Genomic DNA, 276460 nt, shown 5'->3' on the forward strand with positions numbered 1-276460 from the left:
TGTCTGTGCTCTGTCCCATATGAGCACTCTGGTAGTCATCACAGAGTGAACCCACAGCAGCTTGTCCATGAGGTGTCCATGGAGCAGGGTGAGCCGTGTAGCACATGGCAAAGACGGGGCACGCTCCAGTTGGGAAGGAGGGCTGGGCTGTTTGTTTATTGCATCAGGCTCAGCTTTCAAACATCTCCCTGCCATCCCCATCCCCCTCCTTTAATTAATTCTGGGTAAGGAGTCCTGGCTTTATTGTGCCACCGAGCCAGGGCTCCCTGTGGGAAAAGTCACACCTTCTGAACAGCTTCTGATACCATGCAAATGAAGGACAAGTCCAGGAAATGCTTTCATCTCGGACCTGTCCAGCCCCCTGCCCATTAATTACACACATTTCATTTGTGTGAGAGCAATTCCTCTCGAGGAGGGGGTGGGAAATGGCCACGATGTGTGGATCATCTCAGCCCTGCTCTCTAAAGACCCCTCCTTGGAAGGGGGTTTATAGCCAGAAACTGGGATGCTTAGGGATTGAGTAGGGGATCCTGTATTTCTCCTTTTGTACAGCTGCTCCAGGTGGAATCATAGAATGGCTGGGTTGGAAGGGACCTTAAAGATCACCTAGCTCCAACCCCCCTAGCTGTGGTCACAAGTGTTGCAGGAGCATCCTTGAAGGGAGGTATAGGACTGAGCAGAAATAAGCTGTTCTCCCAGGAGAGTAAGTGTCCAGGGCAGGAAGCCTTGCTGGCCATGCATGGACCAGCCCCAGTGCTCCTATTGAGCATTTCTCTCTGTGTCCCTCTCCTTTTTTTCACAGCCCTTTTCACAGCCCCTCTGACTCTGATGGTCCTGGCACAGCTGATGGCACCTCCACCCTGGCTCCCATTTGCCTGGGGCTGATGGGGAGAGTCAGCCCCAGATCCCTGAGAAGACACAGAGACAGGGATTGTGGAGCTGGTGGGTTTTTGCAGCCATGATAATAACACTTAGCGCTTCCCATAGCACCTGGGATGCTCCAAGCACCTACACATCTGTTCCTCGTTACCACCCCACTTCCCATTTACAGCACCTCTGCCCCCTGCTCAGACACACTTCAAGCAGTAACAGTTCTACCTCTGTTCTCCCCCAGGAATCTCCTTTGGGGAAGGGTCCTGCAAAGCTGCAACCATGGGGCAAGGTGCTGCACTCCTGGATGGGGTAAGCAAAGCTGTGCTGTGTTTGCCAAAGGGTGAGATGGAGCTTGTGAGCAGCAGCCTGTGCTGCTCCACCATGAAACCTGCTTCAGATGTGCTGCTGTGGGGAAGGGGGATGCTCCTGGGATTCATTCAATGTGTCCTGCATTCTTAAGGGCTGGAGCACAAGAAAGTCCCTTGTGGCTGTCAGGTGCAGTGGCCAAAATGCAATCTGTGGTTGTGAAGTCCTGAACCAGAGGTTGGGCTGTGCTGGGAAGAAGCACTGTGGCTGTGCTCAGGTATTGTTGTTGAGCTTGTGCTGTTGTTGGTTGGAAATGGGATGCTGAGGGCTGCTGGAGCCTGGGTGCCTGATGTGTGACCCTGCTCCCATCTGGGTTCTCCTGTTCAGTTTGGAGGACCCTTATCAGGTTCAGTTGTGGCACTGTGAAGGGTCTGTGCTTCCTAGGATGGCCTCTCCATATGGCCAAGAGTCTTTTTTTTTTTCTCTTTTCCATCTTTTAGAGCTTTTATAGCAGAATGAGATGGGAAAAACTCGGCCTTGGTGATCATTTTGCCAACTCTGTGTTGTAGTAACACACCCTGGTGTCTGGAGTCTCTCATTGAGTTCCTCCCAGAGCGGATGGCAGCACTTACCCTAAGACTTGCTATCACATAAGCTCAGTTACACCAGGTGGCACCAGCCAGTGCAGCAGATCTTGGCATGCTCGGTGGTTTCACTGCTGCCATAGCAAAGGAGACTACGTAATGGATTTGGAGGAGGGCTGGAAGGTGGATGCTCATAGCAAACATGAGAAAAACTCCAGTTGCAACATCCAAAAGAAAGACCAACCGATTAAAAGAAAAACAAACCCAACTGCAACAGAAAATACTACTGAGATGGAGGGTGACAAGACGTGGGCTGTACATTGGTAGGAAAAATTTGGCTTGGAGATGTGAAATGGGATGGTGAGTACTGGCTTGATTTGCACACTCAGCTCAGCACCCGTGAGAAGCAGCTGCCCAGCTGGGAGCCAACCCTTTGGTAACGGCCTGCGAATTTCTCTGGGCTCCGTTAATTGCGGGCCGGCTGCTAGTTACAGCTCCAGGTCAATTGCTGGGAGTGTTGGGCCCTGCTGAACAACCCCTTGATATCAGTTGTTAGCCCAATTAACAACCAGTTTGGCTTCAGTTCGGGCTGTTAACCATCAAACAGATAACTGCTGGTCATGATTGATTTCTCAGCAGTTGGGGCTGCTGTGGAGGAGCTGAGCTGTTCTATGAAATGCCACAAAAGCCAAGACTTGGTGCAGGCATCTGGCTCAGACAAACATCAGGGCCATCCCACAGCAAGGCAGGCAAGGCGGCAGCTAGGATTTCTGCTTGCTTGGGTTGAAATGAGGTCATCAAGGTGCGTTAGGCTGAGCCAGATCCACCACCATGTGGTGCTCCAGCCCTGTTTGCAGGGCAACTACTGGTACTCATGGTCATTGCAGCGTCCACGGACAGTGAATGTTTGGTGCCCAGCTCTGCCACACTGTTCCTGTGCCATGCATGCAAATGAGTTTGTCCAGTTGGAATATTCAAGTGTTTCCGTATTTCCATCTGTGTGGTCAGCCAGGAGCTTGGATAAAGAATGGGAACGCTTTGAGAGCAGCCCAGGATTTTGGCCTGACTCAGCAGGTAGGCAATGCAGACCCATCTGGAGACATGAGTACATCTATTAAAGCCATAAAATGCTCTTGGGGTAATAGGTAAGGCTGGCAGGGTGGGGTTTGCTTAAGGTTGTTGGTCAGCTCTTTCTCTGGTTCCCTCTGCTGTTTCAGAGGAACCTCAAGGTTCCCTGCTTTTTGTGGGAGGTTTGGTTGTCCCAGGTACCCATCAGTGTGTAACCTTGTATTCTGCCTGTAGTTAGAAATATGGCTAAGCAGGAGAATTAAGAACTCAGCTTTCCCGCTCCTCGGATCTGTCAGCAGAATTTATATTTACAGTTTGTGTACTTAAATGTTTGGGCTGAACATGGCAGTCCTGGCTGGTGCATCTCCTGCCTGCCTTTTTCTCCCAGCAGCTGTTGGTAAATGCATCCCTCCGGGATGGAGCTGCTGCTTGGGCTTTGACTTTCTCTGTTTTACAGGAAGCTATAAACAGAAGCAGTTGGTTTTGTTGGGGGCTTTTTTTAGATGCTGAGAAGGCTCCGTCTCCCCCAGGCTGGCTTTGCTTTCAGCAGCCAGCGTGCCTGAGCCAAGCTCTCAGCAGAGGATCCAGTAGGAGAGGTGGTGCAGGATTTACAGGGCTCCTTTGCTCAAGTCCCACATCCGAACTCCTCCTCCTCAAGAGGCTTAGGAAAGCTATGGAGGTGGTCCAGCCTGGGAACCGATGCCTATATGCTATAATCTGAGCTATAAATGAAGTACAAAGCCACAATGGTGATCCTTTGCTAAACTTCTCGTCCGATTCTGTAACTTGGACTGCATGCTGGACCTTGTCCCACGTCCTGGCTGGAAGGAACCTGCTCTGAACAAGTTTTAAATTCACAGGGATTGCTCTGACTGTCCGGTCCAACCTCCTGCAACACCTGGACAAGGGGATCCTTCTCAGTGCGTTCTGAGTGAAAGTCACAGGCAACAAAAGGAGTTCCTGTAGAGTTGCCATATTTCAGCATCGTTTGGTATTTCTCACTTGAAACTCTGTCACCTCACCTCCTGGCACTTGGTCTTGCACACACCCTCCCAGTTCACAGTGCCATCCCACTTCACCAAGGCAGACTTTCCCAGTCTCTCTGTACATCGCAGCCGTTTCACTCAGCTGATTCCTGCTGCCTGCATCTCCTGTCAAGTGGAGTCTGAGCACACTGGCTACAGCACCCAGCGATAGGGCCCGTCCCTGGCTGTGCTGGGAATGCTGGGAGGGCAGCGATGCAGTGACATCCATGGGACAATCTCCCTCATTGAATCCTTGGCATGGAAGTGCAGTAGGGGCATGGTTGCAGGCTCCTGTCCCTCCGTACAAAGGCTGCAGCACATCTCCAAAGCAGAGGCAGCTTTGCTAATGCAATCAGTCCTGAAGAGCTGAGCCCCACTGTTGCCCAGGAGGGCTCCATCTCTGCCATTGGAATGATCAGCTGGTGAAGTCAGAGCTATTTTTGTTCTCTGTTGTGATAGGGTAAACTTGCACTCATTCTTCTGATTTTGGTAGACTTGCTCTGCATTATCTTCAATGAGAAGTTTGCTGTGCCTCATTATCCCCAGTGGCCATATCTGCAGTTCTCTTACTCCAAGCAGATACAGCAGTGAGCACAGAGGTGTTCATGCGGAGTGCTTGGGGAGCTGCTTGCTGCCCCACAGCACTACCCTGGGAGTGACTGAAGGATGGGGAGAGCATGACCGGACAGTTGCAATATATGCATCACCCAACGCTGACCCACATCCCTCTGCTATCAACACCCAGCTAGCTGTAAGAAAACCTCCTTCCTGGTCATTGCTGCTGGATGGCAAAAGAGCATTGCCAGCCCCTAAGGGTGGTGGTGCTGAGCCCTTGTAGCCCTCGTGGCAGGACCCAGGCACTTTGCTCCCACTTGATCACTGCAAGGAGCCAAGTGTTTCACCGCCTCCCTGCACAGAGCTGTGCCTTTGCCGTGCACTTGACACCAGGACAGGGGATTACTTGTGCCTGATGGCTGTCCCCACCACCACGTGTCACCAGACGGGGATGTGCTGTGCCTGGTGCAAGGCTGAGCACTATAGCCCTGCTGTCAGCATGGAGGGATGTGGCATCCTATGGAGCAGTGGGATGCTGAAGCCCACAGGAGGAAATCACAGTGGGGTTTTCCCCCAGCCATGATGGTCTGCCAGCTGGGATTTGGATGAGCTCTCAGTGCTGTGATATGGGATCACCTTATGCATGCTGAGGATGTGGTGTTTTGCTTATCATCTGTGATGTGGGAGGCTTCTGGAGAGGGGAGCTCAGGAGCACGTGGCAGCAGGTGGGACACCTACAGACAAGGTCAGAGTCTGCTCCGCAGTCTGGCAGAGCCCTGAGTGCTGCTTGTACTGGGTGTAGTCCCTTGCAGGGCTTTTTGCATGAGATGCTAATGCTGTCACTGGATGCTGGCAGGGGACTCTGGTGCAAACAGCCCCAGGAAGTCCAAAGTCACTCACCCACACAGAGGAGAGCGAGAGCAGAGAGTCTGCAACCTGCTATGGAGAGCTCATCTGCAGAAACCTCCCCATAATCCTGCTTGCTCTGGTGTAATACTATAACATCCCAATGGAAGTAGAAACTCCGAAGCCATTACTTGCTGCTATTTCAATGGGTGTGCAGCGGCAACTCACTAAAATTCTTCAAAATCCTATTTAAGACTGGAGGCAGCAGGGAGAGCACCAGGATGCTGCAGAACAGCACAGTGCACTGAGCTGCAACCCGAATGCCCCAATTACTGCAGCGAGCTGTCACAGACAGCAACAGGTCTCCTTCAGTTATTCGGCCTGTTTTGAGCTGCTGAGGAAATGTGTGACCTTCCTTGAAACCAGAGCATCAGCTCAGCCTGCATAACCTCAGCAGTGAGCTCAGGGCAGGAAGCAGAGCAGTGAGCGATGGAGGCAGTAGCTTTGCTGAGGAAATGCATTTAATTCGAGCTACGCTGCAGTTTTTTGTTTGGGGAAAAAATGTTGATGCAGTAACATTCTCCGCAGTAACCAGGGGTGGATTAAAGGTCGCAGAGATAATGTAGCATGTTGAATTCATAGGCGGCAGATGGAGTGAGTCCCAGACCCACTGGGAACGTCTCCCTGAAGGTCTCCTCTGCAGCTTTGCCTGCTCTGCTCAAGAACTGGATTTGCACCTTTTTCCTATCAGGTTTCACTCGTTCCTGGAGCTTCTTGTCCTCAAGATTTACCTCCAGGTCCCTTTGCTTGATTTACGCCTGCAGTTAAGGCAGTTCTTTGCAATGCTGACTGCACACAGCCGGGTATCAGTGCACAGTGTGCTCGTGGGCAGCGGGAGGAGATGGTTTCCCCACTCTGCTGGATCAGCTGTGGGTGTCTGAGCTTCAAGCAAAAAGTTAAACTAGGGGTGACGCCAAGTTTGCAAGTCCCTGGGAGCTTAATGCAGCTTTCCCAGAGGCTTTGGAGCATGCAGTGAAGGACGCTGCAGTGCAAGATTTACATCATCCTTATCACCTGGAGGAGACAAATGCAGCTTTCCTCTCAACAGCTATTGAACCAGCAGGGTAAAAATCTAGCGAGGAAGCAACCTGTGCCTGCAGACCCCCCCAGTATTGCGTGCTCTGTCCCAGCAGAGGGAGCCCGAGTTTATTAACAAATCCAGGCCCGAGATAGGCGCTATCAAGGTGGTACCGAGGCTGGGTAGGACGTGCGCTGCAGAAGGAGGGATGCTGAGAACAAGCCAAGGGAAGGATTGCTTGCAAGAGCTGCTGGGCTTGCTTGTAGCACATGAAAATGTTTTGCACGGAAAGCTAAATCAGAACCATGCTACAGTGGATGTACTGTGCCTGATCCATGGCTTCTTGAGCCAAATGGCAGCATTTGAAATTATTTCCCTGGGACTTTAAGTCTCTGTTAGTGCATGGAGGGCTCCGTTTGAGGAACAGAAGCACCTTCAGCACTGATGCTGTGGGTGCTCCCATGGACACGAAGTTATCTAGGAGAGGAAAGAGGATGCAGCTGGAACATGAGAGTCACGGATCATTTTTGCTCATGTCCAAACATCATTTAAATCAAAGCCTCCTGTTAGCATGAGTCAGCCTGGCCAAGCTGAGGCTTCTTTTAGAATCATAGAACCATTAAGACTTAAAAAGACTTCTAAGGTCATCTAGTCCACCTACCAGCAATACTGCCCACTAACCCTGTGCCTCTGTGCCACATCTCCCCCTTTCTTGGGCACATCCAAGGACAGTGAATCCATCACCTGCCTGGGCAGCCTGTGCAGTGCCCCATCACTCCTTCTGAGAAGAAATTCTTCCTAACATCCAAGCTGAGAAGCTGAATAACAAACTAGGATATCTCTAAGCACGGGGATGGGAAGGCAGATGGCTCAGGCTGTGCTCCAAGCAGCAGCCGGACATTTTCCAAGGCAACTTTTGAAAGGAAGGTTAAATTTCTCCAAGATAAGGAGAGCTTCAGTGAGCTGGAATGCATCGCAGCTCCCCCTCTTTCCCCCCCTCAGCTCACCCTACGATAACAGCTGTTGTGTTGGAAACTTAATGCTGATGAAAGAGTTAAAGGCTGGTTGATGGGCAATATCGGTGACACACCTCTGAATTGAGCATACTCCTGGAGTGAGACTGCGGACTGGTGTTACTCAATGAATAGAGGCCACTCCAAGGGAGTTTTTCCTTGAATAGAATGGGGTCAGGGAGCCGCTTTGGGGAACAATGGTTGCCACCGGCTAGCTGAATTTCTTACAATCACACACCATACCCCCTGATCAAATAGCTCCTTTGTCAGCCTGATATAAAAACATGTCATACAATGATGATCTGGAAGAATGACATGAGCTGGGCTTTCAAAGAGATCAGAAGGGCTTGTTTGGCACAAAAAGAGCCCCCATCAGAGTCAAGACAGAAAAAAAACGGGGAATAAAGGGGGGTGAATGGAAACAAACAGCAATAACAACAACAGCAGAAAAGAGTGCAAGTTGGAATCTCGGCTCTGGCTTGTTTCATTGCATCCCATGGCTGCGGCAGCACCGTATGGCCGTGTTGGAGCTGTTCGGGTACAGACGTGGATGTTGGATTGTGCTGCCATTGGGATCCCATTGTCATTCTGCACTGGGACAGAAGAAATTGCTGGATGGGAAAAGGTCACTTGGCCCAACGAATCATCTCACCCCCCCGAAAGTGTCTCAGCACCATCTCTCTGCTTTCTCACTGTAGCTCTCTGCCTTTCTAATGCAATGTTCGCCTGCTGCCCTTATGCCTCTGTACAAAGTTCAGATTGCTGCTCTTGTCCATCTGCTCACAGGAGCTGGAAAATGTCTTTATTCAGCCCAATTCTCTTCTTAACTTCATATTTTTTTTTCTTCTTGGAGTGCATACACCATTTACAGTCCTCCTCCCAGGGTTCACAGGGACATTACAGAGAGTTTTGACAGAGAGAAAGAGGTTTCCTCAAATAACGCTTTAAGATGTGAAGGGAGGTGGATCCTTCTTGGCTGCTTCCAGGGGAACTGCATTCCTGCAGTATCTATCACAGGAGTTCCAAGAGATGGCATTTGCATACAATCATGGCAATTATTTGCAAGCTAGGAAAGTTCAGCAATTCTGGAATGAGGTAATTGGAGATATTGGGCAGTTCCAGCAACTACAAGTGTAGGAAGAAGCCCATATTTGGGTTCTAACCTTGCATTACATAAAGTAAGGAGTTGGAATAGTCAGAAGAGATGATAACATTCTGTCATTTCTACACCTTATGCTGCTTAGGACATATTCATTTATAGGAAAAATAATAGGTAAATTGTGTTTACACAGTACACTGCTCATTAAATACACAGTCTATTTATAGGCACATCCACACAACATAGTGATGAGTATAAGCCAAACAAAATTATTGCTGACCTGCACACTCGAGCTCTTTCATTCCTTTACCTAAAAGTCTGCATTGCACAAAAGGAGGGTTGTAATTAATCACTTATTCTCCTGAAACACAGCTCTGAACAGCTGTGCAGCTGGCTGCCTGAAAATAATTAGTAATGTGTTTAGAATTGTTCCAACTGGAACCTGTAGGTACCCCACTTCTTACATGGGAAACCAATCCCAACCTGGTTTGAATGACAGGTGACTCTGCCCAAATGGAGTGCATTGCAGAGCACAAGTGTCTCCAGTGCTGGCTTTGATCATTAAAGTACATTGAGACCCCTCTTTCCACCATTTTGTTGTCAAATGGAGCCAACTGGGGCTGAGAAGAAGCACTGGGCATTCCCAGAGAACTGTGGGTGCCCCATCCCTGGAGGTGCTGAAGACCAGGTAGGATGGGCCCCTGGACCCTGATCTGGTGAGTGACACCTGGCTCATCACAGAGGCTGGAACTGAATGAGCTTTAAGGTCCCTTCCAGTCTGAGCCATCCTGTGATTCAATGATATGAGTCCATGCCATGACCATCTGGATGGTCTTTGTGAGTCAAGTCTGATTGCAGAAGTGGAGCATCTCTGTTCTGGGATCAGCCCTGGTTGCAGCACTTTCTGTATTATGGAAGTTCTGGATAGGATGTCTGTGTCATCCTTGGGCAATCTGTTTTGATGCAGAATTGTGCAATTTTGTTAAGTGGTGCTGTTTATAGCAACCTCTCCTCTGGCTCTGAGACTTTGGATAAGCCAGGGAAATAATAAGAATGATGTTAAGGCAATATTAGCTGCATAACCATTCCAAAGGTTGGGGGGACATAAAGAAGTCTGGTGGTACACACACCTTAATTCTGTCTCTTTGTCAGCAGGTGGCTGATGGAAATGTAAGTGACATGGTCACCCTGGTTGTTTCCACGTCACTTTGCCCTGCCGGTCCCGCTGGCTCTGCTCAGCTGGATCTCGCCTCGTCAAGTTTCCAGAGAACCTCCTCGCATTCTGCTCTGGTTCCCATCCTGCCGTTATAACCTCGGCGTTGGGAGCAAGCCTGGAAAATTTCAGGATGAAAACCGAAACCTTCCAAAAGGTAGGAGCACATAAAAATCAGAGGATATTAATGCAGCAACAGCTGGACTTCTGCTTTAATAATGTGTATTTCGTAGAGCACGTAGCCAGTTGGGTCTGATACGGGTATTTCTGTGCGCTTCTGTTAAAACAAATCCCACGCCAGCAATACAATGAGAGGCTGATACACTGTATTAAAATACTAATTATGGAGCTCCTTTCTTCTGACGGGTCTACTAAAGGTACTTCGAATGGATACGTGAGAATTGATCAAAGATTCGGCGGGCTGTTGCCACTGCTCACTGGGCATTGCAACCCAAAGGAGAACCCGACTCCCATGAAAAAGATACGGTGTTTTTACAAGCAATAAAACCCGCCGGTCACTTGATTGCTATGGGGATGGGTACAACCAAACCGGGCTTTCTTAAGGCAGAAACAAAAAGGGATATGGGAGAGGGAGGGAGAGTGCGAGCGAGTGGGAGCTGAATTGATTTCAGTCTGTTCAGGTCTAGCTGGAAAACACAATGCGGCGAAACGCTCCCTGAGTCGGCAGGCTTCTTTTCCTGGGTTTTTCCCATGGTTTGAAGTGGAGAGGGAGGGATGGCGTTAGAAAAAGTGCGTGTGAGAGAGAGACGGGGCTATAGGAAAGGGAGAGAGATGAGAGACATCATTTGGAAGGGTGAAAATAGTCCATTCCTTCTGGGGAGTGGAAAACTTTGATGTCAGCATCTCTGGTTTTAAAGTGGCAGTGTCAGGTTCAGGCTGAAAGGCTTTGGTATTTGAATCTTTGTCTGAGCTTGCGCTCACACCTGCACTCCAGGCACCTGCTGGGTGCAGATGAGTGGTGGAAAATAGGCACACGGCAGCACAGGTCTGCATGGCTCCTGCTGGAGGCTCATGCTGAGAGCCTCTCCTGCTCATTTGAAAGAATAGGACCAAATTTGTCACTTGTGGCACTCAGGTGATCCCAGTAGAGTTGATCCACAGTGCATATGGCTTCTCCTTTCCTCCATTCCAAGAGCAGAAAGGTTTGTACCCTGGTGGGACAGAGACAGTGAATCGATGTATATCCCACTGACGGTCCTCCTTTATCAGAGGCAGAGGTTTGGACTAGAATCCCAGGAATGTCGGCATTTTCCTTCCCCATCCTCGTTTTCAGTGAAAGGCCCGTTTTCATGGCAGGTGGGCTGGAGAAGGGAGGTTTTTCATGACTCTTTATTCTTGGATTTATAATCTGACACGCTGTACGCACATGTGCTTGTCACAGGACTGTGTGAGGTGCCCACCACCATCCATGCATGGTCCAGCAGATGTTACAGCCATCAAGTGTGTTTTCCTCCTGTTCCAAAGGAAAACATTCTCTATTTTGGGATGTGGGATTTTCTTTTTTAAACCGATCTAAACAAACAAACAGAAATAGTGGTGGAGAGGTAGGGCTTACATGATCATAAGAAACCTGTGTAAATGAGGATCTAAGCCTGTTCCCTGACCCATAAACTGGGTTAGTAATTAGTTGCTCCTGCAGTTTGTTGTCACAAAACCCGAGGTTAGGCTGAGGAGTGTTTGGAAATTGTGAGCATTAGCAATATGGGATACCCAAACTTACACTTACAGCGGTGCCTTGCTTGCTGCTTACAATGGGATCTGAGGGTCTGTAGCCACGACAGAGGTCGTGTCCTGTAATTCTGCAAACTCGTAATTGCTGCAAGTAATTTGGCTCTGTCCTGGGTGCCTGGTCCAAGCAGATCCAAAGCTGCCTGTAGGATTAGGTTTGCCCACTTTCCTTATCCTACTCCATAAGCAAAGCTTCAGATACGGTAGCAGAACATCCTCCATGGACACAAAGAGCTGGGATACCACCAGAACTACACATGGACAGGGTCTGGATGAAGCCATGTAGGTGGAAGGAACATGCAGAATAAAACAGTACCATTGCCACTGTTTAGTGAGGTTACTCTCGGACTGCTCACTGAACACTCCAAAATGTTTCAGAACAAGATGTGGAATTAATGAAAATTGAGTTGAAAATTGCTAGAAACAACTTTGTAAGTCTTGTTCTTACTCTCACAGAAGCCAATGGGAGTTTGGATGTTTAGTTCTTTAGGCTCTAGGTATGAAAGGAAAAAGCCCCTAAAATATCTTCATAGGTAGCCCCCTATAAAAGCACAAGATTCAAAAGCATTCCTTCAGGAGATCAAGGACGGTCCAGCCTTTGAAGCTGGGAGGATTGGGAAATTTAAAGATCTTTGTGGCAATCATATTGTGCCATTAGAAATCTACCATTTGGAATTGTAAAGCATTTAAAAGGAATGATTCCAAATTCCACAGCTGTCTGGTGAGTGACAACTTGATGTGGCCTCAGGGGTAGGAAGAAGGTCATTGTTGGGAAAACAGTTAGAATGAACATTTTCCGATCAGATGCTTCAGATAATACTTTGATAAACGAGGTTAAAAACAAATAAAATAATCCATCTGACTTTCAGAAAATAACAGACCGGCAAAACAAACAAACCAAACTTGGAATGCAATGACAAGAGATAGGTGTGGGGTTGGTGCTTAGGGAACGCTAATGGAAGGCTGTCCAAAATAAAGTGGACAATGAACCGAGTCTCAGCCTGAGAGATGAGGCAATTCTGCTGCCTTGGGGAGGTGAGACTTTTATTTATCTCTTTGTACCACGATACAATTGAAGGGAACTTCCATAGCTGTCAACTGTTGATTGTGATACATGAAAATATTTGACAGTCTGTTTTTATTGCCTTAATTTTCAAGCCATTCAAGCAGCTCAGCTGCCGATGAAAATGCAAAAGCGTTGCGTGTGCCTGGTAAGTGGATAATGAGAGTGACCCCCTCGGTTTAGTATCTTTGTCAGCAGAGTGTAGTGAGAAGAATAAACAAACAGCATCGCTGCTGACAAACCGATTCGTGGAATTGTTTGTTTTCATCATTTTCAGCATGGGTATGAATAAAGGTCCCGATCCTGCGGCTGCTAAGTACCTCATAGGGATGGCTGCTGGCTGTGTGCCCTCCGCTCTCACTAAGAGCTCCCTGTAGCTGTGGTTTAGAACTATGCAGAATAGGCTCTGTTGGGATTATTTTTAAAGAAAGATTTTTCCTCATCTTTTTACAGAACTCATACCAAATAGTTGCTAGTTCTGATTTCTTCTGGCAGCTCTTTTATAGGTAAAACCAAATCACTACCTATAAACTGGGGGAAAAAAAGGAGAAAATTCACTCTTAAATTCGGCATAACGTTTTAATTTTATCCTCTTTAATCCTTTGATATTTTTTGTGCTTCTAGTGCAGAAAAGCAATTCTGCTAATCACCTTTGTGCCAATCCCTGCATTCCTGACAATAGCGTGAACAGCTTCCATCAAAGTCTTTGATGTGGGAAAGACACACACACACATATAATCTGAAAACAATTCAGCTCCTTGGTTCTCAATGGCGAGCACTCTGCTTTAATAGAGTGCAAGTTCCGTGGAGGTTTCTAATCCTTTCTGCCAAACAGAAGAGACACAGTCAGGTAGCACACCTTATTCAGAAGTTAAAATAACATGTTACTTGCTCTCAGAGAAAATCAAAACAACTCAAGATCAAAAACAGATTCCGCCAACCTGAACGGGATAGACTTTCTACTCAGATAACTCTTGATCTAAGTGTGTAACAAGTAACCTGCTTTAATCCCTCAAAGCGATGGTGTTACAGATAAGTACTGTAGTAGCAGAGGAGGTGTCTTAAGTTTCAGAAATACACAAAAGCATTGGTTGGAAGGAAAAACAAAACAAAGAGCTGTCCACATGATTGTGTCTTTAGCTGGAAAGGTGTATTTGAGGGCACTGCAAAGAAGAATAAAACCCCTTGAAGACAGGAAAAGAAAAAAGAAAAAAGGAAGAAAAGACAGGCAGGTATTGAAATGGAATTTCTTCCAAGCTGGATTTCATTGACTTGTGCTGTTGAAGCAAAAGCTTTACAGGTGTCAGCCCTCATTTTCAGTTTACAAATCCCACAAGCTATGATGCTGGAATGATCTGCTGCTTCAGCACAGAACCACACTCTATTTTCCAGAGGTTCAGGGAGGTCATGAGCCATGAAAGGACTGGAATCTTTGTAAGATTTGTGAAGTCGGTGTTATTTATTGACTTATCCTGCACTGGGCACCTGCACTGACTTCATTATTAGAGTATGGCCGTTTTATGGAAATAATCATGTTACACGTACAGTTTTAGTAATGCTTCCAAACCTTCTCTGCTTCTTGCCCCTGCAGACAGCTACCTATGCACTTCGTTCAGCATAGCTGAGAAGATGAGGGCCATCTCAGCCTGTGATGCACAGCACTGACAGCTCCACAGCAGCTGAAACCATGCCTGGGAGGCGCATGCGCTTGTAGGTCTGTTCCTCTTACAGAGAAAGAAAGTAACAGATCATAGTGTTTGGGGTAAATTATCATTGTAAGGCAATTATCCACACTACAAAACAATATTACTTTTAAGAGCAACGTATCATTGGTTTCTTTATAATATTGTTTGTGATAACTGTTTGGATGTTATTAGACCTGTATGACCCACATTGCACGTGGCACTCTGAACAGTCTCCTTCCAACAAACACCTTGGTGAAGGACTCAGGCACAAACAGGGCTCCTGGACACTGGAATAAGGGTGTCATAGCGTGCAAGGAGACGTCAGACACGGCAGATGAAGCACTTGTATATTATCACTTTGTCTGCTAAGTATTACCAGGTTTTAGTTCCTGTTTCAGTGCCCATCAGGTAAGATCCCCTCACACCTTCATCTCTTCAGAAAGCTAAACAGACTGAACGCTTTGGTTCTCACTATAAAACGTTTGACAGTCATGCAATCATTCTTACTGCTCTTCATTGAAAACCCGCTAGTTTTTCAACATCCTTCTTGAAATGTTGGCTGGACAAATGATTTCCAAAGCCGTCACAACAGAGTCAAAACCAGAGGTAAAACAACCTCCTGGCTCTTGTTTGTTTCCCAGCCCTTTGGTCACAGCACTGCAGAAGGAGCTCACGTTTAGCTGATTATTCATCTTAATGAAGTCTTTACGGAATTGCAGCTTTGCAGGATAGAGTTACATCCTTTCAGTGTGACCTACATTCTTTGTTCCTAGATGCGAGACTTTACATTTGACTTGATTGAAACATGTATGATTTGATTATGCCTAAACTTAACATAAGGTTACGCAGCCATAAGCACCCTTGGCCTCTTCCCTGAGGCTTTATGCCTTCTAAAAACTTTGCTAATCATGATTTTGGAATTTTTTTTCCAGGTCACTAATAAAAACAGCAAATAATGTAGGATCCATATGCTGCCTCTGTGGAGTCCCACTGGAGAAAGACCAACTTGATAATAAACCTCTCCTTACAATAACAATTTACGACAGAGGAGTCACTCGGCTTTTAATAAATTTAATGTTTCAGGCATTGCCAAAGTGTATTACAAAAGAGTTAATTATAATTACACGTTTAACATTAATGTTATCAAAAAGACACAGAATTCACATCAATTCTCCATAATCTTTTGTTAAGTAATGTTTGTTATATTACCTCCCTTTCAGTTGGCTGCTTATATCCTGTACCAGCTGTGCCGCTGTTTTACCTGAACTTAATCTGAGGTGGTGAATTTTTTAATTACTCCGGCCATCTGATTCACTCATTATAATTGCTGATAAAATATTTGCTGTCTTCTGATCCTTTAGAATCTCCTTGACTTCCAGGGTGCATAGAAACTCGGTGTAAATGGACCAGACAGCTCCTCAGCTGGCAGTTTTGAACCTCTCAAACACAAGGCCTCCAGAGCTGGTGATTTAGATAAATGAATATTTGAGTGCTTGAGATTAAACAGACGAGATGACCTTCTGGAACAGGATGCAAGTAAGTGTCTAAAAGGCCTGCCTGCTATGGTAACCTCATTAAATGCTGAAATTTATTTTCCAACTCTACAGTGCAAAAGAACCTGTAGTTTGTGGCTGGTAAATGATGCCTGTACAAAGAATTCTAGGTAGATGATTTACTTTTCATAATTTATATATATATATATTTAATTCTGAGGCAGAAGTTTCCCTAAGCATTTCAGGCTTCCGTAGAGTGGAAAATACTGTAAAAAAGAATAACACAACACTGTACTCATATTTTCCTGCTCCACTGTCTGTGGAGGGCTACTTTGCCATTTTGGACCAGGATCCTCCTGTGTTGTCAGTACTCCAGGCTCCTGTGGATGGCAACAATGACTCAGTTATTATGAACTGTTCTTTGCAGCACTTCACATATATATATGCACATACACGTATGAAGCACGAGCACTTTTTCAGCCCCTGCTCCGTGGAATAGATGGCACCAAAGGGTCTGAGTGACAAACCAGCCTTAAATCCTCTGCAGCAGGAGCCCTTCTTACATAAGGAAGACACTTTAAGTGGCTCAGGGAATCTAGGAGTTCAGAACTGCAGTGTAACAGCAGACGACCCCTGCTGTCATCTGGTGGGTGACAAGAACTCCTGACTTCACTCAAGGGTAATTAACGAGCAGTAATCACCTTGCTGTTCACCTTCCTTTACAGGAGTGCTGTGCCCAGCCAGGTGGTGGAGCAGATGCTCTGGTTACCTCACGATCACCATTCTGGCCATTAATTATTCACGTTATTAATGAATACGTCGATAAGGTGATGTTATTAATCTCAGCTGTAAAGAATAAGGGGCCGGAGGGGTTGTTTCGCGGTGGATCGAGGTGGGGGTATCCCCCGTTAATGAATTAATTCCCTAACGACGGTGTGTCCCCCCCCCCCCCGGCCGCCGCCTCCTCCCCCGGAGGGGGGCAGTGACAGGCAGCGGCTCCTGCCCCATGTGACTGGGGAGCGGCTGCCCCCGTCCATGGCTTGGCCTCCCCCGGGCAGCAGCAGCTCCGGCTCCCGGGGAGGAGGGGCAGGAGCTGCTGCTCCATGGGGAGGAAGAGCAGCCCCCGATCCCCCCAGGCGGAGGGGGGATCCCGGGCCGCTTCCCCCCCTTCTTCCTCCCCCCCCTCCTCCTCCCCGCTCTGGGCCTTACCCGAGGAGCTGCTGCTCCTCATCTGCTCCTACCTGGACGTGCAGGCCTTGGGCCGCCTGGGCCAGGTCTGCCGCCGCCTGCGCTTCCTCAGTAGCCGCGATCTCCTCTGGAAGCGCATAGCTCGCGGGTGCCTCAATTCCGGCTTCACCCAGCTCGGCACCGACCTGTAAGCTCGGCCTCCGCGGCGGAAGGGCGGGGGGGAGGCGGCCGCGGCGCCTAGGAAAGGCCGGGGATGCTGCGGCCTAGCTGGTTGCTAAGGGGCGTGCTGCGCTCCTGGCGTAGTCGCTAAGGGGGGCTCCCCGCTGCCGTAAGAGGGCGGAGGGAAGAGGGGCGCTATTCTCGAAACGCGGCTGCGCCGTCTTGGCTCCGAGAGGGGCGGCGAGCGCGTGGGAAGCGGCGGGGCCGCCCTGCCAGGGGAGGGACTGCGTGCGGCCGCGGGGTCTGGGCCTGGAGGTGCCGGGCCTGGATGTGCCCAGCAGGGCTGCGGGGGTTTCCTGCAGCCGTTTCCTGCTCCCTCGAGACTGTAGTGAGGGCTCGATAAACTCCAGGCCCGGCAGGAGCACCCTGCACATATTGGAGCTCAAAGGTCTGTCCCTAAAGACCCCCCCAGGCACAAAGCAGTGTCTGAGTTCGAGAGCTCTGAGCTAGGGGAGGTGGGCTCTCCCTCTCAGCACTGCTTTGCCTGTGCCTGCCCAGGCCTCAAAGGCACCATGGAAAAGTGGCTGTGAGGGAGTAGAATCTGTACAGGCTGCTGAGAGAAGGCCTGGATGTGTTATTAGAAGTACAAGGCGTGGTAGCTTTGCTGTGTGTAACACCAGCATCTTTCTGGAAGTGCTTTTGGGCTTTCAGCCTTGATGGTGCTTGGTAAGAACCCACAGGTTGTGTTTTCTCTGTCCATGTGCTGGCCTGCAGAACACCTCTAAAAGGCAACCACAGCTCATGGGCTTCTCTCTTACTATCTCAGGGATCCCAAATGGGAGTTCATGTGCTTGAGGATCTACAAATTGCTTCCTGTGTTTCCCTATAGCTGCCAGCCTGAGATCCGGAACTTTGTTTCTCATCCAGGAATGCAGTATTGTTGCCCTAAACGCTGTTGGCATTAATTGTAAGGGGTGTCTGAGGCCTGTTTCAACTGTCCCATAGTGCTGTCTTGTCAGTAGCACAGGCATAGGGAAGCAGCTGCGCCCCCTGCTCTTTGGAGCAGGACTTCAGTTGTGCTTAAAATCTCTGTTGGGTTTTCAGGCCAGGATTTTAACCCATTCAGGTTTTGTAGATTTAGGCCTGTAGCCAATGGACGCTGCAGCCAAAGATTGGGTTTGGAAAGTTAACCACAGTTCCCTAGGAGGTAAGCAGGAGTAAGTGCTGCAGAATGCTGTGCGGAGGACTCCGTCTACCGTGATATATGATTTTGTCTCCTGAGGAAATGAAGTTCTGTATTTTTCATTAAGAATAAGGTGATACTATGCTGCTTCGATTGCAGGAGGGATCAGGTGTACAGCAGAGCAGGTGCAGCACATGTAAGGACCACCACTTCCCCCTGCAGAGGAATGTGGGTCTATAAACAGCTACAGAAGAAGTTAGTTAGGTCAGAGGGTTTAAATGAAGGGAAGGGTACTTGTGTGTCATGAGCTCCCAAGGATTTCAGCGCTGTTAGATTCACTGTGGGAGCACAGAGTTGCTTTGGTTAGTTGTTTTGTTCTGTTAGTTGTTCTAGGATGTGCCTATTTTTATATTTAAAGTCTAGTACAGAGTGCTGCTTTTAGCATTGGTCAACACTGCCCCTGGTCCAAGGGAGTTCGATCACCAGCAGCTCACTATGACACTACAGTCTGGTCATGAAGGATCCTTGAGATATTCCAGAGAATGAATCCTGTAATTACTTTGAACTTTATGAAAGGCTCGTGTAATCTTCAGTTCTTTGAAATAGATAGTGTGCCAGTTCTTCTGGGCAATACCTGAAAGCCAAACGTTTGTAATTCCCTGTGTGGACATCCAGCATCTGGGGGCAGTTTCAAGAGTCTTGCTCCAGTGAGTTTGATAGTTCTGGCAGCAGATAAAAGACAAGGGCGTACTTTGGTGTGTGTGGGGGGGTCTGGGTATCTGCACATCTCCAAAAGAATCACACTGAATGCATACGTTGGGTTGTGGTACAGTTATAAAGTTTGTACTTAGCTGATGATGAGTTTAATAGCCTGTGTGGCAGCTTGAGGGTCTTAAATAGCCGTGTCTTTTTTATATTGCCTGTGCCTCATGCGTGTCTGCAAGATCAAGAGCAATCTCCAGTATTACTCTTATTGCAATTGAAGGGTGAAGATTTGAGGAGAAAGGTTATATTTTATTTGATCAGGCAATGCAAGTTGGGGAGGAGACTTAGGTAAGCTTTTAGGCACATTGCCTTTCTTCCTGACAGTAATTCTGGGTAAGAAACTGGTAGGCTGCTCATTGGAGATTAAATTTGAGCTGAGCAGGTGTTTAAGCTAGAATATCTTTAGGTAAATAGAATGATGGTGAAGGTGATGGGTAGTTGGACCTTCCTGACAACTGTGCTTTCTTAATCACACGGAGTCAGTCTTGAGTATGTCATGCTTGGCTACAGCTTGCTCGAGAGCTGAGGCTTCTGTTGCACGTTCTGGATAACATTGCATGAGGCGAACGCTGTTTTTTACTTTCAAGAGGTATTTATGCAATTCTGTCTGCAATTGAGAAAGCAAAAGCTGGAACCGTTTGTGGTAAATGTACTTAATGAAATAACGTGTATGGTTCTAACATTAGATCTTAGACTGATGGTCCCTGAGAGGCTGGCGTAAGTTAAAAACTAGTCCAGGGAATTCTTACTGCTTGAAACAAAAGAAGACATCTCAGAACTAGTTTGATCATTTCTGCTGTTAAATGGCTTTTGATAAGCCATCTGTTAATGCTCTGTAAATAGAGGTAAATTTGAGCTTAGGGTGTAAGATAGCTGTGAAACGTATCCTCCTCCCCGTTTTTTAAAGGCTGATTAACTTGAAGATGACACTGTTTCTTTAAAATGTTGTTTCTGTTAGGTGTATCTTCAGGTAACTGTAACAAGAAGATCAGAGGGGACGGGCTTTAGCTGCTGTGCGGAATAACTGTTTGCACGGTGAGCTTCCTTGTAAGAATTTTTCATGCCCAATTAGGGAAGAGAGAAAATTCATTAGAAAGTGGCTGCAAAAGCTGTAGAGCAGCATGGGAAAGAAAAAATGTAGTACCTAAAACAATCTGACTTAAAATTATCCTCTTTCCATCTTGGCTACCCGCTTTTACCAGCTATTTTTATCTCGGCACATATACTTAGGCTTAAACAGTGTTCAATTCATTGGCTAATGTTGTCAAAAGAAGATATGAACTTAATCCTAGGCCTGAGTTGCTATGTTGAAAAGCATTTTCATGTCATTGACAAGCCTCTCCTATTTGCCCATCTGATAGATTCAGCTGATGAGGAGCTGTGGATGTAAGTGAAGCGAAGTATTTAAGGTATTGTTCCAATCATGCACATACAAAGAAGGAAAGTTTGTTTCATGCCATGTTTCCATCATCTTCGTTCCTCAGCAGGGGAATCACTAGATCTGCATCAGTTGAGTTAGTGTTTATTCGGGATAGCAGGGCCTGACTTGGAAAGGTTCTTACGTACATTCTCGGTGTTAAAAACATACTTTTTCTTCTTTGAATCAGTAGTAAGTAAATGCTTAATAGAATATTGTGTTACTGTTTTGGAAGTCTGCAGCGGGTTTAGATGGATGTGGTTCTTGGCGCCTGTCTCTATGTCAGGCTGCCTTTTGCTCTGTGTAGTCATGTTAATTTTATGTGTAGACCTGTACTGCAATAAGACCTTGTTATGGGCTCGGTAAAAAGATAGTCCCTGCACAGAGGAGTTTTGCTCCGCTCAGTTCACAGGAGCTGCTCAGGCAGGAGTCAAGGCCCGTCTTTATGACGTAAGGTGAATGGAGCATTTCTCTTCCAAAAATGCATGGCAGTGTTTCACAGAAGAATACGGCTTAATAATTCTTTTTGCAGCTAAACCATAGCTGAGCAGTAGCACAAAGCCTCTGGGGCTTCTGGTGAGTATAGTGATTTTACAGTTGTGTCTGGTAGCCTGTGTCTGTTTTGCCAGCTGTTGTACAGGCCCAGCAAGAGCAGTCTCTGCCCTGAAGAGCTTGCTGCCTAAATAGACAGAGTAAACAAGGGCTGGGAGGGCAGCGAGGCACAGAGATGTGAACCAAGCTGCCCTCTGTGCAGCAGGTCAGTGTCAGAGCCAGAAATAGAAGAGGGTGCTGTGAGCCTTCAGCCAGTGCCTGCCTTCTGGACCACCTTGGACTGGAGAAATTGGAGAGCCAGAGAGCTCCTTGCAAGGTGGTTCTTTATTTAAAGCCTGGAAGAAAGGAATAATGTTGCAGCTGGGCTAAACTTATTTCCTCTTTGTTACAAAGGAATTTTAAAGGGCAAGTTAAAAGTTGCAACCTAAATAGCTTGACAATGTGCTCTTTGTAATACATTCATAGCTGTTGTCAAAATATAGAAAGGTTCTGCTGTGTGTTTTCTCTCTCCCATCTCCCATCCTGCCTTGCCCACTAGCACTGTGGGATCTTCTCGTGTCCTGAAAAATAGGTTAATTAGTGGGTGACTTTATTGTCTTTGAGTATGTACGAACTAATGTAAGCATTTCTGTGAGTTAATAAAAGCAGCGTTTTCTCCAGGTCTTGGAAAAAAAATCTATACACCTGCAGGAGCAGGAAATGGCCAATCTATGTAAGTCAAATCCAAATGCAAACTGCAGCAATCATTGGAGACTTCTGCCTTCAGTGCCGGGGGGGGGGGGGAGGGAGAGTGAAGCAGCGTGGAAAGCTCCTTCAGATTCCTTCATCTTTCAAAAGCTGTTTTGCCAGCTTTAAGTCAGAACTGAAGTAGGCGATGAGCTGGTGCAGACGATACAGAGGGGAACACTGGGGAGGATATTGCAATAACAGCTGAAGCCTGGAAGAGGGCACACAGCTATTGCTATGTGCTGGAAAAATCAGTGCATTTCAGGAACTCCTGTTAGTTTCTTACTGTCTTAAACTACTGCTTCTGGGCAGCCAGAATGGCACCGTTACTGAAACAATTCCTTGTTGTGGGAATGGGAAATTGTAAGGAGCCTGTGTCCCTCCCTTTACAATCTTCACAAGTTAAAAGCAGCAGCAGAATTTTAGCTACTTCGGGGCTTCAGAAATGTATGCTGTGCCTATTGCTATTATTCCTGTAACCTGAATGAGTGAAATAGCTACGTGCTCCTTCATTCTGTGCAAACGTTACCTTGGCAGTCCGCTCTTTCAATTCAGAATATACATGATAACTATTGAGCAGCTGTGGGTTTGCTCAGATCTTCCTGGGCTATTCATTTTTTATTTAACCAGCCTAGATATCATCTCCAAACAGACTCCGTAACTCCTTGAGAGCAGCAAAATCCTGCCTGGAGTTTGTATCTGAGTTCCCATTGCAGGTTGGTTGGGGGATCGTCGGTGAAGGAGGAGGGATCTGATGGCAGTGATCTGCTTCAGATCTGGTGATGATAGGTGGCGTTTTTTGGAGATCTCTTTGAGGATGCTTGTCTTTGCTGTGTGTACAGAGACTTGATTCTGATTAGAAGTCTCTGGCTTCCTCATGCAGGCGGATGATTTAGAGGATCTGTGGGTCCACGCAGCCTGCCCGCACTGCCTGCTAATGTCTCACCAAGTTGGCTTAGTGGTACCACTGGAAGCAAGGAGCAGTGAGAGAAGTTGGTAGATCCATCTCGGTGTTATTTGAACCCACATCACATAGGAAGGGGTTGAGTGCAGAAGACAGACTGAACCTGGCAGTAAGCTAAAAATGGCCCATGTGCTGGAGGAATTCAGGTGGAATTTTTATACTGGAAGAGCCGTGCTGAAAGCACGCCAACTTCTCGAGGGTAGCAACAGGAGCTCCTGACATAAATAGCTTTTCCCTCTTGGCTGTCTGTTGGTGGCCCATGACTTGCAAATGCACTGAGACCCTGCCACTCAACAGGTGTGTCTTGATTATACAAATAAGTGCAGTTGGTCCCTGTGTTAGCCATCTCTGCCACAGGGCCAAGGCTGAAAGAAGGGCTTAGCCACTATGACCTATTTGTTCCTCTGTATGACCCTTCCAGTCAGGCTAGAGGCAGCCTGGTGATGGCTTTTATGCAGACAGCTGATTTTCTCTGTAGAAGAGATTCGGTCTCTGCTGCAGATCTCTGCAGACTTGCGTTTCCAGATGAGCTCTCCAGCACTGAAAACGTAGCAAAATGGGAAGGGCTTCCTTAGGTTAGGATGCCCCATGCAGCTGGGAAAATATACAGTATGACATGCTGGTGTTACTTTCTGTAACATGGTATTTGTTGTTGCAGGCACCATTGTTTTGGCACATGCTGAAACTGTAGAAGGCCAGTGGGAATCTCGCCGAGATGCAGTAAAACACAGAAACTTTTGCTATAGCAGAAATGCCATTTCTGGTGGCAAAAAGAGTTTGGCTGGGGAGGGGATCGCTGAAGGCAAAAACTGCTGGAGGTGAAGCTTTAGGAGGAGATGTGCTTAGTCTGTGGCTGAGTGATTCCTTCTTTTGCTGGTGTTTGGGGAGACCAGGCCAGTAACTGCCATGGTGGCTGAGGTCAGTGATGCTGGAGGAGGATAGCCCCAGTCTCTCACTTCAGCAGCTGGGAAGTGGGCTCCAGAAGGAGTATTATATTTCTACTGGTAACTCTGCCAAGAAAGAGAGGAAATCCATAATTTGAGCAAAATACTTACGCTTTATTTTATTTTAAGATTGAAGTGGGAAGGGAGAAATGAAAATTCTTCTATAGTGGGCTGGTTGGGATGACTTTTATCCTGGAGCTCTCTCATGCTGTGGCAAATGTTCAGCTTCCCTTTCGTACTGAAAAAAGGACTTTCTGAAGGTTACTTTCTAAAGGAGCGTGTACAGTTGGAAGCATGCATTAGCTTAAGCCATATATTGTGCTGCATGGTTTGGAATCCTGAGACAGTGCTTTTTGGATTGTGGTCCCTCCACAACATCATCATTGTGAGCTGGGATAGTCTCGTTAATCTCTGAATGCTCTGAATTGCTGAAGTGGAAGGTACTTGGCTAAGTCAACCACTCAGTGTAGATGTGCTGTGACTTGATTGTTTCAGGTCACCATGGACAAATTAGTAGATTTGCACATAGGTCTTGTAGAGGAGGAGGGGATTATTATTATAAATTTAATCATAGGATGATAAAAAAATATAATGACACCCTTTTTAGCTTTCTTAGATTTGACAATTGCTCTAGTGTGCTGATGGGGCTGCTTGTCACCTCTGCTGATGTATTCTTGGAGCTGCTGTTGAAGAAGCAGATTAAATTATATGTCAGCGCTGGATTCCATCATTGGCCTCAGTTTAACTTCCTTCTTGATACAGGGGAGCAAACATCTCTGACCAATGCTGAAAGTCATTGCAGTTTGGTCTCTGCTTCCATGGAATGGGCAAAGGAACGTATCAGTCCAACTTTTGTATCTCTCTTCTTATGGCCTAATAATGTTCTGTCCCACCTCCTGCTTCTATTTTGAATAAATGGAAATGGATGGAATATGTGGATGCTTCTAATACATGTTTAAATAAGATTGATTGAGAATTATTAGATGGAGAAGGCAGGCTGAGTGAATAGTACATCTATTAACAGTAGCCCCCTTGACCCTCCTCCACCACAAAACAAACAACCCACTCCCAAAGCAATAACAAACTCAGACCCCCATCACTGACAAATAGTCCTTCCCCTTAATATGATTTGTCCTTGCCCTTTTCCAGCAAGAACTGTTGATGTGCATGGAAGAGCAGAGTGTCTGTTCAGGAGTAACTACAGCAGTTTACTGATAGTATGGGCTGAGCCAGCATGCAATAGTCTCTTCTGAAATTTCTCTTTTAGTGATAGAAGGATCAATGTCTGGCTGTTTAAGATGAAGGCTTCTTTTTGACCTTGGATTCACCTTATTTTTTTTCTTCTTTTTTATGTTCTAGCTGTGGAAATAGCATCTAGTCTTTGTAGGGTCTGTGCTTTGAGCTCAGGATATCTGGCTGGGCCAGTACGTGTTGGGGGGTTGTGACATGAGTGCGTTTTCCATCACTGTGCAAACTGGTGCTTTTAAATCTGTACGTGGGGAGAACTTAACTGAGGGCTGAGCGTGGGGAGGAGAAGAGTTTTGGAGAAATGAATGGAATTGGTTGTAGGCGGAGAGCCTGAACTCTGTCTGGGAGAGTAATAAGCAATGAGGCGACTGCTGGACCTGACCTGACTTCTCAGTGCTGTGCATTCCTCATCTCAGACGCTATACGGTCCCACAAACCCCTGCAAGTGCTCTCTTTAAGTGGAATTCCTCTTCTTGCAGCCTAGGCTAACTCTAGAGATTTTATTCATTTATTAAGAGTTAGAAGAAACAAAAAGAGCTCATAGCTTCCTAAATCCACTTTCATTTGGTGTGGTGCTACTGATCATAAACTTATAGTTGCACAGGTGCCTGAGGGACGAAGATCTTTTCTGTATGTGGTTTCTGTTTTTGTTTAAAATGTGTCAGATGCCCAGGAATGCAGTCAAATTATAATGGTGACTAAGTGCCGGAAAGCATAGAAAAGGGGAGGGAAGGGTGAGCAGAAATAAAAAAAGAGCCTGAAGAGCCTGAGGCTATGGAAGGAAGGCTGGGAAAATGAGAATCTGGCCAAGCCCCAGGGCCAGGTTAGAGATTCCTACACCCATTAACAACCAGGAGATGTTTATTTACATAGAGCTAATCTTTGTTTTAAAGATGACGGAGTACCCAAAAATGGAATTGGATTGGGGGCATGGTGGAAATGTGAAGAGGAGCTGGTCCTGGCTGGGCACCAGTCCCCATCTATCAGTGGTCTAAGGATCTTCCTTTCATCCCGTGTGGTTGGCAACATTCACAGCTGAGAAATGCACGAAAACGGAAAAAAAACCTCACTTTGTAGTCTAGTAAATGGCTCATAACACCCACTTACAAAGAATAAGTTCAAGAATTTCTTCTTTAAAAAAAAACCAAAACACTTTACTGATTCTTTCCACCTTAGCAACTCCACCAATGATAGTGAATAATTAATCTATGATATGAGAAAGGTTGGTGTTAGACCTGAATGTTGCATATATATATATATATATATTTCAATCTTTAATCAACTCTACATCATGAAGGCAAAACAGATGTTGAACAGCTGCTCCGACTGGGTAACTTCATGTAGTCACTGAAGAGACCTGGGTCCCAGGCATCTGTGCTACTTACCTTTTATCACTTCTGAGCTCTACTGATCTTGGCTTCTTCCATAATTTTGGCTTGTATCCCAGTGACTGAGCATGAGCCTCTCTTTTAACAACCTTTAGTAACTTTGACTAAAAGTTGGGGGTTTCCCCGCAATGGGGTGGAATTCTTAGTGTTTTGGTGAGCTGCTGCAAAATGATGGTCCATCTTACCTGGGGTGTGTGCACTGGGTGGTTATACAGATGAATGAACTTTATTTTCAGTCTGAATCTATCTTGATTTTTAGTTACTGCATCTGGTTATGTAACTGTTAGGCAGATAAGGGTCTGGAGCTGTTTCTCTACTACTCTTCTGACTGGGCACTTTTAGCTTCTACTGTTAGTATTCTCTTGACTGGTGTTTCCTCTATCTGTTCCTGTATGTTGCTGTCCTTATCCTAACTGTCTTTCTTTAGTCTCCATTAGAAGAGCGGTGTCTTTGTGTATAGTCTTGATCACGTTTCATTCTAAGCTCTATCTGTGTACCAGATCAGGTCTTGATCAGATCTAAAGTCTGTACAATAGTGATCATTGTGGTTGGCTTCTTTTGTTGTGAACACTTGCTCTGCTCAGAATTCCTTTCTTGTCAACTTTCATAAGTGCATTTCCTTTAGTGTGGCTCAGGCACCATCAGTGTTTAGCAGCTCATCATTTGTGGAACCAGAGTGAAAACCAGTTTAAGTGTATTTGTTCTCTGTATAGCATCAGTCATGGTTGCTAATCTCATCTTTCTTCCTTTGTCTACAGAGCTCCTGGCATTCCAGTGAAGGAAAGGGTGAAAGTCTCTCAGAACTGGAGGCATGGACGCTGCCGGAGGGAGACAGTCCTGAAATGGAAATGCAAGCAAGTGGCTCCATTCTCTTCTACTTGGTTATTTCTGTTGCTTTAGTGGCTTTGGGTTTGCCTCTGTGCTCCAAAATGAGATGTTTCATGCTCCTTCTGATCCATGGGGTTTTACAAGTGGTGTCACTAGCCTATTTTGGATGTTGCTGGCTAGCTGGATGTGGGGTAACTGTAGTTATTGTCTTGCTCTAGGGCTTCACTCTGAGTTCATAGAACTATAGAATGGCTTGGGTTGGAAGGAACCTCACAGATCGTCTAGTTCCAACTCTCCTGCTGTGGGCAGGGGTGCCAACTGTTAAATCAAGCACTAGATCAGGTTGCCCAGGGCCCCATCCAACCTGGCCCTGAACACCTCCAGGGACGAGGCATCCAGTTGAGGGTTCCTCTCTCAGTTAGAGCTTGAATTTGGCATTGCTCTGATTTGTACATTTCTAGTTGGATTTAGTAACGTTGCCTTCAGACTGTTGTGTGCCTGCCTATTGCTGTATACTATGAGCAATTTTCTGCCCTGCTCTCACAATGAGCATACCTTGATCTCAGATGTGGAATTACATGTTTCCTCAAAATGCTTGTTTTGTCTTCAGTGCTTTATCTTTGCTCTCAATTTGGATGTACAAATCTAAAATGCTAATTGCCATTCTTCTGCTTTGTGCTTCTTCTTTCTTCTGTTTTATGCTTCCCTCTTTCACTAACAAAATGGATATTTGACATTAATGAGAGGAGGTTGTTGTTAAAGCTTTTCTTGCAAAGGCATACTCAGCTTTCAAAGCAAAGCCTGAGATGTGTCTCTTATCTGAACAGCACATCTAAATTTTCAGCTTTCACATCATCACACAGAAGGAAAAATGAGAAGAACTATGGTTTGTTAGCTGCTGAAGAACAGGGACCTGCTACTGAGCTTTCATGCCTTTTTGTGCTGTGTAGATTGAAGTGGTGGATAATGTGCCACTGCTTGTCTGAAGTCCTGGGAACAGCTGTAATGAGCAGAGTGGTTTCTTGGTGCAGGTTGTATACCTGCCTTTGAAGTGCTTGTGACCATCTGTGAAGACAGGCTCTGTGGTTGTTAGAGATCATTACTAAACCAGCTTCCCAAATGAAAATGCAAGGACTGATTTAATAAGGCCACCGTCCAAACTGCATCCTCTAATTTTCATTTGTCCTACTTTCAAATTTGCTACTCCTTATGAAAAACCCATAGAAAAGGGTAAAAAGCTAAACTGCAGTAGGAGGAGAGCCACAGAAACTGGCTGTAGGCTGGGGAAGCTGGATATTCACTTGCTTTTAGAGGACTGTGTGGGAGGGCAGGAAAGAAAAGGAAATCAAAGCCTGCCTCAAACCAAAGCTGCTACTCCAAAGATGTCTCTTATTTTTTTCTATGCATATGACCAAATCCCAAATAACCTATGCTCAGCTTCTTTGTTCCTGTGACAAGCTTCTTATTGGTCATGAATACAGACAAGCAGGAACCTTCTGTCCAGTGATCTATATTGTTCTCTTGCTTGCTTCTAGTCCCTCATAGTGATGACTTGAGGTGCTGCTGTGTGTAATGCCTCTGTTAATGCAGAAAATCATGACCTCTGAGAATGAATGATCTGCCAAAAAGAGAGGGACAGGTTCCACACAGAAGAGGTGTATGGGCTCATATGAGAGGTGGGCAACATAAATCAAGAGAGGCTGCTCTGCAGTTGCTTTCAACTCAACAGTGGAAGAGGTGTGAATGTAGAAAAATATCTCCTCTACCCGAGGAGCACAAAGTTTCTGGTTGCCCTCAGGCTTTGCATAATAGTGTGCAATATGTGTAGTAGGTGCAGGGCTTCATGGGAAGACCTGTTATTTAATGTGACCTATTCCTGTACTGAGATGCATATGAAACAGTGGCAACTTGGTGTTCTTTGCGGAACATCAACAAATAATGTGAACGATCAGGACTGATTGTGCCAACAGCTTCGTACTGAAAGGTCTCTTAGAAATGTCTGACATAGCTCACAAATGCCTGATAGTCCAGTTTCTTTAAAAGTGCAGGGCTTATGAAGAGGGGTCAGGGAGCCTTAAGTATTTCCTATCTAAACTCACTAGAGTCTTGGCAATCTTCTCTTCAGAGATTCCACACTTCATTTTCCTCAGCTCTAGGTTAGAAAAATGCCAGCAATGTCATCTGCTTTGTATGTTGTGAAAGAAATATCACTTAGCTGTGCTGCATTAAGCCCTGCTTTTATGTATGACCAGCAGCTCTAACTTCACTATTTTCTCCAGTTTGTTTGTGTGTGTATTATTACTATTAATTTTTGTATGATGCCTGTTTGCAGTTTGATGCCCTGGATGGAGCTGGATGGCCAGTATCTCTACCTGTCACAAGCCGAGAACATCCAGGCCTACCAACTCTGTCCAGATGGTGCAGGTTTGCAGCGTCACCCTCAGGCTATCTTCTCTGGCCACCAGGAGGACGTATGTCGCTTTGTTCTTGTCAACTCCCACATCGTCAGTGGAGGGGGGTAAGTTGGGTCAATGATGGGAGCCCACGGAACATGGTAGTGAAGCTGGAAAGTTTTTGTGTAACTCCAGCCCAGGGCAGACAAGTCAGTCTTTATAATGATATCTTTGTGCTTGGCTGTATTCAGCACCTGCTGCTTCATCTCTTATGATTTGGTTTTGTCCTGAAAATGTTCTACTGTGTATAGAGCCACACAGTCCTGACTGATCTGCAGGGTTCATTTCTCTTCCCCGTTACAATCAGGGTAGAATGTGTTCTAATGCTCAGAACTGCTGATGCACTGAGGCTGCAATTGTGCATAAATCTTTCTAGACACAAGCATGTCTTTATTAGACCTACTGATATAATTGTGGAGAGGGGGAAAATTGCCAAGCATTCCATCACACACACACACTTCCCCAGTTAATTTTGCATTTGGCTGGCCTTTATTGATTATAGCAAATGACAGAACTGTTATATATAAAGTTTTAGCTGTTAATATACTTCAGCATAGAACTGAGAGATGCAAGCATGGCTGGCCGTGCTGGATGCCTTCACACTCTCCCCTTTGAACTGTAGCCTAAAATTCAGATCAAAATGAAGGCATACATTTAAAATCCCCGTTACTGTTTTGGTTGAAAAAAGTCTAAGTATCCTTACAGTTAATTCAAACCACAACACCTTGCACTGCTGCTCTGAAGTGAATGAAAAGCTGAGGCTCTAATTTGGTAGAGAATGACCTCTCATTTGTTCCCTTACTCTGTCCATTTAGCATCCAAGCAGAATTTTGGCCAGTTAAAAGCAGGAGAGGGAAAGCGGAAGAAGGGTGCTCTGCTGGCTTCTACAGTTTAGCACAAAGTAGTGGATGGAAGGTTTACCAGAAAAAATGTCACGTGCAGCAGATCAGGCATTGAATGGCCACTGTGTGATCCAGATAGGATTTTAAGAGAATATATGATGTGTGAGAAGTAGTGGGTTAATGATGCCATTTGAATTTCTGCTCCCATGAGAGATCAGTACTGGTCTTCTAGTGGCATTGCCAAGCATTAGTGGAAGGTACATGGCTAGTCAAAGGAGATGCAGCTCATACAGGCTTTCTGCTTGGGGGCATGTTTTTCAGAGATGGAAATATTGTCCTTCACAAGATCCACGGCTCCTACAGTGTCAAGTTCTCTGCACATGAACAAGAGGTGAACTGTGTGGACTTCCAAGGTGGCCTTATTGTCAGTGGCTCCCGAGACAGAACAGCAAAGGTGAGCTGAGATGTTCTGGCTGCTGCAGGTGCTGTTGCAGTGGTGACCTCAGAGGTCTTGTGCCATGAACATCTAAGTGTCAACAAAACTGTTGTGAGCCCTCTGTCTGCAGGAGAAGCACTGGGTATCTTGGCATAGGCTCGCATCTCTGCAGAGATGCTTGCTGTGCCAAGCTTTTTGGAAGGATTTAGCAGTAGCTTAATATATCAGCTGCTGGTTTAAACTGGAAGTATGGAAGAAAGCACTTAATGTTTTTCTTCTCTCATTGTACATTTATCTTACACTGTAGAGGAAATCCTTGCCAATTAGCCTGGAATTTTTCATATGTATATCTAGCACATCCTTGCTTTGTGTTATAGTGCTACTTCACACACTCTGTTGTGTTTTTAATCTCTTCCAGAGACGGCATGTTATCATTTCTATCTCTGTGGGGTTGTAGTTTATTTTATCATTCTTTTATTTTACATGGTTCTTTGTTTGCAAATTGGGAGTGAAATCAAGCTGTAAATGCCACCAACTCCCCTTTTTCTGTTACATTGAGATCGCTGAATCAAATTGCTGCATGCAATTGTTGGCTGTTTCATTTTGAGACAAGATCCCTGGTACATATTTCAGACCATTAATGGAGGATTAGTGCACCTCTCAATTAATTAAGAGGAGGAACTGCTATTCCTGTTATATGAGAGGGAAAGATGGGGGCAAAGGAAGATCTAAATGTCTATTTTTAAGGTTTTATTTATTTTATGATGTGATAATTGATAACTATCTGGCAAGGCTGCTCAACAATGCTACCCTATGTATTCTAGCTGGTTCTTCTGTATGAGTGTACTCCTGGATGAAGTCACCCTCAAGCAGACCAGCATTCAGATGCAGGTCTGAGGTGCTACTTGGCTTCTAGGAGCAAGGCCTTAATACTGCTTTGTCTGACATTTAAGCAGGGCGGCTTCTTTCTGTTCTGTGGAGCCTCTTTGCTGGGAGAGTGCCTTCTTGGTGCTTCCCTGGCAGCTGGAGGACAGACCTCCCCTGACCTTGAGAACAAATTCCTGAAGGCCAGGGCGAAATTTAAGTCTCTTTTTCTTGGAGCTAGTGTGAGATCTTGCCCACCCAGTGCTCCCTGGAGGATAGGCTCTTGGGATGTTCACCTTTTATTTTTTATTATCTCTTGTGTAGGCTGCCTTGTTTGCATGAATGAGACTCTTGGAGGGTGGAAGGGAATCCCTGGTAGCCTTTTAAAGGGGCTCTAAGTGTCTAAGCTATTGAGGGCTCTGCTGAGTGTTGATTAGGACTAAGCCCTGAAGAGCTGCTAATGTACATTCCTGTGTGATAGGCACCAGATAGTGTGCTCTGAGCAATATTTTTAACCTGTAGGAGATAGGGATGCCTTAAAAGAGTTAAGCTTTTCTGCTGCTTTTGCTGACACTAGGTGCTAAATTCCCCACTGACAAGAATAGCCTGCAATCCTGGGCATTATCAACAAACAAACAAATAGGGCACTCCCAGCTTTGAAGTCCTGAAGTGAAACATTGGGGGTTGGTTACAGAGAACTGAGGAGCTCAAGTTCCATGAGCCAAGAATGAGGGCAAGGTGGGGAAAGTGAAGAACACAAGCAGAGGCCCCAGTAAGACTTTATAAGGACCCAGAAACAAAGGTAGTTGGGAGGGTGAATTTGTGGATGGAGATGTGCATGTATTTGCTGATGGGGGAGGGAAGAGATCTCTAACATTGTCAGTGAGTAAAGGGGGACCTCTGAAAATGGCCTGGGGTACGCTTAAGAAATTTGGTCCAGTTGGGATGGCTTTATACAGAACTAATTTACAAGTTAGTGAACAATTAATTTTATAGACAATATGAATGGAAATATTTTTAGGGATGGCAGAGTCTTCCTACACCATTAAAGGGAACAGCAGAGATCTGATCAAATCTCACTTCTTGCTTATTTAACTACTGAAGGAGAGAAATCTCTATGGTGAATGCTGCCTGGGAGAGTGTGTAGTGATGGTGCTTTCCCTTTTCCCTGTGATGAAGCAGGATGGAAAGTCATACTTATAAGCTGAGTCATTGTAATGTTAAGTGCTTCTTTCTGCCAGTGACTGAAAGCTCTGCTCCTCAGAAATAAGTAATGGGAATTCAGGGAGAGGATATGAGGGAAGGTGAGCAAGGCAGTTTTGGCAGCTTTTCCAGCACTGCATTAGTGGTGTGCACCCTACCTTCTGGGTTACACGGCATAACATGCATCTCTCTCTTTAGGTTTGGTCCCTGTCCACGGGCAGAGTTGGACAGTGTCTACATACAGTGCAGACAGAGGATCGAGTGTGGTCCATTGCTATCAGCCCATTATTAAGGTAACTGAGCTCTCTTTATTACCAGTTTCTGACAGAAAGAAGTTAAGGAGTTGGACAGGATGTATGTCTGCAAATGTTTTTGAAGCACCAGTATGACACTAGGGACTTGCCCTGGGTGGTGGCTGATCAGGTGCTTGTGCCTGCAGCAGCAGTTAAGGGAAGAGCGTGTAATCTTTGTTCTCCAGCACAGCAGAGCGGTCCCTTCAGAAGAGGCTGTAAAAATAGCCCTGCATTCCTATTACTGTTCTGGGACCTGTTCATTCCTACTTGTGGAGCAAACTTTCTGTCTTGCTCTGCCTTGCAAGTTGGAAGCAATGAGCTGAATCTCTTTGAGGTTTTCTGTACTGTAAAGATGCCAACTTGTGCTCTTGCTCTGTGGCAGAAGAGATGCCAGGCAAAACCGTTTCTGTTTTTTTGGCTTGGGAAACTTGGAACTGTGTGCAGTGGTTAGCACTCAGTTTTCAGGGTAAATTGAGCATACTGAACTGTGGAAAGTAGTAGAGGTCAGGGGTGAGGTTTTCCAATCTCCACTGTATATATCTCTATGCTTCTAATGGAGGTGTTATATTACTGTAACTTCAGCATGGAAGGTAAGGGCAGTACCTGTACCAGTGTCTTCCAAGGTGCTTTTCAAGGTGCTACTGCAAGATGTTAGGTAGAAGCCTTTTGCTGTCTTCTGTGCTACAAGGGCCCCTTTTCTGGCAACCAGGCTCTGGCTCTTGCACCGTGTCTGGTTAGAGCCCAGTGGCATGCTGCTTCCTGCTTCTAAGTGATGACCTACTGATGTGGCCTCTTGTCAGGTTCCTCTCCATGGTGTGCATGCTGCACACACTCCTTGTCACAGTATTTACCCACTGTCTCCTCACTCCCCCCTTTCCTCCCTGCAGGGTGATAAATGGGAGATGGTGGAACAGCCACCCTATGAACAAGTAGGCCTAAATTGTGTACTCTTTATTTTATGAGACTGTGGACTGAACCAGCCTCCCCCAGTAGCTAGCCCTACTTCCCCCTGCTCTATCTAGCTCCTCCATATTTTGGGGAGGGGGTGGAGAATTAGAGCCAATTAGCCACGTCATTAATTCTTCAATTTGACGGCTGATATAGCAGGGGCCTGAAACACGCTGCTGACCTCGTATAATGGGAACCCTGCTCCTTAACATATTGACGATGGGAGAAGTTAATTAAAATTCCACAGAGAGAAGGTGTCGGCTAACCTATAAACCTGTCGCTTCTCAGAACAAATCACAGCCATCCTAGAAGAGAGAGAGGATCAGAGCAGGAGGGCATGTGGTGGGGGAGGGCCAGGGCAAGGGGCAGAGGAGATGAATTTTTCACTAATAGGTTTTATTGCTTGCTGTCTAATGAGGGTAAGTATCAAAAAGACAATATTTGGTTTCTAGCGAGGTCTGTTTTGGGGAGCTCTGTGGTTTTATTTGCAAGGGTCCATATTTTACCCATCTGCGTTCTCTATGTGCTTGTCTGTGAAGCTTTTCCTCCCCTGTAGTTGCCATCCTTCTAGCTTGGACGCTCAGTAAGGCTGAACGTGGCTTGTAACCTCCACTTCCTCCTAAATGTTTGACATGGCCCCCTGACTCACCTTCTCACTTGCTGGTGTAAACTTGGAGCTCCTCCATAAGAATGAATAGTGATGCTGGTGTAGAGCTGCTGTGGAATCAGGCTCCAACCACAGAAATATTTTGGCCCATCATTGTTCAGAGTCCACTAGTTCTCTCTACTGTGTACAAACAGACCTTGGGAACAGCTCAAAGCAGTTGTGTGCAATGGAGTACAGCAGGGAGCTTCTCTACCTCCAGCCATTAGAAATTGCTTTGGAGAGGCTGCTGTTTCCTGGCCTGGAGGTTTGCCAGAGGTAAGACTCTCTAGGGTAAGTCAGGGCTGTTTTCTTACTGAACCTCAGCTGTTAATAGGCAGGAGTGAAACTTTTCTTCTTGCTTTTCAGTGATCTCTTTTTCTGTCACTGAAGCTTCATTAATATCCCATGTGGTCCTGAGCCACAGCTGGGATTTTTGCTGTCTGTTGTAATCCTGCTCTGCAGGGCTGCTGCTCTGATGGACAGTGCCCATACTTCCATACTAAACTTAAGTAGGCAGGAGCTAGACCAGTGCATACCCAACAGGAGTGTGTATGGTGACATCACAGTGGTGCTGCTAGGAACTGGTCAGGGTGGCTTGTACAGCCACGCAGTTGCTTTGCCTGCATTGATATTCATGCTCGTAAGTGCCACTTTTCTGTCTTTAGGTATCACTTTCAGCTTTGTATGGTGATGCTGGGCTGAATGCTGGGAGGGCCTGCAAACGGAATGATGCTATTAAGGGAGAAGTAAGTAAGGAGTGGTTTTGAAGTGATAGGAATAGTAGATCTTACTGTGGGGAAAAAAATGTGACTGGTCTTTTGTGTTGCCTTTTGAGTTGTGGAGGTGTCTTCCATCAATGTATGCTATTGGAGCCTTATTCTTTTAGGGCACCCTAACAATATCCTGCAAGTTAGTGGGGATGAGGAGAACACTGCTGCCTTTTTTTGGGGTTTTAGCAGGTGTTTTGAATAGCTGTGCTGGTCAGTGCAATTGGGAAAGCAGGTCTTACCTTGCCTGTTGCATCAAAATTACAGAAGTATCCTATAATATCCATAAAAACAGGATGCCTCAGCTTGCTCTGACAAGTGTTTAGTTGGTCTCCAAAGCTACTCTTCTGCACAGGTGAGTAAAATACTCTCCTTACACAAAACTGTGTTTCTTAGCTGCTTGTAATCCCCTTCCCCCAGCTCAATTGCCTTTTGAACTCTGCATCATGCAGATGTTAAACTTTCATTTACTAGTGCTTACTGCAGTGACTTATGTGTGATCAGGGACCAGGGCAAGCCTGAATGCAGTGGACCAATTCAAATCTGCAAAGCGAGGCAAACCCAGGGATTTCTAGAGGAATAATGGCACCTTCATGCTTTGTGATTCCTGAGGTGGCAGTAGCCAGGGAAGAGAAGTGCCCACTGTGCACTGCCTAATTTGAGGGATAGGTTTATAGAGAAAATGTGGTCTGATTGCTTGGCACTTATGGCTGCAGCAAAATAAGTCCTTATATATATATAAACCCAGATATTTGTTGCACTACTGAAATGCAACTGTTTGTTTCCCCTAAATAAAGGAGCAATGCATTTTTTTCCCCCAGTGATAGGGAAGCTCAAGCATTGCAGGGGAAAAGCAAACCTTGATGTTTAATTTGTTGTGAGTCTTGGATTCAGAAATTCTTTGATATTAGGTTTAAAAAGTATTCCAGTCTAAGCTGACTTCTCTTGCAAGATCTAGCCACTAGAATTTGCTATCTAGATTTTAGCACATTTATGGTGAGAGCTGATCTTCCTGAGTTGGACTCCAGATGTAGCAGATTTAAAACCAAGAAAAAAGATGATGGAGGCACAAAAATGGTGCAGCTGGAGATAGAGAGGTAGGAGACATTCAGCGCAATCTAGGGGATCAACACAAACTGTAATGTGCCCTATTGTGGCAGAAATGTGTTTCTGGTGTGTAAGCCTGAAAGATGGTCTTCCTTTCCAGCTGTGTCTTCTGGTCTACTGCAGTACATAACCTGCCCTTGTAAATGTTGTACTGAAGTGCAGGTTCACTTCAGAAGGTTTGTACCAAAGACAAGCTATCTGTGTTCAAAATAAGTAATCCCTCGTGAACAGCTGAATTCAAATGCTAGCTTGGTCTCTTCTATTTATGCAGTGTTGTAGCTGAAACGCGGCTCCTGTTGTTCTACAGGGTAGTTTGAATCTCTGTTAACCTAACTGCCACCCCTTTGGAATATTATGGGGAGATAATATCTTGGGAGACATCTGTCCCTGTGGACAACTTCAAACAAACTGTAAAATGTGCCCAGAACGTGCTGGGGAAAGGAAGGAAGAGAAGGGTTACTGACTGGCCCTCTCTTCCATTGGGAAGAATCAAAATGATTCATTTTGAAGGCAGCTTTTTTATTATGGTTATCTGGAAACTTTTTGTGAAAATGGAACAGTCTGATTTTGCAGTTTGCATTAAAGCAAAACAACCCACATGAGTCAGAACCACAGAGCAATGGTTTTAACTGTACGAATGATATCCTAATGTGCAGCAGTTAAAATGCTTAATAATGTTCCCCCCGCCCTCATCTCTTGCTCTGCTTTTATCAGTGGATATCCCTTACTGCATATCAAGATGAGCTGTTGTGGTGCTCTGTTTTGACCTAGCTTTGTGCAGTTAACCTCCCTGAATCCTGCTAGGACATGGGGCAAATAACTGGGTTTCATTCTGGTTTGTGCATTGCCAGCAAAATAGCAGGCAGCAATAGTTCTGCTGTCCTTAGGGATCTCTTGCAGAGTCTGGTCGGTTTGAATAATTGAGAGGGGACTCTGACCTGCAGCTGTTTCTTAAGCAGGAGCAGGAAGGGCTTTACTCCACTGTGAGATCCCTGGGTGTACTTGCGGACTTAGTGGTGGTGTTAAGTACCATCTCTTACTGACCTCAGAAAGTGATCTGAGCAGACTTCTAGATACATGCAATAATCATAACTAACTTGGTGCTCTTTCACCCCCGAGCTGAAGAGCAGGAAATGAATATTGGTTTCTCTTTCCAGTTTCTACCATCTGGAGCTAAAATGACACCTGTGTCTTATCCATGTGCCCTGACTGTTCCCTTGATGAAGGGAAGAAGAATTTGTTTTACTTTCTTAATTGTGTGATAATAATTCTCTTTTCCCTTCTTCACATGGGTGAACATTTGAATGTTACATGTTCTCTTTCCATATCCTCCAACAACACGCGTGCAAACAATTCCGTATCACACACATGCTGGTAAACTGTGCAAGTCGCCATTCTCCACTTCAGTTTCTTTGCTTTGCACATTGAAGCTTACACGACTTATGACGTGCTCCCTTTTTGTCGCTTTTGGCTGATAGTCTAATGTATATATTGTCTATAACTGTGTGAATTGACTCACTAGTGGCTGTGGGCAGGTGAGCAGGCTCTGGGAGGCAGTAGCTGAGTTAGATCTCAGACATCTGTTTCTAATCCTTTGGAGCTGTGTTGCATATTCAGTCTTTTTTTCTTCTTCTTTTTTTCCCCCGACTTTTTTCATCTTTTGCCTTGCTTGAGGGGAAAGTCTGTCTCAGAAAGCTTGGGGGAAGCATCTTTATTGTGCTACTTGGTTTGCACAGGAAAATCTGTGTCTGTTTAATCAATGTGACAGCAGAAACTTAGTTAGAGGGGCTGACAGCCTTATGTCCTGAGGTTTCTATTTCCAGTTTGAATTGTTTTCTCTTTGCTTTTTAAACTTATAGGAGGAGAAGGTAACTTCACCAGCCCTCAGCTGCTGTTTACCTTTGCTTGGCCGTGCAGTGTGCCTTTGTTTTTCCACCTTTGATCAGTGTCCTGCCGACAGATAATTTAGCAATTGCATCCCAGGGTGGAAGTGTGGAGTTAATGTTAAAATTAGGGTTTTTTTTTCTCCTTTCCTAACTTCTCTGGCTGATGGAGCAGAGAAGGAGAGAGGGGAGTTGAAGGGGGCCATAAATTCTAGACCCGGTGATTCTGCTCCTTGTAGAGAAAGGAAAGCCTCTGATGTCTCTTCAGCACTTTCATTAACATTTAAATTAAGGGTTTGTTTTTCAGGCGGCTTCAGAGTCACCGTCCTTTCATAGCTTGACACATGGAGGCTGTTCTCTCCCTCTTTTTCTCTCTCTTTCTCCAGCTTGCAAATCAGTGTACAGCAGTAATCACTGCCCTGTTTTTTTTTTCTGATCTCTTGTGAGGGCAGCGACCTGACAAGCTGTACCAGAGGTTCAAAGAGAATCAGAGACAGAGCGCAAAGGTAGGTGGGCAGGAGGATGCCAGGTTTCACTCCTACAATTAGAGTGGTGTCTGTTCCCTCCCCTGCCTTTCAAAGAGTCACTTTTGGGGGTGGGTAGGGACAGAAAGGGATGGACCTTTCTTGCTTGGTGAGAGCCCCAGGTGCAGGTGCCTCTAACTAGGCTCAGCTTCCACTGTTACTCCTCCCAGATGAGGCTGGGGGTGTCGCTCAGAAGATGCAAGCTCATGCCCTGAGGTGGGAAGCAGAGTTGTGGTGTCCTAAGATAGAAGCCTAACCCTTCCAGAGGAGTGTTGTTTCTTAGGACAGCAGCAGGCTGGTTCTCAGCTTGCCATTGCCATTTGAAAGGAGGGAGATAGTGGTGATTATTGCCTTGAGTTAAAAAGCTCACCTCTGTCTTCTGTGCTGAAGGACTAAGGTCATGCCTGCTCTGCCTGCTGAAGCTTACTGTAATGGTAGATGAGATAGATGGTTTGGGCCTTGTCTTACAACAACCTAAACAAGGCCATGCATCACTGTAGCTGAGGTGTAGGAGCTAGTGGGCTTAATGTCAAGGTGAAAAAAAACTGTCTTCCACTTGAATCTGTAAGTGTGTAAGAGCAAAAGAACAAGGAGACAGTATTAGGAACCTGATAGCTAACTTCCAAATTAGAACTTAATGGAAATGATTTGCAGTACAGAAGCAATGCAGCAGGATTTGTGTAGACATGTTGTGAACTACAGTCTCCATTCCAAGCTCTTTTGGAATCTCCTCCCTCTCATCTCCCACCCATCTGATCACCACTGCCTCCTAATTTCTGTGGGCTCTCCTGCAGGAGTTAGGGGACTTGGGGAAATGGACCAGTGCCTTTCATGAGCTAGATCTCGACAAGTGGTGGAGGAACTTGAGCCAACACAGGAGTGAAGTGTTGAGTATAATGAAACATGCAGCTTTGCTGTCACACTGCTCCTGTCCTCACTCCTCCACAACATCTGATTTGCTTACCCTTCACTATCAGACAGGCTTTGAAGGACACCAACAGGATGTGACAGTAAGCTAGCAGTGGGATTGAGAAGGGGATTGCCTACTTGCTGGTAGATATGGTGCATCAAGATTCGTACCAGAAGTTTCTGCTTCACCAGCATTGGCCTCGTGTGTGGTGGTGGTGGTGGCGGCAGGTGTGATTTGTACCACATAGCTCTTCTGGATGTTATACAAAATCATACACTGACAAACATGCTGAAAAATGTTTGTTATGGAGATTGGTTTGTTTTGTTGTTTTTTGTTTTTGTTTTTTTCTTTTGTGTGTGAGTTACTACAGACTGCAGTCTGTCACTTCTTGTGTCGCTGCTGTCAGGTTGAAGTTGTACTGTGTCACTGACCAGGCCATGGTGTCCCTCTGACGGTGACACAGAACAGCTTTTCAGGGACAGGTGATCTTGTGCAAGTGCTCTGGAGCTATTGGTGGGATGTACTTCTCTGATCCTATCTGACCTGTGCTCTATATTGTACCACCCATCTGATTGCTCTGTCGCTCCAGGTGGGTCCTATCATTTCTCTGTTAATTATTTCTGTATAGGCATATCAACTACCACCATCAAAGTCTTCTGGGTAGCTTCATCCTGTGTCATGCAAGGGAGATTAAGGACACTGTACTTCTAGCATCTGTCCGCTCTTCCAGGTGCTTTTGGAAGCTCATAGACTCATGCCCTGTGAGTTTTTTCAGAGGCTGTGCTGGATGATGCTGGACATGTTTATGAAGCTTGCAGCTTGCAAAAAGCAAAGCTATTAGGAGTGGGAAGAGGATGCTTAGTACTTGTCACACATGGTCCTTAATTATTGCTTCTGAGCCACCTCTGGTGTAGCTCGGTCTGTAACTATTCAGTGAGAAGAGCTTTTAATTTAAGCTCTCCTGAAGCTGAATACGTGGAGGCCAGCGGAACTCCCTAGTGGCACTCAGGACAAGTGTGTGCCGTTGCACTAACTGGGTAACTCCTACTGAATTCTCTTAGGAAGCTCCACTGTATTTATGGGTGGGGAGGGTGGGGGAATGCCTGCCCTCCCACCTTCCTCCATGTTGTCTCAAAGGGCCCTGGTGCATCTTTGATTAGGTGTAGGTCAAAAGAATTTCCACATCGTGACCTTAATAACTGGGGTTGATTGGCAGGTGGTCTGCGGAGAGGGAGCAGCCTGTCCCTTTCATCTCCCTTGGTGCCGTGCTGGGACAATGGGCCAGCATATTTTCCTTGTTGTTCCTCATTTGAAAAGGGTCTGGTATCTCTACTAGGTACCTGTGACATGGGGGTCTTGATTGGGGTCTCATAAAGGGCCCTGTCAGTGTGTCCAAAGGCCAGGAACACAAAAGCGATCAGTGGGTGGGGGTCTCAGCTGACCACTGAAGAAGGGAGGGGAGGGTCCTGGAAGCAGTGGAGGGAGAAGCAACCCCTGATGGGAGACCTTAAAGGGGGGAGGGAGGGAGGAGGCGGCCCATTTTTGTCCCAAACTCATCAAGCACATCTGCAGAATTGTCCCAGCCGCTGCCTCCCAGTTTCAAAAGAAAATGATCGTTTGATAAACCGTCCTGATTCACCACTTTCTCACAAGGGAGGGAGACCCACCTTTGACCTCTATGATTTCACATTGGGCCCAGCTCCCCCCCATCCAATTGCTGGAGAAACTTTGAAATGCATCCCTTGCGTCCCCTTTCCTTCTCTCTCTTTCCCTTTACACTCTTTTTTTTTCCCTCTTTCTTTTCTCCCCCTCCTCCTCTTCTCCCCACCCCCACGTTCCCCGCTCTCCCCCTTTGTAAAAAAGCAGGCGTACTGCTTTGGAGTTTAGGCAAGTAATTAGTAAAATCTTTTCTGCAGCACAATAAAACCGCAGCGCTTGGCCCACATCTTCCCACAATTTACATACTCACAGGCATTTGCGAAAACAGGTGGCATTCCCAGTGCATCGCTGCCTATGAACATCATTTGGAAGGCAGGGAGGGGAGGGTGCTGGGACCCGCTCGCTCCTGCAAGCTATAGGAATGTGCATGAATATATTAAAATGTTTTCACACAATGCTTGTATTTTCCAATGGGAAGAGGCATCTTCTGGATGAAAGGCAGCCGGCCCAGACACAGGCCTCTTACAAGCGCTCTTTCCCACTCGGGGTTTGTTCGCATGGACCAGATAGAGAGGGGACTTGTGGGGGAGGAAAGGCCAAGGGTGCTAGCTCTGAAGAGTAAATCTTTGTGTGCCTCCTGCCCACTCCCTGTTTGTAGACCCAGAAAGTTGAGTTATGAGGGAGCAGTGTCTGCGGAGGGGGCAGAAGGGGGATATCTTTCTGCAAAAGCCTTTGGAGGCACTGCAGACATACAGAGGAAATAGCTTGTAATGGAGCATGTAGCTCTCTGACCAACAGGATTCAGTGGTTGCAGCAGGAAATGACTGAGAGTGAGCTGGCTATCTTGGGCAGTATTAGCAAAGTGCCTATTAATAACAGAAAACGTTTTTGCAGTACTTTTCCAGCTTCATCTTATTGTCCAAGAAGTGGCTGATCAGTGCTCAGCCCATGCAGCACATTCAACTGTCCATCTTTCCAAGAGGGCAGTGGTTCCAGACTCTGCCATGGTAGAACCCTGGAGTTCTTCATTTCATGTTGAGTCCATTCTGCTGTGTTGCCTCCTAGGAGGTTCTTTAGACTCTTTGAGCTCATAGAGTGTTGGCAAGCAATGTGTGGCGAAACCTGTGTCAAGAACGTGCAACAGGGATTTCCCTTTGAATCATAGAGAATCAAAGGAGAGAACTGGAAGGAGGTAGAAACTGAACAGAAATAACAAATAGATAAACTTAGGAGCAAGGTGCGTATGTTGTGGTGACCTGGGTTCAGCCCCTGAGTTACTGTTTTATTTGGGAATACTCTGGCAGGATGCAAAGAGGCCTTGTGGGGAAAACTGAGGTAGGATTGTGGCTGGTTTTTATTTACTTAATTTATTTATTTAAGTGGAAAGGACCCTATAATCTTCGAGGGAATTAGTGTGCTACTACTAGGGTGATCTGGATGTCCATCCCATGTGTGCTGCAGGTATGGGCTTCGCATAAAGCTCTTCTGGGCAGGCTCCTGTCCAGATCAGTTTCTCCATCCAGAAACGTGGCAGCACACAGCACAGTTGCCTGCAGGAGCTATTCCAAGGCTGGTGCTTTCCATCTCAAGTCCTTGCTCCCACAACAAGCTGTAAGCCTTTAGGGATGAGTGGGCAGCACTGTACTGAGGCTTTCTCCTCAGCTCAGACAGCTTTTGTCATCCTTTCTGGCCAGGCTATCTCTGTGGCAGGTGGGGAGAGATTGCATTACCCAGCCCTGCAAGGAGCGAGACAATTCAGCATTTCAAAACCTTTTGCACCAGATTATTCTTGTATGTCAGCTGTTCCTAAAATAGATCTGCAGAAGTAGGAAAGCTGTGTGATTCTGTTTCTCCCAGTTGGCCTGGCGCTGAACATAGTGGTGTTTGTCATGGTGCAAAGGTCTCTAACCTTTTGTTGGAAACAACCAACAACACAATCAGCAAGAGGGCTTACTTTTTATTTTTAATTATTGCCTTCCCAATTCCCTACTCCTCCCCTTCATCTTTCTGCATTTCTTAAAGAGGCAGTGGAGGGAAAAAAGGCTTTGGTTTTTGTTTGAGAAGGGGGTTAGGAAGGGCGACATGGCCCCTGCAACCTCTCATAGGGGTGTCTTGTCAGGGCGCGGCATGAAGGGCACAAACAGATCATAACCTTTAAAGGAAAATGTGATGGAGGGAAGAGATGAAAGCAGTGAAACAAATTAGATACATCTAGAGGGGGTGCTCAACTGGAGAAAATTAGCATTTCTTCCTAATTGGAGTGCAGGGCATTCCATTACAGGGTTTCATTACAAGGAGGGAAGCACTGGGCCTCTTTAGGGGATTCCACCTTGCCCTCAGTTCTTCTAAATGTATATATATGATGAATATAATATATATTTATTTTATATATAATTATTGATTATATATATAATGAAAATATATATATATTTCTCCCCCATATATATATGGGGGAGAAATGAGAGAAGTCTGAATTATTCAGAGTGAAAGTTTCATTCCAGTACAGGAAGAGCACCAGTCCTCTGTATATGAAGAGAAGGAGATGACTGCATGTGAAACGAGACACTATTATTAGTTTTTATGAAGAAAACTGAACAGTCTGCAGGAGGCTGCAGGTGACAGTAACTTTCTGATGCTATTCTTAGTTCAGTTAACTTTATTACTGTATTCGCAGTGCATTATTTTGGCCAAAGCATGGGGTTATGTACTTTATGGTTAAGATTGGTAGAGTCAAATCAGGTCTGCTGTAAACTGCATGTCAAGGTCATGCTGTGCAAAGCACTTATTCAAGACATGTATGTCTGTTCCTGCTTCTGATTAGAGCTGTTGTATCCAAGAGGAGTTTGGAGTAGAAAACATCCTGTGGCTGCACCGGGGCTTGTGCATAGTTCTGCAGTCCAGAACTTGGCTTATACCAATGCAAGAAACGGGCATGCATGAGTGTTCTTTGTATGTACATCTTTACATATAAGTTGGCTATAAAAATAGTTTAGAGGGAATTCAAGGGGCAAAATGTCAGTGTTATATCTGTGGATTAGGAGTAGAGGGAGATGGTTTCTTTGTTTCAAACAAAGATTAAGTTCTCACTAGAAAGTGGGGGGGGGAAAAAAAAGAGAAACAGACTTGCTTCAGGTGCATAGCATGTAATGTATGTTGCTTTGCCAATCTACAGTAACAGTGTTTACTGTTCCAGGTTGGGAGGGAGAATATACCAGCATTGGAAGGTGTAAAAAGAAGTGCTGAAGGATGGCTTCTGTCTGCACAGAGGGTGTTTCCCCGAATGGAGAGTGGGAGAATGTTTACAGCAGCACCTTCATCTTAGGCAGCTTCTGTCATCTGAATGCCCTGAAAGAGATTGCGGACAGTATGAATTTATGGAATTCACAAATGTATGTCTCTAACTTAACCTTTCTTCTGAATTCTAGCATCTCCTTCAGATCCCTTTAAGCAACAAGTCAGTTTCTGTATATAAGAGATAGCAAAGCTTATGACTCTGTAGCCATTGCAAGACCAGGTTTTGCTTATGCCCATGATGAACCGTAGCAGTGGATGTACTGATGTACTCAGTAATTGTGGGGGCAGATTGTGACCCTGTAAACATGAATTTGCAAGGTCTGACCATTAGGAGCTGAAGGTAAGAATCTCATTGATGTGTACTGTCTGCCCATGGCTCTGGGCACAGGAAAGCATTTGCTAGATTCAGCTGTATCATACGTCATGTCTAGTGTACCTCCTGGCTTCAGCATCTGGAGAAGACAAGCCTGAGGCAGACAAGCTGGAAGCTGCTTTTTTAAATCAGTTTTCTTCCTCATGTTCCTATGCACACCCCAGTTAATGGTTTAGTACTGTCTGAAAAGATGAAGCAAATGGTACTTTGTATTCATCGTGCCTAGACATGCTTGTCACGCTTATCAGCCTGGAATCGCAGAGCATTTAGCATCCTCTTTGTTGAAAGCATTTAAACCTACATATAGAAATGTGCTCAAAAATGAAATCTTCCCATAAACCTGGTGTATCTCAGGCCCTTAGTTAAACTATGCCTTTGCTCTGCTTGATGGCTTTGGGAGATTTCTGGTAGTAGAATATTGGAGTGAAAATCAGCTTGAACTGGACATACCTTGGATTTTTAGAGTACGTGTATGAAGATCCTCTGTTTCTTTGGCATGACGCACAGAGCATAACACTGCCCAAAGGAGTATCTTCAAGAATAGAGGAAGAAGTGTCAAAAATGAGAACACTGCTCAGTGATGAGCTTCTTCCATTTGAGGTCTGGCACACATCGGTATATTGTCTCCTATCCCAGGCCTCTCCAGACCCCTCAGTTCTCACAGAAGTTGTGTGAAAGACTCTTTAATATGAGCAAATGCATCAGAGATGGTCTGGCTCTACATTAGTAAACCAACCTGCTTTTGAAACACTAGGGGAGGTAGAGAGGGATTTGAGAGGGACCAGTGAGGCTGGAGTTTGAAAAGGAACAAGTGATTGGAGAAGGCTGGCAGGCTTAAAAAGGGGGACTAGTTCCTATGGACAATGGGAATATCTCCTCAGTTTATGTAATTCTGCACCTAGCTTGTGTGCTGATATTCTATAAAAGACAGAATACTAGGGTGCCTCTTGCCTGTTACTAAGCTTCAGCTTCTCTAGATAACTGGGTTATTTCAGAACTCATTTTCTTTCACAACACTGCAAGGGCATTCCAGGTTGGAAAGTCAATTCTCTCTGTATAGTGTTGTCCCCGTGTGCTGTAGTTCATTATCTAGGATTACTTGGGTCTTCTCTGACTTCCTTCTCACCTGCAGGGAGCACAACCATAGCAGATACTTTCTTGCTCTAAAGATGTGTTGTGGATTCATGACATTCTGTTCACCATTTCTGGACATACCTGCTTGAGGGATATACTTACAGAGCTTTGTAGATAACCTGATGTTTCAAGATGTAGTGCTATTTTGGGGTCAGGTGTTAAAGCCAGTTTTATGTGTATTGTCCTGCCTAATTAGTAAATCTTTACCTTTGTCCTCTCAGATTGAGGTATATGTTCCTCTAACTCTAGCCGTCCATCAAAGAGGACTTGAAATGAGGTTCTGCTATGGTTGGTAGACACGGGCATCTAATGAAGAGAGAGAGAGCCCATTTCCTTTGAGAAGAGAGATCTGTACCAAGGTGATTGATAGTCCTAGAGATTTATTATTGTGGGGGCTGGGCAGAGGTTTTCAAACTAGAACCCAACAGCTTGTTTTTTTTCAAGGGGAAAAAGAAGTCTGGTGCTTGTGTGTGTGTACTTTTCTTCTCTCCCACCCCCCAAAAAGCAGAAAAGGAGACCAAGGAAAAAAGGTGAACTGATCAGAGGAATCAATTACAGATTGAGCTGGACCAAGCAGCAGCTGCTACTTTTGCTGTGCTTGGTTTCTGCTTCCAGGTGCAGCTGTCTTGAGTTTTGCACCTGTGCTTTTTGTGGTGATCTGCTTTTACTGTCCAGGCAGATTTAATGAGGGATAAGGATGGAGCGGGACTGTCTGATGGAATTTTTCTCTTCCTTCTTGTTTTTGGTCTTACTTGGAGAATTGATTAGTACATGTGGTCAAGATCACGTTTGCTAATAGTTAAGAGTGAGCTTCACAAGTGAGGCATCCCTGAGATGTGGTAAGCTCAGCATTTCCTCCCTGTGCAGCCTATTGCTGGAGTCCACTGAGATGTAGCCTAATCTGAACTAATGGTTCTTGTTTACCCACATGCTAAAGATCAGTGACGCCTTCAGCTGGGACCCTCCAAACTTGCTGCAGAATCAAATGCTGATAACACTCATTTCAGTGGAGGACATGTGAGCAAGTTTGGTTCTGGCATTTTTTCATGTGCGTGTTGGGACTTGCCAGAAAAAACGGTGCTTTTAATACTGTATTTTGGGATGAGGCTTCCAAAACTCTCAAAATGCATGGGAATTGGGCAGGCCATGGAAGGGAAAAGAGGAAACTGTGGTTTCACACTCCTGCCCGCAGAGCTGCCTTTGCATCTAGAGCTTCCCAGCTTTTATTCCTTGAAGTGTCAGAGGACTGACTGCCAGCACTTGTCCTACTTCACATAGACAGCAACATACTGAGGGGCAGAGGGCGATGGGGTATTTCATATCCATGTCAGGTATTTCTTGACATCAGAGGATGATTTGTTTTAGGGAATTCTCCATTCGATTTTGGACTTGAGATGTGTGCCTGATGGTTTCTTCCCAGTGCCCTCCAGTGTGATCCTTTCCATCCTACTGCATTTTCTGTGGCTTTTTTTGTGGGAGGTCAATATTTTGACTTCTTGTCTTGTCCTTTCCCTGTTTCTGCTTTGCCTGATCCCTTTCCTGTCTTTACCTTGGTAATCTCAGTTCTCATTTAAATTCAATGGTTTGTGGCCTGCCCTGCTACCCAGCCTGTGATTACAGATGCTTAATATCCTTATGCTTTAGATGTGTGTTGCCTGCTTGTTTAATGAAACCTTACCATGTTTCTGCACAGAGGGCTGGGGATATCCATTCTGATGGATTTTATTTCTCCCTCTGGTGCTTGTCCAAAACCAAGCATGTCCTGAACATGCAGATGGAGTATAGGGGCTTTGTCCAGAATCTTGGCCACTTAGGGGCCAATGTGCTCCAAATGCTCAGCGTGAAAGACCCTGAAGCAAATCACGTTGCACAGAATGAAGAGCTGGCAAGAGGAAAGTTGCCCAGAGCTTTAAGGTCAAATGAACTGAGGTTGTTGCAAGTGTGTTTGTGTTGGGGCTGGAATGATCAGAGCAGGAAAGCTCTAGGAGTCATTTCATGGCTGAGTTGAACACAGATGAGGCTTTGCTCGCCTCCTCCACAAAGCACCTGTGTCTCTATGCCTCAGTGTCCTGGACCTCTTTGCGTGCAGCATGTGGTGCAGACACACTTCTCCCCTTTTACCTTTGCTGCCTTTTAACTTCTTAAAACCCTCTGAGCAGTTCTTCCCCCCCCCCCCCCCCCCAGTCCTCTCATACTGGATAAGAATAACTCAATTTGACTTAATTTGAAAATTATTTGAATTTAAGTGATTGAGCTTTTTTCCTCTGTAAATGTGAACAGGTACAGCTGCATTCTCTGTGTGGTGTGGAATCAGAACTTCTGTTAGTGGGAAGGTGATGAAAGTATATGCTGATTGAGAAGCCCTCCTTTTTCTTAATCACCCTGACCACTTTTTTTCCCCTCAAAATTCTTCTAGATTGGAAGGTTTGGATTTGGGTTGTGTGTGTCTGTGTGGGAAAAGGAATAAGAGAAATATAATGCCTGGCTTGTGGCACCAGGAAAACCGATTCCTCCCCACCCCTACCTTTAAACTGAAACATTCTTGGGTTTTAGTTGTTCTGGCAAACCTGAAAGGATTCACCCCTCCCCCTGACCTCCCTGGCATGCGAGGATTGCTGGCTTATTGAAAAGTCATTTTCTGTCATATATTCTAATGGAAAAGCTTAGATAAGCTCTGATTATATATGCATTTTTAAAAAATAATAGTTGTTTCTGAAAACTCTGCCAGTCACGTCTGAAAATGTGTTGGGATTGGCTTTGGCAGTCGTGAGGCTTAAAAAAAATAGAAAGGAGGTATTTCTAAAATAGCAGAGCCTTCCTTGCTTTGCATCATGATTCTTCAAACGTTTGCTACTCAGGGGTGTGTATCTAGACTTTTCACCAAAGTGATGACAACTGGAGCCTTTACTTAAATCACTTTTACATCTCTCCTTGTGGTAGAGTGTGAAGTTTTAAGACGAGAAAGCCCTGGATTCTGTAAGTTTTGGGCAGTTTTGCATACCTTTTTCCACCAGTGTTGTGACACTTTGGTAAATTTCTTTGTGTAGCCGTGAAACTGGCCTAGTCAGCTTGGATCTGCTTGCGTTTATCTGTGGTTCCCGTTTCTCGTATGCTGGTATTGATTTCATGGCAAGTATGTTTGGTTCTGAAGGTTGTTTTTAAGGAAAAAGTGTTGAGTGTTGATGAAGTGAGGACATGTGCTATCTAGCTGAACTCATCTCCATGGCAAATACTCTGAAGCTGCAAAAAATTGGATTGAAATTCAGAATTAGACCTTTCTGTTGGAATCTTTAGTAAAAGGTGAAAGACGAAAAAGAAACCAGAATGTTTTGGGGTGGAATCATGCAACCTGCTTCTCCAGTTCACAGCCTGCTATGGTTTTTGATCACAGTTATGTATAGTTTTAGTCAGCTTGGATGCCCCAGTCTATGCCCCAGGAGCTGTGCTGCCTGTCTCCTTGCTACTTACCAAGTCTCTTCCTTTTAGTCATGATTGTTGTGACTGTGTCATCTCTGAGGGCTTGCTCAGTATTCCTATGTAACTGGTGCTATGATGAAAGCAATGGGCTTGTTTTCACTTGGCTTCTTACCGCATACTCCTCATTGCAGATTAAGGACTGAGCTTTAAGACTGGGACAAATCTTGTTTTTCAGTAGAATACTGCAGTCAAAGGGGCACAAGAAGAGATTGTTCAAAATACAATTCATCATAAAAAAAAAAAACAACAACAAAAAAACAAAAAAACCCAAATCCAAACCGTATTTATTGCATTGGAGGTACAATCAGTAAGTCAGCTGAACAGGTTTAACTTGTCTACAGCCCTAGGGCAGACCAATTAAGACAAATATTTCAATCCTGAAGAGAGCTGTGATAATTCATAGAACATGTAGATGACCCTGTTACAGGATGCCAGACAAGTGAGCACTCTGGCGTGGCACAGGAGCAAATGTGCTGCAAGTCAGGTGGTTTGGCCACTCCACAAGCTGAAAGCAATGTTTTCTGGTAGGTTTTGCAGAACCAAAGGCTTGTAACAGGTAGTTCACATAACTGAGGTTATACTATGAAAAGCGATTTTGCTTTGCTAATGGGAAATGGCTTAGCAAAGAGGGAACCTGGAGCCTGTCCTCCTGGTTCTCCTTGTCTGACTCAGGGCACATGTGCTAGAGGATCTGTCCTTGGCACAGTTCTTTCTATCCTGTCTGGGACCTGTGATATTAGTTTATTTTCCTTAGGCCTCTTGCTTTTCCTAATCTCAGTGCAAAGGTACTGGACTGGAAATCCTTCTCTGGCAGCAGACACTATGCCAAGCCTTCAAGAATCTGTCATGCATTGCAGCTCTTCAGATGTGCATCGTTGGATTTCTTTCCTCCTTTACCCCTTTTTAGCATCTTGCACTGCCTCATTTTGCAGACTGAGGGTAAGATGTACATTGTACATGTTCCACTGCACCACCAGGCTGCAACCCCCTCCTCCTCACCCCAGCCCGCAACCCCCAAGAGTCCTTTGTCCTCCTGTTGAGAGCAGCCCCTGTCCCACCGTTCCCACATGGCACACCCTCCCTGGCAGCCCCCTCCCCATTCAGCGGTTTGGGCTGAAAGAACCTTTGCTAATTACGCTGGGCAGAAAATTACCACTTTGCTGTGTTCTCCTGCTGCTGGGCCCATTTGTGTGGAGCCTGTAGTTAAGAGGGAACAAAGCCCCCCCCGTGGAGCCAGGCAGGCCCCAAGTGTGAAGCTACAGGTACTAGCAAGAGGGGAATGAAGGGAATAATTACCAGCTTCTCCAGGTGAAAGCCCCGTTAAAACTTCAATAAGCCAATTAGGGGCCAGGGTGTGTGTTGAGGGGAGAGTCTCCTGCACCTATAAGTGATTCTCACCAGGCAATTAACTGAAATCATTTCACGGAGGGGAGGGGAGGATAAGAAATAGCTCTTAGAAATTGTCTTGGGATGAGGGGGGAGCAGAAACAGCATGACTGCTGCAGTGGTCCTCATGTGCTCCAACCGCCTCGCTCACTGTGTGGCCCAGAAGTGTTGGTGGGGATAGGGGGAAAGGGAGGAGGAAGGGAAAATGGCAAAGAAAAAGGAATCGCTGGAGCTTTACACCTGGGCAGGCTTTGAGAAAGCCAGGGCTAGAGCTCAGGGCCTCTGATAAGGCTGTGTGTGGGCCCAGAGGGACTGGGCTTCAGGGAGATGGGGTGTGGGTGTGGGTCAGGTGTCTGTCCCATGTGTGCCAGGGGGAAAGGATAAAGGTGTTGAGCCATAGGGAGCTGATAGGTGCAGGACATGAAGGCTAGAGGTGGAAATGCAGGCAGGTGAGAGCTGATATCTGCCAGAGATGATCCGTAGGTGCCCTACCTTATCACAGGAGCGGATGGTGTCCAGTGGCTAAGACTTTTGCATGCATCTCATACAGGGACCATGTTCAATTGGGTCAAAAAAGCCAGTACAGTGAGCAAAGATGGAGACCTTATGAAGTTGCCTTGCACTTCCCTTGTGCTATTTTGTTAATGGCATGTGCTGTAGTCTGAGGATAGGGCTAGCTATGTGGTGGATACCTAGCAGCAATATTGTGTATTCTGCAAGGTCTGCTCCAAGGAGGAGGGCAAGAGTAAAGTGTGAGAGGAGGTTGCTGCAGATGATTAAGTGATGCTGGAGGGAGAAACACACAGCATTACTAGAGCTCTCCAGATATCAGCTGTGGTTATTTCACCGCACACTCCTCAAAGTGTGAATGTAACCTTAGAAGCACCTTTCTTTGCCTTCCTAATGTTTTGACTTCTGAGAAACAAAAATGTCCTGTAAGGCTTTGTTCTGGTTGCTGATAAGCTGAAGTGAGTCTTCTGTAACTCATCTTTGGTTAAGGATGCTTTTTTTTTTTCTTTCTTTTTTTTCCCCCCCTCTTTGTGGTAGCTGTAAAAATTTGAGCATTGGTTGGGGATTAAATTGGGTTTGAGGATGCAGGAAGTTCTCATACAGAAAACTGTGCAGACCGACCACTCCATGCCTGGTAAACCCTGAGTCTGGGGAAGAAGGAAGGCTAAAGGAAAGGTATTGGACATACCATGCTAGGAAGTATTTTATGCTTGCAAAAGTATAAGGCCTGAAAAGCAACGACTGCAGGGTGGAGGTGTCCAGGTTGGGTAGCAGTTACTGATCAACTTGCTGGAGTAGGGGGGAATTATTCTGCTATGCTGGGAATAGGACCTTTGGAGATACAAAAGTCTTATTATATCCTCTAGCCTGCGTGTCTCTGAAGTCTAGAGGAAGACGTGAAGGTAGAAGCCAAGAGAGGTGGCTGGAGCTGACCTTCTCTCTGCTCTGAGACGTACAGTAAATGATGTGGGAGACAATGACGTGAGCGTTTCTTCTCTCAAACGTGCTGGAGTTCTGCCTCAAATGTGAGCCTTCTCTGTTTCAACCCAGCTTCTTTACAGTGCCCTTCAGTACAAAATGCAAATGTCTTCTTTCTGGGGACCGCTTTCCAGTTGTCCACTTGAGGCTCAAGGCAACATGTAAATGAGTTATTGGCCTGTCTGCTGGTGCCTGTGTCACTGGTCTTCTTGCCAGAACACAGCAGTTCCTATTTTAAACATTGAGGTGTTCATGTGGTCATATTTACACATTTTCTTTTCTTTCTGTGCTGAGACCCTGGTGGGGTATCCATGAGGACTAGGCAGAGCTCTTCTGTAGCTTCTCTGTGTGCTATTTACGATGCATATCTGGAACACAGTTCAACCCTGAGCTGGCTGATGCCTTGGGACGCACTATGGCATGCACATGAGGCTGAAGGAAGCAACAGCAAACATGCCAACACTTTCTAGTCTGTTTGTAGAACAAGTCTGGTCATTTGCCTCCAGCTGCAGGTTCTCTTTGGCAACATTATTCAGTGCTGAACAAAGGTGAGGCTTATGTAGCCGTGGGTCTCTGTTGCTTGGATGAACTCAGTTCTGTTATTGAGTTGAAATGCAGGAATGTTTTACATGTATGCAAGCACTTGAGCCCAAACGTAAGCTCAGCTCTAGAGCACCCCAGAAGTTCTTTTATTCTTTTAAGTTAAGTTTGGATTTGCATTACAGGGACCTGAGCAGATTACCACAGGCAGAATCCTGAAAGTAGACTTTGACAAGGTAAAGGGTGGATACCCTTGAGCCTAGAAAAGCAGCCAGCAGTGCAGGTAGGAAACATTTAAGTTGGTGTGATGCTACTTGTTTTCTTTTCCTTGCACTGAAGGTCTGGTGGTGGAGCACTGCATGGCAGGATGCAGGAGGAGTATGGTACTTGGAACAAGAGGGACAGCAAGGCTCTTGAGGACTGAAGAGTATGGAAAGAATTAGTCTAGAGCTGGAAGCCTGAGTGATATTGCAAGGAAACTGAATGCAGCTTGCACTTGCTATTTCAGGCTTTACGCAGTTAAGTGTCATGACCCTCTTTAGCCTTTTCAGTCCCATCTTCTAAATAGACTTCAATTCCCCACAGTTATTTTCTGCAAAGTTATTATTTTGGCCTGCTGATAATGACCAGACTTTTGGTGCAACTGCCTTCCTGCCAATGTTTTTTTTTTAGTTTACTGTTACTGAGTTGTCAGCATATAATCCAGCTGTCCTGTCTTCCTTCTGCTTGGTTCAATTTTCTGGTTATCCTGCAAGAGGGACAAGGTAGCTAGTAGAATTTGTGTGGGGCAGTATATACCACTGGATGTGAAGAGGCAACACCAGGGATGTTTGCACACCCAATCTTGGCTTCATCTAGCATTGCCTGAGTAAAAGGTGCATGGGACTTTTTGTACATTTGCCCATAAGACCTGATGCTGCACTTTTTCTTTCTTCTGCAAGTGAAATGCTTCTGGGGAAGGAACACCTGCTTCCACACACCGTTTATATCTCTTTCTCTTGTGGTGTTCATCTGCTCTATCAGAGAAGCCTAATGCTGGAGGTGCTGAAATTCACTGTGCGCTTTTCTATCCCATTCTCTCCCCTTGAGAACATTGTTGCTGTTGCATCTGCTCTGCAGCCTCCAGGGCTCTTCAGCAGGGGCTCCATCAAGTTTGTGTGACCTTAGCGCTGTATTCATGCTGGAGGAGTTACCTTCCGTAATGATGACAACTGATGAGGTTAGCGGGATGCTGGCGACCACGATAAGACATGACATGTTCTAATGATTCGCCTTAGCGAGCTGCGTGCGTGTGCTGGGGGGGGCACAGAGGGGCTTAGAGAGGGGAGGTGGGGGCCCCACAGGTGCCGACAAAGACTTTGACCTTTGCTGCTATAATATCAGTGTTTCACAGGCAGGGCGGTTCGGTAACCCACTTTCAGCCCATCAAAAATTGATTTAATTGCAATTTTTTCCCCCAATTAGGAGCACTGGAGCTTAACTAATTGGAGTAATAGAGAGTAATAAGGCTCTGATAAAAAGCCTTCCTCTGCCTCCTTTGTATCTTGTGTCATCGCCTGTCAGAGGTCAGAGAGCTTGCATATTCTATTAGGCAGAGTTGCCTTCATTTGTACAAATTAGTTTACCCAACAGTAATTAAAATGCCAGTGCGGGTCGGGGAGAGCTGAATACAATTGATGGGCACGTTGGTGAAGGATTTGACAGCTCTGGTGGCCTCCCTTGCCAAAGCGTGTCAGTGCTGAATCAAAGGCTACACAAACCCACAGACCCGTGTGTTTAACCTGCGGCACCAGCAGCACCAACTGTTTTCTCTCCTCTGTTCCACTCTCCATTTCATTCTTCCCTTCTCTTCTTCTTTTCTCATCCAACTTGAGACTTTTTCAAAAGGATGTTTCCCATCTCTGAGTGGTCCTTTCTGTTGGTCACTTTTTGGAGCGCTACTGCCAGTCCCCCAATCCCATCTCCCTCAGTGCTCCCCCACCTCTCCCCCCCGTCTTCTACATTCCCAGCTGCAGGGCTCTGTCAAGTAATAACTTCTTTGTTTCCCGGTCCGATGAGTCTCTGTATATAATAGCCTCCAAAATGGAACAACGATGTTCAATTCCAGAGGGTGGGGGAGCATATGAGGAGAAAGGAACAGGCTCTTGCACGTGTCAGCCAGATTCTGGGTTCAGAATCTCCAAACAGCAGAACAGAACTTGGGAAGCAATCTGTTTACAGTACAGGGAAAGGGTGCAAACCTTGGGCACGCTGGGAGTTGAGGATGGAAAATTCTTCTTTTACCCAAGTTCCTTCAATGATTTTGCTTTACAGGGTTCTCAGCTTAGGCTTATTCTGAAGGTTGAGATCAGTGAGAAAGCTTTACGTATTGTACAGTGGGATGTGAGACTATTTCCAAGCCTTATGACAAACAGCATCTTCTAAAAAAGACTAAAGTACAGCTACCTCTTTCCAAGTGGTTCATCTGGTAACTCATCTTTCCATCAAAGGATAAAGAGAATCATAGAATGGCCTGGGTTGAAAGGGACCATAATGATCATCCATTTTCAACCCCCCTGCCATATTGCAAGGCCACCAACCACCAGACCAGGCTGCCCAGAGCCACATCCAGCCTGGCCTTGAATACTTCCAGAGATGGGGCATCTGTGACCTATCTTGGCAACTTTTTCCAGTGCATCACCACCCCCTGTGTGAAAGACTATCTCCTAATCTCTAACATAAACCTCCCCTGTCTTAGTTTAAAACCATTCCCCCTTGTCCTATTGCTATCCACTCTCTTAAACAGGTATTCCCCCTCCTGTTTAAATGCTCCATTCAGGTATTGGAAGGTTGCAATGAGGTCTCCCCAGAGCCTTCTCTTCTCTAAGCTAAACAAGTCCAGTTTCCTCAGCCTTTCCCCATAGAAGAGGTGCTCCAGCCCTCTGATCATCTTAGTGGTCCTCTGGACCCACTTCAGGAGCTCCATGTTCTTCCTGTATTAGGGGCCCCAGGTCTGGATGCAGTACTGCAGATGGGGCCTCACAAGTGCTGAGCAGAGGGGCACAATCACCTTCCTCTCCCTGCTGGCTACCCCTTTTTAATGCAGCCCAAAACACAGTTGGCTTTCCAGGCTACAAGCATGCACTGCCTGCTGATATCCAGCTTCTTGTCCACCAGGACCACCAGGTCCCTCTCTGCAGGGCTGCTCTCAAAGAGGGATGCTGTAAGTGGGGCGGAGCTGTACCTCCCCTGGTACAGCTCGAGCTTATCACCTTGCAATCTATTGCTGGTTATCTGAGAGAAGAGACTGAAGTCCTACTATGTTGTGTATTTTCTCATTAGAGGAGCCTGTTGGAGGGAGGCTGTAGTCCACAACTTTCACAAGACAGAGGAAAGCATAGTGGGGAAGGAGTCTCTGCATCTCCCAGCCCATCTGAAACTTGAATACAGCAGTTTTTATGTAGCGGGTGGATGCATCTGGTCTGCATACACCAGGAATATACTTGAGACACAGATCATCCATGTGGTGACATGTGTAGGTTATCTTCTGTTTTCTTATTCCCACTCTAGTCTCTCTTCATTCTCTGACTCTCAAAAAGCACTGGAAGGCAAAATAAATGACACAGACCGAGCTAGTAAGTCTTCAGCTGTTTTTCTTGTATACCAGTTTTTCAGCAACTTGGTTTGAGTTGTTTGGCCAGACCAGTTGTCAAGAGGTTGTACTTGCCTAGTTCACAGGTTTGTGCTGTGTACTTCCTAAGACAAAAAGCTTTGCTCAAAGTAATCTGAAGGAAGCAAACCTGGTGGTAGGTTTCAGGTCTGTTTTCAGAGGCTTTGAAGCTGAACTCTACATCCGTAGCTCCAATTTGCATATTGTTTCATACATGCCAAATCATACATGTGTTGCCCTTCTGCTTGGTGTGAAGCTGTCACCTCTTTAATGCTCCTGTTTTGAGAGGTCTGAAACTGTCTGCAGAACAGTCTCAAGGAAAGGGGCCCCATGTTGTACCTGGGGATCCAGCTTTCCAGTTCCGTTTGCTCCAAGGCTTTGTCCATTTCCCATTTGCACTACTTCTTTGTGCAAGTCTTGTGAATGCTGCTCTCTAATCTTCGCAGTGAAGATGCCCAGCACTTCTGGGAGAAGTCTTATCTTTGCTTGCTAATGGGCTCCAGCCTGTTAAAGATAAGACCTGCAAACCTGATCCTGCTGAAGTATGAGACAAAATTCTTGTTGACTAAATGGAGGCAGCTTTACCCAGAAGAGACTTGTTTGTGGCCCTAAGGCCTGTATGTGGTGCTGAAGAGAAATCTCTTCATCTAATACTATTTTTGGGGGGTGGGGGTTGGGGGTAAGAACCTAGGAGGGAAAGCTGAAGTCCAGGACTGACAGCATGAGCAGGGATTAGACCTTGCCGTTCCTCCCACCTTTTTCTCCCTGTTGGTGTGCCTCCATGCTAATTTAGACCTGTGACAACCATCAAAGCCTTGCTGCATACCTTCTGCACAAAGGGGTCTGTCTCCCACGTGAGGGCGTTCTCTGCTGGGACAAAGTCAGTTTGTCCCCCAAAAGAAAAATCTTAAGCACCCAATTGCCTGCTTGACTGACTCCCTGACTGCTATTATGTTTCTAACCACGGTAATTGGCTTTAGTAGTTATTAATGGATTATGCTTGGGAAGGGAGGGACAGAACCCAACACCTAGCTTTGTAGATGAGGGACTCCCTGACCTAAGTGCTGCTTTCCAGACATGGGGTATGGCTTGTGAGCTGTCAGAGTGAGGCTTTTTGGCTTGTTTCCACTGAGACAGGAGACATTTGCAAGAGGAGGATATCTCATTCTTGGTGGAGGGAAGGCAGGTATTGATCAGAAACCCTGTCTCCAAATGCAGAATGCTACAGGTGATAGCCATCTGCCTCTTCTGCTCAGAATACTTGGCAGTGCTGCTTCAGCCTTACAATTTCAGGTTGGGTATCAGGAACTATTGATTCTAAGAAAGAATTGTAACATATTAGAACAGGTTGCCCAAGAAGGTGGTGGAGTCACCATCCCTGAGGTGTTCAGGGAGTTAGAAGATAGGGCTGTGAGGGACATGGTTTAATGGGCATGGTGGTGGTGGGTTGACTAGATGATTTAAGAGTCTCTTCTGATCTTAATGATTCTATGACTTGGAGAAAGCAATTGCTTAGCCAAAATACAGAGACGGAAGTACTGAGTACTTGCCCTTCTTTCACATAGCTCTGCTCTGGCTTTGATCAAGTTGAATGCACTTTTGCTGCTGGATGCCATGTAAAGCTGGTAGGAGTGCTTCTCAAAGAAGTCATGGTCAGCGGAAGAATCCATTGCAGCTATATTATAGGCTTGGAGACACCTTTTAATTTCCAAAGGAAGAATCAATGAAATGTTTTAAAACTGCTATTTTTGCAGATATTACATATTTATTTATTATTTTGCTTCTTTGAGCTGTTACCCCCTGTGTCATGTTAAAGATGTTTAGGCAAAGCAGCAAACTGGCGTTTTTTGAAAGCAGGCCCCACTTCCTCCATTTGTGCTATCTTTGTTTCAGTGATTTAAACATAGTTTTGACATTTTATTCTCAGTAGCTGTAATAAATATGGCTTTATGAGGTCATTTATAGCTTACTTAGGAATCGTTGTATGAGCCTGTTTCTCTTCTTTACACTGAGTATTGGAAGCTGGCACAAAACAAGCAGGGTGATGTGGGTAGTTGTAGCAGCCATGTTTCTGCTGCTTGAGTTTGGAGATTTAGTCCTCTCTTATCAATTAATTAGAAGCTAGTGCTGTTAGCCAGTCTCTGGACTCAGCATATGCAGCAGGGACATGGCATCACCCAAGAGGACTTGGTAACAGACCTTGCTGGAAAGTGTGAACTAAGCCAAATATTGCTTCCTGTAGCAGAGAATGTTGAGTGCTAGAGAGGGCATCCTGATCCAGCTTTGAAATTGGCCTTGCTTTGAGCAAGCGCTGGACTGGAGAACTCTATTCTGTGGTTTGTTAGGTCTGTGATGCTGCAGCCAATTCATGATTGTGCTGGGAAGCTGCCAGCACACAGACACAAGACATGAATTGAAAATTAATGGGGAATTTTCCATGGGGTTTTTCTGCAGCTTATAGCCTTGACTATATATGAAATGTCCCGAGTATGTGCTGTTTTGAAAATGTCGTTGCAATTTACAGCTGCTCCTGGTTTAGGCTTTCCATCCACACATGCAAATACATCTTTATGTCCTGCCAGTTCTCTGCAGTTGTGACCTGCTGCATCTGGGAAGCTCAGCCCAGCTACACTGACAGAGCTTCAGAGCATCTCTCCCTCTTCTGCAACCTGCCCTTGTGAATTGCAGTGGAACATGCTGAAATAGTCTCAAACCAAAGTTCAAAGTGTGCCTTGTAGCCCATTTCTCTGTCTTGCTCACGCTACTTCTTCATAACTTAAGGATTGGTAATTGTTTTTGTTTGCTTGTTTTTAAACAGCTCATTTGTGACAGGAACAGCCTGCTGTGGACACACGTCACCTCTGAGAATCTGGGACTTTGAGAGGTGAGTGAGCATACAGGTAATTGGGAAGGACTTGGCAAGGGAGAGTGAATATCAATAGGAAATGGACGGCTGAAGATGGCATAGGATCATTCCTTTGGTTTGTGTGAGCAGATGTTTAAATATGACATTCAAGGCCAGGCTAGACAAAGCACTGAACAACCTGATCGAGCTGTGAATGTCCCTGTTCATTGAAAGGGAGTTGGACTCGATGACCCTTAAATGTCCCTTCCAAATCTAAGGGTTTTGTGATTCTATGAAATATGAGATGTGAGGGCAGAGGAACCAAGCTGGTGTAGAAAGATGTGTGGTGGAGTGATTTTGGTTCAGTATGGAGCAGCTCCACTTTTCTCTTCAATTTATGGCACGGTAATCCTTGATATTTAATGAAGCTGTTCTAGTTGTATCTGGATCCATATACAGTCAGAACATTCCCATTATGCACTGGAACAGGTTGCCCAAGGAAGTTGTGGAGTACCCATATCTGGAGGCATTCAAGGCCAGGCTGGATGCAGCTCTGAGCAGTCTGGTCTGGTGGTTGGCGACCCTGCACATAGCAGGGGCTTGAAACTAGATGAGCACTGTGGTCCTTTGCAACCTAGGCCATTCTATGCTTCTGTGATTACACCTTCCTTTGTATCCGTCTCAGTTGATGCATCAGTCCAGGCCAGAGGGGAGAGAAGTGACCCTGTGTCCTTCCATTTGCAAACTTGTCCATGGTGCTGAGAAGTCAAATGTGAATGTAGGCTCTACAGCCATCTTTTCATGGCTGGTGTTTCTGGCAGCTCAGGGAGGTGAGGGTGGCGACAGGTTATCTACTGGAGTGACTTAGGCATGTTGTCTTCTCTCTGTCTTAATAAGCATTGGAGGTTAATTGCTGTGGCCTCTAGTTTGGGGCCACTGAGTAGTTCCTGTCTGGTAAAGGTGCTGACCTTAATGACTGGGAAATGTTGGGCTCAAATCCTGATGTGAGACTCAACTGCTGACAAATTTGAAACTCTTAGCCTGAGGGTCTTTGTGTAATGACGGACAGATAGCAAATATTTGGCAGGATTATTGAACGGCAGCTCAGCTTTCCAGAACTGGTATGCTCTGCGTAGGAGTGGCACAGCACAGATTATCAAGGCAATGCTGTCAGGATTGAGGAGAGCTGGTGAGGTCTGGGAGGGGAGCAATGACAGAAGGGGCCCAAGGGGTGTCACCAGGGCTGTACTTGGGAAAAGGAGGGTAGAAGGAGATTTGCGTGGATTCAGAGCTGGTCTGAGGACAATTGTCTGCTAACCTATAGCTTAGGTAATTTAGTCTGTCTGAGTCAACTACGTCGAATATAAATTTAAGACAGTTTGTTTCCTTTTCTCTGAAGTAATAAAAGTAAAGAGTTGGCAGAAGATGCATCCTGCAAACGTTGGACCAGAGTGGGAAAGACAACCCTAGTGTTTTAGCTGTGGCAAATGTTTCTTGGTTAGCTAATCCAGTGGTGCCCTCGGTGTGCTCCAGAAGGATACAGGCTGTGCTGTGATACCCCTGCCCGTCAAATCTGCTGATGATTCTTCAATAAAGGCATCTGACAGGAGTGAGGAGGTTGGCAACCCTTTCCCCCTACCCCAGCCTCTTTGACAGGCTTTCCCAAGGAAGCCTGAAGAGATAATAAAGCTGTGTAGAAAATAGGATTAAGGTAATGAACAGGCACAACGGAGTTTGATCTTTCAATAATGTCAAAGCCTGAGTGACAGGCAAATAAAAAAGCCAAGGCAATCTAGGCCACTGGGCCTCTGTTGCAATGGCTGCAGTGTCAAACTTATTCTTCCCTCTTCGCCTGTCACAGCTGGAATGCACCATGCCACTGGGGCTATTCCTCCCTGGGGATCTGTGCATGAGCTGGAAGTCTCATCAGCACGTGCAGGGAGGAGGCTGGGTGAGGAGTACTGCCAGGAAACTGAGGAATATGGAGTTGTCCTTGAAGATCTTGACTTCTCCATCAGCTGTTCTTCCCAGCAAAGCTTTAGACTGTTTCTCAAAGCTTCCAGTGGTAACTAGCAACAGCATTGGAGAAATGTGCTGATTTCTTCCCTTGGGTCTTCTGCATGTGTTCTTCTTGCTCAACACTCCTGAACTAGGAGTAAGGTCTGGAAACTCAAAATCTTTGAGCTACCCAGGTCTGAAAAACTCCTGTGTCCAGTGTGTCCAGTTAATGTCATGCAGATGAAGCCAGACTCTGCCTCCTAGTTTGGTGTTTATCCTTTCTTTATGGTCATGAAAGGACAAGGTCTGACCTGCAGAGTCTGATCTGAGACTGAACATGGCAAGGACATAATGCTAAGAGCAGAATTCAGGCAACTTCTCTATCAAAAAATGGTGCAGTGATGCAGGGGAAGGTGATGCTTAAGGAACATTCTTTAAAACTACAGAATCCTTATCACCGTGTTGGTATTTGGTGCTGTTCAAGGCCTCACTCAGTTTATTTAGCTGGTGTATGGCAGTGTGTGCGATGTCTGTGATATTCTCTTCCCTTGGGTAGGTGGTCTTTTTCTCCAACAGCTGAGAGATGGAACATGCTACAAAAGGATTTAAAGCTTAAATTACCTTTTTGTGTACTGATCTTCTTAGTTCCAGGCCAGATAAGTCCTTGGCTGGTACTTGTAGCTGTTGGTCATGGTGTATTTTTGTATTTATGACCTTCGCTATTCCCTGACCCTGGGGCCCCTCTGAGAGAGAAGGGTTAATGTCTTCACCTGGAAACACGTTCTGGGCATTGAGAAAGGTTGGTTGGGTTTAGAGGCAAAGAAATTTTTCGTGGGGAAAGGAAATGCCTCTTGCTGCATCCCACCCCCACAACTGTCTTTCATTTTAACTCTTCTTATGATGGCGTTGGATCAAAGCCAGAACAGGCAGCAACAAGCAATTGTCAAAGGGAGTCTAAAGCAGGGGAATGACCGCGTAATGCCAAGACACTGTCTCTGATGGCTGAAATTCCAGCTGCTGCTACACCTGGCCCTTTCTCCTGTAATGAAGGAGGATTTTTTTGTTGTTGTTGTTCTTTTTTTCTTTTGCTTTTGAAGCTGACTAGCTACACCTCTGGAGGACATATCCCACAGATGCTACGTTGTGCCACCTGATCGCTTTTAGATGAGGGGAAACTGCTGTACACTTATTGCTACTCAGGATCAAGGTGTGTTTGTTGAGAGGGCTGTGAATAACTTAGATGATTAGAGGTCTGTACAGGAAAGGAGAACTATTAGCAGTTTAGGCTACTGGATACCAGCCTGTGTCCTTGCAAGTATCAGGTCTTGTTGATTTCTGGGCCTCTTGCAAGTTCCCTTGCCTTTCTGCACCAGAAACAGATACAGGTGCAGCTGCCTCTCTTTCTGATCATGCACCTTTGCTCCTCTGGAAGTGCACCTGCCTTTCTCTTCTCAGACCTTTCTGTCTCCTCTTTCTCTTCCCACATCTAATCTCCTTTGGGAGTCTAACCTGGCTCCCTGGGAGATAAGGGTGACACTGCTGGAAACAGCCCAAAGCCAGCATTTGTCCTTTGCCCACAGTGTGCTGTTGCTCCCCAGTTTGTTATGGTTGTCTGCATGTCTTTACGTGCAGAGAGACAAATGCCCCTTCCTCAGAGATGCTCCTTCTCAAGGCAGGGTACTCGAGATGTCACTTTGCAGCAGCTCTTGGAGCTGTTACGCTAATGATGTTTGAAATGGGCCAGTGTTGTACTATGGCAGCGCTCATGCCCTAAACACTTGGAATGCACAAATCCTACCTCTTCCTTTGCTGTGACACAGTGTGACAGGCACAGGGCAGGAGAGCCTTTGTGTAAACTCAGACGATGTTAACTGTGCCCTGCAAACCACCCCAGATCCTCTACCTTTTAAATACCCACTCTTTGTCCATCTCCTCCCCTCTTTTGAAAGCATTTTTGCTAGAGTGGTTTCTTGTTTTTTTGGGTGTGTTTTTTCTTTTTCTTTTCTTTTTCTTTTTTTCTTTTTTTTTTAAAGAGCCCTCTAATTTCTCGTTCAGTTTTTCTCCCTCTCCTGAGCCCTTTGAAAGTGGCTTTACACCGTCACTGACACCAAACTGACACTTTGCGTTTCCCCACTTCTTGTCCCTTTATGGCAACAGATGTTGAAATTTTGTATCCCTTTTATCTGTCCCTCTTTGCCCTCTTCCTGTAATTAGGTTTCCCTTGTTAGCAGTACAAAGTGGCCCGGTTTGCTGCCTGGCCTTTTGAGCCATTGTGTCTGAGCACATTTTTTTCCTCCTCTTTCGGAAGAGTTCCTTCCCCCTTAAGTAATAGGCAGGGTGTGGGCCAGAGCTGTGGCTTTTTCTTGTTTCTTTGTTCTCCATTTATCTCTGCCACCTTTTTCAAAGGGATGGGGGGAAAAAGACAGAGTGCGTGGAAAGGGAAGATACAGAGTTTCATTTCTTGACCGTCGGGCTCCCCTGATCTTCAGGTGTTCAAGGCAGGTGCCTTTGATGTCTGCATGTTTTGGGGTGGTGGGAGGTAGAGGATTCCTGGAAGTGGCTTGGGAGTGGAGGAGAAGGGAGATTCAGGCGTGTGGCTGGTGCCCTCAGCAGAGGGGTGGGCTGCTGAGCAGGTTGGTAATCCATATTTGCCTCTCATGCTATTGCATTGTGGTCTTTCCCTGTAAGAGGCAGCATTACCAGCATAAGCTGCTGGCTGAAGTTTGTGTGAGCTTGCTGCTGCTTGATCTCTGGTATGTGTGTTTCCATGGGACCCTTACTAGGTTGCATCTGTCTGTGAAGTAGGGTGGGCAAGAATTAGTTGCTGTCTCTCAAATCTCAGTGTATGTTGATCTGCACCCACTTTGGTGGCTCTTAAACCAATTGAGTGAAGGAACCTGAGCACAGTTGTCAACAAGGAGGGAGAGCCTTAAAGCTTTTGCTCCCTGTGCTGTTCTTAAGCAGCAAGTGTTATGTGACAGCTGCCTGCTATGTAGTGCTGGTTGTGCACTGTGCACCAGAAGTGCTAGGCCCTGCAAGCATGGACCCAAAGCAGACTTTGGTCCTGGCTCCATTGTGTACTTGGTGGGTTTAAGGGCTGAATTCTTTTCCTGACTGCTATATGAGGTTTGTAAACTGTCTGGGGGCCAATGGTAGAATCTGATTACTGCTGGTGCTTTCCCGTTTAAATCCAGTCCTTCTTGTCTGTCTCTTATCATACTCAGATTTTCTACTCACAGAAATAGAAGATTGCAGGAGTAGCTCTTGGTAATAAAATGTGCTAAATATTTTATCAGAAGCTTTTTTTTATAGAAGCTCAGTCTAAAATGTGTGTCGTGTTCTAAAGCGAGTTCTGTAGAAGAGTGCTCTCTTCAGAGCTTTTAACTTCAAGTTTTAAACACGTTTGAGACCCTCAACAGCTCTTCACAGGGTAGCAGAGGGGCAGCACTGATCTCTGCTCTCTAGTGACACCCATTCTCTGGAAATGGCATGGAGCTGTGTCAGGGGAGGGTCAGGTTGAGAATTAGGATGAGGTTCTGCACCAGAGGGTAGTGGGCATGGAAGAGGCTCCCCAGGACAGTGGTCACAGCACTGGTATTCAAGAAGTGCTTGGACAGTGTTCTCAGTCATAAGACTTGGATTTTGGGAGGTCCTGTGTGGCCAGGAATTGGACTCAGTGATCTTTGTGGGTCACTTCCACCTTGGGATGTTGTTATGATTCCAATTTAATGACAGAGGTTTGGGTGAAGGGGAGCGAACAGACTCAGAACTGATGTTCCTAAATCAAAAGGAAAGGTAACTGTCTCCAAAAAGGGTGAGGAGTCTGCTTCATTCAGGCATTAAATCTGGATTTATTTAGTCACAGTAGTGGATGGATATCTCAGTGAGACCAGGAAAGTTGAGTGGTAGGAAATATTTCAGCACTTATAATAGATTCACAGTATTTGGGGGACAGAAGAATGACAATACCACACTTTAGATGAAGAATCCCTTCTCCTGCCCTGCTTTTCTATGGATTTATCACATTAATAATCTTTCTTGATGAAAACATTTTTCCTAGGCTTTGTGCGAAAAAGGCACCACACTTTTTAGGCTTGAATTTCTTTCTCAGCATCTCTGTCTTGGCTGAACAAAGCCTTTAAATCACAATAAGTGATTCAAAACTTGTCCAGCAGTGAGCTAAACTGCTTTCTGAGCTGTGCTTGTCTCAGATAAGTGAAAGCAAATGTGAACCTTTGACTGCCTCCTCTCAGCTGTGGGATGATCCACAGGTAACTGCCCTTCTTCAGATTGCTGCTTATTCTCTTTTCCTGGGGCAGTCCTGCTTATCTATTGCTGTGCTGCTTTATCTTCCCCTCCACACATGGCTTTGTTTACTCTTTTTGAAGCATCAGTTGAGTATTCCCATTAATATGTACTTTGGTTAAGTGGGAACAGAAGCGTTGTCCCTTCCTGAAATTCAAGGGAAAAGGGTTTGTGAGGTGACAGTCTGAGGTCTATCACAGGGACATTCTAGTCTTCAGGCACACCTATTCTTGATCTGTTCATATTAAATTAGTTTGGCAAATTAACTATTGTTGTGTTGCTAATTTGGTGCTCAGAACCATTCCCTCTGCAGTAAGGTCAGCAGAATGGGGAGCTCAGTTGTAGGTCTAAGCAAAGCAAGAGCAGGTCTCTCTTCTTGGGAACTGCTCCCACTTGTGACTTGAAAAGCAAGACCAGAGGCAAACTGTTCCCTTGCCTTCGGGCACGAATTAATCCTTTGACAAGGCTGCAGTTCTGCAGCTCTGAACTGTGGGATTAGTTTCCCCTGCTCTGAGATCTCAGACCTTGTTGCAGGCAGGACGCCTCCAACAGCCAGCTACTTGAGCCAGTGCTGGAAGAGGCTCACTGCTATAAGGTGCCTCTTAAGTAGCTCTCTTGGATGAGTGCTCCTCTTAGCAGTTTTGCTGTGGTCAGAGCACTGTCTCTTGGTTTATAATGAATAGCTTCTGTCTGATCTGCTTGTGCAATGTATTTTCTGGAGTATGTGTGCATTCTCAAATCAGTTTTGGGCCTTGTGGTTCTTCACTGATTTTCTTTTTTCTTTTTAACATCATTTTTCTCAACCTTTTGTCGCATAAGCTGGACATTCTCCGCCTTCCTTTTGTTAAGAGGACTCTGGTGCTTCTTAACCTAAAACACTTGTAAGAGGAAGAACATACAGGTGTTTATCCGAGATCCTTTTCCCCCCACTGCAGTTGTGATTCTCTCACACTGCGGTTGAGCTTGAGGCCAGCTCTTGCCCTTTGGATGTTGCATGTCCAGGGCATGCTGTGGCCTTTGCACTCCTGTTCAGGCGTATTTATGACAACTTTACAAGGCTCTGAACAATTGGAGAGCGCGGGTGGGGGCTGGACACTCCAAACGCATCAATCAGTTTCATCCCTCTGAGCCAAAGCAAAAGCAATCTTTATTTTTCCCTGGGTTGAGAGAGAATCAACAGAGGCAAGAGAGAAGAATGGGAAGGAGTGAATGAGGAACCCCCTCTGCCACTGGCTAGTGGTAGCTCATTTAAACAGATGGCTTTGTTTTGATTTGGACTCTCCATTTTTTTTGTCTCCCCACTAAAGGAGACCTGCAGAGTTGAGTCCAGAAAGGGAGCAATACAGCCGCCTGTTCCCACACAAGTGGGGCGAAAGGCGAGAGGCTTTGAGAATTCCCTGCTTCTTTTCCTTGCCTTCCTCTTTTTCTCTTCCCTCAAGAAATCACAGTTTGAGAGAATTCCCCCCTGCTCCTCCCGTTGGAAAGAAAGACAGAGAAGACATTCTTGACATTCTTTGCAGAGAAAAGGGGTTAAATGTCTGAATTTGGGGGTCACCATGTTATACAAATTGCAATCTAATCGTTTTTACAAGAACACACGTGTGCTGAGAAAAGGAGCCATGGACAAGAAAGAAAAGGGGACAGACAACCTTTTTTTGTCCTATCTTTTTTTTTTTTTTTTTCCTCCCCCAAAGGTTTTGGACTATTGTCATGTCCTGTCTCTCTACCCTCCTCACCCCCGAGAGGGAGAACATTGGTTTTATAGTTAAATTGGTCCGTAAAGCAGAAGGGCTTGGTGCCATTTCTGTTTGTTTTCCCAAATAAAAGCCCCAGCAGGGTCTCTTTTGCACCGTTGTGGCTTTATTTGAAGAAACTGGCTTTTTCCCATAGCCCAGCGTGTCAGTTTATCCTCTGAACTTAACCTTACGGGAACCCGAACAACAAAAACTCACAGGGTCCCCGAGCTGGAAAGGTAAAGAAATTGTATCTTTTTATTGGACCATTTAAAGCGTGTGTGGGCCAATTCAGAGAAAGCAGAAGAAAAGAAGGCAAAACTCCCTCTTCTGTCTCTTTTCCCCCGACACAATCTCAAACCATCGTTGGTGTCATTCCCCCCTACTGCCTCAAGGCCCTTCAGCTGTGCTCGGGAAGCTGAGAGAGGCATTTCTCCTGAAAATCACTTAAAGTCACTTATAATGGCATCTCAGAGCCATTTCACATGGAGGTCACCCCCAGAATTCCCCAGTCCTATCCAAACCTCCCTGCAGGAATTAGTAACCTTGGCCTAATGCCGAAGTAATCTTGGGTAGGATAACTCTGTGAAAAGCAGCTTTGCCAAATAGCTGTGTTTCTCCCTGTGTACATTTATAGATGTTGCTTAACCAAACCTTTCTGTTCTTAGCATAACCTGCCGCATCCCTTGAGTGTCTTAGCCCCAGTTACGAAGCACCTGGAAAAGATGACAGGTCAGCCCTTCGGTGTTGGTGTTCTCTCCAAATTGGATGACAAGTGTTGTACAAACGCTGCTCTCCAGATAATTGTCTTTAAATGGGTTTTGTTTCCTTTCTCTGTTTGATACCCTATTCAAATATATCTCACTGTTTTGAATAGAACAGTGCACTTTTCAGTATTTATTTATTTATTTAAGTAAATGCTTCCTGACTGGCTTGCTGGGAGTGGATTTTGATGCTAAAATATGCGTATGGATCAGTGCTTGGTTTTGGCCTACTTATGTGCAATGGCTTCTCCTCTCTGATGGATAGTCGCAGCTCACAGATGAGGTTTCCAGAATGAATGAGTTATGTCCTCAAATTCAGGCATATCAGTTTTCAACAGATGTTCTGAATTCAGCAGTTTCCTAGAATGCATTTAATACTAACCTTGTTTGCTGTGTATTTGTGTAATATCCATGTTAGTGAATCAAGTTTGACAGAAACTTAGGGTAGGGAGAAAACTGTGTATTGTTTCAACCCAGCTTTTGGCTTGTAGTTCATGTACATCAGAGATAGCTGGCCAAGACCTGAAGCAATTGGACAGAGTGCAGGTAGGGAGCTGCAGACTTCTTCAGAGCTCCAGCTATCAGCAAGGTCTCAGGGAAATCCAGTCATGCAAGTGATCATTTTTGCTTGGGAGGCTGTAGATCACTGCAACTTTGTGGTCTTTTTTGTGCCTCTTTGAGTTAGGTGTCTGCTGCCCAAGAAGTTGTTAAAAAACTATTGGCAATATACTGATATATCTACTGCTTTTTTTATTGCACCTTGATAGGACATCCTGATCATTTGTGGGTTTTCAGGGAACAGCTGTGGGTTTTGCCCCTTAGGAAGTGGAAGCTGATGGGTTTTGGAGGCAGGGAGTAGCTGGGATAATGAAGACTGAAGAATCTGTGAGCACTAACTTGTGATTTTGAGCCTGGTGTACCTGTGGCTGCAGAACATTTCCTTCCCAGCGAAGGCTCAGCATGGTTGCACATGCTTGGAAGATATGGGGCTAGCTCAGCATGGCGGGCTGGTTCCTGGAACTGCTGGCCCAGGAACCACATAATTTGCTGAAAAACTGGAGAAATATTAATCACATTCAGCGTCTTTATTGATTTTAGTGCACCCATGCCAAAACTTAGCTCTTTCTGATTTACGTGTCCAGCGTGCAAGACGGTATGATTTTCCCCTGGTGTCACGTTATAAGTTTTTCACTGTAGCAACTAATGTGTTGCTTCTGTAAACTGCTAAAGGGCTGCTGCTGTAAGTAGGGGCTGGACCTCCCAGCTGAAGGCTGTCTTGGCTGACCTGTTCTTGGGGCAGGAGGATTGAACTGATTAACAAACAAGCAAAATAAGGCTTCCTTTCTGCAAAGTGACTTGTATGCATCTCTGCTGCTTTTCTGTCCACTATGGAAAACTAATCCTGGTGGGGATTTTGTTTGTTTCTTTTCTGAAACAGCTCGTTTCCTATGAGCTGCTCCCTGCTTTTCCTCTGGTAGCAGAGGACTCAGGCTGGGCAATCTGTCTTCTGCTTCTTGCAGGTAGACCAAGGACTCATGATTGAGAGAGCAGCTGCTTCCTCTTATGCGTGTCTTCTGACACATGTCCACACATACACTTCATAGGATCGAGCAGGTTGTGTGGAGGCCTTGAGAACAGCATTGTGCCTGTGTCTGTCCTGCTGACTGTGCAGAATGGCAGATGCAGTGGATCGGTGCACTTGGAGGGGCAGGGCAGTGCCATAGCTCAGATGTCCAAACCTGACACACTTTGTGGTGAAGCAGGAGCACGCATCTACCTCAGCTCAGACTGTGGATGTTTGACCACCAGATCTACAGGTGCAGGTGCAGAGTTGCAGCTAGGTTGGTCTGCAAGTAACCCTCCAAGGGTTAACGTATTGTGAGAAGGTTGCAAAGGCCTGATGCCTGGAATCCCCTCGATCCCTTGCCTAGAGAAATACAAAGTCCAATAAGCCAGCACCCCTGGATTCGTGTTGGGGGGGATTAATTCATGCACTTGATGTTAAAGCTTGTCCGAGAGGTTTGCATGGGGGGGCCATTGCTAGGGCTGGTTGGCCTCTCTAAATGGTTGCTAGGGCCCTGGCATCAAGGGCCAATGTAGCTGCCCACAGCCACGGTCACGGAGGGAATTACACAGCCACAAAGAAATTGTTATTCTACATAATCTGCTCTTTGGAGAGTGACTGTGGGGAAACAGGCTGGCCCCAGCATGCCGCCAGCTCTGTGATCATAGAAGCGTGCTGGCTGCAAAGATCGGCCAGGGCTCGCCTTCTGATCTGGGGACACCAGGGCTCGAGGCGCTAATCTGCTTTATCAGCGATTTCTGTCTCCTGACACAAAGGTGTTTACTTGTTTTAACATCTCCTGGGACTCTATTTCTCCTTTTGTGTGGTCTTTATCCCCCGACGAGGGCTTTAGCCCAGATTACAGGCAGAATTAAGGCATTTGGCGATGTGCCTCAGAACTGTGTGATGCTGGATCAAGGAGCAGAAAGTAACAAAATAATGGTGGGAAATGCTGGGAGTGACCCCACAGTGGGGTTCGTGCCGTCGGCTTTCAGGACTGCTTCATTGTCCTGAGAACCAAGGGCCTGTTGGAGAGGGCGGCCGTGTGGCAGGGTTGGAAAAGCAGGTGCTTCGAGGTTTATTGTGTCCAGCATGTTTGAAGTGAAGGGTGTGAGGGGGAGGCGGAGGAAGAAAAGGAGGGTTTGCAATAGGTGGCCATCTCCAGCAGCTGGGCAGATTGTCCCCTCCGTTCCTGAGAGTCTACTATGGACAGGTGTTGCTGGGACGGATGGAGAGTTAGTTACTGGCAGCGTGTAGTTTCATGGGACTGAGGGAAGGACCTCAAACGTATCCCAGCCTTGCTGGGAATTTTGGGAATACCTTAGCAGGCAGTATACTGAGGGACAGAGTCTGGGATGGAGTCAACCAGGGCAGGGGCTGCTGCAGATTATCTGGAGTTGAGTATCATTTCCCATGGAAATGGAGCCTCATCATTCAGTGTATTGGTCGCTTTTCCCAAGGAAGATGATCTCCTGCTGCTAGGGGTCAGCTCTACCTTGACTCATGTCTTATCATGACCAGCTGTGACTCCTGCTGGTCTCTATCCTTGGCAATTTGTAGCCCAAACAGTAGCAGAAGCTGGAGGAGGAAAGGCAAAGCTGAGCAGGCTGTTGCATTCTGTTAAATCACAGAAATGAGATCTAGGTGACTTCTGTGACATCTCTGCTCTGGCCTGCTGGACTCTGCTCTGAATGACTCTTCAATTATGTTTCATTGCAGTGGTCAGCTGTTAACCTGCTTAGGGACTGACTTTCACCACGGAGCTGGAGTGCTTGATGTCTTGTATGAAACTCCCTCCCTTCTCCTCTCATGTGGGTATGACACTTACATCCGCTACTGGGACATACGGACCAGCACCAGGTGAGCCTACCCTGCTGGAGTCTGGGGCTGTGCAGGGATCCTCTGGGCTCTCCTTGTGCAGTGCCTGGGGACTTGCCTGCAGCTTGGTTAGCTCCTTCAGGCAAAAAGGACCTTGGTTCCAGTCCAGGTGCTGGGTGGTGGAGCCTCAGCCACACTCTGTTTTGTGTTGTCATTGCAGAAAATGTGTCCGGGAGTGGGAAGAGCCCCATGACAGCGCCTTGTACTGCATAAGGACCGATGGGAACCATATGATTGCAAGCGGCTCTTCCCACTACGGAGTGGTGCGCCTCTGGGATAAGCGGCAGACTCAGTGCCTGCAGGTGAGGGCTGGTTGGAGGCCAGGCAGCAGTGGGGCTTCTGGCTCGTTCTCTGGCAGCCAGCTTCCCGTGTCTCTTTGAAGGAAGAGACAGAGGCTGTTGAGCTGTTTTCAGAGAGTCCACCATGGGGAGCCTAACCTTTACTCCTGCTTTGCTGGGGCGTCTGACTGTTCGGGCCTGAAAAACCTGTTGGGGTCTGTGGGCTGACCTCTTCTTTGAAACACTGACTCTTCTGTTTTCTTGCAGAGCTTTCACCTGTCTTCACCCACCAGCAGCCCAGTGTACTGCCTCCGTTTCAGTACCACCCATCTGTACGCTGCCCTGGCATCAGCCTTGCATGTCCTTGACTTCACGGCCTCGTGAAGGGCACCGTAACTGCTTCTGGTCGCCCCAACTCAGCAAAGTTGACACTTGGATCAGGGAAAAGCAGGGCAGGAGAGGTGAGAGTGGCCCAAAGGCTTCTATAGAGATTCTTTACCTGCCAGAAAGCTATGTTAAAGAGTCCGGAAGGGGCAAGGTTTTCTCAACTTCATCTGCCCCTTAGTGGAAATAAAGGCCAATTGACCTTTACATTTTTTATTTTGTACAAGTCAGGGTTTGTAATATTATCTGTTCTTGTTTTGTTTTGTTCCTTTTTTTCTTTTTTTTTTTTTTTTCTTTTTCAAACTCTCCTGTGGATACATTTGAGGGGCAGGTTGAGCCAGAACGCCCTATCAGCTTGTATGCTGGTCAGGTTGAGATCAGCCAAACTGAGCCACGTGAAGCAAGTCTGTGTGTGTGGGGTACACTGATTTGGCAGAAGGGAAAGTGCCTAGAACAGGGACTCCTTTTCACCTGTGCTTGCTCTCTTGACAGCTGCTTGTGCTGTCCTTTTCAGCCAAGAGAAAGAATTGAGCTAAAAGGCAGAGCCAGCCCTGCTTTCAGTGTATGCCTCCCCTAACTGGCCATCAGGTCAGACAGTGCACTTGGCAGGGCTGAAACAGTTGTATTTTGCTAAATAAAACTCTGAAGGGAAACAGAAGAGAGTGTTTGTTTTGTTTCAAGTCCCAGAGGAGCTGTGATATTATCTGCTGGTTGTAGAGGAAACTGGCCCTGTTTTCAGACAGCCTGTATGACTGGAGGGTCTCTCTCTGGGTAGATGCTGTGACACTTCTGCATTGAAGGCAGTTGCTGGGATCTTGGTTCTCAGACCACTTATTCAAACAAGGAACAAAAGCACAAACTCACTTGCTGCCTGCACACAAGCAGCAAACCAGGCTAGTGCAAACACCAAGGCCTTGCTGTGACTCACTGGGATTCTGTGGGAACACCTAAGAGGGCTCAACTTTTTTGCAACGGCCTTCTGAACCTGACCAGAACTGAATCTCCCAGCTGTAGCTTTCATGTATTCTATGCTGTTTGAATGATTGTGGATGCCTGTGGATGAGTGCAGTATTGTCTGGGATCTGGTCCTCCTTGGAGAAGGAGATGCATGAACTCTTATTAGGCTGCGAGTTCGTGCATCCTGGATAGGTAAATGAGACTTTTTGTGTCACAAGTTGGCAGCACCTTTAGGACAAAGCAGCCAGCATGGTGCTTTGTTAGGACTTGAACGGCAATTTCTGCCTTCAGGAGGCTGCTTTTCTCTTTTGACCCACAGTGATTGGAAGGTGTGTGCTGGAGTCCCTGTTGGAGCAAGGAGGGAGTGGAATCAACCAGGTTCTCACCTGCTTGAAGACAGCCCTCCACTCCCAGTGGATGTGAGACAGCAGCTCAGGGTGCAAAGTAATTGGCTTTGCTGCAGGATCATATTCTCACAAAGCTCTTTCCAGCACAGCTTCCTGTCTCAGTTTGTGATCCAGCTCTGCTGACAATTATGACAGCTTACTGCCAGCTTCCATGTAGCTGCTGTGGTGCCACATGTTCTCCTGGAGTCTTAAGTGGCAGAATTGATATCTAAGTGCCCCAGGCACTGATCTACTGCTGTAAAAAGATGTTGCTACTGGAGCAATCTTCCATCTATGCAGATCTGTAAATCCCAAAGACAGCTGGTCCAGGATAATGATTCTGGAGAAGACCTCTGGACTACAGGTAACATGGAGCTGTTGTCCAAAAGATGGAGCTTTGTGTCAGGGGCTGCTAAATACTGTTGCCGTGTTGCTCGGAGCACTTCAAGCTCTGCATGGGAGAAGAGCTTTAGGTACATGATTAGGCATGAGACACAAGACTAGAGATGGCAGAGCTTGGAAGTGGGGAGGAAGGTCTGTGTTTTCTCAGATCCTGCAGTGTTCCAGGTCCTTTAATGAAACAGCAAGTTGGGGGGAGGGACGGAGATATTAAATGTCTCTGACAGAGTCCCCAGAGAGAGACTCTGAAGGATTTGGGTTAATGTTGGGTGGGAGGAGAGGTTCTTTATTGCACTGGGACTTGGGCAAGGCTCAGAGTAGGAATGAGCGTGTCAGCAGATTATGTGAACAGTGTCCCTCGTGTGTCCTGTGATAGCCCCACCTGCAACACTGCTGCCTGCCAGTCCTGCCATTCCCTTTCTTCAGCCCCCGTTGGTGGATCCTGCACTTTTCTATCTATCTGCTCTTAGGTTCTTTCTGGTTGAAACCTAGAACAGAGCTGCAAATCCACGGTGATGCCAGCACTGGTTGGTTGAAGGATGCACCCTCCCACCTCAACATTCCATTAAGGAATGGGAAGACCAGAAGTGGGGCTTGGCACACCGCTTCTGCTGAGTTCTGCCTGTCGACAGTGCCTTGGGAAGACTGCAGATGGGAGCTGAAGTTAGGCAGCACGGAGGGTATGACTGAGGATGCCAGCAAAGCTCTAAGTAGTTTTTGTGGTTTGAAAGCATGCTTGTCATGGGAGCTATGCTGGGAGCCCACAGCACGCACACTGAAGAGTTGCATTTGTTCTGGGCAGAAGCTGTTCAAATATGAACTGGGGATGAAAGGACATGCAGAAGTCTAAGCACAGGGATGGTTGATACAATGAGGACAGTAGCCAGCTGGAAGGTGAGCTGTTAAACGAGCATTGATGGAGTTGTCCCCATGCACAGGGTGCTGTCTTTACAGTGAGACTTACATTGGGACAAGGCCTGCAAAGGTTTCAGGAGGTTCGGCTACCCTTGAGTTGGCCAGTGGCTCCTGTCACCATGTTCACTTCCGTGTCATGCAAATGAAGGCAGCTGCATCTGAGTTTCTTCATGCTGCACAACAGCCCTGCATCCTGCATGTCACGTTGCACATGGCTGGTCATAAGGAAGCAGCTCTTCACCCTATTTCGTATGCTGTGCCTTCTCAAGCCTAAGCACTGAAGCTGTTTGCAGAGAAACCAGTCACCAGAACATCATTTTAACAGTATGGAGGACCCTGTGCAACAACACGAGGGAGCTGCTTCCAAGCACATTCCAGGCAGGTAACAGGTGTGAGGAAGGGGTTCTTTTTCTCCACGTGGGGAACTACCCAGCTTTCATGTTCCTTCTCGCACTACAGGATGGGGAAAGGGCAGCTGATTGCAGCTGTGACATACTTTCTTTGCTTGCTGCAGCTTCCCACAACTAATAGAAGGATCATAAAAGTCCACGTAAATCAGGCCAGGTGGCAAAAGACAGACTGCCTTGCAGTTTCCCTGGGCCTGCAAAAATTCCTCCAAACAGCTCTATTAACAACACGACAATTTTTTATTAGAAAAGGCAAAATAAATACCATGAAGCTGTGGCAGAGAGCTGTCCCCATTACCTCAGCCTCTTAGCAGCCACTGCCTATTGGGTCTTGCAGTCACCATCCCCACTGTTTGCTGCCTTAATCTTCTTCAGCTCCTTCTGCAACTCCTTTTCCGCAGCCAGGATCTCCTTTGGCTTCTGGTACTGTAGGATAGAGAAATGCCCATAGCACTCCTGTTCAGCCTCTGCTCCAAACAAACTAACTGGAGCGAGGCTGCATGCAACAGGGTGTCTGTTAGCACAGCTCTTGTTGGGTGGAAACTACACAGCTGGGTCCTCTTGACAAGGGAGGTCTTTCCATTATCAGCTACCTCTAATGCCTGCTTGGAGAGGTGGTGCCCTCATGGTAGGGACATCTGCCAAGATCTGAAGTGTCAGTTACAGTGCAAGTAAAACTTCCTAATTGCATGTGGAGTCTTGGCCTCCACCAACACCTCTGGAATATCCTGGCAAGCTGTGTTGTGCGTATCCCTGGTGTGCTCATTGGTCATATGCTCACACGTGTTTTATATATATAATCTCCATTTTTTTTTAAAGGCAAGAGAAATAGGAGTTGCGGTTCCTCTGTCCTCCCCTCAGAGCCCTCTTGCCCAGCTGCAGCTTAGTGGTGGATGCAGGTGCTTTTTGGCAAGGGTTGGGTGTGTAGCAAACAGAAGCTCCAAAGCACTCAGGATGCACCTCCTGGCCTGTTTCCTCTGCACACCCACCCCCAGCTCTGCTGTGAGGTTTCCCTCAGAGAGGATGCGCTCTTGGTAGCTGGCTTCCGTGTTTAAGATGAGCACATGCTACTCAAAAGCATGTCTGCCTCCGGATGCTCCTTGCAGCAGGTAAGTGCTCGTTTTGCTGGACTCTTAACTTCCACCATGTGTCTCCTTGCTGGCAAAAAGCAGCAGGTGACTTTTTTAAGGCTGAGAGACCTCCAAGTGCAGCGGGACCTTGGAGTCTTTAACACTCATGCACAGAGCATGAAAGCATGCTCTGAGCCAAGACAAACTTTGTTGCTGAGAGAGCAGGCTTGCTCAGGCCAGTGGGAGGGGGGTACATGGAAAACAGGGCACTGTAGACCCTGTTCCACTTGCAAGTCACCTTGATGAGCAAGCAGGGCCCCTCCGGTGGCCTGGGCTGTCCTGGCCAGTGTCAGCATGTCCAGTGTAATCTAAAACTGCCAGTGACTGTGACAGAGGACTCAGCAGTGACCCACAGCATATCTCCTTGCTCTGCCTTGCTTCCCCACATGTAAGAATTTTAACAACTTTGTGGACATAAAAGGGAAGGCCAAAGTGCTGTTCTGTATGGCTAAAACCTCACCGTGATGATCAGGGTGTTGTTGGTATGGGTGAAGCTCAGGGCAGCTGCATCTAGGGGGAGCCGGTATCGGTCCAGGTCAGGAATAGTGAACTTCTTGTAGTACCTACAAATAAGAGAAGACAGAAATGAGAAGGATGGAGTTCCTATTCTCCTCAGCTACTTGTTATTCTGCAAGGTGTACTCTTGCATCTCCACTATGCCTACCTCTGTTTCATGAACAGGGGTCTGCAGGGAGCAGGTAAACTCCCAGCAGGGTAAATGCAGGGGGGAATGGACCCCTCAGGGTTGGCAGGAGGACTCTGTGCCTTGCTTGTATGCCTGTTGGTGGCCCCAGGTTGGTGGGAGCACTGGAAACAAACCTCTAAACTGGGAATTAGAGCTGGCAAAGTCCTGAAAAGCTTTGGTATATGGGAGCAGGTTTGGTCCCTCCAGGTTGCCCTCAAGAAGTGTCAGGCATAACTGGGGATAGAACACTCAGCGTTGCTGGAGGATGTTCCTTATCTTTATTCCTGCTCATTTCCTTTTATTCCCTTTAAGTTACCTGTCAAAGTCCTTGTGCCTGTGACTTACTTTCCTGAGAGCTGCGAGGTGTTGCAGCCTTTCTCAAACCTTTATTTTGTCTCCCACTTGCTCCTACTGTATTTCCTAGATCATATCCTGCTTTGGTGACATGGTGGCACTCAGGCACTGCCCTCCAAGTGTAACTGCCAACAGCCACCTGAGCCTCTACTCTGCAGCATCTCCATGCAGCCCCAATGCTGGCTGTGGTGATGTTCTGCACTCCCAGCAACCTTGCCCTGGTCTTTACCTGGTTTCCCACTCTCGCATCAAAGGAGGGGATAGAAAGGTTTTTGCCAGCTCCCTAACCATCCTGTCTCTCCATAGACCAAACTTTGGGCTTTGCTCAGTATGAAGGGGATATGTTGCTGGTAGAAATGGAGGGGGTTTTAAGCTCTCTGTGCTGCTAAGAGATTTCCTGGTATGGGGAATGGAACCTTATAGACCTTCATTCTACATTTTGCCAAGGCCCTTCTCTATTGGCATGGCTTGCCCTGCCTCTGCTGCTGCCATCTAGGATTGCACCAAACGCACTAGCTGTTGGTCCTATGTCCCTCTGGAGGCACGGTTGGGTTTTTAGTCTCTACCAGCAGTTTCATGGGTAATTCTCTCCAAGAACTGGTAGTTCTCTCCAAGGAACTGACTTGTAGCTAGTACTGAGGTGCCCAAAGATGAACATGAACGGGCAGCAGTTACTGCCATGCAACTACGGGTTCTTCTCCATTCATCTGATTGCATGTGAGGTTTGGCTTCCCTGCCCAAATTGCAGTTTATTTTCCAAGTCATGGTGAAAACAGCTACAAAGGGCAAATGGCTCTCCTGGTGCAGTGGGAGGAATGTACGCAGCTTGTTACCGCAGGGCTCAAACCGTTCTGTGTTGTCACTGCTGTCGGTATTTGGAAAAGGTGGCAGACATGGATAATAAGGGAGATGTCAAAGGTTAAACAGCAGAGATTAGATGAACACAAAGACATGTTAAGGAAGTGTTAACTTCTTACCGATTAGACCAAAAAAAAAAAAAAAAGAAAGAAAAAGAAAAAAAAAAAAGCAGTACACAGAAAAAAAAAACCACTGTTTCAAAAGGTCTTGGGAGTTATCAATGAAACAGCAGCATTCTGCTGCCCCAGGACTAAGGAGATGGGGAGAAGAATGGCTTTGGCTGGCCTCAAACTAAAATCTGTGACAAGATCAAAGGAAACCAGATCTGCCTGGCCACCCCCTCCTCCTCCTAGCATTACCACCGCCTCTTGCTACAATAATTGAATCAGGTTTGGCGTTTGGGGAGAAGGCTTTCTGGGTTTGTTTTTAGAGTTTAGTTTAATGGATTTATTTTACAGCGAGAGGTTTTAAGCAAATCCCACTTGAGCAGCCCTTGCCGTGGCCAGAGGGAATGGGAGTGACTGGTGGATGTGAAGAGCTCCCGTCTGGGCTGGGAAGGTAGCTGACGGGAGGTTATCCCTGCCGAAGCAGGGAGATTCGCTGCCCTCGCCTCTCACCCCATGGCCAAGGGCAGTATTGCACTCTGAGCCTCAATCCTGGCTTGAGTGCCACAGCGTGTATGTGAAGTCACCTCTATATTTTTTTTCCTACTGGAAATCCACTTTTTGTCAGCCTGTAGGGAAAACTGCTACTGGTATGCTGAGAATTTATTGCTGAGCTACTCAGTAGTGACTTGGCAACCCATCCCGTTGCTTGTGCCTCTGGCTGGCGGTCAGCACAGCTCTGTTGCTCAGAGGCAGCGTGGCTGACTTCCAAGGGTTGGAGAGGCTCTGAGGTTTCCTTTCTCTCCCATAGTGATGCACGCTCTCGCTGTGGACGCCCCATGCCTTTGTTGCTATCTTGGAATTAGTTGCTGAGTGGTGTCTTGCCCTGGCCAAGACCCAGGAGAAATGATATAAGATATCCTGGAGCCTGTACTAAGTACTCCAGTGCTGGAGTCTGTCCCTGATCCCCACTGAGATGACTTTCAGCTTTCATTCCCAAAGCCCTTAACTTTCATCTGCAGGCCACGAGCAGCTTTCATGTCCTTCAGCTATCTCTGATACTGTGAGTGTGTAGCTGCAGTATGATTGTGGGACAACTCTATATGTTATCCTGAGAATGGTACAAAAAACCTTGAAGTCAGGTAGGACATAGGTGAAACCTTAGTGTATGTTATAACCTTAGGTCTCTCCGTTCTTTTCTTGCAAATCCTTCTCTGTGGATTCAGGCCAGAAACTTTCTGTTTTAGCACTGAATCTGCTTTCATAGGGCAGACCTCCCCTTCCTACTGTCAGCTTCCTCGTACTTTTGAGCATCCAGGTGTGCCCATCTGCAGAGCTTAAACTTTCCCTTGCCATGGTCCCTGATGTGGTAAACTATTGCCGGAAAACTGGGTTCTGCTGTCCTGAAAGCTGTTCAGTTCCCAAGGCAGAGCGAGTTCTTTGCCAACAGCACCACCTACAGCCAGCAGCAAGGTGCGGTTGAAAGAGGGCAGGGTGCAGGCTGGAAAGCAGCGCTGTGGTTTTTACCCACGAGCCTGATCCTCCCGGGTTCTGCAGCAATGCTGGGGAGGAAAGGCAACCAAAGGACAGGCTGCCCAGCTTTTCGTACTGGTGTATTTATCCCAGTCTTTCACTGGCCTTCTAACATTCTCTCTTGTTTTCCTAACGCTCCCTCCTTGCCATCTCTCCCCAACACTCCTGCTCATCCTGGCCTATTCCACTGAGGTAGTTAAGGCTCAATGATGCAATGGCTAAACCAAAGTACTATGTCTCAGGAAGAGGATGGGAAGCTCTAGCTTCCACAGGTCTGCAAAGGTATTATTTCATTTCTCTTTGGGAATAATATTTGACAAGAAAAGAACAGACTAAACACCTTGCTAATGAACTGTGAGATAAGTCTGCAAAGTCCACTGCTGAGCTTGAGGGGCTTTTTGGTCAGTCTGAGGCAGCTGGAAGTGGAAACTGCAGTTGGCATGGCTCTTTCTGTCTAATGTATGGTACCTCAAAGGCAAGAAGGGACATCACCCCTCTGCCAACACCACCCTGCCCTCTGTGCCAGCCCACCCCGAGGGACTATCAGCACTGGCAGTGCTGTTCTTACTGACTTCTTGTTTGTGGTCCGGATAACACAGCAGCGCTGCTCCTTCTCCACAGTGACACTGTAGACCTCCTTGGGGTAGGGCAGGTTACGGATCCGCCACTGGAAGCTGGTCAGGGTGTCCTTCCTCATGAAGACAGGCTACAGCAAACAAGTACCTTTAGCAAAACCCCTCCATCTGTCTCCTCTCTCCTCCTTGTACCCTTTTCTCTTACTCACATGGGAGTATCTCTTCTTTCCCATTGGATTATTAAGGAACAACTCAAGAAACTGCCTGAGCATCAGTTCTGAAGGACTAGCATTTACTAAGGGTGTTGCCTGCTCTGCTTGTAGGACGCTGAAGGCATTCACCAAGGGAGTCCCACAGCAGTGTTACAGTGAAACTGGGCTTCTGCCCCAGTCTGCTGCGCAGAGCTGCTCTTGTGTTTCAGATCTATAGAAAAGAAAGTGAGAGACTAAAACCTCCACCCCTACGCTAGTGGGACAGGAGGTAAAACAGCCAGTGCTGTGTTAAAGAGCAGCCTGTTACACACTGCCTGTGTTGGCTTTTCACTGTTATCACCTCACTTTCCTGGCTCTGGCCTTCCTTTCAGCCTACTTTTGTGGAAGCTAGCACAATAGCTGGCTACCACAGCAGAACAGTTTCTTGATTTACAGGAACCACAAATCTCCTGGAGACCTCAAAAGAACCTAAACCGTGCCCTCTTTCTCCCCAGACCTTTGGGATTCTTTGTAGCAGAGCACTGGGCAGGTTAAGGCTGTCTCTTGGGGCAGTGAGTGATCTGAAGCCTACTGCTGTAAGTACAAGGCTAGGTAGATAGTTTTAGGTGCAGACCTAATGCCTGCAGGCTGTTACGTACATTAGAGCTGCTTTCCTTTATGAGCTCTGTTTCTAGTGGCCCCAGGAGAGGCAAAGTTGGGTCTCCCACTTCAACCTGCCATTTGCCAGTGCCCCCGAGGGTGTTCTTCTCTCGCCACCTTCTACCTGTAGAAGGAAGAAGAGATTCTGTTATTCTGCTTTATAGGAAGAACTCCAGCAAATTACCAACAAAGCTGCCCAGCACCTTAAACTGAAATTACAATAAGCCTTTTCCCTTAATTTCAGTTATTTCCACCTTGGTATAAGTGGATCAGTTAGCTGGACTACTCCCGAATCCAAGAACTGTGCACTAACTGCCTCTTTTTTGCTATTTGATACTAAAGCCACAGTAGGTTCACAACAGGTGCCATGCCTCAATTGTGGTTTTGGATAAGATCTGTGACCAACACCTTGTCCGTCTGTGGCTGCAGAAGCCTCCAAAAGGCACGTTTCACCCTAGTACAGCCAGGCATGGGCTGAGGCATGTGCGAGCTGGCAGTCCCATTTAGTGCCATTAAGTCTGTTGTGAGTGACAAGCAGTTTGGGAGTGATCCTGGGCTGAAGCAAAGATTGCTCAAGGAAGCGAGAACACTTTAGGCCTAATCAACCATAGTTATGTCCCTTCAGAAGGGAGGGGGAGCTCCAGGAACAGTTCAGGTATATTTAGGGGCGCTTCCTTCCTGCCCAGACGGTGCCTCCCCCCACTCCAGCCCTGCACATACCGACCCATCACCCCACTTACTCAGTAACTGGCTGGTCTTCATGTCGTACTCCTCAGCCATCTCCTTCCCATCCTCAAACTGGTAGTGGATCTTCCGTTTCCCTAGAAGCAGAGCAGGGGCTGACGGTCAATAGGAATAGCTTTACCCCTGTGTGTAGGGCTCGGTACCCCGCTTCCTTGCACGATGGCAGCAGCACAGGGCCGTGTCCCCACGTTTACAGACCCGTTTCCGCCCATAGTGCCCAAGCCGCGCTCTCTTCCCGCAGGGTCTCCCCAAAACACCCCGGTGGGAGATAAGGGTAATGCGGGCTCCCACCCCGGCTCTCCGCTTCCTTTACCGTCCTGCAGCAGCGCGGTCTTGCTGGCGGCCTGCAGCCTCTCCAACCAGCTCGGTACCGCCATGGCGGCCGGGGCCCGTGGCCACGGCAACGCTCACACTTCCGCCGCCGCCCGGAAGGCCTCTGCCGGCGACCCGGAGGTGAGTGCGGCCTAGCGCGGCTGGGTGAGCCCCCCTCCCCGCTATGGGCTCCGGGCCTTCTGTCAGCCCTATGGGGCCCTCACAGGGATCGGTGCCAGCCCAATTCCCCAACAACAACAAACCAGCGGTACCGACCGACAAAGGCCATAAGCAAAAGATGCGAAAATTAAGTTGTTTTTGATTGTGTGTAACTGTTTTAAGCAGCTTTCTCTGTTCTTACTGCTGTTCAGCAGCTGCAGCTTAACTTCCCCCCAGGGGAGCGAGGCACAGCCCGGCCAATGGAACCACGGGGGATTGTCAAAGCCTTTCCCAAGAGGAAGAAGGTGAGGGAGGACTCGGGGAAAGGCGTCCCTCCAAAGATCCCAAAGGAAGGAATGGAGGAGCCCGAGGGTAAGTCCCATGTATAGGATGTAACAGTGCTATCCCACCTTGCTGCCTGGAGGTGTTATGCCCTAAAGGCTTCTTATGGCCCAAGTGTATTTTCTGAAGAGGTCTGGCTGGCTTCAATGTGTCCAGCCCATGTGCCACCTAAGATATGTAGCACATTTAGTTCAGGACACTGTTTCTCTGTCATTGATTTCCTGCCTCTGTGCTTTTCCACAGCGGAGTGGCTGAAGCCAGTCAGTGCCTACGTGCTGCAAGCTGGCATTGGCCAAGCTAGAGCAGAGATCTTCCACAAGCAGATTGTCCAGAATGGAGGATGTGTACACAACCGTCTCTGCTCAGAGGTGACTCACGTCATTGTAGCTGAAGATATGGACTGTGATCGGGCCTTTCGGCTCCTGAAATTAGCCAAGCTGCCTTCCAGGCTGCAGCTGGTGAAGGCATCCTGGCTCAGTGATTGCATTAGAGATCAGAAGCTGCTCAGTACCGCTGGCTACAGTGTCTTTGTCCCTCGGAGGTAGGCACGTCATGCCGTTTTTCCTCTCTATCGTGCCTTAATCCTAAATTGAATCGCACTAAACTTTGACCCCCGCTCACAATCGCAGACTACATCTCTTCACAACTCCCTTGGGCATAGCTCAGGATCCTTTTTTTTTTTTGCCATACAGATAGTGAAGTTTAGTGATTTTGTGACTGGCTGCCATTCTTTGTGGTAGCAGAACTTGGAGCAGAGCTAAGAGTGTTAGTAGAAGTCCTTTTTCTCATTGATGGTGCTAAAGGCACTTCTTAATTCATCAATGATAGCAAGATTTTCCTATTTTTATTTTTAGAGATACTGAGGATTAAACACTGTTCCTTACTGCAGGTGAAGAGTAGAGAGAGAACTGACAACTAGGCACAAGAAGAAATAAGGTGTGAAAGAGCAGCAGTCGCAGGTTAGGGTCAAAATGTTTTGATGGAAGCACAGAAGTGTTTAAGACTGAGGTAGATTGGAGTGGAAGTTGTGGGTCAGTGGGATGGATTGAAACTGGGGGATTGAGCCAAAGCCAGAATAATCTGGGAGTAAAATTCACATTGTTTATTTCATTCCAAAATATGTGTAAAGGTTTTTTTGGGCAAACTTTGTGGGGCTGATAAATACTCCTCTTCTAAGGTGTCTGATCATTGGCAGGTACCGGGAAGAGGGAGAACAGCAGCAGCAGCAGCTCCTGGGCAGTGAAGAAATTCAGTCCTTGACAGAGGAGTGTGCAGCAGAACCAAATGCTAAAGCACAGATGGGGGATTCCTCACAGCAAAACCTGGGCAGCCTTACACAGCAGCAACCATCTGAGGTGAGGCTCCCACACAGGCTCTGCTCCTTGTGGACAGGTCCTGTGTACTTTGTTTGGTAAGAGCATTCCTGCAGGGCTATGATGCTGGATTTTTTGAGCAAAGGGATGTTGTTGGGATGTTTCAGTGTGTTGCTGCTGGCAGGCTTGGGCTGTAGATGTGGCCATTGCTTCTCTTTATCCCTTTAGGTGTTTTAAGTAGAAAAAACACGCCGTAAATTCCCATCCCTATCAGAATATTTCTAGCTTTAGCAGTCCAGGTGCTCCTATCAGGCCAAGGCTCACTCCAGTGATCATGTTTCCCCTGCCTCTTTTTGAGGAGTGCTCCCTGGCCAAGAATATCTCCTTTTCAGGAAGCACTGATATTTCATCCCGTGTTCCTGCCTGAGCCACACTGACACATTCTCTGCTCTGTTCAGACACATGTGCAGTGGATCAGGTTGCTACTAGAATGATTGTGATGGTCTGCTTAAAATATCTGTGTTGAGGTATTGGTGGCCTCTGCTGTGAGTCAGCTTCCACAGGTCTGCCATCAGCTTTGTCTTCTTTTCCTGTGTTTCTGCCCAAGTTTGCTGAACTCTCTTCTGTGTTGGCATTATCCAAACTGATCTGCAGCAAAATTACCACAGACCTCTTAAAACAGCAGCTGCCTTGTAATGCTGGTATCTGATGCTGTGTTTGCTAGTTCAGTCTCAAGTCATAGGTGCTGAATTTTTTTTATGAAACACTACAATTATCCCCTAGTTGGCATCCCACCAAGGACTCCATTGTTTTAGGTTTTCCTTTCTCATGAACGCATGCTTGGGGTATCTTTTCTCCCCACATTTATTGTCTAGTATGATAGAGTTGGCTAGTTAACTGTATCACCTTTGCAATAACCCTGTCTTTGCTGTTTATTCTAACTCTAGTGGCAATCATTAATAACACATTTCACACTTAAGAGCAAGAAAGGGACTTCTGTGCTGTTATGGATCCTGTGGCAACTGTCCTGCTTTCTTCTCACGTTTACTTTGGGTGGTCAGACAGCTGCTAGAGCCTGTGGGACGCCTTGCTGCCTTTTTTTCTTTTAAATCCCCTCAAGCAGTGACACTTCCTGTTAGTCTGCATGCAGAAACACAATCTGTAGGCACCTGAGTAAATGCCCTTGGTCCAAGCTTAGGGCTGTGTGGGGTTGAGAGGGGACCCACTGGTCATGCTCTAAAGACAGTTCCTCACGCTTAAAAGAAAATGACACCAACAGAGAAGCTGAAACTGAAATCTTAATGTGGAAGTAGCATCCATTTAAGCACTGGATATTTTTTAGCGTGGATGGATGCTGTTCTCTAGACAACAAGAAGTGTGCTGGTGTATTGCACTGAACGGGGTTTGGATGTGAACTCTGCAGAAATCCTGCTGGCAGTCAGGCTGTAGCAACTGCTTTGTGATTGGCATCAAGTTGCTGTAGTTTTCTGCAAGGCGGCAAGTGGTGCCAGATATTCGCTTATGGAACCCTGTACTGTCTCACCCAGCTCTGCAAGTCACCTGCTGTAGGATCCTGGAGTAGCTTAGAAGCTCACAAGACTATTGGTTTTGCATGCCTGCTTGTAAAAAGTCCATCAGCTTTTTTGGCAAAGCACAGAGATTCTGGGGTTTAATGTGCTGTTTCACCTATGTGACATTGCTGGCTGAGAGAATGGGAATTGCATGCTCCAGCTGTAGAGTTGTTTACACTGTGCTGGATAACATGCTCCTTAAATGCTTTTAAGGGGCTTACTAAGCGATCTGAACACTCTGAGGCTTTGCTGCCCTTAGAGGGAACATTGTCTTCAGGGAGTCGCGTACAGAGTTTCAAAGCAAATAAAACTACTTCAGTCTATCAAATCCTCAGTCTGACCCAATTTTCAGAGTTATAAAACACGATTACAAAAGGGAAAGCACAGGAACATCCTGCCTCTTCTGCCTAATGGCTTCAGCTCTGTATCTTGCAGGGACTTTGTTTGCAGGCCTCCCTAGTCAGCTGAAACTGTTTGTAAGGATGTGGCTTTGCCTTAAGCTGATACACTGCAGAAACTTGTAACAGGTCTTGTGTGCAGCGTGTAACTTCAGAATGAATCCCAAACAGGTTCCTTTCAGGTTTACTTCCATGGTACAGGAGCTCATGTATCTCCATGGACTCCTGTGTTTATACATAAGGAGGGAGGGGGACTCAAATGAGCAAAGCAGTCTTCAAAGCCTCTGTTCAGCTTCCTCCTTCTATCCCCTTTTGTTCATTACCTGAAGCCAGGGGTCATTGTTTCTTAAGTCCACACAGAGGCATCCTAATGCCGGGAGTATCAGCAAATGTATACATTGGTTCTTTCTTCTGTCACTGAGGAATGTGGAGTCCTTTGTGGCATTCCTTCCTTCCCCTTTTCTCTTGCAGATAGCCATGGGGAAAATGGGGGGGTTGTAATTTAGTACCCTGTTAAGATTTTGTCTGTAACGTGAAAGCAGAGTTCAGGGTGTATCTCCTGTGATCTGCGTCATGGGGTGGAAGGCACAGAGACTGAATGTGAGAGGTGTGCCTATACAGACACCAGTTCAACAGTAGGTTTCCCAGTGGGAGTGTGTGTGTTCTTGGGTTGTATCTGAACAGCAGATCAACTGTTCAAGGGGTGCCTGGGTAGCTCAGAACATTTAGAGCTGTGTATGCACATAACTAACAACTTCCTGAGATGGCGATTTGAGCACTGCATACCCTGGAGGTTGGTTAGTGCTCTGACTTCCTACTCCCCAGAGCAGGCTGTGCTAACGGGACATATGTGAGGCATGCACTTATTCTCACATGACTGCTTTTCTACCTCTCCCTAAAGAAAGTCTATGCTGATGAAGACAGCGAAGGAGAAGATGCTAGTGTCACTCAGGGAGATCTGGAAGCGCTGATTTCTGGCCACTATCCTGTGAAACTGTCAGAGGAGACCAGCGGCAGCTCTTCCTCAGTGGTCCAGCCTGCCAGCAAGTGGGTTTGTGCACAGTCCTCCAACAGCAAGAAGGAGAATCACAACCAGTGCATCACTGAGAAGCTGGAAGTGCTGGCAAAAGCCTATTCAGTCCAGGGGGACAAGTGGAGAGCTCTGGGCTATGCTAAAGCCATCAATGCACTCAAAAGCTACCACAAACCGGTCACCTCCTACCAGGTAAAACACTTTCCCAGAGTAGTGGTACAGGGAGATGGACTCTGCATCCCATCCTTTTTATAAGGCAGATCCGTTCTTGTTTCTGTGTGAAACAGCTTAGCTTCATGCCTTGGGAACTGTGCTGTAAGTTGTTGTATAGTGAGTTGGATTCATTGACCACCAGAAACATGGAGTCAGAGCCTCTACCCCATACTCAAACTCTTAGGGTAGGATCTGAGCACTCATAAGATAAATGCCTTCCTTAACTTCAGTGTGGGGTCATTTCCACTTTCCTTTTAAACCGCAGCAGCTGAGTAGCATTGGAGATAACATATAAAATCAGTTGAATCTGGAGCTGGCAGACTGACAGCCCAGCTGTTCAGTGTGGTAGTGTTTCAGTCCCGTTCTGCATGCTTGTTCTTTTTCACATGGCATCAAACTTATGTAAGCTGGGTCTGAAGATGAGCAGCTCACAGAACTAGTCCTTCCATTTACCTGTCACCGGTCTGACTGGGTTCTGAGTAGTAACAGCTCCCCAGACTGCGTGTGGCTTCTATCATCTCTGGTTTCTTGCTAGGAAGCCTGTAATATTCCTGGGATTGGGAAGCGAATGGCAGAGAAGATCCTGGAGATCTTGGAGAGTGGACATCTGCGCAAGCTGGATCATATCAGTGAGAGTGTGCCTGTGCTGGAACTCTTTTCCAACATCTGGGGAGCAGGAGTCAAGACAGCTCAGATGTGGTATCAGCAGGTAAGTTTAGTGCTTTACACAAGTGGTTCTCAGGCTGTGATTTGAGGACTGCTTCTGAGTGCAGGGGAATTACTTTTACAAATAACTACCAATTGCCACTATCCACAGATGGGATTCAAATCTGCATTTATTGGGGGAATTGTGAGGCTGGGTCCTGTTGTGGGTGTTTTTGGGGAGAACGGAGTGCAGGCAGCCAAGACTGAGTTTGGTTGTGGAGTAGAGGACAAAGATGTGATAGGAGGAATGGAGGACATGTGCTGTCTCTTCTGTTACCGCCACTGCTTGGAGACTCATCTCACGCTGCTCACTGCAGTGACACTATTGGGGTCCAGCCTTGAGCCAGCATGTCTTGGTTGTCAGTTCCCAATCCAGTCACTGCCCTGTTGTCCTGGCTGGTTCCTGTAGCCATTAGAGCAGCCCTTCACCTTGTTGTAAAATAAGTGCCAACACGAGCCTGTCCAGCCCACTGGTTAAGTTCCTTCTTAGAAAGAGTTTGTTTCCTGAGCATAGATCTAGTGAAGCCTGTCTTCCTGTAGTGTTTGGTGTCTTTGCCATCTAAAAATATGTCATATGTGTTTACACCATAGGCTTTCCTTGGCCTGCACCACTTGATTTCATTCAAGCTGTAAAGAGCACAGCTGCCTTTAAGAACAGCACCCTTCTGTCAGGTTTAGTTAAGATTTGAAGTTATGGTGGAGGTTAGAAATATGTGCGAGGATTGCCTAAATATCTTCTTTCCGGGAACAAGGCTGTAATCTCTACATGTGATTTCAGAAACTGTGACTAGCCTGATCTTGAGACAGGTTAAATACAATCTCCCCTGGTCCCAGTGGAAAGCATTTGAAGAGCGAGGTCTCAGCAGAGATGATGTGTTCTGCACTAGGGCTTCCGGACGCTGGATGATATCCGCACAAAGGCATCTCTCACCAGCCAGCAGGCTGTGGGCCTGAAGCACTACGAGGATTTCCTGGAGCGCATGCCTCGGGAGGAAGCTGCAGAAATAGAGCAGACTGTGAGTAGCTTGTCTCCGAGCCCTTGGAGTGGGGGACTTGCTGGGATCTGTGCTTTGAAATAGACTACGTGTGGCATGATGGTTTGAGCTGGTTCTAGCTCCCCTTCCTTCCCTCTCGTCTTCTTTGAGATATCTGCTGTTGGCCAAGGTCCTGAGCTGATTCCCTGATGTTGCTTCTCCAAAGGAATCCATGAGCATTCTATGAGCTGGTTGTTGCTGTTGGGACAGACCCTGGATATCCTTGATAGAAGCAAAGAGGATCCAGGTGCAGAAGGGTGTTGCTCGCTCTAGTAAGCCATGGCACTCCAGGACCATGGGCATGGGGTGCTAAGCCAGTGTACCCTAATGTGAGCAGAGAGCTTGGGGCTCCGTCATTGCTACCCCTGTGCTTTCTGATCACCATGGAGGCAGCAGGCAGCGTGACCCTGTCACTCGGCCACAGGGCCTGGCCACAAAGAATACGCTCCTGCCAGGCTCCTGCTGGGGTGTCAGTCCCATATGCCGGATTAGCCATTTTGGTTGTGAGTGGTCCTTTTCCCAGGCAGGCTGGTTTGAGGAGCTGGCTCTTGGGGCTGGGCCTATTGTTATCTTGATGGGATTACTGTGCTCTCCTCCATACACAGGCACACACCTCTGATCCAGGCAAGGAAGAGAGAATAAGGGATTAGTCACTGTCTGTGCTGCCTGTCACAGTGAGATCTGATGAGCTTTTAGGCTTTTGGGTGGGGTTGGGAGTTTTCTAGAAATCTTCATTTAAAGCCAGAAGGGGGGCAAGGACACCAGAGGAGGGCTTGCTCCGCATGAGAAAGACTTGTGGCTTCTTGAAGCACCTCTGGGGCAAAGGTTAATGGGTTTATCTCTTGCTAATGAAGGATGATCCCCAAGAGTGACAAGGGGCTGTGGGCATGGACACTACCTTCCTGAACCTCAGCCCCTGTGATGGCCTGGTCACTGGGAATTGCTGAGCCCCTAATTATTTGCTGCCAATGGGGTGATTGGCACAATCAGACTTCTGTCCAAGGACCTGGGAGCCTTTCTTAAGCATTTAATGAATGAAGCCATCAGAACTGGCACTGTCGGCACAGAGTAGGAGCTGGGATCCAGCCTGGAGGTGGCTGCATTAGGGGTATCTCTGATGCTGCCTCCTTAACACTGCTGTGTCTTCCAACTTGTCCCAGCCCAGCTGTAGCCTGGCCTCCCCCAAGAGCTGATATCAATGGCCAACTAGTGACCGCAGCCTGGTAGATCATTGTGTTGTATGGCAGTGGGCTGGGCATTTGCAGGGCTGAGTGAAAGCCACTCCAGCACACGTGGCTTCTGACAGCAGGTTGGTCTTCTCCTTGGGGCAGTTTGCCATTCCTGCCAGGTGTCAGCTCTGTACAGAGACCCTGGAGCTGCAGGACTGGCTGAGGCAGGTGCAAGATCATTTGCTGCCTGGACAAAGAGGTCATTAAGAGAGTAGTCTGTGACTCTTCTCCCCTCTTTCTGCTCTTGAAGGTCAGACAAGCAGCCCTGGCCCTGAAGCCTGGACTCGTGTGTGTGGCATGTGGCTCCTACCGTCGGGGGAAGGCCACCTGTGGAGATGTGGACGTGCTGGTCACTCACCCGGATGGTCAGTCTCACCGTGGGCTGTTCAGCAAGCTGCTTGACAGCCTCCATGAGAGCGGTAAGAGGGCTGGGGGCTGACACACGGTGCTCGAAGCTGTTCTTAGCACAGCCAAGCCAAGGAGGGACTGAGGTCAGAGCTACACATGAATAGACTTCATTGAAGGGCATGTGATTGCTTCTTCTCTCTTGTGAGGCTGTCAGGGCTGAGGCTATGTTGTTGTAGGGACCCTACAGCAAACTGAGACCCCTGTCTGGACTGTGGGAAGTTCAGAATGGGGATTCCAGGCTCTGCTGCTCAGCCCCCCTTTGCCTGCTCCCTCTCCTCAGGCTTCCTTACAGATGACCTGGTGAGTCAGGAGGACAATGGTGATCAGAAGAAGTATCTGGGGGTGTGCCGCCTTCCTGGGCCAGCCCGTCGTCACCGACGTCTGGACATCATCGTGGTCCCTTACAGTGAGTTTGCCTGTGCCCTGCTCTACTTCACCGGCTCAGCTCACTTCAACCGCTCCATGCGTGCCCTGGCCAAGACCAAGGGTATGAGCCTCTCAGAGCATGCCCTCAGCATGGCGGTGGTGCGAGGCCCTGGTGGTGTCAAGGTGGCATCTGGCCATGCTCTGCCCACCCCGACCGAGAGAGATGTCTTCATTCAGCTGGGGCTGCCTTACCGAGAGCCCTCGGAACGGGACTGGTGACACCGGTTGTCACCCAGCACTCCGAGCTGTGCTGATGTTTTGAGGGGTGCTGGCTTCTCCAGTGCTTTTCTGTGCTGACTGTGAACTGGGTAATGTATCGCAGCAAAGCAGCTCCCTGCAAACTGGGGCCCTGCTGCTAGCAGAGCTTTGTGGCTTCACCCAGCAGAGGGCGTGGGCTGGAGGCTGGCTGGAAGGGCTGCCCAGTGTCACACGTCTGCCTGTGCCCAGCTCTCAGGCAGCCCCTGGCTACTGAAGGAGCTCAGTGCCTGTCAGCTAACCCTGGCCTGGCTCTCCCCAGGAAGCTCCAGAAGGCTGGCTTGGAGATCGTTATGACAAAAGCCCTCCTGGTGCTTGGGAACTGGAGAAGAGGGATGCATCTTCCTCTCTGTGAGCACAGATGCCCATAATCTCTGTCCTGAGCTGTGTATGAAGGCAGCAGGGGTCTGACCTGGCCTGGAAACGAGCCCCTTTCCTCTGCTTGCTGCTGCTGGTAACTTCTACTGTGAGACATGTGAAGGGTCTCCCTGTGCTGCTGCTGTGTCCTCCCTCTGTCTGACTTGTATTGTCTGGTGGGTCTCATTGTACGGTGTCAGGCAGCTTCTCCTGGAGCCACGTGAGCCCCAAAGAATGTAAGAAACCTACGTGCTTCATCTGCATGTTCTCAGTCCATGGTGTGCTGAGCATCCTGCAGGGCAGAGTGCTGTCATCGTCCTGGCCTGGGCACGAGGGCTTCTTTCCTTTCCCCTCTGTGCAGGAAAGGAGCAGCCCTTGGGCTTCAGGCTGACTGTGCTCAGGATTGTAATGATGCTGAATGTAACCTGGTAAGGCTGCGTGTTTGGTGCATGGAGGCACAGAGAAACATGGATAATTGAGTGTTAATCTGGGCAAAGCAGAGCTTTCCCATTTTGTGTGTGTGATGCCCAGGAAGTCACCTGGTCTGTACTGATCAGTGTGTGTGTGTGTGTGTGTGTGTGTGTGTGTGTACACATACAGGTGTGCTCACCCCTTCTATTCCAAGGGAGTGAATTTTGTTTCTCAGAAAACCTCAACTATTTTTATATTCTGAAGGTGAATTTTGCAGTGGCTTTCAGCGCTCTGCAGCATCAGCTGCTGGTGAGGCTGGGGTGGGTGCTTCTGCCTCAGCCTCTGGGGCCGAGCTGGCCTTACACTCCCTTATCTTGTAGGGGACCTGGCCACCCCCACTCTGCACTTTGCTGCATCTCTGTCACACACAGGGGTGAGCTGTGTTTGCTGCCAGGCAGCCACCAGGGCATCAAATAGGGCTGCTGTGGCTGCCGTGGGCTCAGGGTATATGCTGGGAAGGACTCAATCCAGGCGGTGTCGTTGGTCAGCCCAGCCCTTCTATGGAACACCTGGTGGAAATGAATGTCTTCTGGCATGTCTTGGTGCTTTGAAACACAAAGTGTAATAAATCCCTTTTCTCTTTTTCCTCTTACCTCTGTCTTTTTGCTCCCTTGCAGCTGAGTGTTGGGCTTCTCACCGCTGTCCCGGGCTGAGCGCGGGTTTTCATCCAGCTCTGGGTGCCAGGGTGAGCTGCTGCTTGTGGGGCTGGGGCTGCCCCTCTCACCAGAGTCACATGCTGTGGACATCACTACGGGTGAGGGAGATGTGGCATTCCTGTCCCCATCTCTTTCCCCTTTGTCCATCCCTCAGGCTCCAGTTCACTCTGTGGTGTCCAATGGGTGCTGCAGCAGCCCAGCAAAGCTCTGGTTTTCCTCTTATTGCTTTTACAAAGGGGAAGGGCTGGTGCTGCTCAGAGTGGGCCTGTTCTCCGGGCAGTGCCACTTTCTTGGGGACACAAAGAACTCCTGCCAGCCCCCTGCACTGTGAGGGAAGGGGCTTCTGTCTGTCCCTCCCATCCCTCAGCTCCCAGCCCAGGAGCTCTGGAGAGGACAGAGAGCCCTCCCGTGGCCAGCAGCAGCCACAGCTGCGTGGTCCAAGGATGGGGCCATTCCCCCTGCATCACGATGACTCTGCCAGCACCCCCGGGTGCCAAAGGCTCCCACCTCCCCCTTGTACTGGGCCAAGCAGAGCAGCACCAGTGACTGGATCATGCTGTGAGCGCTGGGCTGGGCAGTGCCTCCTGCCCTGCGTGGAGGGGACAGAGCAGCTGTGTGCCCCTAATTGCACTCTGCATCTTCTGAGTCACTTGCAGGTACGGGTTACCTCCACTCTGGCATCCTCCAAAGCCACATGTAGCTCCGGGACCAGCAGGAACTGACCACTATGTGTCCCCAGCTCAGCTGCTGGCTCTTCTAATGTCACACAGAAGGTACAAAGCTCAGGGCCCAGACAGAGCTCCTGGGGTGCCTGGGAGGGGGTGAATGGCTGTGGGTGCTGAGACCCCAGGATGCAGACAGGGTGAGCCGAGATCACTTTGTGAGCCTTTCATGGGGTGTTGATTGGTTCCTGCACCCCAGGAAAGGGCTGCAGTGCTTTCCCCCTTCCTGCCCTCCCTGGCTGTGAGTCCGATCATCCTGAAAATTAAAAAGAAAACCAAACACAGCAGCACTTTAAGAGACTGAGTGGGAAGCTGGGCACTGAGCTGCCGCAAAGCCCCTCGCTCCCACTTCTGCTCTGTGAGCCCCCAGTGTGGGCACAGGTGGGGGGCTCAGGCAATTCCTGCCCCCCCAGCATCTCTCTCCGCCCCCAAGAGTAAAAGGCAGAAAGAGCCGTGCTGAGTACCAACATCAGGGCAGCTCTTCCCACCCTGCTCCCTACCCCATAGGGGGGGCACCTCACCTCCTGTGCCTGTCCCACAGTGGGGATGGGGGCAGTGGGGTGTGGGGGGCCCCTTTGGGCTCCTACCAGTGGCACTTCATATCCACGAGCAAATATTTGCTAATGGCAGCGCGGCCGGGAGAACGCAGCGGAGCTGCTCCCCCCGCCGGGGCAGGCAGGGAAATGAATATGAATTTATCATGATTAGGTGAACCCAGCAGGGAGAGCGGGAGAGAGAGAGAGGGCCAGGCAGGGAGGGGGCGGGCGAAGATGGATCTGTGCAATAAAATTAAATAAGGACACCAAATAGAGTCACTGCTCGCGCGCCTGCCCGCCCGCGTGCTGGGCCTCTCCCGCCCTCCCCTCGCTCCTCCAGCTTTGCTGATTTCTCTCTTTCCTCAAATTTATGAGGCCAATTATGAAGATGAGGTTGGAAGTTCTCAGAAGTTCACTAAATGCAAAGTGCGGTCCCTGCTGTTCCCATCAAATTAATTAACCGAGCGCTATTGATGGCCGGGCGACGTCGGCACGGCGTGGAGCCAGAGGGAAAGGCTGCTGGGGTGCAGCTGGGGGGGGACAGGGGGCCCTATGGGGTGTCCCAGGGCAGCAGCCGTGTGCCCAGTGCACCCCTGATCTGTTGGTACAGCTCCTGTGTAGGGGGCGGTGGTGCCCCCAGCCCATAGGGGTGGCTTTTGGTGGTCCAACACAGCGGGCTCAGAGAGGGAGAAAATCAATCCCGAATGCAGGAGGGAGCGTTTTGCGAACACCCAGCTTCGGGGCCGGGCTCTCTGCCGGCTGGTGCTGTAGGGCTGAGATTGCAGCCACGTCCCAGCGCTGCGCAGGTGGGATGGGAGGGGGAGATGATGAGGATCCTGCGCCCCTCGTCGGGAAAGGAGGCGGAAATCAAGGGAGAGGTGAGGGGACGGGCAGCAGAGGGAGCTGGAGGACCGGGTAAGGGCGGCGCTGCGGATGCCCGAGGAGGTGGCAGCCCGGCTCCTTGTCGCGGGGGGGGATGGCGGGGTAGGAGGTGGGTTGAGCCACAGCCCGGCTCCTGCACCCAGCCCTGTCAGCTCCTCCAGTTTTACTCGCAGTGGGGTCCTGAGTCGGCAGCATTGGGCCTGGAAGGATGCTCACAGCACAGGGATCCGGATGGCTGTGTGACCATCAGCAGCAGAGCAGTGCGTCCTCGGGGAGCAGGAGGACGTGGTGCAGGTATGGCAGGACCTGAAATTGCCCCCTGCTCTGCTCCCTCTACTTCCTGCTGAACCCTGGGGTGTAGAACTCCCCAATTGTTCCTGCAGTCAGCCCGGTTTGTCCTCCCACTGGGCAGGCCAGGCCATGGGTCTGAGACACCAATCCCAGCTGCAGCCCTGAGCCCCACCTGCCACCCCCCTCCCCACCTCCCACCCTCTACCCCACCATTCCCAGCAGCAGGAGCCAATTCACAGCCATGGTGCCACCCTGGGACAGCACAGCCCCTGGAGCATGGGTGGCTGAAGACACTTGCTGATCCTGGGGGGCAATGCCCACAGCAGGAAGGTGTCATTCTTGCTGCTGTACCTGGTACTGCAATGGGGTCTTCATGGTGCCTCCAGGCTTCTCCTGCTGTGATCTCTGCCAGTGTCTGGGTGGGCACTTATCATGCTTTCTAATGGATAGAGTTTTTCTGCTCCCCATTTCCCATGCTCTTCAAAGCTTCAACAACTCACAGGAGATGCAGCAGGACCCCTGCCCTGCTCCTAAGGTTGTACCACTGGGGCACCCCAAGAGAACACACCATTGAAACACCCCAAGGGGGCACCACTGGGACACCTCATGGGTTCACCATGGGAACACAGTGAGGAGACACCATTGGGACACCCCAGGGGGACATCACCGAGACACCTCAAGGGTTCAGAATGGGGATACCCTAAGGGGGCACCACTGGGACGTTCCAAGGAGACACCATTGGGACATCCCAAGGGGACATCACTGGGATGCTCCAAGGAGACACTGCTGGGATGCTCCAAAGGGCAGCACCCACAGCCACGGGGGAGATTTGGGTCTGGGGGGGCCCTCCTGTTCATTCTCCGTTTTCTGCCTTAATTAGGACCCGGAGAGACCAGGCGAAATCGCATTAGCGCGGGGCCCCGGTGCGCGGAGCCATCCATCTTTTTTTATTACAGCGTAATGGGGCTGCTCGCGAGGCGCCGTGCGATTTGTCACAGGCCTCGTTCCCTGATAACGGGCATTTGTCATCACTTTCTTCCCGTGTTAATGTCATCATCGGCGGGCTGACAGGCGGACCCGCGGAGGGAGCGCTGGCGACAGACCACATCCGTCAACCTAATATTTCCGTGGCTGTGGGGATCGGCCGGGCTGCGCGCACGCATTAAAGGGCTTATGGGGGAGAGAGAGGGGGGAAAAAAAGGGAAAAGAAGAAAAAAAGGAAAAAAAGAGGCATTGCTGTGAATTAAAATGTTGGCACGAGCGTGTCGCTGCATGGGGACACGGCCACGGCTTCCTGCTGGAGGACACAGCATCGCCTGGATCACATTGAGAGGATATTTGGGGCTGGGGATCAGCAGAAAGATCACTGGTAAAAGGGGAGGGGATAAGTGGGAGGGTTCCCCCCCATGTCCCACCCTGAGGGTTTGAGCTCAGCTCATTGGAGGCGTTGGTGTGATGAAGTGGGCAGCCTCAGCCCCATGGGGTGGTGGCAGGGAGGGAAACCCGCTGAGCCCCCCACCAGGGAGCTGACCCCAGCCTGCAGCTGCCCAATAATTGTGGTTAGGGGTGCTCAGGGCTTTTCTTCTCAATATTTGGCTGTTCCCATGGAAATTGGGGATGGGGAGAAGGGAAAGGTGCTTGGGATCATGGGTCTTCATGGTGGGTGGGGCCTGTCATATTTAGTTCTGTTCTATTCTTTGGGTGATAACAGACAATAAGAAGGTTTGGGTGGATTTTTAATTTAATATCTGTATCTCCAATACCTTTGCAGGGTATTTGGAGGCTTTTTGTGGGTGCTCCCAGCTCTGCCCACTGCATTCCCAGCTCTGCCCAGCACAGTCCAGGACGTCCCACTCTCCCTCAGGTTGGGAGTTTGGAGTTTCCCCAACGGTCAATGGGGAAACTGAGGCACACAACGCTGCGTCCCCACTGTGCTCCCACCTCTCCACCATAAATCACTGCCCTCGGTGGGCCGACCTCCTTTTAGGAAGGATTTATTGATGGGGGGGGGGGGGGTGTTGGGACACAACTTGGTTGCGGTGGCAGCCATGAGCTTCCATAAATCGAGAGGCAATAGCAGCACAAGGGCTGTGGGCACAGAGCATCCCTGCCAGCCCAGCCCCAGCATCTCCTGCTCCTCGGAGAGCGCGAGCGTGGAAAATCCCCCGGCGGGGCGAGCGGACGCGTGTTCTTTGTAAATGAAGAACATAATTAACATTAAATTAAGGTAATACAAATGAAGACAACACAGCGCCTGACAGGATGAGTGTTTGGGGAGGCAGTAGAGAGAAGTGATTCATATTTTTAATTTACTGTACAAATAGACTTAGTAGGACTGGGGGGGGGGAGGGGGTGGGAAGGGCCGGCCATAAGGAAGGGGGGATTTCTGGATTTCTTTTCTTTTTTTCCTTCTTTTTTTTTGGTCTTTTCTTCTTTTTCCCACTGTTGTTTTGCTGTGCTTTAAGCACACAATGACTATTAAAGTCAACTGCCCATATAATAGGACATCTCCTACATGAGTGCTCTCCGAGAGGCAGCTCGCTGCAGCCATAAATCCCGGCAGTGCCATCTGCTGGCGCGCACCCCGCACCCCGGCACCGACCCGCACCGCAGATACGGGACCCTTCCTTCTCTTCTTGTAGGGATGCACGCTTCTATATATATATATTCTGAATAGCTCATCCTTTAAAGACTATTTGTTGTGTTGGCTGGGTTGGGGAGTGCTGGATCCGAGGAAATGCCTTATGGTTTGGAATGACCCAAATCCCTGCTCCCCTCTCCACCCACCGCCCCCTCCCTCAGCACTGGGCTCACCTTAGGAAGGCACCTGGAGAAGATCATCTCCATCTGTGCTTCCACAGATCCTACCAAGGCCGTGAGTGCCCTCATGGTGCCAAAGTCACTCCTTTATAACACCTCTGCTATTTTCAAAGCCTTCCCCTCACCATCACCATGTCATCCCCTCATCCTCGGTGCCCTCTGAGTACAGCTGAACCCTTTCATTGGTTTGGGCAGTGCTGGAGCCCTGTACTTCTCTCAGCCTGTGGGGACTGTACGACTATCAAATCGTTTGAGCTGAAGGAACACTTTAAGGCCATCTGGTCCCATTTCCCTGCACTGAACAGGGGCACCTACAGCTCCATCAGGTGCTCAGAGCCCCTCCAGCCTGACCTTGGGTGTCTCAAAGGAGGTGGCTGTCCCCACCCACCCACTCTCTGGGCAAGCTGTGCCTTGGCCCCAGTTTAGTGGGCCAGCATTGGTGGTAGGAGGATGGTTGGACTCAATGTTAAAGGTCTTTTCCAACCTTAATGATTCCATAAGGCAACAGCAGGGCTCACACCAGCATGCAGGGGTCGAGGGGTCACTGCTTCCCATGGGTAGGGCACAGGGCATCTCCCAGGCTGCCCAGCACAGCGGGTGGGAGAGATAAATAAATACCAGAATAAATAAATACCAGTGGCAAAGAGGCCTGAAATGATGCTGTCGTTTGCTGGGAATGAGAGACACAAGTGTAATTTAGGTTTTGATATTATGAAAGTCTCGCTGCTCTAAAACAGCAGGGCACTCAGTGCCTCATTAATAAAGGATAAACTTGGAGTCTATTTACAATGCACTTTTTGGGGTTATTTACACTCCATTATACATATGTAATGCTGCACATATTTACCGCTCTGTTCTGCTGCCGAGAGCAGCCGAGTCAGGAGGGGGACGTGGAGGATGCTATGGGGCCGTGATCTCTGCTTCTGTTGTGTTAGAACCAGGCAGTAGGGATCCATACGGACCAGTCGCTGTTCCCATGCACATCATCAGGCTGTGGGTTGACAGGACGTCCAACGAGACCCATCGCTGTCCCCTGCTCCCCCCCCAGCACTACCTGGAGCTCAAGGCAGGATGTGCTCTGAGCCCTCCAGGCTGCTCTCCATGGCCCCGTACCCACGGAGCCTCAGCATCCCTGCATGGCACAGAGGGGAAAGGGGCTGGCGGGCAGCAAAGACACGGCTGATCTCCATGAAGGTCTTGTTCTTGGTCTCGGGGATGATGAGGTAGACATAGAGGGCCACCAGCAGGCAGACCCCACAGAAAACCAAGTAGGAAAAGGCACCGGTTGATATCTGGGGACAAGGAGAGGGAAGGGTTGGGGCGGCAGGTCTTGGCTCCTGGGAGAGCAGAGGAGTCATGACCACCCAGTACTTGATTCAAGGCCATTACCTGCAGGAAAGGGAAGATGAAGCCGATGGTGAAGTTGCAGAGCCAATTGAGAGACCCCCCCAGCACGTAGGCAGCTGAGCGGTGAGACTGCGTGAAGAGCTCGGCCGTCATCAGGAAGGGGACACCAGCTGCATAGGGATGGATGGGTCAGTGGCAGAGGAGCAGGATGTCACTGCACTTTGGGACAAGGGGATGAGTACTGGACAGGGAAGCTTCACCCCCCAGTGCTGTTCCTGGGGTCCCAGTGCTGGGGATGGGGGTGCTCAAGTCATCCTGATGTGAGGTGCTCCAAGGAAGGAAATGAACAAGCAAACAGAAGTGATAATGACTCCAGGAGGAGTGCAGCCCCCGATGGACTCTTACTCACAGCTCGCCCAGAATAGAGATATGTATATTTTTGTTATAAAAGTCCTATTCATCATTGTTTGTGAACAATGAGCCATTAAAATCCTAATTAAAGATGTAATTACAGTGAATAAAGTCTAGGCTGAGGATGAATTATAGATCTGCTAACGGCTCTGTTAATACATCAGCTGGGTAAAGCAGTGCAGGTTCTGTGCCTCAGGTTTGGAGCACTCAGCCCTGTGCTGTCCCCCAGCCCCAACCCCGTCCCTGCAGCCCCCAGACCCACCTGGCCCCATGCAGAACCCAGCGATGATGCCCACCACGCAGGCAACGGCGACGTAGCGCATCCAGGGCAGGGCAGCCTGTGGTGGGACATGGGGTGGTGGAACACCAGGACAGAAGAGATAGTGGGTGGTTTGAGGCAAAGCAGAGCCAGCTCAGGGAGAACCCGTCCCACCCACTGGAGGGATGACAGTTGGACTTAGGGATCTCAGAGGTCTTTTCCAACCTTAATGGTTCTATGTGTCTATGATTCAGCCCTTCACCACCCAGCTCTCATTAAGGGTTGCCTGGGGTTGGAACCAAATTGAGGCACCCAAGGCCCACGGGATGGTAATGTCCCAGTCCTACCTGAAGCAGCAGGCAGCCGGTGATGCCTGCCAGGCAAGTGCCCATGGCACAGAACCCAGTGATGATGAGGGGCCGCCGGCCCAGCTTCTCAATAGTGAAGCACTGCCAGGAGAGAGCAGAAAGCAAGGGGATAATGGGAGCCCCAGTGCAAGGATGAGGATATCCAGGTCCAGCTGCAGGCATGGAATGCTCCTGGTGGCACCTCTATGTCCTCACTGAGATGCATGTCCTAAAATCGAGCCTTCTCACCCCATTCTTCCACTCCATTCTCCCGCCAACCCCGCTGCTCCCCAGCAGAGGGTGGTACAGCTGGTGTACGGGGCCTGTCTGACCCAAGGCTCAATGGCACTGAGTGCTGAGGTCTGTCTGTCTGCCCATCCCTCACTCACCCCAATCAGCCCCGCAACAACTTCAATGGCACCGGTGCCCACAGTGGTATATGGGATCTGGGATTCAGGGATCCCCGCGTTCTGGAAGATGGTGTTGGTGTAAAACCAGATCTGCCGAGGAGGGGACTTGGTGTGAGCAGGGGCACAGAGCTCTGTGTCCCTGCAGAACTGGGTTCCAGCACCAGGACTCACGGCATCGATCCCTGAGAGCTGCATGCCCACATTCACCACTGCCACCGAGAGGGTCTGCCAGCGCACCGAGCGCTCCTGCAGCAACTGCCAGACAGAGACTGTCTGCACCGAGGAGAGGGACTGCTGCTCCTCCTTCATCTCCTCCAGCACCTCCTGCACGTCAGAAGTCCCCAGGAACCGGCGCAGCGCTGTGGGTGGATGGGTGCTCATAGACATGGCATGGGGGGACAGCGGGGCTGCGCATCCCTCAGAGCCAGGGGGATGCCCTGACACCACAGTGATGGGCACCAGGGAAATGCTACAGGACAGCTGAGTGGGGGAGAAGGGCTGGGTTATACGGGTGTGTGGGCTGTAAGGGTAGTGTGGGAGGATGCACACACACAGGTGTTCCCCCCCAGGACAACCCTCACCCTCAGTGGCCGCACAGACATCGTTCCTCTCTATCAGCAGGAACCGTGGGCTCTCGGGGAAGCAGTGCAGCAGCAGGAGCTGGAGGGAGGCAGGGATGGCCACCACAGCGAGGAACAGGGGCCAGTACCTGTCCTGGGGGAGATGGAGACATGTCATGGGGATGGCAGAGCAGGGCCTGGCAGGGGCAGGATGGGGACATTGCATTGAGGGGTAACCCATCAGGAGGCATCCCACAGGGGCCATCCCATTAGACAATATCCCATGGGGTGATATCCCATCCTGCTCACCTGGCCCAGCAGCTCGGGCAGCCCCAGCACCTGTGCACAGAACACCCCCAGGCAGATGAAGATGCTGGGCAGGAGGCCCAGGAAGCCCCGCAGGTTCTTGGGGGCAATTTCTCCCAGGTAGAGGGGCACCACGCTGAGACAGATACCTGGGCAGCACGGACAGCAGGGCCTGGCTGTGGGCAGGGAGGGGGCCACACAGACAACCCCTGGACGCTCTCATGGTTAGGATGAGGGTCTTCTCCACCCACCTGAGTGCAGCCCGGTGATGGCACGGCCAATGATCACCATCTCGGGGGCTGCCAGGTGTCGGCTGAAGGCCATGAGTCCACCAGCCAGGAGGACGAGCAGAGCGCTGCGTCCCAGCGTGCCATGCCTATGGGGTACACACAGCAGTGGGGCAGCCCCTATGGCCTCATCTGTCCTGTGCCACCCCCTTACCTGCCATAGCGTGCCACCAGTGTCCCCACCAGCAAAGAGCCCCCCAGCCCGCCCAGGGCGAAGATGGAGACGGTCAGAGAGTAGAGGAGGGTGAGGGGCCCAGGGGGCAGCCCATGCCCATAGCGCTGGGACCACGTGGCATTATAGAAGGCCTTTATGTGCTGCGGGGCAGAGAAATGGCACTGAATGGAGACGAGAATGGTGGGGAGCCAACAGCATCACAGCCAGCCCTGGGGCACAGCCTGAGGGAAGAGCCAGCACTTTGCTATGGGGCAGGGGTAGGGGTCCCACCACCTCCATAGAGGGATACGGACCCTGGTGGGACTGTGCCATCCCTTACCACTGCTGGTGAGTTCACCACAGCCAGGTTGTAGCCATAGAGCATGGAGGAGCCGAAGGACACCAGGAGGGTGACAGAGATCAGGGGACAGGTGAGGCGCTGGGGGAGAGGTGGGCATCAGTACAGCCCTGTTCCCAGCACAGACCCCAAACACACACAGCTCCCTGATATCCAAGTCCCAGACCTGGGAGCCTCTTCTCCCCACAGACCCCCTCCCTGAGCCCAGTAGCCAGATCCATAGCACTCAGCAGCTCCCGGCTCACGCACACCAAATCCTCACTAATCCCAGCAGGAATCCCAAGCTGGGAACTAGGGAGGGTTACACACTATGAGGCACGGGGGGGGGGAACAGGCATGGGGCAGCCCCCCAGCCCAGCCCCCTGCCCACCCAACACTCACCCCACTGGTGTCCCTGCTGGGCTGCGGGGTCCCCTTCTGGTCAGTCTGAGGATGAGGAGGAGGGGAGGAAGGCAGCCCCCGTGCCTGGCTCTTCTCTCCCATTTTCAGATGGAAAGAGGGAAGAAAAAGAAGGGAAGGCAGCCTGGGTGTTGTCCCCAGGGCTCATTGGAGGCTCCAGAGCAGGCGGAGGAGGAGGAGTCCGGGGCCCTCCCCGCCTCGATGGGGCTCCTCGGGACTGAAGGCAGAGGGATGAAGGGGGTGCTCACATCTCCCAGCTCCCCTATCAGCCCCCCACCATCACATCAGGCTGTGGGGCAGCTATTCCCCATCCGATGTGATGGGGGTAGGAGGGCTGGTGACCCACATGTCCTGATGAATGGGAACATCTGCCTTTGTAGGGACCGGAGTGGCAGAGCCCCCAGCCCCAGGGTGCAGCCCCCAGCCCTAGAGAGTAGAGATGCGGCTCATGGCAGCTCAGAGGAATCCAATTTTGCTGCGGCCAGGAGCTGCCTCCCCTGCTGCTAATGAAGTGCCTTTAATTAGCAGCCTAATAGCAAGCTCTTAATTTGCCGAACAGCCAGTTGAAAGGATGGGGACCCCACTAAGCCAGGCTGGCAACAGCTACGAAGGCTTAAAAGGGACAGGCCAGGCTGGCTGGCCCCACTGTGGGTCAGGTCCCTCCATATGGGACTCCCTGTGTCCTGCAGTGATGTTCTGAGAGCCCCTATATCCCTCTTTGCCTCAGTTTCCCCATGTCTTCACTGGGGCATTGGCCCTCACAGAGCTCTGGGGCTTTGAGGGCTCTGTCCCCAGTGCAGATGGACAAGGCTGCTGTCAGGGGGTACCTGGATTTAGGAGTAACTCTGGGTTACTGTCACTGGTCCCCAGCAGCTGCTGGGAGAGCTTTGGGGGATGCACTGGATCCCATGGCAGGAAGGAAGAGGGATGAGGAGGAAGCCTGGGGGGTCAATTAAGGGCCACTGGGGAGCTGGGATAATTGGAGACACTCCTGCAACCTGACCCAGTGATCCCTCCCACTGTCACCCCTGCGGGAACGCTCACAGCCACCTCCTAACCTGGGTGCTCTCCCACTGCAAGAAGGCCACGTACCTGCACACAGCTCTTCCAAACCCAGGTTTTCCTCCTCCAAGCCACAGCAGCCCCTCAACTCAGCAAACATCCCCAGCAGCCACGAGGCTCCACCATTAATGTGCCCAGCAGGCCCACACTGACCAATCTCCCTCTTCCCCAAACACACCTCAATGAAGTGCACATATAAAACTGAAAAAGAAAATGAAGAAACCAGCCCCCACCAGAAGATTTCATTTGAAAGCCGTGGGTTGATCAGACGCTGCTCATTTGGAGATATGGCAAAACATTACTTCCTTTCTTCATTTGAAGTGGAAATAAGGCACCCATTTTTAAAAGGAAAGGATAATTAAGCACTGCATCTATTTCAGATGAGCTGGCTGGCACTCGCTCTGCTCCTGCAGAAATTTACAATGGAGATTGCTTTTCTGTCTCAGAGAGGAGAGCTCCAGCCCTGAGCTCCTGGATGTGAAGGCAGAACTGCTGGGCAGGGGCCTCCAGCCCACCCTGATGGGTTGGAACTGGATGCTCTTTGGGGCCCCCTCCAGCCCAACTGTTCTGTGATCCTCCCGTCTTTGGGGTCCCTTCCAACTCCATCACTCTGTGATTTGATGACCCTCATCTTTGGGCATCAATGGGAAGGAGAGGAAGGGTTGGATTGGGATAGAATGAGATAAGGAATGACAGAGGATAAAGCAGCATAAATAGACAATGTATGTATTAAAAATCCAACGCTCTCCAAACAAAGCACCCGGCTGCTGGGAATGCTGTCACAAGGAGAGACGGGGATTGGAGGTGACAGGACTCCCAGCCCTGCAGAAAGCAGGAGGTTTGCAATCTCCATCCCCTGCTGGTTCCCAAGAATGGAGCCAGCAGGGAGAGTGGCAGCGGGCGCGCGGTGCGTGTTTGTTTTCTGCCCACCCCGGGAGCTGGGATCTTAAAACCACAGTCGCCTTTGTTTTAAAAGGGGCTGTTAAGTCAAATGGGAAGATGTGAGGTTGCCATCCGCGGAGCATTTTTAAGAGAAAGGTATTCTGAGGCCAAGGGTGCTGGCGTTGGAATCGTCAGCATTGCAGCATCCCCAGCCATTGTGTCGCATGGCGGTGCCGCGATATGTCAATTACTCACTCATTATTGAACAGCAGGATTCTGATTAGCTTATAAAACAAATTTGTGCTTCTCCTACCAGGATCTTGCAAGTGTACCCAGAAAAGCGCAGTCTTTATACTTTTATAGGCAAGATGGCTGTGGCTCGGTGCGTCGCATCCACTCTGACTTACAGGGCAGACCCATTCGCCCCAGCCAGAAGCCATCAGCCATTCAATGGAGTTTGTTAATTAAAAAGTATGCTGTGGTTTTAGGAAAAAGTGGTGGTGGTGGGGTTATATTTTACCCTTCTCTCTTTCTGCCTTCCAGAGCATGGACACGGGCCCTGGGAGCAGCCCCCAGGCAGGTGTTGGGGCAGGGAGGTTCATGCTGTCCAAGCACAAGGCACAGCCGTGATGATCCAACGCTGTCTTTCATCCCCAAAGGAAAACAGGAGAGGTTCACGGCTTAGCCTTCATATTTGTATTTAAGTTATTTTCTGAACAGTTAAAAAAAAAAGAAACAAACCACACTGTTACCATGACCCTAGCTCAAGTGAACATTAGTACATTAACTACACATCACCGTAACATAATCACAAAATTCAAAGCACTCGTTACTTAAGAATCCAGATAACAAATATAGCAGAGTAACAAACCAAAAACACTGGAGAAGCCACGTCCTTCCCCCCCCCCCAGCCCTCAGTCTGAGCAGGGATGTAGCACAGAGCAATTTTTGGGGTGACCAGCTACTACAAATGGGACCCAACCAGCAGTCGGTTACCACACATGAAGGGCTCGTACATCCATGCACATCAGCATCCCTCTGATTTTCAGCGTATCAGTTTAACGTCACCGAAGATTAACCAGTGGTGACAACTCCTGTGGGATATCCACGGGACAAGCAGGGGAGCCCAGCGGTCTTTGGGAACAAGCACAAAGTCACGGGGAGAATTTTCTGACAAGACAAAGGATGATTTATTCTGGCTGTGTCTCAAGGCTCACCATGGGAGAGGAGCTCTGGGAACGTGCCAGGAGTTAGGCTACAGCTCATTAAAAAAAGAAGGAGCGAGGGGGAAAGGAAGGGAACCAAATCCCAGCCTCAGCGGGTGACCATCCTGCCCAGCCCACAGCTGGAGATGGGCAGAAGGAATGTGCCCGTGGGACCTCCCACTTCTGTTCTGGTATTAAACATGGGGACAAAGACCGTGGCCCTCGTGACAATCGACCCAGTGGGGTTTGCTGGCAGGATGAAGGAGGGATTTCATATGGAGACCTCTCCAGGGACAGCTGGGTCTCCTGCTGTTCCCCGTCCTTCTGGGAAGCTGTTATTGCTCCTTGGGGAACAGCAGCAGGGCAAGGCTCAGCACATGAGTGCATCATGCATGCCACTGGGAGACCTGGCAAAGTCCTCTTGGTCACTGCACTTCAGACCTCTCACCCCATGCCCCCAGTGCAACATAAAGGTGGGCATCAACAGACCCACCCATTGCTGCAGGCACCGCTTGATGACCGCCTGGCATTACTAATGTCCTCATAGTAACCCTCTGTCCACGTGAGCCAAGTGCACCAGCTAAGAACCCTGTTTTTGCAGCGCTGTCTCCACTCGTGCAAAGCTCCATCTCCATCCCCCCCACTCTTCCCTCCTAACCTTCAGCCACACAGGTCACCTCCCTCTCTCCTCCCCCAGGCCAGCTCCTCTCCTCGCACCTCTCACCAAGGAGAGCTGCTGGTGCCGTGCCTCAGCACATACACACTGACCACATCAGCCACAATCAGACCTACGGGTGTGAAAGGAAGGTGCTCTCAGAGATGTGCTGCCCCATCAGAGCTGGGATGCTGAGGAACTGAGAGCCAAGCGTGGAGCCCTGCTCAGACTGAGGAAGGAGTGCATGGTGGGGGCAGGGAGCATACCTGGGACAGAGGAACGCACGTGGCAGCCTCCAGTTTTCTCAGTGTTGTTAGAAATAAAAAATAAACTTAAAAAGAAAGAAGGATCCTTTGGAGCAGGAGCAGGTGGCAGGTAGGCGGAGCACGGTGGTCCAAGTCAGCTTCCAGTTTAGGAACAAGTGTAAAGCATTTCAATGTTTCTGATGTCCAGGCTTCTCAACTTGGCACCTGCATCCTTCCCTTCCAGTAGCGGATGTGTCCGTCCCTGAAGGTTCGTGGGGAGGAGACGGCTGCACAAGTTCTCTCGCTGCCAATTCCTTCGTGCCATTTTCTATTTGCATATTTTAAAGCAAGCTGAATTCCTCTGAGGAGGAGAATTGATATTTGCAGCAGAACGGTGTCCTATTGCCAAAGGAGTCACGAGCAGGAGATGGTGTGGCACAGGGATTGTCCTGCTCTGGATGTCCCACACCTGCGGTACTTGGATCCCACAGTCCAAGGGGAAGGCTATGAGAGCTCCCTGCTGGTGGGAGAAGCGACCATCTCTATGCAGCAGAGGTATTTCATTTCAAGGTGATGTGCAACACTTAAAGCCCACAGACACCTCCGGCCCCTTATATCTCCTTCCTGTAGGCAGGTGCTAGCTCTTTTCACCATCAGCTCTGCAATTGCTCCAGCCTGGCTGAGGGATTACCCGTTCAGATCACGCTGAAACCTCTCCCAGGTGCTCCCACGCTCTCACACACACTTGCACACGTATCCTAAGGGGGGAGTTTTGAGAAAGCCACTCTCCTCTGACTCTGGGAGATGTACTTACCAGATTGCTCCTCCCTGGGTGCACAATGAACACCACCAAGTGCCGGCCTGTGGCAGCTTCAAGTTCAAGTTATGTCAGTTCATGCTTCCTTCCTTGCTATCAGAAAACGTGTACAACAACTCGGGGCTGGGTGAAGAATCCTCACCCTCCTGCAGTTCTATACAAAGTACCTAGACACGGCCCCTACCTGAAGGGGAGACACCGTCCCTATGTTTGACAAAGAATGGGAGTTCAGCTGTTGCTCACAAACTGTACCTTAAACAGCTCTAGATAGCAGAGTTCGGACTACAGTACCACTTGAAATACCCAGCAGTGCTCAGAAGTTACAACACAGCAGCACGGAGCAGCAGGGCTACGACAACCACAGCAATCTGCAATGGTGTGCTCCCTGCGCCTGGCCAGCCAGTCTTCTGGTTCTCCCAGACTTCTGCAGATAGCAAAATAAAACACACCTCTGCAGGCGCTACCCACGGAGATGCGACTAAAACATTAGGAAGTTCTGCAGCCGTCAGAGGATTGAATAACAGATGACTGTTTTCTACAGTAACCTAAATGTAGAAGACAAAGGATGACCAGAGGACCAGAGAAAAGGTGAGATCTGAAGCCAAGGTTTATCCCCTACTGATACGTAACCATGCTGCAGATCTTGTAATAACTGAACTTAGAGGAACCGTGTGCAAGTAGGATTAAGAATTAGACTCAGAACTTGAACTGAGAGAAGTCTGGGATGTAAACTTGGACAATCTCTGCTCCCCTGACAATTTTGCTTTGGGACTGCAGTGTGCCTGAAATCCACAGCAACCTTCTTAGACTCTAAAGTAGCATCAAAACTAGTTGCAGATGAACTTATAATTACGATCCAGAACATTTAGGACTCTGCAAAGGTAAGTCGTACTGTTAGTGCTACCTGAGCAGCGTAGAGCTAACCTGTGAGACCCTTTTCACAGCAATAGTTTGGACAGAAAACAGGAGTGTCATCACATGCTCTGAGCTGCTCTTTCAAACTGATGCAGACTCCAGGCTCAACGAAAATACAAGAGCTGGGTGCTCAGCACTGCTGCTCACCTGCTTTCCATTCCTCTGTACATCCACTGCCATCTCGTCCATCCTGGCTGTCACCAAAACAATTTAAGCCCTCTGGGCTGCTCTCTGGGGACCCTTGGTCCAGCTCCTTGCAAAACTCCATTGATGGAAAAAGCACATCCCAAGCAATTAGAAACAACACAACTGCTTCCCCAGCAATGTGATACTGATGAGAATAGCTGAATGAAATGTCCTGTCTGCCAAGTTCCAAGTTTAAAGGGTGTTAGAAAGCCCATTTAAAAGCCTTCCAGCCCAGAGACAAAGGACTCTGATTTCCCACTGCAGGACTGGAGCACCTCCCCACTGAAGCAGTGGGGTTTATTCAAGATGTGGACATGGCCTGGAATGGCCAAAGACTGATATACATCCTTTTTTGATCCAGTTGCAGGCCTGCTGCAATTCCCTTCAGCTCTGTAAAAAGAGCCATGTCACACTGGATCTCTGTCTAGTTCAGAGACATGCAGAACTGTTTCACACGTCCCTCCCCTCCAGGGCTATTTTTATCTCCTAAACAACAGCAATTTGCAAAAGGCTCAGCTAGAGAGCAAAGATCCAGCTCAGCTACCAGCAAAGGGACTAATCATCCCGTGTCCCTAAACCGCAATGCAGCATGCACACAGGTTAGAGAAGCACACACAAAGGCGATCCTATCCCTCCCATCTAAGGCATTTTAGCAAGGCCAGCCCCAGAAATGCCTCAGAACTGCTAACCTCACTGCCTGTGCTCACGGCCACCGCTACACCCACCTGCCATCACCAGGGGACTGTGCCTTTGGATGGAAGGACAGGGGTATATCCAGTCCCCCTCCTTGCCCCAGCCTCAAACCTTATCCAACACAGGGCATTATTCCTAAGCCATCGGCAACACACTGTCTTCAGGGAAAACAACAGGGGTTAGATTGTCCTTTGCACAAATGATTCCTCTGTTAGTGAAATACTGCCCTCAGACAATGCTGCACTGGGATGGGGGGAACTGAACATCAGCCCCAGTCCCTCATGCTTGGGACTTCGGCAAAGGGAGAGCTTAACTTTTCACTGAGAAGCATTCCCCAGCCAAGCAGATGTTAAAGGAGACTACAATGCACATCCAGCTTTCAGAGGGTTAGCAGAGCAGGCAGGAGAGAACGGAGATGGATTTGGCTCATCGTAGTCAAATTTCAAGGGTCCTCCCTTAAAAGAATGGTCAGAACAGCCAAAAGCTGCAGCAGGTGGGGGGGTGAGGTCTGGCTATATAAGTGTTTCTGTCACTCTTCAGAGCTGAAAGCTTTTACAAAGGCCTAGCAATGGAGATGGATTTCAGTGGGAGAGTAGCAGCCTCCTCCCCACCCACCCTCCCACCCTGAGGTGACTCTCCCAGCAGGGTGCACTGTGGCTGTAAGTCTTCTGCTTAACAGCAAAGCAACACATTCTGGCAACATCTTAAATATATTCACAGGACATCTGTGACTGGGTTTGGAGGGAAACCAAACAGGGTAAAGGGAAGGGGAGTGAATGGGAGAACGGGGACGAGGGAGGAAAGGGAAGGGGAGGTTTAAAAATGTTATTTAGTTCACGAAAGATAAAAGTCATCTTCTGATATAGCAGCACTTTAGCAGTCAGCCACGCTGAGTAGACCCTGTCTGAGATCAACCGCATGCCAACTTTGTTCCAGAAACAAGTCTGAGAGCCTCTCTCTTCAGCAAGTATTGGTTATGTGGATAGTTCTTTTGTCCTGGCATTGGCAGATAATTTAAATACTGCAGCTTAAATGAGTCCTGAGAACAAAAAAGAGAAGAAACCAAACAAACCCCATTTGTACTAAGTCTTCTAATGATTGAAAATAACATCCTACTGATCAGAGTGTTTGAGAAAATCAAGATAGCTGATGTGACAGCCCTGGCACATCACTGTGTATTTACTCATCAAACAAGATTCAAGACGTGCTCCAGAACAGCATTTTCATGGCAAAATGTCACTGTGAACACCCCCTGCAGAAACCTGCCAGCTCATCTGCCTTTTTTCTCAAGCCTCTAACAGTATCAAAGTGGTCAATCGTGCCATGCCACTCTGATTACAAACATCAAACACTGTGCAACTGACCCAAACTTAAGAATCACAAATTCCTCCCCACATTATGTTGGCCAAGACAAAGGGGGTAAGGCAACAAGTAAATCAGCCAGGCTCAGTCATGAGCGATTTACACCCATGCTGTAGCATAAAGGAGCGCTAGGCCCAGCCTGTAAATGATTTTGCACACTGATGCAGCTTGATTTAATTTGCCTGGTCTTGTGCCTCAGTGCCTCCTCCCTTAGCCAAGCGGTTCTCTTGAATCAGCTTGCTGCAGAGCGAGAAGAATGGTCACCACTTCAGCGGGAAGGAATAAAGCTGATGCCTCTTGGCAAAACACTCCTTCCTGGTGACAACTGCCCAGGGTCAGGCCATCTGCATCCCCTTGTTAGGCAGCAGCTGCTCTACTCGCTCTGCAGAAACCCTTCTTCCTTCTAGGCAGCAGTAATAGCTGATTTAATTATTGATGATGATGGACAGTGGAGGAGTTCTTCAGGGGGAACTCATGGGCACCACATGTCAAGAATACTTGGATAAAACCCTTCTTTTATGGCAACAGAACCACTCCTGTCCTTTTACAGGACATTGCAGTTACTGTCCAATCAAGATGAGAAATACCGATAGACCCAGCTAAGTATTCAAACTGCATGCTCACATTACATCCAGTGTAATCTTTGAGATCATTTTTACCTGTGCGAGTGTGAGGTACAGTGTACTGTTATTTATCTTGAGATGTAGGTGTATGTTCTGGATGGGGAACGAGTGGATTCTGCTTGGGCAGCTGGGTCATTCAGAAAATCCCAGATGAGGATGGTGTCATCGTGTGAGCTGCTGACAATCTGGAACTCGTCAAACTGAAGTCGAAAAACTCTTCCAGAATGCTCCTAAATGGAAGACATGGCGTGTTAATTCACAAATTCTAGCATTATATCAATTTCTCAGTCAGTAAACTCCATACAACACACTGCCCAGACCTATCACTAAACCACCCTTGGTGAAACAAGTTTGCCATATCAGTGTTCTTGGCTCACAAGGAATTTTACATTACATTTGTAGTATTATTCCTTCAGTCCCTATGAATGCACTGTGCAGAACAAACCAAGACCCCTCCACTATACAAGGCAGCCTTGCGAGGCTGATGGGAGCAAATCCTGCCTTGTTCTTTGGCTCCCTCCTGAAATCACGGTGTTCCCAGATGCTGTAGGTTACAGGGGGATTAGGATTTTGCAGTCAAGGCTTGGCAACACTGCTCCTGCTCAAGAGGGAAAAGCTTAACACTGGAGGACACTAAGGAGCCTGTTGTAAAGAAGTCCAGTGACACAGTAATAATTCCTCTTAAGCAGTTCTAAAAATATGAACTAGAAAGCACATTCTTTATAGGCAGCTTGCATTCTGCTCTGAGGCTGAGTGGAAATGGCATGACAACTTGGCAAGAGTTCAGACTGTAATTAACAGGAGGTAACAGAAAGATCCTGAATATCACAAAGCAAATCCAGAAGGCTTTCCCTTTTGCACTGGCTGCTTTTTCTTGGTGCTTACTGCCACAGGAGCGAGCAGCAGCCTCCTCAGGAAGAAGGGAACAGAGACCATGCAGCTGGGACAAGCCCTCTCTCTCTAACACACATCCCTCTGTGGCTCAGGGTCAGAAAAAAAATGCTTAGAAGCATTTTACAGCTTTTTCAAATATTTGGACAAAAGAGAAGCTTCTAAAACAGAAGGCTGTGTCTTATGGCACAGGACTCTGAAAATACAGCTTGGTTTAAAAACACGGAGAGAACAGAACAGCTGCCTTATAGGGAGCCTCTGAAGCTCTAAATCAAATACACACAATCCAAAATCAGATTCTATTTTGATGACAATTTTATTATAGAGCCCAATCATTGGGACCTTCCTGGTCTTCTGACCCAATAACCCTAGTGCACCTTACAAGCACTTCATGGGTTTACTCAGTACTAAAAAGAAAAGCATTTCCAGACCCTGTATCCCTGTATTGTATCAGTGAAGTAAAGCAGTTCTTGCTAAAAAATATCACTACAATGGCCAGATCCACTGATAGACCCTTAGCAGATGCACCAAGAGAGAAGTGTTTCTACAAACTATTTTGAAAAGCCTTTTTCCTCTCAGCCACTGTAGGCTAAGACTGCCCTAGAAGTTCCATGCAGCCCTCCCCATTGCATTTCAGTGACAATAAGCAGGCTGCACACCCTAAGCTGAGGCTGCAGGAAGCCGGGCCCTTCAGCTCAGAAGGAGAGTTGTGCTGTTTGCTTTTTCTGTGCCTGGAAAGCTTCTGTGACACTCGTGTGGCTGCTGTTCCAGCTAACGGGAGGGACCTGGCACGCAGAGAGCATTTGTTATCTGTGCACTTTCCTCCTACTGTTTGAAAATTGAACACGAGCAGCGGGAGACTCACGATGTTCATTGTGCAGCCAGGTTTAATTTTGGAGGCCGAGAGAAGAGAGGGGGAAAAAAAAACCACCACAACTATGGGTAAGCGGGTATAAGGACGCCCTGTTGTCATAAACATGAAAAGCCCTAAAAGCACTACGACAGCCTCCTCTGCCCCTCCTCTTCTGGCCTCCTCCATTGCTATCAAACAGGGATTTATGAGTATCCATGTGTCGAGATTCCTACAGTGTTTCCATCCCACCGCTTCTGATTTATAATACAATTAGTTGGGGCACTTTGGCTGTCCACTGCTGGAAAATGCAGAGGAAATCGCACCAGTTAAATTAAGTCTACAGGTTACTAGGCACACATTTGTCTCGGGCTGGAGCAGAAACACCACTAATATCACGCTGAAGTCTTGGACTCTCGGGATACGTGTTCATGGGCACAGAGCTGTTCCACAGTTTGCAGCTGGGTGGCTGATGACAAAAAGGTTTTCTGGATTTCAGCCATGAAACTATTTGTAGTTCTCTGTGGCTACCAAGGAGGTTTTTCAACACAGCATCTGCAGGCATCCAAGGCTCTCACTGACTCTTACTCTGCAGCTTATGGTACAAATACAGGATTGGAGAAGAGCTAGTGTGGCCTAATGACCTACTGCCTGTCAACCCTCAGAGCCTGTACAAAATGTGAAGCAAAATACTTTAGTGAAATTTGGGTGGTAGATGAGGGTGCAGGTGAAAATGAAAAGGTTTTTGTGTGTTTATTTTCCCCATCAGATTTTGGAATTTACTGCTTTTCTTTAAGAAACTCCCTGCCAACAGCTCATGGAAAAAGGCACAGTTAAGTAAGCCACCAACACATGAATTCCAAGCACAAGTCTCAAAAATGACTTAGTTCTTAACTTCAAATCAAGAAGCCAGATCTCTAGAAATGACTTTTAGATCCTGCAGACTGGTGCTAAACTGACTTGAATTTCCATGGCTCAAGACAGCCCTGAGCAAGAACACTTTCCTTCTCCCTTCACCACCCCTACCCAATGCTCTTACCACAAGGGTTCGTAAGCAGAGAGTCCCAGCTGGAGCACGGGGGTCCAAAGCAGCCACCAGATCCCATACCTTAATTTTCCTAGTAGCGAAAAAAATAGAGAAACACACATCTCTGTTAAAAAGGAAAGGTGAAGTGCTCACAGGAAAAGAAAACAAACAAAAAGCTGTTAGTGCAGCCGAGCTGATACAGCAGCTCAAGGAAAATTACAGGAATCCTGCTCCTGAAATGTGGTTCTTGCACTTCTCCTTCATAATGCTCACAGAACTTAAAGGGAGAAAGGAATATGCTGTTGGCAAAGTAAAACATAAAAAAAGCAGGCAATAGTAACTAACAGAAACATATGGGAGGGTTAATGCACGCTAGTCCTAGTGGCAGATGGATCAGAAGACAACCACAGAAGGGAAACACTGCTCTTACCAATGGCTGAGCTAGAAGATGTTTCACATCAAGTCTGCCTGATATTTTTATGAGCTAAAGAAATGGACCACATGCATCAAATCACACTGACATTTTGAGAAGGAAGAAACAACAACAGGTGTATGTTGTAGAATCAGCCTGACTTACTGGCCATGACAGGGAACTCCTGGTATGACAGACAAGAAATCTAACTCTTATAAGGAAGATCCAGCAAAGTGGGATGTGAGACACTGAGAAAGACAGGAGGATGCAAGGCATTAGCCAGCCTCACCCATCATATGCTCCGCTGACTATCCTCTTGTTATCAAAGCGTATGCATCTCACCAGCTCTTCGTGGCCTTCCAGTACTCGCAAACATGCCCCACACTCGATATCCCACAGCCTGGAAGAGATCAGGAAGAAGCACTGAGAACTTCTGAATTTCTGATTATTTCAAGGAAACGTTTGGCCTTTGCTTGTAGTTAATGAAAACTAGGGGATAACTTTATGATGAAGCACCAAAGAACAAACAAACTATTCATCACTCCTTTTCCTGCAGTTCAACTAATGCATGTTTTTCAACAAGACTCTGTTATGTGACAGTATCACGTGGGGGATTATTCGGATACCCAAGCATTTTAAGATCAGCCATGCCCACCATCTACTTCTCTATTAACACAAGACACAGGATATCTCCCAGTTATCTTCATGAGCAGCCTGACTTTATTTTACTTAAGCCAGTTTTTCATAAAAGCATCTCACTTTGATTTGAAGATGTTAAGTGAGAGACTCACCAGACCTCCTGGACCCTTACTCCAAAGGTAAAAGCACCTTCACAAGACACACACCCCTTCTATGCCCCTACATGTCCTATTTCTGATTTGGAGACTAACGTCAGACAAATTGTGGATACAGTGGTGAAAGGTACAAGAACTTACAAGCCCTTTATATTTGTCATTTTCTCCCACTTGAAGGTGTATTTGCTCTGTAACGAAGGTAACTTATGCAATCTTTGTGGGGATTCCCAATTAGAACAGATAAAGAGAAATAATTTGCTGACAAGAACTGAAATTCTTGACATGTACTGTTTGCAGGTGTTCCACCCCCAGATGACATGAACTTGGTTCACAACAAATGGAATCTTTCAATAGCAGTATCTGCTGAGGCTCTGACACACAGCTGAGAAAAAGCAGTCACAGATGTTCTTGAATGCTCATTCAATTAGAGTTCAGACTGACAGGGACTTCATGGTAGTGAGGTTCATGGTTCACGGAATTTGTCTGGGTGACACCACGCAAAGAAGTACAGCTGCTGTGGGGTCAGGTCACTTTTCCTTGAGAAACAGAGAGAGAGATAAATTGTCCCCACATACTTCAATCCCGAGGTCCCCCAGGGAATAATCCAGACCCAGTGGATGTGTGCCCGAGGATGGTGGGTAATCATTTCATCTGTCCTGCTACAACAAGCTGCTCTCACTACGGAAGACTGGGGAATGAACAGAACTCTTCTGTTCTATAACTGCACTGGGAAAGGGTTAGTTTATCACAGAGGTTGGAAAAGACCACCAAGATCACTGAGCCCAACCATCAACCCATCACCACCACGGCCACTAAACCATATCAATAGGTGTCACACATCTGAGGCCAAAGAGGAACAGAAGATGATTCCTCAGTCTGTGAAGCTGAGTGTTTCATCAACCTGTGAAGACTCCAAAGGTTTTTGCATTAGCACCAACATACCAGTTAAGGTCAGAGAAAGCAAATCCATGCTAAAGTTCAGCCAAAGGCACTCTGGCTGGTCAGAGAGCATTACGTTTCCTGCCAAGGACTGCAAACGGGATGCACAATGCCAGAAATGAATTGGTGCAGAAAGGTCTGAAGAGCAATCCTGTGCCAGGAACTTTCGTGCCATGTGTTTCCACTCCTTGCCATCAATCCTGAGGTTGCCAGCAGCTTGGCAAGGCTGCACCGCATTGAATTAGGCTTGTATTATCAGGTCCTAGTCTGAGGTTTTTAACTGAATTTGACTGTGATTTAGAAAAGACGATTGCAACCCTTAGCTCTGAGAGCAATGGGCTTCCACACACAAAAGGAGTAACTGTGTATGTAACTATGTAAGAACAGCATATCTAGAATTGGTTCTAAGGGAACCTCCCAGATTTGGTTATCTCCTCAAATTTCTACTTCTTTAAATAGTCAAAGGACCAAGCAGAAACAAAACAGAACTTAAATCATTTTTATACACGGAGTCTCTCTACAGAAGAAAGTTACTGATTTCTCGGCTACTTCCTTATCTTCACGGTTGAAGAATGAGTAATCACACAGTAATCACACACAGTCAGCTCCCTCTGCAAAAAAAAGTTTGCCCGTAACCGAGGAATGGCCAACTTCAAATTCAATACCAAGAGGCAATCCCTATTAAAGGCCAACACAACATCTGGTATTTTACAATGGATTAAAATCAAACATGCAAAACACCGAGCCACCCACGGAGAGGACTTAGTAACCTGCCCTTGCTTAATCACTCTTCCTCTGACATGTGCCTTCTGCTAATGGCTGGGAGGAAGCTACGTGAACAGGTAAACCTTGTGCCCTGCCCACACAGCTGCCAAATCTGACTTCCATTAAGATTCACTGCCAACATTCCTGAAATTCTAGCACAATTTATCTGTCAGTTAGGGATTTTGTCCAGTGTAAGCATAAAAGTCATCGCACTCCTCTTTAGCATTATCACTACATTGACATTTATTTTTATTAGTATTACTTCTATTTTAGATCCTTCCCTAAACGGTGCAGTATTTAACTATTTCTTACTCTGAGACCAAGTTTCATAGTACAGAAGCAGAGGGTTATTTTTTCCATCTGGAGTTTTTACTACATATATGGTGCTACTCTTACACAATGTCTATTAATAGTTTTTGCCTTGATAAAGAGACAGACACCCCAGCTCTTTAGCTCATGCTCTCAGGCAACCACACACTAAAACCCAGTGCAACAATCCAGTGATGACTGTCAAAGGACCTCCATTTTCCAGAGTGCAAAGCATGGAGAAGCACTGTTTTGCAAACAAAGTCCACAGACAAACATCTGCGTGAATCACTCTCACTGAGGAGAAATAAATTCTAACATCAAAAGTGAAGACTTTCTGCTTAGGCTGTCCAGGCTTCCAGTTTTATCAGAAGGAACACAATTCTTCAAAGCAGTGAAATACAAAATGGAGGCACCTCTTCCTCCTGCTTGAACGACAGAGCCGCTTCCCCACACAACTTACACTTCTATTCCAGCTTGCTGAGTACACCCAGAGATAAGTGGGGCACCCCTCTGCCAGCAGCTGCTGGATGTAGGGAGAAATCCTGGCTCACGATACCAGAAGGAGTTAAATCTCAGATTGCAGCAAGGGCAGCTGGAGAAGTGCAAAAGGCAGCAAACTGAACTTCATGCTCTAAACCAGCTGTTCCAAACTTAACCCGGTGCCAAGTACCACAAGAAGAGCTTGGCCAGAGCCCAGGAGGATTTCTGCAGAGGATTAAATGCCTCTTACTGCAAATCTGACCCCTTTAACTAGACACATAGCCCAATTAAAATATCACAAGAGGACATCACAGAAAGTGTTACTTGCCAGCTCTTTCATACACCAGAATTGTCAGAGCAATGGAACTTGTTGATTAGTATGGGACTCCTGAGATACAGGGGATGAAAGACAACACAGTAAAACAGACTTCTAATATCTCTTCCCAGTAGTTCCCAATGTTCTCTACCAAAGGAAGCATATTTCAAGGAAGACAAGGGTACAGAGCACTTTGCTTGCCTAACCTCCATGCATCCCAGGGAATCAGAGACAACATGCTTGCAAAGAACTCTGCAACGAGGAATGTGTCTCTCACCTGATAGTATTATCTGAAGAGCCGCTCACTACTAGCCTGTCTCTGTACTGCAGACATGCAATGCCTCGTTTGTGGCCATTTAAGGTGCGCACAAATTCGCAGGTACTAGTGTTCCATACCTGTGACAGGAAAGGTGAAACCACACAGAGATAAAATTATTAAGAAGAGACTAACAAAAGATGGTATCTGTATGATACAGAGGTACACCTAGAATGTTCTTAATCGAACACACTTCCATTAGACCAGGAAAATCACCCCTCTGATGACTTGTGACTATAACCTGAAAGTGTTCACAGCTTGGGCCACAGCACACAGAAGGTTTTTGCCATACTGTACTAGAATCAGCTTCTAAAATCAGTCCTCAGCACTCCCAGGCTCTGTTTTAGTCTACAAAGGAACTGGATTTTCCTCAGCTTTAATGCAGCAGATCAGGATCGCAGCAGTAAAACTCAAGTGACTCCTACCCACTCACCTTTGCTTTTGCCCCCTCTGACAACCCTTTATGTAACCAATGCTGAAACAGATTGTGGAACCGGTCAAATTGAAAAAGAACACAGGGAAAAAAAGAGTCTTTTTTCAACTGCATCTGCACCTGGATTTGACTTGCCATACAGCTCTGTCAGCAAGTCACACAAGCTCAGCAGATGAGTGGAAATGAGCAGGAGGAATACTGCTTCTAAAGGAAGACAAGTGTAATGACAGCCAAAGACCATCTTTTCCCTGTCTGGTCATTGCTTTTTGTTAGTAAATACTCAGTGCTGCAAATAAAAAAACCTCTGAAATACCTCACCTTTATAGTTCTGTCACCTGATGCTGATACGATGTACTTGTCATCAAAGTCCACTACATTGACAGCAGCGCGGTGCCCTACGAGCACCCTCCTCAGGGTGATGTCTGTTGGTGAAGCCATGTCCCACACAGCAATGGAACGGTCTTTGGAACATGTCACCATCATGCCGTTATTGAAGCGGAGGTGCAGTACTGCTTCGCAGTGGTGAATCAGTGTGTTCAGCATCTCGCCGGCGTTCACATCCCACACCCTGCAGGTTCAGATATCAAACCAGACAGGTGAGAGTTAAAAACACTCAGTAGTTTTTCTGCAGAGGGAGGAAGGGATGGGGAGAGGTAATTAACTCTCTAGCAATATTAGAGAAGAAAATGCCACAAGTTATAGCTAAATCTAATACATATTTCATTAAAAGATACGTTATATAAACCTATTGATTATGCATATAAAGACAGTCCAGCAGCCAAAGTCCCTGCAATGCAGTTAACACCATAAAAACAACCAGCCAGAAAAACAAAAAAGATTAAAAAAGCATTCCTTAATTAAGATAATTTAGTGCTTAAGGAAAGGCATGAGATTGACAGCCTTAGAAACTGATGTTTCCTGGTCAAGTCAGCCTATCATGCTCCATTCCCAGTCACTGACTGCTTAAATGTGACCAGTGGAGAAGGAAGTTCAGAGATAGGTTTCATTTTTGATTTCTCTCACAGGACTGTCATCTCATAGGATAACTTACACAGAGGCAGAAGACAAGGTTATGCCTTTCAAACAAATGTAATTGCTGCAAGTTGCACAATGGGTTGCTTTTACTCTGCAATGCATCTGGTACACAGCTACATTCTAGGAATGTGCTGAATACCCAAATTAAGACAGAACATTCATGTTGATTTAATGTTATTGGAACCAACTGTTTCTACTGAAAGATCATTTAAGATGAAATCTACACAAGGGCTTCATATGGAACTTCTAGGGCTTGAAATTAAGTTTTCAATCCTTAAAAATGTTTTGGGCTGTCCTGTTTGCAGGCTTCTTTTACTCTCCACAAAGAGATTTCTGTTGGCACTATCACACCTGTATCCCACTTACACTGCATGAGAGCAGAAAATGACTGTATCGTTAGGCAGATCACACTGTAAAAGCCGAAACTTTCCTCTGCCAATACGGTGAGCAGTTAGAAAAGGCAAGGTGTGAGAAAGGATTCTAATGCCTCATTTTCTAATGCATGGAAGCTGAAGCAAGTCAACTTCTAGGTTATAAATGAGAAAGGAAAGTACACTTCCAATTACAAAATGCAAAGTTAAAAAGACTGCAGACCTGAGCCATTAGCATACAAGCAATTTGCAGACAAGGTTGCCAAACTGAACAGGAGCTGGAGAGCTACTGACTTCTCTGGACAAGTGCATCCCTGAGCTCTCGGAAGCATTAAGAGCCCATCTGTACTGTCTATTGGACAAAGCCCCTCTTTTTGAGGAGACCCAAGGATAAAAGTGATGCATCCTATGTGCCTCGGGGGTCTGCACAAACGTTTATAGCTACAGTGGGAAACAAAGTATTTCTGGGCAAGTAGCCAGTCTGCAATTTGGCCTGCCTGGCCTGATATGGAAAATGATAGTGCTTGTTACAGAAATGAGCATCTCCTTTTGCAACCTGTATTTAGCACCGAGCAGTTCCCACACAAAAATTCTGGATTTCTACAAATGGTAGGATCCCAAAACCAAGCAACACCATAAGGCATCACATGTAAAGTACTAAATGAAGTGGTCACTAGTTTAACGGTGGTAGTTCACATGCAGCACAGTGATAACCATGAGCTGCCTGAAGCCATAGGAACACATGGTAATAGCTTCAGAAAAGGCCATTGGCACAGCTTTTTGTCATCTGTAACTTCACTGCATGGGCATTGCTGATTCTCTGACAAAAAGGGGATATGTAACAGCATGGAGAAGGCAAACTTGCTCCTTTGTGTCCAAGTTCACATTGCAACTCACTAATTCAAGTGTGCCCGTATTTACACTGCAGGATTTAGGCTCTCTGGGATCCTGTAATATGTTTGCTGGACTTTACATCTGCATAGTGAAAATGTGCACTGTGTGTGCTGACTTGAGGTGTCCAGCCTTTTACTGGAGACTGGAAAGAAAACAAGGTTAGAAAGACTGAAGGGGAAGAAACATCATGCTGAAACTTAATTAAAACTCACAGGAGATCTAGTCACACATCTTTGTTAAAATTAAGGGACAGCAGATGACTAAACCTTCAAACTTGCTTTGAGTACTTAACCAACTTGTAAAAAGTTATTCCTATGGAGGATGTAAAAGCATTCCCAGGGAGCATCCAAACACACAGCACCTTGGTGAAATGCCAAATTGTCTTCCTAAGTCATCTCCACCTTGACTGACCTTTGCTTAGGTTCTCAATTCTCCTTGACAGCCACTTGCACGGACATCTGATAAACAAGGACAGTGCACTCCTGAACAAGCGTGCAGAACTAGATCACAGAGCTAATCAAACAGCACAGATTTAAGAAAAGATCATTTCAGCAGCTTGCAAAGTTGAACTTTCTGAGGCAAATGGAAAGCTCTGAATCACAAGCACACACCTGACAGTCGAGTCTGAAGATCCAGTGATGATCACCCGCTCATCATACTGCAGGCACAGGACAGAACCCGTGTGTCCGGTGAGAATTCGCTTGCATTCTAATGTATTTTTATCCCAGATCTAGGAGAGCAAACATTAGAGAACAGACAGCTAAGTAAGGTTTACATCACACTTTAAGCACCTAGTGATCTGACTGGTCTGTTTTTCACTATTAGGCATCATCTACATTGCAGGCAGAACTACCTCAGTGGCATGATGATGTGCAGGCTGTTGTAATATGCTAACACCTTTGGTATTACGAGGTTTGCTCTGAACACTGGTCTTACCTCCTCATCAGGGCAGAGCAGTTATATAACCTGTAATTACTGAGTGAAAACAGTCTGCTAACTAATTCTGTTCAGAAAGAAAACAGTCTCTGATGGCAAATAATAAAAGGCATATATGTTTAGGTAAGGGGTGAAGGAGAAGGCTTGTTTAGTAACAAGAGGTTGGAGAGGTGTCATTGAAATTAGGACACTGCTGTTTATGGCACTGGCACCATGTGCCATCAGCAGGCCATTCGGGAGAGTTCTCACCTTGATAGTATTGTCTCGTAGGCCACTGACTATCTTCTGATCATCGTACTGTAAACAATAAACGCCTTTGCTTGTCTCACTCCGGCAGTGGATTCTCTGTAAACTGTGCCTTCCACACCTCCAGTTTGACTCTATTGTCTTGAGGAGAGACAGGAGACAAAAGAGAAGTAAAAATCAAAGACAAAACTCTCCTTTTGTTTGCTTGAGAAGACAGCAGATACTTCCCTTTACACTTTTTCCAGCAGCAAGGCCCATAGAATGACACAGGAGTTTTCTAGAAGCTGCAGCGTGTGATGAAACCAATGAGACAGGCAAAGGCCTGGAACACACACTGTGGCCAGACTCCCCTGCATGGTCTGGCATGGTGAGGGAGCAATGACCTAAAAGTTGTTTTTTCAAACTCCAACCTTTAATTCTGTGACTCTACTAAACAATTACAGAGAAAGACCTCATGTGCATGGATGAGGCAAAGTACCACAGAATAGAGAAAGTCAAGATGGTAGTGTTCCTATGACATCTGATGTGCAAAGTGTAGAGACTCCCCAAACAATGCAGCTCCCCCTCTTTCTAAGGCAGTGATGAAGGCCTGGGAATTTATATGTAGCCCAGATCTTCCAACTCCTGATGAACACAGACACACCACATTTAATGAACTATTCCATCAGCATTAAACATTCACAGAATCTGAGCATGATGAGTAAATGAGATTGTTAAAAAAGGCAAAATGAAACAAAAAAGCCCATCGCACCTGGAAGGTACTTCTTACCTCTATATCCTGTATAATTTTGGGGTAAAGTGCTCTGTAGAAGGAGTTGGGTGGAGCAGACCCATCAGGGGGTTTATTTTTAAATAGGTATTGTCCCCTGGAAGACAAAGAACACAGATCACGTCTCAGCATTTGTGAGGAAGGTCTTCCTGGCATTTCAGAAATGGGTAACCACTGCTGAAAAGCACACACAGATTCACAGTCAAACTTCATTTACTCAGTTACACAGGGTGGCTCCTTGTTTGTGTGTCCTGTGACACGTTGATGCTGCATTTAGACACTGAAAAATTCATGACAAAGCAGTTCTTCCTCACTCAGGGAAGGATAACGTACTATTTTGGACATGAGCCCCTTCAGCTCCATAGGAGGTTAGAATGGCTCACACCCACTGCATACATATTCATATCAGAGGTCACCTTTAAAATAAAGCATACAAAGAAAAAATGAGCAGCCAAAGAACCCTCAAGCTCTCTGTGCACTCAGGACTAGCTTTGATCTGCATTAACAGGAACAGTACTAGCTTTGGAACACGGACATTTTACTGCTGCTACTTCATTTTGGTAAGCAACGCTTCATCTGTGGTGCCTTCCTCATTTCCACACTGATTTGGAATACTCATATCCCAAGCTAGATTTTTGCTACAACAAAAAATCCATAAACGGCAATCACTACCTGCTGTGTAAAAAACCTAAATTCCTCATCCTGAAGTTAAGAAGCCACCAAACACGGTGTGGAAGCTAGTAAACCCCACCATGGGCGTACTAACTGCAGCTCTGCCTGGCAACATGCCTCGCAAAATGGAGAGAGGCACAAATGCCTCCGAGTGTAATCCTGGCATCAGAGGCACGGAGTTTAGACTGGGCCAGCTCTCCACTTCCCCCTCCCTCACTCCATTACGGCATAATTAATTGCTCAATACTTCATTGTGCATTCTTTTCTTGTCCTTTCCATATAACTTATCTTGAAAGTCATTTGAGAGACTGCATTAACTAGCTGACATACTTTGGGCAAAATCCAGACTAAATCATAACAATTTTTAGGTATAAACAGGGAGGTCAACTATAGGACTGAACAAACAAAACAACAAATACTCCCGAAAAGATCTTTTGACAATTAGGGAAACTACTTTACATTTAAATTAAGAGAAAGCTGCTTTCTACTTAGGACAAAGGAATCATCTGAGCCTTCAAACAGTAACCAGCAGCTGCCTGTTTGGGGACAAATCTTTGTGAAGAAGGGACATATGGCTGCACACAAATCAACAATTAAGTGGGTCCTTACATGATCCAGTTTGGAAGTGCAAGAAAATTACTGCTACTGGCCTGGGGAGAGTGGAAATGCTTCAGAGATGTACAGAACAGCTACGACACACTACAGAAGACCTAGGGTAGGTCTAGAACAACCTGTATACAAGCCATTGTGCCTTAAAACCTATATGAGCTATTAGAAGGTCCTGCTAGCTATAAGCTATGTCTTGCTGCTTGTACAGCCGGTTGCACACAGGTCAGCCAAAGGACTGTTTGGAATTTCCCTGGCATCCCAGTGATGGGGATAAAAGCATTTATTGTTTGCAGTTTCTGATGACCAGCCAACTCAATCAAGTATTCAGATGGAAAAAACAGTACCCAACCTTGGGCTTCTGTTTTATTTTTCTCTAAATCTGGGTAACCCTTACTGCTCCCTGACAGAATAACAGAGAGTGACTGTCCTTTGAGATAGAAAGAAGGATTTTTGATAGGAAGAAGGTAAACCCAAGGAAATGTTGGACTGTCCAGATGAACGTCACAGACTGCTCACTGTAGAGCACACAGTTAGTTGAGTTCCTAGAAGATGAAAAGAAACAGCAGCCAGATTGATCAATCCAGAATAAATCATGTCAAATGGACCTAATTTCTTCTCAGAGGTCATTTTCATGAGTTAGCCAGAGAAGTACAGTGGTGGAAGTGCTCATGGGTGAACACAGAAATGGCTAGCAAGCACATCTTACCAATGGTGCACCGTCAAAAAGAAAGGCAACTGGGATCTTGCATGTGGTCTCTCCTATATGTGTCATTATTAGACATTTTCATTAATGACAAAGAATGGAATAGGGAGCGTGCTTACTTTGTGGGCAATGATGCTAAAGCTGAGAGAAGACACAAGCACTTTGGAAGACAAGATTAAAATCATAACGCTTCTGACAAAATGGAGAAATACTAACCAGTATATAGAACCTAATTCAACAAGCACAAGTGCAGAATTCTCTACTTATAAAGATGCAAGATGAGGAACAACAGGGAAGGAGAACTTACACATAAGGGGTGATTAAACGTTATATATAAAACCACTGTTAAAAAAAAAAAAGCATGTGTTCTTCTGGAAAGTCTAAAACAGAGCCTCCTCCATAAAGCAGAGAAAGTAATCCTTCTCACTAAACTCTGGTGATGCCTCGGCAGAAGGAAGATGATCAGCTGAAGTCACCATCTGCCAAGAATGGGGAAGAATAAGAAGAGTAACTGGAGTGGGGCTACGTAAAGCAAACTGAGAATGACAAGAGGACAGTGAGCACTCATTAGTGTATCCCGTGTATAGGAAAAATGATCATCTCCCAACTATGCAAAATATTACTACAAAAAGGAGAAAGAGAAACTGTCCTCTGTGTCTGTGTAGGCTAATATAACATCCTGAACTGTAGCTAGGAGGATGGTGCTCACTGGAAATGGCTGCCCACAGAAGCTGTGCATGCCCCAACCCGGGAGGCGTTCAAGGCCAGGTTGGATGGGGCTCTGGGCAGCATAGTTACCAAAATAGTGATATTGCTTGCCCAGGCAAGGCACAAGGAATGTCCATCATTAAAGGCCTTTAAGAATCACTAGACAAACATTTGAGATGACTCAGATAAAGAGGGATGAAAAAGTTACCACTATCATAGCTGTGTTTATTTTATATTCTTTATAAACTTGATGCAACTGGAAGCAGATCAACATAGTATTTATTTTTAAAGGACATTTCATAATTCTGAATTACTTGCCTTTACTTTCTGAGACAAGCAGTATAACAAAATTGACCGTGAAACAGAAGTCTTTGTTTGCAATTCTGTATCTTTTTCTTTTTAATAGCGACCAAAATGCCTGAGCTGTCACTTTTATCTTGTTTATGAAATATTCATACCCAGCTTCCTTTCTGCCAACATCCTAGGGACACCCTTGGAAAAGAAAATTATGTATTAAAGGACGTACCCCCTGAGAGGGAAAGTTCTAATGAAATGTTAACAGAGCAGCTTCAAACTTGAGTGAGGCCCACACTGTAGTAAGGCTATTCCAGATGATTATTAACTAATCTATCTGCATTTCTAAAGTCCCCTATTCTCTGTGGTACCTACCCTCAGCTTCCAGTTTGAAAATTAAACAGATATCTAATAGTGAAAATCTGCTGAGGAAAACAAACAGACCCATCAGGAAACAACTAATACATAACACATGCTGCCCCATTGCCACCCCCAAAAAAGCTCTTCTGCTCTGAACTGCTGACTAGTTTAGTGTTCCCCTGGGGCGTACGCAGCTTCTTAATTTGAACCGAATGACAGCTGGGCGTAAAAATCTCACTCTGTATATCCCACTTGTCACAGTGGGATAAGTGCATGATCAGATGAGGAAAGTGAGGAAAAAGCCCCCTGCACAGACAAATGATGCCCTAAGCCCCCAGCCCCGGAATCTGGGCTCAAGCATTTGTCAGGTTTGGAACCAGCGTGCTACTTCAAGGAGCTACGTATTCTTCTTCAAACACGGTTGAAACACAGAGCCCCTTCTGTCCTAAATGGGGGCAAAAGAGGTGAAGACGCAATTCCCTCACCATCCTCTCCTCTCTGACAGCCCCCTCCACAGCGAGTCTGTCCTGACCATCCTCTCGATCAGCTTCTTCCACAGCATGCCGTCCGATGTCACGCGGTACCACTCCTTGCACACCAGCTCAGCGGCACACAGCGATTTGGCATCCAGGTAGGACAGAATGTTCTCAGCAATGTGATCCAATCCCCGAGCTGCGGGGGGAGGAAGGAAAAAACAACAAGCGTTATTTACTGGGCAGAAGGGCAGTTTAAAACAACTCCCCTTACTAGTACAAATATAGCCTCTCTTTCCTATTCCTTTCCATCTACTCTTCTGCACGCAGAGTTGGACCAAATGTGCAGAAGAGCATCTGCAGCTAAGTTCAGGAGTGAGCAGTGTTCTCCAACTTCCTTTGGATATAACACAACAAGTCATTAAAAATAATAAAGAATCCAAGAAGTCATTCCAATCTATTTCGATGGGTTTTAGCACTAGGGGGATATTCTATGGATGGCATTTCCAACTCAGCGACGCAGCCCCCAAAATCTCTCTATATTAGGACCATTTCTCATCTCACTGCTACAGCTGTTCTCATGTTCCAGCGGCTCAAAAGCTGTTTTTGCTAAAGCAGTAGCTTTTAAACGTAATGAAGAAAAAAATATATATTCCCAATGTGTGCCCTGAAGGGTAGTGGTACCTTTAGACATGGGGGAGGGAAAGATATGCAGATGCACGGGGAAGTGGAGAGGAAAGAAGATGCCGTCTGAGGAGAAAGCGAAGCAGGTTCACTAGCTTCATTTATTAAAGCGAGTAGAGGAAAAATATGCACCATAATTGTGTAATTTGCAAATATCTTCCAGTGTGAATACCATGACCAGCTTTGTTTTAACATGGCTGGAGTAAATGCAAAGCAGTTGAGCCAAAAAGGCAGCAATGCTTGCAGGGTGTTGGCTCTACATCTAGGGTAGCACCTAGCAGCTCAGTGTAACATCTCCACACAACAACACCACGCTCTGTCTCTTAAACAGACAGATGGGTCTAGCAAAAACGTGCCCCTTCCCATTCAGACCTGATCACCCACCAGACATCAGAAAGATAAGGTGCCTTTTAAATGAGGTGTTGCATAAACACAGCTTCTCTTGGAGGCTGCTGAGTTTATAAGTGAGACACAGTGTCAAGGGATCCTCCCTCTTCACAGGTCCAATTGCTGAGGCTTTGTGAAAGTTGTGGTTGAGACCCCAGCAACCCTCTGGTTCACATGTGGACACAGCTACATGTGTCCTTTCTTGCTTCTTAAACAACAGCCTCAAAGAGCAGGCCCTGCTTGTCAGTGACAAAGAAACAGCAGTGAATGCATTTGTACAGTCACATGCCCATACGTCAGCAAAACCAAACTGGGAGTAATCAGCTCATTCCTTTGGAGCTTGTAAGAAACAAAAGGCCCAACCTCTACTTGGTTTTGTTAACTGAAACATCTCAAAATTATCTACTGACACATGAAAATGAGAAAACTCAGCATGTCTCTTCTCAATCCTTTCAAACATCTGAGATTTATAATACACACCGGGTGAGACATTCTGCCCAGAGTTTTATGCTCCCATTCATTCAGCAGAAAAAGCACAGGAGTGATACCAGACACAACCAGAATGCAGCAAGTGCTGACATTTCTTATCTTTATAGATGCAAAATTAGATGTCAACCTGCGAAAGTGAAGCATCAGCAGCCTTTATTATGTATTTAATCTGAAAAGATATACACAACCATTACGTGAAACTCTCTTGAAAAAGAGTGTTTGTAAATCTAGGCTCACACTACAGTAATTCATAGACACACAGATATATTTTGGTGAACACAAGTCAATTCTGAAGGATAGAAGTGGACAGTGGTATTCCCTTCTCCATCCTGATTCCTGCAGCCCTGAGCTCTCTCACATTTTGGCACTCTTTCTGACAGCCTTTTCCCTTCCAATTAACACGTGGGAAGGGGAGGCCAAAACCTCACTATTCCTTGTCTTCCCAGAATCAAAACTACTTTGGCCTGGCAGCACACTCAATTGTATTACTGTCTGAGATATATATCTACCGGAACATTGCTTCCTTTAAAAAAATTCTTCATGCACAAAAGCTTTTGCTAAACTAATGTGAAACATGATTTGTCCTCCACATCACGTATTAACAGAATGTTTCAGATATTTCACACACCAAACCCTTATAAAAATGAGACTGCTCATAAAAAAATGTTGAACAGCTTGGAAATGATAAGCAAAGACCTTGTTTTTTGTGTGTGGTTTTTTTTACTTAAGAAATAGAACAAAGTTTGTTAAGTATACAGTTAAGCTGTATTTTTCCAATCTTTATTCTGTCCAAAGCACTGGAAAAATAACCTCAGCCAATTGCACTCTATATTAGCCAAGTCTGCTCATGACCTAAAACCATCCTTGGTTATTCTGTGGGACAGTGCAAGAGATAAGATGCCTCACGATTTTGGAGAATCTTTATTGTTTTATTTCCTTGAGGGGGAGAGTGGGAAAGAGGATGAAGGCATAAAAATGAAACTGGAATATCGAGCACCTGAGAATTTCAGAAAGCTACAAAACACTTAAATAGATCAGGGACTTTTTTTATTGACCGAACTCAAAATTTTAGGTTCAGCACTCCTTCCTCAGAGGTTCCCTCTTCCTATCACCCTTACCAGAATCCTGCCTGCACTGAGGACGTTCTGCACCTCCCAGGCTGCAGAGCCTGAGCCAGCCTAATTCCCTGCCATTCATTTTCTCCCGTAGAGCTATATTCACCAGGACATTAGCACTCTGCCAATATGCAAATTGATGCACATATATTATTTAAGCACACAGTTCCCACAACTGTTCATGTTCTCAGACATTAGCTGCCTAATATCCTGTCTGTTCTGTACTTGGAGACAGTAAAATTCAAAGCTAGAGCTGCTTCCTAGATAACTCCGAAAAGACTACCAACAGATATGGCATGGCAGGCAGATTTTGGATGCCTGCGGAAATATTTCTAATATTTGCCCAAAATGGTCAGAAAAAGGCTCGTAGGATTAAATTAAACAAGAGAAAATGAGTGGGGTTTGCTTGCTCTGATGGAGCTTTGTGGAGGAAAACCTGGAAAAATTGTGTAGCTAACTGTATGTGTGCAGGGAAACCAATGTGCTTTCCAAGTATTCTGTTTTTCAGAAGCTGAACAGCCTCACAAGTTATAATACTGCTCTAAGTACACAAGATTATTGCCATTGGACTACTAAAAACTAACATAAAGAAGGTACTTAGCATAACTAAGATTTTTTTTTAATGCTGCAACAACCATTCGATTACTGGGCACAATGAGCTTAAAAATCCAGAGTCTACATACTTAACTTCATAGCAAAACTCTCACACTGCCTCTATGCTTTGCACAATTTGCAGTTAAACACACTTTTCTTCACCTTTTTTCCAACCCTACATTTTCAATTTCAGGTTGAGAAATCCCCTCCAGAGAACGATCGAATGACTGGATTGAACAAACTGTCCAAGTTCATCACTTCTCCAAAGGGATCCAAAGAACAAGTATGTTTGCAAGAAATTCCTCTCTTCAGCTGACTGTTTACATGGAAGACTTGCTCAGGCTCACCAGAAACTAAGGGATTTCTAATCTAGTGACAATTGAGATATGATCTAATGGTCTGGAAAAATTCAACAGACAGGAATTTCTGTCTGGTTCTGAAACTCTCTTACTTACTGGTCACACGTTTTATCTCCTTCTGCCTCACTTTCTCACCTGTAAGATGGGGTCAAAAAACCATTTTATGCGGTTTTTCTGAAATACACCGAGTGCCATATGTGGAAAACATCTGGGACAAAATCCTGAAAGGAAAGCCCAACAGAGGAGCAAACAATACATGGAACATTTCCATTCACTCAGGTCCTCCATTCGCTATGGGCAATAAACAAAGTGAAGGCCTCAGGAAGGTATTTTACTAGCACCAAAATAATCCACATAAGAGAGAAACCCTTGGCTGAGCAATGGAAAACAAGAGTAGATTTCATAAAAAATGTTATTATTGCATCATTGCAGGCATTATAAGCACAACTAACTGTCCTTTGGCTTCTGATGACCCTCCTTAAGATACAGATAAGAGCCACCATTCACTCCTGGCCAAACTACGCTGATGGTAGGAATACAAAACAAAATGTTCCTGTATTTTGTATTGCTACAGAGCTTTTAATTCAAAAGCTACAATTTGTTTTGCAAGATGGCCCTAGAAGAGACTTCTTCAAGCAGAGCAGACCAGAGGCACAGGAAGCCAAGGAGAATAGTTTTCTGGAAGACAAGAGGAAGGAGCACACTTCCCCTGCCCGCAGGAGTACCTGGCAGTGCAGTGATGAAATCCCTCTGTAACATGGGCTTGAGGTACGAGTTTATATGTCCGTGCTGGTAGTGACACATCTGGGAGATGAGGTGCTCCACAAACTCCACCTGGTCAGACTCAGACCACTGCTCAAAGTACTTGACGCAGAGCTCCTTCTCCTTCTCATAGCTTGCTGACAGCTTTCTCTGCTTGGGCACAATCATACTGGAAGTGCCATTGGCAAGTTTTGTCTGTGAAAGGAAAAACACAAATCACACATAAGAAAGAAGATCAGGTGCTCTGACACATGAAGTTGGCCAGGATTGTGTATCCCATTTGCAGCTGAGTGCAGAGCTGTAAGTCCAGCAGAACAAGGTCCTGGTCCACACCTGAGCTGCACACAAAGGACTGGCTGGAAGAGAAACCAGGAGCACCAATTTAACACAAACACACTTTCATTTACATCTCACAGACAGCAAAATGCATTTGGATTCCTAATCTGCAGTTACCAGTTATTTCAATACACCAACAGAAACCTGAATTTATATTTCGCTTTTCTTCTAAAGAATGGACTGCTGCTACAATTCATAGGAAATGCCTGGAACAGATGAGAAAAAAAAGAGTCCTTCTGAGTATGAAGTTATACTGCGAGGGTAAAGCCACCAAAGCACACCCTGATATTTGCTGCACACTTCCTTCACAGAATAAAAGAGCTTACATTTTCTGAGCACTGTTAATATCTTGTCAGAAAGGCTCAGCTCAAAGAAGAATTTCAGGGACAATACAAAACACTGACATTTCAATTTACTTCTTGATGGCAAGATGTAATTTCTGCTTTCTAAACAATTTAACTGGAAGAAAAGTGCACATTTTGCATCATAAGGATATCCTTTGTCCAGAAAACATTAACTGCTTATGGAGAAACTATTTTTTTTCCATACTATTTTTTCTTGTATTAAATGCTAAATGGGGACTCTTGTTTCTTTTTAGGATTCATTATCCCCACACACTCACTTCTGTACCTCCCCAGTCTAGGAACGCACACTACAGACACACATTCAACCAAAGCAAAGATCATTCTCATTTTGCTTTTGTAGATTATCCACATTGAAAACACACGACTTTCCCTTTTTCACCTCAGTGGTGTAACACCAGGCAGCTCTGTAAGAAAAGTCAATAACAGCACATCACCGATAGTTACAAAACATATTTTGAGGTCTGCTATTAATTATAAATCATTAGGAACAAATTACAGCCACTGAAACATATAAACCATTGATTCAGGGGCGCCCTATTTCTGCTGTCTGATGACAATTCCAGGCATCAACCTCACCAGGAGACTTTATTCACTTTTCCTTTAAAGTACCTAAATCTGGCTATAATTATAACTAAAATATATGGATTTACTCATTGTACTGGGAGAAAAAAAACACAATTCTTTTTTTCAAGTACAGAAACACCATGTTTAGACAGCATAGAAAAATGTTATCCAGGCTGGGTTTAGAATGTGTGAATTCCTCACTGCTCTGGAGAAAAGAATTCTTGTTCTCTGATACCCACCTGCCCTGCCAGCAATTCTCTGGAATACCGAAAACACCATCATTTGAAAATATACCTAACTATTCACCACTGTTATAGCACAAAGCCACCTAAATTTCAGCTTCTCCAGCAGAGCTGGACAGATTTTCTTCAGATAGAATAAGGTGGTAATTAGCTGCCATTTTTAGCAAGCAGTTTCTTCTACTTCTGTGTTAGGTCTCGGATCGTGGAGTACACACCAACCGTACTTTGCAGCTCAGGGTTTTCAACCTCCCTTTTCTCCCCACAGACCTGTGTGTGTTCAGTAGGATCATGTAAGACAAGGGCTATGACTGATCGACCCTATTTCATTTGGTCATCCCACGGACTGGACTGCAAGTGAATAACAAAGCCAGTATTGGGCGGCAGGAAGAAATTCTCTTGGGCCATCCTTTTATATAGAGAAATCTCTATAAAAGGGGCTGTGGGAATGACATCCTTGGTGTGAAAGACAGAAGTTTTCCTAGCAAAGTCCGCAGCTGGCAACAGCCAGGCAAAAAATCATTACCAATGGACTGCACTGAACATCGGTCTTAAGGGACTCCGGTCATTTCTGCTGCAGTTAAGCTGCCTGCAAAACAGACACCCCCGTAAAAGTGCTGGATTAAGACAGTGGAGAGCTGTTGTGTTCTACAAGCCTGATGTGGTTTAATTTCTCTTGTTTGTTTGCTGAGAAGTCCATCCCACAACAGGCTGCCTCAATAACACCTCCGGCTTTAATTTGCTAAGACCACGCAGCAGAGTAGGCAGGTGAAGTGAAAGACAAGACAAAGACAAGAGGGGCAGCTCCTCCTGGCATAGGGCTGCACCAGGCCCTGGTTCCCCCTTGCCAATCTCCCAGCAGCCTCCAGCCCCCAGTTATCTCTCAAATATCTGCCTGGGGCATCAAATAGAAGCAGAAAAACCTGCAAAAACAAGCAGCAGATCCTGTGTGCTTAAAATCAGACGGCTTCACTGGGCCAAAGCAATTCACCTTGCTTGGGGTCCCATGTGAATACAGCCTCTCAGGCAGGAAGGAATAAACTAAAGAGCCAATTGACCAACACTTGTAACTTGAAGACAAACTCTGGGCTTATGTTGCAGACCTGCTAAGAAAAGCATTTGATGTGTCTGTATGTCTGAATTAGTGGACAGGGGTACAGTATGTTTTAGGTGTGTGTGTCCTGCTTCAGCCACATTCTGACCACATAAACCTGATTGAGCAGTGCCCCTGCTTGCTCAAGTTTCCCATTGAAAGAAGCACACCCACAGGTCACCATGGCAAACCCAGGGGTCCTGTACTCTCTGTACACCAAGGACCAGAAAGGCTGTGCAGACCAGGAACACCCCAGCTCTGCAGGATCCAAAATCCTGCGGTCACCCAGACCATCTGCAGCCAAGGCTAAGAAGAAAACTCCAAAATTTCAATTTGAAGATTCCTGAAAATCCACCGGGGAGCTCAATGAAAAAGATCTGTTATTAAAAAAAGCAACAACACAACAATGACATCAAGCATCTGTATCATTAAAACACTGGGGAGGTACCGGTTACACACAGCATGAGAATTCATTTGGCTTTCTAATAAACCCTGATGACTCAACCATTCTGTTCAGCTGCAGCTCATGACAAATCAGATTCTATTTCCTGCAGCACACAATAGTCTCTTCTTCAATGGCTCCTTTTCCTGGCACAACAGCAGACCTAACCTGAAGGAGTGAGCACTGCTCCGCAAGTGGTCATCCTGTGTTGAACAGGCATCCAAAATGCAACGCCTGTGCTTCCACTTTTCATAAGCTTCACTTCCCAAAGTGACAAAGAAGCAGTGGTAGCCCATCACCAAGGGCAAAAGCTTGAGTGCAACGAAGGTGCAGGCTCTGCAGTGCCTTGGCCGGCTCCAGGCTCCCCAGTGGCAACTAATCTGCAAGAGCAACCAAGATGTTCTGCACTGATGTGCCCGAGCCGGTGAGCTGTGCTGGGAAACCCAGGGGACTGGCTGCCTCAGGTTGGTACTAGCTCAAGGATCGATGTACCATGCTCCACTGCAGCCCATAATTACAAAAGCCTTTCTCCAAATGGCTACATTTAACACAAAGCACATTTGTATGCCCTGCAAAGTAGAAGAAGACTAATAAAAGAAAGGACTTCAACCTGACCAATGGTTTGCAACTATAGGAAGGTGCTATATTTCAACACAGATAAATAAAGCCTGGATAAATCTACTACTCTGCCCAGTAGAGTATATATATACCCATGGTATATCACAGTTGTAACCCCATATGACAACCAAGGTTATTTTTGGCTTCGATCAGTAGAGGGGACTAAGAATCCTTCTAAAGTGTAACAATAAGGATCGGCACAGTTCTTTGATGGTGGTACACAGTGCTTTGTAGCCCACAGTAATGGTCAGAACCAGTAGCAGTGGTCAAAACCTAGTAATAGTCAATTTTTCTAATTAAAAATTCCCCATAATATCTTCTAATCATTGCAGAGGATTTTGTTAAGGCACTTTCCACAGCGTGGGTGAATTCAGTTTACATATTTCTTGATGTAAGAAGTCAACTCTTTTAAGAAAAAGAGAAAGACAGAATATCACATGCAGCTTAAATGATCCCAGTAAGGTTTGGAGCCTTCTGAACTTTCCAGACGTCCTCAGGCTGGAGCTCCAACACGACCAAGAGAAGAGGTCATCACTGAGCATCTCTCCCTGAGCTCCCCTCCAGACCAAAAGAAGAGACTTCCCTTGGACAGCTCAGTACCAAGGGTCCACGCTGGGCTTCCTCCCCTCCCTCCATACTCACAGGGACTGCAGCTCCAACCTGGGCAGGTGGCTCCTCCTACTATTGGCAGCTGCATCATCCCACCCCCAGCTGCTTGTGCTGCCGGCCACGGTTAAGTTGCTGATCTAGACAGAGCCACCTTAACAGGAATTTTGGATGGGTCTTAGCGAAGGGGAGGAAAAAAGAGGACATAATGTTTAATTATAAGAAATGATTGAAATAGGCACAGACATACCCCGGGTGCCTCTGCACTGCAGCAAGCTCTAAACTTGTTATCGTTAATGGTTTAAATTTCACTGTGCTAATCATTTCAGGACACAAGCCTTTCTTGATAATCTAATGAATTATTCCAACATCCTTCAGCAAAAAAAATCCTCCATGACAGCACTAATTACAAGACGTTTTCCCAGTGCTTATGTAAAATATGACAGAGCAGCAGCTTAGGGAATTGCAGAAAACTGCTTCTAATTTCCACTGAGAAACTGACAAACACCTCTCTTTCATCTCTCCCAGCTCTCAAGTAAGATTTAACTTTCTCATTTAGTTAATTACCGAGTGAGGATCATCATTTTCCCGGATCGGAGCGGCACAGAGCCTTTATCGTGTTAACTTGTGAACTTGATCGATGGCTGCTGCTAAAACTTAATAACTTCACCCCCTGGCAAATTGTAAGATAAATATAATAGGAGAAACTCTGACAGTAAAAACCTGCCAGAAATGAGCGCTGTGTTTATGTTTCTTTGCAGGCAGCAAAAAAACAACCGACAGCTTATTACTGGGTGCGTGTTACTTATATTTAAAAGACTCCAGGCAGTTAACTTTCTGCGTACTGTTCAAACTTCACTCACAAGATAAAAGACATTGGGGGGGAAAACGAGCAATGGGATGACAAAGAAAGGTACCATGCAGGTGTACCGCTATAACGGGGGGAGACGGTAACTTTGCAATGAAAGCAAAGCCACATTGGCGTACATATCCCGAATGTTCCTCACAATTAACCCCATTAAAAAACCACAGCGGTGAAACCAGACATGAAACCTGTAGTTGCAGCAGTGGCACAAACAAAGCTCAGGAATTCTGCAGTAGGTTGGAAGCTGTGTGGGAAAAGCAGAGGATTAAAACGTCCAAGTGGCAGAGAGATGTTTCAAAGTGATGCCTGTAAAGCTGCTTGCAGCCCCAGAACGCTGCACAGCTCCTCCAAAGTCACTCATGTAGCCGTGAAGCTGCTCCTGCCCATAGCACTCAGTGCCACCCCAACGGAGCAATGTAACAAAAGCACTGAAATGGAGCTGAGAACCTCGGCTGGTCCTCCATCCTACAAGGCAGAGCCAGTATTTCAGAGTCCTGTTGAAGGGGGCTGTTTGCAAGCCTGAAGGCAGTAACAGCATAATTAACAGGACACAGGTTCAGTTTCTATGACTGGCTTCTTCCTTTTTAGGTTCCTAATTACCAAATGCTGCAAAACTGATTCCCAGATCACCAAGGCTAAGCAAAGAGGATGAAAGTCACTGTAGCTCTGTAACGCAGCTTCCTATGGCAGAGCTGCCTTGTTTTAGGAAGTGGGGTGGGGGTCTCCCCCTACAGAGCAGGACCTCTCCTGCCACAGCGCCTGGATGGCACAAGAATGGCAACCAGCTCCTCGCCTTTCTCCTTTGCAGAGCAAATCTGCTTTTCTGATGCTTGACTTGACAGAAAAGCTACAATCCGAGGTCATTTAACAACTCACTCCATTTACTTTTATTTTAAAAGCTCAGTTTAGAATCTACCCGTTTCTGTCTGCCTCCATCTCGCATAACAGACTCTGTGAGGTTAACCATGGGTTTAGTGCATACACAGACTGAGTCGCTCGGTACTGAATTAGTTTCCACGCTGCACAGCTCACCACAACATTCAGAAAAACGAACAGAACTCAGAGGCAGATGATCATCAATCACATCTGAGAGTCAAAAGAAAGCACCATGAAAGGAACCGCAGCATCAGGACCGTTTATTTTCAGGACAAAATTCACAATACATGCTCACACTTAACTTAGCAGCCCCCTGGATACTTAAGGACCTCACAGTTTTGCCAGTTTGTGACTTAGCAGCTTGCACACATTTGGTTTCTAATCACCTTCAGAAAAGAACTTTGATAAGAAAGGATCCATCTAGAAGGCTGCATTATTTTAGGGTCAAAGAAAGCCGCAGACACCCAAGCAGGAACGTCTTGGGTCTGTCTGGGGACCAGGGAGGCAGGACTCGGCCATGGGCACTTGCACAGCAGCTGTACAAACTGCAATAACACCTTGCTGGAGAAGCTGCTCCCCTCCCACACTGCTACACAGTAAACAGCAACAGGGAGAGGAGATTAAAAAACTATTCTTTTAAGATAATAGTTAATGTTTCAGACAGACTAATAAAGTTTAATTGTCTGGAATCTCGTAGCTCCTATTGTAAACTTTTGTTTGATATAGGTCTCCCATCTAGATTTTAAGTGCTGGTAAAAACCTCCAAGATAAAATTTCTCTGATGCCAGCAACGGATGTGAATTGGGAGTCCCTCTCCTCCTCCTCCCTTATCTTCAAGTTGCCTTTGAAAATAACAAGCACTGATGAGAAATCTGCTTGCATCAGCACAGCACTGGCATATGTTACCTTCCCAAACGAAGATCCCTGACCGAATGTGAATCCTGACATATGGGGCAGGGAGGAGCAGCCACTGTCACTCTTAAAGTGATCATTTCAGAGCACGTTTCATTAGGTATAAGCTGATCATACACCAATTTCGAAGCAGATCCTACAGTAGTAAGAAATCACGTTCACTGGAAGTCACTGAAGGAAATACTTTCTTCCTCAGAATGGCTTCCAGAACCTATGTTGAACTGCTGGGACCATTACATGTTATTACTGTTAATGGAGGGAAGGAACATGCACATTATCACTTGGAGAACCAGTCTACTAAAGTCATTGGGTAATGGCCAGCAGCAGCAAAGGGCTCGTTTATGGCAGGGAAAGGCATAAGCTATGCTCTAAGCAGCAGTTTCATAGTTTTCTAGAACAGTTGCTTCTGTTTTAAAAACATCCAAGCATGATTTACTGCCCGAGTGAAGTTTTTCTTTATGGTTGATTTTCTTTTTGCTCCAAGTACTCCCTGAACTCAGAGAGAAAAGCAGCCAGGAACAGGCAGGTGGACTAAAGAGGTTCAAACCATGGCTAAACGCTGAAGACTACGGCACTGGGAAGAACCCACAAGTAGGGGAAGAGAACAACCCGAAAGATAATATTATCTGTATATTATCTGTAATATTATCTGTAGTAATGCTACTGAGATTTTAAAAACACTACGATCCTCTACGTAAAGCTTTTGCCATCAAGAACAAAAGCCCTCGAAAACAGTTCATCCAAGAAAACACAACTTAAAGCAGCATTATTTTCCAAAAGCCTCCTTGGAGATGCACATTGCCACTGCCAACAAAGAGGGCACAAGGGCACCCAACAACACACACAACTGACAAAAACTCAGCAGTGATCTGAAGAATGGCAACCGTCACAAAAATGCTTGGTCCCACTACAAACACACTCCTTAGATCCGCTGGCAGAGTTGGCTGCATGAACACTGCCTAACCTATTTCAGTCAAAATAAGCTTGTTAGCAAAGACCTGCTATTTAAAGTGTCTAAGCTAAAACACCTCATCTTAACTGAAAGCAGGGTTGCAGTTTTGCTGACAGATCCTGGAGGGCAGCAACCTGCAGCAGCCAGACAAAGGCTTTGTGGTGTTCTTTCCTACCAGCACAGCCAGGTCTAGAAGAGGACATCTAATGAGTTCACACACATTGACACCAACACTCCTGCTGCTGGCAGCCATCAAAGAGGCAGCTGTAAGAAGGAAAGTCCATGAAACAGAATTATATAGCTGTTTTAGTTTAAAGGGACCTTTGAAGGTCATCTAGTCCAACACACCTGCAACAAACAGGGACAAATACTTTTGCACAGTGTCAAAGCTGGCCAGCAAACACCTAGACAGGCTTTTTATACGGCCTCTTGTAGTCTCTTCTAGATAATCACACAATTTTCACCTACAGACAACCTCTAGTGAATTCTATATTTTCACACCTTGCACCGTGCTGGGTTAGGCCAGACAGGTGACTGTATGTACATGGGAGAAGAAAGGCACCAAACAGTACCCTTAGCAACACCAAGCAAATGGCTCTGACCAGAACAGCAAGGTGTATTTGATTTCAGGGATGGGCAGACTGTCCCTATCAGCTGCACTCACATCACACAGCCCAGATCCTGAGTCACAGGCAGTGGCACTGGTTTCCTGTATATTCAGGGAGCTCACAGCAGCCTGCACTAAACACAGTGTTTGCATACCCATAAACACACTATTTGCATCTTCTGAGCTCAAAAATGCAAGGAGGAGTCAATTCGGGATCATACCCAGAAAAAGCACAAAACAACTTTCTGATACAAAAGGAACATAAAGAGAATTCAAGATTTACCCGAGACCAAGCTGGACAGACACACTGCTCCTGTTCACTACATCAAGGGGTTAGAGCTCCCTCTAGCACTCTCAAAACAGAAGAGCCATAGATTCTACGCTGTGACCGCATGATCTCATCCAAATCAACCCTGGGTGGTGCTGTCCATTACTTTTATTTGCTTTACTTTCTGCTGTCACATGAATAATTAAGAATACATCCACCAGTTTGTCTGAAGCTCAGGAGAAACAAGTGTCAGAAGAATTTCTCTCTATAACCGATTAGAAATAGTCAGATTGCTATAATTAACTGTTCTGTTTTAAAATGTAATTTAGGACCGGTTGAAGGATCTTCATGTCAGCTGTATGTAGAATGTGAAACGTAGCAAGAAATTAAATGAAAAAGTTGCTGAAATTTTCAATTTTCACAACGTAAGAAAGTCTTGCTACCTCGCCCTACCTTGCAGCTGACAAACATCCCAAAGTAGCTGACAGGCCGCCTACAGCTGTGAATTAGGTGTTTCTATTTCAGCATTAAATATTGAGCAACTCAGCTTAAGTGAAACTCAAAAGGTGTAACCCTGCTGAGTTCTGCACAATGCTGAAGACAGAGAAACATCTAATGACAGAAAGAGTGTCAGGCCTTTTTAATCACAGGTTATTACTTATTAATTCTTGATAAACTGAAAGCTGGCAGTACAAAGTAAAACTGAGAAAGGAAAATGGGAGCCAAGCCTGTTTTATTCCTAACTCTACTGCTGCCTTGTTGAGCTGCCGCAGGCAAGTCACTCCTCTTCGTTTCATGAGTCTCTCTGTTAAATATATGTGTCCTAATGCAAGTCACACAGAGACAAAGCAAGGCTGGATGCTGGTGAAGTCCGAGAAAGCCACAGTGCGGAGGGTGCCTGGTGAAGCTGAACAGCAGCACAACTCAATGCCCACGTGCAAACATCCATTATTACGGAACCATTTGAGTTGGAAGGGACCCTTCAAGGCCATCTGGTCCAACTCCCCTACACTGAACAGGGACACCTACGGCTCCACCAAGTGCTCAGAGCCCTTCCAGCCTGACCTTGGGTGTCTCCAGGGAGACACCCTGGGTGTAAAATGCTTCTTCCTTATATCCAGATAAAATCTCCTCTCTTTTAGTTTGAAACCATTTCCCCTAGTCCTGTCACAACAGATCCTGCTAAAGAGTCTGTCCCCTTCTTCCTTACAGCCCCCTTTAGATACTGAGAGGCTGCTACTGGGTCTCCCCAGTGCCTTCTCTTCTTCAGTGCTGGCAAACACATTTGTCCCTTAAAAATGAAAGACTTGTTAGCAGGGTCTAGACAACATCTATTAGGAAAAACTGCAGCCAGATCAAAATTTGTGTACATCAAGAAAGCACTTTACCTTAAGTTTTCTCAAGTTGAACCACAGCACCCAGCTACCCATCTTAAAATCAGTGCAAATGTGGAAACAAATCCTCTCCCTGCGCACAAGTGCCCTAGAGTGGGCACACTTTGGTTTTACTCACCATGGCAATTTCAGTATTTAACCACCAGGGGACTTCTGAACACTGGCTTCAGAAGTCTGCAATTTTAATATTAGTATGTGACCGAGACGAGGAAACACAATAGGATGTTAGGCTATCCCACTTACATTTCCACTTCTCAGACAAGTCCAGGAAGAAGGACTAAAAGTAATCAGAGCTGAGGAGATGACAGAAGCACCTGACAAAAACTACGCAAACCTCCTGGCATAACCTGCCTGTGTCCCTCAGCCCCAGCTGACAGCTGTCCTTGCCATTCCAGGCCGAACTCCCTGTACTGCTCTGCTGCTGCACCCAGATCCTGACACCCAGACCTTCCCTCTCGTGGTACAGATGGCATCTGACACTGTTTCTTTTATCCCCTTAAGAGGACTTGGAGAAAAGCACTGGCAACTTCTGCTTACTCCCCACACTTCTCCCATGTGGCTGGAGAGAATGACAGCAGACATCTGACCTGTCCAACACCAGTGGAAGGGCATGTGGAGGGACAGCAGGACTGCCCCAGTGCAGCCCAGTCAATGATGTGGCTGAGCAGAACTCAGATGCACACCCACAATACAAGTTCTGTGTGTGCAAAGAGAAGAAGAGAAGCACATTGCCAAGAGTGGAAGTTACCTTGGATTAATGAATCCACTCTGAGCTGAAGCCAGACCTGCCGTGGTCTCTTCCAGATTAAGTGATGCCGTGATTCTCATCTGACATTCAAGTCAGTGCTCACCTGCACATCCCATGCGTTTGGAAAAACCTGCTTAGGTTTTGGCTGAAATCAATATAGAATTGTCTGATGCTGATGTATTTCATTTATTACACAGGAAATCTAAAACTGTTTAAAAGACACTTTACAGAGAATTACTTTTTAAAGCTTCCCAGCTCTGGGCTTCACAAGCATTTGCTTTTCAATTATTCATTCTTTGCAACAATCAAATACCAGGCTCTTCCAAAGGGCACTGCAGATTTGCCCGCTCTTCTGGTTTTGCAAGTTGAAAGCATACAGCATCCAAAATACAGCATCCAAAATACAGCCTGGCCTGAGATGCCCTGCTTGGACAGCTGATCTCAGCTTTCTATTCTGTCCATCCAGCTACTCACATTTTGTCAAAACCTGTTGATTCTGTTTCAACACGTGTTGTCTCTGAATTGCAGCTGATTATATTCCAGATATTTCTGCACTTATGACCCCAACAAATGGCAAAATTCAGGCCTTAAGCAAAAAAAAGTAATGGGTTGTGATGCCCAATCATCTTCAGGGTCTGCTAACACTTGCACTGTGATCTGCCTATGAACTGAGATTACAAATTACCATCAAGCACACGACCAGCAAATCTACGCTAACATGGCAGGAGAGCAACCTGATTCAACAGGATCACACTCATTCATAAAATCCACTGATTTAAAGAAAACCACACGTGCACATAACTGGCCTTAATTAAGCAACACTCTTATTACTTACAATCTAAGACTTGCAAGGAAGGTTTATTTGACAGAAAGAGGGCTTTTTTTTCTTCTTTTTTTGGCTGAAAAGTTACCATTCTTAATTAACAATCTAGTTTTTTTTCATAGCACAGCTGTTAAATTTCCTCACTTTTATTTTCACCTCAATGGATATTATATAGGGGAACTCTGAACACAAAAGCAATTACAGAAGTGGGTCAGAAAAGACAATGCTGAACTATTCTAATAATCATGCACTTTAATTTAGTTTGCAGCCACTGCTGTGAGGGGGTCATTTTGTGTTGTGAAGCAAGAAGAGGCACAGATAGGAGAACAAAGTTAAACCTGAACCTGTGTGCACAACTAGGAAAGACCTACCGTGTTTCTTTCACAAACTCAGGGCATACTTCTACCACAAAGGCAGGTTTGCTTCTTGCACACAGAGCCCAAATAGCATGGCTGCACCCTTTCCATTCTCTAACTTCAAACTAAGCTGAACATGTATGGACTACTTACTTCCTTATCAAGATTCATTATTACTGTAAAACAAGTAATTGCAGCTTTTTGGAACGCCACTTTCAGATCTGTGAGAGCAATTATCTGGTTGCTCATTTTTAATTCTCCTCAACAATAAGGTTCAGCAATCTGTATGGTGAGTACTGCTGGCTGCTCCCAAGCTGCAGCCTCAGCTAAGCCCGTCAGTCACATGCAACAAGGGACTGCCTGCCCTGCTGAAGTTATCTAGGATATGAGCTTCCACAGGCAGACTAATTTGAATCTATTTTTGTAAATTATAGATTGTGTTAAATATACATGAAGGAAAATATGGAGCAGTTTGTTTTACTGCACAACATGAGTTATTTCACAATCTAGGTTCCCTCTGAGAAAACTCTCAATTTTAAAATTTGCCAATTAGTGGCAGTGACTATTGGTGAGATCTAACCCAGGCAAAGATTATTTGCTGATTGCTGCAAAGGGCAGAACAATGCTGCAGGAGAATGAAGGGACCAGAACAGCAGACAGTAACAAGGAGAAGCACGGAGTCATTTGCCAGAGTTTCCTTTAAGAATTGAAGGTTGGGTCACTGCTTTAATACAACAGTGAAACTATAAATTCACATCAGCCAGAATTAGATCTTTGCATGCAAGAACGTTGATTGCTATGGTAAAGTTTAGATCCATCATTACACAGAGTATTAGGAAGAGAGCACAATGCTCAAACTTCTTCATCACTACTTTTCCCTCTTCTTCAAATGAAGACAATCCCACTCAATTCATCCTAATAAATAAACACTAAGAAAGTGTGATTTCTTCCAATAAACATATGGGAATAAACATCAAAAAGGGAAGGGATTACTAAAACTGAAGGAATAAAGAAGCACAAGGATCAAAGCTACAATCCCACTATGAACAAGCTAGCTTAGAAATCTGGAGAGGATTTCAGTCTTCAGAACTATTGAGCTGTGGAATGATCTTCTCATGGAAACAGAATGGGAAAAAAAGTCCAACCTTCAACTGGTTGTAAGATAAAGCTCAGTGAGTTCACCAAAGTAGCAAGAGCAGGGAGCTGGAACCAGTGAGCTGGGAGAAGTAGGTAACATGGTAGAAACCGGGAAACGTCCCATTGTGCAGGAGGTCATTCACCACCTTATAGCTCACACATCATCTGAGACAGCACAGATGCAGACTGGTTGACTAGGAGCTGAGCAAACTGACCTTCAATGAGTAGAGAACATGGGTAAGACCACGGACTCCACTCTATTAAATATACAAAGGTATATTGATTCCTGTATCATGGATGATAGGTCACCGCATCAGCCAGAGAAACAGCTGTCAATTTTCAATCTGAGCTTGAGCATACCCAAGATTTACTAAATGCCCAGCCTACACCCTTCCCACTAGGTGCTGAACTGCTGAGTTCCACATGATACACAGGAAAACTATTCCAGTATGTTTTTATCTGTCTCAGCTCCAGGAGATTCACAGATAAGCTCAGATTGCCCCAAGGCTATATCCACTGTGTCTGTAGTTGGTTTGACAGGGTACCCCTCCTAGTCTCTGATGTGTACATAACAAATGTATTACACAGGAACAAAGGAAGTCTCTTTTCATACTTTCACAACTCCCATGGGATGTGGGGCAAACCCTTAAGCTGCTTGTTCATGTCCGTGTTTGGATGTTAGATGACAATGAGATCTGGCAGGTTGTAAAGCAAGTGACCTTAGTGTCCCTGATATGTATGCACTTTTGCTGGAGGATTAGGGAGGAGATACCTTCAACTCACTCAGCACTGCCTGGGAAGATTAGGCTGTGACCTGCTGGGCAGTGAGCTGCAGTGACTGTGAACTCTATGGTCTCAAGGGATAATTGTCTACTGTCTCCATAATTAGAAGAAAAGATTCATTTCAACTGAGCTACTTCAGGTCCAACATGAGAAGAGTTCTTTAACTTACCAGGAAACTCAGAAGGTAAATGTGACCCCGTGGAGGATAGCACCTGAAGCCTGCTGATCTAGTCTTTAGCAAGGATTCTAATTGTCATTACTTGATCTGAAGAAGTTACTGAGGTGACAGCCATAAAGTAAGGTAAAGACAATTATGTATTTGGAAGTAAACTCAAGGTAAGAAATCAAGTTCTCCATTCTCCAAGGTTTTATTCTATTAAACATTACTGTAGGAGATGAGTTTGCAGACTTGACAGTACCGCTCTTGTTTCCTGACTGACAGCTTATCTATGCAGCCTTAAAGTTCACACATCCCCATCCCCATCTTCATGGGAACTGCAAGATAAGTTTTAGGGTTTAGAACTTCAATACATGTATTTATTTCATTAGTGTGGGTAAGTTTTATAACCTTGCTAAAGAGAAATGATGTTTTATATTTAGTGCTTTATAAATAACTGTTTGCCTGTTAAAAACTTGAAAGTTAAGCTCACAAAATGATTTGTCTTTAAATCAATGTTCTCCTTGTCTCATTACATTACTCATAACAAGTTTGATGTACTCACACTTCATAGATCAGATACCACCTTGCACTACTTGAGAACCACAGAGTGCTACCACGTATCACATGCTGAATCACACTGTATATGTGGAAATCACTTTCCCCTTTGAACTTCAAAGCACTTTGCCTATGAAATGATACTACTGCAGTTTTAAGTGAGGAATGGTAATATTGCCTATATTGCCAGAAAAAACAAAACCTTTAGACATATGAGACTCCCCATTACTTTTTCAGACATAAACAAGATCTGCTAAGAAACAGAGCCTGAAAATTCTGACCCAGTGCAACCTGTTCTGTTAAAAATAAAGAGAAATTCTAAAGACAATGCTGCTAATGTTCTGCCAAAGTTCTGCCAGCCCACCCAGAGCACAGAAGGAAATGGGTAACTGAAACAATACAGAGAGATTTTAGCTGGAGGTAGAAAATATTCTAATATTTAATAAAAGCAGCCTTAAAAAAAATAGAATCCAGAAAGACATTCATGTTGGACATAGCACATGAGAGAGACTGTATATATAAAGTAGATATGTGTTTTCTTTCCACATATACATACACCGAGTATAAGACTCCAGGAAGCGCATTGGTGGGCACGGGATCCATGAAGACTAGGACCTGCTAGAGGCCATTTCAGTACCAGTTCCCAGGGGATCTGGGTAAGGATGGCTTCAGATGGCACAGGCTGGTACAGCTCTGTTCTCAGAGCACACACAGCACTGTCTGGGGACCTGGCTGCACATCAAGGTCAAGCTACAGAGGTGAAGTAAAACACCCACAGAGTGACTCCCCCAGCCTGGAGCAGCTCACTGAGTGCAGAGCACAGGGCAGGGACAGCAATGGGAAGGAGTGGGAAAACTACACTGAGAGAAAGCAAAACCCAAAGAACTGGATGGGAAAAATACATAAGCCATTTTAAATAAAACTGACTGAAAATCGGGTTCTAAAAACTACTGATAACTTCTAAAATTGACAAAATCAGGCAGTTACAAAATGTGACCAGCTGCTGGAAAAAAAAAAAACAAACCAACACGTATTAGGTTAATAAAGAATTAAGATTTGCTGCATGTTCATTTTAACATGTATGTCAACAGTACCAGTCCATAGGCTGCCTATTAATTCACATGTGGCATATTTACACTCATTCTGATATTATACCCCATGCTAGGACATCCCATTACAGAGTCACGGTAGTGGCTCCATACTTAAGGTGTCAGGAGCCGGTGAATTCTGCAGCACGTTGCCTTTCCTCTCTTATTCTCTTGCAGTAGGAATTACTCTGGGGCAGGAATTTGCCATTTGGTTTTCAGGCCACAAGGGAATCTCTCAGGGAACTGACAAACTGATTTAAGCAGCTGTGGAATAATTTACTGGGTTTTCTGTTTTATTAAAGGAGGGGGGGAGGGGAGGGAAGTCTTTGACATCTTTTGGTGGTTAATGCAACAAGAAGAACAAACATGTCTTAGAAAATCACCATTTTTTCTTAGACATTACCATTGCCTCCTATAAATATTGTATTTGATTGCAAATTTGGCTGCAATTATTGGTGGTTGGGAGGCACCAGTTCCCCAAGACCCATGGCTAACACAGACAGACCCAGGAAGAAGGAAGGTATCAGAGGACCAGAACCTAAATCAGCATTTGATGTACACAAACACAAGCAGAAAACACCCTTCAACTGGTATCACACATCCAGATCCCCAGATGTCGGGCAAGGAAATATTAAGTAGCATTATCCCATTTCATAGACAGAAGAACTGAGATGGAAAAGCATGATACGACAAAGACAAAAAGTATCTCAAGATCTGGAGCCATAATTCCTTATCTAATAAACTTCCTGTTAGGCCTTGTTGCTTATTATGAATATTTCATCCCCGGATTTCAGTTGTAAGAGTAACTTTGAACTCCTCCGCAAAAAAAAGGATGCTGTGAGTCCAGCCCTGGTCCCAAGAAACATGGGGAGGATTAATTAAGGCTTGTGAAGCACTCAGACTGCAGGGAAATCCCCAGGAGGAAGTTCGTATTTCCATATTCTGACCAGGGCTTGAAAGGCATGCAATAAATACAGCCTGGGGCACAGAACAAACAACGCGAATAAAACAAAATACTGAGCAGCTGTTCCTTTAGCAAATACCCTCTGTCCCACACCAAACTTTATTTCTGCCTCAGGCCGCAGGGAGGGAGTGAGGAATCAGATTGAGGGAGAAATAAAATTTTACTTCCAAAGGTTAAATGGTAGCAAAGTTATAAACAAGGGAGCCTGTTTCTTATAAAGGAAAATAAGATGCTCTTAGCAGGCAGAACTGCCAGCTACAACGGTTACACCACCTTCCCAAGCCAGAAAGTGGGATGCCTAGCAGTGAAGGCAGCCTGCTTGAGTGTCCTGATGAGAAAAAGGAACAAAAAGCGGCATAGACATGTGCAGGAGCACAACCTCACTCTGCAGCCAACACAGCTTCTTTGGGAATTACAGGGAAAGAGAGGCAATGCCTGAAAAACACAATGCAGAGAGCAAGGAGAGACAAACACGAACTGCGTTAATCAGCTGGATTCCTCTGCACTGCCAACACAAATGCTGTCTGATAGTACTTCTGATTTTCCTTCCCAGAAGTCACCCCCTAACACCACTCTTTCCTCCACAGCATTTTTTTCCCTTTACAAATATACCTATTTTTGAAAGGCTGCTGTTTAGAGCTGACAATCATTAATTACTGTTTCTGCTTTTAGACCATCTTTGAGAAAACTGCTGCTTTATCAAACCAATCGGAAAAAAAACCCAATCAAGTCCATCTTCCCAGCAAATGCAGCTGCCAAACCTTTCAAATCACAACTTGTCGGGAAGTGAATAAACTGAAAAATAACTGCAAAAAAACTACCAAAACAACACCCCTAAAATGCAACCAACAAAAGGAGCGGCAGGAAAGCAGCGCAGTATCTGCTCCCTGCTCCTTTTTCCTGCTGAAAGAGGCACGGCATGCACAGTATTTTTAACTAAGGAGTCTCATTTCAAATATATGCCAAGGAATCTTATTTCAAACATATACTAAATAAGGAGGGCAGTAATAAAACAGGCAGTCCCTTACTCTAATTTTATCCGTCTCCCTCCTCCTCTTTCCTTGATGCAGTGAAACTTTAAATCCAACACCAAACCCCGTCTCTCTCCTTCCTTTTTTTTTTCTTTCCTTCTTTTTTTCTTTCCAAACAGTGATCAACATTTTCCTAAATGACCCCCGAAAGGACCTACTAAGCTACTCATTAGTAACAGCCACGTTTGCAATATTAACCTGGATGCGGCTGTTTATTAAGATCTTTTAAGGGGTTTCGAATGAAGACACACTGCCGGTGTACAGGGAGCACAGAAGGGGTAATTTAAAACCCGTGTTTTTCCTCCCCCTCGCCAAAAACATGCCCAGCATTGTGCAGCTGTGCTGCCAGCTTCATCACTCCCTCCGTCTCCACTCTTGCTAATTAAAAGGTTGATCACAGAACAATGCTCTTCTCATTAATTTCGGCTTTCTGATTGGGCAGGATTCCCGTTCGCCCCGCCTGATCTTTTCCACACTGCTGAAGTTAATGTGACAGGAGCCCGAAGATGGATTACCCGCTGCCATATTGCCCATCACCTCCAATCAGCAGCTATCTGGGTAAACTGATTGTTCTAATTTGCTCTCATTATTTTTACAATATCAGGAGAAAATAACGCACACAGCTCACTGTCAAAGCCGTGAAAATCAGCCATTAGTTAAACCCGGGCACTGAGTGCCTTTATTAGAAGCGCTGCAGTTTATCGACGCGGCTTCTGTAAGCAAAGAGAATACCTGCCCTGCTTAAACACACTTTCTGGTGTGTGGTTACGTGGAAAGGAAATATTTATCAGGATACTTTTGGCAACGCATGCTGTCTCAGCCTGTTATCCCAACCTGCTGGCGTACAGCAACGAGGAAGAACAATAGACTTGACTTCTGCAGAAAGAAGGGCAAAATATGCAGCATTGCCCATGCAGCAGCCTGCCTGAACATCTCCACTATTATTTACTGCTCAAATAAATTAAATCATTTCAGCACTAATATGACAGGCCAATACAAAAACACACCTCCAATACACAGGAAATACTGTAATAGAGAGAAGACAAACATGGCACAGTGTGAGCTGTACGTACAAGGTCAACAGTTTGGGCTGGGGCGTTTGTTTGGGTTTTGTCCCACTGAGCACAGGAGCCCCACATCAAAACCCAGTAATCAGAAGCAGGAGTTCCATGCTCTAAGGGAAACCAGCCTGTACAGCTGGGAACTGTTCTTCCCCTATAAAACAACACCGTGCTGCAACAACTTGGGAGTGAGTCAGAGCAGAAATGTCATTCCACACTGGAACCTCACAGGATCCTGTATCTAAGAAATGAATGAAGTATTGTTAGCAGCATGAAGTCAGGCGTTTTTACACTGCAGCGCTGCTACAAGCTACGCTCAAAATCCTGGACCGCTGACAGTCTCCATGCTGTATATAAAGGGACCTATGTTATTTTGGCTGCTGCCTATCAGCATCTTAGCAAAGAGAAATGCTAAACAGAAGGATTAACAGAAATATGATACCTTAAATCTTGCTAAAGATAAACCTTAAACTGATGTCTACAATGCTGTGACACGCCGTGTGCTCCAAGAGTGACAGGCAGAGCACAGCAGACTGATTTTACTTTTAAATAATATCTAAATTAGATTAGCTCTTTGTGTAGATCTGCATGAACCAGAGGGGACATTCATCATTGTGCCAAAAAAGTTAAACTCACTGGGGCACACTCAAAGTGAATGGTTCTAGACCTACGTTTTATCTCTCAGACACATCATCAAGATGCTGTGCCAATATGCATGAAACCAGCTAGGAGCTGCAAGAAAGACAACGGGAGGGGAACTGGATACCAGAAACGGTTTCATTTTCCCATTGTAGTTTATGAATTGCTTGGGACAGGATCTGTGGTTTCCACATCTTGCAAGCACGGAGCATCCCTTTCAACATGCAAGCTTCTTTTTTAATGTTTAAATGGATTAAATATAAGGGAGGGTATTCTCTTCCCTCCCCCTCCAAAACAGATGTAATTGCAGTTCCCCTCCCTCCCCCTGCTGTAATTTAAAACACCGCAATTTTCACTACTGCTTTTTAGTATTTTTAAACCCTCATCAGCTACAGCCCTGAGTTCGGGGGCTGATCTTCCTCCCTCCCAGCTTTGTTTGGCGTTTCTTTCGACCCTCGCTAATGGCTTTCTCTCCGAGGGGTGTGCCACGCTTTTCTCCTTAAAATTCCTGCACTGAAAGGCTGCACCGCACCGCACTCCACCAAACGTGCTGATGGCACAAATTACAAGCCCCCAGCCGAACGCTCCAGCCCCCACCATTCGGGCAGATTTATGTGGGCTCTTGCCGACGTTATTACAAGTCAGAGTTTATTGGGAAATTGTTACATTATGCGGAGTGTCTAACAAATTGCTTATGCTGCTATAATTGGATTACAACAGCCGCTTGCTCCCACCGGTAAGATTAGGCAAGTAGGACTCCTGCCGATCTCTGAGCGTTAGCAGTAATTTTATTTGCCTTGCCTCTCTCTTTCCTAACAACATGCCTCTTTCCCTGCCAGCTGTCTGCTGAAAAGGCACAGGCTTGTTCCTTGGCCCTAACAATGCAATTACAGCCCTGCAGATCGCACTGTTTGTGCATTAAGTACAGAGCCAAAACGAGGCGAATTGATCGTTTGACTTTTGGAGGAGCCATGTGATCTCTGCGTGCGGGTGATCCGGCATGCATCAGTGGGCAATGCTGCAGTACATGCCTGATGAGGAGCTTGCTTCGTGCCATTTCCCCTCCCCGTCTGCTCCAAACAGCAAGGACGCTGGAGCCTCCTATTAATCCAGATCAGTCAATAAAGATGGGCTCCTTTTTGTCACCTCTCTTGCTAGGTTTAACTCAGCACTGATTTTTCCTTCTGAAATGTGACATGTGGCCCTACCAATGGCATCCTCACCATAGGCTACAAAATGAAATGATTATTGCAGCATTTCACACCTCCAGCTTTAGCACAAGAGTTGGACATATTGTACAAACTACTTTTTTAACCTCTTGCTTTTGAAAAATACCGAAGACATATCTAAGTAATGTAATGATTGTAGCGCTTGTATCCTCTGCCATCCGAGGGTGCTGTCACTGCAGATGACTACTTGAGAAGTGATGCTTCTCTTTGTTTTTACCACTGCTTGCCACTAAATCCATCAATGATTTGGTTTCTGAACTGTTCTGTATTTCCATCACAAAACGTCCCTGCCTTACTGCTCTCTCTGGCAACCTGAAAGGAGGTTGTAGTGAAGTGGGGGTCAGTCCCTTCTCTTGGGTAAGACAAGAAGGAATGGGCTTCACATTGACCCGGGGGAGTTACCAGCTGGGTATTAGGAGAAACTTCTTCAGTTTAAGAGTGGCCACATGCTGGCACAGACTGCCCAGGGAGGTGGTTGAGCCACCATCTCTGGTGGTGTTCAAGAAACATGTAGGTGCAGCACATAGTCCAGCAGGCAGTACTGCTGGTAGGTAGACAGTCAGCCTAGATGATCTTAGAAGTCTTTTTCAGTCTTAAAGATTCTGTGATCCTATCCTCTTATCCTGGCAAACAGTCCCTACAAGCTTAACGCGGCAGGACCTGAATCAAGACCTCAGGTTCTTTAAGCAGAGTATCAATCACACAGAAAACATCTGAGGCAGAAGCACAGCATATGAGAATACACACGAAGTGCAGGGCAATTCCGATTAAGGATGTCAGGCATTCTGTCATTTTTATAGATTTATATCACATGCCCACTACTTGCATACTTGGAGCACTGTAGGACAACCCCATTTAGATGGTACCTCAGGAGCAATCCAGTCCACCCTCCTGCTCAAAGCAGAGCCTGTTGAGAGGGCAGGAGGTGGCTCAGGACTCCATCCAGCCTGCCTTCAAAAACCTTAAGAGATGGAAGTTGCAAAGCATCCACAGTTTCAGCTGATGTTCATCATCATGAAAAAATCTTACTTCACAGCAAGTCAAACCTGCGAGGGAGTTTCTAAGATCTGTTTGGGAGCCCTTCAAAGATATGCTAAACTCAGCTGCACTGACCATACAATTCGCTTTCTCAAAATTCCAAACCCGGGGATTCGAAAAGTAAAAGCATCTCCACTGACTTGACTGAAATTTGGAAATCATTCTTTATAGCAAGATTTCTCCTATCACACGACCATCCTTACCGCACAGCCCTGAGAGCTGCTCTCTGAATACACTTTGAGACCCTAAGCTATGAAGTGCTTCACCAGAAACCAGCTTTATAATAGCATTTCTTCAAAGTCTCCTTTCCATTAAAAAAAAAAAACAACAAACAAGTGTAATTCTTTTTTAATTTGTGGCTTCATTGACACACAAAGTCATTTTGGGCGCTAAGAAAAGCAGAAACAACAACCATAGTATTTGCATAGCTGAAGACTAAAGAAGCCTGTTTACATGTAGTTTAACACTCAAAAGAAACTCTGAACAGCTGAAATGTCTTATAAATAGCTCAGACCCAGAGGAAGTGCAAACGTCTGCATTGTGAATTGTAGATCTTAATTACAGACAATGGCTGGTACAGCAAGTAGCACGGAAAAAAAAAAGTGAAACAGTTGCACTGTTCATGGTTGGCAATAATTCTTCAGGAAAATATTTACTATCAATCAGTTATGAGAAAAGGGACTCTGCGCTCATAAAACAGCACGTTGCTTCTCATACCAGGACCATTTTGCTTCAGCATAATCTGAATTTAAACAGCTTGTTTCCTGCGGATATAATTTTGGAAATAAATAAAACAAGTCTATCAAAATCTGGAGAATGTGTACGGTGGGGTAGGGTGGGGGAGCAGGATATCACATTTCTGTCTCAGCCATTTGCAATGAGGTTATTAGGCTGAGGGAAAGCTAAAGTACAAAGATCGTCTTGAACTAAAATAAATAAGTAATCGGAAAGAAAGCCACAATTAAGATAAAAGTAGCCATGCTGCTCTGAAAAGAAGATCAACGTAATGTTAACATTCTAAGACAAACCTCTGATTCTGCATACTGCTTGAGTTGTCTAAATACTCAGAATTCAGCACTGAACTTCACGTTTCATAGCACCTTTTGAACACAAACCAACCCTCAGCCATGCCCCTGCAACACCGGCCATTCACAACACCCTCTTTTACAGGGAGAACACACAGAACAGGAGAGTGAAATGGCATAAATGGCATGCCTGGACCTCCCCTGGCCCACAGAGGCTGAGTGGGCATTTGTATGCAATGGCCTCAGAAGCTGTTGCCCCAGTTGTGTCCCCAGCATACAAAAGAAAACACTGCTAGCAAAGGTTTTGGAGCTGGAAGCGTGACAGCTGACAGCCCCACTGCATCACTGCTCAGAAGCGTAATGCAAAAATAAAATCGGGGTATGAAGGAACATACTTCCTCATTAAACCAGTTGAAGGAGTATCAGGAAACAGTGCAGTCTGTCAAGTAATATTCATTCAGGATTACATTGCTCTACTATCAAGTCAAGGACTGGGAAGGTTTCAGAAGCACTGGAAAACAGTAGGTTATCTGAAGATATACTGACTCAGCAGTGTCTCACAGCACAACTCCAAGCTGAATGTGCTGCTCATGTAAAGTAAATGCAGCGACACTCTCAGGAAAGAGGAGCCATCAATCTGTGACATAAAGGGAGTTGAGAGTCCAAGAGGGACACTCTTCAGATCAATTTGTCCTACTGCCAACTGGAACATCCAGCCTGGAACCCTAAATGTTTGTTTGTTAAAGTGTACTCGTGGTTTCTCCACTGAATTTCATACTGGAATCATCCTTGAATGTAAGAGCGCAGCTACAGCTAAATAATACTATGCATCTTTACAAGCATATGTCACTGGAAGACACAACACGCTTGGTTTACTGGCACCTTAAGAGGCAGGACCAGGGATCATACATGGGTAGCAAGGAGTGCTCAGCTGCACTTTGCTTTTTCCCATTTTGCTCACCTCTGGTAATAACAGGGGCCGGGAACCTGTTCCAGCTGCTGCCCAGCTCAGAGCTAAGCAGATACACACGGATGCTGCATGACATTTAAAAGGTTTCTCTGTGCCATCTGTGGCTGCTCGGCCATAGGTTGCCTAGCCCTGGCACACACAGAGAAGAATTTAACGTGCAGAATGAAACTGAAAACACTTTCCTATGTAGCAGATGCGGACAAACTTGATCTGACTGCACGAGTTAATAAAAACCCCCTATCTAATGAATACAGGAAATGGGTATTGACTGCACAACTCCATCAGATCAGCTTCTTCTCCTGCTGGGAAGTAAAAGAGCACTTTGAATCAGGAAAATATTTCCATGATCCAGGGAAGTGTACAAACCAACAGACTCCAAGTGAACAGCAAAAGTCAAACCTAGCACAGCCCACATTATCAAAGGGTGAAACAGCAAGACCTCTAGTTGAAAACTGGAATGTATATAACCCATCTAAGCAAAGACTCAGCCAAGGAGACTGAAGATGAGCAGAGCCTCCCTCACTGCGGGGCAATGTATGAAGGTCATCACACAAAGCAAGTGGTCCAGGATACAGGACAGGAGAGAAACTTGTCTGCACACCCAGGAGCATCACAAGAGTCCTAGGGACAGACCAGATGCCAGGGAATTTTTAACTGAGGATGCAGCACACACCAACACCATTATCTGACCTGAAGATACTGGCTAACCAAGAATGGAACAAACAATGGGAACAGATGCTCAGTTGGCCAATTTTCAATAACCCTCATTACAACCAAACGCCCTGCCCTTGCAGCTCAGCTTCAGGTTATATTTCTACCTTATTTAAGCACCTTGCACCAATTTCTGAGAAACTCATCCAATTGTGGTTGCACACCAGTACCACTGTAACAAGAAATCCTCTTGCAAATATTTTGTGGTTTCCAAAGGGATTCTCAGGAGGATTTCTGCGTGTGAACAGCATCTATAAAAACACAACTAGAAATTACATTTGCCTTTTAAAGACATTAGGTTAAATATACATCACATTTGTTGATCACTCAAAGGCAATGGCAACAACACGCCCAAAGATTAACGGAAGAACTCCCGGTGACATCTGTGCACCTAAATATATAATTATTAATTTACGATCTCTCCTATTCAGTCTAGTCATGCACATTTTGAACAGTTTTTTCCTGTCAAGGCTGATACTGCACTGCAGAATCAGAAAAGGTAATCATCATTTCCAAAGGAACACTTTTTGTCCTTCACTGCCACTTTTAAAGTGGCAAGCAAGCAAAAAAACATACAGTACTTTCAGAAAAGCGCTGCAGACAAAGCAACCTGCATTTATGCTTTCCAGTATTCACCCTCTTGACAAAAGATTTTAATGTTCAAAGCCTTAAGACATCAATCACAGAGGATAAAACTCGCCATGTGCATGAGGCTTGGAGAAGGCCTCTGAACTCCTTAAATCCCATTTAAGCCCTTCACCGAGGGAACATTTAACAGTTGTGCCATTTGCCTATGCCATCACAGAGCCATCTGCATCTAGCTAACTGGAGTTTAAATGCTTCAACACTTCTGGAATTTGAAAGATAAGCTTTCTTAGAACCTATTTCACTTTGTTTTGCAGCTGGGAAGGTGGGGAAAGGGGTACAAGAGCCAGACAATCTAGTTCGAGGGGAAATATAAAAGTCCTTATTTTACATATAGTATACAGTCATACAGTGTATGGAGACACACTCCTTAAAAACACACAACTTTCCATCTCCAGAGTGACAGTTCAAATTTATCCTCAATAATGTGAAATGAGACTTGCCGTTCCACTTCCAAACCTGTCTATTTCTCTTACCACGACCCCACTGAATAGGCTGCTTCAAGATAGTCTATTATTTGGGGTACTAAGAAATTAAAAGGTATGTCATCTCAGCTAAAAGAGGCATCACTTAAATTAGCAGTAATTCCTGCACATCCTTAGTAAGAAGATCGAGTTAAACAAGATGATGCACAGTACATGGCAGTGAGTGGGTTTACTCCTAGCTAGCTCAACATGAGCTGCTTCATTGGCATCAGAATAGTGCTGTATGCTGATATAACTCAATAAGAGCTGCTTAAAGAGTTTTGCTTTGTATCATGAAGGGTCAGAAGAAGCAACATGCAACACCAACTGTCTTAAGGTAGGAAACTAGGTTTCAGAATTCAATATTAGCACCTTGTACCAGGATTGGTAGCAAGTGCTTCCCCACTGTAAGGCAACCTTGCATGGCAAGAGCAGTTTACAAGCTGTAAGCCACCTGAATGCACAATGGCAAACTTTTATGGTGGCTCATTCAGAAAAATAGATAATAAAAGTAATGGGACATTCAAATTTCACTAGAAAAATTCCAAAGCAAAGATTTAGCTGGGAGATTATATTAAAGGTCAGTACAAAAGCAGGCCTCAAAGTGACAAGGCACTGTTAAAGTATGGGGAAAAAGGGAACTTCAAGAAAATCAAGGAAATGAAAACAATGAAAGAGAAAACAGGCTTTTGAGTGGCCAGGTCATGGTGACAGTGAGCAACGAAATGCCAGCTGGTTTCAGTAACAGATGGCTGCATGCACTGATCTGTCCTGCATGCCCATTCTAACCTTCCTCACAGTGGAAACACGAAGCTCATACAAGGCTAAGCACATCCTTCACACAGCCTTTTTATACTTATTGCGTCATGGTTCAAATGTTTTCCATTCACAAACAACTCTGCGTGTATCTTATTTTATTCCAGTTATGCTGAATTTTAAGAAAAGGGGGTGGCTAATGGCACCTCCTCTGTTCCAATCACTCCTAGTACAATTTTCAAGGAATGGATTTTCTCTGACGCACTAATATATCTATTTTCTTACCACTCTGACTGTATTTCCCTTTCTCCCCTAAATAGAGCATTCCTTGGATTTTAGCTAAAGGGCCCTTTATTAACAACTCTTTTTGCACATTCCTTCTGGCAGCTAAGAAAGGGCACCATGACACAAAGAGTTCTCATGCTTCATATATTTTATCCATGTAGATCAGCATCTATCTGGACACATTTATCATTTGAAGTTGCCACAGCCATTCCTGTGGCAAGAACAGGACATCCCACTGTAAAAGCTGACTACTTGGGTAGCAGAACGAACTCTTCTATCCTATCTGATTCAGGACTCGAGTATTCATTTCCAGAGGAAAACAGCACATTTCAAACTCTACATCAAAGAACAGGAAAACCTACCCCAAATAGTTACTTTCTATTTAAATACTTTTCCTAACTGCCATCTTTAACAAGAATTTTTCTTTGATTAACAGTGAATAGCATGCTAAAAAACCTCTTCAAACCAAAGCCATTCTGTTACTTACTTTGGCCACGCAATTTTCAGTCTTCATAGCCGTGCTTCCTAGACATACTGTTTCCTGGTTTAAGCACAGTCTGGCACAGCTGTTGTAGGTCTGCAGAAAGATTTAAATGGTTATGAATAGCAGAAGACAATTTTCTTTCAGGCACCATATTTTTGGCACCAGAACCCACAACACTACTACATTTCCTTTTTCCTATGGTGTAATAATTTCAAGCCAAAATAAACTGGTTTGCAGCAAAAACCTACGTTGAGGGCATGCACGTTCCCAGAGAAGCTGTGCAGTTTCATAGTTCTGAGATACACAGATTGAAGGGATCTTTTTTAGTGTGTCTGAAATTAAACTCTGGATGACGTGACTCTTCAAACTGTCTGAAGAACTCGGGAGTTTCTAATGGAGGTTTTCAACACATTGTTAATGACTGCTTGGATGAAGCTCACATTTGCTAGAAGGAGGACAGTAGCACCTAAAAGTCCCAGTACCTTATTAAAACCACAGTGTGCTATGCCTGGTGCTAACAGAAGACTATTCCCTGCCCTCAAAGAACCCACAATTTATGTGCTGACCAAGAGGCACCGGAAAAAAACAGCGAGGCAGTCAGCAGACAGTATCATCTGCTTAACGAGTACAGTATCTGGGAAACACTACAGAGCAGGACCGGTCTGTCATTGCTTACAGAAGACTGCAATTCCTGCCTGCATCCAGAAAGAGAAAGAGAAATTTCCAGTCCCAAATCCTTTCCAGCACCACGTGGCCAAGCAGAGTGCATCTTTCAGCATCTTCCATCTTTCAGCAGGGAGGTTTGCATTCAAACCAGGATTAGGCTGCGAGCAAACAGAAGGCTGAGGGACTCAACTCTGCCTCCTGCAAATATTTGCCAACGTCATAAAACTATCACTCTGGTATGCGCAGCACTTTTTCCTCAGAAGAAGGATCAAAATGGCATAAACTATAATAAATTGTGGCTTAGATGCAGCGGCTCAAGTGGTGGACAGAAAAGTTGACACCATCTGCTCTGTGCCGACGTTCAGACAACACCACACAGGCTTCATTTTATAAGCATCACATCAGTTACATTCCACCAGGCTCTGAAGGTGGAAAACCATGAAGAGTTGGTAATATTCTTTGTTCATTATAGACATTTGAGTAATTTAACCCACTTATTGTAAATCTGTGATCTCCCTCGTTTGCATTTGCATTCCCAGCATTCCAGTAGCAGCATTTCTGCCCAACGTACCTTGTACATAACAGCAATTTTGATGAGAGGCTCAAAGAAAGCTAACACCAACTGCACTTTGCAGATGAATAGCTCAGTCACAAAAGCATTTACTGAAAGAAACATGGGAGCCTGTGGCTTCCTGAACTCAACCATGAACCAACTTGCATCTTTTTAGTCTTTTTACTCCCAGAACAGGTATCAAAAGGCTTGGTAACAAGCCAGCTTTTTAAAAGGCAAGCTTACAGCAGGCTTTCTCTCACATACACAAATAGAGTGGATAATCCAATACAGTATGTAAAATAATAAGGGCCAAAAAACAAGAGCTTTTTGAGAAGGAAGCTCATTACATCACTGTTCAAAAGTAGGATGCACATCAGAATATAGATGCAAATAATTATTCCATTATATCACTTAATTTGTATTACTTTTACCCTCATAATAATACACCTTAATGTGAAGAGCACCAGGACAATTTCCAACATAACTTGCTCATCAAACCCCACAGGATCTGGTGACACTTGATGGAACTAATAGAGCATTTAAAAATAACAACAAAAAGGAACAAAAGGAATCACTTAATTAGACCTGATAGCAACCTTCTGGTATCCAAAGGGGGTGGAAGGGGTAGGAAAACAGGATTTACTATGACAAGACTAGGGGAAATGGTTTCAAACTAAAAGAGGGTAGATTTTGACTGGATCTAAAGAAGAAGCATCTTACAGTAAGAGCTGTGAGGCACTGGCACATGCTGTCCAGAGAGGTGGTGGCTGCCCCAGCCCTGGAGACACCCAAGGTCAGGCTGGAGGGGCTCTAAGCACCTGATGTAGCTGTCATTACTGTACTGCATTACTGTACATTACTTTGTACGGTTGCTTTGTTATGTAAAGATCTGTGTAAGCATCAAGTTGCCAGACAACCATTAAGTCCTTCAGCAGTTCTTTGTTTCTGAATTAAAGGAAAACTAAGAGGAGTCAAACCCATCAGGATGCAGAACTGAGAATCAAACACACAAACAGTGATCAGCAGTTCAATGCCTGTTACTATGTTTTCATATTTATAAAGTTTTCCCGGTCTTTTTCTCATATTCTCATAGAAGAATTCATTACTAGCTGTGTGATGAATAAAGATGCTAAAGATGCATATGCAAGACCTACAGCATGGTCAAATAACCTCAAGCAAAAATATAGAAGAACATCCCTGGAGGCATCCAAGGTCAGGCTGAATGTGGATCTTGGCAGCCTTGTATAGTAGCTGGCAACTCTGCACAAAGGAGTGGGTTTGAAACCAGATGATCATTGCTTTTTTTCAACCCAGTCCATTCTACAATCTATGATCTAGTTCTGCCTAACATCCAGGAAAAAAAAAAGAAACCAACACAAAACCTCATGTCACTCCAATGGGTCTCAAAGGAAACGTTTTATAATGTTGAGAAGATGCAGCATTTGGCTCATGAAGAGCAGTCACGAGTTAGAAGAGTACAGTGTGGAGGTACGGCTCTATGGATGTCTCCTACTGTTTCTCTGCAGGCAACAGTTACCAGCTGCTGTGAGACACAAGATCACTAAAGATGTGGTTTCATCTGGCATTGTCGTGCTGTGTTTGCACACCAACAGTTTCTAGTGAGCAGGCTGAAAAGAGAACAACTGTCACTACATTGAATAATAACACAGAGCTCCACATCCAGGTGAAACAGTTTGTGGTGCCTCATGATACACTGCAACATATCAGAGCACTCCCTTCATTCCCTCATATGGCTGTAGGAACACTGACTGCTCTGGAAGAAAAATGAGAACATCAAACCCAGAACCAACCCTCAGAAAAGCAAATTTCTCAGCTCATCTTTAAAGCTCGACCCTTTTATGCATCTCATCTAATCTGCACCAAAACCGTTCAGGTTTCTCCTCACCTTTCATCAAGATAAGAGGTTTCCTTGCCAAGGAAAGCAGTCTGAAATGGCAGCCTGGTTCAACGCCACAGGCGGATAGCTTTGCGTTGGAGTGCTTTAATATGTTTTTATATTGCATATAAAGCATGCAAACATAAACCAGTTTGTTGAAAACTACCTTCTTAGTGGAAGCCGGCTGTAATTCTGAACAAGTTTTCAATTTTCACACTGCTGCTAGGGTAAAACATTTTAAAGAGTTTAATTTTTACAGAGGCTTCAATGACACAAGATTATCTAACAAAGTAATGGTTAATCAATAGAGGGTTTAGTTGTCAGGTGAAACATATAACACACTAAAAGGGATTGATTGCAAGACTCCTCCTTATTTACTAGGAGGTATATATTTAAAATGACACAAACTTGTTACCAAGCCGCATTCCTTTAACCTTGCAAAAGCCGTTTGAGAATGGTGTTAAGCAGCCCTACAGCAAAACAAGCTCTAATGAGAAAAAAACCCTAGGAATATATGGTGGCACCAAATCATGTCAGAAGCAGGGGACCACAAAGCTGTATCCGCTCTCAGCCAAGGGCTCAAAACGCCACAGAGAAGCGAGGCTATAGTTCACTAAAGATAGAGCCGGATCTGATCTCATTCCGTAAGTGTCTTTGGTTACATTTTTCTTTTTAAAGAAAGTACGGTGCTGCTCTTTGACACAAACATGCAGCCATCCCTCCTTGTGTCGGTGTGGCTCAGGATGAAGGCGGAATGCCAACCTGATGGCTGGAACCCCAGGCTGAGCTGCGAGCTTGTGGCTCGTCTCAACCCCATCTCCCCAGCCATTTATTCAGAGAATCCCCAGTCCCTGAACAAAACTCCACTTTTTAATAGAAGCTGCAGCCCAGGAGCTCAATAAGATTTCCCCCCCGCAATAGTTAATAATTACATGATTTATCAGAGAAAGATAACACTAATAAAAACGCGGCAAAACGACAAAACCCATACCCTCCCTTCAAGTCATTTTCAGGGAAAAGATTATTAAACTGTTCTTTTTGAACAAGGGCTTTTGTGGCTGAGCACAAATTGCCAAACGGTTAGAAAAAAAGTTATTAGACTCCGAAGAATTCAGCAGAAGTGGGAAGTTATATAAACAAATCACTCCAGCAGATTTGGAAAGATCGCTTTCATCTCACTTAGAGCCTTAGGAGACTTGCATTAATTACCCTTTAAAGGTCTTTCACATGGACTATTTAAAATAAATGCAATTTATTTATTTATTTCAAATGAGGTGCTTCTTGCGAAGGAATTAAGTAATCTCAACAAATTTATAAACGTTTTTATAAACAGGTAATTAAAAAGAAGACTGGAATTAAGGCAAGCTGTAACACATTACCCACCATTTGCCTCCATTATTTTCTGAAGCCTAAATTTCTGTTGCCCGTGGCCCAGCTCGTGGGAAGGACAGCCCCCACGGAAAGCCACGAGCTGAAATAAAGACCAGCCAAACAAAAAAAGCCAGATCATTCACAGAGTTTTCCCCAAAGCACGGTTTGTCATATTGCAATTACACCTTGCCTACTGCAAAAGGCTGAGTCCTTAATATTGCCACTAGAGGGAAGAAGTGTCTCAACACATGGCGATGGTAGTTGGGGAGTGGGGCTGTTTTGAGCAATTACCATAACAAAGCTCCCTTGGCTGTGTTGTACCTTCTAATTACTCAGTACAATTAAAATGACTTACCTAAAACAAACAGCAAAAAGAGAGGCCCCTAAAACAAAAAAACCTCACCACAATACAAACAAAAAGCCTCACTCCGATCTGCCTGTTATCTGAAATTACATTAAAGCTGAAGATCCTTCTTTCCTCATCCATCAATGCACAGGGGCAAAGGAATAGGAAAAAAAAAAAAAAGTAATGTCACAATGCCCAAACACCACAGGGTCTGTTCAGCCAAGTAAAAGCATTACAACCAACAAAAACAAAGAGCAAAGAGAACTAGATCTCCTGTTAAAAGAAAGAACAAAAAAGAAAAAAAAAAAGAGAAAAAAAAAAAGGAAATGTCGTGGTATTTAGCCATCTGGTAGCTGCCTGAAAACAAATTGTCCTCAAAAGAGCAGAAATACAGTATGTCTTCTCTCAGTTCACTGGCTTATGAATCAAGATGAGTTGTTTTTTTCTTTTCCTTTAATTCAGGCACAGCAGTGTTAGACTTTGTGCTGCCGCTCAGCCCTCTCTTGTCCCGCCGTGCAAAAATGGCCATCCCCATCAGAACCGCTCTCTGCAACGTGGACGCAGCATTTGCAGTCTTTCAGGATCCATCTCGTTGGGTCCATTGTTCCAAATCCCCCCAGATTTTTCTTTTCCTGACAGCTACTCGATGATTTTTTCTACCCTTAAATCTTTCATTTTATAAGGCGCGTCATTAAGGGAAGATGGCAGCCAAGCCATTTTTCTTCCCATTGACAATTTGTGACATTTCTCCAGCAGCGTGCAAGGTGTTGAAAACCTGGCAGCTGTTACCTCCCGGGATGAAGCTCCTTTTTTATCCTCCCTTGACAGTTTAACTCAATGGGTCAGCACCTTTAAAGACTGCAAAGTACCACTGAAGTGGATGGAGGCTTGAATTACTGCTCCCTCCCTAATCAATGTAAACCCTCGCTGCAGGTGAAACTCTTCATCTATAGAGGTGCACGGGGGAGGAAAATGTAATGCCCTGAGCCAGATGGTTCTCATCTTGTTTTTTAAAGAAGAAAGGAACAAGCTAACAAGGGGACAGCTACTTTGTTAGCTTCTTGGCCTCTCTCATGGCTTTGGATCCCCAGGGTTCCAGCCACACAAGAGAAAGAATACAGAAAAACATAAACACTTAAACATAACTAACGGGCTGGCAACACGCTGCTTTCAAAGACTTGAGAGTCCTGTTCAGTGCTTTATTTATCACTGCCCACGTTCTTTGGATGGTAAGTGGACATGGACACAAAGGACAGGGGGAGTAGACAACACTCGCAATTTACTCAATTACACAAGAATGCAGAAATGCAGCGGGGTGACAGATTCCTATTAGCACTACTGCTGAAAGAGCACAGTGGCCTTTCTGCCACGAGGCAGCATTCCCACTGTAACTCCGGCTCCAGTACAGCCCAGGTTGGCTCAGTTGTTACTGTGCACGGAGCGCTACAGATGAATGGAAATTATTTGTTTCTTTTGTTTGAGAAGGAAGATCTTTAAAATAAATAATAAATATAGTAAGCCCAGGATGTGCTTCTAGTGAATTCAGAAGGTTGTTTTCAACCAGCAACTCCCTGTTTGCAAACACTAACAGGGTAAAAGCTGAGGTGTGCAGGACAATGTTACTGACCTGGTTCCATCCACCCTCTTCGAAAGCTGAAGGAAGGGCAGTGCCTTCCCCAAGGGCTGGAGGGAGCTGGAGGACCCTTGCTCCTTCCCATTGCAGGGTCAGAAGAAACACTCCTGGAGAGCACTGCTGAGCAGCCCTATGGGCAGGACGAGGCCAGCAAGAAAGGCTGGCTGCTGCTTTTTGTCTTTCCTTTGCTCTGCCTTCTTTAGCTGCTTTCTGCTTCTTACAGTTTGCTCATGTATTGACTTAAAGCCCTTTAAGAGCGGAATGTGTCTACTTGAACACCAAAACAGCGCCTAGAGCATGTTTTAGGTGCTACATGTAATTTTACAAAACGATCTCAAATCCATAGGAGTGAATTGAGGCAACGTTCTGTGCCAAAATGCTAACAGGAAAAAAAAAAACCCTGAAAATGCAGAGGGGCTTGCCTGAATGGGGAGCAGGCTGGGATTTTTCCTCGGTCTTCCATCTGGAGGCTTGATGAGAAACAGCAGAGAGCCAGGTGAGCTTTGCAGGAGGGTTACAGGAAGGAGATCGCAGCAAGCTGCTGGCATTTCCCCCCACAGCACCCCAACACAGCCCCCAGGAGCACAGCGCAAGGCACTTTGCCATCACCCCGCCGAAGGGGAGGGAGGGCAGGGCTCTAAGCGAGCCGCATTGTGCCCGTCTTCTTTAAAAACCAGAGGGGTAATCAAGTTCAGGGCAGCCCTGGACAGCTGCCCTGTGACCTATTCATGTTGACCCCCGCTATTCATCACTTTCCTTAGGACTGTGAGGGCAAGCTCCCGGGGAGTGACCACCACAATAGACAGATAGGAGCCAACAATAATACGGTTCCTGCAAAAAAAACAGATGGCACCGCAATAAATTTACAAATCTGCATTCATGGCTCTGTTAAAAACACCCAGAAGCTAAAAGGCTGGAGGGGCCCCCAGAGAGCTTCCCCTGCCCGGTTTCTAAAGGCCGACTCTCTCCCCAAGACTATTGAGCTTGTGTTCTTCATAAATGAAGAATGGAGACGTAGCCCTTAAAATAACAAATGCCTGACCTAATCAATCTAGCGTTTGGGGCTAACACTAAATGATAGGCACTGAAAACTAATTATGTTTTTTGGCAAGGAAGTTGAATTAAAATGGAAACACACAGGTTAAAAAGGCACTGAAGCATTTGCGAGTCCCTTTGAAAGGGCAGCACACACACACACACACGCTCACACGCAGGGCTTCAAACAGGAACCTGATTCAATAACTCATGCATTTATTTTTAAAATGAATCAGATTAGTCCCATGTGTGACCTGCCGGTCCATCTGTATGAGCTGGACTTAATGGGCACTCTTCTCACGCTTACTTCAGTTTGAAGTATGAGAGAGATAAATTTAGTTTAATTTTCAACAGATCAAGCTATCCATTTTCCAAATGGACCATCTGGATCAGCCTATTAAAATTAATTTATAACTTTGCAGTGTGAAAATTCGTTTGTTAGCTTAAATAAAGTTGCCAGAAACTTTTGCCACTCATCGTTGTTTGTTTCTGAAGTTTTCACCCTACGATTGTCAGTTTACCCCTTCCAAATGTAATTCTATCAGATCACAAACTCAACAAGAACTGAGCATTCGCATCCATCATTCAAAACCTGCCACAGCTTAGATCTTTTTCCTGTTCCAGCTAACAGAGTCAAGTTCACTGTCTGCTCCTGCTTCTGTTCCTGGTGCTGATCTCCATGTCCCCTGTGCCCTGCAGACCCTCCTGGCAAGCCATGGCCCCCACCTGCACAGCTCCACATGTTGGCACTTCTCAAGGCAACCATCTACAGCAACCACCTGAGTCAACAGAACGGTTCCACATCTTGTAGTAAGAAGTCCACAGCACTGAGATACGGGGGTCTTCAGCCCCTGTGCACAACTTCAGGTGCATAACAACCACCTTCTTTTTTTACCTCCATCCCCTGGTATGTCTGTTCCACAAACCCTCCTGAGGACACGTTTATGGCCAAGGCTGCATACCAGCACAGCAACCAAGAAACAGCACTGCACCTCTACTTACGTACATCAGCAGCTGAACATACCAACGCGCCATACTTCCCCTGAAGCAGTCTGATGCATCTTATTCACTATATCTAACAAATCAGTAAGGACAAAACACACGGACACTTTCAATACAAAGACCATGGAAGTAAACAGATCTCCCCCTCTCTCCACATACACACATTTGTTGCTTCTGTGCAGGAGGTCCATGTTTCTAAATAACGAAATTTCAACAGTGGTGTCCAAAGGGAAGGACAGAAAATATGAAGCTGTATGCTCAATATTCACCATGTTAGCATCTTTCCACTGAGGCACTAGGTACTGAATTCAGCACTTTTTGTGTGTTACTGCTTTGACAGCATTTGCAGGACAGATCTTTTTGGTATTACAAAATATGCACAGATGTAAGGCAGGTTAATCTCTTCCTCGAGGATATGCAGATCTTTACTCATTGATTAAGACAGAAAAAAGCACAAGGTTGCATTTGTTTCTTATTTCCCCATTTAGAGCTGGAAAATTCCCAACTGTTTCTTGTCCATCATTAATAGAGAAAAGGTGCAATTTGAGCTTCCAAAGTGCTTTGACAGTTCTATTTATGCTTACATAAAGAATCAAAATTCCTTCCATCACAGGCATAAGACTGGGGCAACCAACTCTGATGATCGAGACGAGAGGGCATTTGCTTTCAGACTAGAGCCTGAACTTGTCCAGAGGCAAGCAGAAGTGCTCAACACATAAGGGGCCATATAGCAAGCAGAAGACCCAAGGATTTTGTCCTACATCTGCCGTGCTAAAGACTGGGTACAAAGACGGAGGCTACGAAGGCTCAACAGTACATGAAATGCAGCTGATCTCCATGTTTTGAACTATGTCTTTTGTTGATGAACTGCTAAGAAATTTGCTTTATTATAGACAAATGGCAAAGATATTAAGTTCTATCATCCCACTCTTCCTTCTAGCAATTAGTAAAATATATGAATGTATAAGAAAATAAATTAATCATTTTTCAGGTTATTAACCTGCACTTCACCTCCAAGAAAATTCACCTTCAAGGATTAATGGAAAACCTAATTGTTCTGGAAAGCTTTGACTTTCTTGAACGCATGACCTGAAACAAGACAAAATACACTGCAAACAAGGCAGGAACAAGAACAGAAGAAAGGCTGAGGAGAGCTGCATGAACACCAAATGGAGAAAGGTAAAACTAGAGAGTTCCAGCTGACTATGTTATGCAGAAGTCAAGATTTCCTTAAAAAGACTCATCAGACTCTCCTGAAAGCTAAATCCGCGTGGCTGATTTTCCTGGGTATGCTGTGACTCACTCAGACCCCAAAGGAGAAAAGAAAGGATTTCCACGAGCATAATTCAGACTTCAGCTTCCAAAAGCATTTAAGGATTCAAATAGCTAGAAAGTTTTATTGCATTTTTAAAGAGACTGATCACATACCTGTCTAAGTGAATTCTTCTCAGGAATGATCTTCCTAGGGGGCTCATCATTATTACAGTCTTCTCTCTCAGAGGAGTTCTGCGAAAGAAAGTAAGCTTTAATTCAGTTCTTATCCCTAATATTACTCTGCGAGGAGAAAAGAAACAGAATATTTGTGCTACACAGGCTATAGTATTTTACATATACACATACAGGTGGCTAACGTACTTCTAAGCCAAACAGCTTGTTATGGCAGAAAAAGAATCGCTCCTCCTCAACACAGCAACGCACCATTGTGCAGGTACCTATGGAAGAAGCCTGTGCTTTGGGGATTTGTTCTGAAATTACCTATAACTGCCTCTCTGACAAGCTGGAATAACGGCTGGATGAGCATGGTAGCACCAGTGCTCCTAGACACCCCAGTATGCCCATTGAGAACAGTGGAACCTGATGAAAACACGACTGTTAAAGCATAGGCAGCATACGGCAGCATGGCTACGTTTCTCCCTCCTGCCCCTGACTCTACCTACATACACGTACCATTTCAAGGAAGTCTGATGCTGCAAAATGTAAGCTACTAGATCCAGAGAAGAGATCAATAAAGCAAGGGAAGGGGACAGGAAAGAAGAAACATGAGGGCTTTTGCAGCATGAATAAGAAAGTGCAACAGAAGAATTTTTTGGTATTAACCTCACAATCAAAGCCAATTACTATGTGCTTTAGAGTAAAGATGGACTAAAGTTTCCATCAGGATAGGCTTGAACTTTAGCAAGCAGTTGGTTAAAACTGCTGTGGGGTATGTGGGGGAAACCTGTCCTTGCACAGCAGCGTTCCTATGCATGGGTTGAGTACGCACCAGCAGCATAACGGCAGCCAGCTTTGGGGGAATCCCACACACACATCTCAAATCAGTTTGATCACCACAGTATTCATAGCCTTAGGCCACATTCCCACACGTTCAGTAGCGAGTAACTAAACAGGTTTTAAAGAGAGACAGAAAAACTGCTTAGGGAGAGCTCTGCCAGGAGAAGGGTGGGTTTCCAGCTCCCTGCAGAGGAACTCAGGGTGCAGAATTTCCAGCAGAAGCCTGCATGCTGTGCTTTTATCTCCTTATCCCCCAAAGAACCTGCTTGGCTTCTCTGAGGGCCGGCTCCCATCCCAACCCCGTAGGGCAGAGGTGGGCTGCAGGGCTGGTGGAGCAGAAAAAGGCAGTCACGAGGTACAGGCAGAGAAACAGCAGATAAGGGAAAAAAGTTGCAACAAAAAATCCAAGTGTTTGGGATGTCACCAGTTGGTGGGAAGGACTCAATGTAAATCGTGGCTTACAGACCAACTAAAGATCTTTTTTGTGGAGCTTTTTTGTTTGTTTTTCCAAGCAAGATATAGAACTCGCAAGGCACCATGGCATCTGGGATGCTGTAACCAGGGTTTTATAATGGAAATCAATCCTAAATAGCCCTGATAAATCGCTGTGAGAGGTCGGTTTTTAAAAGTTTTCATATGAGGTCTCTGCCAGGACCAAGTTATTGCATTAAATCCAGCCTAGGAAGGACTGCGATCGTAAAAACATACAAGCTAGAATCGCATATCTCCAAAAAGGAAGGTCAGACATTAAAGCTGCTCTCTGCTACTCATGAAATACAGCCTGGTATTGGTATGGTACAGTGGCTAAATTCAAGTGAGGATTCTAATTTTTATGCTTTAGCAAAACAGACCAAGTGCAAGAACCATGGGAATGCAAGGGGAATGCTGTGCATTTAGTTGCCCAGGTTAGGGGATCTTGGGGGACCACTTACTCTTTCTGGAGGGATTTTCAACAGTCATCCCCTTCCCTACTGCAAGCACCAAAATGTTTTCCCAATCTTTTCCATGGCACTGAATTTTGCATCCTTTTTGCATTTCAAACCATCCAAGATTCCCCATCCAAAAATACGGAAAAGGTGAAAAATCAGTGCTGATACTGGAAATTCCTGGTTACTGCACAGCACCAAGTTCTCTACTTTTCCTTTAAGCTGAGCATCTGATTTTAAGAGCAAGCAGAGGACCATTTTGCATTCATTATCTTTATAGGTGGCAAGGCTAAGAGGTTGGCTGAACAAAGACCAGACAAAGACTGCCAAGTGCATATGGTGGTTCACAGCTTGGCGCCTCACCATCCTACAGCACCAACACAGCAGCTCCAATCGCAGCCTATTAAAAAGGAGCGCTGCTCATGCACTTTTGTCGGCAAGTAAGTTCCGCTTGGTGAAGACAGAACGACTGGAAAGCATCACACTTAAGGAAAAGCACAGATGTTTGTAACTCCCGCTCATTTCTCAGGAATAGGAAACCCATCGGTCCAGGTGCAGGTAGAGGATCCTGCATATTTCAGGACTAACTGTGGCTGTGTGGATGTGATTTGCACTTGATAGGCCGACACTCAGCCACAGCCACGGGAAGAGCATAACGTAATTGACTGAAATGGCACATCTATATATTTCTCCTTGCTGAACAAGGTGGGAGGAGGGATAAACACGCGCGAGGTCACAACAAGGCTTGCCTCGGCAGGACTCCAGCGATGCTCCCGGCCACAGGAGAGGAACAAAGGGAGAACTGCTCCGAGCACCCTCTCGTGGCTGCTGAAACGCACATCCCAGGCACAGAGCTGGAAAGGAGCATTTGGTATCCAGACGGCACCTTGGGTGTACTCGCTGGGAATATTAAAGATCTGCAGCAATTGTACTTGATACAGAGGGGACGAGCGATAAAATTTATTAGGGTGAAAGAAGCAAAGAAAACCAGCGCAAACAGAAAGGCCAAAACAGACTCTCCCCAGGGAGAGGGATAAAATCCCAGAGGCAAACCTTCCTTCACAGGCTGGAGCCAGCCCAGCCTAAACCAGGTTGGTTACAGCTATGGAACCCACACACAAGGGCCTCTCCTTTCACACAAGAACAAGCAAGGTATGATGAGAAACACCAAAGTCTCCAACCCACAGACTGTTCAGAGATAAACACACAGGCAAAATAATTTCCCAAGGTCACACAATGACAGCCTAAGTGCCAGGATGAGAAGGCAGCAAACCTAAGCTGACGTCTATGTAACCTTCAAAATCTGCCTCCAACAGGAGGCTCTTGCAACAAGAGGCTTTGCCCTCCTCAGCTCGTTTTTCCTAAAATGGCCACTACTGTCTGGAGCGAGAGCCTTTTAAATCTGATTTGCATTTAAAACTTCAGCCTGTAATTAACAGAATAGAATTCCATGGCAGGTTGTCTTACAGACCACTACGAAATTATTACTATTTAACTCTCCCCGTGACGCCTCCTCCACCACTAAACACACCATGCTACGATGCGTACGAAATCCCCAGGCTGAGGCGTTTGATGGGAGATGACACGCAGTATTTTGTGTACACAGCCCAGCAAAACACTGCTGGGAACGAGATATAATACATGGATAAATGCACTCCCAGGGACTACCAATTGGGCAGAGCTACCTTTAGTACCGCCTCGCTCGTCGCGGTGGAAATCAGAGCCCTGCCAACTGGGGGAGGCTTTCTTCGGTGCCGTGCTGCCCAGCACTAATTATAAAGCGGTACAGATGCAGCCTTTTTCCAAGCGTGGGGAGGTGGGGTGGGGGAGAAGCGTGCGTCTACGCGAAGAGCACAACTATTTTTTATGCTTTCAAATTCTTAATCCTGTTTGGAGCTGTCAGTGGGGGTTAATGGAAGCCTTGGATAGGAGAATTCCAATCTGGTTGGCAGATGGATAGGTTGGTTATAGCTGCATAACTATGTCTTGCCTGCAGGCACAATTCAGAACACTGTTAAAGCAATATAAAGTCTCTGTCAAGCTGAACCATTTGGATCAGTAGCAAGGAGAAATAATAATAAAAAAAGGAGTTCATTTCTGGGCCTTGCGCGTTTACGCTACTATGCAGAAACTGATTAATTGTCATCATGTGCTGGTCTGCTATACCTCAGATTTCTACTTCTGGAGTAGATTTTGCATGCTAATATAATCATTCTCCCTCTTGAGACATTAGCAAATAATCAAATGAAAAACAGGATCATAATTTACTGAGATTCGGGCAATTCTCTATGCAAATTTGACTTGTTATTGCTGCTGCCTCGTTAATCTGAATGCCTTTGACAAACTCCTTTGATTTATGAACTCGTGACAACTCCAATGTGTATATATTTTGCTAGATTGACATTATCATTAAGAGTGGGTGGACTGAGCTCACATGAATGGCTGATTTTATTCGCTGGTGTCTGCTGCTCAACAGCTGAGCATCTCCTTCTCACAAAGCCCCTAAGCACCAGGCTCTTCCCATCTACCCATCCATTCATCATCTCGATGTTAATTGGCCCAGGCTTTAAGCAAATTTTCAACACGATTTAAAGGCACGATGACACTGATTACTGACCCTCTGCCATACGGTGCCTATTGATTAACCTGACAGAGATGATGAGCTTGAGGGAAACTAGGTGTGCGCGGACCTCAGGGGGAAAAAAAATATATTGTTTATGCAGGCAAAACACTTGTCATTATCCCAAAGGCCAGAATTTGTGCTGCACTGGCCCTTAAAACACACTATTGCTTTAAACACCTGCATCCAATACAGAAAATGCTTGCTTGCTGTGGAAAAAATGATTACAAATCTGATGTCATGTGCAGTCTGTATTTTAATCGAGTTCCCTGATAAATAGACCCCCTCCAGCCAGTCGAGCCTCTCTCCAGCCACAGCCTGTGAATGCATCAGATCCAACAGGAGCCAGGGCAGACCATGCTTTTAGTGGTATCAGCAGATCCAACCGCATGGAGGAAATCTACTTGGGTATTTCAGGTCCCTAAGCAAATAATGCAGAGGGAACACAGTGTCCAAACGGTTAGAGTAAACGTTTCAAGGGCAAACTGGATGCCAGATGCAGCCATCGTGGCAATTGTCACCACATTAAAATAGATGCTCTAGTACACACAGGCAAAATACCACATTTCCTCTTTCCTAGTGCAAACTGTTGATGGCACTTGACCCTCAATCCCCTAAGAGGATTAAGGCATTTTAGCAGAGCTTAGAAATAACTGGCATACCCTTTCTTGCCTCTTGCAGGGTCCCTGCGATGCACTTGTTCCTCCTCACCAAGGGCATAGGGGTGCTGTGTTCCGCACCTTCCCCCTGGCCGAAAGCAAGAACATCAGCACAGCACCTACAGAGCAGTGCCGGATGGAAGGAAAATGAAGCAGAAGGGCTGCTTCACCCCACCCAGCCCCAGGTTACGGCTGTCACTCACTGCATGCTGCTCTTCCCCAGTTCAGCAGCCAGCAGCCCAGATGTGTCTCTTGTTTAGTCTGGGGTGGGGGTGGAGGGGTTGCTGCCCTAAGATGTTAGGAAGTTGTCTCCTCATTTGCATCATTGATTGCAGGCAACAGAACAAGGCTTCACTGGGTAAAGGTAAGGGGAAATGAGCTGCAATTGTCTGAGCCTGTGTCAGCCAGAGTGCACTGAAAGGGGAGAGGGAGGGAGGACAGAAAAAAGAAAGAGAGAGATTTGTAGAAATAAGTGCCAGGCTAAGACTACAGGCCCATATAAGCCTTACGTTCCCTTTCCAATAACCTTTGTAAGTGATAGATGAGCCCAAGTCCATTGTTATCGTTAAGGGACTGTCAGCATCCTGATTTTATAAATGCTGTCTGTCAGTTTATAAATATCTCAGCCATTTCAAACAGTGCTTGGATGAATCCTGGCATAGCCAATGTCAGCCTGAAAGCAGTATTACCGTTAAAAAAATTATGGGTCTAACATCCACTAAAAGCACTTCACAATAGCTTCTCCTTTTTCTCCTACCACAAGGCCTAGAGCATTCAAATTCATGCTTATTTGGCTAGTCACCCTGCTAGATAAAAGCAGCCTTTAACATTGGAAACGTTCTTTGAAAGGAGGGGAAAAAAAGAGGAAAAAAAAAAAAAAGCATTAAAAAAAATCAAGTTTTAAGGCAATTCTCTGCCTGTTTGGTATATAAAACAAAAATGACAGCTGTAACACACAGGGAGATCCATGGCAATGAAAATGCAGAGATAAGTATTAGACCTCATTCCTCTCTGGCATTTGCTGCTCTGAACATTCACTGAGATTAGATCCTCTCAGAGAAAGCCATAAATTGCAGTATGTAGGCACGAGGGGCTGACCAGCCCAGAATGGAGGCACAGACAAGTTTCCCAGACCTTACAAGTTTTAACTTAAAAGGTACTTCCACATGGGGTTTATGTCTCAGCATTAGAATGACAGCAAGCGAGCAGACCTGCTGCAGCCTTGGAGTAACTGAGAGCCAAGAAGGAAAGGCGATGAGCACAGCCAGCTTCCAGTTCCTACCTGTTTTTCCCTTATTTTTCACTCACATCCATAATTTGCAGATTAAAGGAAGATGCACATTTTCAAAGCGACGCGGCTTGATGCTGCAACTTCATGGCATCCAGAAGAGTTTCATATCAAGTTGATTTAACTTATTAATCATCGGTGCATTAGAAAAGGTGACCTAAAGATGGGGGGAGTCTCAGCATTATGAGAACAGCACATTCAGCTTACTGTTAGAATATCAGAAGCCAGTATAAATATCCGAGATATGATAAAGGAACGTATCAAAAAGCATAAATCTGAGCCACAGCTAAAAAGCACCACGGAAATCCAGGTGTGGGGAAGAAGGCATTTAGGGAAATTCTGAGCAGCCAGCTTTACTTCGTAGACATTTCTCAAACGAGAGTGGGAGAGAGAGAGAAAATACGGCTAATGAGAACAGCTTTTCCCCATTCCCCGGGAAGCAGCCCTGCTTAACATTTCTGTTCTGTGAATTTAAGAGAGTCAGCAGTGGTAAATTTGTTTTTAATATTCAAGCTTTCAAGCTTTGCGAGCTAGTTGGCCAATGGCCCTTTCTATTCCAGTGTTTGTTGGTGCCTTATTTACACAAGCATTACATCCGGAGAGCCTTTGAATATAATTTCACGTGGATTAAGGGAAAGAACATTTGCTTCTGCTAATCAGGACATCTGGTTATTTTTGTAACTCAGACATCTGCATTAGGCAGTTCGACTTCGCCATTCCTCATAACAAGGTTAGAGCTTAAGAAGCCTTAAGGACCTCTGGCTAAATGTTATTATTTGCATTTTTCCACAGCCAGGTCTGTTTCAGAATTTCCTTTCCTAAATAGCACAGATCGATCAGCACCTTTGCAGGTACACACGCCTTTATAGCGAGCACTTTCCATGCATGACTTTATAGCACACATCTTGTACTCAGGATTTTATAGTAGTTCAAAGCCATCTACATCTTTTTAAGGAACACAGAGCACATATTCTCAAAAAGCTTGGGTGAAAACATCCAATTAACCTTTATGATACACATAATATGGGTACACTTCTGAATATGGAACCGGGCCACTCACATAAGAGCGATCTCAAGACCCGCTCTGAACCTTATAATCATGTTGCTTTCGTTTGTCTCTCACCAGCAAGTCACCCTGCTCCTACACTGCCCAAATCAGCCCTCTTCCATTCCTATTCTTTAGGACAACCCTAAACATTTCTCCAATCTTTTAAATTCTTGCTCAAATTCTTCCTCAAGCGGTTTCAGGCGAGGCCGATTTGTCTGCAGGGCTGCCGAATTGTGCCACACATACTTCAGGAAGACGGATTTTGCATGCAACAGAAGCTCCTTAAAGAGGAAACAGAATCAATCACATCTTGGCTCTCACTTCTTTGTTACTGTCATTTTGCTACATTCCTTTCACAAAAATTCATTTTCTCCACTCATCTCCTGGTGCTGAAGTACTGAATGTTAAAACTCCACACGCTCCTGAGTTAGCAGGATTCTTCCCTCCCCTCCCTTGAATCACGGCTTTTAGCAGCGTGTTTCTTTCCTGCACCTTTGAGTACGATATTAGCTGATTTTCTCCTGTGCACAAGGAGAAAGAAGCACAAAGCCAGGTTTCACAGGCTGCGGACATAAGCCAACAGCCAAAAAAAAAGGTGTCAAAAACATATTTCTAGTACTAACAAGAACCAGGACAAGCCAGCAGATCATGGGAGAATCTTATAAAACTTTTTACTTATTAAAGTTCTCTAGATAGAGATTAACTTTCTTCCTACAATATTCATTACAGATTCATCTGCATAGGAACTGCAAGAGCTCTGAGAAATGGGCTGTAATATGGGCAAGCCTTACTGCAGCTTGCACGTCCTTCTTGAAGAAAGACTTCGTGACTTTTTACAGGACCAGTGCTGAGTGATGACACTCACTATAAATCCCCACACTCTCCCATCTCTGGTCATCTCTGACCTTCATTATCTTCATCTTTCCCCAGTTCCCCCCCCCCCCCCCTACAAAAGTCTCTCATTCTGAGCTCTCCTATCACACAGACCAAAGCTCATCCAAGACTCCTTGCACCCCTTCCTTAGAACCCACAGCTTGCTCACTCCTATGCATCTAACCCAGCCACCCTGCCCTGACCTTGCTGCACTGCATCATGCTTCTCCTAAACATGCCCCAGCCTTCCATCCTTCCATCTCGTCAAGTAGAAATAATCTCAGTATTATTTTTAATAGAAAAACACAAAAGGGGAAATGACAAATCAGGCACTGCACATCTCAAGGTTTCACTAGCCAGCAATACGGCCTTATAATAACAACTAGCACCCAAGAAAAGAATCCTGGGTGCTCCCAGTTTGTCTATACCAAATTTCAACATGGTCACACAACAGTCTCTCCTGTAATATTCCAACTTAAAAGCTCAACATTCACTTCTGTTATTACAAAATAATTCCAACTATGAAACACTATTTTCTTGCAAGGAGATACAAAATGTCATTGCAAATCTCACTGCCCTGGGTAAGGATGAAGAGCTGGACCTGCTACAGAGACCATCAAATCAAGCGGGTAGCCAAGCAATCAAAGAATGAAAGATAAAGGTGTATACAGCAGCGTGTCTTTGGATACCTTGGGGCTGGCAAACATTTTGTTCCTATAGGAAATTATACAGCTCTAGATCACCAGCGATTGAGATCCACTATTCGCAGCTTTTTGCTACAACATGAACGGCTTATTAAACCTACAACATATCGTTTTAGTTAACTTCTTGGTGGAGAGGGGCCAGGAAAACAAAATGTACTTAAATGCCGATTTTTTTTTTTTCCTAGGCTGAATGCCTTTCATCCAATAAGACATTCAAAGCAGTGACCCAGCAAATGGATTGAAAAAGCAATCTTCCGTCTCAGTGCCACATTATCATTCCTATTCAGTATTCTCGGTGAGATATCTCAATCAGCTGGATGTGTGTGTAAGTGACAGCGCAGCCCATTGCTGGGTTAATTAAACATTTGACTTTAACACCCTCCCCGTCATTAAGCAAATAAAAACAGATAATTCAAACTGCACTTCATCCACGGGGTACACAACATACATGTCAAAATTAAGAGAGTCCAAGGCCCTCGGGGAGTTCTGCTCGGGGAGGTAATCAGTTTAAATCTTATCTGGTTTATCAATTATTCTATTGATTAAAGCAGGGTGATTATACAAAACTCCTTCTTGCCACATGGGATACATGTCAGCAAAGCAGGACAACGCAGGGAGGCTCAAAAACCATTTGAAGGAAATGCAGACAGATGAATAACCGGCTATTAGTAGATGCCAGCAATCCATAGATGGAAAACCTGATCCTTCCTTTTAAGCAAGTCCTTCCAAATTAGACTGCCAATGCTGTTACTTCATCTGCCTTCAAATCAGATCTATACGTTGAAGGGGCAACATCTCTTCATTTTAAATGGACAAGTTCTTTGCCCATATTTGAAACATCTTTTATTGATACTGGCCTCGGAACACAACAAAGACACAAAACACAAGAGATTATGGACTCTTAAGGGCATTATGCTTATCCATCGGTGAGCTCAAAAAGCAGATAGAAAGGCCGTTCTCAGGACTTGAACTCTACCACAAGCACCCACAACGCAGCCCTAAGTAACATGCCATATTTTAATCACCAAAGTATGACAGCTCAGCCCTGGGCAGCTGTGCCACTGCAGCACTGCTCTGAAAATTAGTTTTCTTAATATCCAAACCGATGACATTACTCTGCTGTATCCTCAACTGGATGCTAAAGTGGCCCACACGTGGCCTTGCCTTATACGTACAAGTCACTGGAGCTTTTAAAAATGGAACACTGCAGTCTAGGAAAGAAACAACTGAAATTTATATCTAGAAGTTCCTCAAAGCAAACAACCAGCAGTAGAAGAGGGATGAGCCTTAAATCAGAGACTTTTTCCATAGCATCCCTACAACATGCTTCATCCAGTCAGCCTGGTATCGCCAACCTTTGTTATTAACCTCATCATGTCTCCATACTAAACCAGGATGGAGGTAGGAGCTGCCTTGGTCACAGCACAACAGGCCGGAGCTGGAGGCGATGCTCAGCTCCCAGTGCTGCAGGGCTGCAGTCACAGAAGGGTTAGGAAAGGAGAGCTGAAAGCAGGCCCGCAGTGTGCTCCTGCCCTTCACCTTCAGAAGGGGATCACATACTGCTCTGCATCGGCGCTGGGTGTGCATCCACCCATAATTCAGCCTCTTCTCTTTTCGTCTTTGGAAGCAAACGGAAAGCCTGCATTAGCATGCTGTATTTTACTCTCTCCACTAGAAATACTGAGGGTGCTATTTGTAATTGTATTCTTTTAAGAGGTTTGTTCTCTGCAGCTGTTTTCTGCTTGCAGTGTATTTTGTGTAATCAGCACATCATCATAAATACATTGGCTGTTCCCCCGAGGGAAGCTGTCACTGTTTAATTTACAGAACAACCTGGCCAATGTGAATTCTAACACTACAGCACTATGGCACAAAGTTACCACACTCGGAAAAAAACAGGTTTCTATGAATTTTTATATCAAAAGCTGGTCCCAGGACAATTTCGGTTCTAGAAATAGATTGTTTTTAAAAGCCCTTTACACACTGGAAGGAATGGATTCCTTCCCACTTACAGCTTCTTAAAGCAGTGCTGAACTCACCCCCACCTTATTTGAAAGGTGACAACCCCAATCCCCCCAACAGCACAGCTCCACTGCTGAGTGTGCCAAAAGAAGGCACTGCAGGAGGCGTCCTACGCTACCCACTTCTTCCTTAAATGAAGAACCACCCCAAGCATCAAGGTGTTAGTTGCCTTCATTTCAACAAGGAAACGTACTCTGTTGCAAGGTCAAATGTTATTACCTACATCAAAAGGTTGCTGCACAGTTTATTACTCTGAAGACGCCATGGAAGTGCAAAGCATATTGCTGAAAGACAAAAAATGTATGCAGCTTTATTGGCTGAACGAAGAGTGGCTTCCTTTGTTTGTTGGATATAAGGTTATATTCTGAGAGAGAATAAATCATGAGCCTCTTTCTTTCTTGTAGATGGCACAGAGAAGATGGCAGGTTGATCATTACCCCATGCAGGCACATTTTAGGGAGCTCTGCAATGGTGCCAAATTACATTTGAGAACAAAACACGAACCCCAAGTAACTATTTGGGAACAATCACTGAGTTACTTGGCTATTTCAGTGGCAATGTGTGCTAACAGCACTATGACTAGATAGTAATACTGGGGATGGAAGGGATCCAAGGAGGCTGATAACCTGATATTTTACATATATATGTACACACACACACTTATATATGCATATATCAATGTAGGTGTATACATACACACAAATGAATGCTAAAGAGAAACAACTACAGATCTAAACCATTCAAAACCACAAATCTAAATCCGAAAGCAACACATGTCTTTTAGGACACGTAAAGCAGTTACCTGTTAGCCCCTTAAAGGGAGTTAGCTACATTTCAGTGCCCCGGTTCTGCACACAGGCAGCACTTTGCTGGTTCTCAGCAGTATTTAGAAGCCCTGTTTAACATCTCCAGACACAGGACAAGTATACAGACATAAGAACCACGCACCAAGGGAGCAACTGTTAAAGCAAAACAAATACCAGTTTATCTCTCATACAGCTTTTGTGAGAAGGATGTACCAAGGGGACAAAAAGCTGCATGGAAATGGATTAAATTTTATAGAAAAGTAAGTAATCTGGTTGAAATTGGATGAGGAGAAGAGAAATGACAATTAAAAGAGAAAAGCCGTGAAGTAACAAGGAGACGCAGTGCCAAGATCTGGCCAGCAGGGGGCAGCACAGCCCGCACCATCGCCGCCCCGCGGCTCCCGGCCCGGCCTCACACACATGCGCCCTGATACGCGTTAGCTCATACGCACACACACACATACAGGCTGGTTCTAATTCAATTAGTGCAGTCTGCAACTCCAGAAAAGAGTAATTCAATTAGTGCATTGTGCAGCTCTACAATACCTCCAAGCAGATGTTCGCAATCCTTAGGAGCTGGAGCTCGCTTTAGAAATACCTGTACGCCTTCAACGCGGTGCTGCATATGCTGTTTGTCAAAGCAGCTCTCAGCACCCTGCTTCCAACAAGGGAGGGGGGTAAAGGTGGGGCTGGGCGGCAGGTTGGGTCTGTTTTTCAAAGCGATGAGCCTAACAGACACGGTGCAATAAGGACCTGCCTGCACTGTGCTCAGTGACATGCTGGCTGCAGGGCACTGCATAGGGCTGCACAGCCACAGTGCACCCTGAGCTCATCCCCCTGCTGAGGGCAGGATGGAGAATGGAGCACAGTGCAAAAAATATAAATAAATAAGAAAAAAAATCGATGCATTCATTTGGTTTCACTCTTGAGCTCCTTCCCTTACCCCCTTCTCATGCCTTTATAATTGGCTCCTGCCAGGCGATAAGATGAGAAGAAACACGAGAAACCGATGCCCCACAACGAGGAACTTTGCTTAAAAACCCAGGTGTCACATTGTGGCAGTTCAATATTTCATAGCCAATACGAGGAATGTGCAACAACACTGCAACTTTAAATCTTTGCCTCTGTGTCAGTCTCTCTCCTCTCATTGTAATGCCAAAGGGAACAGCAATCAGAGTGGAGATGTTCAACGTGATAGAGGTCAGGACACCGGTGGATCAACGTACCAGAAACACGACCTTGTTTATTTTTTTCCCCGGTGTTATTGTTTACAGGGTGCTTTGCTCATGTACCTTGTGGTTCTTAGCTAAAAGATGAAATTACAGCCCAGGATGAAGCGCTCAGGCACACATCCAATTTGTGTTTCCATCTCAGAAAACAAAAAGCTTCGGAGGCCCTCGGGCTGCCATTCAAACTTGGAGAGGCTGACATTTTTAACAGCATGAACCAGAGACTGGCAGAGGGAATGATCTAATGCATTTCTGACTTGTCAATCAAAGGCCTCACCTCTGCTGTCTTGTAAACAGTTGGGGGCCACCTAACGACGTCCATAAACAGGGGCGAGCTGCCGCCAGCCGGGGGTTCCACAGCCAGCTGCTCCTGCTATCAGCCACCACTATTAGAATTTGGTTTTAGGGGCTCCCTGCAAACAGCCCCCAGACACATTCCATGCAGTCACTGGGAGAGGGAGAGCAGAACACAGGCTGGGGCAAGGGAACTCACTTCTCTGGGCTGGGGGCTGCAGGCTGGACACCACTCTCCCTCCCCATTAGGCACCCACCTATTCCTACCAACAGAAGTCTTCTCCAAAGCCAAACCACTTTTCTTCAAATGCATTTCATGTGAACGCATTTCTGCCTATGCACAGCTTGCTCACCTCAAACATCCAGTAAAACCATAAATAACGTAGTACCCTTCACTTTTACTCTGTTCAGGTTGGATATTAGAAAAAAAACTCCTTCACAGAAAGATTGGCCAGGCACCGGAATGGGCTGCCCAAGGAGTCACCATCCTGGGAGGCATTAGAGAACCACGGAGATGTGGCACTGAGGGACGGGGTTTGGTTGGCACGGTGGGGTGGGTGGATGGTTGGACTGCATGATCTTACTGGTCTTTTCCAACCTTAATGAAGGATTCTGTGATCCTCAGCAACAAAACATCAACTTTTATGGTAAAATGAGCAGTCTGAAGGAAATAAATGCGAAGAGATGGATGTAATTGTAAATCAGAATTTTCAAACAACTGTGACTGTTAAAGGCAGCAGAAGCTGAGCCTGTAAGCATGCATGGCAAGCACTGCGAAAAGGGAAAGTAAGCATCTCCCAATGAAAAATGTCATGAAAACAGGTACCTGTCGGCACATCTGGAAACTTCAAACACACCAATTCCTAGGAGGAAATACATCCTACACGAGTTTATTTTTATGGGAGGAATCTGCTCACAACCCAGTTTTCAGATGCTCTGCAGTAAAATTTGGCACCCGCGACACTCGAAATGAAATGTCTGGCCCTTTTCTAAAACAGCCTTTAGGAGTTCATGTTCCAATTTGCTGCCTTCTTTCACCGTGATCTCTATGAGGTTCAGTCAGACAGGCTATCAGTTGCAAAGCCTTTCGAGATGGAAGATGTTAAAAAAACAAGAACTGTTTGTAGCTCCTTAATCCCTCATTCCTGGGTTTAGCCTTAAAACCTTTCCCGCTGCCAGACGATTGCCCAACAGAGCTGAGCAACCAGAAGATCCTGTTTTCACACAAGTGTCTCCAATAATAAAAACACACAAAGAAGAGAAATGAAGTTATCTGACGTATTAACGGAATCATCTCTAAATCGACTATCTGCCAATGTTCCCCACGAGGAGTCAGCGGGGCTTCAACTGAGCAAAAAGAGCCTGTTTCCACATTTCAGTCTGAGCATCTGAAGGTAAGCATGTAAATAACCAGACAAATTCAGCAGTGACTAAGTGGCCTTCCAGATGGCACCTTCTCTTTTGCCACAAGCAAAGAACATTGATATGCTTCTCCAGTTACTTCAAGCTTGCTAGGGAAAAAATAAAATAATATGAGAAAAATTGCTGGGCTACAAGAGAAGTCTTTAATGCTTTCCCACAGATTTGATACTAAAGCAGACGTAAAGAAACGATTAAATATTCCAACCTTGCCATTTCAAGCAGGCTTCAAACCACTTCCAAGAAGACCACCACACTTGGAAATGCTGAAGCCATGCCTCCCACAGGGGAGCTCTCATCAGACCATGCAAGTTAATGGGAATCAAAGCCCATTGAAAAATGGGCTGAAGAACGGATGACTCATTGCTGCAGAAGCTGTTGCTGGCATTTAGTTTCTTAACTGGCACTAAATGAGTTCCTCAACGTTGAGTCAGAGCGCTACAAGGACTACTAGAATACCTCTTCCGACAACAAGTGGGGCAGGCTTCCCCAATTCCCATAGTCACTAAATATCCATGGAAATGGCTCACCAAATCGGCAGGAATGTGAATGTCAAGAGCCCTCCTGCACTTCCAAGTAGGCACTACATGGTAAATGGTTCAGCTGCTGACTCATCTGATCCCAAATATCAAGAACGTGCTATATTAGCAGAAAAGTTACTGTTCATATCCATCAGTAACATCTTACGCCTCCCTTTCCCTTTGTAATATATATGCTTATTGTGAGTAATCAAAAGTAATTCGAGTAGAAAGAAAGTCACAATCTGAGTTTATAAACTGCTTTCAATACACTGCTAAGGTTCTCTAAAACCTGAGCTTAAAGAGAACGAAAATTTATTCAACAGTGGATAGCCCAAGAATGAGGCCCATCCGATTTAGTCAAATTATGCAAATCAGTATTAGAAGTAGGATTCTAAATTCTGCCTGTTGTCTCCAGAGCCCTCTTAGACTAATAAAAAGTCCCATCCCCCCACCCCCACAGAAAGCTCTGCTAAAAGCTTGCTTCAGCAAAGGAGGGCTGGCAGGACACCTTCCAGAGTCCAGCAGCGCTGCTGCTGGCTCAGCAAAAAGAGTTGCAGCAAAATGATGCAAGACACTTAAGCCTCCCCTGAGACTGAGACGATTATTTCCACGGTACTCTCCTAGTCCTGGGAGCAGGAAGCCAAATGCGAAATAATCCCTGCATGCAATCCTTTAGAGGCAGATCAACATCCATCAGGATGATTCTGAAGTTTTCAGAAAGATTTTAGTCTGCTCGTTGTCTGGTTTTGCAAGATGCTGGTGAATAAAACTGTCTGCCACACGTTAAGTTAACAAATCCTGCAGCATAAGCCTTGAAACAAACCTTTATGCTGCCACGAGGTCCAACGAGCACATCCTGCAAAAATACTTCTCAAGTCCTTCACTCACTGCAGTTCACACAGAACCATCTCAGAAAGAATATATGACACGATAGAACACCTCTGCAGCCCAGTCCCTGCTCCTCTCTGGTTTGTACCCGCATGCCATCATTAAGAGTTCACAACGATCCTGAGAGTTCTGGTTAGGTTTCTAGCCACTAGCCTAGCAGCTGCCTCACTCTCTCCCCATGAGAGAGGCTGAATTCTGTAAAGCTTCACCGGTCACCTAAAACAGCTGAACAAATCCCGTTCCGCAGAAAGCTGTCTGATGACAGAGAAAAGCTTGAATCTCACCAACTCAGAACCCAAAGAAAAGCAGGCACCTTGATTTGCCATCTGACTGACAGCTTGCTTGTACAGTAATTTTCTAAAGCCAAAGTGTCCAAGCTACTGCTACCAAATGCAAGGTAACCAAAGGCAGGCATCAGCTAGCACTGCTGCAATGAAGACATCCCCTCAGTCCTCCAAATGGCACATGGAAAATTTAGACATGAAGGGAGCCACTGTTGGACTTCACAATCCTGGGGGACTTTTCCAACCTTAATGATTCTAGGATCAGAGACTGTACACAACAGACACTGCAAAACAGAATTGAGCGGTATATTTTCAACACACAACTAAAAGCTGATGGAAATGATGATGGTACCAAACCAATTTAGGCAAAATAATTCAGTTAAACCAAAGCAATGGAAATGCCCCAGCACTGAGCCACCCTGCACCTACACAAGATGGGTTTAAATAGCAGAGGAGTTCTGAATGGCACAAGAAAGGCATACAGCATGAAGCAGAGTAAATGGAAGTAAAGCAAACAAAGAAAAGAAGCGGATGCACACAGACATGGATGGAGAGAAAAGAAGAGCAGAGAGACGGAAAGTACCTGGAAAGCTGGGAGTGCGCCAGTCCCTGGGTTATACAGGCATCGCAGCGAGGGCATGCTGTCCGCCAGGCTGGAGCAGCCCAGCCACAGAGATCTGGGCATAGAGCACTGCAGAGAAAGGACAACTATGAGATGGGACCGTATGAGACAGGATGGCACAGATTACAGGAACTTTCAAGGCGCAGCCAAACGGCATCAACACAACTGAAACTAGCCTTAAAGACTGAGACACCTTTCAGAGAACGCAAACTGCTGATGAGACATTTCCTTCAGAGAAGTTTTATAATGGCAGAATAGCAAGGAGAAAAAAAAAAAGGTACTGTGGACTAGGAAAGTAATTTTTTACAGTTTTTCTAACACTAATGTGAGAGTTTTTCCATTAACAAAAAGTTTCTTTGCAATTAATCACACCTCTTCCCCCTCCATAGCCACACTCCAGGCACAACAAAACACAAGCAGTTTTGCAAGGGATGCAGAAAAGGAATCGACAGCTTTAAAAGGAATGCTGGCAGGGAAAGAAAGGATTCATATGTTTGGGTTTAGAAGGAGAAACCTGCAAACCGAGGTGAACAGGAAACTTGGTGACACTGTATAGGAGTTTCGTGTTTCTGCTTGCCTTGTTAGTCATTAAATAGAATACTGTTATTACAACAAAGAGATTCTGTTTGTCAAAGCACAAATACAAAAAGAAAAGAAGCCAAAGCAGCCAGTCAAGGGAAATGCTGGCCATTTTGTACAGTTAAAGCCACCGCTCCCTGAAATACAGGGAATTGCTCGTTCATTTAAAATCACTGCTATTAAATTTCACCATGCATTATGACAGCTAATGCCTTTACCAGCCCTGCAGTTTTTGATGTGCCACAAGCACTGCTGCATTTGTCTAATTACTCTTAAGATAGGGGGAAAAAAGAAGCAAGAGTATTTTAAATGGGCAGCTAGTTATGAAATCCATAGGATGTGACAGATTAGATGCTAGAGATTTCAGACCCTTGCACCCTTCTTTTTTGCAATCCTCCTGCTGCCTTCTGTTTTTTTCTTTAAGGGGGAGGGGAAGAAATCTGAGTGGGAAGGGCAGCTGGAATGGGTATGAAATGACAGCTGCCTTTTGAGCAACCATTTCTTGCTCTGAAGAGGGCTAGAAAATCTTGCACAAGTTTACTATGTAGGAGCAACTCAACCCATCTTGGATTGAGCAGGAAAGTGATCACCAACATACATAATTGGGCACTGTATAAACAGCCATAGAGAGATTAACCTCGTCCATCACCACGTTCTTTGGTGCACTTTGTAGCAATTTACGCTGCTGTTCCAGAAATAGTATTGAAAGAGCACCGGGGAGCACAACCCATACAAACGTGCTTTCTACACATTTATGGGACCTTAAAATAAATTCTCCGCCTCGTTTTCTTTTTTAAAAGCTCATCACAAAGACACTGCAACTCAAGAAGTGGAGTGCTTTATAGGGTTACACCTCACAAGATAAAGCCCTTCCTGAAGACAAAAAATAGCAGACGGTATTGTAGCAAGCACCCAAGCCACGCTTCTTATCTGCCATCCCAGCCTCCCAGCAAGCATGCACTCCCACATACAAAACCTTCCAGAGGCCAGCAATCTTCTCTGTGTAATCTAATGTGCATCACTCCAGCCATTAAAGCTGTAGTGAGGATCAGTTTTAAGAATGAATGAATAAATAAATGAAATGAAGCAGACATCTACGCTTCAGCATTGCACCAGTTTCTTAACACGTTTATGTTGGTCATCTGTGCTCCCCAAGAACATCATGGTAACAAAGAGATCAACTACAACACGGTATCCCTGATGATGCAAATCAAATTCAATAGGTGAGCATCTTATATTTACCATTACTCATCACAGGATTCAAAAGATAAGAATAAATACAGGGTAGTTTTTGTTTGCTTTATGCATGAAGATTTAAGAGTGTTTCACCCCAACCACTTATTCCATCCTCCCAGGCTGCCCCATTCCCTGTGCTCACTCAGCTTTATGCCACACGACGACCAACCAGAGGAAGAGCTGACAGCCACTGAAATAGGTTGGCCAAATGGAAGAGTTTACTTTAAATATCTGAAGTAAGCAAAGCACAAGAAAAGAGGCAGCAAAAGAGAGGACATTTGTGCCAGCAGCAATGCTGGACTGCCTTGACTCCAAGTTTCCATGAGACAAGTGAGATGGAGTCACTGCAAGCAGCAGATTGGGCACTTAGGAGGTAATGCCTTCCTCTCCAATTGCCACGGTAACAAAGGAAAATACCGAGGGCCCATTGTCCCTGCACCTGCAGAGGGTATTGTTGCTCACCCATGCACTCCCACTGCTCAGCATTATTGCAGAGCTGGGAAGTACGCAGTAAATAATTACCAGCACCTCAAATGACTTCTCAATCTGCTCCAGTCTATAACAAAGTCTGTATGAGCGATACAACTCTGTTACCCAGGTTAAAAAGAAGAGTGAAGTTGCACACGCAGTGGGAGAAAATGTCACTGCTGTACTTGCTATTACCTATTGAAGGAAGCAAAGACTCTGAATTACTGCTGGTGACTGAAAGAAGCTTATTCACAAGCATGAACAAAAGGCCCCAGGTGCTTCAGGAGAAACAGCTTGTGTGTAAATCAGATGAGTGACCCAACAGAACAACTTCATTTACAGCCTGATCTCAGGAAATCTCAGCGGCCTCTGTCCCCATCCGCCCAGCACGCCACGTGTCTGATGCTCACCATTGTGCTGACAGCTCCACAAACGAGGGACTGGCCCTGCCTGAAAGCTGCCTGACCAAATCCTCTCCTGAACTCATCTCTGTGTCCATCAATTCTTTAAAATAAAGATGCGGAGCACAGAGTCCAGCCCACAGCCTGACACTGGGATGCTGATGCTGCTCACTCAGCACTGGGCAGGGTGCACCGTCCCAACCCAGAGGTGCAAAGCTGTTCCTTGATAAAAGCTAAGCATCTTTAAAAGGCATTAAGTGGCATCAGATGGGGAACTAATTGACAAAAACCCACGGTTCCTTTTTCTCACTGATTTTTAAGTCCCATTCCTTGACCTCTGAAATGTCTTCCCACTGAAGAAATGCAGAGAGCAGAGTTTCAGGCAAGTTCAGCATCCTGCTGCTGGCGGAGGTTGGAGCAGCTGCTCTGCTTGTGATTAACACAGGCTTGCTGCACTTTGAATTAAAATAGGCTGAGCTGAGTGGGCAGCAACCCTGCATTGAAGGGAAGCCGTATTTTAACCTATTCAACTACTCTTGTAACTGTACTGCGAGAACATTTTTTAGTACATCAGATGGTTTGCCACTAATAGTCGACACTCTATCCCAATTATTTCACATCCTAAAGACAAATCTCAGCACACATTCAATGGAGAAATTTTTGCCAGTGCCAAGAATTGGTTACCTCATTTATTTCCTATTGTATTACAAGATTACACGCTACAATTTCAGACTGTTCTTTATCAAATTTGCTCTCTTCTGGTCTTTCGGCAAATACAATATACTACAGGTGACTAACACAGTTTTAGTAAATTATGTTACAGGTCAGAAACGCATCACCTTCCCCTGTACAACCAAGTGCTTCTGCACAGGGAAAAACCCAGATCCTCGGACTACTGCGATTAACCACCACAGTGCACAGGAGGTGTGAAAACACAGACGCACTGTACTAAACTCAGTGTAAACAGCAACAAAAATTCAACACTAGTTTGAGGATATTTTCTCTATAAACACTTTGGAGATCTTAATTAGAGAGTAGTACAGTGTGAATGCCTTTTAAGCATGCACCTTTTACACATGCTGAAGGGCAATAACCTATTATGCACTGCTAAACTCTGCACTCACAACAGATTCTGCAATGCCCAGAATGCTTTTGCTGTACAGCCAACATGACACGTATTTGTGCACTTCTTACCTCGTCTGTGGCAAAGACTAAAAGAAAACCATTTTCTTCCCTAATTTCTGATTTTTAGGCAGCTGTACCCAATACTCATTTCAGCTGCTAACCACATCTATCTCAGTCCTTTCCTAGTTCAGAATTCTTCTTCTAGAAAAGAAAAACCAATACCATTTCTGCTTCTCTTGGGAGATGGTAATTCAGATTATGTTCATACAGTGCTTCAATCAGGGAACATAAGTGGAATGTAACATGCTGACAAGATGAATAGTTTAAAAACTGAGAGAAATAGGGCTTCAGCAGGTTGGCCCCACTGATCTCAATGAGTGAGGGAGCTGGATAACATGGTACAAAGAGAAACAACGAGTACTTATTACTAAAACGGAGACAAAAGGCAAAGAGAAGCAGAAATTCTGCTGGTCCACAGCAATAAAAGGAACACTCCATACTACATCCAGCCCTGAGCTTGACATGAGGAGACAGGTCTTTCCCCATATTTCTTATTTCCATCACTGGAGAAGTCCAATAGAGGATGACTGTGAGGTACAGCTCTCCTCCAAAAAGTCTCAGAACATTGTTTCCTCGTGCTCTCCAAGATCCAAATGCAGGAACTACTCCTAAGGAATGCTGATCCTATATGATGCTTCATCAAATCAATGCTCAGATGTTAGGAGGATTCTTAACAGCCACAATTACTTAATCAGAACAAAGCCCCAAACTCTTCCCTCCCACTCAGTTTCTTTTAGTACTTTTTTTGGCCACATATTTAACTAAGCCAATGCCAAAAATACAACACACCACTTTGACGTTGTGTCCAAGGCACACTATTCCTGTCACCACAGAATGCAATACATTGTATGAAATGTATCAGAGAAGGCAGCTGCTGTTTACATTGCAAACGCTGGTGTCATGAAACCTAACTCCAGAAACGTGCTTCTTGCTAAAAAGTCATTTTGGCCCATTTCTTTGCTGTGCTTTTCAGCCTCTCACACATACGAATAAAAAGATCTTGTATGTTCCCCCTCTGCTGTACAGGTAGGTATTAGTTCAATTAAATACATGATATAGATAGAAAAAAAGCACCTCCCAGCACTATCTGCATACTTTCAAATTTAAAAGCCTGCCAAACATACTCCATTTTTCAGCTCGATTAACACTTGATCCTATGGGCAAAGTTCTATGATATAACTTCAGAAAAAAAAGAAAAAAGAAAAAAGAAAAAGAAAAAAAAATAAAAATAAAAAAATAATAAAAAAAAAAAGAAAATCCTTCTATTTTATTTTAGTGGGTTTTTGTGGGTCTTCGTTTCTTTCTTTCTTCCCCCCATCCAAACAGGGGATACAAGGCACAGTAAATACGTAATTACACGAGAGAGCCACCCGGCTTCCAGAGGAGCCATTTCAGTGAATTGTGTAAATAATATGCCTTTAAACCCCCTCACCACATGAATACAGATCCACCAGTTGTGGAGCAGTTATATACCTGAGAGACAAAAATACCCATTTAACAAAAAATAATCCTGCCTAACTCTATGATTCTAGGATTCTAATTATGAACTTCGCAAAGAGACCAGCACGGCTCAGAGCAAATTAATACTTTTATAACTTTCTCTGCAAGTTCTTTTTGTCTTTTGTTGTTTGTTTTTTTTTCCAGTTGAAAATAGGCATGAAAAGGCACGAAAAGCTGTAAGCCTTGATTAAGACAAAAACAGCAACAGCAGTGAAGTTTGCATTTACATCTCACACCCCAGGCCCCCACTCCCTGCACGTGAGATAGTTCTGACTGCTTTGTTACTGCCTTCGTGGCGGTTTTTCCATAGTAAGAAGATGAAGTTATAAAACAAGGGGAACTGCAGAACCCCTTTAGTGCAGCCCATGCCTCTGTGAGCCCCCCCAGCACTTCCAGCTGGAAGATGCTGCACCACAGCTGTGCTGGGCAACGCATCTTTGCTGTCACAACCAGTGCTTCCAACAATATCTCAGCTTCTGTAAATTTCCCCAAACATACATATTATGCAAACTCTAATCTTCTGCTAACTCCCTCACTTTACAGTAACTTTATACAAGAGATTCCAGTTCACTAACTACTCTTAAATATCAAACATATGGGACATAGAAAGGAGTTTACATATTCAGATTATCCAAATATTTTCTTACCTGAACAGGATCTGGGAGGATCAAATCATGGCTTTTAGGAAAATGTTTGTGAAGAAAACTTTTCCCCAAGGAGCGGTTACTGGTGTTGTTCAGGCTCTGGGATTCATGAGCAACCAGAACTTACTTGCCCCAGAACGGAGCGTGCTTCCCAGCTAGGAGCTGTGCGAGATCCTTAGCTGCCAAATGCTGGAGGGAATTTGCATAGATCATATCTGAACCAGACAATACTGATGTTTTCACAATTAAAGCCCTTTAATCCATGAAGCTGACATATATACAAACCAGTGCACCTGCAGAGCTTTGAATCAGATGCCATGCCCTTCTTGGAGGAGTGGAACAGGTAGGAACTTGCATGTGCTTCTTTGAGCTACAAGCATGTTCTTAAAAGCAAGACCTACCCAAATGCACTGAAACCAATCCCAGCAAGCTCTGAAGTTCAGAGCTATCCAAAAGCTGACAATGGAGATGCTCTTGGTCTAGTTAAGAGTAGAAAAAGTTGCTGTTAGGCAACATCACATCCAAAACCTTATTTTGTCACCGTTTCTAACAATTTAAAATCATACTACGCCACAAGACTTGGGAGAAGATGAGACAGCCTGAGGTTCAGCAAACTCAAAAACCCAATTCTTGGAACAGGTTCTCTGCATGAGCTTGGCTAAAGAGCAACAGGGCACCTTAGCCCCATGCCTGCACAATGGGGATAGACTGTTCCTCTACCTTTGCCTAATTCTTTAAAATCTCTGACAATTACTGTTATGTTATGCACATATCACACATACCTTTTTTCTCCTCAAAACGCCTGTCTATGCGGCACTTGGCACTCTCAAAGTGCTATCAGAATGCCAAGCATTAATAAGGAACTGCAGAAAGCAAGTTTGCTTCTACTTCCCACCCAAGGGATTATCATCTGAATCGTAAACAGCACATGGACCCACTACAGCCAGAACACACATCTCTGAAGTTACAGAGGAGACACCAAAGGACAGAGCTGCTAAAAGAAAATATTTCCAGCCATTGTATGTTTTTAAACTGGAGAAGTGCAGTTCTAGTGCAATAATCCTGTTTTCACCCCGGACCCGGTTTTATACTCGGTTTTCCGGCTGACTTGACTGAAGCACAGACCTAATATCTCAGGTGCCCTGTTTGATTACAGCAGCATTTGCAGGTCCCAATCTAGCCAACGTAGCACCAAGAATTTCCAGCATAAAACACATCTACAGGTTTATAACTCGGCTCTAAAAATTCTACTCCAAAAGACAGTGGGAGGCAGAAAGTCTCAGATGAATGCATTATATTATATATCTTAGGTGACTTGTACTTGCTCACAACAGCATATGAGGGAAAGGATTCTCAATAACTCTGAATTACCATGTTTCACAAGCCACTTAAAATGATGCTTTAAAATTCCCTGTTTATGTAATCAAAATAATGTTTTGTAAGTGTTTCAGCTAATTAAGAGCCTAATTTGCCCAATTTCACACTTTGGCTTAAACCACAGAAGGCATCAATATAATATAGGAATTGGATTGTCACATCTTATTGATCGAGTCCCAGACAAAAATCCCCCCTCCCCTCAGAAGTCAATGGCAGCTTGTCTTCACAGGGTCAGCATCTCGGTGATGGGATGTTACGGGCTGCCAGCAGCACAGTGCTGCAGTGTGAAGACAGGATTAAACAAAGCTCGAGGCCGAACAAAATAACTGTAGGTGTTCACTTTCTTGTAAGGGATAAACTCGCAGCAAACTGCTGGAGTAAAAAGAGCTTTCCAGGTTACTTAAAACCCTTTCCTTAAAGCAAGGCACATTGTTGGCCGCTTGTACAGCGCTTCCTCTAGTCCACGTATGAACACAACACAGCTCTGCACTGCAGCACAGCAACATTAAATATAATAAACTGCTATTAAAGGGCAGAGGGTAACAACACCAGCGTGGGCGACCTGTGCTCAGGTAGTGTTCAACTATTATCTCCTATTTAAGCAGGCTGAGAATATGCAAATCCAGCCAGCACCATTTTTAGATAAAATTGTCAGTTTTATGGATATTTATAGTACGTGTCCAGTCTTGCAGAACTCCATCTTCCTCCACCTCGTCTGTTAAACAAGCTGGTTTTAGCCCACATTAATACATTGTGTTACCGGATACTTCTCATATTCTGTATAAGCCAGGCAGCAGATCAATACTCAGCTATGCTGAGGAAAAAAGAAAATCATTATGTTAGAATCCTGTTAAAAACACAAACAGACACCAGAAGGGATAAGTCTGATGCACAGACATCATTCCACCTGCATGCATATGTAGACTACTGCTTTTAAATAAACCAAAAGTGCTTTTCTTTCCAAGACATGCTTTTAGGAATCTTACAGGTAGGGCCTTTGGATGCATCTCCTAAACCTAATCATTCTGACCTCAAAAACTCTAAGCTTATGAGAGCTCTTGCTTCTCATCAAAAATCATCACCCTTTGTACCAACTCCCTTACCCATATACTTCCTGCAGCACTGATATTAGAATAGTAGAGCTATTTCCAAGACAGCATCTGCTCATGACACAAGCTCAGGTTTATAACTTTAGCTGGATCAAGGAGTAAGGATATTTAAGCCAAAGGCTTTAGAACCAATAACAGTAAATACAAAATCAAAAGGAAAGCAGCCACACAGGAAAGTAGAAGCAACGTGTAAGTTCTTTTATTATTTCAGACTGTCCAATGTGAAGATCTCTGAGCATTTTGTTTTGTTGTCTTTTTTTCCCCCTGAGTATTTTTCAGAGGCAAAAATGCACATTTCCACCTGCATCAGAGCGCTGGTAACATAACAGAGTAAGAACAGATGCAGGCCTGTTTGCCTTTGAATTAAAAACCAGAGGAGCACACAATCCTTCCTCTATTGTTCTCCCAGCCTACCACATAAGAAGAACTGACGCCATGCCCCATAGGTCAACAAACTTGAGTTCTGAGAGACATTAATTGCAGAGCTGAGATCCCTCTGAGACCCTGTGCCTCCAGCTCAGCAAAGCTGAAATCAGGAAGGCATTGACTGCAGTGTCCCAGTCAACCTTTAGCAGCGTGGGACGCCCAGGCAGTGGGAAGCTCCAAACCACACTTCACCTTTGTGGTACATCGCTCAGCCAAAGCGATGGTTTGCAAATATAGAATTGGATTCAATGCCCAACTTTCTGTAAGTGTTCCAGCTCTTCTCAGCTTCCCAGAAGTCAACATGATGGCAGCAAGTAACTTGCACAAACAAGTTACCATTAGTACTTGGAGGAGAGAAGGCTGGAGAGAGCAGAAGCCATCCTGTTAGCACCTGCAATGAAACTCTTGTGCTTTAAAGCTTAATGCTGCTGTTGTTCCTAATCCTCTCCCACCCCACACAGGTGACTTGTCTCTTTGTTTCTGACAGGCTCCCAGCACCATAGATCCTTTCACTGCCACTTTTCATCATTTCCACAACTCCAGTTGCCACAACAACAGGATGCAGCTTCTCTGTGCTGTTTTCATATTTCCTGTTGTTGTTGCTATAACAACACAACCATTCTGGCTTTCCACAACACCAGCAACTTTAAGCAGCGTGTTCCAAAGGATGCCAGCTTCTCTTGTGAAGATCCACAGATGATGGAGAGATTGATACAAGCAATTTGTAAATTAAGCTTCTTTTTTTCTCTTATTCTGAAGGGGGATTTTTCACTCACAGAAGTGAAAAAGCTGACAGCAATCGCTCGCGGCAGACTGCTGAGACATCTAAAGGCTGGCCTTTAATAACAGCAGAGCAATATAGCACTGGGCCGCTCCTGAGCGGGGAGTCCCCGCAGTGTCAGACTGTGTCAAACAGCACAATTGGTATGTGATGTGAGCCAGTGTCCGTGCCTGTTCCAGCCAGGCAGATCTGAATGGTACTAGATGCAATCCTCTCGTGTTTTAACCCATTGGCCTCCCTATTATTACCAGCATCACCGCCACGCAGCTTTGTGTTTGAAGGCCCATTTTAATTCTGTAATTTGAGCTGTTGCTGCAGATTTCTTTCCCATCTCTGACCCTTTTTGCTTTCAGGTGACTGCTTTTTGAACTTTTATTTACAGGAGGTGCACATTCATGAGACCGGTGAGAAAATGTGATACAAACACAGCATGCACAAACACAAAACAGTGATGGCTATGAAGTATCAGCTAACATGGCACCGTAACTTCGTTATACCCTCATTTATGTACTTCACTAATGAGACAAGCACAGGTGTCCAACACAGTCCCTCACATGAGATGAATAACAATAATACAGTCCAACCTGCTTTAGCCACGCTTGGTATCCAGAAGATATAAGTTGGAATCCATCTTTTGGCATGTGTATTCTGGGCTAGGAGAGAATAGACATAAAGAGAGACCTCCTTTTACACTGGGACCTAGCTAACCTACATCTAAATTCTGGAGCATTTTAAGCAATGCAGATTTTTTAAAGCCACATATGACAGTTTGGTCCCCAGATTACCTCGTTTGCTGCCTCGGTTATCAGCTCCTTTAGGAACACTTTCCTAACAAATCCACCACTGTTTTATTTACATATTTATTTATTTTCAAAGCATTTCCACCATTTTACATTTCAGCTTAGTATATACAGGTATTTCCTTAGAATTCCCCCACAAATGCACCTGGATAAGCAAGACCTATTGTGGGTGTAGTACTAGCACCTAACAGACATCATTAATGCTTCTGCCACTATACAACACCACATGGTATGGAAACAGCAGTCAGGCTATGAGAGTGTCCTTAGTGCCACTACCATCAACACAGCCAGACACAACAGTGGACAACATGGAAAGATTATGGAATAGCTCTGAAAGGTGCAGCCTCAGCATGGACTAACAGGAAACTACACCCACATGCTGTCAAAATTATGATTCAAACCAATGGACAAACATAACCTCCTCCCCCCATTTATTGATTCTACACCTTATCAGGTTGAGGCCAAAGCAAGACACCCGACTGCTCTGGAAGCACAAACCAAACAGCACAGTTTACAACTAGGAAACAAAAAAAAAAACCAAAACAAACAAGTTAAGCTTTCCCTGTCATAAGATTTGATGTTCAAAGATTCTCAGAACTCACCAATCTAAGCAGATTCAGCCCTCCCCCATCCCAAAAATAGGGGGGATGCTTAGAAATGAGAATCACATCACAACAGGATCAGGTATGACATGCTCAGACACCATGTCCCCCCCATCTTTCCTACTACTGGCAATTATCTCACAATCCCTTAATTCAAGGTAGTACCCCCTCCAAACCAACAGATCCCTGCCCCCATCGCTCCTTCTGGAAGGCTGCAAATGTCTCTCTCATTTTCAGAACAGGTCTACTCAAGATGAGTTGAACTCCACCTGCCTTTGTGTCAGTACAATATTTAGTTTGTACAAACTGTGCCCACAAACACTGAAAATAAGAATTGTTAGAGAGGAAAAAGGTGTCACCACTGAATGATGAACATTCACAGCTATGGGCGGGAAGCTGCTCAGCCTGGGAATTTGAAATAAAAACATGAATTGGAACATACTAAAATCTTGCCTCCCAAGAGAAGTGCGGGTATAGATCTCAAAATACACTTTGATTTGCTTCTCCCCTGTTCAAATTTAAATTCTCCTAAATCTTTCAAAACAGTAGGAAGATTATGCCCTGGTGTCCCAGCCAGTAATCTGAGTTAAAGCTGAATTTCAATAACATCCATTGAGCTGATAAATTAGAGTCAAGTACATCCTGGTTACGGCACTCACCTGCTGAGTTTGGACTTGAGATGCCTCACACATTAACAAAGTATGTTTTAGGGGACCTCTAACACAGCTAGAAGCATCACGCTCTAAGACCTAATCCTTAGTTCAGCACTGACTTCATGGGTGGTTAGTCTCTCTACCACTGTAAAATGAGGACAACACTTATTTAACCCACCTCACAGGTTTGCTGAGAGGAGCTGCTGACATTTCTACATGCTTTGAAAATGGAAGAAACTATAGTGTGACATATCTAGCAATATCCCTCCAGAAAGCCATGCTTTACATCTGGCTTGCTCTGTAAATGTTGCACAGCGTGGTACCCCCTATCTAGAAAGGAACAAAGGGAGGAAAAAAAGGTCTTCATAAACAAGCAGAAATAAAAAGCCACTGGTTAAATCCCAGTGTCAGGAGTAAAGAGACCTGAATAGCAACCTGGGACCTGCTCAGGTTAACCTAACATATCTGGGAAAAACTACCTTACTTCTTCCTCCATTTCAGCCACCTAGCCTGGAAATTAGAGGATAACAGCAAAGCTTTCTCTTAGGACTGGCAGGCTGCTTAACATCTGTAAAGCCCATCAGCCTGGAGTAGTTTGAGTAATTGATTTAAGAATGATTTAAACCATTTAATTTGAAGATCCCAACCCTGTAAACATGCAAGTAAATTAACAAATCTTTTGCCATTAACAGGATTACTCCCATGCAGAAGTGCCTGCAACAACCAAGATAGCAACGTATTTATACAACTCTTACTAACACTGGTTACTTCCAATGCCAGTGCCTGAGCAATAGCAATAGGAGTTATCAGGACTTTCAGCAGATTAGCGCTTACTGTAAACTCTATTTTTCAATGCCGGCCAGTTAAATACACAAACAGGAGAAACTAAGGCCCAGCGCCATGCCTGCAAAACCCCCTCAGCATGCAGCATGTCTCCTTTGTGTCTGATAAGCTTGTCCTCATTCAGAAAAGGAACTATACAGCAGAGAAGCAATTGGCAGTGCAAGGTGTGTCACTGCTTGTATGCTGCTGCCAACTCCATTCAAGTGGAATACACACCCAAGTGAACCTCCATTCATAGCAAATGCAATTACTGATGGAGAAGCATAAGTTTACTATTAAAATCTCTGGAGGTGATTTATTAGCACTTAATTCAAACACACTCCCCATTAGCCAAACTTCACTTTACAACCAGCCCCCGAATTCTGAACATCTGCAGCTCTCCTACAGGCACACCGTGAGCAACCCCGGGAACATCTTCTTTGGCACACACGAATAAGTAGACTTGGCTAAAGCTTCCCAAATTGCCATACCCAGTGACAGCAGACACACAACTGAATGACACAACAGAAACCCACACGTTATCTGTCAACACAAAAAAACCCAAACACCTGCCCCTCCCCCCTTCCTAGCCCCTACAAGATCTGGAATGCTGACAACTACCTCACCAGAAAGTTGTGCTATTTTATCAGTCAGCTGTACAATCTTCCACAGTTACAATCCATTCAAGGCAGTTCTATCAACAACACAACTGCCCAGGAGGATCTATTCATTTTCGGATTTTCATGAGCACACCCTGTTTATGCTCATGATTACAATATCAGTCAGAAGAATGCTTTTTTCTTAGCATCTGCTCCAGCATTTTGCACAACAAGAAGCTGGGCTGCTGGGGTCAGTTTGCTCTTTTTCAGTGCTCACATCCCAAGGAAGATGATCACAGAGGTAACTTAGAAAGCACTCTAACTGCTACTGCTCTGATCTTTTCTCCTTCAACACTTAACCGGCATTGTTCCTTTAGCCATCTACTCTTCTATTTTTAATCCATTTGATTTCTGCAGACCCCAATAAGGCCTAGAACAACAGAATGATTTCTGAGAACAAGTCAGCAATTTAAAATTCAGTGGCGCCTCTTTCCTTCCCGACAAAGGCTGATTTCTAGAGGACATTTAATTACAGGCCTGGGTTCCTATTTTCTAGACCTAAACACAACCCCTGAAGGCTTACAATATTTGAGTCACAGCTGGAGCTTTGGTTACTATACAGTTTAAATATCAGCCTCTTTACTGTGCAATTTGTTTTGAAAATCAAATCAGATGCCGTGTCATAAACAAGTGCTAATTAAGTGCTGAGCGGAAATTGGGCTTTTTTGTGCAAGAAGGGTTCTTAAATATCTGCATCTTCACTTCCATGAGAAAGGATAAATATGTCAGTGTGATAATTATGAAGTGAAACCTATTCTGCTACTCGCAAGGCAGTGCTGCTGCTTCTCCATTTTATCTGCTCCCATGCAAGAAGATATAGAGGGAAAGATGAGACATGTATGAAATATACATATGTACTAAGGATTTTATTAATCTGATCGTATAACCCATAATGCTTCCCTTTCCCTCAGAGAGGACACTGACTCTGGGTTTCCATCACATCCCATTCAAACAGGCAAGCTAAACTCATCTCTCTCTGCCACCACAAAGCAACCGTAAGGCTACTTAAATTTTCATTTCTTTTAAATTATGATCCACACGCAGGAATTTATTTGAAGATAACACAGCATTCATTAGAGATAACACCTTCTTTGATAAATACCAACTGAATCAGAGAAATAATGCATTGTAATACTCTGACGGTTGCCTCTGAGTACCAATATTCACAACTCTATTAACTAACGGGCTCTGGGCTACAAAGGCAGAATTAGATCTGTCAGTCACTGACACGGAGGGCATGGCCACTTGCACCAAGGATTGTCCAGTTGAGATGATTTTCATAGGAAAGAAAAACATCCCCTGTGGCACAGAACTTGTTAATGAGTTTGTATGCATTACAGCAATAAATTCCTACTGCATAACATACCATCTCACAGCCCAGCTAAACACCCCATTCCATTGTCAGTGCTTGAAATAAGGCACAGTTAGATCTGTGGACTCTAATTCAGTGGAAAAATTTGAAATCCTGTATGTGATTTTGTTATTAGGAAAGAATCCCACAAACTTTCTGATGCTGCTAAGATTTAAGTGTGCTGAATGAGTGGAGCACCATGAGTTGGTTGGTTGTCCGAGCTCACAGTTTGCTATAGAAACTCCTTCCGAAGCAGGTAGCACTCTCAAGTAGTAAGCTCTGCCCAGAAGCTAAATGAATTCATTCCACATGGAGCACATGCCTAACTCTTCACTGAACTGGTTTGGAATGCTTTGACCAGAGTCTGGTCAAGTGTGTATTTACATTCCATGATAGATGCAAAGACATGAGCTGCAGCTACTGGGAAAGCTACCTGAGTTACACAGAACATCACACTACCTTCTTAAGGGCCCAGAGGAATACTAAGCTACAGCATTCTGAATCAGATGGAGATCTGCAAAGACACTTCATTAATCTTGGGACAAATACCAGCAAGCTCTGTGCACATGCTTGCTATCACAGCATAAAGACATCCTCTTCATGACCATGCGTAAAAGCATCCTCAATTTCACGACCACCCGACATTTCAAATCTGAAATCCAAGTTCTAGGTTCAGACCCTTCAAAGCTGCAAAATCAATGGCAAAGAGAACCTACACATCTTATGCTACTGTCTCATCTTGTACCAAGTATCCAATAAGAACAGTGGCATCCACAGCGTGCTATATACAAACCAGAAGGCAGCTTGTCTCAGTACCAAGAAAATTTAGACAATGCCATTTAAGGCTGTCTCTTGTCACTTCTTAAGTCCATACAAAAGCCAGAAAGTTCAGCTGGATACCAGCTTTTTTCACTAAGACTCAGAGCATGAGGAATAGAAAATTCTGTTCTTCAGTAAAAAATAAATAAAAATAATAAAGAAAATATAGGTGAACCGTATTCACAAGAGTGGAAAACTACAAATCTCCATCAACAGCAAAAGAGCTTCTAGTGGCTAACTTTCACCTTCCTGACTTCCTGCTGAATTCCAGGTAACAAACAAAAAAAACCACATACATATGGCTGTTCCATCCCAGCCCATTCCCCTCACAAAGCACTGTGCTACAATTATGGTGTGGGACCTATTCACTCACTGTAAGGAACCTGGAACCCAGAACTACCTTCTCCCAGCATTTACAAGGATACATTCCACCTCCTCCCCTAATCTAATTGTCCTGTAGCAAGGGGAGCTCCCTGGCAGTTCTCAGCTACTCAAGATTGGCACAAAATCTAATACTCCTTTGCCTTGCTTGACCTGAGGAGATTTAAGAGAAAGAGTACTGGGGAAATATACCATCTTGAAGGAAGGATTATGGTGCAAGGATGGGGCAGGGACAACAGAAGTAAGGGAAGACACCCAACAGGCAGTCACTGGCAGCATCCTCATGCAGATAAGTACTTGCAATAAGACTAACCAGAATGAGCCTGAAACACTGCAGGACTGACTGACCAACCTTCAGAAAAATAAAAAGCAAACAGTACGTGCAGCCTCAAACTGAATTCTGATAAGTACCACCAAAATGAAGCGCTCACCATGGGAAGCCCCAGTAAATCTACTCCCAATTTAGAACAAATCAGAATTAGTGCTAGACTAACACAATCTTCTTCTTTAAGAAGATCACCAAAGTCCAGACAAATTAGACGTAGTTAAGCATTTGATAGATGACACGTAGGAAGTTACTAGTTAAAATGGAGAGGATTAGGATTAATACCAGAGTTGTAAGGAGGATAAAAACCTAAAAAGGGAGAGGATCACGGGTTATTTTCCAAAGGGAGCCATCAGGCTGTACAGTTGGATCTTGGTTGAAATCCACTATTCATCTTGGAATTAATAATAAAATATTCTCATTAGCAGCTACAAACCAAGAATTCTCAATGCCCTGAAAACAAACCTCTTAGGATACAGTATCTGGAAGTAACAGAGCTAACACAAAATGTATATAGATCAAAAAGTAATATTGTTTCCACGGTAAGCAGGTGACTAAAGAATTGACACCAGGAGAAAAGGCCCAAAGATACATTATTAACGACGGCTCACCAATAGGAAGAGGATTTGAAGAAGGCAAATCCCACTACAGAATGTGTAACACGAAAAAATCCCAGCAGAGATGAATTAGTACTAACGCTTCTGTACAAGAGATCGGAAAAACCTTTCCTGGAATACTATGCATAGTTCAGTCCACCCATGTCCTGGTAGATCAACCACTTTCTGCAGCTGTTTGAAAAGGTCTGCTAAGATGATAAAACCTTATATGAAACATCCTACAAGGGAAAGAAAAGGGGGGGGGGGAATAAACTCACCAGATCCATCTCAGAGGGGATATGACTGCTCTCTACAAACATACCCAGAAGAACATGAAGGAGCAGGGAGAGCTGTTTAAACTCAAGAACAACACTGGCACAGGATCAGATGAGAATGAATTAGCCACAGATGAAGTTTAGCTAGGAAAAAATGAATGAGGATTCAAGCTAAAAGTACTATGGCTTGGAATAACCTTACAATACCATAGCAAAGAAAAGAGCACTCATGTAAGAACTACCTTGAGGAGGCTGCAAAAGGAACTATGGGGTGCACTGCCTGCCAGCACAGGGGATTTGAACACATGCTTCACAAGACTGCTCCAACCCTATATGGCACCTTCCCTTTTACTAATGAACTCTGCATTGTTTTGCCTCTGCCTAAGGTCTTACCTTTAAGGCCAGCAAGATAGAGCTACATAGGACTATCCTCTTGCCAGAAGAAAACTTTCAGGGTATTTTACTGTTTATTTTTAAAAAGCTGTTTAAGAACAAAACCAATGCACTAAACTGGAATCAACTCAGTCAAAAAAGAAATGAAATAAAGGAGAAAAGTTACCAAAAAAGAATGGAGAATGAAGATTTTCATTCTTTCACACCTAACCTATCACCTACAGAAACCCACTTAGATCATATTTGAAGGTGTTAACACTGCCTAAATTCCTTCAGATAACTGCTGAGGTGGTTTCAAAACACATGCTCTAAAATGAGACTGATCCACCATTTCTTGAGACTACACCCACTTCTTATTGTTCTGCTTTGCCAGAGATGAATGACAGCTGGCTGCATTTCTCAATTCTTTTGAGACCTAGGCAGAATATAAGGAAGAAAAGCAGTGAGCACATCCAACAAAGCACCCCTCTGGAGAATCACCAGAATCTTCCTATCAGATGGAATTTGAAGGCCAACTATCCAAACGCTAAAAGCAACTCCCACATAAACACCACTCCATTCTGCACTGCTCTCACACACAAAAAAAAACTGTATGGGATGTGTGTGGAGAGCGAGCCAGACCCTTTTTCTCTAAAGCAACAATAGACTGTTTTGGCTGCTAAATGGGCAAGTCTGGAAGCTTCAAGATTTCCTTTTCCAGCCAAACCCTGCTTCATATCCAGCAAAGACCATCGCTGCCTTCCTCCTGAGTGTTTAATCCATTCTCCTATACATGAAATACCTTACAAACCGTGATAACTATTTCCTTAGATGCAAGCACCAAGAGACAGCACTCCTACAAAGAAACCACAAGAATTCACATACAGGCTCAAAGCCGGATGATGGAAGAAAGCCACACCAGAGTTCTGCACTGGCCGACAGCTCCCAAACTCCCTTTGTACAGCTTTCATCACCTCTGTCTTGCTGTAGGTGCTTCCAAAGAGGATGGGCCATCTGGGCTACAGCTAGAACCCCATTTAAGTTCATCCTGCTAACATAAAAAGGACTTACAGAGTTCAATCCAGCAAAACATGCCTCTGCAACCCTTCTCACCCCAGGATGAAGCAAACAAAACTAGCACTAAGGCTCTTTGCTTTTGCTAGCCAGACCAGTTACTGCAGGAGGAGCCCCTGCTCACAGCCTGTGAACACTTCTGCCCATCCCTCAGGAATGCTGAAAGATCCCTCACTGAGCTTTTCCCTTCTTCCCCATTCTCTCTTTCCTGCTGCTCCCATCAGCATGATGCACAGACCCTGCTTCAGCACCAGGGCAATGGGGGAAACTGGATCAAATGTTTTCAATTCTTAGAACAGAGCAAGACTAAAAGCAGCCAATTGGTTTGTTTCTGTGCAAAATCGCCACTGAAAAGTGGAATCATTTTAAATGAGAAATCTTTGACATATCTGCCTCTACCTTCTGCCAACACAACACACAAACTGGGCTATGCACATACAGCTGCAAGTAGGCCAAGCGCCCATTGCTTAATGGAACTCACAGATGAAGAAAAAAAATGAATTTTAATGCAGTTTTTAGAGATACTTGTCATTGTTTCAGCATTGCCATTTAGTGAATGGGGCCAATTTCTCTCTCAGTAGGGGATGGTATTTTAATGATGTAACAGTGTACTTCCCAGAAGAAAGACAAGCCTCATGAGGCAGATTAAAACAAAGAATATTCAGATCCCATTAAAAACAGACAGTTTCAAGCCATTTTTAAAATTAATTTTGTTTAATGATAAAATGTGTTATCTTAACAGGTGGTTAGCCAATTGTAAAATTAACCAAACCACGGTCAGAAGCACAAGGCGAGCTATTAGAACAACTGGATTCCTCCGATGCTGCCTGCTCTATCAGGGTACCACATGACCCCACATGAATTCCTCCAGTCCACAACCCCAGGCACATTTCTGAGCTTCAGTTTCCTCCTCTGCAAAGCACGAGTAGTATTTGGTCAACACCAAGAACACAAATAAGGAGCCATTAGAAAGCAGTGTTGTTTAATAACAGGTTACATCTAATGCAAATCTCAACGTGTTTATTTCCAATAGTTCCTGTTGAACCAGGAAGTTTTCTCAACACTTATCAGTGCTCATCAAGAAAATGGCTTGATGTTCAATGGCCTATTAGTTGTATTTTGAGCATTTACTCTTCTGCTGCAGCCACTGGACACCACTATGCTACAACTCACTCCCTGTTGCCACAGCTGAGCATCTCCTCAATTGTGAGAAGGAGGAAATGAAGAGAGCTGAAGAAAGCACAAAGCATTGAGAACCTGATGTAGTTTGCCACCAAGAATGGCTAAACATTAACCAAGTGTCAGAAATACTTGGAGGTTGAAGACAACACAAAGTAAGCAGAAAAGGAAGTGAGAAAACTCCTTACATGTGCAAATTGCTTATGCCACTTGCATTGCTGAATATAGCATGAAAATCTGTGTACAATAGAAGCAATTTGCTCAGCTCACTGGTTACACATGTGGTCATCTGTACCTTAAACCTCACTGTAGCAATCACTCAAAACGGATACAACAATCAATGCATTTATGCAGACTAAAAAAATCAGTGGAATCCCTTCACTCAACTCTTAATGAAATTTCATAATTTCAGGTATAAATGACTTTCCTTGTAATAGAAAACAAGCACTTTTCATTAACAAGTTTTATGGTGCAAACAAACCCCAGCAGAGAGAAAGCCAAAGGAAACAAAGCAGGGGAGGAACACATTCACTTGACAAAAACAAGCAGATAGCATTCATAGCTCAGCAAATGCTGCTTGGTCCACACAGAAATGTTTTCATTGCAAGAAGTGAATTTTAAATCAGATCAGAGCATGAAGTTGCGGATCACCCCTTCCCTTGGCTCAGACCCTCAAACTGAAAATAAACAGGAAAAGAATGGTGGCTTTACCTTTTCATCTCACTTGCTGCCTGGAGATCAGAGCTTGGCTGGACACTGCAAATACTCCAAAGATCAGCTGTTGTTGAGTGTGCTTCTTTGTTGTTGTTTTTCCCCTCTCTCTCACTAAATATCACCCATTGAAGAGGCCCCCTCCAAACACCACCCATTTCCCAACTGTAGCAATTGGACAGATTAATATGATGGAAAAAAGTGTTTCACCAGAGGTGTAATGACAGAAGGATCAGAGTGACAGAAAGGTGCTATAAAGGAAGGAAAGAAGGTTGTCCACCTGTATCAGAAGATTCCAGGTTCACAGGGGAAAGTTACACCAAGGAGGGAACTCCAGGAAGAGATCCTTCCCCAGCAGCAGTCAGCCCTTAAATGGGGTCTAAGAGAAGTGCAGCCAGGCTCCACCCATTCCAGTCACACAGCTGAATTGCCTTCACCTGTGCTCCTAGCACTGACCAGGTCCTTTCCCCCGGTGCTCAATCAATGGTTCAGGCTGGGACTCAACAGTTCCCATACAGCAACTTAACCCTAGAGACAATCCAGAACTACAGAATCATCATTTTCTTCCTCTGAAACCTCCATTACCTCTTTCCATCACTGTAGAACACTGAGGTCACTGCACATACCTTGTATCTCAGTTGGGAAAAGCTTTGCCCACCCAAACTCTGTGCTTAGAATGTTCAGCTCCATCTTCCTAACGAGAATGATAATTTAGTACCAAATACTCACAAGGAATTATAGCTCTGCTGACTGGCAAATAATTTGCCAAGGCAGATTAGTTTAGCTGCATAAAATAAATATCCACCTGCACATAGTAGCACTAATCAGGGCGTGAAATTAAACTTTTTATTCAGTGGGAAATAACTGCTGCAAGGCGGCGATTTAGGGTAGGAAGCAAATATTAAGGTCAGCCTATTCTCTCTGATGTTTATAGTACATATAATAGTACAAAGAGCACGGTGCAACAAATTCTGCTTTTTAAGTCCATGAAACTAAATACTTCAGCACTGTGATAGCAAATGTGCTATTTGCTTTTCTAATTGAATACATTTAATGAAGCAAAGTGGCTGAAATGAAACATGACCAGGGAAACAAGGGCGAAGTTCCCAAAGCACCAACAGGGTGCGCTTAGAGCAGAAGAACCTGCAGCTCCACAAATCTGGGGCAGAAGGAAAGAAATCAATGTCTTTATAAGCACCAGTTCCTATAAATCCTCCAGCTGAGAGAGCGTTACTTGAGTTCTATAGGAGAAAATAACTAAAAGTATGTTTAAAATTCAAGGAGGCTTTGCAACCCCACACTTAGGAAGTAACTGGCGTCCCAGCTGTTCTACAAAATTGCTCTTGTTGCTGTCATGCTACTCTTGATTTGGATACCCAAGATTCTGCAACAAAGTTACCACAACATAAATATGTCAGTAGGAAGATGGGAAAGGTTTTAAAGCAGAGTTTTAAATAACAGCTAACAAGTCCCAGCTCTTCAAATCTGAGCACTGCTGATGCCATAAGCCATACAAGTTCTGTGCAAATGGAGCCTCTCTGATGTATTTGTTTTTGTCTACCTGTTCTGCATGTGTGTGAATATACACATAGAGAGGGGAGGAAAAGGGATTCCAAGGTTTGGTACCTTTCCACCTCCAACTGCACTGACCACATGAGCCAGAAGCTCCTAGAAGGATGTAATACCAAAATAAAGGAAGAAAAAAAAGAACAAATTCATCTTAAAAGACACCAGTTTGTGCCCTTCTATGAAATAAGAAGGCAATCGAGACCTTCTAGAATCACGTTGCCCAGAAAGAAAACACTAATGAGAGTTAAATGGAAAAAGAAATTCATGAAGAACACTGGTATCAACATCCTCCTGTTCACAAGCCAGGAAATTAAATGAAGTACTGCAAATTGGTTCACCCAGAGAAACTGAGAAAGTGAAACTGCATTAAATACCAAGTTATTGCTTGCCAAACTATCCCAGATAGGATCCCACACTGGTCAGGTGCAGCTCCAAGCACTCCTAATTAAACACAACTGGAGTTGTCACGAGTCCATTCGTGCAAACAGATGTTACTTCATAGAGCCTTGATATTTTTCTTAAATACCTTTCAAAATGAGGAACAAAAAATATGAACTCTTATAAAAAGGGCTTTATTGTATTTTTATAGCATATTACATACCTTGTAACAATCATTCCGTTAAGTGTGAATGTCAGTTTTATTTTCTGTCCCTTTTTTCCTGGCTATTTACAAGCTTTGTAAGAATCGTTCCTTAATTAAGTCTAAACATAGTTTTATATAAATGGATTCCTGGAATTAAAAACGTTCAGACTTAAGAAATGATTGTTACGGAGACTGTAACAGGCCGTAAAAAAGAATGCCACTTTAAACAAAGATTTCTCATTTTAATTAAAAAGATAATCATCAGAACATTCGTACACTTAACAGAACCATTTGAAGCTACTTTGAAAAAATATCTCCTATTCTATGCAGGCATATGTAGTTTACTTTATATGACATTTAATCAAAGTCTCAGTTGAGCCTATTGCACTCATGCTTTAAATACTGTATCTACAGTTGTAAACGCTTCATTCAACTGTGGAAGTTCCTTATTCCGGGTACTTCTGTAAACGGTTATGACAACAGAAATCCCATATTCTTGAGGGAATAAAACCAGAGCTCTGTAAGACATGTTTTCGTCAATGATGGTAGCTTTTTTAAGCTAACAGGCATCCCTGTCTCTCCTTCTTTTAGCATGTGCATCAGTCTCTTAGAACTGCAATGAAATAAACTAAGGTTCCACTCCAACGAAACCCTTGGTGCAGCTGTAGAACACTGGGCTATGTAATTTACAACTGTCTTTTACATCTATCAGCTACCTTTCACTCAAAAGAAGCTTTGAAAGACAACATGTAGAATGTGTGATAGAAAACAGTCCTTCGCCAGCAGATACAGCCCTCCCCGTGAGCAGCTGCCCAGTATTGCATAGTGCTTATCCACCACAGCTGAATATCAGGAATAAATTAGGCCTTCTTGAAACAGAGAGGTAAACTGAGTATGTGAATGAAGTTAAATACATTACTTAAAGCTGAAAGTATCAGAAGACGTGTATAGTGGCTGAACACACACCTGGGAAACTGGTAGCAGATATTACCTGAATGCAGCACTGTTTTATCAGTGAGTAATGGAGACAATAGTGGTCAGGGAGAATAATGAGATTTTAGGCTCATTGAAAAGTTACACACACACACCGGCATCCAGAACCTTGTCTTTCAAGGTAATGAATATAGACACATTAAAAAATAAATAGCCCCTTTTAAGGCAAGATAATGTCATTTATAAGGTTAGCACTGGACAAAGATTCCATGTGATATTTTTCTCTGAGTGTCAGACATGAAATCAGCAGGTCTGACTTGCCTGATACCTTGTGACTCAGGAGCACTGCGCAAAGTCACTGCCAAAAATGAGGCACTCACATGAAGTGGAAAATGTATTATTTTCTAGAGGAGCCCCAAAATAACACCACCTACAGGGCTGCTCTTCAACACAAAATGAAACCCAGCACAAATTCACATCAGAAACAGCACCACCAAAAAAGCTGGAGAGATAATAGATCACACACCTACAGATGTTTGAATATTCATCTGTGGTGAGATACATCAGCTCTGGGGAGGTCTCAGGGAAAAGTCTCTAATTAACAGCAAAGCCCACCTCAACCCAAAGCAGAGCTCTTCAGGGAAGGGAGCAGCACACAAAGTGCATCACACACTCGATGAACAGGGTAATATGCTGTGAATGATTCAGCATTAGCTGAGGATCCACTACCTCCACGCAGTAGGTAGCACTGCCACTGCTGCAGTACCTAAGCACTTCCTGAGTGCTGTCAGACTGAAATAACAGGAGACTTCCCAGCAGCATTGAGCTGCCAATTACAACAGGACCTCATTTATTGGAACAACCTACCTGCATACACCTCCACCGACAGCAAATGGAGAACAGGGAAAGCCCTCACCAAGTCTGACAAAAACCCTTCATCAACATAATTAAAATGAGAGATGTACTACACAGATGAATGTCGAAGCAAAAGCCTGAGATGTGGTATAAATATATAAATATAAACAAAAGCTTTTATCACTCTCAACCCATACCAATACACGTACACCTCAAAAGTTCAAGGGGATCAGAGGGAAGCTCCCTCTTTCACTGCAATTTTGCATGTACTTTGCTTTCAAGAGGCACTTTAATAAAACATTAAGGAACTTGGTTTTGCTTTTAGCTCTCAGCAAAGCCTGATCCTCAATAATTCTTCCCTTTATCTGGAGCCCTTACCAGATGCAGCTCTCCTAAGAGCAGCTCTCTCTCATGCTCAGGTCTCTCCTCAGCATCAGGGAGTTTTATTGTTCAGGTGGCACGCTGCCAGCTGTGAGATGGGCAGGGATTCCCTCAGGTCCTAGGCCCACCCTTATGGAAGATCTCAAATGCCAGGAACTAAGCTATTCACTGGGAACTGAAGCACAGAATGACAAATGCAACACATGAGATGTCAGGGCAGCACACAGGAACACTTGAGGATATGGAAGTCACAATGTAGGTTAAGGCTGCCATCACCAAGCTTGGCCCAACATGAGCACAGCAGGCTCAGGGACACTCCTCTGGCCAACTGCACACCCAAGAAGGTGGTTCATTATTACTAATTGCTACCTTTCCTTTTAAGGTACCCATAGCATTTTCTCACTTCACTGAGCAGAGACCCTATAAATCTGCCAGACTACAGGGCTAGCAGCAAAAAGGTCACCGAACCACAAGAGAAACAAGTTCTGCGGGATTAAAAAAGCAGAATTCAAGCAAATGCTGCAAAGCTCAATTAAAAAGAAAACATTTGCAAGCAGCACTTCCTCGATTTCACTTGGGCATAAGTTTAATAGAATCGCTTCCTTCTGATGAGCTCAGATTCAGGTCTGTAGGACTGTAAGGCCAACACTAAGTCAACTTTAAGTACTTCGATGGCTTCCATAGGGAAAGGCCAGTTTTGGGCACACAAAACTGACACTGCATTCAGATGGTACCGGAGTGTACCATATCAACAACTGAAGTCAAAAAAGAATTAAGTTCAAGTGTGTGAAGCCTCACATGTAGGTAAAGGTGCAGAGCATCTGGGCTGCAATCACCCCCAGAGCTGCCTGCCATGCCAAAGAGCGGCCCAGCAGCCCAGGCCGCGCATCCACCATCACTGCAACGCAGCAGAAGGTGAGAGCGGAGTGTCAGCGCGCACAGCTCCGAGCACAGGGCGGAAAGGAACACGGCACACAGCTGCCGGGGGCCGGGGCTCAGCACAGCCTCAAGTACACGAACGAAGGCAATAACACGACAACCCCACGCGTTCCATCCCCCCCCGCAGCCCCCCGCCCCGCTCGGCTCCCCCTCCCGTCCCCCAACAGCACTTGAACCCCCCGCGGCCCAGGACACCCCGACCCGCCCCCGCCCCGCCGTGCTCCCCCCGGCCCAGCCCCTCACACAGGTGCCCCCGCGGCCTCTCACCATGAACTTGATCGCCTTCTCCTGCAGCACGGCCTCGGCAGGGTCCATATCCTCCCGCGGGGCCGCCCCTCCTCGCAGTGCCAGGCCGCAGCCAGCGCCGACACCAACCTGCGCTGCCCCGCGCTCACACCCCCCCCCCACCCCACGCCTCACCCCCGCTACCAACAAAGCGCATGCGCTGCCCGCGGGCCCACGGGAAATGGAGTCCCTCGCCGCGCCGCCGGAGAGGGCCTGAGGGGTGGGAGAGAACTACAAATCCCAGAGGGCTGTGCGGCCACGGGTATGCCGGGAGCAGGGTGACGCACGCGGCGTCAGTGGGCGAGAGTGCTGATGGGAGTTGTAGTACGGAGGAGGTTGTGGCGGTGTAACAGGAGGGCACGGGCAGAGCGGAGGCCGCTGTGTGCGGGGGGGATGGGCCCCTTTCATAAGGACATATGGGCTGTGACACCCGATGGATGTAACAGGCCCGGGTATCATCCAGAATGTGCTGGAAACCAGTGCTGAAAACCCTGACCACCATTATGTAAATAACAGTAATTATAATGAGAGAGCCCTATAATCGCAAAGGGACACCGCTGTCCTCTGGGCTGATTTATGAATGTGGTCTTTAAGGTGAGTTCTCAGGATCATACAAAGCACAGGCTCATAGTGGAGCCATAACTGCAATGGCTGATTAAGGACTGGAGTCATCCTTGTGTTAACTAGACTGAACGCCTTGGAGAAGAAGAGACCAGCTCAGCTCTCCTTAGCAGAACATTATGGACCCACAATGTAGGACAGAGCAGAGGGACAGGAGAGGTCTGTACGCACCCCAGGACACCAGCACCCACACCCCAGGACAGCCCACAGAGCACCAAGAAATAACGTGGGTTTACAAGAAGTTAAATAACAATTTGTTTGGATCGCAAGAACCCAGAGCTGGACACACGGTCAGTTCTGCCTCACCCACTGGCAGCTCCTCTTAATCTCTCTTAAAACACCAACCATACATCCCCTCCCTGCACTCCACATCCTTCCTGCAGAGCATGTTGCACCAAGCCAGCCACACACCGCACAGGGAGCTCCCAGTCCTTCCAGATGAAGGATGCTACCTAACGGTAAAGATATTACTGTGATTATTTTTGCACTAGCATATTGCTCTGTGCATTTCGGGCTCTGTGGACCACATCCACGCCTGGTGTAACGCCATGTTAATTTGCTGTGGCAATCATTAATTGGGTAAGGAACAGCTGGTGCTTTGCTTTAAGTGAAGCTGATTGGGTCAGTAAGTAACTGTTTGGGTAAAGGATGTACAGCAGGTAGAGCTTTGCCTCTGTCTGTGCTCCAGAGGGGTTTCACTTCTTGTCCCAGTGACCCTTGGAGGAAGCGATAAGATTTGGCCATGAAACATTAGGGAACTTTAATCAGTGCAGCTCCTCTGGGCATTTTTGCCTGAATTTTAATATTTTGAATAATAAAGGATGATTTTAAATTAAATTTGTGGGCTCACCATCTGTGTGTGCTTGGCCTTGTTTTCCTCTGCTTTGGCAGTCTCTTGACTTTGTTCTTTCCAAGTCACAGCAGAAAAGAAGGGAAGAAAAAAAAAAAAAAGAGGGGAGAGCAGCAGAGCTGGGCGTCCCCCTACATCCTGCTCAACTTCTCTGTTGCATCCCATCCACGATGGCTGTGTGTGCAGGGACTAGTTGGACGGCGCCTGGGAGACTTAGGGGCAAGATACCTCCATGCAGCCTGTGACTAAAGGAGATAGGCAGTCATTTGTGCAAGAGGAAGAGAAGAGAGCCCAAGATCATGTGGTATGATTTATGCTCTCTACGTGGCTGGAACAAGGCAATACCCATCATTCGCATCCCCTCTCCTGTCTCTGCCCAGTCACGTGCTTCCCATCCTCTGCCAATTCTGATGCTCATTTGCTAGCACAGTGAACTGTTTTATTTGCTATAGTGGCAGAAGAACGATAATCAGGACATACCAATGAAATAGTTCTTGGTTGCAAAGTCAAAGTAACTCTCCTTGCCCCTAAACAAATAGCAGAGCTACTGTGACGGTAAATGGGCACTGCCTTCCAGGGCAGAGGAGGATGAGAGCCCAGTCCTTCCCAGCAATAGACAGCAGATAATTACACAGGAGCCAGGTGAAAAACTGCACATTTTTATGGTACCAGGGTCTCCTGGCCCCCACCAGAGGGTGCCAACCTGGATCCCTGAGCATGGACCTGGAGGGCTCCTGCTCCCCCAAGGATGCATCCTCCAGTGCCTGCAGCATCTTCTGGCAGCCTGTCCTTGGGACAGCACTGTTGGTGAGGTCATCTGGTCCTTGGCGAAGGCGAGAGCATCATCGTGGGCTCAGCATCACTGCCTGAATGGTGGGGAAAGGGGGAAAAAGATTTATTCTTATAGGGACAAAAAGCAACCACCAACACCACTAACCACCAAACCTGACCCAACAGAACAAAAACCAACCCCAACAAGTACCTCACAGTCAGAAAAGCCTTTAAAAGCCTCATGAATATTTAGCTTGTCCTCATGTAAAATATATGACTTTGTGTAAGGATCAGGCAAAGGAGGTGCATGATTTTTTTCTGATTTATGGGCCCAGCAACGGATTATTCATAGCAGAGCAGCTGTGTGGAAAGATTCATCCACTGCAAAATGTGATTGTACATCAGGCAGTGTGAGGGAACAGAGCTATGACTAATGGCTACTTTACATATAAATGAGAAGGTTGGCGCTAGGAACAGTAAAAAGAAAAAAAATACAATTGCTCAGCTGATGGACCCAGCCTCTTACCGCAAGCACTGCACAGGGGCCTGGAGAAGACAGAAGAAGGCTGCCTGGAGGCACTGCCTCTCCTCATATCCTCCACCAGACCATAAATAAGGCAACAGCAGTCGAGGCATCCGAAGGCCAGATTTGTTGCTGGTGTCAGTGCATGGGCTGCAGGGGAAAGCAGGAGCAAGTATGCGACCCCTGGTTGGGCTGGGGCAGACCCAACCATGCCTGAAGGCTGAGGGCAGTGCTATGGGGTGCCCAGCGCAGTCCCATGCCCCTCCCACCTGCAGCCCCCCCAGCCACATTGTCTAGACGTTGCAGATGTGGACAGATGTGGGGCTGTAATTTATAACAATGGCCTCCAGAAGGCAATTTCAATTTGTTTCGCTAAAGCTTTAAGTTACAGGCAGCAAGATCTCCTGTAAATACTCTTGACTTACTCAGTAAGTATATAAGAGTTAGCCTGGCAAATGCCTGTGATCGTTGCTTTCCTTGTGCCTCATAGTATTCATGGGCAACATTACACTCCACAGGTCCAAAAGCCATTGTGTGCACTGATGCTCAGCCGGTCCCAAACAACCCAAGTTACTGACTTAGAGGGTCCAGAGTTTGCTTCTCTACCATCATTCATCTGCTCTAGTGAGAGGGGATGCAACCAACACATACACCCAGCTTCCAGCTCTCACGATGTCTTCATCATGGGGAACATCCTTGCCATTCACCATCTGAAGGACTATTTGAAAAAGCAAATTTGGAGCTCTTTAAGAGATTCCCAAGATCGAAACCTCTCCCTAAGGCAACATGACTCTCAGAAGATAAGCTTCACCTACTGGGAATCCTTCCATAGCCAGTGGAAAACATAGAGCTCAGCCTTTCCCCTTTCCGGGCTGCCACCAGCCCTCTTTAAAGCAGCCCACAGATGCTATGAGGCATTCTCCTTCCATTGGACACCATCAGATATCCCAAATAATCTTCTGATGCTGTGCTAACCAACTTAGCGAACTGTAGCAAAGGACGTAGTGATAGTAGTGACACTGCACACAAGGGAGGAGAAGGTAGCACAAAGGAAGGATGCAGCCTGAAAGGTTTGAGTTGGACTGGAGACAGACGTGCTCTCTCTGGATTTGCAGCTGCAATTCTGCAGTTTTGTGCCACTCTGGGGGAGCCCAAAAGGAAAAAATAACAACATTGGTCCTCCAGGGATGGGAACAGAAACACAACTGCACTGTGCACAATTCCTGTTGCTTTTGGTCCAGAGTAATTAAAGCAATGGGAGAAGAGTTTCCATGGTTTTGGCCAAATTAAAAAGTCATCCTTTCCCCAGCCCCCAAAAGTTTAATTTCAGATTTAATGAAACATTTAATTTGAAGTAATACATCTTGATTGGAGGGGAAGCAGTGTTTTGAATTAAAGTAAATAAAGTAATCAATTATTTATTGCTCTTTAATTTGGATTTTGTTTTCTGGCTGAATTCAAGGTGAAACAAACATCACTGTGAGCTCCCAAATGCTGCTTGCTCACAATGGTAAATAAGTTTTCCAGTCCACATGGGACAGCAGGGTACACAAGGAAGGGACTGATATCATAGAATCATTGCAGTTGCAAGGGACCCTTAAAGGCCATCTTGTCCAACCCTCCTGCAATGAACAGAGACACCTACAGCTCTGACTAATGCTCAGGGCCCCTTCCAGATGACCTTGAGGTATCTCCAGGAACCGCCTCTCTGGGGGATGTTTTGACACTGTTTTGGTTGATTTTGTAGCCACAAAGACTCAGTTCCATGTTTCCTTATATGCCTGTATCAGTTCTGGGGAGGCACAAACGTTTGGCAGTTCATCCCACAGCACCCATCCCAGTTCAAGGTGAAAGCATGGTTTCATCCATGAGAATAGGCATCCAAAAGTGAATTCACTTTTCATTTCCTTTTAAATGGGGAAAGGCATCTCAGGTTTAGATTATCCCTAGATGCATTCCAGGTACACACTACTCAACTGTACCCCATCCCTGCCCAATGACACCCCCAGGTTAAAAGGGAATTAAGAGGGAATGGGTCAGCACTGGCAGGAAAGGACCCCAGTGCCACTTACACATGCCTGTCTGATCCAGCCTCCTGAGTAAAACAGCCCTAAGTGCCCCCTTACCCCATCACTTCAGAGGCATATTGCACCCAGAATTTCCAGAACCCAGGTGGGATCCCACCTGCTGATGGAGGCTGGAGTGCACAAGGGACCACCAAGAAAGCAAACTAGCAGCAAAGGGGATGGTGGAGCTATGAGACACTCCCCAGGCTGTATCCAGTCCCCACAGTTCCATTCAGCCTCCAGAGAGCATGGCTGTTTTTGGGGGCTGGACTGGACTCTTTCCCCCTGCTTGCTCAAGCACTTCCAATTAAACCCAGTGGAATTCAATCTATTCCTCTTAATAAACTTCCCTGTTTCCCTGCCAACTCCCCTCCGGACACCAAGACGCTATTACTCCAAACACAACAGGAAAGGGCTATTTTTTCTGCAAACTTTCTGACTGAAGAGACAGCACGATTCCCCCCTAGCAGGATCTGAGCTATTAGGATCCATGAAAATTAACAGCAAATAAACATTTGGGGGGGGGAGTAGGGGGGCTGCTGAGCTGCAGCAGAAGGGATGCTCATGCACCCACTTCCCAAGATGGACAAATTATCGGGGACCCAAGGACCTCCAAAGCACATACATCTCTGGGGATACTGTCCCTCATTACCCATCCCAATGCATCTGAGGTATGTGGTTGTGGGAGGGGAGGGGGTAAAATCCCAGCAGCCCCTTCCCCATCCCCGCTCCATACACACACTTGGCCGCATCCATCCCCATGTGCCTGTCTCCATTGCTCAGCCCCAGAAGATTAATGAAGCCATCGCCCTGCTCCCAAAGCCCTGGTCGCAGCTTTGCAAGGCAGGAGCCTCCTTCTCTGTTCTCCTCTCCCTGACAGATGCCTCAGAGCCCGGGGCCGCAGTTAAGGTGACAAGATTCAGCAATTCTTTATGAACATTTCATTCCCGCTCGCTACACGACGTAAATTAGATGGTGTGTTACATTCGGGCAAGAAGCACGATATGTCACCGCGGCGCCGGCCCATTGGATGGAGAGGCTAATCCTGCCGTGAATTTCATTACTGCTTTTATGCCATCGGAATTAGCTCGGTGACAGTGAGCCTGATTGTCTTTCACTAGGGGTTTGCCAGGGCGCGGGAAGGCATCCTTCCTCCCTGATGGGAGCACCATGGAGTGACCCCTCTCCGTGTCCAGGGCTCAGGAGCTCCAGTATTCCTCCTGCTGGCACTGAGATAAACATGGACTGGCTGAACCCATCCTCTGACACCCTGTACCCATCCCTACACCTCCCGTTACTGAACTATTCTTACGGCTGTGCCCCACAACCAGAGACATTCGAGGTCAGGCTGGATGAGACTGAGCATGCTGCTCAAGTTTTAGGTGTCCTTGACCATTGGAAAGATTCCTTCCAACTCAAGTGATTCTGATTCTATCTAGGGAACAAAGCACCCCACCAAGCTTCCTTTTCTGCCTCTGCCCCAAACTCAGGCGCCAACATCCCCTTAAGCAGCAAACACTCATCTGTAAACTTATGACATCCAAAACCACTCACCTTTTTCCTTCTGGTGCCTCCCAGCAGTGATCCATTCACAGGGAGCGTCAGTGCAATACCCTCCAAGGGTTGAGATGCTGAGGTGCACAACGCGTGGAGGTTGCAGGCAATGCTAGTGGTGAGCTGCCTGGTTCATCTATTCCATTCTGCACCTGGGTACAGGTTCAAGAATAAAACCACAGGCCACAAAGACTTAGTGGTCATCAATGCCTGTCAGCTCTGCATGTGTCCCTAACAATCCTCCACTGCTCCAGCCTCTATGCACCCTGCAAAATACATGGGAGACCTTAAAGCTACAACACCAGAAGAGAAAAATAAAGCTCTCGTACTTCTGAGATGAAAACATGTGAGCAGTTCCTGAAATGCTCTGTTCCACCAGCACAGACCCCATGGCACCTTTGGATAACAATGCTCAAGGTGGTGGTGCAGGCTGTTTCCTTTAGGACACCACCGAGGGACCAAAGGAGCCCTGTTGTGCTGGGTGCTGCACAAAGTGTGGAAAAAGTCTCCTAACCCCAGAATCAGGAAAGATCTCATCTACAGCTGAGAAAGGACCACTTCTCATCTCATGGGCACCCATCCCTGAGAGTACATCTGAGATCAGTAAAGGCCCAACTATGGGATTGCTCCAGCAGGAAACCTGGACAGAGCTGAAAACATTGAGATCTGACAGTAGTGTGATCTGGAGCTCAGCTCTGTGTTCTCAGCCCCTCCCGTAGCTCTCACAACTATGAGGATGCAGAGCCTTAATGCACATCTATTAGTCCACGCTCTCTCCCCTTAGGTAAGCACTTTGGGAAGCTTGCCTAGTCCTTTGCAGTAATACTCCATTAGCCCTTCACTCTGAATCTAATTAGGGGGAGGAGGAGTGGGAAGGGATGGGGAAGAGGGGGAGGAAGAGAACAAACTGATTTAGGATGATGAACTACAACAGGGATGTACCAGAGAAAGGTAAAAGAAGAAAAGCATTCAGACTCAAAGGGCTGAAGGCTGAGAGCCTGAAGGGGATGTGGGAGCAAGGTGTGGAAGAAAAGGGGTCGTGAGTTGGAGCCCACCCCAAGCCACCCCGCAGTGTCGCTCCCCTCAAACCTCTCCTCGCTCGCTGTCCCAGCACCAGGCTCCAGCACTCAGGTCCCCCGATGCCATCTCGCCTCAGTTTGCCCCCAGACATGGAAAGCTCAAACACTCCATCCATCGTGCAGCCCAACGCAGCCGAGACGAGGCCAGGAGCTGTGCAGAGCAAAAATAAAAAAGTCGCTAGGACTCCCCATATCATATATATATCAGCCAGCAACGGCTCCACTGGGAACAGAGGTATTCAAGCATTGGAAAGAGAGTGCTTAGCAGTAAAATAGGTCCTGGAAGCCCTCGGGCACTATTTACTGGGGAATGAATCTACCTTGGTGACTGATTGCAGCCTTTTAACCTGGATAAATCAGATGACAGATAGGAGCGTCTCCCAGGTAGCCCTGCTGGCAGGTACCTCCAACGCAGCCCCATCCATTTCAAATACCTCTGTCACCCATCAGGGGACACATCCCCTGCTGTGCAAGGAGAGCTCCACTGAGGGAGCAGCGGGCAGAGCAGCGCCAGCTTTTGAAGTGCCTCTGTTCTTTATTTACAATGGGAAAAGCAAAGGGAACCATCTCTAGCCCCCGTGCAAGAAAAGCCCAGGAAAATCACCAGCACAGCAAATGAAGCCAGCAGCTCCACTCACACAGGCACAGTGAAGCACAGAAGGCTGAGCTATAGGGAAAGGGAAGCCCTAGCCTCCTCTCTGCCACCCCCAGCACTTGATGCATCCCCTCTGCCTGCAAAAGCTCCATCCATCCACAAATAGCCCCAAAGCAGGGAGCCCAGGCCTCCCCCTTTCCCACTTTATATGTTTTAGGGAGAAAGCAAGAGGCAGGAACAGGTGTTCTTGCATCCTATAACCCAATCCTCTGCTCTGCCTGCTCTCCTCAGCGCAGCTCCCACCCAAGGCCAGCTGCTGATGTTCAGGAGAATTAATTACTCACCCTGAGACAACAGCCTTCACCAAGAGAGTTAAAGGAGCAGTGCTCAGCTCCAGCAGGGAGTCTGGGGCTGGACAATCTCAGTTCCCCAAAAACACCGTTGTCCCTGAATGAAAGACTTCTACCCAAAACTTTGGCAGCAGAGTCCATGTGGGGACAGAATGTGAGAGTATCTAGTTTGGCTGGATCACAATAGTGTGTTCTGCAAAGTGTAAACCTGCTCCTGGCTTTCTGTTGGCTTGGAGGAAAATGAGGAATAAAGTCAAAACAATGTATATATATTGTTTGCATTCAAAGACATGGGATCGCTCTCTTCCACGTCATCCTCATTCAGCGTGGTACCAACCCTTGCACAATGGGCATGAGGCATTTGCTGGGACCTGCTCTGGGTATGTGATGCTGATGGGGCAAGAAGGCAGCTACCAGCAAGGATGCATCACCCAGGATGCTAAAAGAGGGATGAAGGCACATGCATGGGGAACAGGGATCCACCCAGGGGCTGGGCTCCCGAATCCATCATGGATCGCACCATGAAGCCGTGCTCAGCCAGCATTAGTATGCAAAGACTGTGAGCTGAGAGAGGGGGAGAGAGAAGGAGAGAGGCAGGGAGGGGGAAGAGAGAGGAAAAGCCAGTTGTTTTATTCATGGCTGGTGATATTATAGACTGAGTGAAAATCACATTATCGTAATGGGAAAGTTAGAGTTGCTGTGATGATGCCCTGAAGCTTGTGTGCTGATTGGGGTGTGATTGCTATCTGTATTTATATGTAGAAAGCAAAGTTCACTGCCAGTTCAAGATGGTGGAGCCTGCTTCTTCATGCTACATAATTCTTCAGTAGGGAGAAACTGGGAGCAGCAGTGTGGGAGATGTGGTAGCCGGGGGTGGGCATGAGTCAGCCCCACAGCTCTGCTTTTTGGTGCTGCTGGGGGAAACCCAGCCTCCATCCCGTTTGGGGGGAGGGGAGGAAGAGAGTGATGCTGGAAGCAGAGCATCCTGTCCATGCTTGTGCATCACCATTTGGCTTTCTCCCTCCCTGCCCAAAGAATTCATAGGGGAGGAGCAGCCTTGGACCCGCCACGCTTGGGCAGAAAGGTCATGGGGCTGCAGGTAAGCCCTGAAGTTATAAATGCACCTTCAGTGCACCAAGGGCTCCTAAAACTCCAAGTACAAACCTCATCTCCTGCCAGGCATGGCACTCACACCTGGTTACTTCAGCACAAGGGGATTTCTGTTCACCAGTTTGGGTTTTTAGAAAAGTGACACCCATTAAAAAGACAGACCATTAACTGTGCATCTGTCAGCACTAACACAGAGGTTGTATCAGCATCCTCACTGCCTCCTCCCAAGGACACACCTTGCAGCAGGCTCCCATGTCTGCAGGGTGTGCTGGCACCCATGGGGTGCAGTCACCTCATGTTTGTGAGTCCACTGAGAAGAATAACAAAGATTCAGTTTCAGTGAAGGGTGAGGTCTGTTTATCAAACCACAGCAGAGAGAAATAAAAATGACCAGCGCTGCAGAAGAAAAGTGAGGGTGGGTCACTGGAGAACTGGGGAAGAGCACAGGAAAAGGATAAATTCTCTTCAGTTCCCTGCTGAGTTTTGGTAGGGTTTATAGAGAGCTACCAATTATGCTCCGCTTCCACTGGAACGCCTTCTCTGTGGCTGCTCAGCCCCATGCCTCCTGTCTTGCTGTTGCATTTCTTCTGTGTGGAGATCTGCAGCAGGGCAGAGGGACTTCATGATGCTGCATGTACAGGGTTGCTGTGTGCTCCAGGGATGCTGCTTGCTCCAGCGATTCTCTATCTCTGAGGATGCTGTGCGCTCCAGGGATGCACCATGTTCTGTGATGCTGCATGTGCCAGGGATGCTGTGTGCTCCAAGAGTGCTGAGTGCCTGGGGATGCTGCACACTCCACAGGAATTCCTCAGCCCCAAGGTCAGCAGCAAGGACAAGCTTTCCTTCCCAGGCAGATCTCAGCCTTGGCACTTCCAAAGACGCGTGGTGGCAGCGCCAGGTCCTGGGTGCCAACCCCCTGTGCCCTCAGCATGCCAGATGGATGCTCACACTCCCAAAGAGCAGCCATTACCTCGCCCTCCTCCCTCCTGCTGAGTCAAATGTGGCCCTGGGCTGTGCCATGCTGCAGAGCAGAGCCTGCCTCAGCCCCCACCTGTCCTCTCTGCCCTGAGGCACAGCATGGGCTGGGGTGGGAGGAGGGCAGCCTGGGACCTTGTGCCACCTTTGTGCCATTCAGTTCCACCACGGCTGACAGCAGAAGCTCCAAAAGCCTCATTTCCCAGCCCTGAGCTTAAGACAATGCTTGCTTTTGTTGCTCCTGCAACCTCCAGGTGGACGAGGAGATGTGAGCACCCTGCAGTGACCAAGGAGGGATGAAGGTCTGCATATTCGCATATGCACGCACAAGAAGATTCTTCCCAGAATACTGCCTCCCTCCCTTCCTTCCTTCTCTCATCCGTTTTTCACACTTTAACCAGAATCAGCAATTTCTGTCACCTGCTGCTACCTGGTGCGTCCCTCCCCGCGCCGGCTGAGCCCGTCGGAGCCCACAGATGTGTGATTAACCGCGGTGAGCGTCGGTGGTGAGGCACCGCGGCGAGCTCCCCGTCTGGCTGATGAGCGTGCAGCTGGAGCAGAGAGCTCCCTGGGGTCCCCTGCTGCTCGCTGTAACGCACCGGGTCGGGGGGAGGAAGGTGTCGACATGGTGGGGAGGTATTTGAGCATTAAGCCATTTCTTTTCCCTATGAGGTTCCTGGAAGAGCAGCTTTTCCTGCCTGGAAAAGCATCTGGCTGAGTCCCCAGTGGTGTTGTGTAGCCTATAGCCCGACATGAGCTGTGGAGGAGAAAGAAAGCAAAGGGAGAAGTGCACTGGGAGAACACTGGCACAAACAGACCCTGTGCCCCACAGCTGGATTGCTCTGCACAGCACCCAGTGCCAATGATTACTGCGAGCAGGAAGGAGAGGACATGCAGATGAATGGGTGTTTAGGGGAGATCCACGGGCAGAGGGATGGATGAAGGGCAGCTCAGATGGGTGGTGGGTCTGGGCAAGGTTCCGGTGCACATTCCCAAATTCCTCATATTAATTTCCTTTCCCATCTGCTGCAGTGAAACCAAACACTCCCAACATTTCCTTATTCCACAGTTCTCCCTCTTTCTGACAACTCATGCAGGCAGATCAGCCACCAAGACCCTTGCACTGATTTCTGTACCCAAAACAGGGATGAACATATGAGCACTTGAAGAAATAGAGGAGGTCGACACCTCTTCTCTCATAGGATCATAGAAGCACAGAATGGCTGGGTTGGAAGTGATCTTTTAGGTCATCCAGTTCCGCAGTGGGTTGGTTGCACCCACCAGATTAAGGCCCAGGGCCCCATCCAGCCTATCTTTGGGCACCTCCAGGGGTGGGGCATCCACAATGGGGTAGCTGGGTGGCATCTTGCATAAAACTTAAAGGAAAAAGGGGTCTTGTGCAGAAACTTTTCACTCTGCTAGGAATCCCCTCGTTATTTATTCATGGTTCTCCAATGCCCTCGTGTACAATTTGGTTCTTGGCTGCATTCTTTTCTGACAACCAGAGGTTTGTTCTGATTTTTGGAGGGCCTGACACAAAATCTGATTTGGGGAGGGAGGGAGGACAGGTTGCATACAGCCGCTCATTGTAGGAAAAAAAGAAGTGGAACCATTGGCAGTTGCATGTAACACAGAGAGGCAGAAGGAAAATGTCAGTGCCGTGTCACAGCTCCAGCGGGTATGGGACAGCTCTCAAACTGAGATGTGAAAGGGCTGTTTGGGATTAGGTACCCTCTGCTTCATAAATTATGGTGAGTTGAGCGGGGCCGAACACAGCCAGGATGTCTTTGGGAGGAGGTCCCGGCCGGTTCCTGTTTCACCCAAAGTGGGTCACCTGTCCCAGCTCCGGTTCCCTCTCACTTTCAATCTTGGCTTTCTCTTGGGGCACCAGGCACCTCGCCACAACGACCTGCTCCTGCTCACAACCATCTTGATCTCACCCCATTGCCTTTCTTTTCCTTCCTGGGAGCCATCTGAGCCTTGCAGAGCCAGGGGTATGGATGCAGCCCCCTCCTCACTTCACGGCACTGGGGGTCTCATGGTATTGAGGCTTTGCCAGCCACATGCTGGCACGGTGAATTTGCACAGCTAATCCCTGGCTGTCAATCACACTCATGCATTCCCCTAGTGGCATCATGCTCAGAACATGTCCCTCCCCCCCCACCCCCCCTTAAAAGTGCTGCAGAGCTGCACCCCACCCCCCCACCTCCTCTCCTCTGCAGCCCCCAACCCAGTACTGTCATATGGTACCTTCATGTAATTGTTGAGCACAAAGAAACATTAAACTGTAATCCACCTCCTTGGCACTCCTTCCCTCCTTCTTTTCCTCCACCTACACTCTCCTCACCCTCCTGGGCCTATAAATCTTCAGACTGGCTGTGACTTGGGTTCTCTTTCTCTCTATCACTCTCTTTCTGTCTCCCTCTGTCTTTCTTTTTCTTTTTACAAGGTTAATTAATCATGTTTAGGCCTGGCCCCAGCTGTTACCACCACCAGAGCCCCCTGCCAGCCCCCTCTCCCCACACCCAGCCCAGATGCACGGCAATTTGGGATAAATCCACCCTTTTGCAGGGAAGACCTTTTGGCCTATTTGTGAGCAAGAGGTTCTATCTCCAGATCTCTGTGCCCAGGAGGGATGCAGAGGAAAATCCATCCTCCCTCCCTCCTAAGGAAACCATGTTCTGGGCACCATTGGCAGAGATCCTTGGGGGTCCAAATGCAATGTTAGACCCTGTAAACAGCCTTCTCTCCACTCCTATGACCCTTCCCCACAGTCAGCTGCATCCTCACCTGGCACTGATCCCTGGTGTTTGCATCAGCTGATGGGGCTGGCACATCCTCATGCCACGTGGCAGCCTGTTTCCAGAGGTGACCTTGTGTCTGCTGCCACCAGGACACATGGGGACATGTGGGGAGGTGGCTGGAGGGTGCTCACTAACACCAGAGCCTATTGCCAATGGTATTCAGTATCATAAATAGTGAAAAGATCCCTGTTTGTGCCAGTTGGGATGGTTGGAAGTCTTTGTCTTGGAAGGACAGAGAGCAGAGGTGGGAAAGGTCAGCCCTGCCACAGCACAGTGAGTGCAGAGCTGGGTTGGAAGGGGTGAGAGGAAAGGTGGGGTGCTGGGGGAGCCCAGGATATGGGGAAGAGTGCCTGAGCAGAGCAGAGCCCCTGGTGCTGGGGATCTGTGGGAGAGCTGCACAGCTCCCAGAGAGCATGGGCAGAGCAGGCAATGTTGGACGTCCAAAACCTTGATGGCACACCCCGACTGACACACAAGTGTTTCTCCGGCACAGCTTTACCCGGCTCCCAGCCATGCCCGCTGGCTCAGTCCTTCAGTGTTTCCATGAATGCTTGCCTCTTGTGCCCAGATATTTTCTCCCTAGCAGCAAGCCAGCCCATTGCGCTGGGGCTGACATGGGCCAGCAATGTGCAGAGCCCAGCAGCTCGCCCTGCACTCACCCCATGCTTGAGACGTACTCCCCATCACACAGCCCAGCTCCTGGCCCGTTCTGTGTCCTAATGCTCCTGGCTCTTTCATGAAGCTCCTCTATTTTGCCTCCCTTCTGTGCTGCCTGTCCCTCTAAATTATACCCAATCATCCCCCCAGGGCGGGCTCCTGGTGCTAATACCCCGCAGATATTTGCAAGCTATCATCGTGTCTGCAGTGAGTCATCAATAGGCTAAGCCCTCGCACTTAGCTCCTTTAATCTTTCCTTGTAAATCTTTCTCTTTGCACCTCTGCTTGTTTTCACTGCTCTTCCTGAACGTCTTCCAATCCTGCGGTGGCTTTCAGGTCATGGGCCTAAAAATGACCCTGTTCCCTCTACTTGGACCATGGGCAGAGCTGCCAGGGGCTATGTCTGTGCTCCCAAATTGTATTGGCACCTTTCCAGTGACCATCTACCACTCATGGCTGCACCCAATGGTGCTGACTCCAACACCACTTGAACCAACGTGGGCTGAAAACAAGATGATAAAATCCCCTTCTATTTATTCCCTTTGAAAAAATAGCCAACCTGCTCTCCATTAGGCTCACAAGGCAGGAGGTAGCAACTCACACTGAAAGTGGATCAGGATTCTTTCCCCCACAGAAAGCCAAGACACTGCTGGGTATTTTGGGTTGGGAGCTGGAATGGAGCTGATGGGGCCCATCTGTTGCTTTTCCCTTTGCGGATCAGCTGTGTTTTCCTAAGCTGACCTTCATCTGCTATTTCAAACCCCAGGTCAGCGTTCCCATGGGCCCCATCCAGCTCCCACTGGGAACCAAACCGGGTGCTAAATATTTTGGTGTCATTTCACTATGTGCTCCTGCCTTTACTACCACCTACAGGCTTTAGGAATGAAGCAGCTTCTTCCCAGATCATTAACAGGGAGCTTAATTAAGAGCTGTCATAACACCAGGCATCACTGCTGGAAAATGGTGGCCCATTTTGCAGCAGGGTGACAGGGTCAAGCTGTTCTCATTTCCCCTATGAAAACACCCCTTCTCTATCACTGACTCCCGCACTCCTATCCTACCCTGTCCCTCAGCGTTTCCAAAGCCAAGCCCCACAAGGACCCCATTCCATGCCAATGTTGAAGCACACACTCAGACCGTGAGCACATGAGCTCCGCCACTGCTCCCAGAGGACTTCAAAGGGTCGGGCCCACGTGCTTAAAGCAGAACAGGTGTTAAATAAGCTGCTGGATCAGGTCATCCGTCATCCGCCAGGCAGGGGGCACTGGATCTATCTGGCGATAATAAACTACTTTGCTACATTTGCACAGGCCCTTGCAACAGCCAATAAATCAGGCAAAACAGCTGCTGCTGAACTATGCGGAGACTTCGCCCTTCGACGCAAGTTTTCTGAAAAGCTCAGCCATGAGCCCGGGGCTGGGGGATGTGAGGCACAGCCTGAGAAGTGGAAGTGTGGATGGAAGAGCAGGTGGTGACAGGAGCTGGGCACCCATGTACCCAGCAGGCTGGGCTGAGCCCCACACTGCCCCTGAACCATGCTGAAGCACCTGGGGACATCGTGTTGCCCACCGCTCAAGGGCTCCTTGGGTCTGCCCAGAGTTTTAACCTGGGCTTTAAAACACCTGGGGATCTGATGAGTGAGGAGAGTTGATATGAGTTTGGGCAGAGGTCCTCAGCCTGGCTCCGTAATGGCCCTGTGACTTGATCCAGTTTCTTCCCTGCTTCTTTAGAGGATTCCTTTCCCATTCAACCAGCACTTTACTGAGCCCAGTTCCCCAGGAATAGGGTCTTTTGCTCTGAGCCCCCAAGGGCAGGCAGTTGGAGGCACAACAAGGAACAGCTGCTGGAGGGATGGGAAAACAAGGGTGAGGAATGCCTCAACAAAGAAAGGAGAAGAGGAGAAAGACTTGTTTGAGAAGAAGACCCAAATGAGACACAACCAACTCTACAAGCTCGTCTAAGCACACCATAGTGGTAAAGGGAAATGTCGCTCTTTATCAGCATTTTATTCATGATCCTAGAGGTCAATTTCATAGTACTATTGAATCGTTAAGGCTGGAAAAGACCACTGAGATCATTCATCCAATTGCCAACCCACCCCCACCATGCTCACTAACACCTGTCCCTAAATGCCACATCTCCACATTTCCTGAACACCCCCACAGATGGTGATAACACCACCCAACCACTCTTTTGGAGATTTTCCTAACATCCAACCTGAACCTCCCCTAGTGCAACTTAAGGCCATTACCATTTCTAATGCAGAGCAGATCACCTTGGCTAGGGTGATGCCAGCTCTCACCTTGCTCCCATATGCCCCAGATATTTCAAGCCAAAACAAACCTGGAATCCATAGTCTGGGGCTCTGCTGTCACCTGCCTAACTCCATGGGGGAAGTCAGCATAAGGCCCTTAGGTCTGAAGGACAATCTTCACTCCACAAGAGATCTCACAGCCAGTGTGTGAGATAAAGCCACCAGCAGAGAGAGAACATGCTGCACTACATCAATCTGTCAGGCAACAAGTGTGCTGTGTGGGCAGAGCTTGCCACTTCCAACCTGGGTGAGCCTGACCAGCAGCTGGGAGGAGCCTATTGGTGTGCCATTTGAGCTCGAGTCAGCACATCCTAGAAAGCTCCTTCAAACCTCTGTCTTCTTTCCAGCTGCTTTTCTGCCTCCATCCTCCCTAAAAAGAAAACAACAGGCTTGGAATCACTCCTGTTCCTCCAACAGCTGCAAGGGGAGTTTTGCTCCACTGCTCACCCATTTCTCCATGAGCATGGGTTAGTGCAAGGCTTTGCTTATGGAAGTCTTGAGGCTACAGCAGGGATGGAAACAGAGTGCTGTGGGGTTGGCTACAGGGCAAAGAAACCCTCAGCTGGGCAAGATGCAAAGCGTAGGACATGGACAGGCACTGGGGCAGGTTGATAACCAGGGCAAAGTAGTGGGAGCACCACTAATACCTGGGGCTGGAGTTTTCCATTTGTAGAGCTTCATAGAATCATAACATTGTTAGGGTTGGAGAAGACCACAGAGATCAACTAGTCCAACCACCAAGCCATCACCACCACAGCCACCAATCCATGTCCTAAGTGCCTTAGTTTCCCCTGCAGAAGGACCAGCAGTGACATGGGACTAGCAGCAGCAGAAGCCACATGGGATGGTTTTAAAAGAAAACCAAGCAGGAACAAAATTTGGAGAAGATAAAAGGTGATAAATGTCCATCTCTTCCCCAAACTTTTCCTCTTAGCCTCTTGCTGAACCCAATTACCTTATATAAAATGAATGTGCTGTGATACGACAGACTTTTCTCTTTGATTAAGGACTTCCCGGCCTCTTGCAGGTGATGCACACTATAACTCATGGTAAAGATGGCTGCATTTTATAACCAATGGGTTGTGTGGAGTTTAGGGCTCTCTTCCCCTTTCTCCCCCCCACTTCCCTGTCTCCTTGCTCTCCGGTTCAGACCGAACTGGGTTTAACTAGGCCTGAATAATTTAATAGAGTCATTATGCTCCTGTGTTTTTCCCTTACTGTCAACTGTAAAATCCATACAGTAGCTTCGGGAAATGGGGCTAATTTGAATTGATAATAGGAGACTCTGGAAAAAGTCATCTATTGCCGTGCAATGGTGGAGCAGATGCATGCTAAATCTTGTATAATGAAAGAATATGCTGGTGTCAATTATGTAAGAAAACGACTTTACAGTGGTTTGAGGCAATGGGTTAGCATTCTGCTTGATATTATCACATAAAGAAACACCCATCAAAACTTCTCATAAATATGGAACGGCGAGTAAGATTACATTATAAATTTGAATGTTATGAATGTGTATGAGAGAGACAGATCGATGCAGGAAACCCACCTCTCATAACTGGAAGTGAAGAAGAGCCATATTTCAACATTTACATTGCACTGGGAGGGTAGGATGGGATGGGGGCCAGAGTTCCCATAGTGCCCATAGCTGCTGTGACAGTGTTTGCCATGGAGAGCACCACTGGGTGGTTGTCCCGAGGAGTGGGAGTGTGATGCTTTGAGATGAGGTGGTTGGAAGGTAGCATCGGTGCTGCAGGTGGGTTTTGCTCTATGAAGACAGTCACTGGGGAAAGGTCTGTTCACCCAGAGGGAGAGGTATCAGCTCAGGGCACAGCAGGAGGGGTGAGACAGAAAGGATTAGCAGAGTATCAGGGGGGATTTGCTTCCCAGCAGTTTCCCAGCACGTGCTGGAGGGAGGAGGTGCTGGGAGTGAGGGAATTCCAGGGCACGGATTCAACTAAATTCAGTTCCTCATAAAATGCTGCAGCACTTGGATGTGGAGGAAAAAAAGAAACCAGGAAACTCCAAATCCTCAGGCACCTCAGTAGCCACCCACACCTCCCATAGACACTCCAGGGCAGGTAGAAAGGGAAGCAGACCAGACTCCTTGCATGAAATCCTGCTGATGGCTGAGCCCTGTTGTTTGCCCTGCCTGGGCTCCAGCTGGCTGCCCACAGCCCCGGCCCATCATGCGCTGTCAGCACCATGCATCCGAGCTCCTGATGCAAATGGGAGGCAGGTGGGAGGCATCAATTCACAGCCATTCCCTTTTGCTCCCCCAGATGTTGCTGCCCTCCACAGCCGGGACAGCTGAGCGCATCCAACCCAGGGCCACCCGAGCTGCCACAGGCTTTTAGCATCAGCATGGAGAGACATCCATGTGTGACTACACAGCTGTTAAGGTGCAAAGGGCCAGCTGTGGGGCTGGGGCCATCTGACCCCATCCTCAGCATTTGGGCTGTCCCATGCTGTTCCTCACTGGCTGCCCTTCTGCAGGTTATTGCCTACCTCGGAGCCAAAGGAGCAGAAGAGAGCACAGCCTGCACCACTGCCACTCTACAAAAGCACCTTCAGCAGCAGGCTCCGCTGCTCTAGTGTGGGTTCCTCTAGGAGATGTGGGGATAGCATTGTTGCAGCTGGATTCACCCAAACTTACCCATACCATATGGTGCCTCAGCATCTCTCAGCATCCAAACCCACATAAGGCTGCAGGACACAGCAGCTCTTCAGCCAAGGAAAAACTGCTCTTGACTCCACTGGAAGCTGCACACCAGAGCATGGGGTGGGGTGAGTGGTCTGCATTGGGTCAGGCAAGACACAGAGAGCAGAGTAAGCCATGGGAACAGGTTGAATGAGGCCTGATTCCTCGGTGCCACATGTACCCTTTTCTTGAACACCTCCAGGGACTCCATCACCTCTCCAGGCAGCCTGTGCCAATGCCTCAACACTCTTTCTGTGAAGGAATTTTTCCCAATATCTAGCATAGTGCAGAAAGCTGAGAATCCAGTTACCCACTGGGGAGCTGGAGCACATCCCAGCAGAGAAGCTGGTACACCTGGCCGCAAAGGAGCCAGCACCTCCATTAACAGCAATACACGAGAGGTGCCCATCTTCAGCAATTCCCCAGTTCACATGGGGCACAAAACAGGGGTGGGGACAACTGCTTGGAATGCACCCCACACAGCAGCCCCTGCTTGGACTGAACCAGCTCTTCCTTACACAAGCAGTGACTTTGGATCACACCAAATCAATGCGGTGGCTGTTCCAACCTCTCTTTGCTCTGATGGTTGTGAACCTGCTGCTTAATTCCCAGCCTACATTTCTTCCCTTCTGCTTTAGCCTTGTTTGCTCCAGTGCCAATGTCCTCTTTTAGCTTCAGCGGCTCTTCCCTGCTGTTAACCCCGCTGACGTATTTATGGATGGCAATCAGATCCCCTCTCAGCGGGTGTCATGCTGGGCTAAACAAGCCGAGCTCATTCAGCCTCCTCTCTCCAGAAGTGGTAAGAACATTGCACACTGAGGCAGTGCAGCTGCTCTGCTTCCACAGTCTGGTGAGGGCACATCTGGGCCAGATTCATGTCATCCTAGTCCTATACCTCACCTGCTGCCATGGTCCTGCAAGGAGTCAGGTGGTTGCTGTCCCACCCATCCTCTCCAGGATGAAGATGCTCCTGTATGAGTCACCTTGAGCAAAAGGTACTTTCGGAAGCTTCTCTACAGCCATCCTAAAGCCTTGCTTGCTCCTGCACACCAAGGACTAATTGCCTAGTGTGGATTGCTAGGCAATGGCTTATGAAGATGCTCTGGCTGGCTGGATTCACAGCTGGCGTAAGCCATGCAACAATGGCTGGTTCTGCAGAACCAGCTGGTAAATCACATCTGGATCCCAAAGCAGCTGCTTAATCTGACTCCAAAGAAATCCACTGGCTGATGGTAGTCCTTCTCTAGTGCTCATCCTTTGGGTTCAGAATTCTACACCCATCATGTGGGTCACGACGGTGATGATGATCCATGATGATCCTCCTCCTGAGTTCTCCAGACCCCCAGCCTCCTGACCCTCAGCACATTTCCCTCTGGGTGCTCTTGGGCACAGCTGTTGACTCTTGTGATAAGCAGTATGGTGTTGGTCAAGACATGACTTTGTCTTACTGTTGAAAATGTAGGATGTTTTCAAACCTTGAAATAAAAACAGACATAATTAATTTGATCTGCAACGAGTGTTCCTTGAGGGCTTTCCTTTGCAGGTAGTTTAAAATCAGTGAAAGAAGAGGGGGAATAAGATGGACATTTCTAATTAAGTGTTGCACATCTGGAACTCTCAGACTTCCTTCTCCCCTCTGGATTTAGCATTTCACAGAGCTCTGATCTGCTCTTTGTTGTGCTTGATGTTATACAAGCTTTTAAAAATGGTAGCCCTGATGCCAGTCCAAATCCCACAGCTTTGGTTCTTACACAGCCAAATGCTTCTCACATATAAGCCTGGATTTACTCCTAGAAAGACGTTTCTTGCCATATCTTCGTGCAGCATCCCTCCCCTGGTTTCCACTGAAGATCTTGCTCAGTTGCAGACCCACAGCATAACTCACAGATCTGTCAGCTGTGAAATAGAGATGGTAATTCTACTTTGCCTAAGCAAAATAGTTTTTCGTTAATTTTAGAGCCCTGCAGTGGGAGCACCTGGCCATCTGGGTTCCTTGCCACAGTTTGCCTCTTTTGCCTTGGTATTTGAGATGAGGAGGACACCATTTCCCCTGACATTTGGAAAGCTTTCACAGTGGTGTTTGATGGCACGGCTGGGAAGCGTTGGGCTGCTGGCTGCCCTGGGAGCCATGCCCACATGCCCTTCTTATGTACTGGGATATTTATAGCCATTGATGGCAGGGATTTGGCTGGGACGCTGCCGGGGAGGATAACAAGTTTCTCTTTAGGAGGAATGTTCCACCCCAACCCGAGGAGCAAAGAACAATAAAAGATGATTGATTTCCTCACAGCCGCCCCAGAGCACAGCCCCACACCTATGCCAAGAGGGTTGCCAGCAGCCCTGGCTCAGCTCACCCCGCATGGCCAACCCGAGATGGCAGTGCCACACGGCCCCTTAACCCTCCTTGGCTCCCCAGGTTGGGTATCTCACACCGCCTTCACCAGAGATGAGCTGGAAGAGGAGGAGCAGAGGGAGGGAGGGCTTATAAGACCGTTTCCCTGGGCCTTCAGGCACTTTCTATTTACATTCTTTGGAGTAAATTACCAAGCCTTAGAAATTTACAGGGAAATCGCTTTGATTCTTAAACTATATGAATGAAGCTGCAGATGGAGAGAGTAATGGCTTAAATTTATTAGCGTGCATAAAATTGTTGATGCTAATTTTCAGCTGTACACTAAGCAAGCAGTCGATGGGATTAAACCAGATCCCTTATTTAAACAAACTCACAAAATGTAATTTACATCTAGTTATTGTTCCCGACTCTTCTCAGACCCCTTCCCAAAGCTCCCCCTAATGTTGCCAGGTCTGCATTGCACCCACTCCCTCGGAAGAAATGCAGACGGCGTTGCTTCCACGCATAAAACTCTGCAGGCTTAGCGAAGATTCAGTCATTAGTTGCAGAACGCCTGACCTCACTGGAGTCCAAAGGGACTGTCAGGTTGAAAACTATTTGGATGGGAAGAATCTGGCCATCCTCAGCCCTAAACAGTCACACGGACTAATCCCATAAGTGAATCTGTGCTCCAGCCAGGAAACAGTGGCACGGGATAGGGAATAGGATGAGAAAGATGATCCAGGTTTCTGGCAGCCACGTGCAGAATCCTTATTCCCTGCCCTCTGGTGCCTCCCTATGAGAGGAGTCTGTGTTACAGAAATACTGGGCGTCGCTAGAGGGTGGGAAGGCTGCAGAGGATAACAGGGCTGGCAGAGTATGTGGAAACACAAGGATCCTGTGGCAGCTGCTAATCCTGCTCCCTCTAACTACTAGGGCCCTGCCAGCCAGACTCATGTGCCTCCATCCCATGCCTGCTCACAGCAGTGGGCATCCAGAAATGGCACCTTGGTGTGGGGAGGGAGGAGGAATAGGGCACCACGGCTGGAGATGGGAGGGCAGAGAGATGCTGGAGACACCTGCACTCGCAAAAAGAAAAAAATTAATAAATAAATAATAAAAAAAATAAAAGCTCCCTGTATCGGCACAGCTTACTCTGATGAGAAATGGCTGTGGCAGAACTAAGCCAAGGAAAGGGAGAGGCGACCAAATCAGTGATCACAGAATGACCTGGGTTGGAAGGGACTTCAAGGATCATGAAGCTCCAACCCCCCTGCCTGGCAGGGCCACCAAATTTCCACATTTACTAGATCAGGTTGCCCAGGACCCCATCCAACCTGGCCTTGAACACCAGGGATGCTCACTCCCTCAGGATGAGGCTGCACTCAGACTTGTGATCAGGTCAGAACTGTCCTCACATCCCCAGAAGCTTTTCCCCTGGTGCTGGGGCATGCAGTAATTCAGCTGGTTCTGTGAGCTGAACCATTTGGAATAACCATGGCTCCCCTGTGTCTCTGCAGCAAGACAGACACAGAGGGATGAAAGAAGGAGCAGAGGCTTGTCCCGCAGCTCATTCCCCTTCTTCTGAGCCATGCTGGAGCTCTGCAAGGACAAGAAGAGGACAAGAATGTACAGAGGGCATCTGCAACCTTCTCCATCCAAGGAACACATCTGCATTTGACTGAATCTTCTGCAACTCCTGGGGGGATTCTGCTAAGAACATCACTGCTTGGGACACCAAAAAGAGGCTGAGGGGCCAATACTGTCCTGCATGAGGAAGAAAGACATGGGAGGCAAAGGCAGGTAGAAGGCATGGGAGCTGCTCTGATAGCTCCAGCGGAATCAGCCTCCAGGCTTGAGTAGCAATCGAACGGGAGACCCAAGGACAGAGATAGAAAGCCACTGCAGCACCTCCCCTCCCAGCACACCGCCGAGGGTGATCAACCCCGTGTCACCTTACAAGCCACTTAATCCCTTCCGTCATGCTTCTCAAGGAAGGGGGTGTGCAGGCAGAGCCTTGGCTGCCACCAGCTGCCCCAAAGTCATGTGCTGAGTAGCTGCATATGACTTTGTGCGGGGGGGCATGACTGACACCTCGACAGTCCCCGCACCTGGGAATGGCCCCGGTCCTACAGCCCCAGCCCCAGCTGGCCCTTTGATCTCAGCAGGCCAGAAGCCAGTCCCCCTCCGCTGCAGCTTTGGAGAGGATCATTCTGATTTTGTCTGGGCATCTCACATCCTGGCAGGTGTCAGTCTTGGTTTCCAAGATGCCTCAGAGGGGAGGTGGGAAAAAAAGAGGACTGTGAAAATAAATCAAGTGTTGAAAACCCACGTCTGTGCCCACCCTTCCTCTCTCAGAGGAAGGGGCCTTGTTTGATCTCTAGAAGGACCTTCTGGAAATGCCACCAGCCTTCCTCAGAGCATCCACACACCTACTGCAGGAAATGTCACCCACAGTGTTTCTAGATCTTACTGTAAACTGCCTTAAATACAAGGTCATGAACATAAATGCAAGGCAGGTCACCTTCCACCCACCCCAGTGACCCATACATTTTTTAACTCTCCTTTGAACCGCTTTAAGCAGCTCGCACCCACACACACTAAGGCAAGGAAGAGTCCAGCATTTTATTTTGGCTGAACACAGCACAAAGAATTTCTCTTCCCATCTTTAATCCTGCTGCTTCCACTTGGCAGCAGTTGCTGTATTGAAAGAAAGAGTGAATAATCATTCTTTAATTCTCAGCTCAATAGCACTCACCTCTGTCACCCAGCCTGTCTCTAGTCTTTCACTGCCTGAAGGATCTCAGCTCCTGCTTGGTGTGGATACCACAGCATCCCTTTGACCATCCATGTAGCCTTTTGCTCTTTCTCATCAAGTTCTGCTAGGTTCCCTTTGAGAGGGGAGACCAGAACGGCACTCTGGGGTTGACTGTTCTGCTTTGCTCGCAGCAGGTGGGACATCCAGAGGGCTGTGTGCCATCCTTGGCATCACACTGCAACAGAGATAAATGCTATGAAAAATCTGACCTTGGGAGGCAAATTGAAGGAATTGCATTTATTTTGCCCAAAAAAAGAAAGGACCAGAAGGTAGCGAGAAAAATATTTCAGTGTATAAGGCTTTTATACAAGGACACAGATGGATTGCTCTCTGTATTCAGTGGAGGAATAGGACAAGGAGAGTGAGGCTCCATTTGCAGCAGAGATGATTTAAGTTGGATGTTAGGAAGCTCCTTTAGCTCTAAGCACACACAAACCCAGGAGCAAGCTGTCAGGAAAGGATGGAGCCTCTTTCACTGGCAATATTATTTACAAGCAGTTGGGCACCCATCTGTTGGGAGGGTTTGAGGAGAGCTGCCTTGCAAGACTTTCTATCAGGGTCCCTCCAGCCTCAGAATTCTCCCTCCATGTTCCCTCTGTCGAACCATTCGGCTCGGACAGACCGTGCCATCCGGGGGCTGGAGTCACTCTGCCAAAGGGCCTGAGGGAATGAGCAGCACTAAGAGGAAATCTGTGCAAATCTATTATCTGGAGTCTCTGCCGAAGGCAGGGAGGGTCTCAGTATCAGGCACATCCCCGGTGGGAACTGCCTTCTCACCTCCCTCTGCTCCCCCAAAATGTCACTGCTCTAATTACAGAGGAAATCGCAAAGGAAAACTCGCCAGGGGCAATGTGAATTTTGTTCTTGCAACCCTACTGCCTTTTCTCTTTCACTTTTTTATGGGACTTCTTGGGAGCCCACAGACCAAAAGCCATTGCTGACGTTCTGTGGGCTCATACCCTTGCCAGCATTATAGTATCTGGGGTCAAGCTGATAATCATGGAATCATTAAGACTGGAAAAGATAACAAAGACCATCAGTCCAACCCTAACCCATCCCCACCATGCCCATTAACCATGGCTCTGTGTGCCATATCTCCACAGTTCTTGGACATCGCTGAGGACGCAGCCTCCCCACCTGCATCACAGCTGTTTGTGCAGCCACTCCTCAGCTGCCCAGAGAAAATGGGGCAGACAAACTGAACCTTTTGCTCTCCAGTGGATATTATTTCTAATAGGGATGGTGCCAGCTCTACCAGGATCTGCCGGTGCCCTGCTCCTTCTCCAGGTTTATTGGCATGGCCATTGCTGCATAGTCATTGCAGAGTGCTCCCTCTTCCTTCTCTCCTTGCTTATTCAAGGCATAGCCACAAAGCAACCCATCTTTTTGCACTTGTAAACGCATTTTACAGAGTTGTAAATGTTCTTATTGATTCTTCAGCCTTATTATCCTCTCTGCTCAGCTAAGAATTAACTTCCATTTAAGGATAAATTATTAATCAGCCTTCCCCAGGTCTATTTCATAATCATTTCTACCATCCTCGCTGTCACATAAGAAGGATTTGCATATTTATTCAGCCACTTTTCCCCAGAACAGTATGCGGAAGCCCATGTTTACCTGCAGTCTCTTAAATCACTTTCCCTACCTTATAAAAGCATTGCTTTCAGAGAGAGCAGGCCCAGCACAGTGCAGTCCATGTCCTTCTGATTCATTTACTTTGTCGCATGTTTTTTGCAGGCTAATCCTTTTCTTTTTCACTTCTCTGCTTTTTCATTGCTTATTTATGACACCCTGTAGGGTAAAACTGTGTGGTTTGTTCAACAACCCATAACAAAAATACACAAGCTTCCAGCCTTGTACTGACTGTCTCCAGTCCCCAGCCCAGCTTGCACAGGAGAACATGTTGAGCTGCTATTTTGGCTTTGGGCACTGTCTTCCCTAGACGGTCAGAGATGAGCAGACTGTGTGTCCTACTCAATGCACAGCTGTGTTTCTGGGGTACAAGGTTGAAGCAATTTGGGAATGATGGGGAGAGAAGGGAGTGGAAGCACAAAGCACAATGAAGTAGCACCCATATAGAAAGGGCCACAGTAAGTGGGAGGGAGCTGAGCAACATCAAAGAGGGGTGTCTTAAGCAGCATGAAGGAGGCCACACTCTGTTAGCAAAACTCCAAGTGCATGGATAAATGGGCAGTGAGAAGAAGGTTCACCTAATGCTGCCGTCCTCCTTGTACCACCTCCATCAAGGCTCCCACAGGGCTTCCATGCAACAAGCAACTGCACAGGCCAATTCCTTCCAGCAGATGGTAGCAGGATCATATGTGGGTATCCATACTGGGACCCCCAACCAGACACTGCATCATCATCTCATGGCAAAGCCAATGCCCAGGGATAACGGCCACCAAAAGAGCAGCACCCTGGGGGACCACAGCCCTCCCTTGGTGTTCAAGCCATGGACAGCATGTGTTCAACAAAAAACTCATCAGTCCTGCAGGGAATTCATATACAAAATGGCTGGGGGTTGTACTTGGTCATGGCTATGGCCAGTTGGGTGCGTTGGCCAAAATGGCACCTTTGGCACAAGCCAAGATGGCAGCCATAGCAACAGGCAAACTGGCAGCCAAGGTGCAAGTCAAGCAGGCCACCATGGTACCTGGCAGGAACTGATGTACAGCCCTGTGGTCCTCAAGTTCCTCACACAAGTGGGGCACTGAGGGACATGGTTAATGGGCAACACTGGTGGTAAATGGATGTTTGTACTAGATGATCTCAGAGCTCTTTTTCAACCTTAATGATTCTATGATTGTAAGTTGAGTTCGGAGCACAGCTCTTCCCGCTCAGACCTCATACCCTATTCTCTCTAAAGTTAACAGAGTTACAACCTCATCCCTCCCAAAACCCTGCAGGCCCATCTCAGCTCATCATGTCCCTCCTTGGTTCTCCTGTCTCCTGCATATACCCCCAGCTCTTGCCACAAGGGCATTGCAGAGAAATTTCCACGTCATTTTTTTATCCCCCTCTCTCTCTATGAGAGAAGATTTAGCTCCTGTGATTGCAGAGAAAGCTGGAAAATATGATGTGAGCACAACGGGAAGAGGCTGATCAATAGAAATCAAACGCAGCCATTAAACAAGCAGCTGAACAGAAGGAGCCGGGTGGCTGAGCTGAGCGCGTGCTCGTTTCACAAGCAGAGACAAAAGCAATCCTTCTTGGAGCTTATGCAAGGTAAGAGTCAGGCAAGCAGATCCACCAGGAGAGTGGATGGAAGGAAAGGCAGGGAGCTGCTAAAAGAAGCAGCTGTGAGATGAGCAAAAAGTGAAGACCAGTAAAATCCTGTTGTGTACATTAATAAGCAACATTGGATTGGATGTAATTGCTTGGTAAGCCTCTTAATAGATATGCATAGAGGATGGTAGGTCAACAGTAAACCATCACCTGCATCAGCTTTGCCTTGCTGGGAATAGCTAGGTATGTGCACTAAAATATATGTTTATGTGTATATATACATATGTAGAGGATGAGGATCACAGAATCACAGCATCATTAAGGTTGGAAGACCACTCAAGATCATCAAATCCAACCACCAGCGTGTGCCTCTCTAGAACATGTCACTCAGTACTTTATCTACCTTTGTCTTTAGTACCTCCAGGAACTGTGACCCCATCACCTCCCTAGGCAGCCTGTGACAATGCCTCACCACTTCTCCAGAGAAGAAATTTCTCCTAATATCTCTGATTCTTTCTCCTCCTTAACAACTCTTAAAGCCTTCAGATAGTTTCCAAAGATTGTGACAGAAGGGACCTGACATCCTGACAGGATTTAGGAATATACATACATGGGAAAAGAAGGTCCCGCTCCCATTAACATACCTGCTTTATGAGACCCCAGCTTGGATCCTGATGGTGGGATTTGCACACGTTGGGTGCTGGAGGACTGAGAGTAAGGCACTGAGGGAGCTGTGTGTGACACTTGCAGATCTGCAACATGAGCTCCATCCCACCATAGGCTCAGGCTCTTCTCCAAACCAGCTCCCAGCCTGTCTCAACATGAGATTAAAGCCTTGCTCAGGAGCAGGAAGGTAGAAAAGCAGCAGATGGAACCAATCAATTTGCCACCCAAAAAGTGATCAATTTGTGGAGACTCCTCTCCATCCAAAGGCAGAGTGTGAACACGCAGGAAAGATCAGTGGGCAGCCCATCATAAACCCTGAATGTATTTCCAGCCATAAAATGCTTGACATGCCTTCAGAGAGGCTGTTGAAATCCTTGATTTGCAGCTGGCACTCATTTTCCACCACAGGTAGTAAAAAGACTCTGCCGTAGTGGGGTCCATTGCCATCCCCCAGCCCTGCAGCCGTACCATTGGGACCCACTCACCTCCTCCCACTTCCTTCCCAGGGCTCTCCTTTCCTTTCAAACGTGGATCCGGACCCAGGACTGAGATATAACAAGCAGGGGCAGCAATTTCAGGAAGTGGTCGGGCCCTGTAAATCCTGGCAGGGGCTTCCTCTGTCAGAGGAGCCATCCGGGGCACGGGACATGTGCGGGCTGAAGTCACGGCTGTTAGGAAAGTATTTGTTCTTCAGGCCCCCGTGGGCAAACTGGGCTGTGGTAACATCCCTCGAGCCAGGATCTGGTTGCAGCAATAAAGTTGGGCGGGTTGGGTTCCTGGCTGGGCAGGAAGGAGTCATTGATCAATGCCACCCGTCCTTCCCACTTTCCTCCCACCCCAGGGTGGATGTAAGGGATACCGGGAGGAGTGGGAAGGAAAGCTAGAATAGGAGGGAGCAGAGGGTGGCACAACCAGGGCAAGGACGTGGGGAGGTTAAGCACCAACTGAGCCAGGAACAGGACATCCCAATGGTCTCACAACCCCCAGGAGCCCAGGCTGCAGCAGGTCTGTGCCTCATAATGCCACAGCAAACAGAGCTGGACACTGATGGGAGTGCTCTGCCATGCCCTGTCTGCTGGATGCACGCACCCAATGCACCAGCACCATGCCTGTGAGCACACTTGAAGTGGAGCTAGGAGAAATTCAGAGGCAGTTCTTCATCATATAGGGCTGGAGAAATAAAAGGGGGCTCCAGTCCAGGGAAGAAATAAAGGTAATTCTGTGGAAAGCTAACTCTTCAGCTGAGACCATTGGTGGATACACTTGTGCTTCCAGTGGGGAAGGCTTTGACATGTGGCCTGGGACGTAGCTCCTCTGATGGCTATTAAAGCTTCGTCATTTTGATCCCAACCAGATAATACGACTATAATGAGATTGATATTACTAATACAGCTAATCATTGTGGTAATACTAATAAAACAATATTGTGCTCCTCCAACCAAAGAGCTCAGCGCTTTTTAAGGAGTTTCGGTCTCATGGCATCCATCCCACTTCAGGAAAGCTTATTTAGACAGCAGCAAAGCCTCCTCACCAGCTTTGTGCAGCACAGCCTCCTACAAGGTGGAACACAGCAGCTATTTGTGAGCAAGCAATAACCATCCACAGCAATCTGAGCTAGGCAATGAATGCAGATACCACATGTAGGGCAATTGTAGGGGTTATAGGGAAGATAATGTGCCAGGACTCTCTGCTAGGCATTTAGAAGAAGTGTTTGGGGATATTTTTGCAGAGCTCAGATCCATCACCAAGAACTCACCAGCACACAGCTCCTGCAGGCTCCAAGGAACAGTAGTAGTTAGCAGCACTGGTGTGAGTGGGTCCGAGGGGTCACGCTGGGAAGTGGCACATGTCAGAAACATCATTTCAGCTGCATTACATCGCCTTGTCCTTCAAATGAAAAATTTCAGAAGGAAATGAAGCTGATGTGTTGTTTCACTGTGATTTGAATTTTCTTGCTTGCTGTTTTTTAAAGCAGCCTCAGCTCCTCATCTTCTTCCAGTGCATTATCCACAGCTCAAAACCACCATTCCTCAGTTTTGTGGCACATGGTAGGTACTCAGTGTCCCCTTTACTCAAAACTATGCACAACATCAAAATGAAAATACAATGGCTTTCAGCATGATGGGGAGAGGAAGGCTGAGGGATCCTGTCCTACCTCTGCCTCCCCCCTGCCTGGGCAAGAACAGGAGCTCGCCTGGCAGCATGGATACAGATTTCCAGTGGGCAAGTGACTGCCACCACACGTCAGGAATTATTTGCTCAGTGAGAGATGAGAACCTCCAGCACTGACATCAGGGGACAGGCAGTGGAGAGTGTGAAAAAGCTCATGCTGGGCAGGAGGACTACATAGTAGGGTGAGACCCTGGACTGGGGGAACACCCATGGCTCTGTGCTGGGGACAGCTGAGTTCATAAGTGGCTCAGAGGGCCACCTGATGCTGTGCTGAATGCCTTCAACAAAACCCACTCCATTTGGGTTAACTGTTGAAGAGCTGTTAGCACAAAGCCAAGTCTCTGCATGTCCTGTGCAACCAACTGAATGTGTTCAGGATCATGAAATGTCAACCAGGCTCATCTGCTGTGCTGGCCACCCCACAGCCTTCCTCTGAGCTCACCATGGAACAGCGGGATAGGCTGCATGATGCTGACCCCCAGACACCCCATCTCAAGCTTACCAAGATGAAAATATTTCCAATTCTTTATAACATCTTTCCAGTGTGAATTCAGTACTGATTTAAAAAAAAAGACACTGGACAGCAACATGTTTTGTTTATCCATGGAGCTATAGATTCTACAACAGCACTAACACCCTGTTATTTGCAAAGCCAGTTATGCAGTGATCAGTTCCCATGTAGTTCCCAAGCAGAAGCCAGTTGCAATCCACTCTGCACGTATACATGCACAGCACTCTGTCTTATCCCAGCACACCAAATTGTCACCAGCCCTCAAGGTCCTTCCCTGACCGCTCTGGCTCAGCAGTTTCCCAGGGCCAGGATACCAGCTGCAAATTACTTTCAAGGGCTGGACTCCCACCAAGCACAGCCCAAAGCCTGGCATCACTATATGTCCTACAGGATCACAGGTGTATTTTTGCTTCCCATACAGACAACCACTTCAAGGCCTAATCCCCTTCAAGGATGCACTTTACAGGCAATGATCCTTTGGGTAATAACCCCTCCCTGGGATCTATCCTCTCCTTTAAGATCTGGATGCTCTCCAGAGCCCTTTCAATGTATCTCATCCCCTTCTGCCCTCTCATCATCACAGCATTTTTGCCATCTGCTCGTATTTATTGCCTTTGGGAATAACTTCCTTTCTATTTTTAGATTCCAGGGGCAAAAACATGGTCAGGCAGAGGTGGGTGGGGATTAGAGCTTCTTGAACCTCCACCTCACAACAATACTCAAAGCATGGAAGAAAAACCCCAACACAACACAACCCTAAAACAGACAGATAGGCACCAGAAATTCCACAGAGGCAGCGTGATATTGGCACCACACATGCAGTCAACCCCCTCGCTGAAGCCCCACTCTGCCCCTCTGCACGTGGTCCTCACAGCCTGCCCATGTCTCCTTGCCTCTATTTATACTAAAGCCCTTGCAGAATAAAACATCCATGTAAAATCCAATTTCCTCTGAATCTCTCTCGGAGACGAGGCCCCGAGATTGAGTAGATAACCTCTGCAGTAATTGCCTGAACCACTCCTGTTTGCTGGAAAGGTGAGATCCATTTTTCAATTATCTATCTGCAGTGACAGCAGCGAGCAACGGAGCTAAGAGGAAGGAGAGAGAGAGGGAGAGGGAGAGGAAATCCAGCCAACAAGAGCCGTCTGTGTCAATCCTGGCAAACGGGAGGTACGATAGATGTGGTCACAGTTCCTGCCATCAATATCCTCTAATATAAATGTCAGCGATGCCATTTTACCCACAGTCATTTCCCACAATGCTGATTACATTATCGTATAATAGAGGGGCGCCAGCCGCACCGCTTTCTCTCCTAACCCTCCTCGCGGTAATGTGTCAATAGCCTGCCTCCATGAAACAAGTCAATTTTCTGCAGGCTTGGCAGCGGAATAAATCTGCCGACTATCTAGAGAGCTGGAGATATTTATACACACCGCGTCCTCTCGCTCTCTTTCGCCCTCCCCCTCCCCGCGCGTGCAAGCATAGATGTGTGTCCTCAGCAGAATTGAGTGATTTTCAGCCCAGACTCAATAAGAAGAGAATTTAGGGCAGTCCTACAGCTTGGCTTCCAGTAACAGCCCTACACGTTTATTTTCTTTAGCTTAACAGGAAAGAGAGAATTATGCTTAGATTTATATGACAAGGGCAGTTCTACCAAAACGCTGCGATAAGCACCACGAAAGGGGGAGGAAGGTGGCAAAACCCAGGCAGGCCAGTGGCAGAGAGGGATTGCAACACCTCGCAGGTCACAGCAGGGTTCCTCTGGGAGCTGGAAAAGCAGCTCTTATTTTAACCGACAGCTCTGCTTTTAGTGCATGTCCAAACTGCATGGCAGTGGAAGGAGGAGGGAGGCATGGGCTGTTCCATCCATGCTGATGGATGAGGGTGGAGGTGTCTGGCTCTGCTCCCTTGGCTCCTGCAGGCAGAGTGCTCAGTGGGGCAACACGCTCTGCCCACCTTGGGATACTCATTCTCCTTGGCCTGTCCCCAGAAGACAACTACTGCAACTACTTCTTGCCATGCCTGGCAAGACCAAGAGCAAATAGATATTTGTCTTCAGATTCACAGGCTCCATTTTGGTTTGTTTTGTCTTTGTTAAAGACCTGCAAATGTTCCATCTGTTTTCATCAGAGTTTTGTGCAAGAGGCAAATAACGCTTGGATCATTGCTTTTGGCTGGATGGCTCCACCCTCCTGCTCCAGAGCACAGCAGTTTCTGGGCAGGGAGCTGGCACATCCTCCACCATCAAAGTTCACTACCTCCTACCGAGTGATGGAGAAATCTCCATCCTAGAAGACACCAAAGATGAAGAGTACTCAGCAAAACCCATGGCCCTGCCACACCAACTCCTGCTCTCTAACCTGGTTCAGCCCCGTCTGACCATCCTGCAAGTTCTCAGCCCCTGCCAGTGAGGGAAGGCCATGCCAGAGGTAGCTCAGAATAAACTGTCACCACAGTCTCAAATGCAAGGAACCTTCAATTCCAATTCTTTCTCCATGCTACCTTGGTCCGGGAGAAGATTTCTATTGATCCTGAACTGGGAAAGGCCTTACCCACATGTGGAAGGGAGAGATTTGCAAGGAAAAGAACCAGAGTGAAAGGAACTCACAGCTGCCTCATCCAAGAGCCATCAGGAGCCTTCCTCTTGACACCATTAACCTTCAGATGAGCCCAGGATTTGGAGACATGCCTTGAATCACAGCCTTCCTAGAGTCAGAGGGATGAGGTCTCCTCCACTGCCAAGCCTGGAGACAAACCACAAAGAAGTGCATTTAGAAACCTTCCTCCAGAATGAGGAAGTGGGAACTGACTCCAGAGCTCCGATTCAGATCTTTGCCTGCATATGTGGTGTGTCATTAAGGGAGAAAAGCTGGCAGCCAGCTCCAGTCACTTACTACTGCACTGGCAGGCAAGACAAATGCAGAGCATAAGATAAATGAGCCACTTCCAAGAGCGAGAAAGTCAATACTATAGAGACCTTCAAACTGGAGGCTGGGGAACAGCTTGCAGTTCAGTTTGCTGGTACAGACAGAAAGACAGCATGTTGTGAGCCCTTTGGAATGGTACATCCAACAAGATACAGGGTAGGCTTGGGCTGACACTCACCAGGAGGGACAGCTTGTGCACTGTCTGTGTTATGGGGGTTCCTGAAGGCAGTCAGAACCTTGTTAAGCACTGGAGTGTACCAGAAAAAGGGCTCAGTCCAGGCACAGAACAGCTTCCAGTGGGACCACGAAGAGAGAGGAAAAAGAGAATGGCCCCAAAAACCCAAAGGATGGCACCACTCACTGCTGCAGCACAGGGATGAGATTGAACATGGCTCTGAGCTCACGCACATACTCTGTTCAAGAGTTGAATGAAATGCAAACTGAGTCACCCGAGGAAAGAAAGGAGACACTGCCCTCCTTTTTTCAATTATATCCAGGTCCAAGGTCAGCGACCCTTTCCCTGCTGCACTGCGGTATCTTGTCACACAAAACCCAGAGAGAAAGGGAATGTGATAAAGTTGAAAGTGATGTGGCAGGCTCGTATGTGAAAACAATCACCCTTCAATTAAGTGTGATTGATTTCCCAAATCAGAGATGCATCCGGCTTCCAACAAATAGATATCAGCAAGGGGCAGATGTTGGGGAATTCAGCATACATACATCAGGGATGGCAAAGGAGCATAAAGCTTTGGGGCAGACTGGGTGCTCCCACTCTGGTCACCAGAACTGCCCTAGCACCCATTATCAGCACTGCTTTAACCATGAAAGGGGAACGTATTGCTCTCCTGGTACTTTACCCCTCAACGCTGATAGGAGCACCCACCACTGTAGCATATGGTCACAGCATTTTCCCCAGCACCATTCATTCCTCAGCAATGGGCAAGGGCAGAACTGACAGCACCAGGGAAGCACTGAGATAAGACAAGGCAGCACTGCATATCTTTCACAGCTTGTGGCAGGAAAGGAGCTCCCATAGCTCAGCCTGGGCTGCTGTCCCATCTTCTCTCCCCTCATCATATTCAATATAACACCCCCCCCCCGCCCCTTTCCCCCCCCATCTCTTCCAGGACCTTAGAAGGAAGAATTTCAGGTGAAAGTCTGCACTCGATTCTCCCCTCCTCCCCACAGAGAGAGGGGAAGGCTCTGAATAGAGATCCCCTCATGTTTGCAGCAGTCATTTCCACATTAATGGCAGCATATGTTCGCATCGATTCCCACCTGCAGGGCTACGTGTGTGTGCCTGCACGGCCGGCAGCCCCATGTGTGGATGCACCAGGTGCTCTCTGTCAGGCAGCACAAAAAGAAGCATCAACACTCAGCGCCAGGGGAGCACACAGGCAGGCAGCTCCCCCCTTCTCTCTCTCCTAACCCCCTCCCCCCCAGCCTTGCATTTCCATTCAGCATCCCATCCATGATAGCACTCTCGTGTGAGTGCAGAGATCTCCACCCCCTCTTCTCTGCCCAAATCCCATTCACCCTGACTGCAGGCTCTTCACTGTCCTTGCTCACCAAGGGTTCAAATAGTCCTTGTGGATAGAGATTGCAGAGAGTCCTGCTGGGGCATCCTCTGGAGGCAGCTCTCACCCCCTCCCCCCCTCCCCCAACGCAAAGCTCTGCCATATCCCAAATCAGAAGCAAGGTCACCTGTTCAATCCCCATCCCCAGCTCACAGTTAGCTGCAGCCTGCTGACTCCTTTCACACCTTCTCCCCATACTGAGAAGCCACAGAGTTAGCCCCCAGATGTGTAATCCCAAATGACATCCCCCTGCTTCCAGAAGGATGAGAGAGCCCAGCACCCATCCCTGTGCTCAGCACTCACCCACTCAGCACTGGGCATCCTCCTCCTGCCTCTGCCCTCCCTGCACAGAGGGAAAACTAAAGCTCTGGCATGAGCAAGGACCAGCAGTTGCTGCATATCTCAGTGCCCCAAGCCCAGACACCCCTGCAACAACAACAGGCACTGCAGTTGGGAAAGCCTAACCTTGCCTCATGGTTCACTCCCAACCAGGGAATTCCCCAGTTCATGGATGCACTCAAACTTTTGCTGACAAAACTTTCTACAGACAAGGCCAGGGCCTTCATCTTTTTTTCTGCTCCATTTCTCCTGCCTCTGAAATGGGAGTCGCTGTGTTTCTTTCAGCTGTGCTGTGCATCCATCTTGTCTGCTTAGATGCTGACCTGCCAGGCACCCTGCAGACACGCTGTGGCTCCAGCAGCAGGGCTGGCTACTCCCCAGGGGGCTGTGGGCATTGCTGCAATCGCAGCCAACTCATGGAGAATGAGAATTAGCAGCAATCCTGCATGGACTGAGAAGGATCCTCATGGGCACAGCTGGGGTAAACAGAAGAAGCAAGCCTGTGGGTGCTGCTGCAGCTCAGATGTGCAATGGAAAAACCTTCTCTCAGTGAGGCCAGGGCTAGAGAATGATCCTGTACTCTGCTTCCATTACCTGCCAAGAGATTAGAAACAGCCAGAGCAGAGATGCAAGGGCACCTTGCATGAGCCCTGAAGGGCACTGCTGCCTTTAAACCCACCAAGCCAACTATGTATACAGAAAGCTCCCATGCCCAGCACCTTCCCCCAGTGTCCCTGCATCACATGCTCCCAAGCCCACCCATCCTGCAATAGCAGTGCTGTGGGGATAGAGAGCTTAATTAATTAGTTAATTAATCCCAAACATTTTAACCCTCTGCATCCCCACTGTGCAGTAGTTTAGTAGTTCCTTTCATTAGCAGAAGTTTCAGTTTGAACATGGATCATTTGCTTACTCCACAAGACAAAAATGAAACACAACCACATTATTAAAAGTATGTGAATGGGTGTGCATACACACATGTACCACCACCCTCTGTTCTGAGCAGGCTGTACTCAGAACTCACTGCACCCTCCATCTTCTCCTTAGCACTGGATATCGTGAGACTGAAGTCAGACAATGTAACTCCTTCATCCTCTCTCAGCATTTTTCAAGCCATCCCAAACGCACAGAGTTGCAAACTGAAAGACACAAGGAGAGGAAGCTGCCCTTCTCCTTATGGGTGACATCTACAACACAGAGGCATACACCATATCTCACCTCTTACCAGGCTTCAACACCTGGATGCTTTCTACAGAACTCCAAATTCAGCTTCTAGCCCAGCACTTTGTCAGATCTGCTACCCTCAGCTCTTAGGTTCACTCCTGAGGACAGCCCAGTGAAGACACCTGAACTCCAACCAACACCACACAGTCTTAGGCCCTCATAGGAGAGAAGGAGGAACACAGACACCCCCAAAACACCCCAGCAATGCTTATCACACCTCTGTTCCCTGGGTTTTAATAGTGCCACTTGGCTCCAGTAATGAGGCCCCACCCAACTGCCATCCACCCCAGTTCAATTAACAGCTCCACCTGGTAAGCACCAACACCTGCTGTTCATCATCCCCTCCCCTCCTGCTCCTGTCTGCATCTCCCTAAATTCCATTGTCCTAAAATATAACCCCACAGCTCCCAGTGAAGCCAGGCCCAGAAGCCATGACATAGCACAGGAGATACTTGAGGGATGTGAAAATAGCCCCTGCCTAAAATCAAGCTTGAGCCTTGCAGAATGATAGGCCAAAGAAAGCAGTGAAAAAGGTCAAGGATACTATCAGCTCCTCATCCAATTAGATACTGATTATCTGCACATTCAGCAAAGCCCCACTGCTAAAGCCGTGCTTAGGGAAAAGAGCATCTCCAAAATCCATCTGCAGACACGGGAATCCTATGGTGGGTGACACAGAACTGCTGCAAGGGGCAGGCAGCTCTGCCACCGTCCCTTCTCTTGGAGGGATGAGTTTGAGAACAGCAGCAAACAAGGATGTCTGTATTCGATTAAAAGCAGTGTTGCGGCAGCCTGCCTTGTCGGGAGTTCTACAGCAAAACGCTTTTAATGGGAAATATCATTCTGGCAAAACCAATAGTTTCCATTGGGAAATAACACTTTTACCATTTATGTGTTGTGTGGGGTGGGTTTTTTTTAATTATTTTTGGTCAGCCCAGCAAAAAAAGCAGCACATTTTGGGAATATTTGCAACCAGCGGCAGCCTGGAAACAAAACCTTTCAGTGGGGTGGAAATCGAGCTGGTTTTAGTCTGGAACTTGATTGCTTTATGAAGGAGATTATGCGATACGGTCCTGAGAGAGCAGGGATGGATTTGCTCCCCTGGCAGGCGGTCCAATGCAGAGAAAAAAGAGTTTGTGTGCTGAGTGCTGGCTGAAAGACCCATGGAAATCCCCTGCAGCTTCATCCCCGTCCCTCTGCACAAGGAGTTCTCTGATATTTCCTTGTGCTGACAATAGGACTGAACCACAGCCACTTTCAAGCAGCCCTCCCTCCGTGTTAGCTGTGAGAGCAGCTCCTGGGCTGGGCAGCAGTGCCCACTGTCCATGCTTTGGGTTTACAGCTGCTGAACATCTGCACATGAGGTTCAGCCCTGCAGCAGTGGTTACCACCATCCTCCTGCAAAGGGCATCTCTTCCACTGCATAACCCCACGCAGACGTGTGCAGGCAGGATTAAGAGGCCATAATCACATTCGGCTCAATGGGCTTTAGAAAGAGAAATCAAATGAAGGCTGTGAACAAGGATGTCCCCAAGGGGGCTTAATGCAATTTGGCTAATTCACTTGGCGTGTAAATGCTTCGTTCAACCTCACCATTCCTGCCAGTCTGCATAGGATGAAGGAGTGAGTGTGGGATACAGACCCTCAGGTGAACCCAGCTGGGTCTGCTCAGGGGAGACTGGGGCCCCCTCCTGTTCCTGTTCCCATGGGAGCTCGGCCATTTTGGAGACATCTTTTGGGGAGCGATGAGATTGGCACAGCTGAAGGTAGGAAGCAGTTTCAAGTGAAAGAGTGAAGGAGATGTCAATAAATTGGCTATTAAGATACACTGTCACTCCATTAGTTTTGTGGAATAAATCTGTGCTCTCTTCTTCCTCCCATGGCCTGAACTGGAGGCTGTTTGCTGGGCTGCAGGGTGGGCTGGCCATGAAACCTCTTCCCACTGAGGACAGAGCCCAAAGGAGGAGGGAGAGCTGCTGGCCCTGCCTCCAGGCCCAAGGTTTTGCTGAAACCGAACCAGAACTCGAGGTAGAAGGTGGAAGTGAAAGTTCCATGGGACAGATCATAGTGCCTTTGCCCAGGGAAGAGCTGCAGCCACTTCTTAACTGGCAGGGCTCACCTTGGACCCAGTGCCTGCAGTCTCAATGTGCTGTCTGAGCTGTAGCCACTTCCCTCCTTCCCAGTATTATGGGACATGTGTGTTCTCCTGGTGCGGCAGGCTGGTGGCAGAAGCTGAAGCATTGCACTGGAGCAAAGCCCAGCCCCAGCAGCTGATAGGGGACTGAGGACACCCCCATATGTCACCTTCTCCAGCTGCAGCCTCCATCTGGACCAGTGAGGCCACCCCACTAAGGGGTGGGTGGGGAGGTGGGGGGGATATGCAGCAGGAGATGCTTCGGTTTCAGCCATGCCTGGTCCCGTGGGAAGTTGGGGAGAAGGTGAGAAGAGCCGGAGCTCTGGCATGCATCCTTCACATCCCCCTTCCTACAGGGCAGCTGCACAATCCACCACTTTCCCAGCACTCACCCAGGAGGGAATAACGATAATAAAAACAAAATTAGAATGACTCCTTTCCCCAGACTGGGGGGTGGGAAGGGAATGAGCTCTTGGGAACGGCTTGGATTTCACAGCCTCTCCTGGCAAACGTGACTTTTCAGAGAGAAAGTCGCCGCCACCGGTTTCTCCTTTGTGTCTGCAGGAGCCGGGTCCTCTCCCAGCCTTCCCCTTGTCATTGGATCTCGTCGAAGGGCTGCAGTCCTGCCATGTCTCTGCTAGGGGAGCAGATTTGCCTCCCCTGCTGCAGGCTCTGCATTCCCAACCTCTCCTGCCCTATTTTAAGAAAGCCCCCGGACCCCCAGCAAAAAAAAAAGCTTGAGATCTTCTTTTCCTACTCTATGTTTCATTATTGTTGCTGCTCTTTATTGGTTAATAGAACTGCTTTAGCAAACACCCAGGAATCCTGGAGAATGGTGAGCGTCCTACCCTGTCCTGCTCCTGCACACATGTGCTGCTCCTGCAAAATACAGTGCAGCCCTTGGGAAATCAGCCCTTAGGAAGATACGGAGTTGGGTTTTCTGCCAGACAACCTAGCACAAGGCTGGTCCCTCGGTCATGGCTGGGCACATGGGTGCATAGGGCTGCACTGTTAGTAATGGCCCAAAGGGTTTTAATCTGTGCATCAAGGGCAGGCTGTGGCTCAAGGAAACTTCTGGGAGCTCAGTGATGGGTGGGTGGTTGTTTGGGTGGATGGGTGTGGGGTGGGAGGTAGAAGGATGAATGCATGGATGGCTGGAAGGATGGGTGGATGGGTGGGTACTTGGATGGATGAGTGTTTGGGTGAAGGATGGATGGACGGATGGATGGATGGATGGATGGACGGGTGGGTGAATGGGTACTTTTGCAGTAGGGCTGCAGAAGTAGGAAGTCCCAGCCTGTCTGTTTGGGCTTGGAGAGCTTGCTGTCACATCTGGGGAAGAGTCAGCTTGCTGAGGCAGCCCACAGCAAGACAAGTATCTCAACTCTGCTTGCACTGAGGAGACCAAATGCCCAGGGACACAGGGAGTGGAGTCAGAGCATTGGGCTGGGGACTTGCCATGAGCAAATCATTTTTGCTACTCTGAACTTCTTGCTACACATGCAAACCCAATTAAGCACAGCGCAGCGGTCAGGGTTTGTTAACATTAGGGCTTGGCTGGTTTCAATGCTGGCTGCCAGCAGGCAGGGACTGAGGTGGAACTGCACAGCATAGCAAAGTGCTGGCACTCTTCCTGCTCTCTCTCAATAGGATTTAGGACAACATCTCCCAGTGTGGTCTGTGGGATGTATCCACCTGTGCCAGTTCTTCATTCACACCTACGTTGCTCAGAAGGAGACAAAACGTGCCCATGGGAAGAGAGGCAGCACTCTATGTTCATGCCAGTGGTGCCCCAGCCTCTTGCACTGGTTGCCAGCTCATACATTTCCAAACAGCTAATCTGGGGTATTTGCATTGCAGAGCAGATTACTCAGAGGCAAGCAGGGTCACAGTGCCTCCAGGGGTCGGCCCACAGCCACAGCATGAGGACTCATTGTCAGCCTACTGCCCTACATCCCCACACCAATTTTGCCATGGACTCCACTGTGCATCTCCCAGCTTCATTTCTGGGAGCCCTTTCCTGTAGTGAGGGCGGCTTTGAGCCATGCCCTGCAGCCCCACCTTCTTGGAGGGGTTATTCTCTTTGTCTCCTTTTCCCTTTTCCAGATCTAACTTAAAACAGAGATCAGGATGACTCACAGAGAGCAAAGATCCCATGACTGTTTCCCCAAGAGCCAGAATATTAGTCCTTGTATCCTGGCCATATTCCAGCTCTGGAAATTACCTTCTGCCTCCCCAGTCCCCCCTGCGGTTTCAATTGGATGCAGGCTTCTTCGTGCTTTTGCTGAAACTGCTGCATGCAGTGAAGCAGCTGCTGCGGGAGGTGGGTGATGGGGTGATGAGGTGATGAGGTGCACCTTGGGGTGCTGGGGCACAGCATGGGGGAACAGGACCACTGCTGCACCCAGCGCTGCACCTGGCCCCAAAGTAGGTTCTGCCCCCAAGCTTTGGACCCTCTTCTCCCTTTTCCTGCTGCAGACCCAGATGGATTTTGCTTTACTTTCCGGCACATTGCTGGCCAGGCTCCATGCATTTACTTGCTTTTCTTGTACACACCTGGACAAGGGTTCCATCTTCCCTTTGTGCACTGCAGAATAACTCCAGACTTCAGGCCATTGCAGGACTTGTCCATCTGCTAATGGCTGTAGGAGAATGGGCAGGAGGGTTGAAGGATGGATGGATGGATGGATGGATGGATGGATGGATGGATGGATGGATGGATGGGATGTGTGGTGCCACCATGCCCACAGTGCCAGCTTACAGCAGCAGTCGAGAGCACAGCCTACCTAAAGAGGTAGGAAGACAGGAGAGAGACCTGGTCCACCCTAAACACCAAGGGTAGAGCTCAGCCTAAGATGGGACCCATTTTACACAGCTTCATTCTATGGAAGGCACCAGAACACCCCACCTGCAGAGCCACCCAATGCTGTGACACAGATCAAATCCCACCAGCCAGCAACTCTGGCTCTGGAACCAAACCCCAGAGGTCTCCAGGCAGAAATTCTTCAACCTTGAGTTAAAAATGCAACACTGTCGCGCAGCCAGAGTTTGTGCTGTGCTCTTTGCCAGAATCTATACAAGCAAATTACTTTACTGTCAGGAATACAACAGGAGACAGAGAGAGAGAAATCCCCTGCCTGGGCACTCTGGAGACAGACCCGGAGTGTTCGGATTAATGCAGCCATCTCACTGACATCCCCTGACATCTGGGGAATGCAAAAAATAGAGCAGTAAACCCTTAAAGTCATTGAGTAGATGTGATTTGTGGATAAAATATAATATACAGTGAAAGGTGGGGACAAAATGGCCTTTAATGAAGTGTCTGGGAGGAAATCCTGTGTGTTTGAGCGCGTGCATCGAGGGGAGGTGTTTATACCCACACACACACGCTTTTACACACCTCTAGATCTGTAAAACGTGCTGTGTAGGGAGCACAGCAGTAGGACTGTTGCTCCCCTCCAGCAGCACACCCCTAAAGCAGGCACCCCAACCCCGCTCAGTCACGCACTGCTGCTCAGGTTTAAGCTGGGAGCCGGAGGAGAGGCTTATTTTAGAAGCAAGTTGTTTTTGCAGAGGAGCAAAGGCGAGAGGGGAGACAGCGGGATCGTTTCAAGGGAAACCCCCTGAGCACAGGCCCAGGCTAATTTTAGGAGCCAGAACATCCTGGAGCAGTGACAAGGGACTTGTGGGGACAGCACAGCAGCAGGAACGGCCGTGTATGGACTGCTGCTGAGAGGCAGGTGGGTGCGCTTTGGCAGCATCCAGCTCACCGCTCTATGCCTCGCTCTCCCCATCCCCAGGTGGGGATGCTGCTTCTGCATTGCTGAAATGGTGACATCCCTCCCTGCAGCCTGCTGAGCTAGGAGCTAGCCCTACCCCAAGCTGATCTATAACTAATTCACTTACAACACAATTGCAATATTGATTCCCAAACTGCTTTGCAGACAGTGCTAAAACGCACGGGTGTGTTCAGCAGGGAAGAGGCTGACAAAGAGCTGCGAAGCAGGGAGAACATGGGTCAGCACCCACACTTGTGGGGGAGGATGGGGTGATCCCAAAGGGACTATGGGGGAGGCTGCCATCCCCCTGCCCTGCTCTCACCACAGCCCTAAGGGTCAGTTGTGTTGCTGTAGCAAAGGCCCAGCTCAGCTGGTGGAAAGTTCCACTTGGACAGAGCACAGCAGAGGGGAAAAGTGATCTTAAACTGGCAAAAATAGAGCATCGGCCTCATATAATTTCTGTGAAAACAAGATTTATTGAAGTTCTGTCTGTGGAAATCACTGTAGTGTGGAACATTCAACGCATGGGTTCGATCACTGACTCATACCCTACTACATTTTTCATTAGGAAAAAATATTGGCTGGGAAAGTTTGACCTCATAATCTCTGCATTTTAAACAATAACCAAGGAAAACAAAAGTGACGGGCTAAAGCAATCTCTTCCACCTCCTTCAGCACTTCCCTAGGCAGGAGCTGAAATTTGCTGTTCAGGATCAAAGCTGTCTGATGTGACCCCTGGTGACCAGAACCTTCTGGATCTGATGGTCATCAGCCGCATCCACCCAATGGACCCCCAGCATGGGTACCACTGGAGGACAGAGCCATACAAGCAACATTTCAGAAAGATGGGCTCCATTCTCAACATAATTTGGGGCCCTGAGCACATTCAAGTGGGAACAGACTCAACTGCAAGGAAAGCAAAGATAACCCCAATCTGAGACATAACTCCTCACCTTTCTGTAACAAGAGCTGCCCAGCCTGACACCAGTACAGGGTCAAGCAGATGAGAAGATGCCATCCAGGAAAGTTGTACTTTCCACCTTATGTATGGTCAAACCAGGGGTGACTGGAGCCTCAGCTGCTGCTCCACCACGACCCCTTTCAAGAAAATCCCAGTTTTATGGTCTAAATAAGTTAACCTCCATTGATTAGAGGTTCCTGGGGTTTTTAATGTCAGTGTCATAATCAGGTACCAGGATGGATTTGCCTTTCTGAATCACAGCTCAGGGGGTTTTGGATGTGATGCTCTCCCTGTTTGATGTGTGACACAATTAGGGACCACAAGGTTCAGGGCCCAGTGCAACATCAGCCCACTCCATGCTGCTCTGTGGCCCTGTGCACACTTCCTACCTCCTGCAGTCCTCCTCCATTCAATTGCCAGAGCCCCCATCACCCTGCAGCAAACACAAACTCAGCAAAGCCAGAGGCCTACGGAGATCCTCTCTTTGATTCTTCTTCAGTTCATGCACTAGATCTGAGCAGAAGAAGGAGATGATCTCCAGCTTCCTGTAATGGAGGTTAATGATGATTTCATCTCCAGCAATGACATTCCACTGATGGAGATGAACCCATCTTAGAGATACAAGGTCCATCAGAACCCTGATGACCTTCTACTGGTGGAGATGAAGCCATCTTGAACCCCCAGTGTTGTAAACTAGAAGTCATCTCTTCTTCCCATGCAGATCTAACTCACAAATCAAAGAGCACACAGCAGACCTCTGGCTTCCTTGACCTTGTCTTTTGCTGCAAGTGATTCTACCAATGGCAACAAACCCATTTCAGAGACCCAAGTTTCATCTTCCAAAGGTGGAAGTTCATGATGGAGATGTACCCATCACAAACCTCCATCATTTGAAGCCGGAGCTCAGAGTTCATTGATGGAGATAGATAAACCCATCTTAGAGACCCAAGCTCCACCAGAACTCCCCTGCCCTGCTGGATGTCCCTGTGCCAGCCCATTGCTGGAGCTCAGAGAACTGCTTGTGCTAATTGGTGCACTGGGTAAGGAGGTTTGGGAGAATGCTGCTCCCAAGCGTGACTGAATGAAACCTTTCTCCTGTTGGTAGAGGAAGAGGGGTTTGTAACAGCCTTAATGGGCTTGGATCAGTGAGGAGAGCTGCCTGCTTTCTGGGCAGGTTTTCTGTCTTTTCCTTTATCTCCACAGATCTCGGGGCCCTTTCTAACCATTCATCTGATACCAGGGAAAAAATTCCTCTCCACCCCCTCTCTGGCTCACAGCATCTCTCTTGCAACTTTGCCGAGGACCCTTGGTTTGATTTCCAAGTTCTGACACAGCCATTAGTTACAAAGAGTGATTGGTTTTGTTGTTGTCATTAAGTCATTTTTTAAATGGCTCCAGGCAGCATCAGGGAACAAAGAAACAAAATACCCGTGAAAAGAGTTAATCACAAATTACTAATTATTCCCCCCCTCCCTTTGCACTCCTTCCTCCCCAAATCATGAAATATTATCCCCATGAAGAAAGGAAAAGGTCTGTCCATCCGTGAGCCCTTCACGGATTTTATACACATAATTCATCAAACAAGAAGCACTTCCTGATTGTCCAGGATTATTTGGAGAGATCCCCGACCCCAACCCATCCTCCACGAGCCATGGTGAAGGACAAAGGTGGTGATTTACATGTCCCCATCACCATCACAGCCCTGAGGAGGGGACATTGCAGCCCTCACACCCCTGCCAGCTCCCTCCAAACCCCCACTCCCCAGACTCCAGACTTTTCAGGACCCACTCAGATTTTATGGGGCTGCTGATTTCAAACACAGAGTACTTTGAACACAGCGCCATGCATGCTGTTTGGGTTTTCATCTTTATTTACCTCAAGATCTTTTGTTCCTCTTTCCAGCCAGGATGTACGTGACATGAGACAGGTCTCGAGCTCAGGGGGAGCGCAACCAGAGCAATGATGGGGAAGGCACAGGGCTTCAAGATCCTGCAGATTTTCATAGAACCATTTGAGTCAGGACCCTTAGAGGCCACCTGGACCCACTCCCCTGCAGTGAACAGGGACTCCTACAGCTCCATCAAGTGCTCAGACTGACCTTGAGTGTTTCCAGGGATGGGGCACCACCACCTCCCAAGGCAACCTGTGACAGTGCCTCACCACCCCAGTGTAAAATACCTTTTCCTTATATCCAGCCTAAATCTCCCCTCTTTTAGTCTGAAACTGTTTCTTCCAGGGCAGACAGAGCTTGTCCAGTTTGCCTAAAAACTAAAACAGATACAGGAAGGAGACCATAGGGGAATATGGAAATGCATTCGAATTGATAGGATGAAGTTAACAGGATCAAGAACAAATAGAATGATTCAAATAGAATAACAGTACCAGAGGCAATGCTGGAGGGTTCGCTGCTGGAGTAGCAGCACAGCCAAGTTCATCCTCAGCCATTCCCATGGATTTAGGAGCTTTGGGTAGGATTTTTTTTTCTGTCGATGACTCAGTTCAAATAATGTGTGAGATACTTGGGTTTACTCCATGCCTGCTTGGCACAGCTTGGGGCCCGGCTTCTATTAATGGCATCATCCCATCACCCAGCAGCACTGCTCTGGCTACAGGGTATCCAAAGAGGTGCCTACATGCGGGTTGGGGTGATGAATTTGTAACAGCTATGTTTGCAGACATAATGTTTATCTGACAGGCTCCATCCTGATTCAACAAGCATGCTGACAGCCAGGCTGCGCTCCAAGCACGCGCTCCCACCTTGTTGGCTGTCACAGAGTTTCTGCCCACACTGGAAGGAAAGCGGGCGCTTCATGGGTTGAGTACCACATCCTTTTGGCTCATCTCAAAGCCTTCCCCCCACAAAGGCAACAGGCAGAGACCATAGAAGTGACACTTGGGATGTGCCAGCTGTCTTTCCTCAACAGCTATACCAAAAAAATATAAACAAAACAAGAAGAAGAAAAAATATATATACTAGTATGTTACAAAGCATCTTTTCTCCATACCAGCTCTGAGTAGTATAGACCTGATTCCCCATGTTTCATAGATGTTGGGGAGCCCAGGAACAGCCTTCACCCAAGTGCCTTAGCTCCCCCACCCAGCACCACCAGATCCAAGGCCAAATTTCACCCAGCTGAGGAGCTGGGCTGAGCTCATTGCCCAGGCGAGGTGGCTGCAGGCCACCAGCTAAAATAGCTGCTTGTCATCATCTCTTCTGTCCAGCCTGCAGGCTGACATGACCTGTCCCCTTGCTCCCTTTAGGATCCTTTTACAGCAAGACCTTTATCTCTCCCTTCATCACCATACTTCCCTCCCCTCCCTCTGATGCCTACACTGACCACAGCAGCCCCTTGCCCTGTCTCAGGGCTTTGTTGAGGCTCCCTCTGCAGCAGGCTACCCCACTCAGGTGACTGTAATTCTTCCCAGGTCAAGGAGCTGGCAGGGCAGAGGTGCTACTTACAACAGACATGGAGTAGCACAGGCCAATGGAGGTGAGCTGCTCAAGGTTTGCGCTGTTGTCTTCTGCCATGGGTGGGAGATGGACATCAGCAGGTCCTATCAGTGTCAGCAGGTCGCTCTCTTTCCATTTAGAAATGAGTTGTTACACTGAAAATAATTGACCCTTAATGCCAGCTGCAAGGACTGGAGCATGCATTTCCATGAGGTTATGCTCCTTCCAATCCATCTGCTGTCCCTCTGCCCAGCTCAGATGTCTCTCCCCTGCTCTCAGCTTTCAGAGACACCACAGTTAAACCCAGGACATGCCTTTAGCCTCTCTTACCACCACTCCACAAAAAAGATCGAGGTCAGGGATGGTGATACGTCACCATTTGTCCCTCTATAAGTCAGGAAGGATCTGGGAGAGGGCTCAGGCCCCTGAATATTCATCATCTACCAAGTACAGCACTTGTGTTAATGTCACAAAAGCAGTGCTCTCGTTTCATCTGAGCCTTGTCAGGGTCATTTCCCACCTCCATCACCTGGTTGTTCTTCATTGCTTTGCCTTGGGCACACAGCCCACAGCATTAGGAGGGGCAAGAAACAGCAACAAACATGACCATAACTGTGTGTTTGGGCTTCCTGCTGGCACCAGCCCTTTCCTACTAACCCATACCCATCCTGTCCACACGTGCCTACTCTCAGCAAGCAGCTGTCAACAGTTCTGAGCACAGTGGTGGACAGGGAAAGCTCCCTTGAGGATGTACAGTAGAATGCACAGAAGAAATACAGCTGCTGGTGGAGTGACAAACAACCTTGACCCCCAACAGCATCTCTTTCAAGAATGGTAAGCCATGAAAACAGGAATGGAGCAGACAAGCAAGTGGAAATGCCAGGATTCATCTCATTAAGTCTATAGCAGAAACCTCCTATACTCAATAGTTCCCAGGGAGAGGATGGCAACCACCTTCCCACCCTGCCGCTCTGCCTATCCTACATGACAGTGCCAAGCAAGAACATCCCAAAGGCAAGCACAGCATGGGGCCAGGCTAGCAGCAGTAAGCAGGGGAGCTCCGGTAGTTCCAGCCCTCCACAGGTGCAGGGCTTCATGGGCCATACAGCCGAACACTTGCTGAGCTGTTGTGATAGTCTCATTTTCCACATCTCTACTCTGCCCTTTTATCCTCAGTGCCTTTGCCCAATGGAATCGCTCACCTGGTTCCACTGGCACGATGGGTGCCAGCACAGATCAGCCTTCAGCCCCAGCAAGGGGCATGGAACAAGGCAGAACCGAGGGCAGGCTGCTGCAGCAAAGCGAGAAGGGCTGATTTACATCCACTCCGCTTCGTTCCAGCAGAGCTGAAGTGCTGGTTGTTCTGTACTGGGCCCATCATGGCACAAGATCCTGCCAAAGCGGGAGAGGGATGTGCGGTGGAAAGCGTATCAGGGGTGGTATTGTCTACACGCAAATGCTCAACTTTATGTACTTTTAACTAGAGGTGTAACAGATGGTTGCATTTCGGTCCAAGCAGCGGAGAGCCATGCCCATTCCGGCTGGAGCCAATCAATCCCGCCACCCTGGGGAACACGGCAAGCTGGGCTTGGAAGCGTGGCTGCCAGCAACCGGAGGAAGGCTCCGTGCAGGCAAACGTGGGCTGCTGCCATGCGAAACCAGGGAAACGGGATGCAGGAAGCATGGAGACAGCCAGCAAAGCACTGAGCTGCAGCCTCCTCTGATGGACCAGTGCAGGGAGAGGAAGACAACGGGGCTGGCTCAGAGGTGAAAGCAGCTCTGAGACAATGCAATGCTGATGGTCACCTTTTTCTGTGGAGCTCAGGGGCTGGTGGAAGAGAACATGAGGCTGTGAAGGTGTCTAACCTTAATTTTGGTTAATTTAGGGAAGTGGTGTCTGGGGTGCAGGTAGTTGAGTGATGGAGACGCATGATCCAGTGCTGATTATGGGAAACAGAGCAGGGAGCTTATGGCCAGGAAGAGTTTCTGCCAGAACAGACTTCAGTATGATCAAAAGTAAGGGAAAGAGCCCAAGAGTGAAAATGCACCATTCCCTCCCTACTCCTCCGGACTATCAACTGAACTGATGGAGATGCCACTCACCTGCTGGGTAGGTACCATATTTCCCAATAGGGCTGATTCACCGTCATGGCATATAGGGCTGGATATACCCGTGACTTCCACTGGCTCTTCCAGACTCCATTTCTAGAGTAGAATGTCAGCATTACCACCTCCCCAGGCTGCATGAGCATTGCTGCCTTTGGGTCACTCAGATCAGCTCCACCTGTAGTCCTCCCACCAGCAACAAGGAGCACTTTAAATACAACTCTGCCCTTTTTCCTGGGACATGGGTTTATGCTAAGAAAGAAGAAAAACCGGACTGACAGAGGTAACATTTCCCCATGCCTCCACCTCCTCTGTGCTGGGGAACCTACAAAGCTGAAGTGCTGTGAGCTCTATCCCACAGCTGGTTTGGGGGTGCTCAGCAGACACCCCAGTTTGGGAGGTGCTCCTGGGGATGCAGTCTCAGGGGCTGTGCATTACAGCAGCACAGAGCATCAGATCAGGAACTGCAATGGGAGGTCACAGGGAAGAATGTGATTTTGCTTAATGGCTTCTGGAGCCTGAGGGATTTGGGAAAATCACTGGAATCACAGATCCCGGTAGGAAACCCATCTCTATTTCAGTGCTGTCAATGCCACGCAGCCAAAAAGCAGAGGAGCAGGATGAAAGTCAGGCTTGCTTTATCTTTACCACTCACCCTGGGTGGTTCATCCATAAGCATCTGCTCATCTTCAAGGGCACCTCTCAGGGTAGGAAAACCACGTGTGGGTGCAGAACAGCCCCCAACAGTCCCAAGCAAAAATAAAGAGAAAACAAAAGAGGAACAATGTGCAAAAGGACAGCAAAGCAGCAAGACTGGAGGAGCACAGGAGCCTGCCCAGCAAGGCAGCTCTCAATCTGAGGATGGAGGTTGCTTTTTGAGAGACACCTGCACCAAGTGCTGCCCATCCCCTGCACTCGGGATAATCCAACAGGGGCTGTGAAACAGAAAAGCATCAGCTCTCTGCCACTGCCCAGAAGAGTTTGGGGAGGGAGAAAAAGCAAAACTTCTCCATCTGATTACCACTGATAATAGAAGGAGCACTGGAAACATGCTAAGCAAGCAGAAATCTGGCTCACCAGAAGTTTTCCACGAGGCATCAGGAAGTCTCTAGATTGCCACCAGTGCCTTATGGAGTGGTGTGTGTGCTTTCTGTCCACACCAGTTCCAGTCACTGCAGCCATCAAACATTTTTTAATAGGAGCATTAACTTAAGAATAGCTAACAGTAATATTCCTAGCTGTGTGGAAACAGCATTTTATTAAATGCTTCACACAGATTTTGTATAATAAAGATGAATATATTATATCCTCTGCCTCCCCCAGAGTGAAACAATAATAGGAAAATAAAAAAAAAAGCCAATAAAGTGAAACATAAATAGAACATAATGGGACTAGTAGTGAACTGAACTGACTATATAACATCTGCTATTGTTTGCCTGGCAAACGCAAACAAGGGGAGAAAGCAAGAAGGATTTTAACAGCCCTAACCTCTATCCCCTGTGCTGCAGGACAGCAGCACTGATGGAACAACACAAGACTTGCAAATTCAGCCTCCAACAAACGTGAGCAAAAATATTCTCAGGTCTGGCGAACATTCAGTGCAAACACCCATTTATGTTCCCAGAGCCCTGTACGGGGGAACCGATGGCTGTCACCCCATCAGCTGAGCAGGAACAAAGCCACGCGAGCGGGCAACAAATCGTGCCAATTGAAGAGGTACAGAAAGAGCCGACATTTATGGGCAAGGCCTCAGCTGGCTCCTGTATATCATAGGCAGGGAGTGCCCGCCTGCAAGCAGGACCTTTGTGGAGACAGGGATAGCAAAGGGATCACACTGTGAGCAGGGGGCGGGGGGAAAGGAAGAAGAATTGCTGCCCAGCTCCCAGGTGCTGGAACCCAGGGCTCAGCATCTGCACTGCTCAGTTTGTTTGTGCCCAAACTTAAATCATAGCCACACTGGTACAGGCAGATAGCAGAACCGGCTGGAAGCTGGGGGAAAGGAGAGAAGAGCTAAACGCCTATAAAAGTCATTTTCCCTTTTATTTGTTGTCTTCCTTGTAATGATCACACCATGTTTCCTATCTATTTTTGCAGTAAGTTGTGCGCGGGTCTCAGGAGGCCCCCGGATGACTTATTATTAACGATGCCTTCTTATTATGGATGGTGATTTATTATCAGAATGCTTCTATTTGTACCGGGTATGCCGTTTTGCTGCCAGCACAAAGCTCTGACCATCTTCAGAGCAAAAGGTCGTGTTCCTGCAGCACAGCATGCCCAGCTCTGTAACACTGAGCTGCAGACCGCGGGCATGAACAGGGCAAAAGGGCAAAGACCACAAGGAGAGCAGCCCCAGAGCACCTCATGGCTCAGGTAGATGGGCACTGCTGTCCCTACAATTCAGCATCACCCCTTCCCACAGCTCCATGTAGAATGAGGTCAGCATTTAAGGATCTGTTATAGGTTTTAAAGAAAATCCGTACCTACTATGGTTTGTATCCTGTGTTACCAGCCAACAAACGTTTAACCTTCAGAAACTGAAGTCACGTTTCTGCTCCATGCAAGAACTCGTGGACACTCACTTGAGCTGCAATAAGGGATTTTGGCAATAGGTTAGCAGGGCACTGGAGGCCTTTAACACCCGCTCTTAGCAGGAACTAAAAGAAGCCGCAGGAGCAGGTATGCTGCTTACTGACCTGAAAAAAAAAGCAGGAGTTAAGTGCCGGAGAGGGGAAGCTCTTGGAAAACAGCCCCATGGGCCGGGACAGCCCGAAGGCAGCCGGTCAGGGGCTGTCACACTGAGCCGGCCCCGATCCCTCGGCGTTCCCCTTCCTCCCTCTAGCGGCTGCTTCCCCGCCCCGACGGGCTTTGCTCACCTCCGCACCCCCCGCGCACACAACGCAGCCGTCCATGCTAAGCCAGGACACAAGCAGCGCCCACCCCCCATCCACTTCACACTCCTCCTGAATCGCGTTGTTTCTGCCTTTAATGCCTCCGCCTTTTGGGCCTTACCCCCTTCATTAGTTCTAACTGAGAACACTTGTGGGTCCTGGTTAAGCTGTGCCACAGCTGTAGATATGGGTTCCTGGCTGCTTTTGGTCGTATTCAGGCAGGATCCGGCCCCACGTGTCGCTGCAGATTTGGCATCAGCAAAGAGTTTCTTTCTGCACCTGTAAAGAGCAGCAGAACTAAGTAGACCCCGAGGAGATTTCAAGCAGAAAAATGGAAGAGATCCGGAGGCTGTTCACTACACACTACACATGCTTTACTGAGTGCGCAGGAAAAAAAAAAAAAAAGTAAGAAAAAAGAAAGAAAGAAGTGGGGGGAAGGCCCAGGCAGTGAAGTGCCAGCACTGCAACGACCGTACATCAGCTGCAAAAGAGCCCTGGGTGCAGGCAGGGCAACGTGGGATCTCATTACACAGGGTGCCGTGAACTGAGCAAGGCAGAGAAGGGGGCTGGCCTGGCCCTGGGATGCTCAGAGGTGGAACTGCTGAAGATGAGACACTTCTGTAGTGATATCAAACCTCAGAGTTTGGAGATTAAGTCGCTTCCTGAGCAGGGATTGGGGAAATGTCATGTAGAAGTCTGCCACGTGGAGATTTTTTCACCCCAGCCTCTTGCAGGAAGCTCCTGTCTCTCTCCATCACACCAAGCTGCAGTGTGTTGTGTTGGTACAGGTGCAGCATAGGCTGAGAGCAGCTATTGCACAGTGTGGGCTGGGAGAGGTTTGGGAACCCTCTGAGTGCAAAACTAAGATCTGGTGAGAGAAACACCAGGGGTGTGAGGAGAAGAAAGCCGGGTTGGGGAGAAGGGAGGGGTGCTGCACAGTGCTGCAGTTCAGAATGGAAAGAACAGCTGCCATCTCAGGGTTGCAAACTCACCCACATGTGATTTCAAAGACACGTGAAGTAGTACTGTTTGACCCTGCTTTTCACTGCTCCCCCCTCATTTCAGGTCCCCAAAGGGACAAGGACAGTAAGCCTAAAGTGAAGGGACTGATTTTAAGAACAGTCATATTTTGATTCTTAGTAGCTTTTTAACACTGAGGGAAGAGTTGAATTCTGCCCTGAGAAATCCCTGGGGGGGCAAATCTGGTCCATGCTTGTTCCCTTGGCAGATGGAAGGGTGACACAACTAGGCAGGGCCAATCCATCACTCCAGCAGTATCGGTGTCTTGAACTCCATAGGACCATCCCTGGGTGTTGTTCCCATTATGTCCCATCAGTGGCCCAAGAGAGATTGGAGGGGGAGGTGTCCATGGTTTGGAAATCTCCCACTGAGGTGGCAGTGCCTGCAGGGGTTCTATGGGGCTGGACGGGGCAGAGTGAAGGAAAGGAAGGATGGAGAAACAGCACAAAAAGAAGTGAGGTGGAGGGAGGGTGGGGGGAGCAGCCTGGCAGCACATAAAGTTGAAAGAGATTACAGGCAAACTCTGGCAGCGCCTCCCTCTCCACATCTCAGTACTGCTTTTGCAAGGGGTGGGAATATTAGTTTTTAATTAATTTCCTCACTGCAGTTGTTGGAAGAGGAGGAGGGAGGGGGATCACCTTCAGAAAAGAAATACAAATAACTGCTTTAACAGGAAACTTTTGCTGCTGTAATTTATTGGAAGCCAAAATGAGCTCCGATTACATTATCCACCCGCACTGTGCCGGCACCGCGTACTTCGGATATTGCGCTATAATCCAATGACTGCTCCTGAATTATTAACAGCGAATTGTTATTAGAAGAAGTTGCCTGCCTTATTTCCGCCATTCTCCCCCCCACACCCTATATTAAGTTTCAATTGATTCCCCGCACCTCCTCCTGCCCCCCAAAAACGGGCCTTCGCCTCCTTCAGAGCTGCCACACACGTTACTTAGATTTGGCAGCCCGGTGAATTATTCACGCGTGCCGGGAGCGGAGGAGATATTACAGCTCTTGGAGGATGGAGAGTGGTTCGGCTGTCACAGCCCCGTGTCACTGCCCCCACCCCCCCCAGCCAGCAAAGTTTTGTCCAGGGCCAAAACGCGGGATAGGAGGACCCCTGTGTGGTGAAGCGGTCCCGTCTGCTCTCTGTTCCAGGGTGGAGAAGGAACGAGTGCACCCATCGAAATACTTAAACATAACATACAAGTTCTCGCCTTGCCAGGCCTTGGATAATCAAGTTGTGGCTGTTCTTCCTGGGAGCTCGCGTCCGCCTGGATTGCTGGGGCTGGAAATGGAAATACTGGAGTTAAAAACAATAAAAATGCACCGAGTTGCTCCCTTCAGAGCTCCCCGTGGCGGCTACAGGAGGGCCCCATCCCGCTGCTCCTCGTCCCCGTCAGAACCCACATCCAACTAGAGGGTGCCACAGGGCTCACTGCTCCCCGCAGGGCTCAGCCCCAGATCCCCGAGCACCCCTGGGAGGGTCCCTCACTGCTCAAAGGGAGGGGTCTGCACTGCTCCCCAACATCTGAGGCTGAGAAACCCCCCGCAGGTGTGACAGGAGGAGGTGGACGTTCGTCGGGGGTTGCATTAGCTTCGTGTTTGGGACTGGTTTGAGGCAGTTAGGGTCCTATATTTTTCCTTGTCCCAGGCCCCAGTCACCCTTCCCGATTGCACCCCGGCTTATAGCTGCCCCGGCGCTTGCCCAAATGCATAGGGTGGCCGTGCCCAGCTCCCCTCACGGTCTTCAAGTTAGATGCACAGGCGGGCGGGGGGTGCCCGCACCTCGTGGATTCTCCTGCCCCGACGCCGCTGCTTCGCCCTGGTAGCCGGTTTGCAAACGAAAGAGCCGAGCTGCTCCCGGCTGCTCCTCTTTGGGCGGTGGTTCCGGGGCAGAGGGTTTCTCCCCCTCCGAGTTGGCTCGGGCAGAGCGTTGTCCCGTGTCCCGCATCCCCTCCCGTGTCCCGCATCCCGACCCCCGGGGGAGCGCAGAATTGGCCGCTTCTCGAGGCCGGGCAGGGCCGTGCGAGGGAGCCGCGCTGCAGCCGGGCAGGGCCGAGCGCGTTGCCGCTGGCCCCGCTCCTCGGGCGGCTGCGGGCACTCGGGTCACATTTATTTTTGGTGCAGCGAAGTTTTTTTTTCCCCCCACAAGGGAAAGGGTTTGAGAGGAGAGGAAGGAGCGGGCGACAGCTACAAAACGACCTCCGCAGACCGGCTGCCCCGAGGGGCTTCTCCCCAGCTCCGCAGGGCTCCCCGGGCCCCCCGTACCCCCTCCCCAGCAGAGGCGGAGACCGGCGGGTGCGGACTTAGGGGGGGTTGTTTTCCGATGGGAGCGAAGACGGAGCAGCGTTCCCTCCTCTTCCGGACTCGCGGCCCCAAAAGCAGGGGAGGGGGCTTCGAGACACAACACCCCTTCCTCCCTCCCCCGGCTATTTACTCTGATCCCGGCTCTCCAGCCCTGCCCCGTGCGGGATGCTGTGCCAGGACTCCGCTCTCGCTGTCAGCCCGAGGGCACGGAGCTGCTTCTCCCTGAGCTGCTAACAGGGAGCAACGCGTTTTGGGCACTCAAAGAGGGCAGACATAACTGGGAGCCGTGCACGGTTCAGCTATGTCGGGAAAGGAGGTGTCATTTGTACGCAGTTACTTTGGTGATCAACACTTGAATGATTTATGCCGCCCGCTTTAATTCTAGCGCTGTGACATTTTCCTGGACAAAAGCGGGCAGAGAGCAGCCAAAGCCGAGCAGCCCCTGCAGAACCGCTCCGTGCAAAGCTCCTGGGAGAAAGAGCTTCGGGGGTGGGGGTGGGGGCATCACTACTACCCCAAAACCCCCAAGGAGCTGCGCCTCCAAAGGTGCCCACCCAGAGCCGGGGGGTTCCGCGCGTCCCCGGGGAGTTTCGGGTCTTCTGGTTCTCAGAAAGGCCGCTGCTGCCCTCACTTTTCTCCCTTGAGAAAGGATCAGTCTCGGCGCTGCACCTCCCCGACGGCTGCGGAGACCCCCTCGGAACCCCCGGCCCCGCTTCCCTCTCAGCCCCAAACTTTTCCAGGAGGAGTTTGGTGCAGAACCCCTTCTTGGCAACATTGGGGCTGGGGTATGAAATTCTCCCATTGAGGGAGTTTTTCCCCGAACGATCTCAAAATGAGAAGAGCCACCGTCGGGGCGGATGAGAAGTTTGGAGCAGGCGGCAGGGTCCGCCCCGGGCTGCTCGCGGAGGGACGGGAGACGCGATGGGGCTGTGGGATGAGGACGGTCTCTAATTCGGGGCTGGTTGCCAATACTAAAGTAAAAATAATAATAATAAAATAAAATAATGGAAGTGTGGAAAGGTGTTGCTGAGCCGTTCCGCTAAACCAGGACAGGGGCAACCCGGTTTGAACGTCCCCTCGTTTTTGACCAGCCCCGGAGGGCAGATGCGGGGTCTCTGTACGGATTTGAGGGAGCTGCGGCGATGGCAAAAGGAGAGCAGGGGACAAAACCAACATCACCAAAGGGACTGCAGCAGAGAGCACAGCGGACAGGGGTCGATCGGACCCCGCCGGGGGAGTGGCCTCGGCCCCCATCCCAGATGTCCCATTCTCAGCGGTGTGACATTTTGGGGGGGAAAGGGGATCGAGGAGAAAGGCAGGCGCAAGGCCTGAGCTGAGCTGAGCTCCTCGCACGGCGCCCGAGCCCTGCCACCGCCTGCCAGGGACAGGCAAACGAACAGGGACCCCCAAAGCCCCACAAACCTGCCCTGAGGCTGCCGTCCACCCCCACGGGTTCCACCCGTTTTGATTCCGTTGGAATCCAAAACAAGAAAAAAAGAAAGAATAAAAAGAAGGGGGAGCACTTCAATCTCTGCCCCCGACACGGGCAGAGAAGGGGAGATGCGGACTGCGGGCCCTGCAGTACCCGGAATCTTTGCATCTCTTTGCAGTTACCAGCTCAGTTTCTCCCCTGCTCTGTTTTGTTTGTTTTTTCCCCCTTCCTTTCATTTTGTTGTTTTCTTTTCCTTTTCTTCCCCCATCCTTAAAAAATAAAATAAATTAAATAAAATCTTGTTTCTGTAATTATAACAGCAGCACCCCCGGCTGAGTTCTCAATAAAACCCGGATCCTGACATAAAACACCACGCTGGAAAATAATGCGAGGGGACACAAGGGAGAGGAGGAAAGTCTCTAATTGGTTAAAATATGTTTAAATCACTTCATAAAACCCAAGCAAAGCAAAGCAAATAATCCACCTAGCAAAGCAAAGAAGCCCGGCGATTTAGAATCAGTGTAATTCGCTCCCCCCCGACCGGCTCCCCCCAGCTCCTCGCAGTATTTGATATGATGAATAACCCAATATAGGCCTTTAAAAATAGGTCACTGCATAAAGAGACTCCCAGAGAGCTATAAAAAATGGGAAGAGGGCGCTTTAAGGAGAGAAGCCATTTGCTTCTTTTGTGCTTGTTTGGTACCTACAGGGGCCTGGGAGCCGCCAGCCGAGGTGAGGAGGGAAAGTTGGGGCCGGAGCCGGCGTTGGGATCTCCTCCTGCAGAGCCCGGATCCCCCCCCGTCGAGCAGCGGGTTGTGAGCGGGGAGAACTGCGGAACCCCTCCCCCACACACACACCACGGGCCGGCCGTCCCCCCTCGGTCCCCGCGCTTTGTCTCCTGACCCTATAACAAATTATAAGCCCCCCCCCAACCCCCCCACGGGAGCCTCCAAACCACGAGAGAGACGGCAGCCCCACACGCAGAAACTTCCAGGGGGGGGGGGTCCGAGCCCCCCGCGCCCCGCTCCGGTGTAGGGAGCCGGGAAACAGCAGCACCACAAATACGGCGTAAAGCGTTCGGGCTTTATTGGAAAGGAAAGGTCTGCCTTACCTGGAGATACGTCCTCCCCTTCTTCCCCTCATTAAAACAGCAAAAAGGCTCCGGGTTGAGCCAGAAAAAGACGTTTGAAACAAAGTAGAAGCCGAAATTTAGAGGAGGGAGAAATGGTAAAAGGAAAAAAAAAAAAAATCGATTAAAAAATATTGATAATAAAGTAAAAGAATTGTTTAAAAGATGCCGCCGCGTTTTTGTTTTGTTGTTATTATTATTCACTGTACCGTATTACCCCGATGCAATAAAGGCTGCTTTGTAATGTAATTTAAAAATATATATGTCCTAACAAATAGCAGGGCCCGAATATGACAAGTGCATTCAGCATTATAATTCAACCGGGCTCCACCTCCATACCGCCTCCTAATTAATGGGTCTCCGAACTTGCAAAAGCCTGCATTGGACAGAGCGGGAGAGAGCGAGCGAGAGAGAGAGGGCGAAAAGTGTCATTGAAGATAATTGATTACCTCCCAATCAACAATAACTTGTTAGCAATAGTCAATTACCCCGTCTCTTCTCGCCTCTTTCCCCCCGGTCCGAGGGCTCGGTGCGAGGGCTGCTCTGCCCCTCTTCGAAGTCTTCTTTTTTTTATAGCCGTTTCTATGTATCTTTTTGCATTTTTCATTTTTATTCTTTAATTTTTGATTACGTGCCGGGCTGGGGGGGGAGGGGGGAAATCCTCTCTTTTTTGGGGGGAGAGGGCAGGGAAAGTGCAGCGATTTGGGGTGTTTCTTAAAATAGCAGCCGGGAAGAGGAAGAGAGAGAGGAGGGAGAGAGAGAGAGAGAAGAGAAGAGAGAGAGAGAGAGAGAGAGAGAGGGAAAAAATCCGCTCCCGAAGCCCCGGGACAGAGGCGCGGCGCGACCACCTCCGGCGCGGGACCGACGGCCGCTCAGCTCCGAGCTCCGCTCCCCGCGGCCGCCCCCCACCCCCACCCCGACGTGGCCGCGGCCGGACCCGGAGCTGCGCTTCAACTTTTGCTCGCCGCCTCCCCGAGCTCTTCTCCCCGCGGCAGCGCATCCCCGGAGTGGGTGGGGAAGGCAGCTCCGCGCCGCCCGGCCCCACCATGACTTCCAAAGAAGAAGCCAAGCCTTCCTCGGGGGAAGAACGACGGAGGAGCCCTTTGGATCACCTCCCGCCTCCGGCTAACTCCAACAAACCCCTCACCCCTTTCAGCATAGAGGACATCCTCAACAAGCCGTCGGTGCGGAGGAGTTACGCGCTGTGCGGGACGGCCCACCTGCTGTCCGCAGCCGAGAAGCACCCCGCGGCCGGGCTGCCGCTGTCGGGCCGGGCGCTGCTCTCGCAGACGTCGCCGCTGTGCGCCCTGGAGGAGCTGGCCAGCAAAACCTTCAAGGGGCTGGAAGTCAGCGTGCTGCAGGCGGCCGAAGGTAAGGAGGGAGAGCAGGGGGTGCAAGGGGTCTCCCGTCGGGGGGCGGCGGTTCGCGCAGCCGACGGTGCGCGGAGAGGAGCGGGGGATCCGGGAGGGCCGGGGAGGGAGGAGGGGGGTGGGTTTGTTCGGGGCGAGGTGGCAATGTGACGGCTCGTCGGCAGGAAGGGACGGGATGACGATCTTCGGGCAGCGGCAGACGCCGAAGAAGCGTCGGAAGTCTCGGACGGCCTTCACCAACCATCAGATCTACGAGCTGGAGAAGCGTTTCCTCTACCAAAAATACCTGTCGCCGGCGGACCGGGACCAGATCGCCCAGCAGCTGGGGCTCACCAACGCCCAGGTCATCACCTGGTTCCAGAACCGCCGCGCCAAGCTCAAACGCGACCTGGAGGAGATGAAGGCCGACGTGGAGTCGGCCAAGAAGCTGGGCCCCAACCCCGCCGTGGACATCGTGGCCTTGGCCGAGCTGGAGCCCAGCGCCGAGGGCCGGGGCAAAGCGCGGCCCGGTTCCCCGCCGCCCCCCCCCGCCACCCGGGAGCCCGGCGCCCCGCCGCCGCCCCGCCCCGCCTCGCCCCCCACGGAGCGGCCCCGCAGCCGCCGGGACAGCGAGGAGGAGGAGGACGAGGAGGAGGAGGACGTGGAGATCGACGTGGATGACTGAGGGGCGGCCGGCGGGCCACCCCCCTCCCCCCTCGCACCCCCTCAGCCCCGGCCCATCGCCCCGCTCTCCCCCCACAAGCACCCCCGGCAAATCGAGAGCTCCAACCCGGCACCCCCGGCCCCGGGCCGGGCCGCTTCTCTCCTCGGTCACAGCAATAAGCGGCTGCGCTCACCCACACCGCAAAACCCGTAAGGGCGCAGAGTCTGTTATCTATCCCTCCGCCCGTACATCTTTGGAACGGTGCAATTACGGACGGCTTCTGTATAAATATTTAAACGTATATATTGGATTTCTTTTTCCTCCTTCCCCTTCTTTTTGAGGTTTCGGTTACTGTTTCTTTTTGTACCAGCAAACCACGGGCATTCTTTTATCCATAACCCGGCGTTAAGACGAGTTCCGGGCGCCGAAACGACCCACGCTCGGGGAAATTCGGGTGATCCTTAACCCGGCGAGCGCACAAAATTCGCGACTTCTCCTTCCCTGCATTGCATGTCTCCAATGTGCACGAACCGATCTGATGCTTTTTTTTTTTCCTTAAAATAAAATACCCGAACATTTTTCTCCCCCCCACCACCCTGCAATGTTGGGAACTTGGGGACGGGTTACAAGGCAAGCTGAACACTATGGCCTTTCTTTTCCTTCATTTCTTCCCCTAGAGAGTAGAGATTTGCTCCCCGTGCGATTTCTGCCTCGTTTGACCCATTAAATACTATTTTTACCGGGTTTTTTTTTCCTGCTATCGCCGTGCTTTTGTGAAGAAGCTGCCTTTCGTATTTTTGATATGAAGGTGGTCAGAAACGAAACAAATCGAAACAGAACAAAACAAACAAACAACAGCAACAAAGAAGAGAATAATTAAAAAAAAAAAAAGCTAGAATTATTTTTTACTCTTTTTAGACATTTTTTGCATGCTCCGGAAATGAAAAGGGCGAACCCCGAGATGGAAACATTTCAATATTAACGCTGTAAATTCAAATAAAATGTAGATTTAAGCTCTGGGTTTCTCCCCCCGCCCCCTTTCCCCCCCTTTTTCTTTTGTTCGAATTGTACAAACCCTCCAGGCCTGCTATTTAAGTTCCGATAGGGACAGCGTCGCTTTATTTACAGCCTCTTAGAATTGTACAGATAGCTCTTTTTTTTTTTCTTCCTTTTTTTCCCCCCCTTATATATTTTTTTTTCCGATACAATAAAATCTTTACCATTTTAATACACTCCCGACGTCCTTCTTTGCGAGCTCAGCCCCGCGAACCCCCACCCCGTTCGTATTTCAACTTCCCGGAGCCGCAGCACCTGCGGGGAAGGATCACCTGAGAGAGAACTTCCAGCCCCGAGGCTCCTTTTTCTCCTTCTCCCCGATGCGGGCGGTATCTCCCCGTCCCCATCACCGGGCTGAGCGCCGCGCCCGCCGCGCACCTCCGCACCCCGGCCGGCCAAAGCGGAGGGGAGAGGAAGGGGCCGTTCCCCACCCGCTGGGACAAAGGATGTGCGGCCGGGGGGAGCCGCCCGCTGCCGGCCTGAAGCTGAGCGGCTGCGGGGCTGGGAAATGGGCCCGTTACCCCCTTCCCCCCTCCTATTCTCTCCCTTTATTTTTTTTCTTCTCTCCTTTCTTTTTATTTTTTTTCCCTTTCCTTACCCCCCCCCCCCCCCGCCCCTCTTTTTATCTCTCTTTTTATTATCATTTCATTTCTATTTTTCCTTTCCCTTTACTTCTCCATTTATTCCCCCCCCCCTCCTCCAAAATGAAGCCTCGTGAAGGCGTTTCCCCCCCCTTTTTTTTTTTTTTTTGGCGGCGTGACCCTCCTTTGCAGGCTCGCATCGTGCTTTTCTCCCTATTCTTCGTAAAATTTATGTGAGAAAGACAAATCTGGTGTACAGTGGCACAGCTCCGCCGAGCAGAGCCCGGATAGCACGGAGCTGCTTTGCGGGCTGGGTTGGCCTTCCCTTTTTTTTTCGGTCCAGTTTCTCCGAGGCTAAATAAATCTTTCTCCTCTTTGAGAATGGATGGGGTTGTAATTTTTAGCGTAAAGCATGAAAACTGGGGACAAATGAGCCCTCTTCTCTGAAGTGACAAGCGACAATGGAGCATATACAGCCTCCTGCCGTTCGCCATGCTGAAACAAGCGTGCCCCTCCGCAGCACAGAGAAGGCGAGCGCTTGGAGACCATATGGTTTTTGAATTTTCTTCACAATTTCCAGACAATTTGATGGATTAGGTTAACCCTCCCTTCCACTGTTTAACTCCGCAACAATGGGAGCAGAGCTGTTCTCCCTTCGTCGGGGCATCTGTGCGCTTCTATTCTTCTCGCTTTCTCTCTTGGTATTTGGAACAAGCCTATGAATTACAATGAAATCCACTTTTCTTTCGTATCGTTTGGAAGAGCACTTGTTTTCCGCCCCCACGCCCCCATCCCCTTTTATTTTATTATTATTATTTTTCCCCCTCCCGACGATAGCTTTGACTTCTGTCCAGATCCCTCGCAAAGCCTTCAATCTTGTCCTTAAGTGTTTTTATGCTAAACAGGCACATCGTAAATGCTGAGAAACTGTGACATTTATGTGAAGATCTAGTTAAAGGGCTTTATTTGTTTGCTTTATCTCTTCTTTTTTCTCCCCGTTCCCTCTCCACCCTCCCCCCCCTAACCCTCCCCCCCCCTCGCCCCCAACCCCCTCCCTCCCCTCAGTCTTTTATCCTTTTGTCTTGGAATGGATTTAATGAGGCTGCAAACACTACAATTCAATATAAGAAAGAAATTAAAAGAAAAAAAGGCTCGGAGTTCATTTGGATTTGGGATCTATGGACTCCTGTGTGCAAACAGAGACGACGCGGGGCCGAGCTTCTCGTTTGCCACACGTGGATGGGGCGGGCTGGTAAATAAAGCCTCCAACGAAGGGCTGCGGCGTGAGCCTTTGGCTCGGCCCTATTTGCAAACAGCCGGGATCGGGGCGATTGCATTTGCAAAGAAGAAAAGAAAAGAAAAAGAGAAAAAAGGGAAAAATTAAAAATTAAAATTAAAAAGAGGGGGAAAAAGAAAAAAAAAAAAAGCAGTTGGAATTGGGGTGATTTCATTTACGTATCAAAAAGCGGAAAAAAAACCTTTTATATGTTTTTAGCTTCAAACCCAAGGGCCGGGTTGTGCCCCCCGTTTGTCACTCATTTTTTCCCCTTGCCGGGTGGGTATCGCTCGGGCTTTGCCTCCCTCGCACTGCAGGTGCCGCTCGGGCCGGGTGGGGCTCTTTATCTGTTCACCTTGTTTTAATCTCTCTCTCTCTGTCTCTCCGCAGCAGCAGTAGGTGACAGCGCCGGATCGGGCCCTATGGGACTGACCCACCGCAGCCCCCCGGGCGGCTCCCAGCGCTGCTGCCGGAGGGCGAGGGCCGGCAAAACCCCTCCTGTACCCCCAAACCCCACAGTGCCCGTATCTCTGAACCACCCTTCTTGGGGAGGCCGGCACCCCGAGCAGCGGGCGGCGATCCCCTGCCCGGCCCCGGTGGGTCTCTGCGTGGACAGAACCGGTCCGGTATTCCCACCCCCTTATCTCCCCTAGGCAATGTGCCTCACAGACACGCCAGGGTCCTCGCTGTCCCCCTCTGCCCCCCTCCCGCCCCACGAAATGTTGCGACCCCGCGCTGGGGCAGAGGGATGGAGATTGGGGAGAATCGCCTTTCCCAAACGAATCAGCCCACAGAGGCTGCGGCTTCGAGTGGAAAGAGAGGGGCTCCCTACGGGACACATAAATGGGAAAAACCCGGGGAAAGAGACTCCACGACCTCGGGGTCGATGCAAGTGGAAATGCGAAGTTTGGCCAAATGGAGTGAGAGAGCACTGGGGGGGCTCTGAGAGAGTAGGCAGAGGTCCCGGTTGTCCCCACGTCGCTGTGTTGCGTTCCCCCGTTGGGACGGACGGGCGCAGGGCGAGCGCCGGGTGCAGGACAGGGGGCGGAGGCAGCACCCCAGCATTAGGCTGTCCCCTTACCCGGGGGAGCTCGGCCCAGCCCGCACCCCGACCCATAGTTACCCCCTCCCCAACCACAACCCCATCCTCAAGAGCCCCCTCCTCCCCATCCTTCATCCTAAAGCTGACACTGCCTCTCATTTCGTATGGATGTGGGAAGGGAGGGGTGTGAGGTGTTGTCTGATCTGCAGTGGTACACTTTGATGGAGGGGGTAAGGGGGGTTGTCACGTTTTTATTTCTTTTTCTTTTTTCCTTTTATTTTGGGGGGGGTGGGGGGGTCGGGGTGTGGAGGAGATCCATATTTGATCTTGTTCACTTCACACAGCGCTCCCAGACGGAGAATAAAGCCCCCTCCTGAATTATCCAACAGGGCTAAAGCAGGTTGAGTCAGTGAAATTCAGTTCCTTATTTTATGAGGTGTCAGGGC

General features: G+C 47.0%; 6 protein-coding genes and 3 long non-coding RNA genes across 25 annotated transcripts; 4 read left to right on the plus strand and 5 right to left on the minus strand.

The window, feature by feature from the left end:
- Positions 1-15212: 15212 nt before the first annotated feature.
- Positions 15213-17126, minus strand: LOC107316016 (uncharacterized). The gene is made up of 2 exons (XR_001556147.3): positions 16892-17126; positions 15213-16030 (listed from the first exon to the last, which is right to left on the minus strand). It is a non-coding gene; the product is annotated as an uncharacterized LOC107316016 (long non-coding RNA).
- Positions 16659-73295, plus strand: FBXW4 (F-box and WD repeat domain containing 4). 3 transcript variants are annotated; one of them, XR_001556146.2, is made up of 10 exons: positions 16659-17025; positions 26943-27038; positions 29345-29530; positions 30629-30761; positions 33009-33103; positions 59707-59772; positions 71817-71957; positions 72136-72277; positions 72521-72714; positions 72969-73295. XR_001556146.2 is itself a non-coding variant. In XM_015867028.2 (9 exons), the coding sequence occupies exons 1-9, from the start codon at positions 16754-16756 to the stop codon at positions 72635-72637; spliced, it is 1248 nt and encodes a 415-aa protein (XP_015722514.1). In that variant the 5' UTR covers positions 16659-16753; the 3' UTR covers positions 72638-73295. The 3 variants fall into 3 exon arrangements, 2 of the variants coding, with proteins under 2 accessions (XP_015722514.1, XP_015722515.1); XM_015867028.2 differs by having other exon boundaries at positions 72521-73295; XM_015867029.2 differs by lacking the exon at positions 59707-59772 and having other exon boundaries at positions 72521-73295.
- On the plus strand, positions 72584-93353 carry POLL (DNA polymerase lambda). 4 transcript variants are annotated; one of them, XM_085555242.1, is made up of 10 exons: positions 81677-82988; positions 83219-83378; positions 83592-83889; positions 84544-84703; positions 87173-87265; positions 87532-87855; positions 88412-88585; positions 89469-89597; positions 91095-91263; positions 91533-93345. In XM_085555242.1, the coding sequence occupies exons 1-10, from the start codon at positions 82695-82697 to the stop codon at positions 91895-91897; spliced, it is 2166 nt and encodes a 721-aa protein (XP_085411368.1). In that variant the 5' UTR covers positions 81677-82694; the 3' UTR covers positions 91898-93345. The 4 variants fall into 4 exon arrangements, with proteins under 4 accessions (XP_085411367.1, XP_085411366.1, XP_085411368.1 ...); XM_085555241.1 differs by lacking the exons at positions 81677-82988; positions 87173-87265 and adding an exon at positions 72584-72714 and having other exon boundaries at positions 91533-93353; XM_085555240.1 differs by lacking the exons at positions 81677-82988; positions 87173-87265 and adding an exon at positions 76625-76810 and having other exon boundaries at positions 91533-93353.
- Positions 93354-94072: 719 nt separating this feature from the next.
- On the plus strand, positions 94073-96853 carry LOC146759982 (uncharacterized). The gene is made up of 3 exons (XR_014948918.1): positions 94073-94190; positions 95731-95851; positions 96729-96853. It is a non-coding gene; the product is annotated as an uncharacterized LOC146759982 (long non-coding RNA).
- A 1264-nt stretch (positions 96854-98117) lies between these two features.
- LOC107316015 (solute carrier family 2, facilitated glucose transporter member 5-like) lies at positions 98118-103731 on the minus strand. Of its 3 annotated transcripts, XM_085555245.1 has the most exons (12): positions 103489-103731; positions 103090-103188; positions 102750-102910; positions 102560-102684; positions 102312-102457; positions 102024-102156; positions 101614-101801; positions 101422-101532; positions 101033-101134; positions 100689-100764; positions 100058-100185; positions 98118-99960 (listed from the first exon to the last, which is right to left on the minus strand). In XM_085555245.1, the coding sequence occupies exons 1-12, from the start codon at positions 103588-103590 to the stop codon at positions 99730-99732; spliced, it is 1602 nt and encodes a 533-aa protein (XP_085411371.1). In that variant the 5' UTR covers positions 103591-103731; the 3' UTR covers positions 98118-99729. The 3 variants fall into 3 exon arrangements, with proteins under 3 accessions (XP_085411371.1, XP_085411370.1, XP_085411369.1); XM_085555244.1 differs by having other exon boundaries at positions 101614-102156; XM_085555243.1 differs by having other exon boundaries at positions 98118-100185; positions 101614-102156.
- Positions 103732-106131: 2400 nt separating this feature from the next.
- On the minus strand, positions 106132-212199 carry BTRC (beta-transducin repeat containing E3 ubiquitin protein ligase). 10 transcript variants are annotated; one of them, XM_015867020.3, is made up of 16 exons: positions 212061-212199; positions 196499-196567; positions 186170-186277; positions 169164-169241; positions 159236-159325; positions 132107-132338; positions 127766-127952; positions 123935-124031; positions 123169-123306; positions 122595-122713; positions 120002-120251; positions 119212-119330; positions 115621-115731; positions 114932-115010; positions 112188-112381; positions 106132-111205 (listed from the first exon to the last, which is right to left on the minus strand). In XM_015867020.3, the coding sequence occupies exons 1-15, from the start codon at positions 212106-212108 to the stop codon at positions 112220-112222; spliced, it is 1887 nt and encodes a 628-aa protein (XP_015722506.1). In that variant the 5' UTR covers positions 212109-212199; the 3' UTR covers positions 106132-111205; positions 112188-112219. The 10 variants fall into 10 exon arrangements, with proteins under 10 accessions (XP_015722506.1, XP_015722507.1, XP_015722510.1 ...); XM_015867021.3 differs by lacking the exon at positions 196499-196567; XM_015867024.3 differs by lacking the exon at positions 186170-186277.
- Positions 212200-213846: 1647 nt separating this feature from the next.
- Positions 213847-218615, minus strand: LOC107315957 (uncharacterized). Its single transcript, XR_004307671.2, has 2 exons — positions 218464-218615; positions 213847-214415 (listed from the first exon to the last, which is right to left on the minus strand). It is a non-coding gene; the product is annotated as an uncharacterized LOC107315957 (long non-coding RNA).
- Positions 218616-265847: 47232 nt separating this feature from the next.
- On the minus strand, positions 265848-271094 carry LOC146759983 (uncharacterized). Its single transcript, XM_085555413.1, has 4 exons — positions 270956-271094; positions 268040-268311; positions 266964-267675; positions 265848-266463 (listed from the first exon to the last, which is right to left on the minus strand). The coding sequence occupies exons 1-4, from the start codon at positions 271092-271094 to the stop codon at positions 266216-266218; spliced, it is 1371 nt and encodes a 456-aa protein (XP_085411539.1). The 3' UTR covers positions 265848-266215.
- Positions 270729-272699, plus strand: LBX1 (ladybird homeobox 1). Its single transcript, XM_015866904.3, has 2 exons — positions 270729-271417; positions 271581-272699. The coding sequence occupies exons 1-2, from the start codon at positions 271093-271095 to the stop codon at positions 272078-272080; spliced, it is 825 nt and encodes a 274-aa protein (XP_015722390.1). The 5' UTR covers positions 270729-271092; the 3' UTR covers positions 272081-272699.
- The last annotated feature ends 3761 nt before the right edge of the window (positions 272700-276460 follow it).

This window comes from Coturnix japonica, chromosome 8 (assembly GCF_054131305.1).
Source record: "Coturnix japonica strain WE chromosome 8, WE-NBRP24, whole genome shotgun sequence".
Lineage (NCBI taxonomy): Eukaryota > Metazoa > Chordata > Aves > Galliformes > Phasianidae > Coturnix > Coturnix japonica.

Coding starts and splice junctions, on each gene's coding strand:
- LOC146759983 (XM_085555413.1), bottom strand. CDS start 271,094: ATGGTGGGGCCGGGCGGCGCGGAGCTGCCTTCCCCACCCACTCCGGGG. Junction 267,676..268,039: donor GCGGAACCCCCCGGCTCTGG/GTGGGCACCTTT, acceptor TCGGGCTGACAG/CGAGAGCGGAGTCCTGGCAC. Junction 266,464..266,963: donor GGGGCAGGAGAATCCACGAG/GTGCGGGCACCC, acceptor TTCCATTTCCAG/CCCCAGCAATCCAGGCGGAC.
- LBX1 (XM_015866904.3), top strand. CDS start 271,093: ATGACTTCCAAAGAAGAAGCCAAGCCTTCCTCGGGGGAAGAACGACGG. Junction 271,418..271,580: donor CGTGCTGCAGGCGGCCGAAG/GTAAGGAGGGAG, acceptor GCTCGTCGGCAG/GAAGGGACGGGATGACGATC.
- FBXW4 (XM_015867028.2), top strand. CDS start 16,754: ATGGGGAGGAAGAGCAGCCCCCGATCCCCCCAGGCGGAGGGGGGATCC. Junction 27,039..29,344: donor GTCCTGAAATGGAAATGCAA/GCAAGTGGCTCC, acceptor GCCTGTTTGCAG/TTTGATGCCCTGGATGGAGC. Junction 71,958..72,135: donor GACATACGGACCAGCACCAG/GTGAGCCTACCC, acceptor TTGTCATTGCAG/AAAATGTGTCCGGGAGTGGG.
- BTRC (XM_015867020.3), bottom strand. CDS start 212,108: ATGGACCCTGCCGAGGCCGTGCTGCAGGAGAAGGCGATCAAGTTCATG. Junction 169,242..186,169: donor GCGCACTCCCAGCTTTCCAG/GTACTTTCCGTC, acceptor TTTCTTTCGCAG/AACTCCTCTGAGAGAGAAGA. Junction 120,252..122,594: donor TCTTCAGACTCGACTGTCAG/GTGTGTGCTTGT, acceptor CTGAACCTGCAG/GGTGTGGGATGTGAACGCCG.
- LOC107316015 (XM_085555243.1), bottom strand. CDS start 103,590: ATGGGAGAGAAGAGCCAGGCACGGGGGCTGCCTTCCTCCCCTCCTCCT. Junction 101,135..101,421: donor TTGTTGCGGGGCTGATTGGG/GTGAGTGAGGGA, acceptor CTCTCCTGGCAG/TGCTTCACTATTGAGAAGCT. Junction 100,765..101,032: donor CCGGCTGCCTGCTGCTTCAG/GTAGGACTGGGA, acceptor GTCCCACCACAG/GCTGCCCTGCCCTGGATGCG.
- POLL (XM_085555242.1), top strand. CDS start 82,695: ATGGCAGCAGCACAGGGCCGTGTCCCCACGTTTACAGACCCGTTTCCG. Junction 83,890..84,543: donor AGTGTCTTTGTCCCTCGGAG/GTAGGCACGTCA, acceptor GATCATTGGCAG/GTACCGGGAAGAGGGAGAAC. Junction 88,586..89,468: donor CTCAGATGTGGTATCAGCAG/GTAAGTTTAGTG, acceptor GTTCTGCACTAG/GGCTTCCGGACGCTGGATGA.